The sequence below is a fragment of the Neovison vison genome, chromosome 1, assembly GCF_020171115.1.
Source record: "Neovison vison isolate M4711 chromosome 1, ASM_NN_V1, whole genome shotgun sequence".
Classification (NCBI taxonomy): domain Eukaryota; kingdom Metazoa; phylum Chordata; class Mammalia; order Carnivora; family Mustelidae; genus Neogale; species Neogale vison.
Window position 1 is genome coordinate 94,017,612 of NC_058091.1, and position 288,358 is coordinate 94,305,969.

The 288,358-nt window shown below is 37.5% G+C and overlaps 1 protein-coding gene across 1 annotated transcript; it reads right to left on the reverse strand.

Annotated features, from left to right (window-relative positions):
- Positions 1-29,979: 29,979 nt before the first annotated feature.
- On the reverse strand, positions 29,980-212,738 carry PTCHD4 (patched domain containing 4). The gene is made up of 3 exons (XM_044252503.1): positions 212,313-212,738; positions 161,649-162,129; positions 29,980-31,613 (listed from the first exon to the last, which is right to left on the reverse strand). Exons 1-3 carry the CDS (start codon positions 212,736-212,738, stop codon positions 29,980-29,982), a joined length of 2,541 nt encoding a protein of 846 aa, XP_044108438.1.
- Between the last annotated feature and the right edge of the window lie 75,620 nt (positions 212,739-288,358).

A 288,358-nucleotide genomic window follows, 5' to 3' on the forward strand; every position in this document is an offset into this window, starting at 1 on the left:
CCATCTGATACCAATTGCTGAAGGCTGTGGTCCTGGCCATTTGCTATAAATAGTGAATTATCTAGTTATTTGGACCTAGTTGGTTCCATCAGAACATCAGTTTCCATCAGACTACTACTGGTTCTTTCAATGGCTCCTTCCTCCATTCTCAAGATAATCAAGAGCTTCACTGTCTCCATGTGCCCTGTGCAGGCTGTGGGGAACAAGGAATATATTTCTCTTGTCATTTCCCTGAGGTGCTCTGTTGTGCTATGGTGCTTCATTCTGGCTTTGAGTCAATCATCCCTGCAAACTCTTCCCAAGGTTTCAAAGTAGAACAGAAAAAACTCCTTTGCTTTCAGTTTTCCCTAAGCCTATATAAAATGCTTTCCCCAATTGGGATACTGGTACAAAGAAAGGAAATTGAGATACATATTTCTATGACCTTCTTCAACTTTTGCTTCTCTTCACACTTCAATTAGCCTAGAAAGAGCAGGATTTCCCTGCTTCTCACTTTCTGACAGGGTGTTTTCCCTTTGTCATAATTCTTTCTTGGGAACATTAAGCTTCATGGCTTTGCCTTAAGGATGAAAAAGTATTGACTTGAAACTATGTGAAAATAACTTCTGCCAGTTTTGGCCTTATTATAGGTGGTACAGAACAGGTTGTAGCTGTGGATCACTGAGGTTAAAAAAAGAAAACCCAAATACGTATATAACAAATGTTCTCCCTTTTATAAATGTTTAACTAGAATCAAAACATACCTTGAATTATTTTAAGAAGGAGATATTAAATAAGTGAAAACCATTACAGAATACTAGAGGGGAAAAGAATGGAGACAGCCAAAGAAAAGGTCCTAAATCATGGAAAGGAAATAAAAATTGTATGTTCTAATTGAGTAATTTCTATTGTCTTAACAATAGACAAGTCACTCAATTTCTTTGGGCTTGATAATTCTATTTCTAAAAAGCAAAAGTCTACCCAGATAGCCTCCAGAGTGTTTTTCAATACTGGTGTTCTGCCTTATATGATTTTAGATATTATAGTATAATGGTATGCTGGTTATTTATTACTGCATAGCAACCAGTCCAAAACTTAGTGGTTTAAAAAAACAATAATTTTTTTCCCCTCAGGAATCTGCCATCTGGGCTTGCATCCATGGAGAAAGTTAATTTTTGGCTCCAGCTGCATTATCTGGGCTGGCTCAATAGGTGTAATGAAAAGATGAAGTTGAAAGAAATGAAAATTCTGAGTGACCTTTTGGGATTACTTAAATCATTACCCATCAAATGAGTTGATAAAATATTTTATTTCCTGATAATTAATGGACAATAAAATTAGTCAGTCTGTAGTATAATCAAAGAGATACTTCAACTCCCATATCTCCACAACACAGTGATATTTGGATTTTGGCTTATGACTTCAAGGTACTGAAGAAAAATTACTCTATAATTAGTGGAGCATTGATATTAAATGAAGGTCATTATCTCCTAACTCTGAAAATATGAGTTAACAAATTCAAGGAGTCATAAAGTTCGATATACCTGGTTTTCTCAAGGTTGAGCCTGTGATGAACAGAAGAGGAAAAACAGAAGGCAAATTGATTGAGTGGATACAAGTCCAAAGATCAACAAGAATGAATTTTCAAAGTAGTGGAAATTTTTATAAACCCTATAGTAATAACGGCAATGGCTTATTCAACACTTATATGATAAACTCTGTATTAAAACTTTTGCATTAATTATGCCAAATAAGCTTATGAATATCAGTAAGAATATAGGGAATACATTGTTGATGAATAAGTAAAAAAACAAATAGTAGATATTAATTTCTTAGTGTATATTTGTTGAAATAATGCATTTGCATTTTAAGAGACTAGGAAACCAAAGCAGGGGAGGTTAAATATCTCTCCCAAGGTTACACGCAAGTAGGTGAATGGCTGATGCAAGATTTGAAATGAATCCAGATAGAGGTATGTCCACTTTGTGAGTGTTTGTGTTATCCAAAAAAAAGCCACTTGCTTTTTTTTTTTTTTCCTTTATGCCACTTTGCTTTTATGAAAGACTTAAAGTAGTACCTGTTTTCACTATCTGAAAGAAATCTTTAACAGGACTTTTGTTTCTTCAAAAAAGTGCAGAAAGTGAAAATGGTATTCAGCATTGGTTTTGCATTAAGCCTTGGTAGAGGCAGTGTGTACCCCAAGTGGTGGGAATGGCACCACAAAGCTCCTTTTCCAGGAAACACACTCAGCATCTCAGCATCAAGGCACCATAGCTTTGGACTGTGTCTGGAAACGTCTTTGCGTTATCTCCATTTATTTTGTGCAGCCTTTAGCAAGGTGTGTCCTAAAGCATCAGAGAAACCCAAGAGATATTATTTTTGAGGTCTGAGAATGCTAAAAGAATTTTCCATACATATTAATGGTGATTGCTTCTTTACTTTACACCATTTTGGCTTCTGAAAGCTTTCAAAGGAATGTTCTACTTCCCAATAGCAGGAAAAACCTGTATTTCAAATTCTTAACTTCAAATACCTAATCATATGCCTCAGAAGGATATACTGCAGTGGTGTAAGAAGGGTAAATATTGGAAATATGGAAATGAGAAATGCTGAAAAAAGAAACTTCCATCAGACAAATTTTCAGTGTTATTCAGCAACATACAATAAAGGAAACACACATTTCTTGCAAATGTTATTTATATACCTCCTTCTGACGTAGGTAGGCCCAGGTAGCCAAGAGGTTCCTTATGGGTCCATGCTTAAGTGAGAGCAGGTGAATCTGGAGGACATGGCATAGAGATAAATCATTGCTCTCTGAAAAAAGAAGCAAAGGGTTGAAAAGACCTGAGAGAAGACCACAATTTGGGAGGGGGCTCCTTGGGGAATGGCTGAGGAAAAACTCCAGGTGAACAGCACAAATATTGCTCAGAGCATCAGAGTCCTGTGCTATGGTGGTTTGAGTGTAAAAAAATCTTCATCCCCTTTTCTAAATCTCCCCTTGATCCTACTACTCACTAATGTTTTAGACGTGAGCAGATTTTGTTTCTTCTGAGGAAGATGTGCTGCTCCTACTTGGGGCTTGGTCTGAGAGACAACAAAGGACACATGCAGGGGCGGCTGACATCTAGGTAGTACTCGGTTCTACGTTGAGTGGCAGATGATGGCCAACTAGATTTTGTCATAACCTGAGGGAAATTTTCCTCAGGCCACATAATTTCCTTACCTCTGTATCCAAACTTAAAAAAGAAAACTTGTTTTCTGGAGGTATCCCTTGCCAAGGGGCAAGGTGGTGAGGGTTGAGAGTAGGATTGGTGTCAGTTGCTACAGAAGGGTTATTCTAACTAGAGCCTGACTATAGAAAATTTCCCAGATTCTCCTTATGAAAAGATTTGCAAACTCTGTGTCTTCTGGAGAAGCCTCTGTTTCTCTTTCCTTATAACTTTGCCTGGAACTGTAGAAAAAAATCTATGTCTCAATCTTCTTTGGTACCTGAAAGTTCTGCTAGGTTCCAGGGAGAAAATAGCAAATGGGACAAATAGGATCTCTCTCCTCAGAATATATGGTCTCGTCCAGAATCATTTTCTATGAAGTCCTTGTCATACCCCACTTCCAATCGGGTAGAACTAAACATTTTTTCCTTAGTACTCTTCCATAGTTTTGTGCAGACTTCAACCAAATAATATATTATTCCTTTTAGCACATTAGACTCCTCCTGTTAACATATATGCTACTTAGGGCCGAGTCTTCATATCTTTGGTGCTTATGCCAGAGCCTATGATGAAGTAGGTGCTCAATTAATGACTGGTGGGTGTAATGGCTGGATAAAAGATTAAACAAACATTTTGGTATGGTAGCTCCATGGACCAAGGGAAGAAGGAGCAGTTCTAGAAGTTGGCCTACTGATGGTTGTAGGGTTTCTACACACCCTACAGCCCTGCCATGTCCAGGAGAAGCTGCAGCACGGTTGTGATGGGAATGTTTGAAAGTGAGATATTGTCTTTAGGTTTTGAAGCCCATAATGAGGTAGGTACATCACCTGGTTAAACTTCACTGAGAAAGAAAATTCCAGGTAGCAGAAAGGAGAAAGAAGTCAAAGAATACTGAGTTCTAGGTATATAATTATTAAAAACCCGTTTTTATGTGTGAAGTAAAAGAAATTTAGAGAGATTAGGCAACTAGCCATCTATCCCATGACTTGCAAATTGTAGAGTTAAGATATGCCCCAAGGTCTGGGAGAATCAGAAGGCCAATACCTTCTAGAAAGCTGACACCATTATGGACAAAGTCTGTAATGAGAAGCTTTTCACATATGAGATAGGAAATGACTTCTTTCAGTATCTCATAACAAATACTTCAGAGCCTACCTTTTATGTTTTAGATGCAGCAGGCATGATATGTAATGACTATTCCCATTAACAAGATAGCAAGGGGAACATATAGTACTGCTTTAAAGAGAACTGGTTGGATGTACTGTGATTTTGTAAACATATAATAGAAACAGAAGGTGGGACTTTTTTAGTGCTCATTTTCTTCTATATAGAAATTATGAAAGTATTTGTTCAAATCAGGAATTAACACTCCAAATGTGGAATGTGGGTGGGGATGTCCAATAAATGTTGGCTGCCTCAATAAATGAATGACTCACTACTGATAGAGTTGTGGGCACTGCAACTGCTCTGAGCTCAATCTTTGAAGGACGTTACATAGGTTCTGAGTCAGGGAAGCTGGCAGGGAATAGTTTCTCTCCTGTGGCTGGAGTTGGCTTCTCCAGAAATTAGGAGCTCACCACAGCATGGCCACCCAGGGCTTTCCCTGTCCCGTTTCCTAACAGTAAATCACAGAGGAGTGGGTTCCCAGAATCTAATTATTGTAAGAGGGTCACTGAAGAGCTTTGAGAATAGTGCTCTGCTCATATGATAAGGTGCCATGCCTGTGCCAATAGTGTGGTGTGTGGCTGCTGAGGCAGCTAATGTAACCTTAGGCTGCATGCATGAGGTAATAATATATGGTTCCTTTTACTGTGTAATAAATGGTCTCTCACACTGCAGCTAAATTCTGTGTCCAGTTACAGATGAACAAGTACATGTTCAAATAGGGAAGCCACCATGTGGCAAATCATGTCATAAGAGCAGTACTTGAAGGGCTGGGTATTTCATCTTATTTTTCTGGAAGGTGAGAGACCGTAGGGGAACAAAGAAGATCTCTCCAAATATTTGAGGATCTGTTATATGAAAGATTGGCTGGATTTATTCTGATTGGACCAAAAGGTGGACACAGATAACAGATCAGTATAAAGAGAAGCTTTCTAATAATTATCTAAAGATAGAAGGTATTGGCTTACAAGGGAGCCATTTTAAGAAGTGTGTGAACAAAGGCTAGATGTTTGTAGAAAGGATTGTTAAGTTTGAGTAGGAAGTCAAACAGTAGAGAGTGTAGAGAGGCTAGTGCAGAGGGCAGGTTGAAGAAAAATGTCTCTGTTTTTGGCATAGTTCAGTCAGTAAGAGTTAAGGTAGAATAGGATGATTTCCATTTGCCAAATGTGCAAAGGCCATACCCATAGGGACCTAAAATGGAAGGTGCCCTAGATAATATTAATGTAATGCACTCCTTTTGTAGATGAGGCTGGACCTCATGACCACATGTTGTCTTGACCACATGAGGCAGAGCTAAAGGAAGGTCTCTGTGTTTTCATCTAGCCATGGCCTTCAAAGTTTTACCAGTAGACCTGAGGGCTTAGAAGCAGAGTGGAATGTGTGACAGGCTCCTGGCTTCAGAGCTGCTCTACTCATCTGCTCTAGGAATGTGGTGTTTGCACTGATCTTGGAAGAGAGGATTCCACAACTAAAAATTCAGAAACCTTGGTTGTTGCCAAATAGTGTCTTCTTTCTCCCCCAGTTCTCATAGTAGAGATAATAAAATCACTCTCTGCCTATAGAAACACCATCAGTTGCTTTTTTTAAGTAACTGTCACCATGAGAACTGCCCGAGAGTGAACAAGTGGGACATATTTTGGGCTTACTGGCTCAGATCTATTATTTTCCTCCCAATTTCCATCACCACTGTGTGTCACTGCTGTATTTTTCCTGAGCCACAGCTTATTTCAGTAAGTGTTCCTCTAATTGCTTCCAATCTTTCCTCTCACTACTGATCCTTCCAATTGGTCCTAATCTTTTTTGGGATTGAAAATGGCCAATCCTCCCATTTCGGTGGTATGTAAAAACTATTTTCATCTCTCAATTTCATACTGCATGTCATTTCAAATAGCACTGGCCTATTTATTTTATTTTATAAATACTACACATGTAGTCTCATTTTGCTTTCTCATACCTGTGTTGATTTATCTCTGTTGGTTTCTCTCTCTCTCTCTTTTTAATGTTTCTCCAAACCCACATCCAAACCCAAGTTTCTGATAAATTTCCCTGTGTGTTTCTCCACTAAAGTCATCTGAGCTCTTTAATGTTTGTATCTTTAACATCTTTATGCCTCTATTTCTTGACTTTCTTCCCTCATGAGATTCAGGAACACTGACTGCTTTATTATCAGTTGCAGATTCGGTTTATCAGTTGTTCTGAATCAATAATGAAGATGTAAAACAATGCTTGACTCTAGGGGCTGCAGATGATACCTCCCTTCAGCAAGATTCATTTCTGTTCATTTGTTGATGCTGTCAGGCTTCCAACCATGGGAATGTGCTGAGCCCAAGCAATTTGCAAGTAAGATTTGGGGAATGTTATCTAAAATGTTTTCTGCAAGTCTGACTATAGGGGCACATTGCTTATACATTCATTTTCTCTTTCATCCTGATTTTAATCGTTTTTATCAATGCGTGGTCCCCACAGCTTACCATTTTATTATTAATTAATTAATATTGAAGTGTAGTTGGCACACAGTGTTACATTACCTTCAGCTGCACAGCATAATGGTTTGACAAGTCTGTGTGTATGCTATGTTCACAAGTGTAGCTGCAATCAGTCACCATACATGCTATTACAATACCATTGACTGTATTCCCCATGTTGTGTCTTTTATCCTCATGACTTATGTAATCCATAACTGGAAGCCTGTGCCGCTCACTCTCCCTTACCCCTTTAGACCATCCCCCTAACCCCTCACGGCTCTTTTTTGAGATAGCTTAGATATTTATTAATTTTCTCTTTACTACTAGATTTATATTTCACCAAGCTTTAATAGCTACTTTATCAAATAGCAATTACCAAGATCTTTTTTGACAAATAAGTCAATTTTTCCCCTGTGCTACCAGCTCTCCAAGGAGGAATTCCACTGGTCCTGAATAGAGATTACAGTGAGCCCAGTTTAGCCTAACTAAGCACTCACTGCAGGTGATGCATGGGCTGTTTAGTGTATAAGGGATGATGTATGGACCTAGAGGTTATACACTGAGAATAGAAGCCTGGAAGAACAATTAACTCAGTTTTTATGTAAGGTAGGTAGTAGTCGGCTAATAGCTTGAGTAGTGTTTTCTGTATTCAGATAATTACCTTGTGGCCCACTGTAGCATATAATCAAGCAGACCTGGTTATTTGAGACAGATAACTTGTGTTGAAAATATAATTGACTTTAAAAAAAAGGAATTCCAGACTTTGGTAAATAAAGGAGGAGGGTGAAATGTAACTCTCCTTAAGTTTTCTTTTTCTTCCAGTTAGAACTGTAACACATCATCCCTCAAATATTTAAAAAAAAAAAAAAGGAACTCCCACTTTTGCTGACCCCTGCTAAGGTGCTAATGAGTAAAGGGATAACCAAGCTGTTATTGTAGATCACTACTGAGCTACAATATCACCGTCTCCAGAGACTTTCGCATGGGGAACTCCTAAAGTGGTAAGTTTTCAAAATCAAAGGTCAAAGGTGTGACATTACAATGGTACCTGGTCCTGAAATTGATAATTTTGGAGACGGTTTTCTTGGTTGCCTGCCCTATGACTTATCTCATACAATTTGCTTCCAACAACTCAGTAAGGCAGACTCCTTGGAGGAGAAAGTTTTCAACTGAAAGCTCTATCTGATAATATTTTCCTTTTTAGTTGTCTGTTTCATGGGAAGTTTGGCAATGGCAATGCTGATGTGTGTGATGTCATGCTTGTCTTTTCTTACAGTTTAGTTGCTCTTATTATTTCTTGGACTAACAGGGATTTGAGATGCAGTAATTGTATTTCCAATTACAGTGGATTTCTTCATTTGGGGTTGGGAATGGAATAATTAAAGCTTACAAATGTAGAAATTTGCCCATTTTATTTGAGGGAAGGGTGATAATGTTTAAGACAACGTGTTAGCTCTTTCTCTAAGTTGGAAGTAGATAGGAAAAAGTGACTTGTAAGTTAATGTGGTCAGGCCTTGGATAGGATTGCCTTTGAATTGCATGGACTTTCCAGTTTTAGCTTTTTCTGATGGTATTCGGATATGCATGAGAGTATTTTGGTTTGTTTTTCCCTGTAATGGGAATTTAAAATAGTCCTAAGCTGGGTGTGTTGGCTGCATACAGTTTCATTTGCATACCACACCGTGGAGGAGAGAAACCTGGACAATATTTTTGGCATTTTAATAATATGCCTCCAAAGAAGGAAAGAGCCATACAATTCATTTTCTTTGACAAAACTTTAATTAGAAAACCAGACTCATCTGATTATAAAAATTACACAAGCTGATAAATCTTGGTAAGTTATAGAGAGAATAATTTTATGAACATTTTTTTATACCTAATAAAAAAGTTAAAATAATTAACAGCATTCATCTGATTAATTTTGTTTTCACATGGTTTTCTAATATAAAAAAAGCATATAGTCATCAACCTTTATATAAATCCATACATGTTTGTAATAGTTTTTCATAATGAGAAGGGACAATATTCATATTTAAATAATGATATTAGTAATCACTGATGAATCAAAACTGCCAAAAGCTGAAGCATGACAAAATTTATGATCAAAGTTGCTTAGGGAACTTTTGAGTCTTCTGGATCCAGCAAAAATGACCTTTTGGAGGAAATCTAGACACAAGAATTTGCATGATTGTAGTATTGCCCCACCTGAAAAAAAATCCCATATGATCGGTGTTATTTCATCTGTTTCCAGAACAATGACTTTTTCTCTTCTTTCAATGGTTCTGTACCAGAGTAGTGCTAACCAGGTGCTGGTGTATTGTGCTGCCTACAGGAAATGGGATGTGATCAACAGGAAACTGTAAATCCTTTTTTCTCCCCCAGACTAGTAAGAACAGAAACACACTGACAATACAGTTTTACCTGAACGTGAAGTTCCTGTGAGGGCTAACCTGTGTCCTGCAATACTACATCGTTTAAAAATACCTTACTTCTTAAAACTTCTGTCCTGGAGCAAGACAGCATCACATTGACTTCTGATTGCCTTTTGGCAAGATAAAAGAATAGTTCTCATGTCCAAACAATAAACGAGGAGTCTGGGTAGCGTGAAGTAGTCGCATGTGATATCTACATTTCTTTATTGCCTTCTAATTTTTTCAATATTGCATGGCAATGTTGATCCAATTTCACACCATCATTAAACCACGCATCAGTGAAATGTGCTTCTGGATCTCTTCAATAGTGTCCAAATATAAGAGCTGTAAACTGTTAACAAATGACTTAGTTTCATTTGGAGAATGGCAAAGAAAACGTTGTGAAATAAATCTTCTAGGAAAGATGGCACTGTGTTGAGCACACAGATATTAAACACACTAATAGTTGTCATTAAGTATTCTTTTACAAGCTTGTACTTTAACACATCCCAAAGTTAATTTAATTACACTAGTTTTGCAGCAAACTGTAATTAGAAACAATTTGGTATCGGTCCCTTGAGGACCGAAGATAATACCTTTAAGAATGTCATTTGTTTCACATCTTGTACTCAAATCCAAGCATGAAGATTTTTGAAACATTTTAGGTCATCTAGCTCGTGAGCTAACAAGAGGCAGAACAGACTGTCTATGGACATTTAAACTTGAGTGTTGTCCATGCACTCTCTCTTTGCTTCCCTAGAAAGTGTTTTGCAGGAAGTTATCCTAAGTGAGAGCCCTGAATGAATGCCCCAGAAATTATAGGAGAGGAAAGATCCTCAGATAGAAATAGACTCAATTTTGTGGCAGGCATCCCCGATTTTAGATTGAGAGGCAGACATAAGAAGAAAACCTGATTTTAGTTTCTAATATTCATAACCTTCTTTTGTAAATAATTTCGTCCTAGAGGACAAAGTGATGTGTCTGAAATCAAATTGGGTATATTCAGCTTACCCCAACTTCAAGTTCAAGTGGATAAGAACATAAGTAGCAAGTTCAGCTGAGAACAAGGCAGAGATGAAAGCAGTAATGAAAATAAAAGAGCTATCACATCTCACATGCAACGAGCATTTACAAAATTCAAAGAAAACTTTGCAGATGCTGAAACCTATGTGGTATAATTAATAAAGCATTTTCTGGCCCAAATACTGAAATAGTGCTTCACCAACATAAATTACATCATTTTGGGAAACCCAAATAATAAGGATAAACTAAGTCACAAACAAAAAGCAATAAGAAATGTGGACAAGCAACAAGCCATCCGAGTCAGAATTTCTGTGGTTGGGATGGCACAATAAATCTGCTTATGTTAAAGAAACTAAAACAAGTTCTATGCTAACAAAAATTCAAAAGGTGAGAGATTTCTACCAGAAAAGAAAACAAAACAGCAAATATCACAATTGTACAGAAAATGCTTCCTATAATCCTTCCTGATCAGTGTAAACTACAAAATTTCTTCTGAATTCTTTCAGCTATTAGAGGACTAGTTAATGTTCTTACAGAAACTGTGACTTAATGATGAGCATCTGTTTTCAAGACTAATCAATGAATCATTAATATGAGCTTGGAAACAGCAGGTAGAATACCAATAAATTATTCATTTTGGGAGAAGAATGAAATGTTCTTTTCCAGGCATCAGATGATATATTTTACTTGTGTTCATGTCAGGCTGGCTTTGGGTGCTTGTGTAATCCTAAAGTTCCCACTGAAAATAGCTTGGGGCAATGTCTTTGAGTTTCTTAGCCAGGAAGAAATAGCACAGCAATTGTCCCCACTCAAATTTGTGGTTGCCAGGATGGTCTTTCATGTTTTCAGCTGTATCCTTCCTCCCTTCCTTCTTTCTTCCCTCCCTTCCTTCTTCTGTACCCCTCTTCCTTCCCATCCTTCTCTTCTTTTCCTTTTCCTTCCTCCCTCCCTCCCTCCCTTCCTTCCTTCCTTCCTTCCCTCCTCTCTCTTTCTTTCTATTGACAAGTAAGGACAAGCTATGACAGTCTTTGCTGAGTCAAAGGAAATCATGGTTTTCAAACTATTTAAACTACAGGTAAATAATTTTTTAAAAAAAATCAAAAGCTAGATGTTAATATTAGCTGGTAAGACATTCACAGGCAAGGAACTCAAAGTTGTAAGTTTACCCTGAATTACTCACTGGACATGAGATACATCCAATGGCTTCAACTTTATAATTGAAATTCATGAAGCTTTCAAGATTCTCCTGGAACTGGCCCACCCTTTGATCCTATTTCTTCCATTGCTTCCCCAGCATTTACTGAATGCCTAATATGTGCCAGGCCCTATTCTAGACTATGGGGTTTTAGTAGTTTATAGATCAACCATAAAAAAATCTCTGTCTTACAGAGTTTTCAATCTACCGAGGACAGACAGACAATAAATACCATTGTAAGGAAGGGAGGAGGGTAGGAGGCTTTCTGTACGGTTATAGAAGTATTTCTAATGATCTGACAATTGAGAAGAAATATCATGAAAAGAAGTGAAGAAGACTAATGGCTATGTGGGGGGTGGCAGGGAGAAGAACTTTCAGGGTGATAAGAGTAGCAAGTGCCAGAGGACAAAGGGGACTGTGGCAGGAGAGGAGATAATAGAGAAAGAGACAGGGGGACAGATTTGCTAGGGTTTCCCTTTATCACATGTCTTCCACCAGAGGTAATGACTGTAGAGAGCTGGATCCTTCACTTGAACAGATCCAATGCATTCTTCAAGGACTATGTGAAGTTGCATTTCCTTCCTGCAGTGTTCCCCCGATACCCAGATTTTCTTAACTCTTAAGTATGAACCATGAAAATTATCATCAACAATTTTCTGCATTTTATCACCTATGATTTTTTCCTCTGTTAGCTTCTTCAAATAGATCCCAAGGAACTAAATGGTAGAAACCACATATTACATTTTCTCCACCCCATACAGTGCATAACACCGAGTTCTTGGTAATTAAATTAAATAAATAGATAAAATTATGTTACTTAAGAAAAAACAAAGAAATCCACTACTCAAAAATAATTCAAGGACTTTTGAGAATGTTGCCATGAAAACAAAAACAAAAACAATGTTAGAACACAGTGTATAATACACATTATCTTCTGATTTGTCTGTTGATTTACGTCATTATTCATCCTAATTTAGAGATTATCTCTGTATATTTGTAGACTCCTTCTTCCTGTCCTGCAGAAAATGGAGACTCTATCTATGTAGGCTTCTTTTTTATTTTCTTATGATAGTACTACTACCCACACCCTTCATGTCTGCCTTCATTCATGAGCTTTCTCTCTGAATTTATGTCTCCATTTTCCCAGCATATTATTACCTAGTAGGGTCAGGATTATCAGTGAAGTGGAGACATAAACTGTAGGGTAAACCACTAGGCCACTCGTTTATTGGAACCATTTGTTTGAGGTCACCTAGTGAAGAAGTGGTCATGGATGGACCATAGTGATAGAACACTTTCATAAAAATGATTTCTCCTGGGGTAAGATCTTTATAATGTTTAGACTAGACATAATCTTTACACATTGTTTATTGGCTCTCTGCAGAAGACAGTACAGTCCAACTAAAGAATAAATGTTGATGGGCTCCATGCTAAATGGAACAAACAAGAACAGGAGATGCCACTTGATGCCTCTCCAATTGTTATTTTAGTGAAAGATGTCCATGTCAGGCCATTGGGTGAGATCTCACAATTCCTACAGTGCTATACTTCACACTGGACAAACCCTTGGGACCCCAATGTGAAGAAGGAGCAAGTTTGTATTCTTCCATCCATAGATGACTCTTTTTCTTTTCCAAATTAGTCATGGTTTTTCCTTCCTTTAAACCAACCTTTTGAATATGCCTTAGTCACTGCCATGCTAAATAAAAGTGAGTGGAGGAGGCAACTGACAGGAAATGACTGCTTATTAGCATTTTTTACTGACGTTCTTTCATAAAATGATTTTTCCTCCCTCCCACCCCATGATTGGTCTCAATCCTAGCCTGAATGGCTTATTTATCAGTATTTCTTCCCTTGGGTCAAATGATGAGTTTTGGCACTTGTTTATACTTGTAGTCACTAACTTGTTTTAGAGTATTAGTATCAAGCAAAATGATTTCCGCCCTTAAGGTTTTATCTTCTGCATTATTAGTAACACTAATCAATTGATCACCTGCCCTTCCTTCCTAGTACCATTTTGTTCAAAACACACCTAGTACTCATTAGGACCCATTTCTAGCAAACAAAAAAATTAATAGAGTAGCTGTTATTTATTAGAACAAAAAATATTAATTAAAAACTTAGAACAGTTTTTAGATTAGGTTAAAAGCTGGCAAATAATAACGCTAGTCTTGCCAATGTTTCATAACATAATTGTTTCAGTTAAAGCACATAATTACTTCTGTCTTTTTATACAGCTCTTCTGAATTATTTGAACATTGCTGTGTTTCAAGTATAATACTTGACCCATTACTTGGCACATTATAAGTGCTTAATAAATGTTGGAGTGATGGATTAGGGAAGGAATGATATGGCTGGTTTCTTATGCCATTTTGCCTTCCCAGTTCCTAGGTAAGCGCTCATATTTTTAGTTGAAAAATTTCTCCCAATCGAAATTATTCTCTACATTGTCAACCTTTAGTTGGGGCTTCTTATTACTGAAAAAAACTGGGTGCTCTAAGTATTTAGATATAACACATAAAGAAAAACAATTGGAATATTTGGTAAGAGATCTGTGACCCCTAGAGACATTTTGTGTGTGACTCTAATATAAGTTTTAGTAGTCCCGTATTCTTTATAGAAGACCAAGGTGGCCTTTTGGGGGATCTGGTGGTGGTGAATTATATTTTATCAAATTATGGGTTCATGAACCATTGCTTTTGCCAGACTCTACTTTGCTTTTGTTTTTGTTTTGTTTTGTTTTGTTGTAAACAGTGTCTTCAGTCTGACATACATCACAGTGTGATAGCTGGGATACTGAGAACAGAGATGGCTTACAACCATTTTCAACACATACTACTTTTTTTTTTTTTTTTTTTGGTTGATAACTTTCCCTTTTCTTTATGCAGTTTTTAAGAAATAACTTTCATATTTTGTTCACAATCAGAATTTGCCAGTTATACTAGAATGCTATATTGCAACTTTCAAAAGGCTAAAAAAAATAAAATAACCCATTCTTCTAAGCCATTTTGGTAAAGTTTTTCCCTTTATATTTCCCTCTTTTCAGTCTTTTTCAACTTAGTTTCCATATATTTACTTTGACTTCTCTGAATTTCTACTAAAACCGAAGGGTATTGTTTTAACTAAAACCTAGGCTCTGAATACATTGCCCATGTAGATGAGTTATTTTTCCTGAAGTATTCTACTCTTCTGTGAGGACATAAATCACTTGATTATCTAGAAAACAGTAATATTATTTAGGACATAAGAACTTGTTTCCATACAGGCCTATGAATTCTGCTTCTTTTAGAATTTTAATGACTATTTATCGGCACACTGCTAACACATATGAACTTCTCTAACAGGATATTTTCCAAAGTTTGTTCCATGGAACACAATCTTTTTTCTTTTTCTTTTTTTTTAAGATTCCATTTATTTATTTGACAGAGGGAGAGAGATCACAAGTAGGCAGAGAGGCAGTCAGAGAGAGAGGAGGAAGCAGGCTCCCCGCCGAGCAGAGAGCCTGGCTCAGGGCTCGATCCCAGGACCCTGGGATCACGACCTGAGCCGAAGGCAGAGGCTTAACCCACTGAGCCACCCAGGCGCCCTGGAACACAAGTTTTTAACGGTGCTCCATGAGCATAAAGTCACATGGTCAAATGTATTTGGGAAATCTCCTGTTGTCTCTATCCCACCGGGAAATTGGTTGCACACATCTAGGGTAGTTGAAAAGTAGGCTTCATGTTTGCCAGCATTGAAGTCATTTGGGCTTTGGCTAGCCCGTTTTGAAAAGATGAAACAAAAACCTCCGAACAGTCTGGACTTTGATTGTACTTGGTATTTTCACCTTAGAGTTAATACTCGCCACCATCCTTCTGTTTTATTTGATATTGTGATAGTCCCACATGCAGAGGCAGATCCATATTTTGCGAGGCCTGAAGTGTATACAATTTTGGAGTCCTTTGTAAGAAAAAGAATAGAAAATTATCCTACTTTTCCAAACTTTTTATAAACTTGTGACTATGTGAATTCACTGCTGGGAACTGTCTCAGGGCCTTGGAAAGACTTGTGCAAGCAAAGGGCCCTGAAATTTAAGCTTCATTAGTTATGTGCTAAATCTGCATCATCCCACATGGAAAACAATATTATATTTCATAATATTGTTTCAGCCTTATTCCATCCAGTCCTTCTGACAACCTGACATACATCCTACATTTTTAGATTTGACAGTTTTAACAAATAAAAATATGGGATGACCACTTATATTTGAATTTCAGATAAATCATAAATTTTTAAGTATAAATATAGCTCAATGTTGCATGGGACATACTTATACTAAAAAATTGTTCATCGTTTACCTGAAATTCAAACTTAAATGATATCCTGTATTATTCCTGGCAACTTACACCTTCTAATCAAAACACTCTATCTTAGGACTTTCTGAAAATGATACAGTCTTTCATACTCTATGACTTAGTTCAATGTTTCTTAAAGTTTCTTCATGAGAAGGCCCTCATGGAGCAACTGTTACAAACATAGATTCCTAAACCTGATTCCTAAAGAGTTTAAAAATCTTCCCAGGTAAGTCTCATCAACAGTCAAACTTGGCAAACATGGCCTCAATTCAGGTACTTTAATTACCTCAGCCTGGGATGTTCTTGCCCACTCTAATCATCCAGACTTCCAGCCCTGCTGATAAAATGCTGTCCCTCATTGTTACCCTCTTCCCTGGGCAGACTTAATCCAGCTACTCTCAGAATGCCTACTGTTGTTTATAGACTTCTACTGTGGCACTTTTCAAAGTGAAACCATAGTTCCCCACACCAGTAGCATCAGCGTTACCTGGGAACTTGTAAGAAACAAAAATTCAGGCCTCATTCCAAACCTACCAAATCAGAAAACACAATTGGTGGGTTTGTGTGTGTGTGTGTGTGTGTGTGTGTGTGATTTAAAAAAAAAATAACATATAATGTATAATTTGCCCCAGGGGTACAGGTCTGTGAATCATGAGGCTTACACATTTCATAGCCCTCACCATAGCACATCCCCTCTCCAATGTCCATAAGCCAGAAATGTGGAGAACCAAATCAACCATTCTGTAAAGACTGATTTCCTGGGGCGCCTGGGTGGCTCAGTGGGTTAAGCCTCTGCCTTCGGCTCAGGTCATGATCTTAGGGTCCTGGGATTGAGCCCCACGTTGGGTTCTCTGCTCAGTGGGGAGCCTGCTTCCCTTCCTCTCTCTGCCTGCCTCTCTGCCTACTTGTGATCTCTGTCTGTCAAATGAATAAATAAAATCTTAAAAAAAAAAAAAGAATGCTTAAAAGACTGATTTCCTGATATTTTGTGGTAACAACAGCTAATTCTGTATATAAAAACCACAGGGTTATGATTATTAAAACAGGAATTAGAGTGTTAGAATGAATAGATCATGCAAAGAATGGATGACTGGCTACTGCAATATTTTCTCAAACCCACTAAATATATGATACCATTTGTTGGTGCTTGGGAAACTCGAAAGTTTCTTGGGTGTCCAGGCTACACTATGGATTCAGATTTGTGTGCTACAGAATTAAATGCATTCATTAAAAAAAAATTAAAAACTGAATTCGTTTCTTCCTTTTTTGTCTTCAGTGCTACAATCCTATTTTATGTCATTATTACCTTTATCCATGGTGACTATATCATCCTCTTAATACTTCCTTTGGTCCAGGTTTCTCATCTCCAATCTACCCTATACTTACATCATTGCAGACTAATATTTCTAAATCCTGACTATAATAATAAGAATAATCCAAAAGTTTATCAAATCAAATATGAATTCTCCAGGATGACATTTGTGGGTTCCTCTACTAAACTTTCTGCGTGTACAAATTCAGATCCTGTACTGGAAATGTGTACTTAAGTTAAATTGAGTTCATTGATCCAGGAACACAGTCTGTGCTTTTGTTTTTTAATGGCTTTGTTTAGGCTGTTCACACCACATGGCTGCTCAGGCCAAAATCTAACCCCAACTTAAGTGCCATTTTTTTTTTTTTAAAGATGTTATTTATTTATTTGACAGAGAGAGAGACAGCGAAAGAGGGAACACAAGCAGGGGGAATGGGAGAGGGAGAAGCAGGCCCTCTGCCGAGCAGGGAGCCCAATGTGGGACTCAATTCCAGGATCTGGGATCATGACCTGAGCTGAAGGCAGATGCTTAATGACTGAGCCACCCAGGTGCCCTGGTGCTGTCTTAAAAAGAACCTATTTCCACCAGGTTTGGCTCTACTAAAAATAATTTAAGTATTCTCTGTGGGACTCTGTAAAAGTTCTTGCTTATATCCTAGTTATGACTGTCATACATGCCTTTGTCTTGGGACTTTTTTATCTTCACTCAATTTAAGAGCTCTATCAGCATTTATTTTATTAAATTTGTTGACTTGGTGGTCTAAGCCACTGCCTTTTAAATTTAGCTATACACTGAAATTACTTGTATAGAAATACTGAAACCTGAGTCCCACTTGAAGAGATACTGATTCCATTTAGCAAGTGGTCTAGGCATTGAAATTTAAAAAACAAAAAAACAAAAAACAAAAAAAACCTCTAGGTCACTCTGATATGCAGCAAATTTGAGGACCAATGACTCTGCTAATCCTGGAATTACCCAAAATGTCTTTTGGAATGTGTGTGTGCCACAGTCTCCGATGGCTACTCGGTTGGTAGATTTATGTCCATCTCAATTCTGTGAGCAAAGAGTTCTTCAGTCAGCTCCAAAATGTGGCTTCCCCAGACCAACACCAACCTTATCTTTAACTCTAAGCAATATTATTAGGAAATCCTTATTTCAGGTTTAAAAGTTAAAATATATTCCTCTAAACTTTCTTATAATCTCAATTGCTAATTTGGGGGGAGTATCAATCATTATTATAATTAAGACTATTAATTTTAATTATTTAAATTAAGATAATTTTTTATAATTATCAAAAAGAAAAGGCTAGTATATAAATTGATCTGTTTAAAATATGTACACATATTTCACTTTACTTTTTACGCCTGATTTAGGATGAAAAGATGATATTTTGGACATAGTACTTCTTTATCAATTGTTTTTCTTAAATATCTTAAATATCTTAAAATTTCTTAAAATAATCTATAAAACAACCTTAAAATAATCTATAAAAATCTATACTCTACAAACAGGGATAACAATACCTATCTTATTAAGCAACTATTTGAATTGTGAGTAAAACTAATAATTCTGACAGAGATGGTTAGTTTGAGTGTGTTAATTTGAGTTGTTTTTCTGGAAGGTTTGGATTCCAACTGATCCATGTCCCTCTCACTCTTGCACATTGAAGGACTCCTGATGTTTCTGAGGTGACCAGGTGGCCAGGGCATCTATGGCAGAGTATGGATAGTGTTCTACCATCAGGAGAATCAAACTCATGCCCTACACTGGCTCTTGCAAGCTCTATATTCTGAGCAACAAAGATGAGAAATGTGCATATTCATGCTGAATTTTTGGATCCTTGACTTCAATAGGTAAAACATAGAAAAGGGGACTGTGGTGTTCATCCTGTGTAAACCTTTCATTGTTTTCAAACCCGAGAATATATCTCGGGACAAGTTTCTCTTCATAAACCCACTTCCAAATGCAATTCTGGTTTCTTGCTTTCTAATAGCCAGCCACTAGATAGAGTAACCACTCTCCTCTGGGTTTCAGTGATCTCATCTACAGTAGTCTTCACCCAGACAACCTGCTTTGTGGTCTGTGTGTCCTTGTGTATTCCATATTTGCCCAGATAGACTCTCTGTCTCTATCTATTAGAATCTTATCCAAGATTCAGTGTGGATTTTTGCATGATGCCTTCCTTGAACATCCCAGGCAGAAATTTCTTCAACAGATTATAGATGCCTCAAAGGCAAGGGTATGGACACTGGTATTTTCCTCTGAGCCTAGCACAGAGACCGAGATAGGTGCTCCTAAGTAGTTGCTGAATATGTGAATACAGTCCCAGGCAACCTAGAGCCTACTGTGGATAGGCTCCAGAAACCTATGCACAGTAAAGCTTGATCTTGAAACACAAACCACTTTCTGGTTCTATTTCTTTAAGGGTTAGCAGCCAACAAACTTTTGGACACTTACCTACGTTAACATTTTTCTGGCCTCTTTCAATGTGTCTATTATTAAAAAAAAAAAAAAAAAAGCAAAATAACTAAGCAAACTAACAAAAACCAATAAAACCAAGAACTTTGAGTTCAGTTGTTTATTCTCCTTTGCAAAAATTTTGCATTTGGGGGTGCCTGGGTGGCTTAGTCAGTTAAGTGTCCAACTCTTCATTTCAGGTCAGGTCATTATCTCAGGACTGTGAGATTGAACCTCATGTCAAGCTCTGCAATCAGTGGAGAGTCTCCTTGAAGATTCTCTCTCCCTCTGCCCTTCCCCCCATTCATGCATGCACTGTCTTGCTCTCTGTAAAAAATAAAATCCTTAAAAAAAATGTTTTGCATTTTTTGTTTTGTTTTTCTTACTGAATTTTTTTTCTTTTTAAAGTCATCCCTGCCCTTTGGTATTTTTTCCATGTCAAATCACATTCCTTTTTAATTCACTGTCAAGATGTACGTAGTTCTAGGTTCTAGCATTTCAGCTTATTGGAAGGGATATTAGCCTCAACAGAACTTATTATTATTATTATTTGTATATGAGACCTTCTTCCTGTGTAACTGGTTATAAAAAAGAACTCCAGAAAATAAGATAAAACAAAACAACAAAAACATCCAAATATAGGTCTCACTGATTGAGATTATGAAATAACTAATTTTTCATTAGGTCACAAGCAGACAAGTCAGAGGCAGGAGGATTCTTTCATTTATTTCATTGAATAGCTATTTATGAGTGTCTGCTCAGCACAAGGACCTATACTATATACTGCTTGCCATGTCAGTTGCCACTATTAAAAGCAGTAGGGAATTCCAGCTTGCTATTCATGTAAATGAGTAATACTTTCCCCAAATTTAAGTGCTGTAAATATCTTCACCCTTTTAGCTTAATTTTGCCAGGCATTATTTCACTCCTTCCTAGCCATGCTCATTCTTACCTGAAGGAAAAATATGTGTTAGTTACTCTAAAAAATTATTTTAGAAGTGAGGAAGAGTGAACATATTTGAGCAAAGGAATAAAACAAAATAAATTAATGACTCTAAACTTAAATTTAGATAGGAAAATGGCTATCGAGTAAACCCAAACATTTCTATACAAAATTCTGGACACTTTTCTTTTAAAAAACATAATAAACTATAATAAAATATATTAGAGTTCTTTATTTAGTCATGCAAATAATGTCAATAAAGAAGTCTGAAATGACAGGTTTCTAAAGTAGATTGTGGATTATTAAATTGTTTCAGTATAATTTTGGTATCAGGTGTACTTAAATCTTGTGACTTCTGGTCATCTATGTATTTCCTGTAATCATGCCACATTATTTATCAGAATAGATAGTGAACTTGGGTATTCAATGATTTAACATTCTTGGTTTTAATGGCTTAGAGTGGTGCTGACAGCTCATGAATAATTTTGCTTGGACTTGAAACTGTATCACGTGCATACGGGGTGAGGGATGTGCTTTGTGAGTGAGCCTATGGGTTGCTTGAGAGTCACCAACCTATTCTTTATTGTCTTCATCCCTGTAGTTCTCACAGGATGAAAAAAAATGTGTTGGTTCAAGCACCTTTACAATTTATGTTCTTACAGTTATACAATGTAATGCAGTGAGAAGTTAAGCAGAAATTTTTTTGAACTGATCATAAATTGCCTTAGACATGAGTTAATACAATTGTTAGGTGTCCTAAAGGGATACCTACATATTTCAGTGACACAATAATTTGTATGTTATAAATATTTGTGAACTTAGAGTTTAAAAAAACTATGCCTCAGAAATGCCAAGGTATTTTGTTTGCTTCAGAATGTCTTATCTGAAATAGTTGATATATATTATCATGGTATTTCTAAAATGCAGGTATTCATGGATTTTAAAGGATAAAATTAATAATTTTTAGAACTTGTGATTCAATGAAGGACTGAGGAAATATAGGTTGTTATGTTACATTGTGATATCATGAGATATTAGGATTAAGAAGTTTAATTGTAGTTTAGAAGAATCTTTCCCTAAGGAATAGAAAGCCCAAAGATCCCACTGACATTAGATCAAGAAGTCATGTATTATGATATTCCATGGGGCATTTAATATTAATAGGAAACTACAGGGCATCTATGAATAACTTAGCCTACAGCATTTGGGATTGCAATCTAGATAGAACCAGCAGTCAACTGACCTTAGGAACTAAAGAGTAACCACCAGTGTCACCTATCACTATTTTAATACGCTGTTCCTTATTATGACTAATGGACATAGATTTTTGTTGTGGTTATTAAAATAAAAGGTCAACATAGCCAGAAATACTGTAAGTAATTTTACCTAGTGGCATTATAGTAAATATAACTGAAATGACATTTTTGCAAACAACTAAGATTTTATTGTTAGTTTTCTTAAGGTTTTTACCTTTAGGCTTTAGATCATAAATTTTTTTAACAATGTAATCCTGAGGAATTTAACTAAAATTATTATATCTTCATGTATCCAAAGTATGAAAAGAATAATGAAATTAATAAGGAAGTATTTGCAATGTAATTTTCCTTAAATAGGTTATGAGATTAATTATAAAATGTATGTTTACATGGGAAAATCTATGGGAAATAATTTGTTAGGTCTTTATTTTTATTATAGTTAGAAAAGCCTACTTTATAATTTCTTTTTACTTACAGAGAAGAGAGACAGATTCTGATAATGCGCCAAATTCAGGTAATTTGGAAATTTCTGAAGGACTCATATAAGAACATTTGCTTCTTAGTAAGATCTGAAAGAGCACTCAGGCAGTTCTCTTCTTTGAAGGTATCTGGGGATGAAAATATTACTTAGGTAAATTTTTTTCTTGATATAGACATTTTTGTTCAAAATTCTTTTTCAAGTGTTCCTCAATAAGTAGCTTTAATGTTAGAGCACAAGGTACCAAATCACAGAGCAGAGATTTACATGGTGTATTAGTGTATTTGCACTATTTTATGAGTAAGAAATGAGGCTCTTTTCATGAACGAGTTGAGGTAAGAAACTACGTGTCATAGAATATTAGAAGAAAGAATCTTTTTATGGAGAAAGAGCTGAAAGTGGTGGTTTGCTATGAGGTTTGTATTGATAAGACTCTGGGTCTCATAATACCGTACTTTTCATCATTCCTCTTTGTTATAGAAACTAGTATTCTGCTTAGCCAGGAGAATAAGTGGGCTTTTGTTTTAGGAAAGAAAAGGAAATAAAGTGCTCAGCTTCTACTTTCATTTCCAACTTGTCTATGCATGGGTGAAGATTCTTTCCTCCCAGCAGTTTTCTTCTCACTGATTCTAACGTTTCCAAAAGGTGACCTGTATTTTAGGATCCTAATTTAGGCAAAAGTAATAGTAATGGTATCCAGTGGAAAAGAAGACCGAAGTAAAACGCCAAATACCAGTAACTTTGTCTCTTTCTCTTTCTATTTGCTTAGGGTAAATGAACAAACAAACAAACTGAATTTTCCTTCCATGGATAAGAAGTGCACTTGAATTTTTACTGAGTTACTCACAGATTATTGGACTGCATACCTCCCTAGGTAGACCACTGCCTCAAAGTCAGTGTCAGGGTATTCTCTTTCTGAACCAAGTTCCATGTTTTGGAATGTCTGTAGAGAAACAATCAAACAAAAGCCCTGAGAGATTTCACATTAGGAACATTGTAATAACCAAAATGCACAAGTAGTATTGCACATGGGGATATTCCCTTTGCATTTAGATGGACTAAACTTGGAAAGTTAAAGAGCATCAGGGAGAAGTGATAAGTAATACTGCTTTGTGGCTTTAATATATTGCTATTTAATTAAAGGCTGCATGCCATTTTGTCTTTAAATACCCTTATGAGGTAGCTTGGAGAGATCTCTGCCCTTTTCAAACTGTGAGATTTCCTATTTAAGAGCAAGAAAGTCTGTTGCTGGAAAAAACCACATAGTCAACATGAAAGTATAATAAAAGTTATTGATTAAACTCTGCTAAAACTTTGGGATAATTGCATTGATGAGGTTAAGGTCTATTTTATCAGTACCTAGCTCTTGTATGCTTGAGGAGGAAAGATACAAGAATTTCCTGATTCTGTCTCAAAATAGATGTTGCACACTGTGTCAGGGCACGAGGGAATAGGACAGTTTGGTCTTTTTCTAGCTCTCTCACTGTGGCTACCAAGTGACCAGTGAATCAACCAAATAGAATGATGGAAGGTATTTCAGTTTCTAGGTGGAGATCCCACTGACTATCTTAGGTGAGATCACTTAAATGCTCCCCCAAACATAGCGTATGCTGTCTCTGCCCAAATCCAAGTGAATAGATCTATATAAGACTGGAAAGCTACACACTCATAGTAAACACCACTTGTCTTTTATCCATGGCAGTCTCTCCTCCTTACTCCTAGAGTTCTTATTTCTCCTCTGGTTTGACAAATCCCTGTGGGTAATGTGGTGGTCTAATAAATATGGAAGCAGAAGGAAAGGAAACCATACCACTCTTCCGTCTGGCCATGCCATTAGCCATTGGCAAAACCAGAACACAATTACAAATAATTTCTAAAAACCCCAGATTGGATAAGTACAAACATATGACATGGAGCAGGAACCCACATACCTGGTAGATGTTTTCACTCCTCTGTTTCTAAAGTTTCTTTCTGATTTTTAAGACTTCCTAATTAGCATGACCTGTGAGCATTTTCGTAAGGAAAATTTCAACTGGGAAAAATAGTAGGGACTGACTTACTATAATTTATAAAAGTGCAAAATTACGATGATTTTTTAATAAATATTTTATTATATTAAAAAATATCTACCTTATAGAGGTTCTTGGTTTGGGATATAAGCCCGTTTAATTTTCATAACATCTTTAGAGGTGCAGAAGAGATATGCTTATCCACAGACTAGTCATCCATTCTATTCTAGTATATGATTTTTGACTGTATATATTTCTTTCTTTGAATAGTTTTCTATTTTATAAGAAAAGCAAATGACTTTTCTGTCAGTAACAGAGATGTCCTCATTAAATACAGAGAAAACACCAAAAAATTACCTGTGATGTCTCAAAGATGCACACAACAAAAGAATGCTAGCAGCCATCTCTGGGAATGAATAATGCTCTTCTGGGTGCTTATTTGAAGCTTCTTCTGAAGGAGTCTCCCTAGTATCCCACTTTCACCCACAAAATTATCTATGGCTCTTGTTTATGCATGGAAATTCAGGGGCACTTTCCTTGCAAAGATCAGGTTATGAATTTGACATCTGAGAAGACAATCTTCAAGTGAAATATATTTGCATATGATCAATTTTCCTAGCAGTTTAAGAATCTGTAGTTTGAGGCACCATGCAATTCTCTGTCCTGTATCCTAAACTCTAAATATGTGGAATTATCCCACCTAGTCTATCACACCTACTTACAGACAGCTTATTTCTCAGCATGTGGGCTCGTCTCTCAGGATTCTTTCAAACTTATTTCAAATGTCATCTGAGCCAACTACACAAAGCTTTAAACACAGAATACCACCACTTTCCCTTCTAACTAAAACATGAGGGTGGGTCAACCCTTGGCCATTTACTTTAGAAATCAAAGAAATTTACTGCTATTAAACCTACAGATAGTTCTTCCCATGGTTGACCTGATGCACAGAGGCTTTGTTGTTTCATTGGTGATTTTGCAGCTTTCACTTGGATAAATACATTTGCAGTCATGATTTTGGAGACAACACAGTAAGAAAAAAATTAGCTCATTTCCGCTATACAATGTATTGGCAGATCATTGCTTCAAAGTGTTGGTGTAAATGCCTGCACCGCAGTGATGATGCTGAATTTTATTTTCAGTTCGAGATGGGGAGATTCCAAGGGCATACCAATTCAGCTATAGACAGGTTTTGAGTTAATGTCATAAAAGTAGTCACGAAATTATTTTGTAACACACAAAAAGCAAGACATATTTTTTGTTCGTTTTGCTTTTAACAGGAATAAGAGTGCTTCTAAATCTCTTTTGGGAAAAAAAGACAATTTTCAGGTTCACATTTGAAAGGATTATCAATACCATTGGCAAACACCAACAGAACAGGGAGACCTCTCTAGGAAAATGTTGAGCAAATCATTAAGTTCTCTAATTCACAGGAGACAAGATCCAAATTCCAGTCTCAAGGTATTATATTCTATTGTTCACTGTGAGACCAGCAAACACAAGACATTAAAGTATGGGTGATTACAGACTAACACAGAATCTGCTGTCATTTACCTGGAAGCCAGATTTAGCCTCTAGGATTTTCCAGAGGACATTCTAGAAGAGGTTGCTGCCATTGACACCCAGGGAAGGCAATTTTTAAATTGTTCCCCTTGGGATGGAACTTTCTGTGGACATTAGGCCTTTGGGACCAAAACCTACAAGGCATTTATGAATAGCTGATATGAGAATTTTAATAAAAGTTGCAATAACCATGAAAATAGTGTTTTTAAAAAAAATCTATGTACTATTAGTAACAGTGCATGCAGAGTGCCAGGCATTCATAACTATTTGGTTATAAAAATATGTGACTGTAATTATGGTATTTACAGTCAACTTATAAAAATATGTGTAAATCTGAATGGCAATAGTTAATCCCTAGCTCTAACCACAAGCCTGAAAGGATTAGAGGATTATTATGGGAAAGTGCATGAATAATTACAAAATGGACAAAGCTCTCACTGTCTCAAATTCAACATTCAAGAATGGCTATTCTAGCATCATAGGAGCTTCATTTGTCAAAATTCTTCTAACCTTACAAGGTAAAACCGAAATTCTGTGGAAATAAGTAGGGATCAAATAGGAAAGGAACATTTACATGACACAACCTTTGTGAAGAATAATTCTTTCATAGAATAGTCATGCACAACTGTCAGAGAGGTTCACTATCCCTGGAAGAATTCATGGGATGACATTTAAGCACACCTTTCATTAAAAAAAAGTTAGGCATGGTCTGGATTAACCAAATCTTTTCATAATTTAGGTGAATACCTCTTTGGAGCTTATTAACCATCATGGAGAGTGGAGTTCTTATGACACTTTCTACTTCAAATTTGTATTCCGAGGGAAGGAAACAAATCCACATTGCACTTTAAATTCAGAAAAGGTGTTTTTTTTTTTTTTTTAACAAACTTCTAAAATCTCTCTCTTTAAGGGAAAAACACATTTAAGCAAAATACAATATTCTACATAGATGAGATACTTCCCACAGGTTCTTTTCTTCTAGGAGATGATCAGTCATCTTCCAGCTGTAGGTAGGTTCTCAGTTTGAACACCATCAGTATTTCACAAAAGGACAAAATGGTGGCAGTGAACTTGAAAAAGTAGGGTGAGTTGCCCATAAGCTACCCAAAAAGGCAGAGGTTGGACATTACCTGTAAATCATGATCTCATACGTCAAGATGTATCTTGGCATTTAGTAATTGGATTTTTGGAGATATCTGCTGCACAGTGAGGTTGGGAGGTTAGATGATGCTTAGTTAGATTCCTTTCAGGCTTAAATTACTTCCTAGGACTGAGCTGGGGCATTTTGGATGGTAAATTAACTCTTCCAGAACAAGAAATTCCATTTCAATGAATTATTGCTACAATTTACTAAAGAGTACCATGGTGTCCTGGAAAAGATAACATCCCTTCCAAAATTCCACCCCTCCAGTCACTCAGATAATGGGAAATTCACATTTATTTTTACTCACTCTGATCCTTGAAGTCAGAACCTAACAAAGAACCATTTTCCCTCATCTAAAAAGAGACTGTCTAGATGGAGGTACGGTATTGGAACTGCCATGGTGGTTTGGCAATCTATGCCACCATCCTCACATGTATTTGGCAACTGGCATGCTTGATTCTTTCCTTATGTCAGCCTGCCACTCTTCTTTGCATGTGGAATTGTCTAAAGTAATAATGAAAAAAATGACCCAAATAGGCAAGCTTTTTAAAACTTGATAAATGAATGGAGAATGGCATACCTCAGAAAGAAATGGAGCAATAGTTAGTGGAATTTCTCAGCTGATTACCGCCATCTTTTGAAAGCGATTTAAAACAAATCTTCACAAATGGTAAGTAAACTATGAGAGAAGAATCCTCCTCCATCCCCGCAAAACGCAACTCTTCAGAAATTTCTATGTCAGATATGAGATCATGGTCTGCAGGTCTACCAGTGTCAAATAACATTTCATTCTAGCAGAACCCTTCAGGAGGCAAAAGGATAGGGTTATCTAATATATGAACAATATGTTAATATTATATTAACAAATAATGAATAAACAATAACTATTTCTTTATCACAATTGTATTCCATGCTTGATCAACTGATACTCAGTCTACATGAATACAACTGAAAAGACAAGAATCATTTCTAATAGAAACTCAATAACTTCAAGGTAGGACAAAACAAACTTTATTTGATAAAATAAAATTTGGTTAAATGGTTTTCATTTTAGAGACTGTTCTTTCCCTTAATATCCTGGTGAGCTCCTTATTTGGAAAATTATACTTGTCTTGTTGTTTTGTCACTTCATTAATCTATCAACGTCATTTCCAAAAACCTCAAGCAGAATGGAATGGTTTGTATCTCTTTTCTGAACTTAACTGAGTCCAGGAGTTTTTGTTTGCTTGTTTGTTTTGTTTTTGTTTGTTTTGTTTTCTTTTTTTTTCTTTTCCCCAGATTTTAATATTTCAATTCAATTAAAGTATACAACCAAAGTAGGCAGGTAACAGTAGCTCTCTTCCAGGTAAAAGAGCTTACTAAAAGACTTTAGAATCACTGGACATTTGTTCAGTCCTACCTAAAAATTAACTTATTTTACTGCTTAGTGTGGGAAAAGGCATTTTCTAATAATTTTCTGTGACAGGAAACACAGCATTAATCCCAGTAGCACCCAACAGACAAGTCTATCTGCTGGGGAATGGTTTTAAACGTTAATTCAATGAAAACATTTACCTCAGTACTTTTTCTGAGAGAGAACTCAGCAGCAGTTACAGTTCGTATGCCACCTGTGGAGAGCCATGAACACCCTAGGCGGAAGGCCAACTGAGGAGCACTTTCAAGGTAACAAGAACAGCGATATTGCAAGAAGCTACAAAACAATATTGCAGTCGTTATAGTGACCACTACTACAGTGATCATGGCCTGGGGCAATGTGCCAAATATTAATGCAAGGAGCACACTAGACTTTACAGGGTTAGAATATTTTCCTTATGCTAAGAACCAGTGGATGGCACATGATGAGTGGTTATGATCCTTTTATTCCATTTCATACTACAAACGCTTCCTAGTTAGAGCTCCTTTATCCTATGTTAATGATCTATATTCCATGGCAGTATATTTTCATCATCTAAAATGAGAGCACTATAAGTATGGTATATCCCAACTCTCTCTCTCTCTCTCACACACACACACACACACACACACACGCACTCAGACACACACGTGCACCCTTATACACAGATGTATGGACAATATGTATAAAATGCTCATTTGCAGTGGGTAAGCTCTCTGAAAGCAGCCAAATCAGCCTTTGCAAGTATAGAGAACCATTCAATGCCGATGAAAAGCCTTATCAATTGTTTAGCTCCAACATGAAATTTTAACCCTTGTCCATATAGTAATTGGTTTAAATGACTTTCATATTTTTTGCTAAGTCATCCAAAGCAAGAATCTCAAAGACTGATGTGATATGTAGAATCTAATGGACTCACATCTTTATTTTGCCTCTCACACAGTTGGGTAATACTCTTGCTGCTGAAACACGAGTTGATTTTGAATTGCTACTGATGCATCTGTATTTGGCTAAGGCTAATTTGGCTTTCTAGAGAAAGCCCAGCCCATCAGCAAATGGATACCTTCTTCCACACAAACATCAATGTACACTAAAGACAAATCTAAGTATATGTATATATGGCATATATACATATATATGTACACATAAAATGGATTGGGAAGTCCTTTGGTTTAGACGGGATTAAATATGTACTTCCCAAGTGCATAGGTTTCCTTTGACCAACCTGTTCAAAACAGAAATAAGAAAAGTGCCATGGCAATTTTGACATTTCCTGTCATTTTCCCTATGTAGAGTTTCCCTTTCCTTTTCTCTCTCTCTTTCTTAAGCATTTTGTTTTTGAAAGCGTTTAGACCTTTTGGCCGTCTAATACTCCATTGATTCGTCCATTCCTTGGAAGAGCTCTAAGATCACATCCACAAACTTATCTTTAGTGGAGAACAAGGTTGCAAAGAACATTTCCCTCTTCTTTGATTTTCTCTTGCCCCCAAGAAGCAGACACCTTGATGTGTCATGACAATTCACTCTTGATCTGACTTTCCTTGTTACCCCTGGCCAGCCCAAGCAGCTGAGGTCTGAGCTTTACTCTCCCTGCATCGTGGTGCAATACTGGGAAAGAAAAATAATCCATTTGTCTACCCCCTTCAGACTGTGGTGACATGATCAGGGTTCTCTTGAATCTCTATGCATTCAATTTCCTCTCTCTCCTTTCGTTTGGCGCGTTTCTTTTTCTTGTGGTGCTTTTTGGAAGGGGGGAAAAAGGTTAAGAACACAGGTAAGATAACAAAACAGTGCAGAAGTGTGCAACCCCCAGTGAGCAGCAAGCATTTGAACAGTGTGAAGGTCAGGTTCGAAGGCACAAATAGGAGGGGGACCAACCCAATAAGAAAAGAAGTAACATTTTGCAAAATGGCTGTCCCATGCTCTTGTAGGGAGCTTTTTATACATTGTGTTCGGGTGTGCTCAGTTGCTAATACAAATGTGTAAAGCAGTGGTGCACAGTGGTCAATGGCAAAATTTAAAGTGTAGATAAGGCACAAGATAGAAATGCAATCCATGTCGACGTTCCATAATGTCATTAAGCCCAGAACGCCCAGCTCAATTGAGGTGACACTGAGAATCAGCCAGAAGTTTCCCAGAGGGTGGATCACTAGGAAAAAAGTCAGGATTAACACCAGGAGCACACCAAAGCCTGCAATCAGAACAGGCACCGTGACAGACAAGCCGTAATGATCCATGAACACGAAGGAGGGGTTGAACACAATGAATCGGATGCTCTTTGATAGGGACAGGGGCCTCAACTTTTCCAACACTTCTATGACTTCCTTCTGCTTGTCTCTGCTAGTCCTGGCCACCAGATACAAGCGGGAAGCAATAATGTTGTTTTCATCCCCTGCCTTGGAGAAGATGATATCGTTCCGAAAATGCTGGAATTCTGGCTTTTTTAAAAATGAGCTTTGTAGGACACTGATAAAGTCACTCTTGTTATTGGCACTGATGTTACTAACTTTCAGGAACTGGTAATACTGCTCCACCCAGGACACGGCCGTGAACCCGCTACAGAGTCTCCGTATGTCCTCTTGGACGCTGCTGTTCCAGTACTCCAGGGGCTCGTAGATGTAGAACCCTATCACTGGGCTGTAGTTGCTGAAATATTTTTGCTGAACCATGGCGTAGGAAATGCTTGGGGAGTCACTGGCTAGCAGATGGATGATGTTGGCTCTGTCACTGATCTGCAAGCACCCCATGAAGGAGAATGAGGCGTAGATGAGATAGAGGATGACGACAAATGGCTTGACGTAGATATTGGTAATCCATTCATTGTAATGCTCACGGAGGAAGTGCTGAATGAAATGGTGCTGGTAGGGGTTCGTCTCATGATGGGATGTCTGTTGATGCCCATCACTCATCACTGTCTGGAACCACACAGGTTTGCGGTCCAGGTATTCTGCAGAGGGGATCTTACAGCAAAAGATGCTGTGGTAGCGGTTTTGCTCAAGTTGGCCCGCGAAGACCAGACAGGAGCCAAAGAATGAGAAAATGTAGAAGTAGTTCAACAGAATGGAGACACACATGTTCTGACAGAAGACCTTCACAGCCTCTATGTTTGTGAATGGGCTGGCACCCATGCCAAAGGTAATGAAGTACAAGGAGCTGGTCATGGTATAGGTGACCATCACATCGGAATAGGCATCTGCCACCCTGTCTTTGAAGGGCAAAGTCTCTCTTGTTCTCCGCCATCCAGACAGAAGCTCAAATACTCCTTTAGTTCCATGACCTAGTTTTTTTAAAAAAGAAAGAGAATAATTGTTTTATTATCTATTATCTATGCTAAGCAGTGCTTTATACTCCAAGCTGCAAAATGCTATGATCCTCCTATCCGGGTCTCAAAATCTGAGTTACACCATGAGATATATTTTATCCATGTGTCCACTTTAACAAGGCCCAAATTAATTGGTATTCTGGGTAAAACCAAACCCATGTTGTCTGTCTTATTAATTCGACAAGTCATAAATACAATTGACATTATGTGATTTTTTTTTCTTCCCCTGCACACATGTTGTCTCCCTTAATGGGTCATATGTTGTGAATGGCAGGAGTTATTATTCACGCAGCCTCAAATGCCCTTCCACACCAACCGAGTGCTTGATCAACTGGAGCATTGACCGATAGTCCCGAACCTCCATTACAAGCTGACTTACATGGTGATGTAGGAAATCATAAGATGATTTTAAACACTTAAAAATCACTTTACATTGACTTTACGATGTTAATAATCCACTTGATGGCCAAATGGCCTAGAATCCTGTTCCTGTAGATTTGATTAATTAACATTAGATGCGAGTTGAAAAACTTTGCCAGGTCACGTAAAAGACAGGGCAAAACCTTCAGGGTGAGAGATCACAGCAAGCATTTCCTTTGGGCTCCTCACAGAGCTTTTATTCACACAGTATGGATGCTGACTAACATTTGCTTCATTAAAGTGGATGGGGAATGGTTCTTTTTAATCAACTTCCGCACACTCTTTAATAAGGGTAAATAAGCAAAAGCTTCATTCAACAAATATTACTTGAGCACCTGCTATGTACCAGAAACAGTTAGATACTGAATGTTTCCCCCACCCAAGGAACTTAACAGCTCTTAAGATACTACTGCTTGCTTCCTTATCAACAAAAGCTGAAAGCACCTAGGAAAATAAAGGTATTAGGCCATACCTTTAATTTCCCCTTTTCACTTCTGATTCAGCTCTGTCAATTACTGTTCACAATGTATCAATTGGTAACTTTCTGACTGAGTGAAGATCTTCATACATCACTCTTGCCCTTGTAGGCAAAGCAATACTACACACAAACATTTTCTATGAATGGATGCAAGCTGTGTTTGGGCTCTTCTCCAAGAGATCCATTAGACACAATGTAGCTTAAAGGCACAAAATGACCTAGTTCAAGAAAACTTGGAAAATGGACTTTGTGCAGTACCTAGATATTGGAGGAATCCACTAAGCAATGCTTTAACAAACATATGATAATGGCTGGGGTCCTACTAAATCACTGATTTTGTGTTGTTGATAGAGTTGCTAATTGGTCTCTATAATTTCCCCTCTTCTCTGTTACTTTTTTTTTGGGGGGGGCAGACTGCATCGGGCACAATTAAAAACTATTTCCCATCCTACCTTTTAAGTAGAGGTGGCTCATGTGACATATTTCTGGGAAGTGTAACTGATAGTCACTTAAAGATGCTTATTAGAAAACCAGAAGGAACTTTGCCCTAAATGGCATCACAGAGCCACCAATAAGAGCCTCAATCTGCCATCTTCTCTAAGTCTCTTTAAAGAGAGCCAAATCTCCATTTGTCTAAGTCACTGTAAGTAAGGTTATTATATGCAGCTGAACCTATTCCTAACCAACAAAGTTTTGTAGGTGAGTTATTATTACAGAAACCTTTTTTAAATGAGGATCTAAGAATTCTTGCTTTATAGTTAACTTGACTATAGTATTTACAGGCTTAAATATATCTAATGTTAATATTTTATTTCAAAGTTACATGGGTTCACCTATCTTGGGAATTCTTATTAATTATTAATTGTTACTGCATCGGAGTTCTTCTTATCCTAAATATAAAGCCTATCGAACTTCCAAAGTTCTCTTTTCTGAGTCCCCAGTCAGAAAAGATAAGTTTATCCTAACAAGTAGTAAAGGTTAGGCAAATTGCATTTATGTATATGGTAAGCTTTTTGTGTGTGTGTGTGTGTGTGTGTGTGTGTGTGTGTGGTTTTTTGGAGGCAATGATCTATTATTCCTTGCATTTAATTACTAGCTCAGCATATATGGGCACTGAGTTAAGTCTAACACTTTTTTAAGTCTGATGACTCTTACACATCATTAATTCTTCATTTTTATCTTCTGCAGGACTCTTTGACCAAACAGAATACTTGTTCTTTCACACCCTTGGCAAAAACATAATATTAGGATATTAGCTGAAGTAATTAAAATAATTCTTTAATTAGAGCACTTCTCTTCTGAAATGAGGACTCTTGCTATCTTTGTAGTCATAAGGAGGGAAAAGGCTACATGGGGCTGCAGCTAAATTTGGCTTTCCTTTGCTAATGGTCACTCTTTTATGGAATAGTAGGTACACTATGTAGGCCAGATTGTTGCTTTATATAGTATAAAGGTCTGTATGTGTGGGAAGACGATGCTAAACCGTATTAGGTTAAATAACCACTCTAAGTGTGATGAAGACTGAACACATAATTTCCAAACTTTGGAGAAGGAATATTCTATCCCATTTATAGATTTAGATATTTTACAGGCCATTCCTCCTGATACTCACTCATTTGATTCTCCCCATAATCTAGCTATTTCCTAGCAGTTCAGATCTATTACCTGCACCTTGAATCCAGGGTGGTCTTTCCTCTCTCCGTGAACCTGCCCATGATCAGTCTTATCTTCTTAGTTTTATTCATGCTATTTTTCTCTGCCTTACAATACCTTCTCCTCATTGCTGGTCACAAGGAAATTCTGTCCATCCGTCTGGTAAGCATCAGTTCAATTCTCTAATTTGCCGGGAAACCATCTCTGACAATTCCAGACATATTGATTTTTTCTGTTCCTTAAGGTCTTACTGCACTAATTAGTTACTCATTTTGGCACACAACCATGTGCTGTTTTGCTCTGGAACAAATGGTTTTCTTAGAATATGTTCTATTTTTTTGGTTAGACTGCAAATTCTTCAAGGTCAGGGAATACATTTTATGTTACTCTTATACTCTGCCAAACATCTGGCAAAGGCTAGATGCCCAGAAGACGCCCACTAACTTCTTGAATTCATTTAATTCTTGATTCTAGATGTGTTGAAAAAAATGTATCTTTTAACTACTCTTCCTAAAATGTATTGTGCATCTTTATGTCTCCAGTAGAGCTATATACTTTTAATTCAATTCAATCCAATATGTATTTTGATTTGTTACAAAGACCTATACTAGTCAACATATAAAACATAAAGGTAAGAAAGAAACACAATATTTTCCAACATCTGTCAGGCCAGAAGGCCATTTTTACTTGGGTAATTCTGAGACAGAGATTAAAGCTTCTAATACATATGAATTTTAGAAGCAGTCCCATAGGGTGTTCATAAGGGTTCCTTTCTTCTACTAACTAGATACTAGTAGCACACTCCACAGTTGTGACTACCAAATATGTCTCCAGACATTGCCTAAAGCTGACTGGGGGTAAATTGCCCCCAGTTGAGAATTACTGGTAGTCAAAAGAAAAAAAGCGTGCACACACACACATACACACACACATAAAAATTTTAATTACCTTTTTCAGATTATAAAAACAGGACACATTTCCATTAAAAATTTGGGAAAGATGGAAAAAATAATGGTGAAAAATTGTTTCATAGTCCTACAACACAGATAATTGCTGTTAATAATTTTGTGTATTTCTTCCAGTTTTGTATGTATGTATTAAACTTATCCATCCATCCATCCATCCATCCATTCATCCAGATTTGTAACTATTTAACTATTTCATGAAACAGAGCAGGAGAAATTAGAATTTGGAATTTCTCTTGCTGCTGTTCAGTTGGCTCCCAACCACCATGGAGAACCTACTTTCAAACCTCTGTGGCATTTTCTTTCTTAGTTTCTTCCTTTTTACTTTGGCTTCCACTCTGAAGCTGATACCATTTTTTTAAAATATCTGCCCACTTGAAAAAAGCCCTAATGTTCTACCATACCTTTTTGGAAGAGTATATGCACTCTTTTTCCACCACTACCGAGGGTCCTATTCCAATTCAGACAAGGCACCTGAAATCAAGACATTGATATTCACCCAAAAGAAAGTGATCCACCATCTCAGATGATGATGATAGAACACGTATGAGTGTGACTTGCCCTACTGAACAACGACCTGAACCAATTCCAATATATTTTCTCCTGGTACTTTAGTCCTGATTGTTCTTTGCTTCTGTCTCATTCCTACCAAAATCCTTAATCCTTACCTAAGGCATCAGTTTGTCTTATGAACCACTCTGTTCAAGCTGCTGACTGGTGAGAGACATATATGTCAGCAGTTAACTGACATTAAAGAATCATAGTGTTCTTTCCAAGTAAGAGATGAATGGTACAAACTGTGAAAAGACACCTGGTTCTTTCCGAAGGATTAGGGAAAGCACTACAAGTTTCTGATAGGCAGGAAATGATGCAGTCTAGACTGATGGGATAACCTGAATTAAGACACCGATTTACCTATAAATTAAGAGGAGGTAGTTGTGGCTTTCATATTTATCATTGATTTCTTTTTCTCTGAGTAGAGACTAGCTTGTTTGGTTTAGTAGGTTAAGGCATTGTTGGAAATATGCATTTAATATTCTAGAAGATGACTGCCAAACTTTGATCATGGTTTCCTTCCATTGTATTAGTATATATTTGCAAACTATATTAGAATGCCACAATAAGTGGCTCAACTGGGATATTATTGGATAAACTTTCTCTTGGCAAATTTCACGAAGGAATAGGGAGAGCACCCTTAGGAGTAAAAATGTTTTGGACATAGTTGGAACTGGGAGAGAAATCCAAGGTAGGAAATGAATTGAATTAGAAGATTAGTGTGTGTATGTGTGTGTATTGAATGTTCCAAAAGGCTTCAGGGATATTGTTGCAGACCTCTTTCCAAATGAAAGCAAATGGAAGCATTGTTTAATAACAAACAAAACTTATGTGACATCTAGCTAATATACTCTATTTAACAATAATTTAACAAGTTCTGCTATTTACAATGGATAAATATGAAAAAAATGAAGATTATATGGATTCTTCTTTTGGTCATGGCATTGCAGTTCAGCTAGAAGGAAAATCATGAATAGTTAAAATTTAAAAACATGTACTTTTGTTATCAAACAAAACTGACTTCAGTCCTAAATGAGCCAAATAATATTCAGAGTTGGTTACAATTCCATTTGAGCCTGAAGCAATCCCTTTGCAACAACTAAAGAGGACTTCTAAAGTAAGATAGATCTCTGACAACAGATTCCTTCCCACACTTAACAACATTTCTTTAAAGTTGTGCATCCCAGTGTGAATTTCACACTCTGATTGCACCTATGGAGCTGTAGGAAAATTCTGGCGACATGGCTAGACCTGAGGTGACTTCCTTCAAAGCAATGCTGTTCATCTGTGAATTGAATATAAATTTTACAGTTGCCATTTTAAGCCCAAAACCAATCTCTCCCAAACCCAGAATTCCAAAGAAAATAGTTGTAACAAGGATTAAATCCAATCAAACCTAATTGCAACTGATTCAATTAGTACTCCCTACTGGGCTTCTCTTGATATATTGCTCTAATAAGCACCATCTGTGGGCTTCTAATTCTTTCTAATCAGCTGAATTAGAGTTCTCTTCATTTGCTTTGAGAAGATGTACTAATGGTCCTCCCTTTATACTTGAATATGTCAAGCTTTCTGCAGGTCATGAGAGCTTGACATCTCCCCTTTCAGAGGCATAAGAAAAAAAGGTAAAAAATAATGTTCCTTCTTGTGACCTGCTCCAGAGAAATCTTTTTCCTTTCTCTAAGCATTTATTTATTTCTGCTTTGATTAGCTATGCTTTCAGTAATTGTGTTTTTGGAAATCATCCTTGAGCTCAGGTGGAAGAAAGTATTTTGATTTTCTATTGAGTTCTTAGGTTACATGGTTTTTCCATACCAATCAAATGAATGAAGAATGGGGGGGCCTGGGTGGCTCAGTGGTTTAAGCTTCTGCCTTCAGCTCAGGTCATGATCTCAGGGTCCTGGGATCAAGCCCCACATCAGGCTCTCTGCTCAGCAGGGAGCCTGCTTCCCCCTCTCTCTCTGCCTGCCTCTCTGCCTACTTGTGATCTCTCTCTGTCTATCAAATAAATAAATAAAAATCTTTAAAAAAAAAAAAAAAGAATGAAGAATGAAAAAAAATAATAAAATCCAACCAACTGAACCAGTAAATCAGCCAATACCACCGCCACTACCAGAAACAACAAAATCCAGATATTGAATCAACATTTTGAGTTACCATTCATGTGTTCAGCATCATATGGGATCCTTATCCAGTGTTCCTTCTGTTTAGTTGGCTGTTCCTACTTCTATTTTAAAAGATACCACTCAGGGGGCACCTGGGTGGCTCAGTGGGTTAAGGCCCCTGCCTTCGGCTCAGGTCATGATCCCAGATTCTGGGATCGAGCCCCACATTGGGCTCTGCTCAGCCGGGAGCCTGCTTCCTCCTCTTTCTCTGCCTGCCTCTCTGCTTACTTGTATTCTGTGTCTGTCAAATAAATAGATAAATAATCTTAAAAGATACCACTCAGGGACGCCTGGGTGGCTCAGTTGGTTAAGCAGCTGCCTTCGGCTCAGGTCATGATCCCAGCATCCTGGGATCGAGTCCCATATCGGGCTCCTTGCTTGGCAGGGAGCCTGCTTCTCCCTCTGCCTTTGCCTGCCATTCTGTCTGCTTGTGCTTGCTCTCTCTCCCTCTCTTTCTAATAAATAAATAAAATCTTTAAAAAAAAAAAAAGAAAAGAAAAAAAAAGATACCACTCAAATATTATCTCATCTCTAATACCTTCCACTTGCTCTCTTCATCCCTAACTCAGCTACTTAGAAGCTTCTCTGTGTTCCAGCACATATGGTAGCACTTGCTACTACACCCAACTAAAATTACCCATTGGTGTGCCTGTTTTTTATGTAAGTCTGAAAGGTCCTCAATGTCTAGGGTAGGCACTATCATTTCCATTTTTGTATTTCAATTATTTGACACATATGGGTGCTCGGTAAATGTTTGTGCAATTGAATTGGTCATGATCTGTGTCTAGTCTTAAAGGTATTTTTAAATGTTCTTGTAATGATTATTACTAACAGCTTTATGGGATCTTCTATCCTATAAAGAGTAAAATTAGTGACAAATTAGGATTTTTGCAACACCGAAATCTGGACAATGCTTTAAAAATGTCTGGTTTAATCACTGGGAAACATGTTTGAAATGGAAGTAATCTTACTTAGCAAACTTAAATTATGCACAGTTTTAGTTTCCTAATAAATATTGTTCAAAAGAAATTTTCAAAGTTGTAGCATGAATGCTTGATAATGCCTCAAAGGCAAAGTTTTCTGGGAACATCCTTGAGTATTTTGCTACCCCCCCCTTTTTTTTTAACCAGTGAAGATGAAACAAAAACATCCTATGGGCTGGAATTTTTCTCTGAGAAAAATGGCCTAAAGCCAGTGGAAACTCAATTAACCAGAAAGCTCAGAAATTGGATCATTTGAATAGTCATTAAATTAATCAACCAGAACTTCCTTTTTGGTTCAACTTTTATTGGTTGATTAACTTTACTGGAGATCTTTCTAAAATTGCATTAGACTTGTATTTCCTTTCTGTGTCCTGTCTGGAAGGAAGAAAGGAAGAAAGAAAGGAAGAAAGAAAAGGCAAAATGTGTAACAATTAAAAGGATGTACTCCAGAGTAACACATTTTGGTTTAGAATGAATGAATTATTTTAACCACTATATGCCTCACTTTCTTAGTCTAGAAAACAGGAATAAAAATGGCACCTATTTTAAGGGGTTAATGTGTAGGTTAAATGAGATAATAATTACAATGAGCCTACAGCAGTGCCTGGCATACAGGACGCACTCAATGAATGAGCTATTACTATTTATTGAATGATATTTTTCAGAGTCATTATTACATTATGCACAGATAATCAGGAGTCAATATGGCATATTGGTTAGGTGTTGCATTCTGAGGGTTTATACTTCCTCGTCACTATCAATTAAGTGTATGACCTTGAGCAAAGGAACTCTATGGCTGGATTTGGCAAACTGTAAAACAGAGAATAACAATATTTGCTTCAAGGGATTGCTATGTTAAAGGAAAAACAGATACATGGATCCCTTAATACAAATATCTGGCACACAATGAGTGCTCCCACAAATGTTAGCTATTCTCGAATAGTATTATATAGTTGTAGAAGTGTGGGAGTTTGGATGAATGTTTACCAGGCCCAGGGAAAGTGTTCTCTCTGATTATTATTTTAAAATTTGTCTTTTTTTTTTTTTTTTTTGGTCCTTGGAAGTTAATTGTGGAAAAATGCTGATTAACAAAGATTTTAGTTAACTGGATTCAGCTAATTGTGACGTTCCTTATGTGAGTGTGCTTGTTCAGAATAAGATAATAGAGTTGCTCTCTTTTAGCAGGAGGGAAGTTAAAAGGAAGCTTTCCAGGCACTGTTTGTTTCTGTGACTCACAGAAGAAACCATCGTCCCTTCCAGGAGAACAAGGGAACTGCTAGGCAGACGACTAAGTTTCATCAGTCCAGAGGGACAAGGAGACCATTTCCAGAAGGTCCTTGAAGTGACAGAACTGGTGTTATTTGAATGTATCCCTGATGAATACAGCCTTCAGTTGAGAAGACCTGCTTCTCACCATATTTTCTAGGACTTTATTCACATTTAGTGGTCCACAGCTTAGCTCGGCTTTATCATAGCATACATTTATAAACAAGAGCTATATATTTTCTGATACTTATCATAACATTTTCTTGTTCGGTGTTAATTCACAAAGGCACAGGAGAGAGGATAGTCTGTAGTATGGATAGTAACCTGGCACAGTGGGCCCTGAGTATAGGCTCTTGTGTTCATGCCCAGGCTCAAACTTCAGCTGTATTCCTCCCTAACTGGATCCCTTCATGGATACTGCCCATGTTGTTTTCCTCACATGCAGAACAGCGAATGCAAGCACCTTCCTGGCAGTATTGCTGAGAATAATAAATGAGATAGACCACATAAAATGTTTGCCATCATCCCTGGCACATATTAAACACTTGGTAAATGTTAGCCATTACTTTTTATGTATGAGTGCACATTCATTTGGGGCTTAGGCTATGTGTTTGTAGTATACTACAGTACCTGGCTCTGTTTCATTCTTGAAATTATCAATAGAAATGACAATGAATCATGACATGCCAGGCCACTAAACTCAGCTTCAGTGATAGGAAATTGTAGGAAACTCTTACTGACTTCTTGTGATAAATCGTACTCCTTTCCATCATCATAATCCCTACGGACTTTGTCCTGCCCATTTTCATTAGGCAAAGATTCATCAAGAAACAAAAAAACCAAATGAAATCCCTCTCTGTTTGCTATGATATGAAACAGCTAACTGGACTCTAGGGAAGAATGATTTTTGGTCCTGTGACCAATAGAAAGTTCAGGGAAGTTTCTGGCATTTGGAGATACATGAAAACTTAAGAGCTATTTTAGCAATTATAAAAATTAAGAAAAACAGGTCCACATTATTTTTTTTTACAGAATACTTTCACTTTTAATTAACTGACAACAATTCAGGGCCCAGAGATATTAAGTAAAGAGCTTCTGACAGAATGTCAGCAGGTTGTAAAATTTATTCTCTCTTACACATTCTGAAATTCCTCAAGCGGTAGTTCTATTAACACTGCTATGGGAATCTTTAATAAAAGAACACGTGTCTCAAAGAAATTGACCAACTAGTCAATTAATGCAAGAAGTATTTCTGTCACAACCACTCAATGAATGAGCTAGGTCCCTCGGTACCTAGCAGTGTCATAGATGCAGTGAGTACTAAAAGAATATTTTTTGAGTTTTATGTTGTTAAAAATTTTTCTAGCTAAACTTGCAAAGCTCAAAGGCAGGTTGAGGCATTAAAGGGACTGACAGATGAAAAGTCCAGTTATTATTTCTTAATTACAGTTGGGGAACACAGCAGACAAGTGGAATTTACATGTTGTTAATTGTGACACTCATTCCATCTTCTGCACTGCAGTGGTTGATGACATTCTAGTAAGTTGATGGTGGGGGTGATTTTTGTGACAGATGTGGTCAAGTCAGGACTGCACAAAGCCTGTTTTCACCAACTATGAAGGTACTCAAAAGTAAGATCTGTTTTTGTCTTACGAGGCAGCATATCCTCAGAATGCTTCTTGGGAAGGTTTACAAAGACTGTTAATAAACTAATGCATGTAAAAATAAAACAGAAACAAAAAAGACATAGATCCCATACTGGCTTTCCATGCAACAGGGCTGGTCTGATTTGTCAGTGGACTTGCCTGACATTTCGGATTTATACTAGGAGAAGAAAGCTAAACTATATGAAAATCTACAACTGGAAATTATTTCAGTATTTAACTTGAGGAGTTAGTCTTCCATGCAAACAGAAATACTTCTGGGAAGATTCATCTTGCAAACTTAGTGGTTCTTCATTCTTTTGCTGAATGAGTTTGTCATGTCGTTTCCTAAAACAGATGTGTGTTGACAAAGTAGGCAGGGTACAAAGGAAAGGTCACTGATGAACAGATGTGCACAAAGGGGATCCTGAAGAATATCACTGTGTATGGATCTCATGCACCGCTCTAGAGGCATGCATATTAATTTTGTTCACCCTCATTTAATAATTAAGAAATGGAGTCTCAGAAGAATCCATGACACATAGATTTATAGAATTCTTTTGGTGGTCAGGACCAGAATCCAAAATCTTTAGTCTCTCATCTTAATGTGAGTAGACTGTGATCTTGAGAGTATTGAGTGTATCCGCTTTGATTATTATATAATCATTTCCTAAGGCAATACCTGGCACTTAGTAAATAGTGATTATAAAACTGAAGAGTGAATGGGTACCTCTGAGCTTCCAAGATTTGTGGTGTTCTAGTATGTTGTGGAGGGAATACTTCCTTCTCATTTTTTCAAGAAGAGTTGGCTTCCATCCATTCTCATGTGGATAGTACTAGAGAGTCTACTTGTATTAATGAGTGAGTAAGAGTCAGGATTTGCCCTCAGCTTTCTCATTTCCTACTTCTCATTTTCCATGAATAGGCGGCTTTCATCTACTGTCATTCAGATAGTGGTGATGAGTATACTTCCATTTCTTATTCTTCCTCTTTAAACACTCTTCCAAGTACTAGGAATAGCTGATCTGGTGGTTGGAGCCTGAGAGCAATGTATCATCAGTTGGCTGCTATTCCTCTAAAACAAGAAATAAGCTGAACCCCCTTTCTCTATCCTGCACTATTTATATTAATGACGAGTAAGGAGGGCCAGCGCTGGCCCTCAGATTTCTCATTCCATGCAGAAACATTTTTGGCCCTTTTGTTCTAAAAGGGAAACATGTTATTCATCTCTTATTGTTGGTCTCCAGCGTGATCTCTTCTGACGGCAACTTGATTTGTGAGGAAAATCAGTCTTCCATGCAACTGGCCTGCTAAGGAAATCTTAAGCCTGATGCCTTGAAGACCTAACTCTTCCTATAGTTAAGGAGAGGGAAAACCTGGATTTAGGATTTTTTAGGTAGAGCTCCCCACATTAGTCTCTGGTACCATATAAGGTCTCCATTCCAGCTTTATGAGGAACTTTGGGAAATACTGTCCCTCCATGAATAAGGATGCAAATATATATGGCTTTTATTTAGCTCCTTGGGTATACATTCTCCACTGCACAGAACCGAGCAAGGAGGAGGACTGATTGATTGAGATGACTGATTTCCACACATTACCTATGAAATGATCAGTGAAAGAATATATAGTTATAGAGTAGGCATATCATAAATACTCATATCAAAGCTACAGTTTTTGTTCTTTCTTTTTTTTTTTCTTTGAAGATTTTAATTTATTTATTTGTCAGAGAGAGAGAGAGAGAGCACAAGCAGGGGGAGGGGCAGACAGAGAGAGAAGTAGACTCCCGGTGAGCAAGGAGCCCAATGTGGAACTCGATGCCAGGACCCAGGGATCATGACTCAAGCCAAAGGCAGCTGCTTAACCAATTGAGCTGCCTAGACATTCCTACAGTTTTCTTTTTTATTTGTTATTATTTGAACCTTCCAAAACAGCTTTTGGTATTTCTAAATTGCATTTTAAACCATCATAACCCTGTATCTAAAATTTTAGGTAATTTACAGAATCTTTTTGGCTAATATTAATTTTAAAATTAATTTTTAAATTAAAATTAATTTTTAAATATCTGTAAAGAGTGCCATTCCCATAATTTGACCTGACCCTGTGCTTTCCAATTATTTCCCCTATGCAGTAATTAGGCAAAACTGTGAAATATATAATGTTGTCTAAGGAATTTTCCTCATTGAATAAGAATGGAAGCATGGGATTAGCAAAAGAACTTCTAACAGTAGTACTGGAGATTCAAGGTCAGTTTAATGTGCACATGCTACCACTCACATTTCTTTTCAAGGATTATTTTAAAAAAGGGAAACACAAAGACCAGAGGGAAGCAGCAACAAATTCATCAGCTCACTTATATAAAACTGAATGAGAGTATATCAGAGGCTTCTACCTTTCAACCCAATGTAGATGTCCTTCCAATTAAAAGCAAAATCACTTCAGGAAGACATCCATCCTTTCAAGAGGAGGGAGGGCATGTCACTGCAGGAAAATAAAGAGGGGATAAGAACAAGGGAAGGAGGGAAGGAAAGAAGAGAAGAAGGAGGGAAAAGAGAAACAAGTTTGCTTTTTAGGTTAGGTCCCTACTGCTCTTGGGGCCATTGAATGTCAGATTTTCCCATTTCTCCAAAGAGGTCACTCTTCTTCCTGGAGAAAAATCCAATAAAATGTTTGCATGAATAAATAGAAGGATTTACTCTTAGACATTTTATTTTTCAGGGAGAAGAATAGAAGTATCCATAAGTGGAAGAGTATTTGCTTCTACAAGAGACAAGAGAATAAATATTAAAGCAAAATGTTAGCTACGGTCTAGGAGGGCCTCTCCCCTTTATAGCCGATTATATGATACTATATATGATAAAAATCCTGGGATTCTCAGAAGAATTTCTACCATGTAATGCATATAGTTAAATACTTTTTGTTGTTCTTCCATTGTTCTTATGAATTTACATATTTTGCCAACTTCTGAAGCAATATCAGACATCACTTGGCTTCGAAGCACTGAGCTCTCACTGTACTTTACGTGTACCATTATAGATGCTTAGGAAATATTTTCGACAAATATAATGAATTATTTTTCCTGACTGCCATCAAATGGGTTGGTATTTGTGAAATGGTTGTGGAAACAGCAATAATTCATCATGCTCCTAAAATGTAACATAGGCATAATAGTGTACAGCTACTAAAGATTTCTTTTTTTTTTTTTAAAGATTTTATTTATTTATTTGACAGATAGAGATCACAGGTAGGCAGAGACAGAGAGAGAGGAGGAAGCAGGCTCCCTGCTGAGCAGAGAGCCCGATGTGGGGCTCGATCCTAGGACTCTGGGACCATGACCTGAGCTGAAGGCAGAGGCTTTAACCCACTGAGCCACCCAGGCGCCCCACTACTAAAGATTTCTGACTTCAAATTCATCTTACTGGGTTTAGAGAATGAGTCTGGAGATCAAACATTTGCTGAAATAACATTGCACGTTGTCCTAATGAGCTTTGCAAATTAAATAGAAAAAAAAAAAGAAATGAAAGGTAAACCCTTCCTTTTGTTTCAAACAACCTTATTGAGATTAATGACTTACAATTCACGCATTTAATGTATGCAACTTAATGATTTCTTGGTGTATTAAAGAGTGGAGTCACCACCACCACAATCAATTTGAGAAGTTTCATCACCCCAAAAGAAACCCCATACTCATTAGTAGTCACTCCTCACTCTCCATCTCTATCTCCTAACCTCTCAGTCCTAGGCAACCACTAATCCACTTTCTGTCTCCATAAGTTTGTCTTTTTCACATAAATGAGATGATGTAGTCTTTTGCAACTGGCTTCTTTCATTTACCATAATGTTTTCAAGGTTCGTTTATATTGTAGTATGTGTCAGTCCTTTGTTTCTTTTTTTTTTTTTCCCAATTTATTTATTTTCAGAAAAACAGTATTCATTATTTTTTCACCACACCCAGTGCTCCATGCAAGCCGTGCCCTCTATAATACCCACCACCTGGTACCCCAACTTCCCACCCCTCCACCACTTCACTCCCCTCAGATTGTTTTTCAGAGTCCATAGTCTCTCATGGTTCACCACCCCTTCCAATTTACCCAAAAGCACATACCCTCCCCAATGTCCATATCCCTACCCCCCTTCTCCCAGCCCCCCTCCCCCCAGCAACCCACAGTTTGTTTCGTGAGATTAAGAGTCACTTATGGTTTGTCTCCCTCCCTATCCCATCTTGTTTCATGGATTCTTTCCTACCCACTTAAGCCCCCATGTTGCATCACTACTTCCTCATATCAGGGAGATCATATGATAGTTGTCTTTCTCCGCTTGACTTATTTCACTAAGCATGATACGCTCTAGTTCCATCCATGTTGTCGCAAATGGCAAGATTTCGTTTCTTTTGATGGCTGCATAGTATTCCATTGTGTATATATACCACATCTTCTTGATCCATTCATTTGTTGATGGACATCTAGGTTCTTTCCATAGTTTGGCTATTGTGGACATTGCTGCTATAAACATTCGGGTGCACGTGCCCCTTTGGATCACTACATTTGTATCTTTAGGGTAAATACCCAGTAGTGCAATTGTGGCCAAATATTATTGCACTGTATGGCCATCCCACATTTATTTATCTATGCATCAGCTGATGGACATTTGGGTTGTTTCTGTTTCTTGGCAATTATGAGTAATATTGCTGTGAACATTTGTTTACAAGTTTTGTGTGGACATTTGTTTTCATTTCTCTTGGTTGTGCACCTATAAGTAGAATTTGTGGGTCATATGATAACTCTACATTTAGCATTTTCAGGAATCATCACACTGTTTTCCAAAAGAAATGTATAATTTTATATTTCCACCAGCAATATATAAATAGTTTTGATCCTTTACAACCTCAGCAACATTTGTTATTTTGTTATTTGTTATTGTCCAACATTTTAATTTAGCCATCCTAACAGATACGATGTGCTCATTGTGGTTTTGGTTTGCACTTCTCTAAGGACTAATGAGGTTGAGCATCTTTCAAGCTTTTTGGCCATTTGTTTATCTTCTTGGGATAAATATCCCAATCTTTTGCTCAAGTTTTAACTGGGTTATTTGTCTTTTTATTATTACGTTATAGATCTTTATGCCTCCAAGATTTTATTTATTTATTTGAAAAAGATAGAGTATAAACAGTCGGAGTGACAGAGGGAGAGGGAGAAGCATACTCCCCACTGAGCAGGAAGCTTAACATGGGGCTCCATCCCAGGACCCTGAGATCATGACCTGAGCTGAACGCAGACACTTAACTGACTGAGTCACCCAGGCACCCCTAAGTTATAATACTTCTTTCCATATTCCGAATATAAGTCAGACCAGATATGTGATTTGCAAATATTTTCTCCCACTCTGTTGGTTTTCTTTTCACTTTCTTCATGGTATCTTTTGAAGCACAGACGTTTTTAATTTGGGGAAAGTCCAATTTATCTTTTCTTTTTGTTGCTTTTGGTGTCATTTCTGAGAAGACATTGCTTCAAGGCCATCAGAAGTAATTCCTATGTTTTCTTTGAAGAGATTTACAGTTTTAAGTCTTTCATCTATGTCTATGATCTATCTGCGTTAAGTTTTACTTATGGTGTAAGGAAGAAGTCCACCTTCTCTCTTTTTCATGTGGCTATCCAAGTGTCCTGGTATCACTGATTGAAAAGACTGTTCTTGCCCACTGAATTATCTGAGCAGTTCTGTTAAAAGTCAACCCACCATAAACATTAAGAATTATTTCTAGAGTCTCAATTCTATTCCACTGATCAATTTGTCTATCCTCATACCAACCCCCCTGTGTCTTCCTCACTGCAACATTATAGACATTCTTCTTATCTATGAACATGGAATCTCTTTCTATTTACTTGGGTCTTTCAAAGCTTGTTTTCAACAGTGTTGTGTAGTTTTCAGAGTACAATTTTGTACTACTTTTGACAAATTTATTCCTAATGAGTTTATTCTTTTTAATGTTATTGTAAATGGTATTATTTTCTTAATTTCATTTTTGGATTATTTATTGCTAATATATAGAAATGTAATAGATTTTTATATATTAATCTTGTGTCCTGCAATCTTGCTGAACTTATCTATTAGTCTCAACCATTTTCTGGTGGATTCTTTAGAATTCTCTATGATGAGATCATGTCATCTCCAAACAGAGATAGTTTTGCTTCTTCATCCTTTCAATATGAATGCCTTTTATTTCATTCTCTTGCCAAATTGTTCTGGCTGTAATTTTTAGCACAATGTTGAATAGGAGTGGTGAGGGCAGACATCCTTGTCTTACTCCTGATCTTAAGGACAAAGTATTCACCATTAAGTATGCTGCTAGCTTTGGGTTTTTCATAAATGCTTTTTTTTTTTTTTTAAATCCTAAGAAAGTTTCTTTCTATTCTTAATTTGTTAAATATTTTTATGGTAAAAGAGTTTGTCAAATGCCTTTTCTGTATGTATTAAGATGATCATGTAGTTTTTGACCTTTATTTTGTTAAGGTGTTTTACATCAATTGGTTTTTAGATGTTAAACATCCTTTGCATTTAGATGATAAATTCCATTTGGTCATTGTTTACTTTTTTTTTTTGAGAAAAAGAGTTCACACGTGAGTGGTGGTCTGAGGGTAGAGGAAGAGGAGAGGGAGAATCTCATGAAGACTCCATACTCAGCACAGAGCCTGATGCAGAGCTCAATATTCAAGACCTGAGATCATGACCTGAGCTGAAATCAAGAGTCAGATGCTTAACTGACTGAATCACCCAGGTGCCCCTACAATCCTTTTTATATATTATTGGATCTGACTTGTTAATATCTTGTTGAGAATTTTTGTGTTTCTATTTATAGGAGATACTGCTCTGTAGTTTCTGTTCCTTGTGACGTCTTTATCTGGTTTTGGAGTCAGGCTAATACAGGCCTCATTGGATGATTTGGGAAATGTGCCCTTCTCTTCCCTTTCAATTTCTTAAATGCAAAAGTTGTTCCTACCTCTTGTATCTTGCCAGGTTAACTTCCTTCATTTTGTTTATAAATTATAGCATATCTAAATTTCCTCATCAGTCAGAATGTAGGAAAGTACCTATGTGATTTGAGCCAATTTATTCTAATCACCAAACAGTATTTATAATGTTCCCACATGATTTTAAACCAATTTAGTTTTCCCATGAGAGAAGTCAGGTGGGAGAGAGAGATGGTGTGCATTGCAGATGCGCAGCATCAAGCACAGGGAGGGAAGAGATGCATAGAGGATACTTACCGTGTAAGAGCAGCGAGCTAGGCTCCTAGACGAGAATAAAATGTCAGTGTTACACAAATCTGCTTATTATTAACATTATATTGTTTCCTACCTTTTAGACTCTATGAAAGGAATCTTCATGTTTCATCTTTGAAATTTGTGCTTTTATTCCTCCTTTCCAACAGAGGTGCTCCCCCTTCCTTTCCTTGTTTTTTTTTTCTTCCTTTCTTCCTATCTTCCTGTCTGTTTTTTAGAACTACATTTCTAAACTCATGTAAACTCAGTGGAGATAACTCACTGCCACCTTACAAATAATACAAGCAGGTCAGTACAGTTAGAATAAGTGTTATTTTCTTAGCTCAGCTCATATTTCTGACTTAACTATTGTGAAAACACTGAGGAATTAGAGATTTTTAACAACAAAAATAAGAACAACAAAACCAGTAACAACACAACAACAGGTCTGATTCTTGATGAATTAACATCTTCTGACTCTCACGATGGCAGGCTTTATGGAAATGCTTATTTTTAAATGCTGTAAAATTATTATCCTTTAATTCCTGAATATCTGCTGTGCATCAAGGTTTTCTTTTTTTAAAAGATTTTATTTATTTGAGAGAAAGAGAGCACAAGTAGGGGGAGGGGCAGAGGGAAAGGGAGAACCAGACTCCCCACTGAGCAGGGAGCCTGACACAGGAGTTGATCCCAGGACCCCTAGATCATAACCTGAGTTGAACGCAGACACTTAACTGACTGAGACATCCAGGCATCCTTCAATGTTTCTTTTTAACAAATCAAGTTTAACAAGTATTTAGTGATAGGAAATGCTGGGGTCCAGGAATGAACAGAAAGTGTGGTTTTATTAAATCACGGGACAGGACCTGTGGGCAGAAAGAGCTGCACTGGGGTCATGAGGAGTGGCCCATTATGTAGTTCAAGTTGGGAAGGAGGTGAGGGATAATATAAGTCTCTAAGGAATATGGAAACAAGTTTTCCAGGACCTTGAGGGGTTAGCTGTTGTTAGGAAAATGTCATTTACTACTGTCTGGTAAAACCTTAATCATGAGACTCTTCAGATATATATCAGTGGACCATATGCATGGAGGATGATTGCCAACATATATCTTAGTGGGTAGAGATAAAGGAAGGATCCAGGAGGTTGGGCTAATGTCAAGTTAAGGTTGCCTTTTGCCTCTAGCAAAGTAATAATGTGGAGACAGCTAATCTCCTTGAGGAAGGTCACTCTGTCTGTCTCAGGTACTTGTCAATGGGCTGTAAGTTATAAGGAAGTTTAATTTTTCTTCTATATTTCTTTTGCCTTTGTTCTTCACACAATTTAGTAACTAGTATGTTCTGGATTTTGGGTGATTAGAAAAGAAAGTAGGTTCAGATACATTTTTATTTTAAGGGTTTGCAGTCTCATTGAGAGAAGGCATATATTTAAGAAATACTTGCACAAGAATTCAAGTTGCTAAGGAAACAGGCGTTTGTTATTTACCTATTGTGTTCAAGGTACTGCATACCATTTAGAAGTGAAACTACAGGAGCTCAGGGAAACAAATACATGGGAAAACTGAAATTAAATAAATGATTTTAGAACTCAGAAAATTAAGAGAATATTGACTGACAAAGAAATGGGAGACATTCTTGATTTCAGCCTGAATATTAATTAGCAATCGTTTTCCCTTCCATTTCAAACAAAGCAGCCAATTTAAAAAAATGTCAACTACTTTGATTTCCTTTCAATCACATATAAATAAATCCAAATTCTAATCTTACTTTGTCTCTTTTGATGGGGTAACTGTCAAATATGTCTTAACTTGGGCCAATTTCATATGCTCATAAGTAACCCACGCACACTTTTGAATCTTAAAAAACTGGATATTTTCCTTTGTTCCAAGTACAAAAGAAACATATATTCACATAGTGCTTTCTGTTTAAAATTACAAAAATGAATTGCTTTTCTTGGAGCTCTGTAAGAAGAGTTTTTCTGACATTTTCATGACCCATGAGAAGGGTTGGTCATATCTTCAATTCACAAATACCCACAGAACTGAAGCAAAACTTCTCAATAACCCAAAACCAATTTCCATTGCATTGAGAAAAACAAACAAACAAACAAACAAAAAACCCAAACAAACATACATCTGCTTTTTGAGTTTTGCATCTTAATCTCCCTCCCTCTATTTCCATACCGTCAGTGGAGGGATACAGTTCAGAAGAGAAGAAGTAGATAAAATGAGACTATTAAGTATTCTTAACTTGAGCACAGATGATCACAATACATACAAAGTTTTTCAGCTGGAAATTTGATAGGTTTTCTTAAAAACATTCAAAAGGGAAAAATAAAATTACTCATGATGTGTCTTGGTTTGGCCCAGAAGCACCTATAAGGAAAGAGGGCTTTCTTATTCATTCATTCTTTCAAGCAATACATGTTTATGGAGTGTGTCCTATGTACTAAGCACTATTATAGGCATTAAGGATACTGCGGTGATCAAGGCAGAGGAAATCCCTGGGCTCGTGGAGCTTATATTCTGGGGAAGAAGACAAATAGTAAATAAGATAAATAAACATGACATATAATATATTATGTATTGGTGAATTAGGAAAAGCTTATGCAGAAAAGAGGGATTACAGGTATCTGGGGTGGGAGATTTTTAGATAGGGTGGCTAAGAACGACCTTCCCATAAAGATGACTTTTGGAAGATGTCCAGAAAGAAGTGAAGAAGCTGGATGTGTTATCTTCAGGAGAAGAGTAGTCTAGGTAGAGAAAACCTTGAATGCAAAGGCACAGAGGCAGAAACCTGCCCGAATTGTTCAAGGAGCAGCCCAAGGCCAGTGTAGCTGCAGTGGACTGAGAGAAGGGAGGGCTGATGATCGTTAAGCTCAGAGATATCATGATGAGGGACAGACAGAGCCTTGTAGATCACAGTGTGAATGTTGGTTTTTTATGTGGAGCAAGACGTGGGAGGGTGGAGGGCATTGATAAGATCACCTTGGTTGCTGTGATGAGAATAGAAGGCTAAGGTGCAAGTGAGAAAGGATCAGTACCAGCTGGGAGTGTTTTGCAATGATCCAGGTGATAAAGATGTGTTATCTAAAGCTGTGACTCTGATCACTTAGCACAGGGGTTGGCAAGCTACAGCCTGTGGGCCCAAATCAGTTTGCTGCCTGTTTTGGAAATATATGTTATTGGAACACAGTCACATTCATTTATTTACATATTGCCTATGGAGTGTTGCACAGTGGAGTGGTTGCGACAGAGACCAAATGGCCAGCAAAGTTAAAAATAGTTAGCATTTGGCCTTTTACAGAAAGTTTGCCTACCTCTGACTTAAAATCTCCTGGGAGGAGGATTATGGCAATGGAGCTGCCTTTTGGATATGCAAAAGAGCATTGGTGAGAACCATTGTTTCTCTTCATTACAATTTTTTAAAAGATTTTTAAAAATTTATTTATTAAAGAGAGAGAGAATGCACAAGCAGGGGGAAGGGGCAGAGGGAGAGGGCAAAGCGACTCCCCACTAAACAGGGAGCCCAATGTGAGGTTGGGGTCTCGATCTTATGACCCGTGAGATCATGACCTGAGCTGAATGCAGACGGTTAACTGACTGAGCCACCCAGGTGGCCTTTGGCTGCACGTTTGACAGTGATGAAGAAGGAGTCATGGAGTCTGTTTGGAGATAAAGAATGGGTTGGAAAATCCAAGGCTTTGTAGATCATGTGAAGGAGTTCTGATTTTATTGTAAGTTCACTGATGGATGTTGGGGCAAAAGAAGTCATGTTAGTTTTACGTTTTACACAGAATTCTGGCCCCATGAGGAATATGAATTGAAGGGGCCAAGAATTCAAGTCTAGCAACCACATAGGAGCTGGCTTGCAAGTGACTCAGGAGAGAGATAATTATATGGATCACATGAAGTGGGTGTCTATAGTTAAATTCAACAGATATTTATTATATTTTTACTATGAAAAATATTATTTTTGGTTCTATGCTGAGGGAGCAAAGATAAATGGTAGACTGTCTCTGCCTTCAATCAACCTATAGCTCTGAAGAGTAGGAAGTGTATACAGATATTTGTTATATGTATTTGACTATGATAAATTCTTAAGTTCTGTGTGGTGACACCAAAGAGTATTACTGGAGCCTGAGGGAAGGCTTCTACCTTCATTTCTACCAGCTTGAATCTGAGTCACCTCCATATCCCCAGTGCTAAGCACAATATCTCAGTACCTCACACACGACAGAGACTTGGGGCATATTGAAAGAATGACCTAAATCACGTCTCTAGAATCTTGTCGTGTTCATTTTCTCCAAACACACTTATTTTAGTGACTGGATGTGCCAGTCTCAGCTCCTTCTACATTGCTCTGCTGCTACCTGTCAGCTTCCTCCTTGCCACAGACCTTCCTTATGCCATGATCAGACAGTCTGCCAAGCAACGGTGTTTCTCCCTGTGCTAGCAGCTTGCTTGCTTTTATTCGGACCATTGCCAGTTGTTGTGTTTGGCCTCACAGTGTGAAAGGAAGCCAAGAATAAGAGGCAAATATACTAAATTAAGTTAAAATGCTTTATAGAAGTCTAGGACCTGACAAGCTTATCCTACATTGTGACCAAGACCTATTTGATTCAGCTGGGATCCATGGGAGCATTGTGGGGTCCTACCCTTCCAAGAGTGCCTTGCACATCCTAGGTGTTTAATGAAGGTTAATTGAATAAAAAATACAAAGGAAGCTGAGATGAAGTTTCAGTTAAGCTAGTTCACAGCAGTCATTCCACACAATGAGGAATATTCCAGGGTCTATTTCTGCTGCTAGGTCTGCCAAGGCCCATGCTTTCCCTCGCCCTCCAAGCTGGAATCATTTCCACTTGTGGGATCAGTCTCGCCCAGGATGAGCCAACTCAGAGAATATATTATAAACTTGAATCTCACCAAAACATGCGGCCTAAATTAGGGTTCGAATGATGGTTCTCTGAGGGAGAGGATTGAGTACTGATTAAAGCCAAGTACTTGGAGACCAGATTCTCTCTCTTTACACTGCCATATTCGGGATGTTTGACTTTGGGCAAATTTTTTAACTTCTGGGACGCCTGGATGGCCCAGTGGGTTAAGCCTCTGCCTTTGGCTCAGGTCATGCTCTCAGGGTCCTGGGATTGAGCCCCTCATTTGGCTCTCTGCTCAGCAGGGAGCCTGCTTCCCCCCACCCCTGCCTGCCTCTCTGCCTACTTGTGATTTCTCTCTCTGTCACGTAGATAAATAAATAAAATCTTAAAAAAATTTTTTTTTATTTTTATTTTCAGCATAACAGTATTCCTTGTTTTTGCACCACACCCAGTGCTCCATGCAATCCGTGCCCTCTCTAATACCCACCACCTTGTTCCCCCAACCTCCCACTCCCTGCCACTTCAAAGAAAAAAAAGAATGCAATAATATTCTATTGGCTTTCTTACCACAAATGTAGTTAGGCTTTCATTTGACTTTGGCTCCCTAATATGCTCATAAGTAATACTTAATACTACCTTTGATATTTTTTTCCTATGGCTAATTGGCCTACTGGTCAATAAGCTCATGCCTAGGCACATCCACCTGTCTTTATGCAATGACTTTTCTAGTGGAAAGTTAAGAAAAGCTGTTAGAGGCAGGTAGTTCAATAACTGCTGAGCTCCTGGCCAGTGCTAACTACAAACTCTGTCAAGTGAGCTTCCTTACAGAAGAGAGTAAAGTTTAATATACAATCTCTCCTCCTGGTTCCATAATTCCTATGTTTTATATTAGAAAATAAATAATTAGACTTTACTAATGTCTAGCTGCATGACTATCAAATTATTTTACACATTTATATCTCAGTTTTCTCAACTTTAGTATGAAAATGATGATTTTTGAAGTGTTCTTTTTAAAAAAGTATTCTTGCATAAATCAAATACTATATAAATATTAGGTACTTTTATTACTACCATTATAATAAAACCTTACTCATCAAAAAAAAAAATTTTTTTTTTACTTCCCTGAAACCTAATTTCTTCATTTATAGAAGGAAAATAATGAAATATTCCATTGAGTATAAAGCCCTTTGTGTAAATCTCAGTATGAGATCAGCATTAGGTAAGTGACAGCTGTGGTGAAATCCCTGGGCTGATGTGTCTCATTTTGCAAATTTTGAAGACAGGGAGATTGGCGGTTTCTCATAGTAGGCTCACCCTAGTCATTTCATTACCTTTGTAATAGTGTGACCTTTACTTTTGTGGGTTTCATTAAGGAATTATGGTGAGTTTCACTATATTATTATCTATTAAGCTATAATATCATTCATGCAGAAACCTGATACTAATCATACATCAGTCTCAGAGACAGAAACTTTCCATTCTGAAGTGTTTTCTCCCATCTTTGTTTTCCAAAGCAGGACCATGTTGCACAGCACACATCATTATAATGCCCACATTTTGTTCTTTCCATGTAGAACACCCTTTGGAACAAGCATGCCTCCAAATCTTGGATGCAATTACAGGTCTTAAGCGGCCAAATGGAACTGGTGGGAAGGAATTTTGGAGATGACTGTACTTTGGAATTGAGAAAACTTTTCACAGAAGACTGTTTGCTTCCCCATGGAGACGCTAACATCCCGAAGATCCTGCCAGCCAAATGGCCTTGGTCTTAATTTACATTACTTCATGATCCCAGGAGTACAGCCACAGGCAAGAATCCATTTTGTTAATGATTGTTAACAACTGATGTTGTTATTGAACTGAGACTACTGGTTTTGGCAAGATGGAAAAGACTCATTTTTTACTATTTCTCCTGATAAGTCTTAGTATAATAACCTTGGGCGTAATAAAACAAACATAAAAAGACTATGAAAGGTAGAACGAAAAGGGCATACTAACTAGGGACCTTAGACTCAGCAACATGGGATGAGTTCCCTACACTTTCTCTTTTTACCTCCCATACATCCCAGGCCAGGTGCTGGGGAAGCCATTGATTTGGAGTTCCCAAAGGACATAGATGAAGTTTAAAAAAAAAAAAAAAAAATCTCCCCCCCGCCAAAGTCTGTTCTCTCTAGCTAAAGGGCCAGAAAATTTGTGGTGGTCCTGCAGGATGGCAATATTTTTGATAATACCCACCCTGTCACAGCCAAACATCATGGAAAAAGACATATCCCTTGTGGTGCTATTAGAGACTGAGTGGAGAGCCTGCATTTCCAAATCCCCTTGGGAAGAGCGTTTTGAAGCCAGGGTGGTGTCAGCAGAGACTTGTGGGGAAACCTGACCTCCTTGACTCCTACCTCGCACTGCTCTCCTTCTGCAAATTTACAGAGAGTGGGGTGAATTTTGGAGAAGAAGGAGCTGGAGAAAGGATTTCTTTACCTATATATGGGCAGATCCCTAGTAACCCAACAGGAAACTGATTAGATTTAACAGAGCAAAAGTTCTGAGATAGAAATACAGTGTAGAATACAGGTCTCTGAGCAGTTCACAAAAAAAGCAGACTGGATTAGCACTGCACTGGTTGTGAAAAGTTGTCATTGGAACTACATCCCACAAAAATAGGCCAGCACCTTCACGATGAGCCTAAAAAGGAACTCCACTAAAAAAAAAAAAATGATTAGGATCCAGAGCATTATCACATGGTGCCTCCAATGTCCACTTAATGTTATTGGCGTGAGCTCTGGCCACTCTGATGGTCATCAATCAATTCTCAACATTGTCCCCACTCTTCAGGTTATGCTCATTTGATATGATCCATGAGTTGCAATTTTGTCTTCCTTTCCCTGCCTAGAGCTCAGCCTGATTTTAACTTTTAACCCTAGCTTCCTAATTTCCAGGAGAGGTAGCTGATTTGTTGCTCATGTTCCCAGCAATAAATAGACTCTTGTGAATAAATCAATTGAATAAAATACAATATTGCCCTGTTTTTTGGAGAGGAGTAGCTTTTAGACATAATACCCCAAATTACCCTTGAGCTCGATCAGCTTCCCTGATGCCACTCTCTGCCATAGTTTTGGCCAATATTCTCCTAAAGAAATGCCATGTTTTCTATCATAAATGAGAATTTAAACCAGCAAATATTTTATTCATATCTAATTATGCCATGATTCCATAAATTCAGCCACTTAGGACTGACAACTTTCCTACTAACTTCAGTTTATAAAATATCCATTTTATTTATTTATTTTTTTTTTAAATTTTTTAATTTTTTTTTAAAAGATTTTATTTATTTATTTGACAGAGAGAGATTACAAGTAGGCAGAGAGGCAGGTAGAGAGAGAAGGAGGAGGAAGCAGGCTCCCTGCTGAGCAGAGAGCCCGATGCGGGACTCGATCCCAGGACCCCGAAATCATGACCTGAGCCGAAGGCAGCGGCTTAACCCACTGAGCCACCCAGGCGCCCTAAAATATCCATTTTAATAAACTTTTTCCCTGAGAACAAATGTAAAACTGTAGGCGGCTAATGATCCATTTGAGGAGATTACAATATGTGCATGATGAAATAATAACAATCATGTAAATAGAAAAGGCATAATGGTTCCTTTATTTTAAAAGCCTCTCTCTTTCAAGAAAGCTACATGAACTGAATGCCAAACTACCTAATAGGGTACCTGGAATACAGAGGGTATTGATATATATTTACTGAAACTAACACCATAAGTTATGTTTTGAGGAATTTGTTCACACTAATGGACAGTCCAAATGCTGCTTTAGTCATGCTGCTCAAAGAAAATCTAGAAGTGAGCTATAATCCTGAGATAGAAATCATCATTACAGTTTAAAGCCGTGATCTTGTGAGGAAGTAATTTAAATATCAGAGAGAATACATATCAGGCAGCTTCAGACCACAGATTTTGCAAAGCTCTCCCAGGTCTGTAATCTGGGGGAAATGTTTACTTAAATATTTTGTTCATATCTTCTGAAGTGGATTAGTAAAAAGTACTGCTTACCTAATGGGGAGATTGAAAGGGTATGTTCACATGACACTATTATAAATCACTAAGAATTCATTATGAATTTCCTTAGCATACGTACATTAAAGACAAACATATGCTCAAAATATGAATATGAGATAAAATTTTAAAGACCTTAAGATTTTAGTGCTAAAATGCAGTATTCTTTAGTTTGGAGGTCAGGGCTTTAAAACTAAGAAAACAGTTATGACAAGCCAAATGACAAATATTTTTGTTATCCTCGATTGTCTAATAATGATTTATTAGCTTATAGTTCAAACTCAATTACTATGCCATTCTTGCTTTTCATTATTTCATCTCTAGGACTCTTCGAAGCGAGTCGGTGATATCATTCCTCCTTTTTACAGATGAATAAACAAGTACCAACAATTGACTGATTGGGCCAAGAGGTTAACGATGGAGATGTAGATGTGTAATTGGACTCTATAACTCTTATCCCTGCTGGGTTCTCAAGTCTGCTGCCTTGTAGCACTGCAAGCCTAGCCTGGGTCACACCAGAACACAAAACAGAAACTGTTCTTTGGAACATTAGGGATGCACTGTCTCTCCACATGGGAGACGTGGCTACTGCAGTGGGACGATCTGGTTCAGCATCCACCTCAACTGGGAGGAATTGCCCTACCTCTTTCCAGTCACATGGGATGGAAGTATTCAGTTTACTTTTTTTGACCTTCGATTTTCACATCTCGAGTTGTGCATTATATGGTTTGTAAGATATCGTCTAGTATTAAATTCTCTAAAATTGCACCAGAAGGCAATGGCTCCCTTCGTTCTGAGGGTCTCTTCCTTTCAATGGGGGTACCTATTGAGAACTTGACAGTATAGCTAGAAGAGTAGCTGAGATGTCACGGTGAGGTTTTGTGCACTGCACAGGCCAGGATGTACACATACAGGCATGCATACACAGACACACACAGACACACACAGACATGCACAGACACACACACACACTCATTCTAAATTTGGCTAGGTAGTTGGAATTTGGCTGGGAGACGGAGATATGCGTTCTGTTTATTCAAAGAAGTTTGTTTTACCTTTTATGTTAATCAGTTTTTTATTCATTTGTCAACCATCTCTTTGTCTTTCCATGTCTTTAGTTTCATATTAGGTCCTGGAAGCTGAATAAAACAAAAGAAACTGAACAATACCTGGTTTTCTGATCCCAAACATTTGTGACATCTTCCTGTTCAGGGTGGGCTGTTCCATGATCATCTCAGAAAACACCACCACCACCACCATCACCAAACAAACAAATAAAAGCAGAGGCTGGAGACTCATTCCTGGCATTTGGATTAGGAACAACTGGAGCTATCAGTTCTAAGCTCATTCTACCATGTAGGATCACCTACAGTCACCGTGTTGGTTTGCAAACTGGCCCTCATACGTGGAAGTCAAATAGACATCAAAGAAAGAGGCAGCCTAGATTGGCAGGTGGCAGCTTTAATAAGCTAGGGAACTTAGTACATATGAAGCTTATCTTGGATGGCCACAAGACTAACAGATTTCTACACTTGCCCCTGCAGAATCTTAAAAAGTTTATATAGAGGGCTTAGCTGAGTTCAGTCACATACAGATATTAGATGATCTCAGCTACACTTTGTTTTCTCAGGGTTATGTCTTTGAAATGATACATATAGAAAAATACATTCCAAGGACACAGCAGGGGGTTTTGCTTTCAGCTCAAGTAGCCATCATGTTTCCTAGATGAGTTTCTCCAGTAGGTCTCTCTGCTCGAGGTTAGACAGTCAACTTTTCCCAACCTAGGACAGATCTTCAGACTCAGACTAGCATTTGCACCATCAGCTCTGTAATTATCAGGCCCTTGGACTTGGACTGAGGTATACCACAAGGACTTTCCTGGTCCTCCAACCATCAGATGGGAGAAAGTGAACATAGACTCTGTATCATGGGGGTCATTTCTATAATAAATCTCATATATATCCTTTTGATTCTGTATCTGTGGAGAACTCTACTACACATATCATAATCTCTGGCTCTGATCTGGCCAGGGAAAGGCCAGATTCACATTTTAAACTTTTGTCTCCACTATTTTGGGGGCACTCTGAAATAAGTTGCTATTACGATGTAAGTAAATACTTTTGTAATTAGCTGCTTTTAGTAGTGAGTTAATAACTAATTGAAATTCATGAAATCTGACCAGAAGCAGTGAGCCCTGAGTGGAGGATAATTAAGATATTGGCACTCCTGCCATTGTTCTTAACTGATTGTGTAAACACTTCTGTTTTCTCTAGATGTTCATGGTTGCCGACTTCGACAGTACGTCATCTTGTTTATTAACTAGTATTTTGGTGTTTGGCTTTTATTATTTGTTCACTTTATGATATCATGGGCCAGCAGAAGAGATACTGTTCACCACCTGTCTTACCTGTCCTAGATGTCTGCTGCCATCTGGAGTTACTCAGAGCCCCCTCCACAAGATGATGAACTGAGCAGTTCAGACCTGTATTTGCCAGTCCTTTGTAATGTGGACAGCCACAGCGCAGGGGCAGGACATACTGCTGTGAACATTTATATTCCTAAAAGCAGAGCTTTATTTCTTATTTGTCAGACAGTTTATTTTCTTTCCTAGTTCCCCCTCCCCCTAAATAATCTAAATCAAGCTCTTTACTTGATAAAACCCTTTAGAAAAAGCTTTCCAGTCTAAGTCAATTTTCTCTTCTTCCATGTTTCATGTAAATAATAGAGAATGTGTTTGAAAAATACATTCTTTCAGTTGTATTAGAAATTCTTCCAGTTCGCTAAACAAGATATCTTTTGTCAGCTGCCAACTCACTGTGACTCTATACCGTTCCTTTTTTCTGGTATGGCTTTATTCATAGTCTTCTCTCCCAACCCTTAGTGTCTTTCCCCTAAATACCCCTTATCCTAAGAGACATGTAGCTCTCTCTTGGTCCGAGATAATCATAGGCTTCATGATGTTAAGAGGGCTTGAAGAAAAATAAGACCTTTATAGAGATTTTGGATGGAAGGTCATGTCCTAAATGTTTTGATTTAAAAATATCCACTCCCCACTTATGCGTAAGTGTGCATTCACAGTGCAGTGTGCCAGAGAACAAAACTGACAAATTACATCTTTTTATGAAGCTTCTGTTCTAATGGGAAAGATAGATCTTTAACAAAAATAAGGAGCTGAATACACAAATAAAATCAAGTAGTGATTTGTATTTGTGCTGGTTGGTCACTTGCTCACTATTCACTGTTCTTGGATCAATTCCCAGATCTTTCCCTAGAAAATACATTTCTGAGGGTCCCTTGTCCTCTGGCCTTCAGCTGATTTTGGCCAAAGGTAGGGTCTCACAAGAAAGTAGAGGGCAAGAGGCAAGGAAAATCCAAGGCATATCTCCTCATTTTCCTCTGTTTCAGGCAGTTCATCATATAATGGCTGTTTGTGTTCTATATAAGCCTGTTGAGCTCTCTATGTGAGCCACTTTATGAATTTACCCTTTGCCCGTTTTCCTCCTTTCAGGGGCTGCTCTTGGGCTCTGTGATACCATTTGTTATTTTCTTCTTCTAGCTCTGAGGGTCTAGCAGCCTGTTCTTCCTAATCTTTGTGCGGCCTCTTTCAACAACTTTGTTCCTACTTCCTTATATTATAATTCTTCTTTTGGACCACTTAGCGTGGGCTCCGTTTCCCATGTTGGACCTTGACTGACCTAGTGTTATGAAATGTAACTGATAAGAGAACTGAGAGGGAAGAGGATACTGTTTTTGGTAAAGTGGCCAGAAAAGGCCTTTTAGGGAAGGTGGGTTTGGGGCAGGAACTTGGATGAGATGAGAATATAAGCCATTAGGGGAGAATGTTCTGGGCTGAGGGTACAGCAGTTGTATGGGACTCCAGAAAGGAGCATGCTTGGTTGTTGGAGTAACAGCAAAAAGATCAATGTTATTAGAGCATAATATGGGAGAGAGAGAACTATAGGAAAATAAGTCAGAGAATTATCAGGGAACCAGATCATATAGGGCTGTGGAAGTTCTGATAGAGGTGATCAGAATAATTGGAGAGAATAGCTTGAGCTGATGACTCTGGGAAGAGTGTATGTAGGGAGATCAATAAGGAGGCTACAGCAGTAGTCTGTCCAGTAGAATATAGTGGTACTTCAGACTGAGATGAGAAAGGCAGAGATGGTGAGACATGGCAGATACAGAGTATATTTGAGGGTAAAGCCAACAAAATTTGAGGATAGCTTGGATGTGAAGTTGTGAAAGCAACGTCAAGGTTTTGAGCCTTATTGGCCACATGCATAGTGAGGACAGAGAGTTGGGAAAGATTTACTAAGTCTGGAAGGGGTCATCTGGGTGTACAGGAATTGAGTTTGATTTTGGACATGTTAAATATGAGATGTCTAATAGTTTAGGAGAAAAGACTGAGATAGAAATTAATTAGAGGAATAATTAATATATAAATGGTCAAAGCGTTGGATGAGATCTAGGGAATAAATATAGAGAAATATCAAAGAGATCCTAGGACTGAACCTTGAGGCAGTTCAGTATTTAGAAATCTGGCAAGAAATAATTCAATTTCGAACAAGTCATGCAGACAACCTAAGTGTCCACTGATGGATGAAAGGATAAAGTAAATGTGGTGTGTACATAGATATGGATATGGATATAGATATATAATGGAATATTATAAAAGAAGAAAAAAAGAAGAGAATCCTCCTTTTTTTTTTAAAGAACATAAAATTATTTAATTCACTCACCAAAGGACATGCTATTTGGTTACTTAAATGCATGATGAATTTAGAGATGTACAAAAAGCACAAAAATACTGAAAAGCTTAAACTATAATATGAGCAAACATTATTAGTAAATTTTCGGAATACAAAAGGAGATCATGAAGTTATGATGGCAGATATAAATTAATTATAAAGACATAGTAAGAAAAAAGGTTTGCATGCATTTAATAACTCACAAGCAAAAAATACATACAGACAAAAAAAATATTTACAAAGAAGAGAATTAACAAAAACCACATTGTACTTAGAGGAAAATCCTCCATTTGTAACAACACGGTGGACCTTGAGGCTATTATGCTAAGTCAGAGACAGACGAATAGTATTTGATCTCACCTTTATGTAAAACAAACAAACAAACAAAACTATCCTTATAGAAACAGAGGCACTAGTGAAAGAATAGAAAATAGGAGGAGGGGGAGAAGTGGTTTTCTCCTTCCTTGTGGTTTCGGGTAGCTGTTTTCCCAGTAGTAGAGGTGATAATACAATAATGGCTCCAGAAATGACAGATATCAGATGGGTTTCATGACTTCAGCCCTGATCAAGGTAACAATTCTGGTAGATCCAGAGTCGACCATGATAGCACCTCCAAAGTGTAAGCTTGTGGCTTCAACCCAGAAATAATAGCAGCCTCTAGTCTCTGGATATCACGCCTTCCTATTTTTTGCCCCTCCAAGCCCTTCCTTTTGTTTTTGATCTTCTAGTTTTTCCAGGATCTTTGTACCTAATCCCCTGTATTAAATTCCCCATTGGAGATATTTAGGTAGATTGTATTGGAGGTGATAGGATTGGGAAACATCTCTAATGCAATTTCATTTATTTTCTATTTAGAAATTGTTACTGTTTAGAAATTGTTACATATATTTAGTGACTAACCGAGAATTTTTAGGCATGGCCTTTGGTCATTTTTAAACTCTGATATTTTATCATCAGTTGCTATAATTTGGGATGTCTCTGTTCAGTGAATTTTCCAAAGAGAGGCAAATAGTTTTGCCTAGCAGTGAACTAAACCTCAGACTCAACAAGCAAAACAATGGCTTCTCCAGTAAGTGATAATTAACTCAGCTCTTGTCTTTTTCAAGGAGTTTCCTTTCTTCCAGTTGGCACAAGCAGACTTTTATTATTAGTGGAGGGTCCTAGTGGTATATGTTCCATGAACTTTATTTGATGATGCTCCCCACTGGGGCACTGTTTCTTATGACTTTCCCCCACCAAAAAAAATCTTATTCCTTCTTCTAATGAGGACAAGTATTGCACACTATTTAGCTTCTTTTCAATCTGGGTGACCTGTAGTCCCAGTTCTCATTTCCAAAACCTGAAGCGATGCTCTGTTCTTTTTTTTTTTTTTTCCCCACTCTAGTAAAACAGAAGAATTGAGAGAAAGGATTTTGCACTTTCATGGTGAACTGGTGCTTGATAAGATGAAATCATGACTCATTGTGGGGAAAATGTCTTAAATTCTGGACAAGACCGTGAGGATGAAAATAGAGGATATTCTTCTGGATATCACTTTTACCATCAGTAGTGGGCCCAGAGTTCAAAACCAAAGAGAGCCCAAATTCCTACCTTCTATACTACTTCCCAGGTTTACACTCCAGTTACTTCAGATTACTTCAGAGAAAGAGTATGTAGGCAGAGATTCAACCTTGAGCACGCTTGAGGAGGCTGATGCTACAGAGGCTGTTAACATGTACCTTCTAATGCCCCTTCCCCAGACATTTTTCTGCAGAATGATTTTTCTATAGATTGAGCTCAGAAACTTGCATTTTAAACAATATCAGGTAATTCTATTGGAGGCTATCACCAGATTTCAAACTACTCTATATCTAGAGTACTCATCTGTGATTATTTCAGAATATCCTGTATTCACAAGCGTTAACACGATACTTCTCTCTTGTGCTTGTCCATTGTCCCAGCTATGCTGTACCAAAAATATGGATAACAATGAAGAAATTTTGGGCTCCTGGGTGGCTCAGTGGGTTAGGCCGCTGCCTTCGGCTCAGGTCATGATCTCAGGGTCCTGGGATCGAGTCTCACATCAGGCTCTCTGCTCAGCAGGGGGCCTGCTTCCCTTCCTCTCTATCTGCCTGCTTCTCTGCCTACTTGTGATCTCTGTCTGTCAAATAAATAAATAAAATCTTTTAAAAAAATGGAGAAATTTTGTTAAGTTTTCAAATATATTTTAATGTCTGAATATTTAGTATTATTCATTAGTAGATAGAAAATATCTGTGTGGGTGAAAGATGTTTTTATTTTTCTCCACCAGTATGTTCTGTGTTTATTTCAGAGGGCATTTAAGTATTATTTTAGTGGCATTGTTTCAGTTAATATTATGTGTATTTTACTAGGGCCAGGGATGTGAAGATATTTAGTTAAACATTATTCTGATTCCGTCTGTGAGAGTGTTTCTGGATGAGATTAACATTTTTGTAAGTAAAGTGAGGAAGGCAGATTGCCTCCCCAATGTGGCCAGACTTCATCCAATCCACTGGAAATCTGAATAGAACAAAACACAGGTGAGGGATAATTCACTCTTTCTGCCTGAATGTTTGCAAGCGGGAACATCAGTCTTTTGTACTTGGACAAGAACTTACACCATCAGCTCTCCTAGTTTTCAGGTGTTTGGATTTGAACTGGGACTCTACCATGAGCTCTGGTGGGTTTCCAGCTTATATATATGGTGAGACCTCTCAGCATCCATTATGATATGAAACAATTCCATAATGTTTCCTTACAGCTGACTCTCGAAAACCATGAATTTGAACTGCATGGGTTCATTTATATGTGGATTTTTTTTTCAATAAATACAGTACTATAAATGTATTTTCTCTTCCTTATGGCTTTCTTAATTTTTTCCCCTCTAGCTTACTTAATTATAAGAGAAGAGCTTATAATAAAATAACATACAAAATATATGTTAATGGACTTTATTTTATTGGTAAGGCTTCCAGTCAACAATAGGCTAGTAGTAAAGTTTTGGGGGAGTCTTAAGTTAAACATGGGTTTTTGACTGCATGGGGGTCAGCACCTAAACTCTGCAATGTTTAGGGGTCTACGGTATCTAAATACTGGTTCTGTTTCCTTGGTGAACCCTGACTAATACAGTCATGTAAATCAATAAAGGAAAGGAAGAAGAAAAAAAAGGATGAATACAGCACAAACCAGTCTAAAGAGAAGGAAAACCATATATTTTTTATTATAAGGTTCTTTTTTCTTTCCTTTCTCATCAAATTTGTCAAAATTCCCCAAAGCTACTTCTTGAATCTTTATTAAAATTCATTTCAGATTTGGGGCAATAAAATATGTCTGCCTAAGGTAGTGATTAAGCATCCATATTAAAAGGTCTATAGTGGTAATTCCATGGAAAAGGAACTTAATTAAATGTCACAGACTTTTTACTACTTCTCTGCTTAAAAAGTAAAACCATGAAGAGGGTTGCCTCAGGCTCTTCAAAATGCCTGTCAATATAAATTTTAAAAGCTGATGTTAAATCTTTAAGCTCTTATTTGTTTAAGAAAATGACATATTTAGTCCCTTATCATCATTTTAAAAATTACTAGGTGTGTTGATTTGTGTATTAGGCATATACTGTAGTATTTATCATTCCTGAAGTATAGTCAGAATTCAAGTATATCAAAATAGAGAAAAATTCCTTATGGCGATCACTTAGAGATGATGACAATGCCCATTCATGATCTGTTGTCATTGGGAGACTTAAACAACTTTCATAGTGGCATAATAGTTATAACATTCCTAAACTAAATTTGTGGAAACTTTCCAGAAGGTTCTGAGTTGGTAGAATAGACTCATAGAAGATACTGGGGAGATTCTTTTTGCATACATGAAAACAAAAGTAAAAAAAAAATACTGAAAGCTAAAAAGTGTACATAGGAAGTTGGGCTACTTATAATGCATTCTATTTGTAATGAATCTGATAATAAAATTATAGTGCTTGGCCTTTATAATTATGGTTGACCCTTGAACAAAATGGACTTGAAGTGTGTGGGTCCACTCACATGTGGACTTTTTGGGATAAAAACAATATAGTTCTCTAAATGTGTTTTCTCTTCCTTATGGTTTTCTTACTAATATTTTCTTTTCTCTAATTTACTTTTTATGTATACAGTGGTTGATGTATATAACATACAAAATATACATTGACTGTTATCGGTAAGGCTTCTAGTCAAGAGTAAGTTATTAATAGTTAAGTTTTGGGGGAGTCAAAAGTTATACGTGCATTTTCAACTATGTAGGGGGTCAGCACCTCTAACCCCCACGATGTTCAAGGGTCAAAAGTACTATATTTGAAACAAAGATTGGGACTTTTCCCATTGTCTCAGAATTGCCCCGTATTGGGACAAAGCAGCACAAAATACCCTGAAAGCCCCCTTAACTTGCACAATACTAGTAACACAGTCTGAAAGATAACCATTAAGTTTCTAAGTTCAAGAAAGAAAACTGGGGAATTTTCAGGGGCCGGGTGTTGACTGGTGATTATCTAAAGGATTCCTTTACACAGAGCTTCTGGAAGGTTTCTAGCTGCAAATCCTGAAGCCCATTCTAGTGCTGTCATCTAGTGCATGGTGAGAGGTTTCTTGGAGAGTGTGATGTGTGTGCATGTCCTGCAGTTGTAAGTGCAAACAAAGAGCCTACCAATTCCAAACAAAGTCTACCAATTCCAGAAAATGTTAGAAAGCTGCTGGAGTAGCTGACACCAGCAAATGACAAGGGACTGAGTGTAGTGTGGCTTTGGAGGAAAAGGTAGTGGCAACTTTCTGTGGGCCCTTGTAGTTCTCTGTATAGGTGGAGACCTTAGCAATTCCTCTAGTTCCACTGAAGACACAGGATGGGGTGAGATACAGGCAACCCACTTTTAAACTGGCCAAGGGAGGCTAGAGCCACCCTAGTAACCTACATGCTATGGGACTGAGGGTCGACCTCTTTGAGGTGATGCTCAGCAACCACCTCCTTCATCTATGTGGAGACTCACGCAATGGTGGGTGTCTTCAGTAGCTGTGGGACCATTTTGAGCCAGAGTAAGAAGTCTACACCTACATGTAATCAGTTGGTTAAGAAGATCTGCCCCTCTTAATTCTTCTCTGTTCCTAATTATGGAAAAGCTAAACTAGAAGAGGGAGCAGAAGCAGGTATTTCTGCACCAAATCTTCCCATCCACCCCCCCATAAGTACCACCACTACCACACACACACACACACACACACACACACACACACCCCTCACACAACACAACACACACACACACACACACCCTAAGGGCCTTCCCACAATTGTTGATGACAGCTAATCAGAAAGGAAATTAGAGACTTACAGTCAAACAAGCTGAGTTTTAATACTTAAAATTGACCCCAAATCATGAATTCGGCCCAAAATGCTATCTCAAGTTGAAGGCAGTAATTGGAGAAAAATATAATCATTTTGTATTTACATTCTCTAGGGTTGGCATTCCTCAATATATCATTTGAAAGCATTATCTGATTTAAAAAAATTGAGTTTAAATAAAATCCAGTTGTTTGTCTTACAAAGATTCCTTTGAACTTGTACTACAGTATAAAGTAACATGTGGTGAGCATCTTTATATAAACATTAAATATATTTTTCAGAATTCAGTTTTATTTATTTATTTGCAATACTACTTTTGGGTAAAACAGGTACTATGTTTTCAAAGAATTAGAATAAAAGAACTTGTCATTCCTTCCAAAATGTCTATTCCACAAAGAAGTTAACTCGATTGTTCAAGGTCATGGTTTAAGTCTGGTTTAGATTTGAATACATCACCAGTTGTCCTACATAGTACAAATAACAAATGCCAGGCTGATGAAAACGCATCAGTGAAACAGACAAAGATTCTAATGAACACAGCTGATGCATGTGATCAAGTAGGCAGATGTGTAGGAACACATATTTTTATAAATCGCAGTGTGCTGGACTCGGAAGGTTTTCTTGTTAGATTTCCTTCTTTAAGACTACCATACCCTTTCAGATCATCAACCAGTACTGAAGAAAACATGATTTTTATAATTATGGTTGACCAATTATGGTTGACCCACATACTCTTTTGTAAATTTTCTCAAACTTAAATAAATTGAGACATTTGCTGGAAAAAAGAGTTTCAGAGGCTTGCAAGTGCCAAATGAATATATAGTAGATATGCTTTATTTATTTATTTATTTATTTATAACTAGGTTCCAAGCCCAACTTAAAGCTTGAACTCATAACGCTGAAATCAAGAGTTGGATGCTTTACCAACTTAGCCAGCAGGGCCCCCATTATATATGTGTGTATATAGTGTATATTATATATACTATATAATGTAGTTATTGGAAGTTTGAAAGATTTATCTCCATGAATCTCATCCTACTTTTTTTTTTAAGATTTTATTTATTTATTTGAGAGAGAGCGCAAGGGAGAGCATGAATGAAGGGACAGAGGAAGAGGAAGAAGCAGAGTTCCTGTTGAGGAGGGAGCTTGATGCAGGACACTTAAGACCGTGACCTGAGCTAAAGACAGGTGTTAAACTGCTTGAGTTACCCAAGCATCCCTCATCCTACTTTCTTTGCAGGCAGATATGTCTAAAAATTTATTTCTGATAGTGCCGAAGCCACTCCCGGGGGGGGCGGGGAGTAAATCCAAGTAACAAGACGTAATGGAGTTGGAACCATTAATTGTGTACACAAAATAGAAAAATTAAAATGCAGCTTGAGCAGAATTTTATCTCAAGGAGTAGGTTTTAACTTGAGGCACTGCTGTAGTAACAACAAATGGTGAGTGGAGATGGATGGGGTGGTGGAGAGGATCTGGACCAGAGGGAGACAGGGAAAACTGTGTGGAGGCAAAAACTTCACAGTGCATTTTTTGGAGCCTAGACTCAAGCTAGAGTTAGCTTTTCTAACACAAAATCTAAGAACTCCTTTTGATAATAGTTGTAGATGGCATCCATAGACATTTGATCTAAGAAAGTTCACATTTGTAACAGAAAGCCACTCTTTAAAAATTTCAGTTTGCACAAATCAATGAATCACTAAGGAGGAAGAAAAAAAGTAGCTAACAGTAGAAAGACCGTTGAAAAAAATCAACGTAGTAATAAAGACACAATGCTTTTGAGTTTTAAAGATTCAACCGGAAATTGAGAGTTCTTTACAACTGTGTATTAGTTCTAAACCAGAAAGAATCCAGATCAGCCTGGGGGAAACAACACTGTGTGGGATGTAGGAGTGAGTAAGACACAAGAACCAGGGCAACCAAATGTCAGAGAAGTTAAATCAGAACTGGGACAGAGATTGACCTACACTAATTTTGCTAAGATATTACAGATAATTAAACGAAAAGGGATTTTTATTTAATGTTGGAATATTTATACCACTTTGGCACTTGGCTAGTTATAAATATATTGCAAATACTGTAGAGGTCATTCCCTCCTAAAGGTTTAATTCTTTTCAGTGGAAATATTTCTTTTATGCAATTTTACATGGAAAAAAATTAGTTAACTATTATTGAAGACATTTTTAGTTTTCTTACAGTGCATCTCTCCTTTTTCTATAATAACAGAACCCCAGTTTGTCATCCTGGCACATAGTTACTCAGATTAAGTAGGAGTTTTTCATCCACTCTTACAACTGGGTGTGATTACAGCTCTATGTTCTGGGCAATGGGATGTAAAAGGAAATGGTGTGTTCAACTTCTGAGTCTGGATATAAGAAGTTGGACCTTTTTATTTATTTATTCCCACCTGCTGGCTAGAAGACAGATGAGGTGTGTGCCACTTAGTTTAGGGTAAACCCCTAGTACTGGCAGAGCAGCAAGGAAGAAGGGATCTGGGACTTTGAATGTGAAGCTGGTATATTAAATAATTAAATCTGTGTTGCTTACAACAGAACTATTTACTTGTGAGAGAAATTAGTTTTAATCATATTTAAGCCTCATTATTTTCGGTCTCTTTTAATAAGAGCTGCACCCAAACTCATATCTTAGTGAAATACGTATCTGTTCATTTGTTCATTCAACAGATTGATATTTTACGTATAAAATATGTATATCCTAAATCATCCACTGTTCTGATGATGGATTTGACAGTGAACAAAATATGCCAGACCCTTGCTTGAAACAGAGTGAAGAGCTTCAGGTAATAAATAAATAAAATAAGATATAGATATAAGGTAATATCTCATAATTATAAATGCCTTAAACAAAATGACACATAGAAATCTAGCAGGGAGATATTAGGTACCTAGAGGAGGGGCTACTTTTAATGATTTGATTATGGACAGCCTCTGTGAGGTGACAATTACCCTAAAATCAGAATGGTAAGAACTAGTTAAATATCTAAATATATAGAAGAGGAGTGTTCCAACAGAGGTGGCCAACACGTGTCAAAGACCTAAACTAAGAGGGAGCTTAGAGTTGAAAAGGGCTTCAGCAAACAGTAAACAAAAGGAAGTGTTGAAGTATCCAAGTTCAGAGAGACACACAGATGTCTGATCAAATGTGATTTTTGTAACCAAGGTCAAAAGTTTGCATTTTGATGTCATCACAGCATGTAGCAATCAAAGGCTTTAAACAGGGCAGTGATATGCTGATTTTCAATCCACTTGAAAAGATGCTATAACTATTATAGAAGCGGGGAATAGGTGTGACAAAAACATGGTTTATTTTCCTCTTGGCCAGACAGGCAGACATTATCCAATCACCCTGGCAGTTAGGTGGGGCCATATGACTGACTTCTAGCCAATGGGATATGAGTAGAAATGATGCAGGCCACTTTAAGGCCTGAACCCTGACACTTCTGAGAATTTCCATGAGATTCTGTGGATCTCTCATGCCTCAACTAATGCTTGGATGCCACACCATGAGGATTTATGGTGGAGCCACTATTTGAGAGAAGCTGGTCCTTGAATGACTGTATGGAGCAGAGTCTCACTAGTCAAAGTAATCTTTTATTTATGGTAAGCCACTGACATTTGGGTCTTGTTTGCTGAAGCATTTAACCTACCTTGACTGATACAGACAGCTAGTGTGGTGGTCTGAACAACAAACATCAGTGGCTTGGATCAAAGGTACCACTGGAGGTTGTGTGAAGCCATTAGTTTTGGGATGTAATTAGAAAGTGGAGTGAACAGGAGTGAACATGGAGGAGATGGAGATAGCAAGGATGTAAACAATATAAGAAATGACTCTTTTAAGATTTTTATCTGGGTCATTGCATGGCTTGCAATTTCATTAACTGTGAGGGTTGGGGGGGATAGGGAAGGGGAAGGTGTATGCAGGGTGGGGGGAATCAAGGAATCTATTCTGGCTAAGATACTTTTTTAGATGCCTAACTATACATTGAAATGGCAAATGTTAGATGGGTGAATCTATATCCCAGAGGAGAGGGAAGGGCTGAAGATCAATTTTGGAATCGTCCAATGGATGATGTAGACTCAGCCAACATTTGCGTTCACGATACTTGTTCGCACAATAGGTTGTTTCTCATAACCATGCCCACTCCTTACCAATGTCTTCTGTTGGGGTTCACAACACTCATAAAGACCCTCTCCCCCGCAGTCATGATAGAGAGGAAGGTTAAGAAGATGTGAGCCTGAACAAGCAAGTTAACACAGGGTGAGGAATTAGACCTTGGGTAGACATACAGATTTTGCTAAAATTCTGTTCCTAAGAGAATGATAGTTCCCACCCAAATGTCAAAGAAAAGAACAGGATTGGGACTGGGAACCTCTGAAGCACAGTTATATAGATTCTGCTGATTGTTGTTGAGATTACAGAAAGAGGAAAGAAAAAAAGATGAGCACCGAGGTATAATTCCATTTATCACACTGTCGCTTAAGGTCACTGAGATGAAGACTAAAATAGTCTGTTGCAAAAGTTAAATGAAGAAGAATAGTTTTAAAGAAAAGGCTGGCTAAGATTGAAAAGAAAAGATTATCATTGTTGCTACTCTAAATTTCAAATAAGCTCGTCTGAAAAGCAAATTATTTGTAGTTCCACTGTTCCAAGATAACTATTGTTAACTATTATGCTTTTCTATAAGTTAGTGAATTTTATTTCTTTTTGGAGGGTTAATTTGATAAGAGAAAGTTATTCCTCTGTTTTAATTTATATTCCTTTAAATTCTAGTACATTACACTTTTGCCCTTCTATTTTTTACCCGGTTATATTTCTCTTTTGTCAATTTGTCACATCCTTGGGCTTTGTTTTCAAGTGTCAGTCTTAGTCTGTATTAGAGGCTACTGTTTTCCTACCTGAATATCAATTTTCTTTTTCTTCAAACCCCTAGCTTTTATCTGTGCAAAACGCTACTTGAAATAAGACATTTCCCGGCCTCTCTTGTAGCTAGGTGGGAGCACGTGACTAAATCTAAACAATGGTATGATGGTGGAAATATAGCATAATAGCTTCTGGGAAATTTACTTCAAAGGCACTGATATGGACCCCTTACTCACTTCTTCCATCTTGATGCTTAAAACATGGATATGATGGCTGAATCTCTATCTTGGACCATGAGAAGAAGGGCAACTTCTGTACCTGACTCTCTGGAAGAAAAATGGGTTCCACATGACAGGACAGTAACCATGCCAGCCCTGTTCTGTCCACATCAAAACTTTTACCTGAGAGAATAGATTTCTATTTTTAAGTTGCTATTTGACAGACTTCTTTAACTCAGAGCTAAGCTTAATCTCAACTAATACAGATAATGGATCCAATCTTCATTTTCAAAAGACTGCTAGTTTGAGAAACTCCTTCAATGCAAGATAGTTGCAAGATAGAAATGCAAGCTAGAAACTCTTTCAAAGCAAGAAATTATGAAATAAACTTATTTAAACATAAATTCTAGATTTAATATCTTGACTTAATTCCTCTCTTCTGACCCCTTTTTTCCCCAATCCTTTTCCATGCTACTCCTGCCCATTCTTCCCTTCTTCACCACCATTTTCCCATTCTGGGTATGTGTACCTACTTTCCTTCTCCAGTGCCTTTACCAGCCTAACTGGTTCTTCTGCAAGAATTAGGAAGAGGCAATCCTCAAGGTGGCTAAAATTCGACTGGTTCGTGACTGTGGGAGCTAGAAAAAGGTACCCCTCTCTCTGGCTGGATCCAGCCCCACACAGAGCATATGGTTTGGCAGGCAGAACCCTGGGCTGGATTTCAATCCTTCCTTACTCCCTTGGCTGGGTGCCCTCGTGCAGTGAACTATATGCCCATGTTTGCAAGCCAGCCAGTCCTTTGCTAGCAGGCTCAGCTCATCTACAGCAGGATTCTGATGCAAAGAAATATTCAAGCATCCCCTAAATTGAGGGCACATTGGACATATTGTCAAATGTCATTCATGTTACTGGTTTTCCAGCCTAAAAAGGGATTCTTCTGGCTTTTATTCTTGATTATGGTCGAGTCTTATGGAGATTCATTTTTCACCTGCATATGTCTTCACTGGTGCTGACACCATTTCTGGTAGCTCCTATTACTTCTGCTTTCCTGTCTAGTTATTTGTTTTGTTTTCCTGAACCCTCAGTACATATTTAGTTCTTATTATCTCGATTATCTCAAGCTTCCTCTTCTGTTGAGGTCTTAGTGACTGGTGCCGGCCAAAAATATAGAGGGGAACAGATAGCAATAAAATTAATCAAATTGATTAATTACTGGCTAGTTCATTAGCTGTTAATGAATATTTTCATCACAGAAATGACATTTCAAAACATTCTCTAAATTAGCATTTTAGAAGGGAAATTGAAGTATTTGATAAAGATATTTCTCTAGATACTTTAGGCTGTATTCAGTCTTATTTTCTTTACAGGCCTTCTTTTCCCTAATTTCTGTGACTTAGTACAGTATACACAATATTTTATTAGAAGTTCTAGTTGTTTTACTACTCTTTCTACCAACATAACCTAAGATCTCTTGTCCTTTCCCACATTATAGCATTCATTTATTTATTTATTTTGAGTATTTATTTATTTATTTATTTGAGAGAGAGAGAGAGAGTGCATGTGTGTGAGTGGGGGTTGGGGGCAGTTGGGGGGAAGGGGCAGAGGCAGAGGGAGAGAATCTCAAACAGATTCTCTGCTGACTATGGAGCCTCTTGCAGGACTTAATCCCAAGACACTGAGATCATGACCTAAGCCAAAATCAAGAGTTGGGCACTTAACTGACTGAGCCACCCAAGTGTCCCAAATTATTGCGATTATATAACAGTGTTTATGTCTTGTTTTCTCTGGCTCATCACATATAAATTTAAGCTGGACAATAAACAGTGTAAAACAAAACTGAACTGGTTAGACCTCTTTGTCATTTCCAATCAGATGCTAATGTAGTAAAGAATGAAACTCATGCAATTATTATTTTCCTCACATTTCACAACCATAACGATGTGGTTTCTGTGCCCTTCAGGTGACTATTTTTCTTGCCCAAATGCAAAGAGCGTAGATGATGTCAAGTTTAAGATTTATGTGTCATGATAAAAATAATGGTGACTCTAAAACCACCGTAAAACGTGCAAAATCCTTGTTAAGTTTTCCTTATCTTAACTTTTGTTCTGTAGATGGAAAAATGAGTGTGAGAATGTAAAAATGCTTGATTGGAAAAATAAAGAGGTTCCGTGGAATCAGCTCAGGGGAACAAGGTTACCACAGAACTCTTGGCATGTGTTCCTGTAACTGGTATTTTGAGAGAACAGGTTCACGAACCCTGGTCATGCGCTTGTAAGGAATTTTTGCTAAGGCTTTATTCGAAGACAGCTGAGAGCAGAGTGTCATACATTTTCAAGTAAAAACTAGAAAGTTTTTCTTTCTGTTACTCACTTAATCCAAACCTCTGCTCAAATGTTGCCTCCTGAGAGAAAACCCCTCTGCCCATTCCATGCAAAATCGTACTTGTCCTCCATTTCTTTTCTCTCATGTTGACTTGTCTTTTTGTATAACACGTATAACCAGACTTTATATTAAGTATATGACTTTTTGTGACTGGTAGTGGTGGTCTCCTTCCCCAGTGTATAAGCTTCATGAGGGGAAAGGAAAAAAAAACAAACAAACAAAAAAACCACTTTGGTTTATTCCTGTATCCCTAGTACCCAGAAAAATCTCAGAGACAAAGATGGAATTTAATGAGTACTTGTTAAATGAACTATGATATGTTGTTTTTTTTTCTTGCTTCGTGTTTATTAATATCTTGTTTTTATGCTGAATATCAGCAGTCACATTTAGACAGATTTATAAGTATGATTGACAGGGTATTTTTGTAGTATTCTTAGTTTTCTTAGCCTTAAATTTCTTCTTTACTACAGGGCACCAACTCATGTGATCGAAGTCATCCCAGAGAACTTGAAGTCCCCTTTAGATCTGTCACAGTTCTAAAAGAAAGCCAGAAGCATGACAAATCCTTCACTTTTTACCAGTCTCATCTCTCTCAGCCCTTGGCCTGTGTCACGATCTGCAAAGTTGGGAATTCACTGGAATGTGTGACTTTCCTTGCTGGCTTGCTTTTAGTCATTCTTTCCTTTCCAATAAATTTGCACAGCTTTTCCTTCCTGTCAGATGCAGTACTGTGCTTGTTCAGCTCTCAGTCTCAGAGGCAATCAATCAAGGCTGGGTTCCCAACTTGCTCCCCATTTCCCATACCTTTTTAAGTTCACTGTTCTTCCACTGAGCAAAGAGCAGGTCCTGGGGACTGATTATCAGAACTTCTCACACTAATGAGCAATTTGTTGTGCCGAGGCTCTGGCTATATATATGGGGGCTAGTGGGAAGGTCATGCAGGAGTTGTACATGTGACTTCTGTTCATTTTCCTCCTTTGGTAAGCCCAACTGCCACCAAACACCACATTGCGTTCAAAGGAGCTGGGGCTCACTTCATTTAGGCCATGAAAGGACATGTGAAGGACATCTCCCCCACTAACATTGCCAATTACAACTGTGTGAAATTCTTGATGGGCATTGGGCTGCAGATCACTACTGGAGTTGGGGAGGAAAGGTGAGTGCTCTAGGCGGACAGTGACCAATGAGCAGATGTCTCTCTTGATGCTTGGAAACTTCAGTTTTTAGAATGAAGCCTGTCAGTTTGTCAAATACAAATACATAAAAGATATATGTATACACATACATATACATACAGATATTAAGAAATCTATATACATAGATATGAAACATATGAAGCATTTTCCTCAAAGAGCTTAATGGTATACAAATATATTGTTCTAAAGGGATATGCCTGCTTACACATTATTTATTTGATGAAAACGAGATATAACCATTCTTTATTTCTTATCAATCGTATCTCTAATTTTCTAGAACTTAAATCTCATAGAATGAGAGAGTTAGACTAGGTTATCCACATGACACTTCATACATTTCTATTCAAAATGTGATCCTTGGAGACACAGCATGAGCTTGACCTGGGATCTTGTGAGAAATGCAGAGACTCAGGTCCCACCCAAGATCCACTGAATTAGAACTTTCATTTGCACTTGCTCCTAGAAGATCCATATGCATGTTACAGGTCACAAGGCACTAATCTTCGGCTCTAATATTTTGAAGTTGTGTGATTACATTTCAGTAATCTACTATAATGATCCAAATGCAAACAATAGCATGAAGTGAAAGAACATAGATGTGAATTTGTATTTCAATTCCATCACTAATAATCCTTAGGAAGATAACTTCAGTTTTCTAATTTTTAACGTGGAGAAAATGGCATCTGCCTTCAGGATAGATGAGGGTTAAATGTTACACATGTAAAGTACGGCCCATACAATGTCTGGTACCAAAGTGTGATAACTGTTCTTGTTAGTTCATTAAAATCTATGCAATTAAGGGATTTTTTAAAAGTAGGTTCCATGTCTAGTACAGAGCCTGATGTAGAGTTTGAACTCATGACTCTGAGATTAAGACCTGAGCTGAGATAACGAGTTGTGTAGTTTAATGGGCCTAAGCCACCAAGGAACCCCAAAATTCTTAAGGCTTTTAATCATTTGAAGTTTTTTTGTTTGTTTGGTTGGTTTTTGTGTGTGTATGTGTGAGACAGCCAGTAGCATTGTCTAATGAATTCCCTCCAGATTGTCTGTTGATGAACACCCTAGGACTAGAGGGACCTTTACGTTCCAGAGGGAGGCTACACCCAATTTAACTTTTTATGGGATCAGGCATCCCAAGTTCTCCAGGTGTTGGAAGCCATCATTTCCTAAGACTACCTTGGCACCTACACTCAGTCCTTGCATCCTCAGCCCAACATGTTTATGTGCTCTCTATACTCCCCCTATACTTTCCCTATTAAAAAATTTAAACTATGAGGGCTAGGGGCTTTCCATGAAGCCAAGTAGTCTCTCTGTGGCATTTCAGCAAGATGCTTACCAACAGGGCACTCATTCACTGCTGGTCCTTTAGTATCGAGTTCCAGCCTGTCCCAAGTGATGCCATTCACATTTACCTGAGCCCTTTGCCTTATGTTATTTGGGTAAAGATTGCCCTATATTCTTTTAACCTAAATGGTGTAAGATGTTATAATGTAGGGACTAGAACTAGATCTCATAGAAAAAGCAAGAGAAAGAGCATTCTACTGGGAGCAAAGACTTGGGTCTAATTCCATGTATACAATTAGCTGGCTCATCTCTCCAGTACATTTATGAATGTAGGTCTTGGATTTTCCATTAAAAAATGGAAATACTGGATTAAATTATGTCTCCCCCTTAAAAGTCAATGATTTCTTTTGTCTTTTTTGTCTTGTATGCATTGAGATGAAAAACCCAAAGGTTTTTGTGAAAATTTATAGATTTATCATCATTTTTCATTTAATAAAATCTTAAACCATTTAGGTTAAAACATCTTTAATCTCTTGTTTTGTATCATCTGCCATTCTTCACATAAAAAATTTGTGACTCATGTGAGGTTCAGGGGAATTCCTTTATTCAGTGGCTCTGTTCTTCTAGGATATTGCCTTTCCCAAGCACATAGATACTTGAAGATTTCTAGGTAACTTATTTTGAAGAATCGTTCCTAAGGCAGTAAAATGTCTATCCAAATAATTTTGAAGGAGCGTTCCTTATCCAAGATAAACAAAAGATTCATTCCAAGATGAACAAGGAATTGTTTCTGCAACTGGCACAGACAGTTATTTCCATAATAAGAAATTGAGTGAGAGAAAAAAAAAAAAAACAAATAAATCTAAAGAAATTCTTCAATCAGTGGATCTGAAGGCAGAGGTCTAGACCTGGGGACAAATTTCCAAAAAAAGGTCTTTCTAAACTGAGGGAAAAAGTCCAAGGTAACTTAAGATTTTCTTTAGTCTTCATTGATTTGGATTAAATTACAGCAACGGATAACAGACCCACCATTTAATGCATACCTCCCTTTTAAGAATTCATCCTAAACAATGTCCCTGTGGAGACCAAGAAAAGCAAGGCTGTACCCACCTCGAGTCTAGCCCTGACATAAGTACAGCCATCTTGACAAAGCAAAAGCTGGCACCTTGCACCCCCTCTCCACCCGTTCCCCTCCCCTTGGTAGTATGTGTGACATTCCTCAGCCACCCCTGGCTGCCCTAAAAGAAAGACAAATAGTTAACTGGCAGAGATCACAATCCTGCAAGACAGGAATCTCCCCTGGTTTACAAATGTCCTAGAGATTCACAACAAAGAAGCTATCTTAAAAATAATGTCGCCCTCCCCACCATAAAACTAAAGGAGGCTGAGGCAGAAAGAAATGTTAATAAAGTTAAATTTCTTCTAAACCTAAATCTCACTAACAAGGATACTTGATAGGAGAAATGTGAAACTTTATCTCTAAACCTCCAAGATAGGGTCAGTGATCATTCCCAAGTACATGACCCACTGATATACTTCTAAAGGGTCTCACGAGAAGATTTTTATTACTGGTAATAAATAACCTTTCTCCCAACAATAGCTAGCCCCTCAAGGTCCTGGAGACCTTGCTTCCGAAATTTCTTAAGAAACTTACATCATCCATAACCCCCTTTGTCCTCACCCACCGCCGAGTCCACCCCTACTCTGCCTTTAAAAACTCTGACTGTAGTCTGGTTCGGGGTCCAAGTCCCTACTCCTCTGTGTCAGGTATACTTGGGCCCAAGCTTAAGCTTGTCAAATAAACCCTCGTCTGATTACATCAGTGTTGGCTCCTTGGTGGTCTCTCAGACGTGAAAACTTGGGCATAACATTGGTGTTGGCTCCTTGGTGGTTTCTCAGATGCGAAAACTCAGGCATCACTGTATACTCCTAAGCATGAAGAATCTGTCCCTTCTGTCTTTGTTAATACACTCTGCTTTGTATATTACTATAGGCTGTTGTACTTATAAAGTTACATATCACATTATAACATCTCTCCTATTGCCTGACAATCCGTATTTACAGTTCTGCCTACTCTACTTCATTGTGTGTTTCTTGAGGATGGGGACCTCATCCTAATCATATTTGTCCTCCTGGGGCTAAGGCAATTCTTGGTGTAGTTGATACTCATAAATGTGTTTTTAATGTTGAATGACTGAATTAATATGCATTGTAAAAATATGAGAAACCCATTACAACGGTATTTGAGAGAAGTACTATAAATAATTATGTGCTTTTTACTTTAGAGTGGATTTTCTAAACAAAAATAAGATGTGATCTGAATCTAGTCCCATCTGGGGTAGAAAATCTGTTTTAAAATAATAAGGCTCTAAATGGAGCTCCATTTAGAATGAGGCTCTTATAAATATTATGAATTGGTACCTAAAACCTTATTTTAATATATATATATTTTAATGTAGATTCCTATTGAATGCTATGTAAGCACCTTGATATCCAACATCTTTATAAGCAATATTAAATGAAAAAAATTGGCAAAGCAAGTAAAGTAATCCATATATAAAAGACAATTTACATATCAAAATGAAAATGCTCATTTGAACTAAGGATTTGAACTCAGGAAGAAGATTTAGCAGAATTTAAAAAAAAAATCCTTTTAAAAAAAGATATTCAAATAGGTCATCGAATACCAAGAACCTACCTGCACCCAGGTGGCAAGTTATTATTTTTAATCCTTATATTTGTGTTTAATAAAACCATAATAGGGAAGAGTATCTGATAAGCCCAAAGGGACGTTACTGTAAGAATTCATTGTAATTCTTGCTCCCTGAACCTTGCAAGCATTTTGAATTTCTGTCTATTTTGAAGAAAATGTAACTTTTGCTTTTTTTGTCTTGCAGTAGGTAAAGAGTTTGTAAACTCTGACAAATTACCACTGTGCTTTAGTTTATGACACCCTGGTGCTGTCTATGTCCATAGATGTGAAATTGTGAATTTCCAGAGAGGAACTTCAAGCTGCTTTGAGGTTTGAATCATTGCCTGGGAAGTGGGGTCTTCCACTCTTGGTGCTGTTTCTTATGTGATTTATGGCCTTTCAGAGTGTACAACTGGATGTAAGTCACCGAGATAATCCTGCTCACTTCCAGGTATTTGTTTGCAGTTGACTGTGGTCCTTTTCTGTTTCCTTTCCTGTTTCATTTCACGCTGATAGGAGCACCCCAGACTAACGAGTCAGGGGTCACGCCCAAGGAAAGAAATGCCTCTTGCTTTTTGTTCTATAGCATTTCTACAGCTTCTTTGATTCTTATGACAAAAATGCATAGTTTCAGGTAAGAAACTTGTTTTGACTAGTCCCTCAACCTCCATGCCCTGTAGTTGAAACTGAGTCAGCATCCTTATATCAGCTGTCAGAAAATAGTGTGTCTTTTTTTTTAGTTGAAGTATGGTTGACAGATAATGTTATACTAGTTTCAAGTGCCCTGCATAATGATTCAGTAATTATATATATATTATGAAATGCTCATCTTGATGAGTGTAGTCAACATCTGTCACCATACAAAGTTATTACAGTATTATTGACTATATTCCCTATGCTATACATTTCATCCCTTTATTTATTTATTTATTTATTTAATTCATTTATTTATTTATTTTTATTTGACAGAGAGAGAGAGATCACAATTTGGGAGAGAGGCAGGTGGGGGCGGGGGCTTGGGGGAAGCAGACTCCCTGTTGAGCAGAGAGCCTAATGCATAGCTCTATCCCAGGACCCTGAGATCATGATTTCAGCCAATGGCAGAGGCTTTAACCCACGGAGCCACCTAGATGCCCCGATTTATTTTATAACTGGTTAAGTTTATACCTCTCAATCTTCTTCATTGATTTTGTCTATCTTCCCATTTACCTCCCTCTGGCAACCACCAATTTGTTCTCTGCATTTATGCATCTGTTTCTTTTTTTTTTTTTTTTTTTATGATTTTTCTAAAGTGGATGGGAATGAAGGAAAGGAGGAAAAAGAAGTGAGTGGCAGGAGAAGCGGTACATTGGAATCAGCACAAAAACACACTCTTTTAAAGGGTAAAAGAAGGGTAGATGTTTTATAGACATATAACAATATTTTACACCTTCACATTCAACTATATTAAATAAATCCAAAGATCCCTTCCAAGCATATCCAGGTAACTGGATGAAAGTTTTGCTTTGTACAGAGATGTCTTAAATCTGAGAAAAACTATCGTAAGGATGTAGATATTTATTTTTTTATTGTTTCTTTATTTATTTTTACAAGATTTTATTTATTTATTTGACAGAGAGAGAGAGAGAGATCACAAGTAGGCAGAGACAGGCGGAGTGGGGGGGCAGGCTCCCTGCCGAGCAGAGAGTCCGATGCGGGGCTTGATCCCAGGATCCTGAGATCATGACCTGAGCCAAAAGCAGAGGCTTAACCCACTGAGCCACCCAGACACCACAGGATGTAGATTTTTAAAAAAAGAATTTCCCCATAGCAGGTTCTTTTAGTCTCCACAACATCAATCCTTATAGCAGAACCTTGGCTATTAATGTCTATCCAATAATCATATTTCTATGTATTCCCAGGCACATATTCCCAGGGACCCATGGCACACAGTAAAGAAAATATTTTTAAGAATTTTCTTCACAGAAAACCCAAAGTGAAACATTCATGAGAGCTATGTATGTTTAGAAGGTACATAGAGGGCGCCTGGGTGGCTCAGTGGGTTAAGCCGCTGCCTTCGGCTCAGGTCATGATCCCAGGGTCCTGGGATCGAGTCCCACATCGGGCTCTCCACTGGGCGGAGAGCCTGCCTTCCTCTCTCTCTCTCTGCCCACTTCTCTGCTTACTTGTGATCTCTCTCTGTCAAATAAATAAATAAAATCTTTAAAAAAAAAAAAAAAGAAGGTACATAGAGTCCAATCAAAATTTATACTTCAAGTGATAAGCCTGCACCATATCCAAATTAGTGTGAGTTAGCAACTTCATATTGCACAGACAAGACCCTGGAACTACTTCTGCTTCCATATATAGGCATGCCCCAGAGATACTATGAGTTTGGTTCCAGACCACTGCAATAAAACAAATATCCAAATAAAGTAAATATCACAATAAAGTGAGTCAAATTAATTTTTCAGTTTCCCAGTATACATAAAAGTTATATTTACACTGTATAATTAAGTGTGCAGCAGTATTATATCTAAAAAATTATGTGCCTTAATTTAAAACTACTCTAAAAAATGCTAACCATCATCTGAGATTTCAGAGTCATAATCGTTTGTTGGTGGAGAGTCTTGCCTCAGTGTGCGATCCTGATGTCTGCTGACTGACCAGGATGGTGGTTGCTGAAGGTGACAATTTCCCAAAGTAGCATAACATGAAATTTGTCACATCAGTTGACTCTTTCTTTCATGAACAATTTCTCTGTAGCATGTGATGCTGTTTGATAACATTTTGACCCACAGTGGAACTTCTTTCAAAATTGGAGTCTGTCCTTCAAAACTTGCTGCAGCTTTCTCAACTAATTTTATATAATATCCTAAATCTTTTGTTGTCATTCCAACTATCTTCATAACATCCTCACCAGGAGTAGTTTCCATCTCAAGAAATCACTTTCTGTGCTCATACATAAGAAGCAACTCCTCATCTGTTTGAATTTGATCATGAGATTATTGCAACGCAGTCCCCTCTTCAGGCTGTACTTCTAATTCTAGTTTTCTTGCTGTTTCCACCCCATCTGCTGTTACTTCTTTCACTGGCTTCTTGAACCGCTCGAAGTAATCTATGAGGGTTAGAACCAATTTTTTCCAAACTCCTATGAATATTGATATTTTGACCTCTTCCCAGGAATCATGAAACTTTTATAATGTCATCAAGAATGGTGTATCCTTTCCAGAAGGTTTTCAATTTTCTTTGCCCATATTCGCCAGAGAAATTCCCATTGGTGTCAACTAAGCCTTACGAAATGTATTTTTTAAAAGATTTTATTATTTGAGAGAGAGAGAGAGAGAGAAAAAGTGTGTGTGCAAGCAGGGGGAAGGGCAGAGGGAGAGAGCATCTCAAGCAGACTCTCCCCACCAATCCTGCTGAGCACAGAACCTAATGCAGGGCATGATCTCATGACTCTGAGTTCATGACCTGAGCCAAAATCAAGAGTCAGACACTTAATTGATTGAGGCACCCAGGCTCCCTGAAATGTATTTATTAAATAATAGGACTTGAAAGTTAAGACGATTCCTGGATTCATGGGCCATAGAATGGACCTTGTGTTAGCAGGCATGGAAACAACATGAATCTTGTCGTACATCTTCATCAAAGCTCTTGTGTACAGCACTGTCAATGAGCAGTAGTATTGGAAAGAATTCTTTTTTTCTGAGCAGTAGTTCTCAACAACGGGCTTAAAATATTCAGTAAACCATGTTGTAAAAAGACATGCTGTCTGACAGACTTTGTTGCTTTGTTCTTCTCTGTAGAGAACAAAGGCAGAGTAGACTGAGCATAATTCTCTAGGACCCTAAGGTTTTTGGAATGGTAAATGAGCACTGGCTTCAACCTCACAGAAGTGAAGAGACTTAGGGTCTTGTTCTTGATTAGGCTTTGGTTTAAGGGAATGTCGTTGGTGGTTTGATCTTCTATCCAGACGGCCTAAACTTCCTCCATATCAGCAAAGTGGGTGGTCCAGTTTCTTATCATTCGTGTGTTCACTGGAGTAACTTCTAATTTCCTTAAAGACTTCTCTTTTGTGTTCATAACTTGGCTAACTGGCATATGAGGCTTAACGTTCGGCCTGTCTTGACTTTTGACATGACTTCCTCACTAAGTTTAATCATTTCTAGCTTTTGCTTTAAAGTGAGAAGCGTGCAACTTTTCCTTTCACTTGAATACTTAGAGGCCACAGTAGGGTTGATATCTGACCTAATTTCAATATTGCTGTGTCTCAGAGAATAGTAAAGTGTTCTGAATAGTCAGACACTTAGAACACTTGATGATTAATTTTACCATCTTGTGTGGGCATAGTTCATGGCTCCCCAAAATAATTATAATAGTAACATGAAAGATCACTGATTACAGTTGACTATACCAAATATCAAATAATGAAGAAATTCCAAAGATTGCGAGAAGTAACAACATGTGACACACAGACACGAGATGAACAAATATTGTTGGAAAAACGGCGCCAATAGACTTGCTCAACACGGAGTTGCCACAAACCTTCCATTTGTAAAAAAACATAATATCTGTAAAGTGCAACAAAATGAGGTATGCCTGTATAAACACTGGTATTATAAAGAAGTTAGTGTACTCATGAAATGTAAAATGTTCTGACTTTCCTTTTAGCTACTTGTGGGGGAGTGTGGGATATGGAGGCTCCAATTCCATTTTTTGCCATAAAACATCCCCCACAGAATTGTATCTGAATATGAATTTCTCTATTACATTTTATCCCAGTTATTTAAAAATGGTTAAACATTCAGAGACCGAGAGCAGCAATTACTTGTTTAACTCAGGACATGCTGCTCTGGTTTTGCATCATTCAGAGAATTCAGGCAAAAGCAGCCGTAATTTGACTTTTTTCCCCCAACTTCCAAATACTTCCCCCACTTTTTTCCCCCACTTCCAAATACATCCCCCACTTCCAAATGACACCAGGCTCTTCTTTTTTCTCTTTAAGGGAGCATGCCACTGAAGATAACTAGCTAATATTATTTATTAAATGTGTATCATGTGTGAGCAGTCCTCTTAAAACTCTGAATTCCAGCAGGAGAGGAACCCTGCCTTTTATCTATTTTGGAACCCATCACAAAGCTGGACACAACTGCTCAATAATATAATAACAAGGGTGTTATTATACTACTCCTATTCAGCAAGAAAAGACTGCTTAGAGAACATTTTTTCTTACCATGAACTACCTTAAAAACGGGTATATATGAAATATGTATAGCATTAGGATGCCTTTCGTATTTTGGAAGTTAATCCTCAGTTGGAGGAGGCTGGGTGGGATTCCTGGGAGGGCTCCATGTCCTTCTCTATATTAGGCAGATTATAGACTGTAACCTCCAAGCCACCACCTTTGTCATCCACAACCTGTCAGGTCCCTTGGTGGGAACCCTTCAAGTGTGACTCCTTTGACTTCAGATGTATCTACACCTCAGTTTCCCAAGACCTCCATCTCTTTGCCGAAACCTAGAAAAATACCTTTACGAAGATGTGTGAGTTACAGATAGAGATTCCATAATGGGGTGTAGATTAAAGCTGAGATAACACTGTGGTGTGAATTGATTTTAATAAAAATTTAATTGGGTCTGTCAATCTGTAAATACCAGGTTACCAGGTTCTTCACAGTGTGGCTAACCAGAAGGGACTTGGGTCTAGTAATTCCTGTTACAGAGGAATGTGCACGGGGGCCAGAAACAAGATGCAGGGGTAGGGGAGGAGAAGAGAGACAGTTTAGAATATCTGATGATTTTCCCCTGGAGAGCCCTCGTTTCTCTTAGATTGAACAGGGCAGACAGCTGATGTGCATTACAGGAATTTTGTCAGGCTACTGGAAATGGCAGCATCCTTACTTCCCATGATTTATGAATAGTATTTTGGTTTATTTGACATTTACCTTATTTAAGACAGCATCTCTCCCAGAAGGGTCATCAATCAACTCCTGAGGTCCCTGAGTGTGAAATCTGACAGTGTCCTGCTTACCACTCCCAGTCCACCACCACCAAGGGGCTGGAACCACATGTAAAAGGGCTGCCAGCCACTCACTCCAGTCAGCTCCCCCTGTTCCCAGCCAGTCAGCAGCTTTTTGGTCTTAGCTTACTGGGCCTACAAATTTCACCAGAGTCCGGCAAAAGCTATATATATGGACTTGGTGCTTTCTCTTTGATGAGCTTTTCCATTTTGGAAAAAGAAATGTTTCTAGATGGACCAAACATGGCAATGAAGATGTGCAGGTAAAGCCAAGTGTTTCAAATGGTTGCTGAAAGGCCCGGAATTAAATGCGTGAATAAAGGAACACACTGTAGTGGTAATTTTAGATGGAGGAGAAAAGGTAATTGTAGAATCATTACTGTTTGACTGAAGAGCAATGAAATGCCTCCTTTACTTGCTATTAAAATGTTATTTGCTTTTAAACATATTCTCCAAATAGGATATGAAGAAACAGTAAGTTCTTATTTTCACTTACCCTGTATACTCTTTGAATAAATTCCTCTCTTGGCCTGAAGCTAATAAAAGGCACCCATAGCATAATAATGACATAACAGTAGCAGGGCCAAGAATACTTGTCATCCTCAGGCCCAGGGAATTTTCCTAGGTAGTGCATCACGAGTGCTCCCAAGTTTCCTGTGGGGGTGATAAAAAATGGCCAGTATCATAGTGATTTGTATGGGTGGGGAAATGGAGGTCCAAAGGTCGAGTGACCCAGGGATTAGGGGGCTTCCTAGGGACACACTGGACACTCCAGATGTCCATGAAATGCCACAAAATCCAAGGTAGGCCTCAATTTCCATGCAGCAAAGGACCCACTCCCATCTAGCTCTCAACACAGAATTCCTTCAAGAATTCTCTTTTCTCCTATCTTCCACAGAAGCTGGCAGGCGTGGTAATTAAGAATGTTGACTCTGGAGCCAGGCTGACTGGGTGCGAAGGTCTGTTCTGCTCCTTGCTAGCATCTAGCAACGATGTCTCCCATAAGTGACCTAACCTTTTCTTAAACTCCATTTCCTTATCTGAAGAGGGATTAGAATCCAAGCTACTTCAGGGATTACTGAAAGCACTCAGTGTTGATCTGTATAAGGCATTTAGAACACTCTTGGGCCCGTGCCAAGCCTTATGTGTTTGTTAAGAGAATCAAATCACTCATCACTTTCTGCTTTCCCTCACATTTTATTCTCCAACAAAAGCAAATTGTTTTGTACTTGTTTACCTGCATGCCTTTGTTCCAGATGTGCCTTTCTGGAAGGCGTCTCCCTCTTAGATAAGACCGCCTCCTTCTGTGGCTCCCATAGCTGACTGCTCCCCGCGCCCTACAGGTTTTCCCATTAGACCATCACTTGTATTGTGTCCCAGTTCAGGTAGAATGAAGCCAGGTGGCCGCTGGCACACATTAGTCCTTGAATTCCATTACACCTCTCTCCCAGTTCCCTCCTTTCTTTCTGGCCAATTATCTTAGCTGTCTTTTTGGATGCCTCTTTCTCCCTACCCTAAGGGCTCTGCTCTAAATTCCTTTCGTTTCTCCCTAAATGTACTTTGCTTTTAGATGCTCTCTTTCACTCCCCTGACTGCAAAGCCATTTTAACGACCAATTCTTAATCTATTTACAGATCTTTCTTTCTTTTTCTTTTTTTTTTTTTGAAGATTTTATATATTTATTAGTTAGAGAGAAAGAGCGCAAGCAGGGGAGGAGCCTGCAGAGGGAGAAGCTGCTTCCCGGCTGAGCAAGAAGCCTGATGCGGGACTTGAATAGGATCAGGACCTGAGCCAAAGGCAGACGCTGAACTGACTGGGCCCCCCAGGCATCCCCAGATCATTCTTTGGAGTTTCTGACCCCTATGATCAAATGGTTACCACATTCTCTTTCTTCACAAGTTCCAAAGGCACCAAAACCTCAACATATTCAGAATTGCACTTCATTTTTCTCCCATATCAAATCCTCTCCCTAAAAATGTCACTTACGCCGGTATTTCTCTGAAGTGCACAATGCTCATAATTACCTTCATTCCTCGTATTCTGTCACTTTCCATCCAAAGTCTGGTCCTCTCAGTCAATCTCAGCAAGGTCCTAGGAAATCTATTATATAGGTTGATAGAATCGTGTAATAAGGGCCCTTCTCACTTCTCTGAAGGAGTGTTTTCTTTTTAGCACAAATGAATTTCAATATTGGAGTTTTGGGGGCTGGGAGAGGCATTTCTCTTAAAGTATATAGTTCAGTTGACTTCAGTAAGGCCCAGACTGGATTCCTTTGTTTATTATTAATTATAAGTCAGAGACCAGAATTTGATCCTTTTCTTTCATCTCTCTGCTTTTGAGAGTTCCTGGCTACCTCTATGGTCTTAGGGGCTCTGTTCTAGTCCATTCCTTTCCATGCCAGATAGAGCTTGACCTCAAATCTCCCCATTTCCCTTCAGCTCTCCTCAGCTCCTAAATGTCTCTTGGACACCTCCACTGAAGAAGGGGAACCCTGGATGGCTGCGAATGCAGAGATGAAAAGTGTAGTGAGCCGTTACCTACAGCTCACTAATCCTAAAATGCTTGTTGACCGAATACAAGTATTGATAACATTACACACTCACTGAAATAGTGCATATCTTTATAGAGAACCACCAACTCATGCCCTCTCAAATAAATGAACATTTCCACCCATACTAGATTCATTTGATTATTATCCTAAACAACTAGAATGTTGTCTTTAAGAATTCTTTGTAGACTAGCATAGTCATCTGTCCACAACTTAAAACATTCATGCTTACATTATGTACATGGGCATCCATGCCACCCAATTCCTTGGAAAACCATTACACTGAACTACTATGACATAGACAAACCTTCTGGATAGTAAGTCAAGCAAAAAGAAAAATTAATATGGTGCTTGATTTCCAGAACATTTTCCAGATCTAAATCTAGTAACTTAATTTAGTATGCATGACTTCATTTGCTAAAGCACATATGAACAGTTAAACTTGACCAGTGTGACTTTCCGTCCACTTTTAAATGTCCTTTCTTCTAAAATATCGTCCTTCAACTCCTTCTAAGGCTGCCTCTTCTTCATAAAGCATTTGGGACTGAACTGAAATGAAGTGGCAGCTTTTCACTCTATCACCCCCTCCATAGCCCAGATTTATGTATTGACTTGCTTCCTCCCTTACCCACTGTGATTTTGTTATCTTTGTCTTTTGGTTGTGGGTATAATTTGTATTCCAATGTAAAACCTATGTCCATCTTAAGAAAGCAAATTTTAAATAAAAATCCTCATACTTCTGATTCTTTTAAACGATTCAAATTTTGGAGATGCACGGTGTTATTTAACTCAGGCTTTAACTACTTCACTCCACTTATGACTAAAACTAAATATGGTTGTGTTCATGTGGCAGAGTAGATTCTTGAGAAGGATATCATCTAACTGCTTATTTGATATTATCTGCAGTGAGTATTTCACTTCTAGTAAACGGTTTTGTGTGACAGAGTCACAGAGGTAGAAATCACATCTTTTTAAGGAGTCTCTTGTCAGTGAATTAAAGCCATTTTCCTTTATGTCTTTCTCACAACCTTACTGCGTGAGACTGTTCTTAGGCTAAATACATAAATTAAACTATGAAATTAACTGTGAAGTATATCATCAAGTATATCATCCTTCTGTTTTGCACTTGTATTAAATTGCATTTAGTGATGTGTTCTTATAGCAAGTCTGCATTATATGTTGGATTTATTTTTTAAAGGAGAATATGCTGTGGGGCACTTCTTATTGTTCAAATGTCCGCATGAACTCAAGTGGAGTAATACCAGCTGGCACACTCTGTGCTTTCTGCCACCTCTCATTTGCCTCACCCCCGAGGCTGTCTTAATATTCTCATCCTTAAGTACAAAACCACATCAAGGGAGGCCCCAAACACTGTGAAAACATTTTGAGAAAAATTCATCAGAACCAATGCACTCCCATGTCTTAGCTTGGCTGTTATGGCTTTAAATAAGTTGACTCATATCTGATTTGCATTTAACCGTACCTTTGACCATTCATTCAACAAATATATAGATTGCTGATTAGGTGTCAGACACTGTTTTAGGTGTAAGGATATAGTGACAGAAAAAGAAGTGTTCTCACTCTTATTGATACTACATTCCAGTGAGGGATATAGACAATAAGTAAATTTTTTCAAAGTATATAATGTTAGGTCATGATAAATCTGATAGAGTAAAACAAAGCTAATGAAGCAAATAAGGAGGGTAGAAAGTGCCAGTGGCAGTGTGGCTCAGAGGAAAGATTTATCACCTTATATATTTGGGTGACAAAGTGATATTTAAGGAGAGAAGTGGGGGACATTGAGATATGTGAATATGCAGGGGAAGGGAATTTCAGGGAGAGAAAAAAGTACATGAAAAGACCCTGAGGTAAAAGCATACTTGGTACATTAGAGGAAACCCAGTTTTTTTGTTTTTGAAGATTTATTATGAGAGAGAGAGAGAGGGAATGCAAGTGGGAGGAGTGGTAGAGGGAGGAAATCTCCGGCAGACTCCAAGCTAAGCGTGGAGCCCAATGCAAGTCTTGATCTCCCAACGCTGAGGCCATGATTTGAGTGGAAACCAAAAGTTGGTGCTTAACAGATTGAGCCACCCAGCCTCCCAATAACCATGCGTTTTGATGGAGCTCGTATAGGGTGGGAATCATAGGAGAAAAGGTCAGAGATAAAATGGATCATGTAGACCATACTGAGTGTTTGAGGTATCCTTGTAGTGAGAGTCAAGGCCCTGGGACATTTGATGGCGAGAGGTGACTTGACCTGATTTACATTTAACAGCACCAACTAGGGTGAGGTGGGGAGGACATTTTACAGGGAAAAAGGACAAGGCAGGAGGCTACTACAGTGATCAGGTGAAAGAAGATGATGACTTAGACTAAGATAATGGTGGTGATGGTGGTGAGAATAAAGATTGCAGATGAATATTTGTATATGCCCAAAGGAAAGGGAGGGAAAGCAAGGGAAGGTGATGAAAGAGAGTTGTTAAGGGTTATTCCAATGCTTGAAGTTTGCTATTAACTTAGATAGGGGAGGCTTCAGGTGAAGCAGGTTTGTGGGGGGAAGATCAGGGACTATCTGCTGAGGTTGTTGGGAGGGTAGATGAGCTAATACATGCTTGGAGAATTAGGTCAGAATTGAACATGGAGCTCACAAAACTCAACACAACTGTGCCTGTGATTTCTTCATTTCTGCACGGTCTTTGTTTGAATGAGATCTCCTGAAATCCCCAGTCTTGCTCTGAAACTGATCTTCTACCCCTGGTTTGATACAACATTCTGTGTTTTCTTTCTTTCTTTTCTTTTTTTAAGATTTTATTTATTTATTTGACAAACAGAGAGAGACAGTGTGAGCAGGGGAACAGCAGGCAGAGGGTGTTGGGGAGGAGAAGATAACTCTCTGCTGAGCAGGGAGCCTGACTCGGAACTCGATCCCATGACCCTGGAATCATGACCTGAGCTGAAGGCAGATGCTTAATGATTGAGCCACCCAGGCATCCAAGCATTCTATGCTTTTCTTATTATTATTTGGAATTTAAAAATCTGCCTCCCTATAACAGACCCAACTTGAGGTGAGTTAAACATTTGTTCCTGGGAGCTAGGAATGCTGTGAAGGACACTGACATAACAACAAGCTCGGTCATTATGCATATCTAAACTATAATTATATCATAATCGTTTCATTTTCTATAAAAGGTCTCTCACTCAGTATAGAAATGGTTTTTTTTTAAAGATTTTTAAAATTTATTTATTTGACAGATCACAGAGAGAGAGGAGGAAGCAGGCTCTCTGCTGAGCAGAGAGCCTGATGTGGGGCTCCATCCCAGGACCCTGGGATCCTGACCTGAGCAGAAGGCAGAGGCTTAACCCACTGAGCCACCCAGGTGCCCCTAGAAATGGTTTTGACCATCACTCTTTTGTGATCTTTTTGTCTTGGATCTCATATGTGACCACAAAGAAAATCATGAGCCTAACTATACAGAAATATATAGAAACATTTCAATTGGATCTTTAAGGTCATTATCTTACTGAACAGTGTGACAACTTTGGTATGTATATGGACTTTAAATTGCCCATATCATGTTTCTTGCAATCTGCTCCTTACAGTGGAATAAGAAAGAAGTGTTAGGTGGCTGTTCACCAATGCTTGGGTGTGTGTTGTCTATGTATTTTTCCCTTAGTGGATGGCTTTCAAAATAAAATCTGAGAAAGAGAGGGAAGAATGGTGGGGGTGGGAGGAGGGAGAGATAGAGACAGAGAGAAGAAAGGTAGAGACAGAGACAGAGAGAGGCAATTTAACAAATGGCTTTTTTCATCTCCAAAGGGAGTTACCCAGTCACTCAGCTGAATATTTTTCAAACCTTATACCATAAAGTATTAGCCTTTCTAGGTCACTGTACTGCATCTGAGCCTAAAATTAAAGCCATAAATACTTAAAGCCTTAACTCTTACACTCTTTGAAAGCTGGTAAAAACAGGCATTCCCTTTGCCACTTTAGTGTGCTTATTTATGTGAGAAGCAGCATTTCGGAAAATAAGGCTTAAAAGCAGAATCACACAGAGAATAAGGGAAGAGAAAAACCAATGTGCATGTTTCTATTTTCTTTTCCTTCTGTTTATTCCCTCCTGCTTAGTATCAGGATTCATATCATTTTCTACCCAATTTCAAGAGGGAGAAACTGTCCATCCCAAGCTAATAGCCAAATCAATATTAAAGTATGGAAGGTGGTTTTAAGTCTAATATCTCCCAGAGCACCTGTTCCATTGTTGATTAACAACACATAACCAGGAACTATGGATTCTCTGATGCTGCATCTGACTTACAGACCTTTCGTGATCTGGTCTGCCTCCTGAGCCATAATATCAATTGTCTGGGAACAAACCTTCCCTGACTTCCCATGTGCCTGTCTGTTGGCAACCTAATGCCACACTCCCCCTTCTAACCTCTCCCATGTCAGGCGGGAGGCATATCCTTAGGAACTACATTTTCTAGACTCGTGTGTTACTTTCGAGACACCTGGAAGGTGAAAGAAAAGCAGAAGGCATTCTTATATTCTTCCAGTGAAAGTCAAACCACCTGTGCTCTGGCAAAGGCAAGATGTGCAGGGTGGAAGCCACCGTGGCAAGTCCCGACTTTTTCAAAGCTTCCTGTGTGCTGTCTCTTCTGAAGCTCCTGATTCCTTAAAGTAAGTCTCTTCTAACTTGAAATGCCCATTTTCCCTGCTCCTGTCTGATCTCTGCAGACTGGAGGGAGGAGATGGACTGGGAGAGAGAGGTCACTATAGGAACCCATGCAGCCTAGGTTCCTCTATGGAGAAGCATAGCCATAAAGTAGCAAGACAGATGCCATTTAGAAGCATACCACATACTCCAGAGCTGGGAGCTGACCTGAGTGGGAGATAACTCAAACCTATCCCCAGCCATTTGACTTTGAATAAATTACTTGACCTCGGTTTGTTCATCTGTGAAATATAGTTAAAACCAGTACCTATCTCAGAGGGTTTTTATATGGATTAGTGAGGTAATATTTGTAAGATTTGCAGGAAAAAGAGTGGCACATGGTTAGTGCTATATGATTATTATAGAAGAAAATGTTAATTTAAAAAATACATACATCAAGGGGTGTCTGGATGGCTCAATTAGTTAAGCATCTAACTCTTGATTTCAGCTCAGGTTATGATCTCAGGGTGGTGAGATAGTGCTCTGCCTTGGGCTCCAGGCTGGGCGAGAAGCCTGCCTAAGCTTCTCTCTCTCCCCCTCGCTGTTTGCTCCTCCCTCTCCTTTGTGAGCTCTCTCTCTACAAATAAAAAAATAAAGAATACATACATTGAGATTTCCTTAAAAGTGGTCTCCTTGGGAAGATAGACTCTAACCCCAATGCTCAAAACATTCCTCGAATGTGGATGTTTTGAAGCTTATATCGACAAGCTGTCCAGCAGTCACATCAAAAAACTGTGATTTTGGGGGGCGCCTGGGTGGCTCAGTGGGTTAAAGCCTCTGCCTTCGGCTCAGGTCATGATCCCAGGGTCCTGGGATCGAGCTCCGCATCGGGCTCTCTGCTCTGCAGGGCGCCTGCTTCCCCCTCTCTCTCTGCCTGCCTCTCTGCCTACTTGTGATCTCTGTCTGTCAAATAAATAAATAAAATATTTAAAAAAAACAAAACAAACAAACTGTGATTTTTGACGGTGGTCTGTTCTTCTCCCTGGGGCAGGAGGCTCCCAAGTCCCTGTATTTCTCCCTAACCATCCATCCCAGCTTTGGGTGAAAAATTGTATTATGCAACTTGGCCACTTGCCTTGTTCATGTGCTTTAGCTCTGAATGATTTAGGGCTGTTTATACAATCAAACACACTCTCAAAAGATGAGGCATGGCTTCCCTCAAAAATGTTCAAAACAGCAGAGCATCCAAAGGGATTCCAACCAAGCAGTTGCAAATGTGTCCTGGACAATGGCTCTGTGACTGGCATAAGCTTAGAGCCTATCAAAATAACTCTTGAAAAGGAGAGAGCTCTTGGGTTGATAGATTTAAAGAAAAAATAATTTTCCTACCTGTGAATATGTGGCAGTTGTCCTTCATAAATTCTCAGGGATTGCAGTGAGAATGGAGAATAACATACAACACAACTAAAAAAAAATTACCAGGGGTGCCTGGGTGGCTCAGTGGGTTAAGCCGCTGCCTTCAGCTCAGGTCATGATCTCAGGGTCCTGGGATCGAGTCCCGCATGGGGTTCTCTGCTCAGCAGGGAGCCTGCTTTCCTCTCTCTCTCTCTCTGCCTGCCTCTCTGCCTCCTTGGGTTCTCTGCCTGTCAAATAAGTAAATAAATAAAATCTTTAAAAAAAAAAATCACCAAACAGCTTCAAGGACAGAAAATGTAAGCAGAAAGGTCAAAATGATCTTTCTCTGTTTCTCTTGTCACAGCTGGCGGAGGGGGCCAACGTTACTCTAGCCATCAGGCAGAGGGTTACATCTGAAAGTTCCAGTTGGGGAAAATAGGGTTTCAAAGAGCAAGCAGGGATCCTTATTTTCCAGCAAACCAGTGTTTGCCCTTCAATGCTTTTTCCCGCCTACATTACTCAGTTTTGCAAAGTGAGACATACTTTTTGTTACTGGCAGATGCCACCCAGGGGAGAAAAAGGAAAAAAAAAAAAAATCTGTCTTGTTTTTTCTCTCAGGTATAAAAATTTCCCTCTGGTTCCTTAGTGTCTCAGTAATCAGTTGAAAAATTCAGCAAGAATATGTCAGATAACCTAAAAAATATTTTTCCAGGGACTTATTTTAACATAGAATGAAAGTATTCTGTGACAATCCCGAAGCCTGTAACAGCAGTTTGCAACTTGCTTATGAATTAATCTTTTTTATGCAGTTTCATGAGGGAACTGATCCACCTAATTAATCCATTTCCATCCAGCTGAATTTAGATATCAGTAATTTATCAAGATGAGTCCTTAGGGCATGCCTGATTTCCTAATCCTATCCATTTGGGGCAAAATCTCAGATTAAGGATTGCAAAGACCTCATATATTTTAGTATTTAAAAATACTTAGAGATGCAAATCTGAGATTTACAGAGACAAACACATACAATGCTCTGCATGCTTAATGCAAAATTTATAAAGTCCTACAGATTTTTTTTTTTTTTAATTCTTTGATGATTGTTCACAAATGTCTTTCTCTTTGGGATTTTTCTGGAATTTTCTTGAGTATACCCTCATTCATTCCTTCACTCAACCAACACTGTGTGAATGCCTACTGTGATTTCACCTTGTGTCAGGCCCTGGGAAATATGCAGTTCTTAATCTGGAGGAAATCGCAATCCAGAGGTGAAAGGTAGGTGGGGCTGTTAAGTGTATGAATTATCAAATAACTGTCAATTATAATGGGTAAATTTACGTAAGTTTCTCAAGCTCACGCAACGTGGAAAATGGCAGTTCATCAGGGGTCTGAAGACTATAGCTTTAGGCCAGTTCCAGTCTGCTGCTGGGTTTTGTAAATGAAGTTTCGCTGGGACATAGCTAAGCTCATTCGTTTATCTAGATCTATAGGTTACTTTCAGTTAGAGAGACATAGCTAAGTACTTGCTAAAGAGAGGATGGCAAAACCTAACATATGTACAATCTGACTCTTTGGAGATGAGGTTTGGCTTCTCCTGGTTTAGATTATTAGAGCTGCAGGTCAGGTGTTTGAGAACAGTTCCTGCTGGCTACAAAGCCCCTTCCACCTTATTTCGTCAAACTTTTAGAATTGTAACTATCTTAAAGATTTCTCTAGTAAGTTTCTATTTTTTTAATAAATAGCAAATATTTTCTATGCATCTCTTTAAAAAGGTTTGTAAAAAAATTTTTTTGAGAAGGAGTATAAATCTCCACTTCTAGAAAAAAGAATCAGTCTTCAGAAACAGTTTCTACTTTTGCACATATCCGTTCAGAGAGCAAATGGCAGAGCTGGGGAGCAAGAGATAAAATAAGAGAGTAGGACTACATTGTCTCAAAAGAGCTTTCCAGCTCCAACATCCCATAGCTCTATGTTTCTATAATAATAACTGCACAGGCTAAAATTAAACATAGCACTGCAGCTGGAAAAAACACACAGCACAGTGGTTTGTGAAAATCAGTTAAGGACAGAGATGAGCCTAACGGTAACTGCACCATCACAAATCCAAATCTTCCACATCTTATTTTGCAAAAATAAGGCTAACCCTTAATCAATAACACATGATTCAGAGAACATTCAGAAAACATCAATGAAAATAAGTTGTCAGCATTCTCAATTCATCTTTGACATACAGTAGATTCTAGTAGGAGGCTATGATGTGAAAAAGTGCCCTTGAAGAATAAAAAGACAACAAAAATTAATGAAAATCAGCCTCATGGCAAAAATTATTTCTTCAAATTACTGAGTCTGAATGATCCATGAAGACACATAGGTAAAGCTGTAATGTGAGCCTTTTGACCTGAGAATTGGCTGAACAAATCTGTATTTATAAGTCTTCTGGAACACTTACATTTAACTAACAGGTACAATTCCAAGAGGAAACAAGAGGGAGAGGGAAGTAAAGGGAACCAGCCATCAAGTTCTTTTGGTTGCTATAATTACATTTGTGCTTCCTAATGAAACTTGGGAACATCTCTTTTGTCCATCATCCATTCAACAAACATTCATTGGAGACCCACTGTTTGCCAAACACTGAGCTAGGTGCAGACAGTAAGGGAAGCTTGCCCCTTGCTTCATGGTGTCTGTGGTTTTGTGGGCCAAGAGAGGCATTGAACAATTATAATGCAATACGATGTACTAGTGAGTGTAGAGGAATATGAACAAGAATGTGTCCGGTCCATCTTATGTGACCTACGCTAAGGTATTAGAGTCCATCTGGTGGGTCACCTCAGACCTCAGCTCTTCTCTGGTCCTTCCCCTCCCAATGTTCCTTATTTATAGCTGCTCAAAATCCAAAGAAGGAAATTGACCTAGCAGCCATCTCAGAATGTGGATGAATGCAGAGTCATGTATCTAGCAGGAATCATTGGTACAGGTAAATGCTAAACAGATAATAAAAACAAAATGACAAAACTAAAAGTGACACAATCCATTTACTTTTGCAAGGCAATGATATAAAATGGGCAAAAGACAAAGCAGAATGTGTCTTTCATGGAAGGCAAGCAGCAAGATTTTGCTATAATTGGTAGGTACAAGACTGCTTAGCTGGAGTGTGCTAAACCATTGTAAACGTCTCTAAGTAAAATGAGTACTCTAAGGAAGTTTGGAAAGAACCCAAATACATGGAGACTAAACAGCATCCTTCTAAAGAATGAATGGGTCAAATGGGAAATTAAAGAAGAATTGAAAAAAATCATGGAAACAAATGATAATGAAAATACAACATTCAAAATCTGTGGGACACAACAAAGGCAGTCCTGAGAGGAAAATATATAGCAGTACAAGCCTTTCTCAAGAAACAAGAAAGGTCTCAGGTACACAACCTAACCCTACACCTAAAGGAGCTGGAGAAAGAACAAGAAAGAAACCCTAAGCCCAGCAGGAGAAGAGAAATCATAAAGATCAGAGCAGAAATCAATGAAATAGAAACCAAAAAAACAATAGAACAAATCAACAAAACTAGGAGCTGGTTCTTTGAAAGAATTAATAAAATTGATAAACCCCTGGCCAGACTTATCAAAAAGAAAAAAGAAAGGACCCAAATAAATAAAATCATGAATGAAAGAGGAGAGATCACAACTAACACCAAAGAAATACAAACTATTATAAGAACATACTATGAGCAACTCTACGCCAACAAATTTGACAATCTGGAAGAAATGGATGCATTCCTAGAAACATATAAACTACCACAACTGAACCAGGAAGAAATAGAAAGCCTGAACAGACCCATGACCAGTAAGGAGATTGAAACAGTCATTAAAAATCTCCAAACAAACAAAAGCCCAGGGCCAGAAGGCTTCCCAGGGGAATTCTACCAAACATTTAAAGAAGAACTAATTCCTATTCTCCTGAAACTGTTCCAAAAAATAGAAATGGAAGGAAAACTTCCAACTCATTTTATGAGGCCAACGTCACCTTGATCCCAAAACCAGACAAGGATCCCATCAAAAAAGAGAGCTATAGACCAATATCCTTGATGAACACAGATGCGAAAATTCTCACCAAAATACTAGCCAATAGAATTCAACAGTACATTAAAAGGATTATTTACCACGACCAAGTGGGATTTATCCCAGGGCTGCAAGGTTGGTTCAACATCCGCAAATCAGTCAGTGTGATACAACACATCAATAAAAGAAAGAACAAGAACCATATGATACTCTCAATAGATGCTGAAAAAGCATTTGACAAAGTACAGCATCCCTTCCTGATCAAAACTCTTCAAAGTGTAGGGATAGAGGGCGCATACCTCAATATCATCAAAGCCATCTATGAAAAGCCCACCACAAATATCATTCTCAATGGAGAAAAACTGAAAGCTTTTCCGCTAAGGTCAGGAACACGGCAGGGATTTCCATTATCACCACTACTATTCAACATAGTACTAGAAGTCCTAGCCTCAGCAATCAGACAACAAAAGGAAATTAAAGGCATCCAAATCAGCAAAGAAGAAGTCAAATTATCACTCTTTGCAGATGATATGATACTCTATGTGGAAAACCCAAAAGACTCCACTCCAAAACTGCTAGAACTTGTACAGGAATTCAGTAAAGTGTCAGGATATAAGATCAATGCACAGAAATCAGTGGCATTTCTCTACACCAACAACAAGACAGAAGAAAGAGAAATTAAGGAGTCAATCCCATTTACAATCGCACCCAAAACCATAAGATACCTAGGAATATACCTAACCAAAGAGGCACAGAATCTATACTCAGAAAACTATAAAGTACTCATGAAAGAAATTGAGGAAAACACAAAGAAATGGAAAAATGTTCCATGCTCCTGGATTGGAAGAATAAATATTGTGAAAATGTCTATGCTACCTAAAGTAATCTACACATTTAATGCAATTCCTATCAAAGTACCATCCATCTTTTTCAAAGAAATGGAACAAATAATTCTAAAATTTATATGGAACCAGAAAAGACCTCGAATAGCCAAAGGGATATTGAAAAAGAAAGCCAAAATTGGTGACATCACAATTCCAGACTTCAAGCTCTATTACAAAGCTGTCATCATCAAGACAGCATGGTACTGGCACAAAAACAGACACATAGATCAATGGAACAGAATAGAGAGCCCAGAAATAGACCCTCAACTTTATGGTCAACTAATCTTCGACAAAGCAGGAAAGAATGTCCAATGGAAAAAAGACAGCCTCTTCAATAAACGGTGTTGGGAAAACTGGACAGCCACATGCAGAAAAATGAAATTGGACCATTTCCTTACACCACACACAAAAATAGACTCAAAATGGATAAAGGACCTCAATGTGAGAAAGGAATCCATCAAAATCCTTGAGGAGAACACAGGCAGCAACCTCTTCGACCTCAGCTGCAGCAACATCTTCCTAGGAACATCGCCAAAGGCAAGGGAAGCAAGGGCAAAAATGAACTATTGGGATTTTATCAAGATCAAAAGCTTTTGCACAGCAAAGGAAACAGTTAACAAAATCAAAAGACAACTGACAGAATGGGAGAAGATATTTGCAAACGACATATCAGATAAAGGACTAGTGTCCAAAATCTATAAAGAACTTAGCAAACTTAACACCCAAAGAACAAATAATCCAATCAAGAAATGGGCAGAGGACATGAACAGACATTTCTGCAAAGAAGACATCCAGATGGCCAACAGACACATGAAAAAGGGCTCCATATCACTCGGCATCAGGGAAATACAAATCAAAACCACAATGAGATATCACCTCACACCAGTCAGAAAGGCTAAAATCAACAAGTCAGGAAATGACAGATGCTGGCGAGGATGCGGAGAAAGGGGAACCCTCCTACACTGTTGGTGGGAATGCAAGCTGGTGCAACCACTCTGGAAAACAGCATGGAGGTTCCTCAAAATGTTGAAAATAGAACTGCCCTATGACCCAGCAATTGCACTACTGGGTATTTACCCTAAAGATACAAACGTAGTGATCCGAAGGGGCATGTGCACCCGAATGTTTATAGCAGCAATGTCCACAATAGCCAAACTATGGAAAGAACCTAGATGTCCATCAACAGATGAATGGATAAAGAAGATGTGGTATATATACACAATGGAATACTATGCAGCCATCAAAAGAAATGAAATCTTGCCATTTGCAACAACATGGATGGAACTAGAGCATATCACGCTTAGCGAAATAAGTCAAGCGGAGAAAGACAACTATCATATGATCCCCCTGATATGAGGAAGTGGTGATGCAACATGGGGGCTTAAGTGGGTAGGAGAAGAATAAATGAAACAAGGTGGGATTGGGAGGGAGACAAACCATAAGTGACTCTTAATCTCACAAAACAAACTGAGGGCTGCTGGGCGGGTGGTTGGGAGAAGGGGGGTGGGGTTATGGAGATTGGGGGGCGATGTGTGCTTTGGTGAGTGCTTTGGGTTGTGTGGACCTGGCGATTCACGGACCTGTACCCCAGGGGATAAAAATATATGTTTATAAAAAATAAAAAAATTAAAAAATATTAGTACTCTAAGAATTCACCTTGTTTATTCTGAGAATCCATCCCTCCCAAGACATGACAGGGTTCAGCCATCCAATTTGAGAAGTATAATTTTCTTTGAAAATGTTACTGGTTGTATAACATATTTTTTTTCTTTAAAAAATTCTTTAAAAAAAAAAAAAACAAACCCTTGTGTACACCCTAAGAAATACATTACAAATGAGTTTTCCTAATTTTTCCTTTATTCTATCTCTCTACTTTGAATGAATCCTTTAGTGATGTTAACGTCTGTAATAAAAAGTCTGAAATTTATTAATATATTTAACTTTCCACCAAACAATTTAAGAACATTTTATATTGATAACACCATTGCACATATATACTAATATACAATTTCCTTGGCTCTATCTTGATACCTTTATACACCTTCCCCTCTCCTGGTCTCTTCCCAAAGAAAGTAGTAATTTTCTTTAAAATATTACTAACGTATGTAACATTTACTATTAGCGTTACTGTTTTATATAAAATTGACCCAAAATTTTATATTTTCTTTTTTCACATTTCTTTGTGTATCTTGCATCTTCTTTTTGGGATCATTTACTTTCTTCTTGAATTGCAAAATTAGCTATTCTTTTACTGTTAACTCACTTTTTAACTAAATTCAGTTGTTTTTTTTTCCTTTTGTTTTCATTTGTTTGTTTTTGGTCTGAGAAGTCAGCATTTTACAGTTATTCATAAAAGATACTTTCTGTTGGACATAGAATTCCATGTGAACAGTTACATTTTCTTAGTTATTAAAGATAATTATGTCCCACTTTTCATAGTTGTTGAATTGTCAGTTTAAATTTTCTTCCATTGTGTTCTTTTCTCTCTGCTTTTTTGCTTTTGAAATCTTCTTTGAAAACAAAATAAAACAAACAAACAAACCAAAATCTTCACTTTGTCTTTAATATAATTTTTAAAAACATTTTATTTATATGAAAGAGAGAGAGCACAAGCAGGGGGAGTGGCAGAGGGAGACAGAGAAGAAGACTCCCAGCTGAGCAGGGAGCCTGATGGTGGACTTGATCCCAGGACCCTAAGATCATGACCCAGTCACCCAGGTGCACTGTCTTCAAAGTTTTATAATTTTAATATGAATTTTGGTTTGGATATCTTTTTATTTGTACTGTTTCTGTTCTTTAAGTTCTTTCTTTTTATAAATTCCAGAATGTTCTTATTTCTTTGGCTATGAATTTTCTGCTATTCTTTCTATTGTTTTGTGGGGGGACTATGATTAAATGTCTGTTAAATATTTTCATTCTATTCTGTATATTCCTTAACCTTTCCTTTATAATTTTTGTCTCTTTGTCTAAGTGCAGTATTCTATAGTTTCTTCAAATCTTTTTTCTACTTTATCTTCTTTCTAGGTCTCACCCATGGAGTTTTTAATTACTACACGTATTTTTAATTTCTAGAAACTTTATTTGGTTCTTTTGCAAATCTGCCTTATCAATTTTTAAAAATCTCAGGTGTGAGGGCACCTGGGTGGCTCAGTTGGTTAAGCCTCCAACTCTTGATTTCAGCTCAGGTCATGATGTCAGTGTCTTGGGATCAAGCCCTGCATTGAGTTCCACACTCAGCTTGGAGTCTGCTTGTCGTCCTCCCTCTGCTCCTTCCCTTGCTTACACTTTCTCTCTCTGTCTGTCTATATCTCTAAAATAAATAAATAAATAAAATCTTGGGAAAAAAATAATAAAACCCCTTATCATTCTTTAATTCTCTCTTTTAATTGTTTAAAACATGTGGACCATACTTGGCTTATGTACTGCCCTGGGTAATTCAAAGATCTGTAATCACTAAGGTCTGATTCTGTAGTTTGTTCTTTCTGTTAACTCTGGCTTATCATTGTTTGAGAGCAGGTACTCTATTTGAAGCTTTATTTTTTGGAATTATTTAAAGATGGCAGTTAAAGCATATTTTTCAAAAGAGTAGCCATGTTTGCTTCTAAGTATGGAATTCCAGATAGGAATTCTCAGTTTCTTTTTCATTTGACCCAGCACCAAAAACAAAAGAGACATATTCTCTCTACTCTTTCCCTCTACAGAATCAGTTTTTCTCAGTTCAACCAAAAAAGGTGTCACCTTTCAGGGGTTCTGCATATGTGTGAGATCCCAGTTCTGCTTCTCACTTCACTCAGGTTCCAGGATTTTCCTCTTGTCTTGTCAGGCATGACCCAGTGAAACCCAAGCCTGAAGCTACAGGGTCCCTGGCTCCCCTCAGGGCAAACACTGGCTTTAGGGAACAGTTAACATTTCTGGATTTGTGCTTCCTTGCCATTGTAACCTCTGATTCTTTTCATTACTTTACTGGCAGGTCAGCTTCACTATAAAAAATATTCTTACAAAATGTTTTATTTAATATTTTTAAGTGTTGGTGCTAGACAAATTTTTTTCTGAGCATCTAAACTGCCATATTTCTGGGTAAAAAAGAAAAAAAAAGTTGATTCTGCAGATCTGATGCCAGTTTTCCTAGAGCTTGGATGAAAAAATCTGTTTTGGGGGCCCTAAGAGTGACTTGACATCCTCAGAAGGCAGATCACAAGTCTGTCACCAGAGCAAGGAATGTGAGAATGATTAATACAGCACTGCTTAGAGGTTTGTTTTTTTGTTGTTTTGTTTTGTTTTGTTTTGTTTTTTTGTTTTCCAACATTATCAAGACAGAAGACAATACTCATTGGAGAAAATACATATTGGGTTGCAAGACAGGTGGGAAGAGGTTAACAAAGTGTCCCGAAATCAGAAAGGGGTTAAGGCTGGAAAAGAGCAAAGGAGAAAAGAAAGATTTCAGCATATCATCTTTCCATTGCAAACTGTCTGGAACTCAACAGGATCAGCCTGGGCTTCATAAGAACAGCTTCTCTCTAAAAAATGACCATGCATGTGTCTATTAGAGCTAGATTCTCAGGGTTCTCTGCCCTGTGTCTCTGAAATACAGATTTGGACCAGAGACCTTATGCCCAAGGAACTTGCTGTTGTTCATTCTATGGATTCTACTCATCCATAAATATTTTAAATATTTTAAAAGGATGTATTTTTGAGTAACTACTCTCTGTCAGGGTGTGCTAAGCTTGGGGATAAAGTGTGGAACAGGTGTGTTCCCACTGTCCCTGGTATTTGGAAACTCAAGGTCTATTTGGGAGAGAGAACTTTCAAGCAAATGTGTTTTATTACAATTCTGATAAGTATTAGAAAAGAAAGCAAACTCCAAACCCAAGGGTGCATATACCAGACACTTGCTAGCCATTTGCAATGACCATGGATAACAGTCTCCTCTACTTACAAGCTTGGGGTAATTGTCTGTTAGCTGTGATTTCCCCACATTCTGCTCATACTTTTGAAAATGGGTTCTTTACCAAAACTCCCTCAAAAAACACCAATTTGGAAGATTGTCACTTTCCTCCTTCCTGTCTTTTTCTTTTCATGAATATGGAATGAACTGTTCTTCTTGGCAACTCCTGGAGGGTTTAAAGCAAGGAGGATGCATGGTCCAAATGAAATTTAAATATCACCCTGCCTCTCATGTGAAGAACAGAAGAAGCTGGGAGAGAACTAAAGGCAGAGCAGCAGTCAGAGGACATTGCTAGGATCCAAGTGAGCAGCAATTACAGTCCCACTAGTATGAAGCTGTGGGGAGATAGGGAGAAGTGTCAGTTTCAGATATATCGTGAAGGTAGGAATGTCAGGGCTTATAGAGAGACTGGATGAGGACAGTGAAGATAGTGGTCTCAAAACTTACTCCTAACTTTTTGGCCAAGTCCGAGGGGTGAGTGGTGTAGCTATGACATGAGAAAAGAGGCAGGTTTGCAAGGAAGGAAAAAAAAAAAAAGATTTTGATTTTGGGGAAGTAAGTATTGTGATGTTTAGTAGACATCTAAATGGAATGTCCATTGTGAAGGGATAACTCGAGGGTTGATGAAGGAATGGGTGGTTGAGGAACAGAGCTGTGAATGTGGGAATGTCAGTGTTTAGGTGATATTGAAAGCTGTACGTATAGATGAGACCACCTAGGAAGTGAGCAGATAGAAAAAGGTTGGATTTTTGAAGTCAGAAATATGAAGAATAACCATAAAAAGAGAATGAGAAATAGTAGCTTGGTTAGGAAAACATCCTAAAAGACTGAATCCTAAAAGCCAAACAAAGAAGGGAATAGTCAAGGTGTCAACTGTGTGGATTTGAAAAGATGGAGGTCATTGGTGACCTTGTCAATGTTTGTGGAGTGATGGAAAAGAGCTTTGGCTGGAATGAGTTCAAAAGAGAAATCTTCAAGGAGTTTTGCTATAAATGGGAGTAGAAAAATTAGAAGTGGGTACTACAGGGAGAGGGGTCCGGGGAGTTTACTTTTTAAATGGGAGATACTGTAGCATGATTCCCTTTGCCCACATTTGTATTTAACTCCTGTTGTCCTTTGAAACTAAAGGACCTTTTCTGAAACTAAATGGAGGCAGGCTACAGAGAAACCACAAAGTCTAGTAATAACAGACCATTACTGCAAGGCTCCTATGTGAGAAGTCTTTATCATCCCTAGACCCAAAGAGGCATCAGGAGGAATGCTTTCTGGATTCTAGGAAGGGTTTGATATCACACTAGATGACTATGACTTTGCATGTTTATCATTCCTAGAGCCAGAGCCCACAGGATTAGAGGCTGTATGAACAGCGCTGGGTATGATCTAGGGGATTTAGCCAATATTCGTGAATATGTCATCATAGGATCATAGACAAAAAAGTATCATTGCAGCTGTATGTGTACCAGAATTCTATCTTCTAAGGAGCTTCCTGTGTTATCCTAACCCTCTTCTGGAACTTTTTTTTTACATGAGCTGTTTTTGGAGTAAGGAGATAGAGGGCAAAATTAACTGGGGAAGTCAGTGAAAGCTAGATTGATTTTCATTTGTAGGGCCAAGAGCTAGCCCCTTTTCAGGGAAAAAAAAAAAAAAAAAGACAAGATCCAAAAAGTTATAAAGAGAGCAGAGAAAAAGAAAGAGAAGAAGATCAGTGTGGATGAGTTTGAGGTACTATCTTGCAGAGTTCCGAGATTTGGGGAGATTAAGATGGAAGGTTTAGGCCAATGTCTTATTCTGGTCAGACTGATGTCACAAAGTATCACTGACAGTGGAGAGTTATTTCCCTCAGTTCTGGAGGCTGAAGGTTCGAGATCAGGGTGGCAGCATGGCTGGGTTCTGTTGGGCACCCTCCTCCGGGCTGTAAGAGCTGGCCTCTCCTTGTGTCCTCACATGGCAGAGAGCAGCCAGCCATCTTGTGACTCTTACAAGGACACTAATGCCTTTCCTGAGGGCTCTGTCCTCTTGACCTCCTCTACTCCTAAGTACCTCCCCAAAACCCCACCTCCTAATACCATCATATTGGATGGAAGGGTTTCAACATATGAATTGTGGAGAGACACACATTCAGTCAGAGTTCTCCAGTGTGGAACACTGAAAGGAAAGTAGAACAAATAAAATTCTTAACTTTTTCTATGTAATTTCTTTTTGGCACTTTAGTCAGAAACTTCAGTAGACATTTAATTTGTTCTTCAGGACTTTTTAGATGCCAGAATAATGGTTCTATTAACTATGAAGCTGTACAGATTTCTTTGTTCTAAATTTTTATTAATGCAATTGTCTGTTTCCTTGTCTGTTTCCTCTGTAAGGCCCTGATCTCTCCCTAATTTTTTTAGCCTGGACACTTCACTGTGACTTACATGTGACATATGTTAAGACAAAGCTGTCTTCTTGGGCGTGTGGCTGTCATGATCACACTGTGCCCTACGTGGAGAGGAGCCCCACTTGGTTTCATGTTCTGCTGCTATCATCTTAAAAGTCTTAATTTTTTAATAAGGGGGCCCAGATTTTTATTTGGCACTGAGCTCTGCAAGTAATGTAGCCGGCACTTCACTGGGTAACTGCCAAGGAGTAACTGAGGATAACCCTTTCTCCAAACAAGAAAGCTAGATATGGAATTTTTTTTTTTCATCTCTTTTAGTTCTAAAATGACCCTTCCATTTTTCTAAGAAGCTCTTTCTTTACATCCTAGAAGAATTGTTAACCAGTTATCAATCTGCTGGGAAAAAAAGGAGAATCGAAAGGAATTAAGAAGAGAAAGCTGGACAATGATCTGGCCAAAAGGAAAACTGATTAATTTGTGTGTGGATATATTACAATAATCTTAAAAAGTTGCCCAAGCCAGAAAAGAAAAAAAAAAGTCAGGCAGAGATGTTATATATGAAGATAATATACCAATGATTAAAGTTCCAAAACATTCAAGGTGAGAAGATATACAGCCTGCCTAAGAAAACTGCTTCGAATAGGGACAAGGCAACATTCATTCCCTGATTATGCTTTAACAGAAGATTTTTAATCTTGTTTGTCAAGTATGAGAGGGGTCTGTCTGGGAGGTGGGGTGTGTGCATGGATTAGAACAAAAATTGGAAAGAAATGGACAGATATACATCTTCCAGAGTAAGGGACAATGGAATGGGTGGTGCTGGTGGTAGAGGCAATTTGAGTTTATTGACAAAGTATTGACATTCCATGTCAACTGGAACGTAAGCTTTGGTGATGGAGTTCCCCCATGAAGGAATAAGCTGTCTTCTGGGCTGTGCTCCTGAATCATTTACTTCTTCATCTTTGCCACAGCTCTCATGGCTTTGTACTCCAATTACTGTATAATTATTTGTTGTCAGTCTGTCAACACCAAAAAACATGAGCTCCTCCAGGGCAGATTTTAATTTTTATTCTTAGCTTCTAAAAGACAGCCTGGAATGAAGTAGATAGTGAACATTTGCTAAATACACACACACACACGTGCACGCACACATGCACCAAATTAGTCTTGAAAATCAAACAGGGTAGATTCAAGCACACTGAAAATCCTAAACTACTTTAGAGACACACTATAATGATTGTGGTGGTGAGGATGAGCAGGTTCATGATGGGAGAGATGATGAGGATGAGGACTATGACAAAGTCAATGACAGCATGCACCCTCCAGAACAAAAGAGGGCGCCCCTTAATTTCTGGATAATGAATGCCATCCTAGGAGTCTGTGACAGGTTTGGCAATTGTATGCAGAAGAATTATGACTATATGACTATGTGCATATGTTTGTTAGTTTTTCTTCTGACGAGGACAACCTCATCTTTCATCAGTACTCCCAATGGTTTGGATTTTTTAAAAAGTTCAGAATTCTGCTTTGTGGGAGAAAGCATGCACTACCTGTATGCTAGTGTAGTGACTGATCTCTGAGTTTGGATGAGATTTGAATCAAGAAGTGACCCTGTGCCCTTCAGTATCTTATTTAGCATGTAAGTAAAACCACCCCTACACCCCCTACACTACACGTTGCCAAAAAAAAAAAAAAAAAAAAATCATTAGGTTAAATTATCTGAGGTATCCTTACAGGAAAGATTCAAGTATGAACACAGAATGGTATTATATTAAATGATATTAGAAAAATTGGAATCAAAGCATAAAGCATAAAGCACATTAAATGTATTAATGGAGAAGCAGAATGAGGTCAAGTATATCTTGTCCAAAGTGCTTTGTATGTAAAAATATTCCATTAAGAAAAAAGAATATTTAGATGATGTATTGATGTAACTAAAGACTACGAAATAATTTCCCAGGAAAACACCAACTGCCTAAAGGATAACATTACAAAAAACACTCTCTGATCTAAACTGGAACCTTCCTTCAGTTTTGAGTGCTGTCTGCCAAAGTGGACACCAGGAACAGGAGCTAAACAACATGGTAACTTCTAAATGTCTAATTTTCTCCCTAACATTTCCTGTAGGAAAATTTTACATCCTAGTTCAGTATTTAAAAATAGTTCTACTTTTTTAGACCCCTACATGTTTCCTATTAGGACACAATCCTTTCCACTTTGCTACTGAAGGATAGCTGGTCTTTAGAAGTTTACTAATGAGGGATGCCTGTGTGGCTCAGTTGGCTAAGCATCTGACCTCAGCTCAGGTTATGATCCTGGGATTCTGGGATCAAGCCCCATGTCAGGCTCCCTGTTTAGCAGGGAGGCTCCTTCTCTTCTCTCTTCCCCTTAACCCTGCTCATGTTTTTCCCTCACTTGCTCACTCACTCTCTCTCAAATAAATAAATAAAATCTTAAAAAAACAACAACAACAACAAAGAAGGTTACTAATGAATTACAATTGCCCTCAGCTCAAAATAATCCACATGCCAAAGTGGCATATTTTAGGGTGACTTATTCTGCTCCCTTTCAATATCTTTAATTATCCTGGTTCTTTTAGTGGTAATGATTCACACTTTTCACTCATATGACAAACAGGCATTAAATGCCTATCTTTGTGCTTGGTTTTGAAATAAAATAAGACTAAGATACAAATCCTATTCTCTGGGGACCTCTGTCCAGTGAAAGAGATGACCACGAAAAGCAGGAGGTACACTCAAGTGAGGTAGTCACCGCCAGAAGTATGCGTTAAGTATTGTAGTAGTAGTATTGGTGGTGTAGTTTTACTCAATGCATTACTAGTATTTTGTAGTGTGGCAGACATCCAAATATGGCGAAAGCAGTATTTCTGGTCCTATTTGACTTTCCAGAACCTTGTCATTCCTATAGGTTTAGAACCATCTCCCTCCCTCATACAAATTTTATCTAAATTAAGTCTTTTACTTATGAATAATTTATTTATGAATCATACTTTTTTAAAGGGGGGTCTTTAATTACAATATAATGGATTTTTATAACATATTTGTTTCATTATATATCAATTTTGACATTTGAGAATACATCTAGCTCTTCTCTTTTTTACTTCCACTTCCATTTATGTTATTTCTAGATGGATAGTGCAGCATTGGGATATGTTCCCTTTATCAAGAAAGATATTATTATATATGAGCAGAGGAAAAGCTTGTCAATCTGTGTTATAACTATTCAAGAACAAGATTTTGAAGTGATTTGCAACCTATTGTCTGCTTTAGGTTGATCATTAAAGAAAATGTCAATTATTTCTTTAAAAGAATCAACAATCCAAGAAACCAGTTATATATTGGTACAACCCTTTTGGAAAAAAAATAATATATAGATCCTTTTATACAATAACCCCACTCTGATACATAATTTACCAGAATCAGAGATATGTATATGAAGATTTCTTTGCAGCATTATCTATAATAACATTCTTTAGAAGTAACTTGAATAAACATTAGGAATTAATTCAGTAAATCCCAAGCATTTAAGATCATAATATGTGGCCATAAAATCAGTATGAAGAGTTTATAGAAACATGTAAATATCTATATAACAATAGCTAATATTAAGTGACCATTTATTCTATGTCAGCTTATTTTTATATTATTTTATTTTTTTTCCAATTTATTTATTTTCAGAAAAACATTATTCATTATTTTTTCATCACACCCAGTGCTCCATGCAAGCCGTGCCCTCTATAATACCCACCACCTGGTACCCCAACCTCCCACCCCCCGCCACTTCAAACCCTTCAGATTGTTTTTCAGAGTCCATAGTCTCTCATGGTTCACCTCCCCTTCCAATTTACCCAAATTCCCTTCTCCTCTCTAATGCCCCTTGTCCTCCATGCTATTTGTTATGCTCCACAAATAAGTGAAACCATATGATAATTGACTCTCTCTGCTTGACATATTTCACTCAGCATAATCTCTTCCAGTCCCGTCCATGCTGCTACAAAAGTTGGGTATTCATCCTTTCTGATGGAGGCATAATACTCCATAGTGTATATGGACCACATCTTCCTTATCCATTCATCCGTTGAAGTGCATCTTGGTTCTTTCCATAGTTTGGCAACCATGGCCATTGCTGCTATAAACATTGGGGTACAGATGGCCCTTCTTTTCACGACATCTGTGTCTTTGGGGTAGTACTTTATAAACATGATTCCATTAGATCCTCAAACATCCTCATGAGGTAGGTAATATTCTCTACATTACACAGATGAGGCACAGAGATATAAATATCATATCCAGGTTCAAAGAGCTAGGCAGTGACTGGGCAAGGATTTGAAGCTAGAGAACGTGGTTCATAAATATTATGCCATATACTATTTGGTTTCAGTTGCACACACACACAGATAAGGACTAGAAGATAATAAAAATATTTGTAAATGATTGTCTTTGGGTAGTGAGACTATTAAGGCTTTTTACTGTTTTTCTAGATTGCCTATAATATATTAAATGATTTTAAACAGTAAAAAAAGAAAGTGAAATTCAAAGAATTTGATGGTTAAGAGTACAAAATAAGCACAGTGTCACTCAACAAACAAACAAACAAACAAACCCAAAAACCGTGACATTGACTGCATAGGATATAAATTCTCAAATCCCATTTTGAGACTTATTACTTAAGCTACATCTGTTATTGCAGGTAAAACTTCCATTATTTGTAAGACCATGCAGAAATACTATTGCTAAATCTGTGTGTTCTATTCCTGTTATGAATTTTCAGACCAAGTAACATATGGTGCATCTGTTATAAAGTTTAACCTGAATTAGTTACTCTGTGCTTCTACCCCACCCCCTCCAACCCAAGAAATACCGTAAATGTCTTTCTACCATTCAAATTTAAGACTAGATTCATATATTTTAATGCTAGGCAAAGGAAGGGGTCTGTGGTGAGCCAAATCTATGTTATTTTTCAAAAGTGTATTACGTAGAAATCTTATTATTTAGGACAGTCCTCTCTCAAACTACTAGTAGAATATCTGATGTCTTTCTATAACAAGAAAGTTGAAATTGTTTCTAATCACTGTTATTTAAAAGTTGAAGATGTTCACAGGGTGCCTGGGTAGCTTTGTTGATTAAGTGTCTGACTAATGATTTTGGCTCAGGTCATGATCTGAGGGTTGGGAGATGGAGTTCCTCACTGGGCTCTAAGTTGGGTATGGAGACTGCTTCAGATTTTCTCTCTCTCTCTCTCACCTTCTGTCCCTCCCTAATCCCCAGCATGTGTGTGTGTGCTCTCTCTAAAAAAAAGAAGTTGAAGATATCTTATATCGCCATGGATTTTATTTTAATTTAAATCAACAGCTATTTTCCTAATGGTCTAATTTAGGGAGACTACATATGTATTAGTTGGATAGACTGGATTACTTTATGGTAAGAAATTAATTTCAAAAATCCTATAGATTTAGGTTTCCACTTCTTGCCAAGATAGAGTCACAAAGACAAGACTTACAATTCCCTACCTCACCAGAAGCTATCAAAACAACTGGACAGATGACAAGAAACAATGGTTTTCAAGTCACTGGACATCAGGCATGTAAAGAGAATAATCCCTGAGAGATGGGAAACATATGAGATGAGTCCCATTCTTGCTTCTAGCTTACTGCCTTGAGAGACTTTCCAGGCCATGGTTCAGAGAGGGGGAAGGTGGGCAGAGCCCAGTGGATACCCTGAATTGAGATGGAGCTGAGAGTATGAGAACTCCAAGGTGACTGGGTTTGTGGAAAGAACACTAGAGAGGATACAGCTGCATGACAAGGAATGCTGCTGATCTCCTAAAGGCCCCTTCTAGAATTCAGTACAGGACTGATCAACACATGTGTGTAAAGAAGCTCCTCTACATTAAGGAAAGAATCAAAGGAGCAAGTAAAATACTAAAGGGTGGCAACAATCCCAGGAAAATATGCTTTAACCAAATCAGAAGAGAAATCCCCCCTCACGATTGGGTGAGGGATCTCCCCTGATTGGGATCTCCTTTGATTGGGGTCTCCCAATCTCTTCTGATCGGATCTCTTCTGATTTGGGGATAAAAAGAGGTTCAAAAAGAAAGAAAGAAAAAAAAGAAAAAAAGAATTAAAAAAAAGAGATTGAATTAAAAATTCAATCAAGAATTTAAAAAAGAATTAAGAAAAAAAAGATTGAAGAGATTAGGATCTCTTCTGATTTGGGGATAAAAAGAGGTTCAAAAATAAAGAAAGAAAAAAAATAATTAAAAAAAAAGAAAATGAATAAAGAAAAGTATAAAAAAGAAAAATATATATATTAGATAATCTAGTTAAAAAACGTTAAAGAAGAAAAGGGTAAAAGTTATAAAAAATTTTAGCAGAAGAAGAGAAAAAAAATGAAAAAGAAAAAAATTAAATTAACTGCAAGACTAAAAAAGAAGTCAAATTATCACTCTTCGCAGATGATATGATACTCTATGTGGAAAACCCAAAAGACTCCACTCCAAAACTGCTAGAACTTATACAGGAATTCAGTAAAGTGTCAGGATATAAGATCAATGCACAGAAATCAGTTGCATTTCTCTACACCAACAACAAGACAGAAGAAAGAGAAATTAAGGAGTCAATCCCATTTACAATTGCACCCCAAACCATAAGATACCTAGGAATAAACCTAACCAAAGAGGCACAGAATCTATACTCAGAAAACTATAAAGTACTCATGAAAGAAATTGAGGAAGACACAAAGAAATGGAAAAATGTTCCATGCTCCTGGATTGGAAGAATAAATATTGTGAAAATGTCTATGCTACCTAAAGCAATCTACACATTTAATGCAATTCCTATCAAAGTACCATCCATCTTTTTCAAACAAATGAAACAAATAATTTTAAAATTTATATGGAACCAGAAAAGACCTCGAAGAGCCAAAGGGATATTGAAAAACAAAGCCAAAGTTGGTGGCATCACAATTCCGGACTTCAAGCTTTATTACAAAGCTGTCATCATCAAGACAGCATGGTACTGGCACAAAAACAGACACATAGACCAATGGAACAGAATAGAGAGCCCAGAAATAGACCCTCAACTCTATGGTCAACTAATCTTCGACAAAGCAGGAAAGAATGTCCAATGGAAAAAGGACAGCCTCTTCAATAAATGGTGTTGGGAAAATTGGACCACTTCCTTACACCACACACAAAAATAGATTCAAAATGGATTAAGGACCTCAATGTGAGAAAGGAATCCATCAAAATCCTTGAGGAGAACACAGGCAGCAACCTCTTCGACCTCAGCTGCAGCAACATCTTCCTAGGAACATCGCCAAAGGCAAGGGAAGCAAAGGCAAAAATGAACTTTTGGGATTTCATCAAAATCAAAAGCTTTTGCACAGCAAAGGAAACAGTTAACAAAACCAAAAGACAACTGACAGAATGGGAGAAGATATTTGCAAACGACATATCAGATAAAGGACTAGTGTCCAAAATCTATAAAGAACTTAACAAACTCAACACCCAAAGAACAAATAATCCAATCAAGAAATGGGCAGAGGACATGAACAGACGTTTCTGCAAAGAAGACATCCAGATGGCCAACAGACACATGAAAAAAGGCTCCATATCACTCAGCATCAGGGAAATACAAATCAAAACCACAATGAGATATCACCTCACACCAGTCAGAAAGGCTAAAATCAACAAGTCAGGAAATGACAGATGCTGGCGGGGATGCGGAGAAAGGGGAACCCTCCTACACTGTTGGTGGGAATGCAAGCTGGTGCAACCACTCTGGAAAACAGCATGGAGGTTCCTCAAAATGTTGAAAATAGAACTGCCCTATGACCCAGCAATTGCACTACTGGGAATTTACCCTAAAGATACAAACGTAGTGATCCAACGGGGCACGTGCACCCGAATGTTTATAGCAGCAATGTCCACAATAGCCAAACTATGGAAAGAACCTAGATGTCCATCAACAGATGAATGGATAAAGAAGATGTGGTATATATACACAATGGAATACTATGCAGCCATCAAAAGAAACGAAATCTTGCCATTTGCGACAACATGGATGGAACTAGAGCGTATCATGCTTAGCGAAATAAGTCAAGCGGAGAAAGACAACTGTCATATGATCTCCCTGATATGAGGAAGTGGTGATGCAACATGGGGGCTTAAGTGGGTAGGAGAAAAATCCATGAAACAAGATGGGATAGGGAGGGAGACAAACCATAAGTGACCCTTAATCTCACGAAACAAACTGTGGGTTGCTGGGGGGAGGGGGGTTGGGAGAAGGGGGGTAGGGTTATGGACATTGGGGAGGGTATGTGCTTTTGGGTAAATTGGAAGGGGAGATGAACCATGAGAGACTATGGACTCTGAAAAACAATCTGAGCAGTTTGAAGTGGCGGGGGGGTGGGAAGTTGGGGTACCAGGTGGTGGGTATTATAGAGGGCACAGCTTGCATGGAGCACTGGGTGTGGTGAAAAAATAATGAATACTGTTTTTCTGAAAATAAATAAATTGGAAAAAAAATTAAAAAAAATAAAATAAAATAAAGTCATAATCTCATAAAAAAAAAAAAAAAGAATCAAAGGACAGCACGTGGTGCTCACAGAAAGACTAGATTAGTGCCTGTTACAATCAACCAGACTGGAAAACCTCTTCTTCAGGAGGCATTGGGTAGAGGACACAGAAAGAGTCTTGCCTCAGTAGGGGGAGGTGATTCTAGATTAACACTGCTCCAGTTCTACCTAACAAAACGTTCATGCAAGGATCAGAGTTTCCAGGGAAGTATTCCATTTCCATGCTGGAGAGTGTTGTGAAGCTTCAAAAATAGCATATAAGAGGGGCTCTTTTTTGGAATTGAACTACCTTCTGGAGTGTGATAGTATAATATCTGTAACTGTCACTATATAACTGTCTGTTTCTAAGAGTCCCTGTCTGTCATTTGTTGAAAAATACCTAGCCTTCATTATGGTTTTTCTACTCATTATTCCTCTCACAGTTTTGTGAATTTTGATGGGAATCTAATGAGAAAACATTCTTATTTTTATTTATTTATTTTTAAAAGATTTTATTTACTTATTTGATGGAGAGAGACACAGCAAGACAGGGAACACAAGCAGGGGGAGTGGGAGAGGGAGAGGGAGAAGCAGGCTTCCCACCCCCCAAACAGGGAGCCCGATGCGGAGCTTGATCCCAAAACCCTGGGATCATGACTAGAGTCAAAGCAGACAATTAAGGACTGAGCCACCCAGGCACCCCAAGGAAATATTTTTAAATAAAAAATGTCCCTTGGTGTAATTTCCCTTCAGTCTGAGTGCTTCAATAAGCAACTTTGAATGCCCTGAACATGTGATGAATTAAGTTGCTTTTTAATTGAAACACACTCAAATATATGTGAAGATAGATAATTATTCATGAAAACCACTTACTAAGGTTAGATATCACTTGTAGGTGTGTAAGCTTAGAACTGCAAGTTAAAGCTCTATTGTTCTTGAAGACTTAAAAACAGCTTTGTACCTTTAGAGGTAACTACTGGAGAAAGAAGTATTTCCATATTACTTCCTTAAAAAGATTTTAGACTCAACATATTACATATTTATTATGTAATTACATAATCTGCATACTTCTCTCCCTATTCTGTTCCTATAACAGAAATTCTGTCTTGAAAACAGTGAAAATATGAAATATTTTAGTTCTGTCTTTTTGTGGTTGCTTGGTATTATCAACGCTGTTAACTCTTGGTTGCTATTTACCTAAAATATGACCCTAAGGAGCACAAATTGTTATTTATTGCCAACGACAGGTTCGGTGTGATGGCCCTGTCTACCTCCTCTCACTTTCCCGTTCTCTGCCATGCTACACAACCATTTTTCCCACCGGTGCACTATTTTTGACACACCGGCCTTGCTTTTCTTGAAGCAAATCACATTTCTTCCTGTTCCAAAGACTTTGCAACTGCTCTTCTCTTAGAATGCTTTTCTCCTAGGCCTGCATGACTTGCTACCTCCCTTAATTGTTCGATCCTTCCTTTGGTTTATTGACTTTCACCAATGTTCTTAAAAGATACTGATAATGAAATCTCCTTCCATCTTCTTACTTCTCCCCCTTTTAAAGTCACTTTAAGCCTCTCTATCCCCTTTTCCCTCTCCAATCTGGTTAAATTTCCTAGGTTTTCATAAAAAGCTATGAAGAGATACTCACCAAAAGCTTTGTTTCTCTTAGAATTGAGCTAGCGTGAGTCAATTTCTATGCCTGTAATCAAAAGAAACTGAATATAGCGAGTTCAGTTCTTTCAGGAGCTTTCTGTTTTTCGATTGATACCTCCCTATTTTTTTTAAAGCAATGTCACTTTGTTCTGTTTACAAATATATTGAATATCTGCCAGAATTATTTTGTTATTGCTCTTTATGAATTTCCATGTCTATTTTGCTTGCTTGTTCTTTCAGATAAAATTTGTTATTTTGCTAATGTTGCCAAAAATTGTAAGTAAAATAGCAATTGTAGTAATAAATATTTTTTGAAAAAAATACATAATTAATTACGTAGTTACATAATTACAACTCCAAATATTACAGACAGTGAATCCCTTGCTTTAATAGAAGTTTAATAATTTTACTTAAGTACTAAAGAAACTCAAAGGAAAGGAACTAACATTTACTAGGAGCCTGCTATCTGTAAACCACTGTGTGGCTGCCAGTAATAACACTTATTTAAAAAGTGAAATCTAGGGGCACCTGGGTGGCTCAGTGGGTTAATCCGCTGCCTTCGGCTCAGGTCATGATCTCAGGGTCCTGGGATCGAGTCCCACATCGGGCTCTCTGCTCGGCAGGGAGACTGCTTCCCTCTCTCTCTCTGTCTGCCTGCCTCTCCATCTACTTGTGATTTCTCTCTGTCAAATAAATAAATAAAATCTAAAAAAAAAAAAAAAAGTGAAATCTATTATTTCATGAAGTTTTGGTGTAAGGGAACTCAATATTGTGATAAGAAATTCCATCCTGAAGTAAGTGCATTTTGGAGAATAAAAAATGAAGGAAATGTAAAAATGTAAATGTATATCATGTAACTCAGAAAAAATGATATGTTGCTTCTTGCTTTTTTAAAGAATTTGATTTAATTTAATTTTTTTTCTAGTGATCCAAAATTCATTGTTTATGCACCACACCCAGTACTCCATGCAATATGTGCCCTCCTTAATATACACCACCAGGCTCACCAACCCCCTCCAAACCCTCAGTTTGTCTCTCAGAGTCCACAGTCTCTCAGCACCTTGAACTTAGTAAAGAGAAATGTCTGGCTTTGTGGGCACAGTGAAAGCTAAAAGATTCAGCTGATCATATTTATAACTACACTGTCCACCATCCTGTTGCCTAGTGAACCAGAAGTTTCCCTGAATCTTCCACTTTTCATACAGCTGCTTTAGTGCTATATGGAAATGGTCTCAAACAGGATATTATTGATATGTGGGAGAAGGCAGGAATACGAACAGAAAAAGAGGTCTTGTAAACCTGAAGGAAGAAAAGACTCTTCTCTAAATACAAGCTAGACTCTAAGAACTAATCTGGGAAGATATTATAAAGAAAATCCCTGAGAGAGAGAGAAGAAAGAGAAAGTGACTGATGACACAGGTCATATGAAAGGAACTAACAGATTCATTCCTAATGAAGGGCTGCACATACTTCACTGATCTCACTAGATCTTGTTCTAAATCTCCCGCGGTTCGATTTGTTTGTTAGATTCTCTCCACTGATTATCTTGCACAGTTCCTATTAGTAAAAAGACAAATACAAAGTCTGGTGTATGATATAAACTTTCTAATACTCCATAGCTATTTATCTCTCACAGTTTGAATTCCACTTGATACTGCTAAGACTCCTTGTTTTATGAAACTTTACTGGATCTTGAGGAAAACAAAACCAAGACAGGACTACCCATTAAATTTAGACAAAATAAAAGACACTAGCCTTCTGATCACCTATTTAGCCCCAAACTTCAGACTCTCAGGAGTACAGAGGCAACCTGTTTTGTTTTCCCATACTTGTGTTTTCCTTTTGAATAACCCTATTAGTGACCTGGTTTATGGTGACAGAAACAAAAGCAGGGCATGAAATCTGACAAGTATGAATGTACTTGATGGGATCCATTTTGCAGATTTGTACTTGATGGGATCCACTGGTGCAGATAATGTCTCTGAGCATGTAATACTATCAGGCATTACTCCAGAAAATCTGAAAAATGTATCTTTTATATTATTATTGGTTCCACCTTAAAAAGATTAGAAAAAATTTACACAATTTACTACCTATCAGAGATATCTTTCTATGTAAAGTCGGCAAATTCTATTTAAACTCAATAATTTATAAACCTAAATGTTAAAGTTACACATTAAACAGTTCAGATTAAATTTTGCTAGGATCCAACTTTTAAAAATAAGGTAAGAAAAGAAATAAAATTGCATAGCTATTGAAAAAAAAAAAAAAGATTTTTTTTTTTTTCCTGGAGCTTGAAGAATCATCCGGTGGGTATTTTTCATTTTACTTCAAGCTAGGATACGTTAAAATCCAGGGAATTTAAAATTCTCAGAAACGGGAATTTCAGTTGAGGATAGCAGCATGCAATTTTCTAATCCAGTCTCTTTCCTTGAAATAGACTACTATTATGAGAAATTAAAAATTATAGAAAAATATTTATCCTTAGTGGAACAAGAACATATCCACAATTCAAATAATAAACTATGATTCAAATATCGTCAAGTACAGACCAAAATAAAGGAAGGAGTTGATAAAGTTGACACATAACCCCTTTCAAAAGCTTCAGTAGGTCACCTTAATCCCTAAAGGTAAAAACACAATCTGGAGCACATGAGTAAATCATAAGATATGAGAGAATTGTTCCCATAACAAAGAAACCATATGCCTATGGCTATGTCCATTGAGGATGACTTAGTTTTATTCTAGCTTCAGTAAGCCTCTGGGTAAGGGAGGTGGGGAGGTAAAGAAGGAGGTGAATATTTCTAATAAAACATCGTAGATTGAATGCGTGCATTTATATTTGCTCCCTCCTGGAGCCCCATTAAATGACATAGGTTTTTTTTAAAAAGGTATATATGCTATAAAAATTGGAACAGACTCAATAATGAATAAAATGTTAACAAATGGGGAAAAGGAGAGCAGGTGGCAGAATGGTAATTAACTAAGCATGGGGAGGATAAAACCTGTGTGCCTGAACAGAAGGATGCCAATAAAGATTTAAGTTGCGGAAACCTTAGAAAGATTCAGGAATTGCAGGCAGTTAGTACCTGCCTGTAGGTAGGTATGGTTTGCACTAAAAAGATGAGGTCTGGTTGAAACCTTTATAAAGAACAGTGAGACCTTTAGGTAGGAGGAGGTTTCTTTCTGATGAAATTATTAGAGGACTGTAACTTGCAAGACACTAGGTACAACGGAGGTCTGGAATGAGGACTCTCATTCTAAAACAGAAAGTTTTAGAGAAAACTCAGTATGGAAGAGATTCCTGATATTGCTCCTTTGCTCTGCTTGTGGTAACAGATACCTTCCCAGTAGGCAGGAAACTAGATTGAGTTTTCTCTAAACCAGTGGTTCTTAAACTGTAGCCTGAGGATCAGCAAAACCAGTTATCACCTGGAAACTTTACAAATGCAAATTCTCAATGTCCAGCTACAGAGTTTAAAAAAAAAAAAAAAAAACCTGAGGGAGGGGCCTCACAATTTGTGTTTTAACAAGCCTTCCTGATGATTCTGAGGCACTCAGATTTGGGAACCGCTGCCCTGGAGTTTGCTGGTGCCAACCGGGATCAGTCCACCAGGAAGCCTGTCAGTTAGCTACATCCAAGCATGCACAGCACACAGAGCTTTCAACATGCTTTTTAAGTACCTGACATAGAAGGTCACAAGATATCTGAGGAGGGCCATGGAGAGGGAATGCAGAAAATTAAACAGGGAAACAACAACAAATCACCCCAGAGATGTGTGATATTAAAAAGAGCAGAAGAAATCTCAAAAATTATAAATGATGTCTTTCGAAAATCAAGAAGAAGATTGAATTCGTAAAACCAGATGGGACGATAAAGAAAAAGAACAAGAGGAAAATAAGAAAAAGCTCTTTGGAATTGAAAGCATGATTGCTGAAATTGATGAAGTTGTTGAACCTAAGTGAGGTTCTATGGGCTGAGGTCCTGAGCCGATGACCAAGAAAGAATTCTTGAGACATCTTTGGTGCAAAATGGTGGTTTATTAAAGCACGGGGACAAGACCCATGGGCAGAAAAAGGTGCTGCCCCGGGTTATGAGGGATGGCAGGTTATGTACCTTGCGGTTGGGGGAAGGTGGGGGGAAGGGAGGTTTCAACAGAGCTTTCATATGCTAAAGAAGGCCTATAAGATGCCAGGATACCAGAGGCCTTGCAGCTTGATCAGTGCGGTCTTTTGGCACGCCATTCACATTTCTGCTATCAAGTGCCTTTGTTAGTGAGATTTGGGTTTAGAAGAAATTGAACTTTATTTAGGGCTGAGGAACTGAGTTATTTGCCTCTGGAAATTTGTGCTATTGGTAAAGTAACTTCTTTGTTTGTAGATCTCTAGGACTTTCGTAAACCCTGGGAGACTTGGTCTTGCAGGATTGTGATCTCTGCAAGTTAACTATTTGTTTATCGTTTATGGCAGTCAGGGGTGCCTGAGGAAAGTCACACACATTACCAAGGGGAGGGGAACGGGTGGAGACGGGGTGCAAGGTGCCAGCTTTTGCTTTGTCCTCAGCCAGCCTCCTCTTTGTCCTCATCAAAATTACCCCCCCACCCCGCAAAAAACAAACAAACAAACAAAAAAACAACAACAAACTTCTTTGGAGGAGTTACATGTGGAGTTCATCCAGATTGAAATAATCCACTTGTACCCAGCACAATTAAAAAAAAAAAAAATAGCTGCACCAATTTCTACTTGAAATTTCAAAACAGTTGGGCTTGTTCCCAGAAGTGGAAAAAGTTACATATAAAGCCCAGGAGATCAGAATGGCATTTGGTAACAGCAGTGGCCACATTGGAACCGAGCAGACAATGGGGAAATGCCTCCAAATCTCAAGAAGAACTTCCTAATGCTCCGCCAAACCATTAACGTTAAAGTTTGGAATAAAGATATTTTCAGACATATAAGATCTCAAAAATTTACCTCCTAAGCTCTCTTACTCAGAATATACTCCACATGAAGAAGACACAAGATTTGGGAAATGGGGCTATCATCACAGGGCATGAAGCAATTTGATCCTGGGGATCAAATCTATGGGAAACACCAAAGGTGACAACAGTACAGCAAACTTCGAGAGTAATCAGTTGTCTGGTTCAGGAGAATAGGAGTCTCCAGAAGCATCATCTCTAAGAGGGGAAAAAGGGACCCAACCAATTACTTAAAGAATTTTGACATGTGGGAATTAATAGTAAATTGAGAAAGAATTAGCAATATTAACAAAGCAAAGCAAAGCAATTACTAATTTGAGGGAAAGATGAATAGAAAAGAAATGTAATCGCTCAGTTCTGAAAAATATTTATAGTCATTGTAATATAAGCACTGACCTTTCATTACTTTACTAAAAATGACTATATAGCCATAATGACAGGATGTAGATAGGGAAGTATGAGGTGATGTAACTAGGCTACATTCTCACATTCTATAATAAGAAGTCAATAGATAAAGTACAATTGTTAAATCAATCATGAAACAGCAGAATAATTGTGTACTTATTCAGTGAAGAGGTCTGCACTCCATTTAAATGTAGAACTGAAACTAACCAAATGGGAATATAAGGGTAATATTATGAAAAAAGTTATGCAATAACAAAGGTCATATAACAAAGGTCCGGAGCTGGGAGAGAGGGAGCAATAAAAGAAACAAAATATGCTAATTTGAAAGTGTTCCATTACAGGAAAGAAACAAGGGTGGCCTGAAAAAAGGAAACAAATATTTAACAAACTTCAGTTTCTACTGTTTTGCATAATCTTTTTCTCTGATCCACAGAAATTCTAGAAATGCATGTCTCTTTTAGCTTGTTGAACTTCAAATAAAGTTCAGCAAAATTTCAGGTCCACAAATACTTTTGCTTTTTTAAAAAAAAAAGTAAATAAAATGTAATCACTAGCAATAAAATACAGTGTAGTCTCATTTTATTTTTTAATATATCATCTATCTATAAACACCCATCCATTCATCCATCCTTAAGGATGGATGGGTGTTTATAGATAGATGATATATTAAAAAATAATTTATAAGCAAAAGTTTATAAGCACTCTCTAGACCAAGATTTACCAATTTTAATGATGACTGTTCTGAGTGGTGATACTTGGTTTTTTTCTTTTTTTTACTCTTTTCTCTGTGCTTTTTGCATTGACTGAATTTTTGAAGAAATAATGATATCAGTATTAAGACATCTTAAATTTTGAAACTGAAGGGATCTCTTTTAATGAATTTTAGTGCTTAAAAGGTGAATGAGGTTATTCAATTTTATTATGCTTCTGTATTATAATCTCTCATGTTTTTAGCACCCTTATAATTAAACCGTTTGTTTCATGTTGCTCCTTTCCTCATTTGCTATTTTTTTCTCCGGGTAAAACATCATTATATTATGCTTTTTATCCTTCTGAGTCATACAACTGTGCTTAACTTAAACCATTATTTATAATCCTCTGTATCTTTCACATTTGAAATAGACATAAACAGGACGGTCACATTTTTGTCAGGGATTTTTTTTGGTGGGAGAGCTCGAAGAAAAATGCTGTGAAAGATGAAATTGTAGCTTATATCTGAGGTTTTCTGTTTGCTTTGAAACCTTCAAAGACGTATCCAAATATCGAGGAAAGGATGCTTTTTGCCTACCTTTACTTGTTGGCATCTAAGATAAGCACTGCCTCCACCAAGAATAACATTGAGAACAACCATAACAAAAGTTGTGACTGCTGATGTAATCAAAGCACTATTCAAACTACGTGACAGTGGGAGGTGGGGTGGGGGTGGGTGGGGGAGGGTAGGGTGCAGGGAGAACAACACAACAAAGCTGTAGCTGGTGATATAATCAAGACACTATTCAAACTATATAACAATGGGAGGTGCGGTGGGGGGTGGGGGAGGGGAGGGTGAGGGGAGGGACAGCTGGTCAGAGCAGAAGCTGCCAGCGTTGGAAGGCGTCTATGGCAGCATGTTTTAACCCTGCAGTTGCTGGATTGTGGGGAGATGGAAGAGGGTCCACAGTGGCACTGGCAACTGGAGATGATGGTGGGCATTCAGGAGGCTTAGGGCAGCAGCTATATATCTGTCAGTGTGCAAATGTTTTAATTTAGTAGTTCAACCACTATTAGTGGTTAGCTACAGGTAGTACTGTAGCCAAGAATGAAGACTAACCTTGATTCAATTCTTATGGTTATACAGTGTTTACACCTAAACTCACTCCTCAAGAACAAAGGCAAAAGTTAAAGCCTGGCTTTAAAGATCTCTAGTACATCACCACTTGAAAACGCGCCATTATTGATCAATAACTTTGGGTTAAACGGTGCTATCTTTCTTTCTTTCTTTTTTTTTTTTTTTTTAAGATTTTATTTATTTATTTGAGAGAGAGAGACAGTGAGAGAGAGAGCATGAGAGGGGAGAAGGTCAGAGAGCGAAGCAGACTCCCCATGGAGCTGGGAGCCCGATATGGGACTCGATCCTGGGACTCCAGGATCATGCCCTGAGCCGAAGGCAGTCGTCCAACCAACTGAGCCACCCAGGCGTCCCTATCTTTCTTTTTAAATGATAATATAATTTACTAGTAACATCAACACTATTGTGAGCTATTGACACTGAGGTAGAGTTCTCTCAAATGGTTAAGAACAGGACATCAGGAGAAGGGCAGTTTTGGAAGACACAGGGAACAATGTAAGTAATGGGATTTTTTTTTTTTTAAAGATTTTATTTATTTATTTGACAGAAATCACAAGTAGGCAGAGAGGCAGGCAGAGAGAGAGAGAAGAGGAAGCAGGCTCCCCGCTGAGTAGAGAGCCGGATGTGGGACTCGATCCCAGGACCCTGAGATCATGACCTGAGCCGAAGGCAGCGGCTTAACCCACTGAGCCACCCAGGCGCCCCAGTAATGGGATTTTTTAATGAGTGAGGTGGTAACACAAAAAGAAAAGACAAAAAGAGGTAGAGGAGAATGTCAATCATAAGAAACAAGTTAGGAGAAATGCCAGAGACAACCATTTTCTACTTGTTAATTTTTCCCAGTTTCCATTCTGGAGAGAAAACAAGAAAAAAATTGGCTCCTATATTTCATCTCATTTTAGCAGCAGGCAAATGGCTAACCCTTCAATACATACTCTGTTCCGGAGCCGGACTCCACTTTCTCCTCCATGTTTCATACCATATTTTGTTCTACTGTAGAGCCAAATACATTCATTGTAATAAAAATGTAGATTTTGAGAACTAAAAGAGTTCTAAGGGTTTAAAGATAAAACTATGTTTTGGTGATTTGTACCAAAGAAGCAGAGATCCTGATTCCAAAAATCCAGGATTTCTTAACCTTATCACTATTCACATTTTGGTTGGACATTGCTTTGTTGCAGGGGCCATCATGTGCAATGTAGTGTTTATTAGCATCATGGTTTCTACCCATCAGATGCCAGTAGCCTTCCTCCTGACTTAATAAAAAATACCTCAAAACATAGCTGAATTCCCTTGGGGGGGCAAAATTGCTCCTAGTTGGGAACAGTGCAATAATCAAAAGAACCACTTGACTTTAGATGACATAGTGTTTTTATTTCTAGAATATTTTCCTAATTGTGTTTAATGTAGGCTAATATTGCCATTGACTATTATTTGCTGACCACAAATTATTGGAGAGCAGGGAAGCTGGCCAATAAATGTAAAACTATCATCCAGAAATTAGTCTGGGATTTAGAACATTTCATACTAAACCTCATTTTTATAATCAAACTGTGACAACACCATTCACTCATTTCTTTTCCTTCAACAAGGATTTGTTTTGCTCAGCACCATTCTAGATACTGGGGATAAAAAAGAAAGTTGGCCCCCGATGGAACTCACATTTCTATGCCTGGGTATAACTATGACAGCAAAATTCTAAAATGCTAAATATGTACTAACTGATATATGACGCTTAAGTCCCACTGTACCCACAACAGTTCTAAAATAACATTTAAGCATGTAGGTATTTTAGGGCATGCTACAAAGGACACGAATGGTGGTTGAAATCTAAAAATCCAATATTCACATTGAAATACATGAGGTTTCCAGAGTGCTTCTAAGCTCTCTCTCTCTCACTCCATTATTTTGGTGCCTTCCACTGCTCCTTTCAGGAATTTAATCCCCAGCTCGAGCTCCCTCAGCTCAACTGGTACATTCTGAATTGTCCTTCAACACAATTGTCCCTAATTGTCTCATTTCCTCTGGGAAGCCTTCATCACTTCCAAGGCTGGGTTAGTCTTCCCCACTGAAGTTCCTTTAAAATTCTCTCTTTATTCCATTACAGCCTTTATACTCTGTTGTAGTTATTTGCTTCTTGAAGTTATAGGATGTACCTTCCTATATGGAGTGTCATAGTCTGTCACATATTGGGTTATTGATGTATAACCCAATTGGGTTATTGATGGATAATTATTGAATAAATAAATTCATGACTAATCCACTTGCAAAATGCCTCGTTATACACTCTAATGTTTATGACCCATCATGGCTGAGGTAGGTGTTTATCCTAGAAGTAAGATATCCCTTTTTAGTTTTAAATTATTTGTATTCCCAGCCTTCTTGGTTTCCATTGATCCTTCAATTTCTGACTGTCTAGTTACTAATCTTGCCTTGCCTTTGGTATATCCTTTTTACTTTGTGAGGTTGACCTTAAAAACTCTACCCCACCACTAATCATTACTCTCCATATCTCCCTTCCTCCAAGCAACCATGCATCACTGTTTTACCTATCTATACCTTTTCCTAACTGTGCTATTACATTCATTCTTCAGTTAAACTAGTAATATTCCTCAAGTACTTATTGTGAATTTGGCACTGTGCTTCTGCTCTTAGAAAGTACATAGTGGGCCATATGCTTCTTCAACTTTACACAGACATCCTGGGCCATTTGTACACAAAGTGGATGCCAGAGGGGATGGGTCATATTTTTGAGATTGATCCTCAAACAATCCCTCTACTATCCTATTCTCTGATCTCATGTCTGCCTCCTTCCCCCTTCAGCCATCAAATCAGTTCTCAGATGCCTTGTCTGTTCTGTCCTTGCAGGTTGGTAATATCATTTGGGGGCTTTTATAGCACTCCCCAATTTCTTATGTTCTTTACTTGAATAAAGTATTTCTTGAAACTACTAACCCATTTGATACACCTCACTCAGCTTGTTGCTGCAGCCCCCAAAGCCTTGAAAAGCCCTTATTAGGTTTGGTTCATTAGGGAATGAATGCTTTCCTTGCTATCTATCAAGAGTGGGGTTAAAAACACCATTCTACCTTCCCCGTGAAAAAGGGTGACTTCCTCAGGGACTTCTCAGCTCCCTGCTCCCAGATAGGAGGTGAATTCTATCTGGCTGAAAGTTTGCTACAATCTCACTGCATCAATACCTCCAGAGATATTTACATTATAAAATGTAGATGGTTATCTATCTTTTAATAGTTCAAGTAATACATCCCACTTAAAAATGGGAAAAGTATGAATTGTCATTCATAAAAGAAGAAATTTGTATTACCAGTAAGGAGATTTAAGAAAGTTCAGCTTCTGACCTAGCAATTCTCCTTCTGGGTATTTATTCAAAGAAAATAAGAACATGGGGACGCCTGGGTGGCTCAGTGGATTAAAGCCTTTACCTTCGGCTCAGGTCATGATCCCAGGGTTCTGGGATCGAGCCCCACATCAGGCTCTCTGCTCCACAGGGAACCTGCTTCCTCCTCTCTCTCTGCTTGCCTCTCTGCCTACTTGTGATCTACGTCTGTCAAATAAATAAATAAAATATTTAAAAAAAAAAAAAAGAAAGAAAAGAAAAGAAGAATTCGGACTTGAAAAAGACATATGCACCTCCATGTTCACTGCAACATTATTATAATAGTCAAAATATGGAAATAATCTGTATGTGCATCAACAAATGAACAGATGAACAGATCAAGAAATATGGCATATATACACAATGGAATATTATTCAGCCATAAAAAAGAATGAAATGTTGTCATTTGCAACAATATTAATGAATCTTGAAGGCATTATGCCAAGTAAATAAGTCAGATGGAGAAAGATAAATACTGTATGATTTGTTATATGTGGGTTCTAAAAACAAAACAAAACCTCCAAGTTCACAGATACAAAGAACAGATTGTTGGTTTCCAGAGGAACAGAGTTGGGGGGGGAATTGGATAAAATAGATGAAGGCGGTCAAAAGGTACAGACTTCCATTTACAAAATAAGGAAGTCATGGGATGCAATGTACAGCATGGTGACTACAGTTAATAATACTGTAATGAATATTTGAAAGTTGCTAAGAGAGTAAATCTTAAAAATTCACATCACAGATATCAAAAATTCTAGAAGCTTGTGTGGTGATCGATGCTAATTAGACTCACTGCAGGGATCATTATACAATATGTACAAATATCGAATCATTATGTTGTACACCTGACATATAACGTATGTCAATTATACATTAATTTAAAAAAGAGGAAAGAAGCCTCAGCCTCAGTGATGAAGATATACAAATTAAAATAAAAATGTAATAGCATTTCTTGCTTATCAAGTTATCATCATAAAGATGAAATTATCTAGAATTGATAAGGGTTTGAGGATATAGACACTGTCATGCCCTGATGTGAAGATAAATTAGCATAATCTTATTGAAAATTAATTTGACAATGTTATTAAAAGTGCATACATAGGGGCATCTGGGTGGCTCAGTGGTTAAAGCCTCTGCCTTCAGCTCGGGTTATGGTCTCAGGGTTCTGGGATCGAGCCACATGTCGGGCTCGCTGCTCAGTGGGGAGCCTGCTCCACCCCCCCCCCCGCCTCTCTGCCTACTTGTGATCTGTCAAATAAATAAATAAAATCTTAAAAAAAAAAAAAAAGAGCGCACATATATCTTTTGGCCTGGCAATTTTACACTTAGGAATTTATCAGAAGGAAATAACTATAGAAGTGAATAAAATTTCATGTCCAATGATGGTCACAGCAGCATTTTAATAATTGAAGTCATAGTGATAATGATGATAATCACAGTAATAGCATTCATTGAGTGCCTACTATGTGCCAGACACTGTTCTCAACTCTATGAAAAAGGTATTATTATTAGTTCCATTTTACAAATGCAGATACTAAATTATAAAGAAGTTAAGTAGCTGTCCAAGGCCCCACAGTAACTAAATAGTGGAATCCAGATCCCACTCAGGCAACCCATCTCTAGACTCGAGGTTTGTAATCACTAAGACTATGGAGGTAGTGATGTAGATTAGGATGTATTACCACACACCCTTATAATGGAATGTTATACAGTCTTTCAAATAATTTAAAATATTTGGTTACATTGAAAAATATTCCCAGTATATTGATGAGTGAGTAAAACAAGCTAGAAAAACAAATTTTACAGTCTGATATCAGTTTTGTTAAGATATGTGTATATCTACTGTAATAGGTAGACTTCTAAGATGACTTCCCAAAATTCCCACCTCCTGCTATTCACACTCTTTTGTACTAGGTTGCCTTTGAGAGTAAGCTAGATATAGTGACTTGCTTTTAATAAACAGAATAGAACAAAAGTGATGGACTTCTACTTCTTTAATTAGGTTACAAAAGGCTATGACTTCCATTTTGCTTGTAGACTCTTGTGGGCTTCCACGACGCACTCTCTTACTCTGAAGAATTCTGTGAGACAAGGAATTGAGAACTGTCTTTGTCCAGCAGCTACTGAGGAACTGAGACTCTCAATCCAACAGTCTTCAAGAACTGAATCTATTGATAATGACTGAGTGAGTTTAGAAGGAATTCTGCCCTCGTTAAAAGTTCATTGCAACCTTATAAAAGAACCTAAAACAGAGGGTCCAGCTAAGCCAAATCCTGGTTCCTGACTTCATAATCTATAGATAATAATTGTTGTTCTTTTAAGCTGGTAAGTCTTGGGATGATTTATTAGGAAGCAGATAGTCTTGGGGTGATTTATTATGCAACAGATAACTAAAACACAGACACACAGACTTTTATAGCATATTTTTGAACAATATAATTATGATAATGAGAATGACATCTTTTCAATTTTGCTTCATTTCATACTTTGAAGTTTTTTCTATAAATAGCATATTTATGTAATCAGGGGAAAAAACCCTTATACTGAAGGAGAAGAAAAGCTAAAGATAATTCAACAAAATGTGTATCTTTTGTCTGACAATTTTAGAACTCCCATGCTCCTTCAAGTCACATGATAGAGCCTGTAAGGATAAAAATGCTTTCGTGCTATACATCCAGAACAACTATATCATGTGAACTGGGGAACTTCCAAAACTGTCCTTTCTTTTAAGTAATTAATTAATCAATGGAACTAGAAATAGGGGTGCCTGGGTGGCTCAGTCACCTTTGGCTCAGATCATGATCTTGGAGTCCTGGGATAGAGCCCCATGTTGGGCTCCCTGCTCAGCAGGGAGCCTGTTTCTTCCTCTCCCTCTGCCTCCTGCCCTCTCTGTGCTCTCTTTCTCTGTCAAATAAATACATATGTACATACATACATAAAATATCTAGAAAAAGAACTAGAAATAAGAAAATTAGAAAATGATTAAAGTTGGCCTCATTGCTTCTCCCCATCCCCTTCCTCTTCTTCTTCCTTCTCTTCCTCTTTCTCTTCACTTTCTGCTTCCCCTACTCCCTCCTCCTTCTCTGTGTGTGTGTGTGTTTTGTAGCATCTTCTTTACTAATTCACTCTGAGATTTAGTTTTTTTTTTTTTTAAGATTTTATTTATTATTTGACAGACAGAGATCACAAGTAGGCAGAGAGGCAGGCAGAGAGAGAGGAGGAAGCAGCTCCCTGCTGAACAAAGAGCCTGAGGCGGGGCTTGATTCCAGGACCCTGGGATCATGACCTGAGCTGAAGGCAGAGGCTTTAACCCACTGAACCACCCAGGTGCCCCGAGATTTAGTATTTTTATGCTTCTTTTCATTTCTGCTAATATTAGCCTACCATTACTAGTATTACTGCTACTCACAGTTCTTCCTCTACTACACTTCCCTTTCTCTACAGAGCACCACTAAACTGCCAAGAGGCAGTAGGACTTGATGGTCAAGAGAATTCTGCTTGAGTGAAAGCTTGCTTTACAAACACTTAGCGTATTCTGGGAAAGTAAGTTAAGCTCTCTCTATTGCAATTCCATCATATAAAAATGAGGATAACAATAATGCCTACTTCATAATTTGTGTATTAAATTAGTCAATTCATTTAGAACAGTGGCTCATAAAGTCTAAGTAAATGTTAACATTTATTGTGTTTACTAATTGCTATTCATGACTGATGGATTTCTAATCATGATAATAATAACTACCAGTTATTTTATCCTTCCTATTTTCCAGGTATTGTGTTAAACACTTATCCCACCCAATAACCCTGTGAGATAGATATTATTATCCCAATGATGGCTAAGTTAATTAGGACCAAATAAAGTTAGGTAACTCATTCAGCAATAGGACAATGGAATAATAAAGTCAGGATTCAGTACTCGATTTTTCCATGTTTCTTCAAGTGTGAGATGTGTACCACTGGTGAAATGATTTTAGGACATACACAAGCTCATCTGTTTTTATTATTTCTGTTATTGTGTCAGTATTCCAACACTTAGAAGCAACCAGAATATTCTATTTATTTTTACATTCTCATCAGAATATTAACACTCATCTTACTAATGTAAAAAAATAAACTTTTATATAGATGGTAGTCAAAAATATTATCACTCAGTGAAAGAAGCCTTCTACCAAAAATGACTATATGGGTCTATTTCTTTCTTGCTTTCTTTTTTTTTGGAAGATTTTATTTATTTATTTGAGAGAGAGAGAGAGAGAGCATAAGTGGAAGGAGACCCAGAGAGAAAGAGAGAGAGAGGGACAAGCAGACTCTGTGCTGAGTGGGAAGCCCAACACAGGGGTCAATCCCAGAACCCTAAGATCATGACCTGAGCCAGTTGCAGATGCTTAACTGACTGAGCCACCCAGATGCTCCATATATGGATCTACTTCTATGAGGCTCTGGAAAAGGCAAAACAAATAAATGGTGCGATATAATTTGACCAGTGGTTATTTTTGAGGGGCTAGTGTGGGGTAAGGGTTACTGGGAGGGTTATGAGGGAATTTGCAACAGAGATAATATGTTCTATACGTTGGTGGAGATTTAGGTTATACAGATGTATTATTTTCTCTCAAAGTTAATGACTGATATAATTAAGATTTGTGAATTTATTATATATAAATTTTATCTCAAAAGAAACAATAAACTGTAAATAACATTAAACTCCAGTATGTAAACGACATGAACACTGAAGTGTTTGGGGTAAAGTATAAAATGCACCAAAAATAAGATTATTGATCAATGGATAGAGGATAGGTAGATGAATAGTATGTGATAAGGAAGGAAGTGTGATAAAGGTAAATCGTAAAATCTAGGTGGCAAGTATGATTTTTTCACCTTTTATGTATATTTTCAAATGTTTATAATAAAAAGGTAAAAGGCGAAAGATTTATGCGATCTGAAGAGAAACCAGAGTATTATAATAAAAAGGTAATAAAAATAAGCTCTTAATGACAAAATTTGCAAGGTTTTTATTGCTTAGTAAGCACATTATGTGAGATATTTAAGCACTTCACTCTGTTGCCGAATCTGTGTTTTTGTGTGTGTGTGTGTGTATCCTTAGGTAAAGCATTACACAAGTCTAAATTCTTCTAAGTTCATATTCCCTACAAGTTTATAAATCAACCACCCATTACCATTTATACAATTCTCATGGCTGTATTTTTGATGTCCAAAGAATAAATGGACTTTTACTTATTAAATCTGCTCTCTCCTAGAAAGTAATACTATTTTTAAAGACAATAGTCTTGTTTCTACCAAGTTTGAAAATACACTATCTTTATCATTCTTCAACATGACACATCAATACACCTGACTCTTCTAGGACTAGACCAATAAGAATATCTATTTATATTCAATATAATCTATGCACAAAACCCAAAATGTTTCCACACAATATCTTTATAGATCACATATGTGTTAAACCATGAAAGGGAAATAATTCTATTTTTATGTATAAGAATATTAAGACATAAAGATGATTTCTATGGGTACTTACATAGAATAAGGATAAACCCATGGTTTTCAGACTATAAAGCTACATTTTTTATATTCCTTATCATATTATTATTATCATACCAATATTCATATTGGTATCATCTGTGATGTAATATCATCTAGTATGGAATATCATACCAATATCCTATATTGGTATGCTACAATTTTTACTTATCACGAAAAAATCCACTGCATGTTGTTGGATAGTTACATTCAAAACTTCATATTCTTTTCTTCTTTCTCTGTGTTCTCAATCTTTTTTTTCATTTTTAATATTCATTTTTCTATAACTGCTCATCTTACTTAAAAATTCCCTCATTTTTCAATGAGTTTTTAAAGAAATGAGATTTGATTATATGAAGAATGACTTAAAATCATGTTTTAAATACTCTTGTCTAATATCAATGACAATTACTGAATTATTTTGGTAATTTAATGCAATGTCCTTACATTTTTTTCTTTAAATAAGTTTCTCAAAATAAACTACTAAACTTCATATGGAATTCTGTTTACAACTATAAAGTTTCTAAATAATTGTTCTAAGTAAAAATGATGAAAATTAAAATATTAGGTCATTATTTATTTTAATTCCATGTTTCAACAGTAAGCACTATCTGTGTATTCCCCACTGTGAAAGTCAATAGATAGGCACACACAGTTCTTTCCTCCTCCCCAATTTTGTTATTATATATTTTTTTACATTTTTAGGTTTATGATAGTTTCATTCTATTCTATATTCTTTGAATTGACAACTTTTATTCTATATTTAATGTTGTTCTATCATGGTTTCTCCTGAGTTTTTATTTTGATTCCTTTCCTTTGACATTTTATAAAGGAGCTTCTTTTTTCAAGAAGGGGAAATGTGTATTTTATTCCCCGAGCTGTTACACACAGGAGGTCATCCTTCATTATTTTTAATGCCTGAAGGACAACTGGGGGTAATTATGAGTATTTTATTTCTGTCCCATATTTCTCTATTTTTCCTCAATCACAGCTTATCATTATGTTGATGCCTTTGTCTCCATTTCAATCATCCTCTCTCTAATTACTTTTCTATTTTTGTTTTTTTATATCATTTTGTATGATTTATTCAAGTCTGTGCTCTATGTGCTCTATGCTTCTAAATATGTTTTCATTCTTTTTTATTTTATATTTTGTTGCTTTCAAAGTAGTTCATCCCTCTAATAATGGCTTGATTTATTTCTTTTGATTTTTTTCCCCCTGAGTTCTGCCAGCTTTTTTTCCCTCTTTTTGCTGTCTCTTCAGTTTTTCTGTTTTCTTTTGTGTCTATTTTCCACGTTTGTAATCCTTAGAGAAGTTATGCTGTTTGTATCTTCTATGGAGCATGCTTTGAGGTTTCTCTATTTTCTGGGATAAACTGCTTTTCAGGTAGAATTTCATTATTTTCATTTTGCTTACACTCTCTTCTCTTTCATTTTGTGTGATGGTGTCTCTCTAGTTATGGAGAGGAAATTCCATCTGGAGCAGGTATTGCTGAACGCTGAGGGGATGGCAGTGGAAATAAGGTGGGTTTACCTTCAAGTTTCAGTTTCAGTTGGCCATCTTAGAATCTCTTTCACTAAATCTCTGTGTCTCCATCCTTGTTGCACATCTCCCATTTATCTTCGACATTCAAGAGGTCAATATGGCATGTGGAGACCTTCCTGAAATGATGGGTTCCCTAGAATAAGAAATAGTCTATACTATTGCCCTGTCTAGCCCTTACCCAGCTTTACCTTCATTAATGAAGACAACCTTTTCCTTTGTTCCATTTTCCCTAATATCTCACAGTATTGGACTGGGTTCTTATGGATCATTCCTCTGACCTTCTCAGGGTTACTTTAGCTTCTACATCTCATTCTTCTGTCAGAAGGATGGTGTGAACTCTTTTCAGAGTTGTGACATTTAACTCTTAGGAAATAATGCAACCTGCCATAAACCAAGGAAATGGACTCATGTTGACTTTTTTCATCATCTCTCATCTGATCCAATATAGCAGATATTTCTTACAATTTGTAATTGGGGTTGTGACTGTTGTTGCTTTCAGTGGTTTATAAGAGAGGGAGCTATTAAAAATGTCTGTGGAAGCAATTCTAATTGGAAGAAATGCCTGCCTGTGAAGGTGACATCAGGTTCCACCCCTCATTGAATTTTATCCAACACATCCACAACTTGATCTCTCCCCCTCAGAAAACCTGCATGGTGCTGAGTGGTTTTTGTTTTTTGTTTTTTAATTTTTAAAATTTAAATTCAATTAAGTAACATATAATGTATTATTGGTTTCAGAGACAGAGGTCAGTGGTTCATCAGTCTTATATAGTACCCAGTGTTCATTATATCACATGCCCTCCTTAATGTCTTACCACCCTGTTACCCTATCTCCCCATGCCTCTCCTCTCTAGCAACCTTCAGTTTGTTTCCTATGTTTGTCTCCCTCTTTGATTTCATCTTGTTTTATTTTTTTCCTCTCTTCCCTTATGAGCCTTTGTTTTGTTTCTTAAATTCCACATGAGTGAGATCATATGATAATTGTCTCTCTCTGATTGACTTATTCCACTAAGCATGGTGCTTTATCTCTGCCAAATATCTTAGATTATATCCTTATTTTTTCATATGTATAAAAATCAGAACTTAATGTCCATGAAGAAAGGGATGACATCAGTCTGGATTACCTCTTTTTTCCCCATAATAAGTGCTCAATAAAAATTCTGAATGTAATCATGAATTAATTCATGCATGTAGTATAAGTTAAATTCCAAACAAGATTATATTATCTTTGAGGGCACCCAAGGTATATCAAGATACATAAGTAATTTTTTTAAAAAGACTATAAAATAGTACATATTATGTATATAGCAAAGCAGAGAGTAAATGAGCCTTTAATGAGTTGAAAATTAAATAATTAATTTAATTCAATTAAAAATATATACTCAAAATCACTCGGCATCATGGAAATACAAATTAAAATCATAATGAGATCTGACCATCTGACCTCATTGGTCAGAATGGGTAAAATTAACAACTCAAGAAACAACAGATGTTGGTGAGGATGTGAAGAAAGGGGAATCCTCTTACATTGTTGATGGGAATGCAAACTGGTACAGCCACTCTGGAAAACAGTATGAAGCTTCCTCAAAAAGTTAAAAATAGAACTACCCTATGACCCAGCAATTGCACTACTAGGAATTTATCCAAATGATACAAATATAGTGACTCAAAAGGGCACATGTACCCCAATGTTTATAGCAACAATGTCCACAATAACCAAAATATGGAAAAAGCCCAGATGTCCACTAACAGAAGAATGGATAAAGGAGATATGGAATACCCACACATACTGGAATATTATTAACTCAGCCATCAAAAAGAATGAACTCTTGCCATTTGCAATGACATAGATAGAACTAGAAGGTATTATTATGTTATGTGAAACAAGTCAGAGAAAGACAATACCATATGATTTTACTCATAAGTAGGATTTAAGAAACAAAACAGATAAACATAGGGAAAGGGAAGAAAAAAAAATAAGATGAAAGCAGAGAAGGATGCAAACCATTAGAGGCTCTTAACTATAGGCAGGGTTGCTGGAGGGGAGGTGGGTGAGGTAATTGGGTAACTGGGTGATAGGGATTAAGCAGGGCACTTAAAATAATGAGCATGGGGTGTTATATGTAACTAATGAGTCACTAAATTCTACCTTTGAAACTAATAATACGGTATATGTTAATTAAATTGAATTTAAATAAAAAATTAAAATGAATAAATGAAAATTTAAAAAATAAAATAAAATTTTAAAAAAGAAATGAAGTGTAGTTTAATTAAATAAATATAACAAATAAGTTAAATTAAATATAGATACATTTGAAAGATTACCAGTATGGATTTCATATTTCTGAAAGTTAACATAAAATAAAAAAGTAGACATCAAAATGCTGAATAATTGACAAGAGAACAAGAAAACTATGTTCCATGTGAAATAGAGGAAGGGAAGAAAGTTGTTCAGGTATGAAAATTTATGTTTTTTTTTTTAAATTTGCTTTTATTTGGTTCTACAGTAGAAAAAAGAGTTTTCAGTATTTAAAAGAATATGATTAAAGTATGTTTTAATGATGTCTTGTAATGTCAATGTTGGATTTATGCATGATTCATAAATGCTTCCGAATTTCCAAAGTGAAAGGTTTAGGTTTCAGTGGCTTAAATATTTAGTTTTCCTTAGTTCACACATAAAAGCAGGACATTAAAGCAGTTTTAAAACAATACATATTTTTTCTCTCTAGGGAGGCACATTTAGTATATCCAGATTCAAAGGGCAAGTAACTGAGATTTCCAAGTTTAGTTTTTGATGGTGCAACCATATGACAAAACTCAGTCTTTATGAGACAATTGTAAATGTCTAAAGATATACCAACATATTAAGGAAAAACAAAGAAGATAGTAAATTACCAAGAAACTAAGCAACTATGCCAATAGTTTAAAGACTTATGAAGTTCAATTAAAAAAAAATCTTGGAAATATTATTGTAATCTAGGCTAATTTGTCATTTTAATCTTAGAATTTAGGAAAACAAGAGAATTCCAGTTTTGCCTTTACAAAATATTATGAATCACAAATATTAAACATGGCAGTAAACCAAATGACAGTTTAGCACAATTCCTATGTAAACTCATTAGAGCCCCACACATGTAAGATTTAAACAAAAAGAATGACCTATTTTTTTTCCCTTGTATTCTGATATATTTAAACAGAAATGATAGGATTATTTCTAGATATGAATAGTGCTATCTAGATATCTATTCTAGAAGTGACGAGTGCTATAAATTGTCAATAGTTTTGTTTATTTATTTATTTATGCTATAGAAATACATAGATAATATAGAAATATATTTGTATTTTAATGTTTCCAAATAAATACACTTAGATATTGATAATTACTATTTATTTCGTAACTAATGATGACTACAAAAAAATTCAAAGATTCCTTACTTTGCTATATATTAAATTAAATCTTAAATACACTGATTTGAGAGCAATCACACTAAAAATGATTCTTTTAGATAGGAAATTCTCTATTACATATAAAGGTTCGATGCATTACAATAAATACTTGAAGAAAGTATACATAAGGGTTTGGTTTCAGAAGATATTTGCCAATGATTATGCATCAGAAAGAAAAATAAATGTTAATAAATTACAAATATAATTTAGTGAGGAATTTAATGCACAGGCAATTTGTCAAAATTGTAACTATGATCTAAAATAAAATAGATGTGCAATAGAATTTAAGTTGGGGAAATTTGAAAGGTAGGGAAACAATTACATAATTTATAAATCAGGATTTTCTGTAAGCTTGTAACTTAAGGAAATTTTCATATTTTCTCTTCTGTTCAATTTTCCCTATGACGTTAATAAGAGTAGAGGGTTAACTCAATTTTTTGCAATGAAATGTGTAATATGGAAATTTAAAAAAAATTGTGACCATTTCAGTACTTTTTCATTTATTTATGAGAACTGATTTTTTTTTTTAACCAACAGAGCCACACAGACACTGCTGCTTATTGTTTTAAGGATTTTGTTGAACTGATTTTTATTCATAAAACATAATATATCTTTTCATGTGACTCTTTGGAATTATTCTCAGAAACTTATTGACTCCTGCTTTCTTTATGTATAGCTCCCATTTTTACTGCTTTTTCATAGTGACAAAGTTTAAAAAAATTATTATGCTGATAGGATTGGCTATAAGAACTGAATCTATAATGCTATATATATAAATAATGCTATATGTAAGAGGTATAAAGATACCTTAAATAAAAATTGCAAAAGGCCACACGGCACAAAACAAAGAACATGTTAAAAGCCTATAAATGGCTAAAAGACAGACATCAAGACACATGAAATTTATGAAGTAACTAACTAGAATAGTCTAATATTTTTGGATAGTAATAAAATGATTTTCAATAACAAAAGAAATGCATAGTTAACAAGGGACTGTATGAAACTGCTTATGTAGTCAAAATATTTTTAGCATTATAAAGTTAGAAATATGTAAAAATAGAGGAAGAATAATTTACGATATAATTATTCCCATTCCACTTTCTTGTCTTAGAAGAAATCCTTTATTTAATGAAGAGTGAAAAAAATTAGTTTTAATTAAATAAAATTCATGCTGATTCAATTACTATTTATATCATATATCCATATTCAAATAACTTTTTATTGCTGTGCTCTATTTTTCACTGTTCGTTTCAAGCATAGAAAGCCTAACATTTCAAAGATTTTTATTCAAATACATTGATATTTTTAGCAATATCCATGGAGTTGACATACTGAAAATAGCCTGTGGTGATGTTATTTTACATTGAGGTGAATTTTTCTTTTTCAAATTTCATTTTCTTTTTTTGGCTGTTCTGTTTTTCAGTATCTAAATTATTTCTGATCAGAGGCCAAATCAGCCATGCCTCATGGTAAATTTCAATCTATACCGAACTGGGTAATTATATACACATATGTGTCTATAATATATTAATACCATATAATATTATCTTACTATTATATGTATATTTCTTTTATCAGATGAGAAATATATCTGAGTTTTGAGAAAATCTGGAACAGTGTTAGTTTTATTTATAAAACTTCAGTTAGTCTATTAGTTAGCTACCCACAAAGACATGGAGAGGAAATAGGCTTAGCAGTGGAGAGCTTAGGTGCATCAGAGCTCCTATGTTTGTGCTCTAGCACCGTCACATATTATCTGCTAAGACCTTGGGCCAATTATTAAAATTCTGTCTCATTGTTCTGATCTATGAAAAAAGATCCTTTAATGGATTATTTTGAACATTAAGTAAATTAATACCTGTAAATCATTATCATTGGGACATTCTAAGTGCCGTATACATTTTAATTATTATTCAAATGACTTTGTTCATTTTCCTGGCTCCCTGACCACAGAATTTGGCTTGTAGAAGTGTCTTACATAGGTAATGCATTTTTAAACATTCCATTCCAATGCTTTTTGGCTGTGTATTTATCTTCTAATGACAAATCCTCACTATTCTCTATTGTCCTATATCTATTGCACATACAAGTGTAAAAAGCCTTTATATGAGGCATTTGAGTTCAGAGCCTTTTGATAATGATTTATGTGTGCTGCTTTTAGCAGTCTTCATTTGCTTTGTAAGAATTTCTTTATATCTTACTATTTTCAAACCATTGGATCTCTTCTGCCTAATAGAGCTATATTAGCCTTTCTCTCAATCCCATCTAATCAAACTAGAACCCAGAATACTACAAAGAATGGTGTTTTGGAACCGTAAGCTCTAAATCACCATGAGCATTAGCTCTGTTTTCTTTCATAATGAATGTCGAGTTGCACAGCAGGATGACCAATATAGTTTAGTAATATAGTGGTTAGTATCCTCTCAACATTCTGTACTTGGACATGAGAGTAAGTCCTTACAATGGGAAAGCATTTGTTTAAGTTCATACTCCACATTGGTAATGTGGTGGTGTCACACTCTGGATAAAACCATTGTACTGCACCTTGTATTTTGAAGAGTTTTGCTTCTAGATTCATATTAAAGTTCTTGCGGTTGCAAACACTTTTCTTTCAGAAGGAAATGCCAATGTTTCAAAGGAAAAGTAATAATTGGTCTGTAGTGAAAGTAAGTTTGAAAATGTTTATATTTAAATGTCACCTATTAAATTGGAAACTGAAGACAATGAGCAAATCACTATCTAAGAAATTATGTGAAAGGCAAATTTGAGTTAGAAGGCAGTTAATATTAGATATACAACATATATAAAATACTCATAAGATGATGGTTTAAAAACAGGGCTCAGAAGAATATCTAAGAATTAGAAGTGATACTTCTAATTGCTTCAGATTCCTCATATTATAATATCGTTATTTGGATTAACCCATTAGTTGAAAATAAGAATATAATGTATAAGAAAAAAAAGCTCATCATCTGAAAAATCAAGAAATAGCTGCAAATACGATGGAGAACTTTAAGGCCACATTTTGGGGGACAAGACTGAATATAGAGTAATAAGTAGAATTTCATAAAAATTCCGTTTCTTCCTTGAGGGTTTTATTTATTTTATAATACTGCACCCTTGCACTTCAGGTCAGTAACCTGAAGGGATGGGAGGAGACAGAGATTCTATTCCATGGGCTCCACAAAGTGAGATGTTTTACTGAGACACCTTCTCCACTTTGAACTGGGACCTCAAAGGCCACAGATTCAGAACAACGATACACTAGAACAAACCCTCACCTCTCACTTCAAATCACAGAGCATTTTAGAGAAGACTGTATCTGTGCTGAGCGTAGCAGGAGAAGAAAAATAAAGAAGAAAAAATGTCTTAAAAATGTGTTTATATATGGGTTTTTGTGTATAATTACAAACTGAGACATCATAGTCTGTGTGGAAGGAAAACTCAAGCTACGAATTACATTTGAGATGGTTTCCAATTAGTAGTGTCCCCAGGTGCTAGACAGATACAAACACAAACAGAAAGTCCCTTTGGAAGAAAAAATACAATCACAGTAATCTGAAAATACCCATGAAGTTTTTTCAAGAGTCATTCCTACTACACACTCATAAATAACTAGGCACACAAACACAAAAAACCAAGGTGATTGATTTAAGACCTGTGCAAATAACAAACAGCAGAAGAGTGATAGAGACTTTGGATAATAGAATGATTCTAAAAAGCTTAGGTTATACTTTCTATATTAAAAATTATATGACCTTGAAAGTATGTTCAGATAATAGTAAACAGATCTAGACATAGGAGGCTCAAGGAAGAATAAAATTAAACTTATAGACATCTTAAGAAATCCAATAATAAGCATTTAAAAATGTAATGGGAATCTTAGCAACAGTTTAGGTACAGTGTTTTAGTCCACTCAGGACACTATAATAAATGTCCCATTAACTGGTTGGTTTAAAAGCCAAACATTTATTTCTTACAGTTCTGGAGGTAGGAAAGTCTAAGATCATGGTACTAGGAGATTTGGTGTCTGGAGAGAAAAATTCCTGGTTCATATATGGCCCCTTTTCATTATGATCCTCACAAAGTAGAGGGGAGAAGCAAGTTCTCTGAGGTGTCTGTGATTAAGTGCACTAATACCAATCATAAGGGCTCTGCCTTCTACTCCTGGTAACAATGGTAATGCTGACCATTACTTTGGGGGTTAAGATTTCAGCATATGAATTTGTAGGGGACACAAACACTCAGACCAAGCATGCAGCAAAAGAGAAAAGTAGTAAAGTATTCTATCAAACAGTAGACATTATTCAGAATGTAGCACAAAGAGATGAAGGAAAAATATAAAAAGTATTATAAGAGACATGTGAATTATAACATATGCTTGATTGGAGTTCAGGAGGAAGAAAAAAGAATAACATAAAACTATTTCAGTAGATAAATCTTGGTAGGTTCTTTTTTGAATTTGTAAAAGTCAATAACCCATGAAACCATGAGGTTCAGTGAATTGAAGAAAGCCACATTTGATATATCCTACTGAAACTGTAGAAAACCAAAAACAAAAGATATCTTAAAAGCAGTCAGGAAAAACAATAGAATAAAAGTGATGGAGAATCATCATCTTCAATGTAGTAAAATAATTCTATACCCAGCAAAAATAACTTTCAAGTATGAGGGAAAAAGACATGTTCATAAATACAAAAACCTGAGAGAATTTTTCACTAACAGAACATCTTTAATCATAGCAAACAATTCCTGTTAGAAAGAAGAAAGGGATTTCAGATAAAACATTTAAGACTCAGAAAGAAAGAACAATCAAAAAGTAAGTACGTGGGTAAAAGTAAAAGACCATAAACTATATACAGAAGAAATAATAATGTTCAGGGAGATTACATAATAACATTGGAATTAAAAAGCTTCATAGAAATAACATGTAAGTCAGTAGTGGTCTCAATGGAGTTTATGCGATCTCCTTTTTTACAGAAGAAAGACAAACGAAGGTTTTGATAAATTTTAGATTTTGGTTAAGTATGAATACTGTGATTTCTAGAAGAATCACAAAATTGGAAGCATACATTTCACTTTTAAAATTGCAAACAGAAAAAAAATAATAAAATATACTAATTGAATCCAAAAGATGGTTTAAAAGAGAGTAAAACATATATATATATATATGCAACATATGAGACAAATAAAAAGCACGAAATAAAAGGATAGATTTAAATCTGAAGACATCTGAAATTGTATTAAAGGGACTGAAGAGACTAAGTTCTTCAGCTAAAAGACAAAAATCATTAGACTGGAAGAACCTCCACATCTAATGATCTACAATTTACAAGACATATATGGAAATCTGAAATAACAGAAATGTTGATCCTAAAATAGTAGAAAAACATAGTAAGTATGAGCAAAAGATTCTGATGAGCTATATTAATATCAGAAAATAGATTTTAAATCAGAAACCATTTCTAAATATGAAAAATCATTTTATATTGATAAAATATTTAGTTTACCGAGAAAATGTAATATATATATATATTTGTATCACATTACAACATGGGTGAAACTGTAAAGAAAAGCTAGGAGTTCATTACCTTAAGTCAGCAGTCAGGATAGTGGTTATAACAAGGAGGGTAGGTGTGATAGAAAAAGAAATTCAAGAGGCTTTCAGTCATGCTGGTGATGTTCTATTTCTTAATCTGAGCAGTAGTCACACCAGTGTTAATGTATAACTATTAGTAAAAAGTATATATACAGGTTTTATACAGTTTCAGCATTTATGGAAATTCTTGATTTATTAAGTGAAAAAGCAGACTGCATAATAATATATATATTATATATACATAGAATTATCATAATATATAATATATATAGAGTCCTATTTTGTTGTAAAGATCTATATATTTACCTATCTGTAGATACAGAGATAAAGTCAGAAGATAAAGCTGAAATTTTTATCAGTTATCTCTGGTTGGTAGTTTTATACTTTTTTTCTCTTTCAGTGTTTTCCTATAATATACATTGTTTTTGCAATAAGGAAAAAATGAATTTAAAAAAACTTCCCTACCAGTTAGGAATATAAAATGGGGTTTCAAAGAGAGAAGAGAGGTTGGTAGAAGGATATGTGTCAAACTTGAAAATGGAAAATGAATAGCTTTGTGGAAAGTGAGACATAGATACTCAATGGGGAGGAAATACTTGGAAAGCAGCAATGCTTAAAAGGACTTCAGGGTGAATATGGACAGCAAATTAGATGGAAGCTTGCAGTGTAATGTGCCAGGAAAGAGCGCCAATGCTATTTTCAGTCGGAAAAGCACAAGCACCATGGCACAAAACAAGGACAGGAAGCCTCTTTTTATATATATTTGGAAAATCTGACTGTAAGGCACCAATTCTATATCAAACTACTTTTAGCTTAAACTAGGTACAAGGAAGAAAATAGCCACTGTGACCTAAAAATGATTATGATGAAATGGAATTCTCCAATGAAATAATTTCCCATTCTTGCTTCACAGAGGGCATAGCCTCTATTAATGCCAGCCCCAAGTTTTACCAAGGGTGATGGTAAAAACACGTATGTTTGAAAATTATTCTTTAGGGTCTTTCTCAAAGGATATATATCAAAATAGCCATGTAGGATACAAAAATAAATCTGCTTAGGAGGCTTGTATGCCTTAAGACTTCAACTTGTTGGAGAAAGTAAAGAATTGTAAGAATATACAGGAATTATAAAAGTAAGAGGAATGAATCCTGACACAAGACTGGCCTCAAATTAGAAATATAGTGCATAACGTCCAAAAGACATTGTCAGTTTAGGACATCCAAAATGGCTGGCCAAATATAGCAGCAGATGTCCACTGATAATCAAGTTTAGGGAGGCGATGCAGACTGCTCCTAGGTCTACTGATGGCCAAGAGTTGGTTGGTGGAGAATAGGATCCAGTGCTCTTGAAGAAAGCTGGTTGGCTTCGGATCTGGCAAGATAGTGGGTCTCTGTCTAGCCAGAAACTGAAAGGCTTGGAAGGACGTAAAAATTCCTCAGGTGGTATAAATATAAGGACCTTAATTGAGAAACTTACTTACAAACATATGGGAAGAGCCAAAAACAAGGGAGGTTGAGGTATCTAGAGACAATCAAGACCAGGAAAGTCATAAAAGCTATCACTTTTAAAAAAAGGTCTAAAGGAATAAAGGGAGGAATAGTATAACCAATATCCAGTAACAGTTGTAGATACAGAGTGCCTGCCGGCAGAAGGTAAAGTTGTCAGATAAATAGGACCAAAGTGAAGAGGGAAGGAGAGACCTTGACCTTCCTCTTTCTACCCTACTATCTCCTGGTCATACCTCCATTGGCCAAACTCAATTCAAAGCCAGAGGACAAGGGAGACTTGGTGCAGCAGTCCATAGGAGTCAGCCTTCTAGAGCAAAGATCAGAAAAGGGAAGGATAGAGAAGAAAATGTGTTGGTGATGATGGAGGGTGGGAGGCAAACAGAGAGTAACCAGAGCAAATGCTATGTGAGGAACCAAGGGCAATGGCCAGTTATGTACAGTGCAGTTATGGGCCAATACGGCAGAGCTAGGCTTCATTTGGTCAGTCTGAAAATAATTTTAAATTACTTCCTACTTTGTGCTAGACCAACTGCTAGAAAAACAGTAAGTTGATTTTTTCTAAAGAAGGCTTTGCAGCTGAGTATAGAATTGAAGATAGGCATATAAACAAGGGTATAGAGAAGGTAAAAAAGGAAACCAGTCATTCTTGGGATTGAAGTAAGTAAAAAATACCATAGAGCAAGAGACATTTAAGCTTTGAGGATCAGAACAAGAGAGATATACAAGGAATTTCTGGAAAAAGGGATAATACGAGTTTGGTGTGAGCAGTTTGGTTTTGGTCAGAGCTTCCAATGCGAAGGAGATTGGAATTAGAAGCTCATAGAGACTAATACATGAGTTTCCTTTGACAGACATCTCTTCCTTGGCCATAATGCTACAGAAACATGGCAGTGCTGAGCTGATTAAGTAGATGGTATATTGGTAATGGTGTTTGGGTAGGATGGGTGAATATAGGAATTCTCACATAATGTACTACTGCTTTCAGGTTTTCATCTTTCAGGATAGGATTAGAAAGAATTAGCAGACTGGGCAAAGGGATGAACAGACTGGAATAAATAACACAACACAAAATAAAAATATCATAGGATGTTCAAAGGGGGAACAGAAGGAATGAACCTCAAACAATTGGAAAACATAAAAAGATGGTGACTCTCTGAGGACTAAACTCATATGATCAATAAATAATCCACTGATTATTTCTAGTCCCAACTGAAACACTATTTACTTAATTCATCTACTAACATATTCAGTGATATTGAATCATCATATTGATAAAGCTTATCAACCAAAAGAGATAGCCAACATAGAATGATAAGGTCTAACAATGTGAGTTTCTGTACTGTGTACACAAAACTTTCCAGGGAAGAATGACACCAAATCTGGAAGGCATGGGTGGGCAATTGGGCAAAGATTCATAAGGTACCATTACGTTTTAATTATGGTCATCACAAAGCCTTCTGAGTAAGACTGGTCTTTTTTTATATATCTTGAGAAAAGAAAGCCTTGTTAGGGGAAATATGTAGAGCATTTTTTGGGAAAGGTTATCAGAACAGAGGTTTTGGCTAATATTATCTCTTGTCAACTTAGTTAATGGGATTCTTTCACTGAGAGACTAGTTTTCCCACTGTGCCTTTGCAATACAATTTCTTAACCTGTAAGACAGACATTCTAACCCTGGAATACAGTAAAATTACAAATAAGTCTACCCTTTGGAGTCTCTTGGCAGTCTCATTCAGTTTCCTCTGGCAACTATACAACCTCATTGCCTCCATCCCTTTGGATTTTCTGAATCTTAAAAATAGGTTAACTTGTCTACAGGAGAGAAAGTTAAAGTCTTAAGTAGAAAGCACACTTCTAGAAATACTTCAATAAGATAACTCCAGGAAATGTATGGATATAACAGTTGATCAAAGCAAAGCCACCCAGGCTGCAAAATAAATTTAGTTCATCTCAAATTTAGTTTTTGCCTTCCATTATGTTATGAAGGAGGCACTATGGAACGGTAGAGAACTGGCAGTTTTCAAACATTTGCTTCTTTGTTTTTTAATCCACGGAAATTTCTCCCCAAACAGAATCTTTATGGCAACCCGTCATGTAAAAATATCAGGGTGAAGTGCATGGTCAGAAGCAGGAAGGAATATCTAGGAATTCTGCTAGCTCAGTTCTTCCCAAGACCCATCGTCCTCACACATCCCAAGGAGTCCCGAGTGCTCAGTTTTTGTTTTTTTTTTTAAAGATTTTATTTATTTATTTGACAGAGAGAGAGATCACAAGCAGGCTGAGAGTCAGGCAGAGAGAGAGAGAGAGAAGCAGGCTCCCGCCAAGCAAAGAGCCCGATGCGGGGCTCGATCCCAGGACACTGAGATCATGACCTGAGCCGAAGGCAGCGGCTTAATCCACTGAGCCACCCAGGCGCCCCCCGAGTGCTCAGTTTGAGAATAGTCAACAGAGTCAAGGAATCTGGGAGAAAAAATTGGCTCTGATCTTTGATTCATAATAGATTTGAGAACCATTCAGGTGTTTCATTTCCTTATTTAAGAGAAACAGCTGCCCAGGTATCTCTGGGAAAATAAAGAAGCCATCGTCATAATAATAAAAAAAAAATGCCATGCGAATACTTTTAAGTTTCATAAAACACCAAATGATACGACATTTAGACTAAATTCTAATATTTGGAAATCTCAAATCCCCTCATTATATAAACATTTTCAATGGCTTTGTTTAAAAGTCACTATTGCCGAAATTTTAAAAGAACACATACGATTTCATACAAAGATTTATATCCATTTCTAAAAAGTTAACTTTGCTGTGAGCTAGTGGATTACAACTTATTCATTCAAAAAATAATTACTAAGCACTTATTGCTTTTGAAACATTGTGCTAATACAGTAAAGTATATAAAGTTGCCCTGACCCTTGACCAAGACACAGGAAAGGGAGGGCAAGGTGACAGATTTATAGAGTCAATCTATTAACTTACTGTTAAGTATTATAATGAGTCCTCCTTATCATCATCACAGTTTCACCCAAAAATCTATAAGTCAGGTGCCTTGTAGTGGCCTCTCTGTATATGTGTGATCTCGATTGGTTTTCGTTCAGTGAAATGAGCTAAACAACTCACCTGCTTCCTTTTTCTTTCTTTCTTTTTTTTTTTTCTTACTAAAAAGTAGCTTAACCTGTGAAAATTAGTAATGGTAAACCTTGCTAATACGGAATTAAGAGGTTTTGGCAAGGAGAGCTCTCATATCTTTCTACTCTTAGTCAACTGTAGACCAACAGGAAGAAGTGGACTTGACCTTGCACTTGGATACTACTTTACTATGCCTGCTAAAGAAAGAAATGTTCTCATCTGCCCCTCCCCCATAGTTCAGACAGTGAAAAGTCACCATGCTTCCAGTTCCTAGTTTATGCCAATGGACTTTCAGTTTATAACAGCCTCTCCAATTTACACTTTTCTCCTTAAAAAGTGTACCTTTCCTTTGTTTCCAGGACTTGCCTACAGTTTTGTTGTAGGTTGTTTGCCCATGATTGCAATTATCTGTTTTTCCTAAATAAAACTATCTTTTGCTGGTAATAAATGGCAGTTTTTGTTTTTAACATTGACAAACCTATTCTAACACCCACTTCTTTCTGATAAAATTATCTCCTTTTCTTCATTATTTGGTATTAGCATTGACTATTATGCTTATAGCCCATATTTTTTATTATGTCATCTCAAATAATACTAGGAAATATTCTTAACTAATACTTTTCTGATTTATATTATGAAGTACAATATTTAATTAGGATATTCCATTCTCTGTAAACAATCACTGGAAATACCACTTGCCAGGACACAGTCTTATTCCATTTAGATCAGGCCAATGTGAGGAAGCAGTAGGGAAGATAGTCAGTCGCATATACTTTATTTTAAATTTAAAGTCAGGATTATAATTTCTCTAAGAGTACACAGTGGGATTTGTAAACTGAAGCTTGAATAATAGTTTTGCCTGGATCTGGATAAAGGCATTTTTCTATCATTAAAAAAGAAATCAACCAGTAAGGCACATACATTTGAGGTATACATAAACCACATTGTTCCAGGAAAGCAGATGGGAATCAGTACACAGGAATTCTGCAATTCTTAGAGGGCAAGGGCTTACCACTAACATCCTCAAATCAACAGAATAATTTTCTCATCTTTCTCTGCTAATTGTCCTTTTTTGTTAGGTGACTGGGTATGAAAATACTGGCTTGAAAAGAACTGAATGTAGAAAGTGAGTGTCCAGTTTTTAAATGATTTTTTTTTTTCCTGGATGGAACTTATTTTTCCTCAGAAAAGTGATGGCATAAGCCTGAATGTATTTTCACCATTCAAGTTTCCTGATTATTTATTTATTTTAATTTTTTAAGTTTGTAATTTAAATTGCAGCATTTACCTTGGTGCAGCACTGCAGAAAATCTCAAATATGGTTGCCAGCTATAGCTTTCAGGCATTAGGGATATTTTTTCCTTGGAACATTCTGACATGACACTCAAGACAACTTCAGTTAATGGAGATAGCTCAGGTTGCTTGTGATGCAGATGTATTTGAGGAAGGCTTAGGTGCCCATGCTGGAGAAGTGATAGTACCTGACATAGTAATAGTTCTATGGAATGCTGAATAAATTGATGCTTTTCACATTTCCCTATCCGCTTTAATACTCCAGACTGATTCACTATCTGATTCAAGAGGGAAAAAAGCAAGAGCAGAGCAAGAGATATATTTACAAATCTTTTCATTTTAAGTCTAAAGCAGCATCAGCTATCCTCGAGATAAACAGTACCACCAAAATGAGTCCATATGCTTCTCACCCTGAGTAAATTGTGTTATGTAACAGTACTCTTCCTTATTCCAAAACTCTAACTACCACTGGAGGAAGCTTGTTTGTATGAAAAAGTGCAGTAGATGGAGGTGGATTCCAAAGAAAGTGCAGAATCTTAAAGAGTCAGGATATAATTACTACTAATGTTGGACAGTGTGTACAATAAAAGTACACATTATTCAGTGCTACCTGAAATGCTTGGCATAAAATTCAACTTCTTACTTGTTATACCAAAATCTCTTTCCTTCCCACCTCCTTTAAAAGGTCTATGAAAATCAATTATGAAAACCTGTCTTAACCCATTAGTAACTTCTGTCCCAGGAAGTCCATTTTAAAAGCTACAAAAGAAGAAGAGATATTAATATAAGAAATCAGAACTAAAGAATAACAGAAAAAATAGGGACATTAAAAAAGCCAAGCTAAAAACAATCAAAAATTCAGAATTTTTTTGCTGTATGAATTCTAACAGTCACAAAACCATCAATAAGTCAATGTTTGCAAAATGCTTACTATGGACACTGGAAAAGATGTTAAGTAGACCCATACTAGCTTCCAATGAACCCCAAATCCAGAAAATAAGATGACATTTGCTCTAAGTGTCAAATGACAGATTCATTAATTAAAGAATAAAGGTAGAAGAGATGTTAAAGACCAATCCGTATAACTTCTTCATCTTCTGAAAGAGAAAACATGGGAGGCTCAGGGAGAAGTCACCTGACAGACAAGAGGCAGGAACTGAACTGGACTCCGAGTCTTCTGACTCCAAGCCATAAGCATTGGAATATTTTTATATCATTGGCCAACCTTTTCCCCAAAGGAAATAATAGTTAATTCCAGAAGTAGGGTAGCTGCAATTAATGTGGCTAAGAAATAGTTCCAGTGAAACTTTCTTGATGTCATAATAATAGGTCCTGTCTCTTCCAGGAAAGAGTTACTTTGGGAAGGCTTTTGATGGCTTAATACCCCATGTAAAGTAGGTCTTTTGGTAAAACCAACCTACTGAGAAATATTTCTAATACCATAACATAATCATTGAAAAAGTTTAGCCAGTCTAGTCTTATAGGGCCCATTGTGTGCTAAATACGCTGGTTCTTATCTAGGGAAATAGCAGTGCCCAGGAAATAACACCTTAAATCCCTGGCAAAACCTTCCCCTTTGTAAGTTCCAATACCACCTCCTGCAGAACCAACCCAGAGGAGCAGCTACCTATGCTTCTGATGAGTTCTCCCAGTTGGCTCTTCATCAAGAAGTCCCCACTTATCACTATAATCTACTTAAGACATTAGTTCAACAAATTTTCTAGAGTGTTTTTCTAAGATTTTTGACTGTGACATATATTAGGGAAAGCATCTTACATTGTGATCTATTATACACACACATATATATTAAACTGATACAAAATATGATGCAATGACACTTTACTATGTGCAATACCTTCTGATATTTCCTATTCCTTTCTATTCTCTTTTCTTCCACTTAAGTGAAATACAGATATGGATCATGATACGCTAAATTGATTTAGTGACTCTAATAGATCATAACCCATTTGAGAAACATGGAGAGACCATTCATTCCTTAATTCCACATATGTTTATTGAATGCCTACCCTAGACCAAGTATTGTTTTAAGTGCTGGAAAAAACAGCAAATGGAGCAATGAAAATTTACATTCTTTTAGGGCTTACATTCCATTACCTGGAGACAGATAATGTACAAGACCAAAGTTATATTATATTGTATATTAGATAATGATGAGCTCTAAGGGGAAAAGTGAACTAGAGAGGGAGACTGGAAGCACTGGTTAGGTGCTTGTGGTTTGGGACACAGTGGCCAGGAGAGTCCCCATGAAGAAGGTGACATTTGCATAAAAACCTGCAGGAAGTAAGGAAACAAGTCTGCAGGTATCTGAAGAAGAGCTTTCCAGGTGTAGAGAGAGAGATAGGTTGAATCTGAGGTCAGAGGGGTAACAGATGCTAGCTTTGTTTGGTCTTTGGAGATCACTGAATGTTTCTATCCATTAAATTTGGCTTAGATGGGACGCTGTTGGAGATTTTGAGCAGGTAAGTGATATGATCTGACTTACAAGGTAACAGAGTGACTCTGTTAGGTGGGGCCATTGGTACTGCTGTCAAGTCATATACCTCCCCTCACAGAGGAATCACAAAGGCCCACAATTCCCTGGTCTCTGCTGGGGACTTTCATTCCTTTATAGTGATGTATACCCCCTGGTCTGACCATTTTGTCATCCCTCCGCATCTTCCTCCTGCCTTCTGGAACATAGTCTATCATCACCAAGATTCCCTACCTCCAAAATCTTTTCCCCAAATATAATCTTGGGCTTCTTGCTCTAATCAAAGCTGGCCATCTGCTGATTACACTGCTTTCCTGGCCCTCTCCAGTGCAGACCACTTTGTTCTCCCACTCCTCTTCTGCTACTGGACCTGAAAGTTTTATAGGTGCTATCTATACCCCACAAGAAGTAAAAGATACTGTTTGTCTTCCTTAAAAGCACCTACTCCTTTGAATGTAGGCCATGTACTATGCAAATTAGTCATTTAAAAAAATATTCATTAACAGAACTCAGGATCGATTTCCCCCATTTCCTAAGATTTAACATGGAACTCTCAGTGTGTCAGTAGCCATCACAACTCTTGTCATAGTTCTTCATGACTTTAAATTCCACAGGGTAAATCCATTCTATACTCAGGTCTCATGGTCTTAGGAACTTATAATGTCTTAAATTCTACATTTGTTTCCCAGCTCAAAACGATCAAATCATAATCATATTCATAAGTAATAATTTCTTCTCAAAACCTTTACACCACATATCTCTAGAATCCATTTCTTTCCTTTCCAGCTCACTCACATTAAAACTGGGTCACAGATTGCATTTTCCGAAGACGGCCAGAACCATAGCTCCCATTCCACCTGTTCTTCAGCAATGTGACTCTGCTTCTCTCTCAACCCTGCCACTCTTTCAAGAGGTGGAGTCCCAATACCCTGTTCTTGAATCTAGGCTAGGCTTTGTGAGTGGCACATAGTAGAATATGGCCGATATGATGCTATGCAACCACCAGCCCTGTAGTTTTTGCTTTGGTCTCTTGCAACACTTTTTCTTGGAGCCCTGAGTCTTCACATAAGAATCCTGACTACCTTAAAAATACCACACTGGGGGGCATCTGGGTGGCTCAGTGGGTTAAGCCTCTGCCTTTAGCTCAGGTCATGATCTCAGGGTCCTGGGATCAAGCCCCACATCGGGCTCTCTGCTCAGCGGGAGCCTGCTCCCCCCTCTCTCTCTGTCTGCCTCTTTGCCTACTTGTGATCTCTCTCTCTCTCTGAAATAAATTAAAAATCTTAAAAAAAAATACAAAAAATACCACACTGGACAGGACACATTTAGATGCTATGTTCAAATTTCCCAGCTGAGATTCTCCTTCAGAAATCTCAGGCTTTGTACCAGCCATGTGGGCAAAGAAAAAATCTTAGAAGTGGCTGTTTTAGTCCCACCTGTCCCAGCCTTTGGACTTCAAGTTACCCTCAGCTGAGGCTCTAGACCTTGTGTAGATAGAATGAACTGACCTCACTGTGTCCTTTCCAAAGTCCTAACCTACAGAAACTGTGAACATAATAAAATGATGCTAAATAAATAATAAATAATAATAAAATAAATAATAAAAGAAAATAATAAAAAGTTGTTTTACACTACTAAGTCTTGTGGTATTTGTCATACAGCAATAGATAACCAGAATAGACTTCAACCTAAAACAGTTTTCTGATTTCATAAAAAGTCATAATATTTTGACCCTATCAGTTTTTCATTATGATGACAATGAGAAGAAATCCTCATTACTTTTATTGTTTGGCTTTGTTTATGTGGGACAGAGAGTTGATACCCATTAAATAATCCATTTACTCTCCTACATTTTCTATATTTCCTTGAGCTGACTTATGGCCATGTGCGTAGTTCTGGCCAATAGAATTTGATGAGAAGTAACTGTATAGCTTTGAGCGCAAGGTAGTTATAAGTAGGTGTGTTTTCTCTAGCTGTTCACTTTTCTGTGTACATAGCTGGGACCATAAACTATGAGAAGACAAGATGTTGCACCACAGAGGCATCCTAAATCCCTGAATCTTTGCTGTAAGAGTGTTTCTGAGAAAAGCTTCCTGATTCACATTAAACTACTGTGTAAGCAAGAAATCAATCTTTGTTGTGTTAATCCAACTAGATTTATAGCATTATTTGTTACTGCAGCATGGTTTAGCTGACCCTAACAAGTAAAAATCTCCATAATCTGTCAATATAGTCACTTTTTTTGCATACACTATAAGCCCTCCTCCCCCCCGACCCCCAGGAGTTTTTTCTCCAACTAAATTTGTGTCAATGACTGCTCAACTCTTTCTCCAAGTGGCTAGGGTTGGGGGGGGCAGCGGTGGGGGCACTGACTCAGCAACCGTGCTGAATTGATTTCTTTTTAAAATTCATGACCATAAACTTCAAGTAGGTCCTTGTGCTTCTTAGCTGTTCACCTAACTTCAATTTGTTCTCCAATTTCCAAAGCGACTCTTTTAAACTCTCTTCGCTTTCCTCAAATCAACACCTCCTTCCCCAAATTTATGCTCAGCTGATGACTTGCTTTATATTTTACTGACAAAGTTGAAGCCACAGAAGGGAATTTCCACATGCTCCCACCCCCACATGTACCAATCTATCTGGATCTGTCCATATATTTTGCCTTCTCTTTTCTTAACTGTAGATGAGTTGTCTATGCTCTTATATAAAGTCAATGACTCTGGCTGTGCGTTGAATCCAGTCCCATCTCTCCTACTCAATGACAGTGTTTCTGTCATCATGACAGCAATTTCTTCCTATCTCTGCTTTACTATGAAACTTTCTGTGCTGTGCATCCTAATAAGCATACAATCATTATTTCTCTGTAATGCAAAATTCCTTGGAAAAATTACCATTACTCACTATCTTTGCTTCTTATCCTCCAAACTCTATTGAACCTCTTTAAATTACCCTCAGCACTCCTCCAAAGCAACTCTTGTCAAAGTCACCAATGACCTTCAAATTGCTAAATCAAACAACCAATTCTCAGTTCTCATTGGACACAGCTGCTTAGCAGCTTTTGGAACAGCTGATCTCCAGCTGTTTGGGAAATGCCTTCTTTACTTGGCTGCTGAGACACTATTCTCTTTTGATTCCCCTACTATCTCACTGCTTCATCCTTCTTAATGTCATTTCTGGATCATCTTCATCTTTCTAATCTCTAAGCTTTGGAATGCTCTAGGGCTCAGATCTCTGACTTCTATTTTCTATCTATATTTATCTTTCTAGTTGATCTTATCAGATCCCATGACTTTCATTATCAGCTATGCCATGATAAATCCAAAATTTATATTTCTAGCTCCACCTTACAGATTTTACTTCTTAGCCTGATCTACATATTGTCTTATATAGCTAACCCCCCATTTTCCCACTTGGATGCTTAATAGGTATATCTAACCTACCAGATAGAAAGTAAATTGATATTTTCCTCTCTAACTTATTCCTATCATGATCTCCCTATGATAATGAAGGGCAACTGCTTTCTATTAGATATTTAGTCCTCAAAGTTTAGGATCATCTTTGACTCTTCTTTATCTTATGTACTATATCCAGTCCTGCAGCACATCCTGTCAATTTTATTTTCAAATACATATCCTGAGCCCAATCCCTTTTTACCATTGTCTCTGCTCCATGGTATTTCACGTCACCACCATTATAGCCCACGAATTTTTGCAACAGTCTCTTACATAGTCTTCCTATAACCATTCTTGCTCTATTGTAGACTCATTTCCATGTTGTAGCCAAAGATGTGTTTTAAAAAGTAAGGCAGGGGCACCTGGGAGGCTCAGTCAGTTAAGTGTCTGCCTTTGGCTCAAGCCATGATCCCAGAGTTCTGGGATCAAGCCCCATGTAGGGCACCCTGCTCAGTAGGTAATAGTAGAAGTAGTAGAAGAAGGAAACTGCTTCTCCCTTTCCTACTCCCCCTGCTTGTGTTCCCTCTCTCTCTCTCTCCGCCAAATAAATAAACAAAATAAAAAAAAAAACACACACATAAAACACAAGGCAGATCACATTCTCCTGTTGCAAATGCTTCAGATAGCTTTCCATCTAAAGTATTAAGTTCTTTGAGGTACCTGTGTGGTTCAGTCAGTTGAGCATTGGATTTTTGATTTTGGCTCATGTCATGATCTCAGGGTCATGGGATTGAGCCCCTTGGGGCTCCATGTTCAGTGTGGAGCCTGCCTGAGATTCTCTCCCTCTCCCTCTGTACTTTCACTTTCTCTCTCTCTCTCAAATAAATAAAATCTTAAAAAAAGTATTAAGTTTTCAGTGGCCTCCATGACCTGTCACTACCATCTCTCTAACTCCATCTCCTAATACTCAGACAGTTGTCCACTGTGCTCCAGCCACACTCCTTTTATCGTGCTTCCTCAACTTCACCAAGAGGTCCTTCTAAAAGCCTTTGCACATTCTCTTTGTCAGAGATACTTTTTTCTCAGGTTGCCATATGGCTACTTCTTCACTTCCTTTAGCTCTCTACTTCAATTTCCTTTTTTTTCCCCCAGAAATTCTTTTCTCTTACCGCTTATATTCTTTATCCCTTATCCTGTTTTATTTTTTTTTACTTTATATCGCTTATCTTATTTGTTTATTGTCAGATGCCTCCCCTTTGCAGGCCTACAATGTAAGATCCATGGAGGCAACCACTTGCTCAGTTCAGTTCAATACCTTTTACTCTCGAATCCAAAATACATGGAACATATATATGCTCAATAAATATTTGATTGACTTAATAAATAAATGAATATGGAGCTCAATTTTAGATGATGAACAAAAGTCTCCTATCTGGAAATGCTGGGCTCACCTGAACAAAATAAGTCACGTGGATATTTCCCTTATCTTTTCTTTTTTTAAGATATTATTTATTTATTTGACAGACAAAGATCTCAAGTAGGTGGAGAGACAGGCAGAGAGAGAGGAGGAAGCAGGCTTCCCACTGAGCAGAGAGCCCCATGCGGGGCTCGATCTCAAGACCCTGAGATCATGACCTGAGCTGAAGGCAGAGGTTTAACCCACTGAGCCATCCAGGTGCGCTGGATGTGTCCCTTATCTTTACTCACTATCTTCACTACTTATTTTCCAAGCTCTATTGAACTCCTTCAAATTATTCTCAGCACTGACCCAAAGCAGCTCTTGTCAAAATCACCATGGCTAAAGTAAGACTCCAGGCATATAAAATAAACTCAAGATAGACTGTAAATTAATAGCAAATCAAGGCTATCACTGACTTTGGCAATTATCCACAGAAGATCAGCAAAATACAGCAGAAAACAGGCTGGTGCCCATATGTAATATTAGCCCATATTCCTCCTCCAAGAAAAGGAAACACATTCACACAAAGCAAATGAAGTGGGGGGTGGGGAAGGCTGACAATGAGTTATAAATTAAATTAGTGGCACTGTTACTGGTTTATGTTTGTATAGAGAAAAGATAAGTTGGAGCAAAATGGGATCATTTTAGGTGTTTTAAAAAAAATACGAGAAGTCTGGATTTCCTTCTCAGATCTTTTCCAGAGATAGCACATATGCCTATAATCATCTTCTTTTCCAATCTGGGATCTTATTGGATTCCAATTGGAATGTTTCCAATCTTAATCTGGAACATACAATTTGAAAGACATGTATTTACTTATGGGACACCAGGACAAAATATAAAAGTTAGTACAGGTTTTAAAAATGTCAGGTATAAAGATACAGTATATGTGCCTCTTAAACAGCTCCACAGATATTAAGTAGATGAATGATCAGAAAAAAGAACAAGCAGATACAGTCTAGAAGGAAGATAGCTGGTCAGAAATAAGATGGCTGGAGAACAAAACACCATCCGTGACATACCTAGCTTCAGGGATAGGTTATCATGAAAGATAACTGATTTTCAGTCTTGGAGCACAACCTCAGATAAATCCTTGTGGGAAGATAGGAATAGAAATAAGTTTACCAGAAAAGTTGGACTTCTTTCCCTTACACCCAACTAACTTTAGATTATGCAGTGTTAGCACCATGTAAACTGTAATCAGTCAAGGGACTACTTTCAACCAATGCCATATGTACTACTAGAAGATATATATCTGCCAAACTCAGCTTATTGATGCTCAAAATCACGTTACACCTCATCACCTTCATAGACTTGTGCTCTGCATGCTCTATGCACGAGCATAGACTTGTGCTCTTCATAGACTTGTGATTTTTCTATTCTAACGCCCCTCTCCCTGTCTCTGTCTCTCTCTCACACACACATGAACATACACACACACTAAAAGCCAACAAAAGAGAATGGAGATTAGAGGTTGAAGGATAACACATACCTTAAATGACTTTATAAAGAATTCTAACTTCAATTGAAAATAAGATAACTAATACTGTAGGATCTTCAAAATTTAAGATTGAAAAGTCCGAATCCTTCATTTAACATATAAAGTACTGGGACAAAGGGACTATATATTGCAGCCCAATAAAACATACAAGTTAGGGGGAAAGCTGGGATGAAAACTCAGATTTCCTAGCCCTGTGGGATAATCCTTTCATTTCACTAGTTCTCGATCTTCATATCTTTGTTATTACAGGTCGTTTTACAAACAAAAGAAAGCACAACAAACTACCCCTTGATGGGCCAGATATCTTAGATAAGTATATATTGATAAATTTATTGTTGTTACGTTTTCAGAACATACCAGAAAAGTTCATTTCAGAATATTTTAAGGACTGAATTCTAAGAATACTGAAGAGTAACCATTCACGAGTCTTCCTAGAGTCTGTACCTACACTTTCTAAGGTTGATTTATGATCTTAAAATCACTGAGACAGAAGAAAAGTGAGAAACATGTGTGTTTCAGAATCTGAGCCTTTTCTTCAGTGTTACTGCTTTCAGTATTATTATTTATTTAAGGGATAAAAACACCACTTTGATTTTGTAGCATCTACATTATAATTCAGCCTCACTAGAGACAATTTTTCTCCTTATTTGTATGGAATATACAATGCTATATATTATAGAACTTTCTTGATAAATATTTCCATTACCCAATTAGATTGCCACAGTTTTAGAAAAAGCCCTAGTAGGGTCTAAGGTATCTAATTTGTCATTTTGAACAAGCCATGTTTCATTTGTGAACCACAGTGAATGATTCTTAGAAATTTTATGTTGATATTTCAAGTCAAGAGGCTAAGCTCAAAAAACATAATAAGTATAAATGGTTCAAATCTAGACACATCCTCACCACTTGTGCAAACAAATTTCAATATAGTTATTTGGGAAAAAGAAAAATACTTGTTGTTAAGAAGATGAAGATGCATTTAAAGGTGATATGCAAAATCCAGGCAGACTTTCAATTTCTTGAAGCCAAGAGCTGTTTCCTATTTATCACTAAATCCGGTGCACTTAAATCTTGATGACATTTACTATATGCTATATAAGCCTTAGATATATTCTACTACATTCAAAAAATAATTCTTTGAAAGTGATAAAATTATGATCCTTATTTTATGCAAGAGGAATCTGAGGTTTACTAAGATGAACTAACTTACTAGGGCCACAAAGAGCTTGGGTTTCCAGGTAAAGAATTTGGACACCAGCAACCTACACTATAAATCCATTTTGCAGTGTTCTCAAAGATGTTTGTTAAGGTAAAAACAAAAAGGGCCTGGATCACTTAGAAGACTTTCTGACCACATACGGGTGTCTTTTTAATTTACTAATAAAACTGTAATTTATAGCTGATTTTAGCATGGGGAGTGAAAAGCAATTGCTTTACAACTGAAAACTCTCCTGCTCATGTCAGTTTACCACCTACAGACCATGATTACAGCTCATCGTCCAAATCACTGCATGTAGGGAATTATATCATATCTGACAGAACTCTTTTGTAGAACCACAGATATCACCTTATCATGGCTTTTCTGATACATTCCATCAGTCTTGTTGCTGAGCCATCATTCACATTTCTTCACAAACTTGATCTTCTCTTTTGCAAGAACACACACACACACACACTCACTCATAGAACATTTTCTAGATATTTATGTATGTCTGGAGAAAACTTATAAGAAGGGATACTCTTGGCTGGGGATGCTCATTAATTATTCTCACCAGAGATGAAAAGAAATTAGGGGATGTATCTTTAGTGTAGTAGGAAGGTTTAGTTTATATGGAGGTGGGGAAATGTAATATATTTTCTATAAAAACTTTGAAGTGAGTTAATAAACCAAGGTTACTGAAAAAGTTTTTTTTTAATTAGAATAAATCAGTGGTTCTTTGAATTTTCATCCTATGCTATTCACTCTTCACTATCGTCAACTTGAAGATGTTCATGAATATGAACCACAAAATTTGTTCAAAGTAAGTTTTGGATCTCCATAATCCCTGGCTCATAATATTTGAAGAAGCAGAGTAGAAAATTCCAGTATTGTATAATTTAAAAATAACCAACAGCATTAATTTTTGCAATATAAATGGGAAGATGACTTGGTCAGCCTAGATTTTCCAAAAGGCACAATTAGGTGAAACAGACGTTACCCCAGGTAAAATCTTACATAATCACACAAACATATCAGTGAAAAGTTAAAATAGATTTCTGCCTGAGAATTCAAGAAATGTACTACCTTGCCCCACATCGGTAAGAATCCAATTACCACAAGGATGGATAGTTACCCATGGCGAAGAATGGGATTCCCAGCAGGGTGGAGTTGTACTTTCCATCAGTGATGAAGAAGATCCCTGCTGCCGTGATGATGGAGATGCACACTGTGAGCACCCCCAGGAGGCCAAGGAAGGGCTTGCTGCGCAAACAGTCCTTCATGGAGCTGGAGAGGGTGGCTGTGGTCAGGATCAGCACAAGGCTCACCAGGACCTTGCTCCTGGCCAGGATGCTGGTCTTATGAAAGTCTCTCCAGAGGCTAAAGGATGCTAAAGAGTAGAGCTGGAGGTCCTGGTGCTCTTCCTGGAGCTTCCTCATGAGCTTACAGAACTCATTCTCCCACTTCTCCCCTATGAGGTCTTGAGTGGCAGAGCCATAGGTCTGGAGGTAGTAGGTGATTTGAATGGCTCTGGCTGACTTGACCCGCTGGTCCTTGCTGTTTGGCACTTCCACTACTCCGCCTAGTTGGTGTCCAATAAAACTGTTCCTCCCATCCTTGAAAACAGAAAAAGGGGAGACTAAAGTTACCAGAGGGATGCGCATTTCAAACAACAGATTCTTATTCTAAATGAAATAACACAACAAAGGCAGAGGGAGGCTCTTGCAATTGTGAATGGATGTGGGTGGAGTGGCATGTGAGGATTTTATATTCAACCTTTTGGAGTGCCATGGGATACCATGCAAGATGATCAAGATTAGAAAGATGCAAAGAGTATCATGAAGCTATAGAAGACTCACCACATGCATAGGAAAATGTACATAAATATTATTTTGATCTATCCTATCCATATCCCCATTCCCATCATTTCCTTCTGTAACAGTCTACTATAACTTCTATATGCAGGATCAAGTTTGATGACTCAGTTTCAGCCAAAAGCAAAACATGGCATGAGTTAACAATATTTCAAAAATTAAAATAATAATTCATTTAATAAATACACATTAAACTTTTCATGGTTAACACACACACCTACACCAAGACATGCAAGCACACACAAACATCACAAATATTCATACTCTGGGGATACAACCATATATTGCAGAATAAATAGAAGATACTATTTTTTTTACAATTAATATAATAGGGTTGAGAGGTTTTCTAAATATTATGTGAACATCTGTTCATTCATTACATAATTCCCTCCAAAATTGTGCCTCAGACATTGGTTGATCTTTTCCCCATAGAACACAGTGGACAAATCCCCCAAACAAAACTGATGAGATTTCAGATGGGGTGGCCAAAAGTCATTTTGGTTTCAGAATTTCACACAATGTAGAGCAGACAAAGTCATATGAGTAGGATATTTATAAGAGAAGCAATCACTTCTCTTTAAGGTACATTCAAGGTGGACACTGAGTTGCTTAATTCAGAGCAGTAATTCTCAGCCATTGGTGCCTCCTCAGAAAGAAATCCCTGACAGACATCACCAAATTTTCAACAATTTGGATATTTTCTTTTTGCCACAACTGTCATTTACTTCCATGGCAATGCTTGTCCGACATGATACTGAGTCTGATAGCAGGCTACAAGACAGAGCATAGCATTGAAAATGGGCCACAGGTACTGTGCAAAATGCAGGCACAAAGGTAAATTTATGCAATAAGGAGAATTTGCATTTGCTACATCAAGCAAGACTTTTATCTCATGAGGATAGAAAAGTGTAGAGTCAGAACCGGGAACAGTTCTTTCTGGAAAGGTAGTATGGAAGGGCAACAAACCCAACAGTCTGATAACTGTGGTGATTTTCACAGAACTGTGAGGCACTGTATCCTCAACGAGACAGATGTGGCAGTTCTCCTGAAGGAGAACACTTAGGTCTGAGGTACTTGTTCCCATACGTACTTTTAACATACACCAAAATAACTGTAATACTTGAAAGTGTGTTGTAAACACAAACAGTTTGAGAAATTTATAGAAATTACCAGTGGTGTAAGAAGGATCATTAAGAATTGTGAGGAAGAAATCTTACAGTCATCTCACATACCCATTTCCCTTCCACATGTTCAATAAAAGCAATTTTTCTATTTAATACAACCTGACCAATTCCAGTTGAATGATATATATTTTTTAAAGATTTTATTTATTTATTTCACAGAGATCACAAGTAGGCAGAGAGGCAGGCAGAGAGAGGAAGGGAAGCAGGCTCCCTGCCAAGCAGAGAGCCTGATGTAGGGCTCATTCCCAGGACCCAGGAAGGCAAAGGCTTTAACCCACTGAGCCACCCAGGCGCCCCAACAATATATATATATATTTTTTTTTTTTTTTAAGATTTTATTTATTTATTTGTCAGAGAGAGAGGGCGAGAGAGCTAGCACAGGCAGACAGAGAGGCAGGCAGAGGCAGAGGGAGAAGCAGGCTCCCTGCCGAGCAAAGAGCCCGATGCGGGACTCGATCCCAGGACGCTGGGATCATGACCTGAGCCGAAGGCAGCTGCCCAACCAACTGAGCCACCCAGGCATCCCCCAACAATATATTTTTAAATAAGAATTTAATTTGAGTTTTATTCCCCTTTGCTTGGTAAATCTCCCACTTCCAAGGCACCTTTGTAAATTTTCCATCTTCTTTTCCATATCTATCTATCATTTATCTATCTATCTATCTATCTATCTATCTAACATTCAAGCTAGAGGTTCCCAATGCTCTCTTTTTGATGAGCTGCAAGTGAAAAGATAGGAGAACTTCAAAGAAGGAGTGGGAATCCTATCCCAGCAGTGACAGACTGGAATATGGTTTCCACTCTAAATAATCTCCATTCTTGTTCCTCAATCAGTCTTGTTTATTTTTGTTTTAAGCTTGGCATTATTTTTAGCTCCAGCCCTGTTTCTACTTCTTGAAATCCTGTCTGTGATGTTGACTTGTGCTTTTGATTATTTGAAAGAGAAAGTATTTTAAAAGCTATATTTATTCACTTAAGAATGTGCAGTTCCATCTGTCTTTACTCATTCCTGTCATCAAAAAGATTTCCCAGGGATCTTTAGCAACAGAACAAAGATTTATGCATCCCTCAGGCCTCATTTGGAGATTATAGTGGATCAAAGAGGGCGCTGATAATGTGTCTGGACCAAAGTCAAAACTCTACAGAAGGCAATATATAGATTTTTAAATAACTGATCTTTATTGAGTTTGGCTAACTGCTCACCCTCCTTTTGAAGTTGTCTAATTTCCATTTCTCACAAAGATTACTTCATAAAAGATATGCTTTCATCCCATTATATTTAAATGGATGTTACAAATAGAATGAATTTTTCCTCTCTTAATCTATTCTATTTCATGTACCAGAACAAAATAAACAAGGTCTTTAGAAGTCCTTGAACAGTTACCTCTGCTGAAAGGTAGACATTTGTACCGCCATTGGCCCAATCATCCTACTCAATATAGTCTGAGAAATATTTGTAAGGTAAAGTTCTACTATTTTGTAAGGGGTGGTAGAGGAGTTTCCCAACTTTACTGATTCATGAGTGTTTCTATGTAGGAGAAACAAAAAATGAATGGAACATGTGTTTTAATTATCCTCTGGGCAGAACTTCCTTGGACCTGTCAGTAATCAGGAAGTCATGTGACCTGGGTTGCAGCATGCACCTCACACTAACAGTTTAAGAAAACTTTGGCTGTTCATTTCCCATTGCAGGTTTCCATTTTATCATCTCTAAAATGAACAGATATGAATATATGAGTAAATGTTTATATAATATTGAAGATATATCTCAGCTCTATTAGTCTATGAAAATACCACCTATAAAACTACGCTGGTGAGAGCTGAATGCCAGAAATGATATCGTTATTATAGAGCCATGAATTGATTACTTTTATGGCATAAAACAATCTCACCAATTGCCAGGAGGACATTTTTGTTTAACAGATGAGCAAACATAGAGGCTCAGAGAAGGGAAACCTGTTAGTCAAAGTGATGAGACAGGGTTCCAACGCAATTCTAATTCTAAATCCAGAACTTTCTAGAATCCTACAGGAGTGATTTCAGGGAAGCTGCTTTAGGTCCTAGTCCCCATTAACTGCGCTTTTTGATTAAAACTTGTTTCATGTGTAGATTTCTTATTTCCCAATATTTTACTCTCCATTAAACCAAATGCCTACCATTTCTATTGATTCAACTTCCTCCTGTTCCAATAAAACCTCCTACACAAATTCCAAAGTTCCTTTAAGTGGAGAAATCCCATTTATGTCATCATGAAGATAAACCTTAAAAATATGACAGAATGGTAAGACATCACTTCCAGTGCTTTCCTGTTTCAGTGTTTCATTGAACTGAACAGGCATCATTAACAGGGGATGTTGAAGCTCCTAACTCATATCCTTGTGCCCACTTCTGCTTTTCTTCAGTCTATTTTCCACCGTAAAGTCAGAACTCACTGGCATGACTCTAAATGAGACTACACCATTTATACTCTTAAAAGCTACTGGCTTCCACTTGCATTAGGAATAAAAGAAGAATTCCTTACCATGTCTGCAAGGCCCTGCATGTCCCGCTGCTGGCTGAGACGCCGATCTTGTCTCCTACCCCTCTTCTCCCATGAATTCTGTTCCAGCCTTCCCACCTTTCTTCCCACTGCTTGAACACACCAAGCTAATTTTTACCACATGGCCTTTGCAACTAACGCTTTCCTCCATGATTCTAAGGCCAGGGCTGCTTCCTCCTGGATGCCTTATCTACCAGAAGACCATTTGAACCACATGATGATCTAAACTATACCTCCTTCCCACACATCACTTTATCACATACTGCTATGTTGTCTTTTTCCTCTAAAAGATTTCTATCTGAAGCGATCTTATTTAATCAATCAATTTCTCCTCCACTGGATTGTGTGCTCCTTGAGAGTAGGCACCTTTCCTATCTTGCTCACTGGTAATTTCCCTGTGCCTAGAACACAGCCAGCTATATAATGAACGTTCCCTATCATTTAACTAAGTTCACCTGAGATGTATATAACTAATCTTACATTATTTTTTAAGAGACCATTTTGCTAAGAATAGAAGTAAGAGATAGCTCAAAGTATCTGAGGACAATAGGGCCTCAGATGGAGAGAGGTATATACAGAAACTAGAGGCTGGTGCAGAAACACACAAATACAAGTTTTGCCCTTTTTTTTCCCCTCAATCCCTTTACTGTAGTGTAACATTTCCCTAAAATGTGTTTCCTCTTCCATTTTCACTGCATACCAAACATGTGGAGGGGCTAGTCAACTGACAGAGGGACTTAGTACTTGGAAAAGGGTTTGTAGGGACTGTGGCATCGGGGTTCTTCAGGAAGAACCAGCAAAGCTTTATTAAGGAGATGGAATTAATTGTTCTGTAGTAAGAAACTACTGTGTTTTAAGCAGGGAATGAATAGCGTGCTTTCCTTTTTGGAGTGCTCTCTTACTGCACTGTGGCAGATGACTTAGCAAGTCAGGGTGACTTGAAAGGATAGAGCTCCATTAAGAAGTCCCTGCAGCATTTCAGGTTCTTGATGCAGCATGAAAAAAATGTCAGCTGAGCCCGTCTGTGGTAGGTGAATTGTTCCAAGGTGAATCAATGCATTTACAGGTCATGAGGCTACCTCATAGCCAGGAAGCATCACATCAAACTCTCTCTCCAGAAGCAGTAATGCTAGGGGGGGAAAAAAAAAAAATTAAAAAAAAAAAAAATCTTGGGTTCTTTAGGTCTTATTTCATTTACGGTTACTACTTTGTAGCTCTTGAAAACTACCGCCCAATCTAAAGCTCTACAGTAGAAAAGGAAATTAAAATCCTGAGACAAGATCAAAAAATAAATTCTTCAAGCGCTAGGAGAGGAAAGAGACATTAATGTCATAAACCATTGTGCAGAGAAAAAAAAAAAAATTCAATGAGGCTTTGAAATTATAGGGGAGTAAGTGTCCTATCTGCTCCGTGTATGTGCTAGGTTGCCGTTAAGATACTTTCTGTGATTGCAAGATAATTTAGCTGCAGAGCTTCTGTCCAAGACAATCGCATTTGAGATTGCATTGATTTTCAATGAGGTCGACTCGGCAAGGATATTGGAAACTTTTAGATCGTCAGTCTTTTACTGATCTAAAAGTAGAAAAGAAAATCTACCTATCTATGTATAGTAGACAGGGACATTTCTGAAGGAATGCTAAAGTTTGTTGTTTTGTTTGCTTGATGTTTAAAAAAGACTTTCCCTCCTATTTATTTCTTAACTTACATCCCTTTGTTTTATTCTCAAAATCAAATATTGTAGAATAAACTATGATTAAATGAAATCATCAGCTATCTTGAATTTCCTCATCAGAGCTTCATGTTTAGTAGAAACAAGCAAATAATGAGAAAGCAGTTCCTATATGGTATTTAGTTAAAGAAAAAAGAATGAAGGCTTTAGGGTGTCTGGGTGGCTCAGGTCATGATCTCAGGATCTTGGGATGGAGTCCCACCTGCTTAGCGGGGAATCTGCTTCTTCCTCTCACTCTCACTCTGTGTTCTTCCTCTCTCTCAAATAAGTAAATAAATATTTTTAAAATGAAGACTTAAAAGCACTAAAATGCCCTAATAAAGAATAAGTTGAATTTCTTATAAGGACACATTACTCAACTAGGAGAGTGTAGTAGTGCATTTTAATTTTTTTTTTTCAAATAGGAAAAGTTAAAAAAATAAGCTTTATGTTGTTGAAATGAAATGCAGACTTTAGCCAGCCAAAATATAAAAGAATATTAAATATGCATTCTAGCATATCACTTTCTAACACATGTGACAGACTTAGTTTTAAGATTTAAGAACTTTCTTTGCATCATCCTAGGTAACTCTTCCTGTCATTCTATGAGAAAGTGCTATGTTGTAGTAGTCTCAAGTCACCAAGGAGGACACAGGCACCTCAGGGCAGGGGAAGATAATGTCAGGTTATACAACTACTAAGTGGCATAACCAATCACTTATTCCTCTTTCTGACTCGAACATGTATGTTCTTACTACAACTGCACATGTGTTTGAATAATTTATGAATATATTTGAATGAAGGGAAGTATAAGATAGCAATAATGTACACAGACCCAAGAGTCTCACTAAGAGTCCCAGTGTCAACATGGGCAAGGTGTGGAGTTGTCTGGACGTCGGTCTTATCACAGGTTAAAATAAAAATCACATGGCATTGTGAGGATCAAGTGTGCAAATGCGAACGAAACATTTAGACTAGTGTTCAGAAAGTGTTGGGTATTATTCTTATTAGCATGTCATAAATTAAATATTTGAATAACACTGTCTATTCACTTAGACACCTAATATCCTTCTACATTTCCCAGCAAATCTCTGTAATAAGAGAACACAGGGGACAGAATCCAGGCATCTGGCTCCAAGTTCCAGTTCTGCTACGACTGTAGCAAGGTGACGGGGCATGCTGCTTGTTTTCTCTGGATACCATCGCCACCTCAAAAATAAAAGTCTTGGTGTATATTATTTCTAAAGGTTTCATTAGCTCTGTATTTAATGATTCATCTGTGGTAGAGTCATTAGACACTGCAAAGTAGACTATAGAAATCTACCCTAAGGGAAAAAGCAGTAAGAAAGAAAACGAAACATAAGATGGCCCATGTCCATTTCCATAGAAACAAGAAGCTTTTTAGCTCCTTTAAAATCTGGACCCCAGTAGCTTTTTTCTCTCTCTTTGAATAACTTCCAGAGAGAATTCTTCTCAAGTGGAAAAAAATCAAGAATTTGCCCAATTTTACCTAGATGTAAATCATCTCTCAGTGGCCAAATGAATTAATTTCTTATACAGTAAAATTCATTTTCTCTTCAAATATTTATTTCATGAGTATTCTGTCCTCTGTATTGGTTTACTTATCAGATAATTGAGTAAATACATTTAATTTCTCCTTTATCGATGCCAAATCTTTTTTTTAAACATTTTTTAAAACATTTTTTAGAAGATTTTTAAAATTTATTTGACAGATCACCAAGTAGGCAGAGAGGCAGGCAGAGAGAGAGATTGGGGAGGAAGCAGGCTCCCTGCTGAGCAGAGATCCAGATGCGGGGCTCAATCCCAGGACCCTGAGATTATGACCTGAGCTGAAGGCAAAGGCTTTAACCCACTGAGCCACACAGGCACCCCTCAATGCCAAATCTTTACACAAATATCTTTTAAAAGTGTGGAAGTAGAGTTAACATCTACTTTCATGTGAGGTGCATAACAATGAACTTTCTGTTTTTCTGTAATTCATCTTAGTGACCGATTCCAAAAATTTCAATTGCAAGCAATATCACTATTTTAAAAGAGTCTTTCATAAAAGGATCAATGGAACCACTCACAGCGAAGCATTCTATATCAAAGAACATTTAGCTTTAATGTTATTCTCCATAAAGGAAGCTGGCCATCATTGGTATGGGAACATCTGTAAAATGTACAAAGGACTTAAGTGCAGTGCCCCCTCCAGGAGAGGCGTCAAAAGACCTGCATAACAATTTTTCCTTTGGGCAAGAAACTCTCCAAAAACCACTCTAGCTTTCAGTCACATGCTATATCAAGAGCGTGGCACCTGAGCCATTAATACCTCTGAGTGGGAAAATAGATCAGACTAACAAGTTACAGAGACAAAAAGTAGAGTTCAATCTTTTGATTGAGAAATCAAAGGGAAAGAAGAAGGATCAAAAGCATACGTATTGGAGGTAACTACATGGGGCCGCCCTGTGGTAAAGTCTGGGCATGCTTGAGGATGCAACATACAGACGGAAACAGTCAAGAAAGACAGAGTCATTCATTCCGCTGAAGATGTATTCAGTGAACACATGCTTTGTGTCAGCCATCTTTTGAGGTTAGAATGGTGAGCAGCTATAGTTCCTATATTCAGAAAGCCTATGCTTTGGGGTGAAGTGGAAGATAGGGGGAAATATGTAAGCAGAAAGGCCTTTAAAAATATATATGTAAGTATTAAGGGAGCAATAAGAAATAATCAGCTAGCCTAGCAATAAGTAAGAAGACCTTCCTAAAAGAGGGGCATCGTAGCTGAGACCTGAAGCATGAGTAACAATTATCCAGGTGAAGACGGGGTATTAGTTGGTTGTCTTGGGGAAGAATGATCTTCTAGGCAGAGGGAACAGCATGTGCAAAGGTCTAGAAAGGAGAATATTCATGTAGTGTTCCCGAGACTTTGAGAATGACCAGAATATACAGTGCATAGGGGTGATGCCGAGATGAGTACCAGTAGTGAATATGAATATGGAGATTTGCTTATTCAAAAGGTCTCTTTGACTGCAATGTGAAAAATGACCTTTAGGTGTGCCTTGAGATGGAGATAGACACTAGAGAGGGGGCACTGGACGGTTTTCTTACCTTCCTCATAGCTTTATTTAAGCCAAGACCAACCTGCTTGTAAAAGCATCATTTTTTAAAATTATTTTTTATTTTTTTAGATTTTATAGAATGCACACTATTCTGGAAAATAAATTTTCCTCACACCAAGGCCTTTTTTCAAAGAACATCTCTTCTGGAGCTCTAGAGATTCTTGGAGAAAAGCTTCCTTCCTAAAGGTACAGGAATTGCCAAAAGTGATTTAGTTACTCTACTGATTCCCATAAATCTAATAAATCCAAACAATATGTGTGTTGAGTGTCTGGAAAGGCAAATTGTTAGTGTGTGTGTAGAAAACAAGATAAGGACAAATAAACAGAAGAAAAATATCTCTTCCTTGGAAGCATTTGTACTTTCGTTATAGAAACAAAACCTATAAGGTGGTGAGAAAATAAAGTAGCACAGAGTATTAAACTCTGAAGACATTGCTGAAGAATGCAGATAACTGCTGAGGGCTGCAAAATTAAAAACATACAGCATGATCTCAACCATGTAAAAATAAATATGCATGTATAAATATTCAACGGAAATCATCAAAATTTAACATTGGCTCTGATTTGGTATAAAATTATAGGTCACATCTGCTTTCTTGGTTAGTTGGGCTATTTTATATATTTTTTTTCAAAGCACTATTGACTCATCACAAAAAATAATAAAAATAAATATGTTAAGGGAATGGCATGAAGGGAAGTTTAGGAATGGGAATGATAAATTAGGTTTGACTGATAATCAAATTTCACTTTAACAAGCAGTGGAAGAGGAGGGAGGGCCAAGAATCAAGACTCCCTTGTTTCTGGGCTCAAGTCCTAAGCAATCTGCCTAGTGGCTTCTAAGTCAACTTGAATTATGATGGTTCATTCTTCTCCATGAAGGACTGTGGTTTTGTCCATTAAAATATAATGAACAACAGCGTTCTACTTAAAGTTACAGGTAAATAACAGCAGATTCTTGGTTACGATGGTAAGGTAAAGTGTTAACACTTAACTCTCAAGTTAATCTGAATTTGAACTGGCTAACTGGCATTGTCTTTTCTTTCTTTCTTTCTTTCTTTCTTTTTTTTTTTTTAAGATTTTATTTATTTATTTGAAAGACAGAGAGAGATCACAAGTAGGCAGAGAAGCAGGGGGAAGTAGGCTCCCCACCAAGCAAAGAGCATGATGTGGGGCTTGATCCCAGGACCCTGAGATAATGACCTGAGCCGAAGGCAGAGGCTTAACCCACTGAGCCACCCAGATGCCCCTGGCATTGTCTTCTCAAAGAAAAGACCTTGGTGGCTTAATATTACTTTGTCTTCCATTGAACTTGAGTTCCAAACCCTCATGGTGTCTTTTTAATTTTTTTCTTTGTATTGTTCCTTCCCATGCATTTTTTTTAACCTGAAAACAGAAGCCAAATTAATTGACCAATCAAACAAAAGTGTTTTGAGTATTTGCTGTACATAAAACATCACTCTAAGCTTTCTTTCTTTCTTGAATTATCCAAGATAATTGTAATCATAGAGGTCTAGGTTATGAGGTTGGTTACAACTTCCAGGAAATATGCCATTAATTTCTGCAGTGGGGAGATAGCATTGCCATTTATGAGCTCCATTTTTCTAATTTCTTCTACTTTCTGTTTTTCTTTGTTTTCCAAGATTGAATATAAGTTTCATGCAATGGGATGCCTGGGTGGCTCCCATTGGTTAAGCATCTGCTTTCAGCTCAGGTCATGATCCCAGAGTTCTGGGATCGAGTCCCGAATCCAGCTCCTTCCCCAGCAGGGAGCCTGCTTCTCTCTCTGCCTGTCTCTCCCCCTGCTTGTGCTCTCTCTCTCTGACAAATACATAAATAAATATCTTTAAAATTAAGAAAAAAAATTCATTCAAAGGGGCCTCTACTTATAATTTATTAATTATCATTGCTATCTATTTTATTGCTCTATTTGGCCTTCCAAGTTCAGTGAAGATAGAAAATGAAAAGTGGTATATTTCTGAAGCTAGAGGAAATGAATTTGGGGTACATATTTCAAGGAAAGGTAGAGGAACTGACATATTGGGAAATAAAGTGAAACTGAGAGTGTAACTTTTATTTGCAGTTGTGGGCTCACCACAGCTGTGTCTTAATCCTTTGATAAAATAAAAGTGACACTTCTGAGTGTCTGCTGACGTGCTCAGATGTTAATATCTCATCATCTTAAATGAACCTCCTCCCTACATTGTCCTTGCTCCATCTCCTTTCTCCCCTACCTCTGCTGCCTTTTTCCCCTGCCCTTTTCTCCTTCTCTCTCCTTCCCTCTGACCCATTTAGTTTTCCTCCTCTTCTCTTTCCCATCGTTGTCCTTCCTTTATTTGAAAGACAACTACCTCAAAGCCACAGTGAGGGATAATTATTGAACTATGTCAGTAAAATGCTAGATAAAGAATACAATGCTTTCTTAAGTCCATTTTATCTTCACTAAATTACCTTTCCTGTTTAATCCCCCAAAGGACAGACATGCTTTGAAAGTATCATGTGTGATATACATTCTAATGAGGTCCATGAAATTGTTCTTCATGACTACCAAGATATCCAGCCTCAAAGATATTAAAATAATTGAAAGCCTTTTGATAAAGCTCAGAAAGTAAGTACTCTCCTATCTTGCAGCTCCACGTGGGTTAAATATTACTTCTCTTTGCATAAGAGATGAGGCTGTAATGGCTCACCTTTGCAAGTGTGTTAACATTTTCTGGGTTGATGTGACATATTTTTCTCAAGTGCATGGGCTAATCTTTGTATTAAGTTCTATATTCTCGGATATCTAGCAAAGGAGCATTTGGATGCATTTGGGAGGTAAATTTTTAAAAGGATAATAACATTTTTAAGATACCAGAGTAAAAAATTAATTCAAAAGCTAAGTGTGTGTTTTTTCCTTGATAATTTCACTGCAAAAGATTATTCAAAAATCTTTAAAGATTTAGAAAATTATTTTCTGCTTGTATTTCTTGAGAGGAGAAGAATCGCTTTTCTGGTTTTCTTTGTTTAAGGTTAATTTTAAATAAAAATATGTACATACAAATACTTGCCTGATGTAGGAAAGAAGTAACCCACTCAAGTTAAGCAAGAAAATATGTTGGAAGCATATTAAGTTATGCATAATGACTGTAGTTCTAGTTTTAGTAAGAAAGGTAAAATTTCATGTTATTTTATTACCTAACTCAGAAAAATTCAGGGAACATTCAAATAAGTGTTTTTATTTTATACTCCTGTAAGATTTTTCAAAGCTAATATCCACTATTTGATCCCATTTCCCCATTTTTTGGTTTGGGATGTATGGTAATCTTAATAAATTAGGTAGTAGTAAGTTATAGTGAGTAAAAGCATATATAATGGATTCTCCCAAACTGTTTTGGCAATTGATTTACTTTTTTTGCAAAAGGGATTTTTATACAATAGGGGGAAATACGAAGGCGGAAAGTCTCATAATATTGAAAGTCATCATCACTGTAAATTTACTATTCAAAATTAGGCCATTTTTAGGCAGGCCGACCTACATTCTAGCCTTTGGGAGTTTAATCGCCTCCACTCGATAAACATGATTGCAGCTTCTTCCACACATAAATATCCCTCAGCTGTGGCAGTTCTAATATCACCTAGCTCTGTTTCATGAAGTTTGGAGACAATGCTTCTCTAATCAAAATTGCACTCCTCTTTTAGGTTGGTTTCAATTTACTTCTCAGTTTTCTAAAATAGTGCCAAGCTTCAATAGCCCAATTTCTCATAATTTGACAATCAATGTATTTTTCTTCCACAAATTACTACCTTGCTTTCTAAAGCACAAAACTTTAGCATAGAGAATTCTCTTGAACCTGTTCCTACAAAGGGTTAGGAAATGAACTGAGATCTCTTGCCCATTCTTTAGACAAGACATTCTAGATGTATCACAGGCCACATGACTGGCAAGAGCAGTTTGCCTTTAAGGTTTGGAGAACTTGGGACTAAAACGGTCCTTCTGTAACCAAAAGCATCTGGTGAAGGAGCCTCTCTTAGCTTCCCTACTTTATCACCTCTCTTTAAATTTCATATGTAAAAGGACACCACACAAAAGCCAGGTGTGATGATTCTACACCGACATGGTTTCCATTTTGTGTTTGCCTACTGTCTTTTCAACCCATGGGACTGTTCAGAGAAATACAATTTCATCAAAATAATTAACAGCAGACTTTGATTTTAATATGTTTGCTTCAGTATAATTTTCATGCTTGCTATAACTACATGTTCTCTCTCCAATATTCTGTAACATCTCACAGGCATCACTGATGTTGATTCAAGAATGCTAAGAACACTGTGTCTATCACAGTGTTAATAGAAAGCCAATGTATTTCCTCTCCCTCGCTGATAGCAGATATTTTCATTCAAATGACTTGATTATATTAAAGTGAAAAGAAGGAGGAAAGATACAGAATGAGAAATGCAAATATAACAAGGACACACAAAGACATGGTTTCCAACTTAACACACCCAACAAAGAACCAGTTTTTTAGAGCACCTGCTACAAATGAAACTCTATTACAGGCACAAAAATGTGGAAGTCTGGTTCATTGTCCTTAAGACATTCACCATCACTCTACTTTACTGCAACACAGGTTCATTTCCTATAATTTTGCAAGTAGTCAGAGAATTCTAGGCGACTATGTCACACATTCCGTATGGATAAGGTGAGAGTCTCTCTTTTTTACAAAGCTTATGTAAAGAAAACAGTCTAGCATCTTTCATTTACATAGAGGTGCTTTGTGGAAGCACAATTAACTTGGTAAGTGGGTGTCTGCTTTGACTGAGAGATCAGGGCTATTTGAAGCCACTGCAATCAGTTACATAAGCAGGTATTTAGGGGAGAGTTTTCAAATGCATATTGCTATGTCAAGGCACTGTTTAAAAAAAAAAAAACAATAAGAACACACACAGCAAAAACAACACTCCCTTAGAATTGGGGCTGGCAGCTGTCTAGACCACACTGGAACTATTTACAAGGAAATACTGAGCAAGTTTCTAAAGGAATGGAATGGCACTCAGCACTGAACTACTCCGTTTGGAATAATACTGGATTCTTCTTGGTATGGAAGTGCAATGAGGTCCACCACTCCGTCCAATAGCAGGGTTTTTTCCCGCCCTCCAATAGCAGTTTAAGCAATGATGTTTACTATTTGTTATCCAGAACAAAAAAGGAGATAAGCCCAACCGAGACAACAGAAGGGTCTTGTCTACCATCTGAAGGAATCAGGAGATCACAATCTTTAAAACAAGAAGGGACCTGATGAGATAGATGTTAGAAGTTCCCTCTGATAACAGTAAGAAGAATGGTCTGAAATGCCTGTGTGCATATGTTTGCGTGTTGGGATTTTACAACAGTGTTAATGGCTGTGGTGATGAGTGATGAGGAGGTTCCAATATACTCTCAGGTAAGAGATAAAGAATCCCTAAAAGGGCAACAGACAGAAGAAAAAGAGTTAATAAAGGGATATTTAAGAAGTACAGTGGATAGGACTGGGTGACTGCCTACATATGAAAAATGAAGGAAAGAAGGGAGCAGTAAATGAGGACTCCCCACTATGGCTTAGGAGCCTGATGTTCCACAGTGGCACTCACCAACCCAAAGACTCCTTGTGTGGGATTGGGGGAGCTGGAATTGAGCTCAATATTTTGAGCTTTAAGTACCTGAAAAACATCAAGTTGGAGATATTTACAAAGGAATACATTGCTTAAGACCAAGGCTAGAGAGGAATACTTCAGAGTTATACACATTAAGAATTTGATCTAAGGCCACACTTGTCCAGAGAATGAATAATGTTGGAAGACAAGAAGCTTGGGCAGAATCCATAAGAATGAGGAAAATAGTGTCAGGAGAATTCATTAAAAGGTGAACAATGCAGAAAAATAGCCAGCTTTTTTTTTTTTTTTTTTAATAGAGACTACATATGTTGATTAAACATTTCACCAACTCTGATGGGAAAATATATTAAAGAAAGGAGGAATTATAATGGATGCAACCCATTTGCTGACATTTGTTTAATTATCTCAGAATAAATTTTTGTAGGACATGGGCTTACAGTACACTCAAATGTTCCAATTCATTGAAATGAAAGTGGTTCAGATCCAAAGAATCGTCTTCAGTTGGAATATTTTTTCAGTGCTTTAATGGGAAATTCCCGCCAGTCAAGTGAAGTTGTATCCTGTTCAACCTTTTGAGATGAAGGATTTGCCTTTTAATGAGAAATTTGCATTTCATTATAAGGATGTACCCTCTGTCTTTTATTTGGTTATTCTCTACAGAAGCAGGGGTCTTCTTTGGACCATGTGCAAGGCATATAATAATGACAGGTTCCAGAAAATTTATTTCAGACATTTAAAATAAAAAAAGGCATAGTTAAAAGAAGCGAGTACTAAAACACACACACACACACACACACACACACACACACACTCTCTCTCTCTCCTTTGCTCCTTTGGTGGGTGAGATATTAAAAGAATACCTAGAGGTGACCTCACAAATTTCATGTTTCATGGCCAGGTATCTGTGAAGACAGAACTAGTCATGAAGAGTTGTGTTAGATTAGATCATTGAATATGCTAAAAATTATTTGTAAAAGGGTACTTGATCATCAAGGCCACCTGAGTTAGCAGTGTATTTTAAGCAAGAAAATAGCCGCATGCATTGGTGTATGGGGTGTGTGTGTTTGGGGCGGTGGGGAGAGTTCCAAATTCTAACCTAATATGGATAGACAAAAGTTAAATTAAATAATAAAGAAATAGCAAAATGATCTTTTATCTATGAAGCAATAGCACATTGCATTAAGAATAATTTTAACAGCTAAACACATTTGCTGCATATAATAAAATAATCACATGGTCAGGTTTTCCAGTTGGATCAATATGATCATTAATGTCACAATATCTCCGAGGGAACATCAGAATTGTCTGAGACATGTCAAATTATGTGCAAAAGAGTTTCTTATATTTGGTAAACAAAAGTTAGAGCTAACATCAAAAATTTCAAGAAACTTAAACTGGAAGAAAGCTCTTTCCTCTGAAGTCTTACAGCATTTTCTGGATTCCTCAAATACCATTTTTAATCACTATATGTTAGTTTCATTATTTTTGTTTCTCCATTCTTTATTGGAAATTCCTTGAAGGCAAAATAGAGAGTTCAATATTTTTATTTTGTTTTATAATTGCCTATGATAAAGTATCTTCTTAAAAAGCTTCCATCAAACAAAGAGTGGTATGTACCTTATCAACTTAATTTTTTCCTTTCCGAACTGTTTGTCTTTTCTGAATAGGAAAGGAGAGGGTTATGAGTACATAAAGAAACCAAATGGCATAATATACATATGGAATTCCAGAGTTTGAAATGGGCTTCTAGGCAAGATATTTAATCATCTCTCAGAGGTTATCTAGCTAAACCTCCCACCAGTATCATGGGAAATCTAATTTGTTGGAAACTGTGGATCTAGAATGTTTTAATTAGGAGAACATTTTACATTTACAGCTGTCTCCCTTATCCACAGAGGGCACATACCAAGACCCACAGTGGATGCCTGAAATTATGGATAGCACTGAACTCTACTTATACTATGTTTTTTTCCTACGCTTAAATACATCTATGATAAAACTTAATCCGTAAATTAGGTACAGTAAGAGAACGAAAAAATATAACTAATAATAAAATAGAACAATTATGACAATATACCATAATAAAAGTTATGTGAATGTATTCTGTTCCTCAAAATATATATTTTTTAATATTATTTATTTATTTAACAGAGAGAGAGAGAGAGATCACAAGTAGGCAGAGAGGCAGGCAGAGAGAGGGGGGAATAAGGTTCCCTGCTGAGCAGAGAGCCCAATGGAGGACTCGATCCCAGGACCCTGAGATAATGACCTGAGCTGAAGGCAGAGGCTTAACCCACTGAGCCACCCAGGCACCCTCATAATATCTTACTGTACCCTACTCACCCTTCTTCTCATGATGATGTGACAGGAAAACATGACCTAGTGATGAGACGAGTGAGAATGATACAGGCATTGTGATGTAATATTAGGCTGTTATTGATCTTTTAAAAAAAAATTATTTGTTTTAGAGAAAGAGCATGCACGCATGAGAATACAGAATGCAGTGAGTGGGGGGTTGTAGAAAGAGGAGAGAATCTCAAGAAGACTCCCTACTGAGCATGGAGCCCCACGCAGGGCTGGATCTCATGACCCTGAGATCTAATCTGAGCTGAAATCAAAGAGTCAACTCAACTGACTGAGCCATCCAGGTGCTCCTGCTTCTGATGATTTGTCAGAAGGAGGATCATCTGCTTTCAGACTGCTTGACTAGGGGACCTGAAACTGTAAGACATCAAAACGTCAGAAAGTGAAACCAGGGATGTGATGTGGGGGGTGAGGAGAGACCACTGTATGTTTGTGGACATGACAGGAAGCTGGGAGTGTCCCAGAGACTCTGGAAAAAATGTGATGCTTTGTACTGTTTCCATCCTTTCTGTTAATATTTGGAGTCCCATGCTCTCTTCTATCTGTAACTCTAAAGAAAACTAAGTGACTTTATAACTTAGAAGTCCTGTACCCAAATCTCTCCTCTTCCGTCACTGCTCAGCCATGTGACTGTTGGCCTCTATCCAACCTGAACAACAAACATCTCAAGGAGCATTGTCCTGGCTATACCTCCTGAGCAGGTGATACAGAACTTCACTTTTTTTCATCTGCAGATTTAGTGTAAAGTTAGTTTGCTCACATTACAAACAACACTGCAGGCCCTGTGCATGGACACTTTCTCAATGCCCAGGCAGCAATGGTAGTCATGAAGAAATAGTATCCTTTCTGGAAACTCTTCCTCCAGATGTGTGGAGACTTGTAATGCTAGATCATAATGGTAGAGAAGAGCAAGACATTAAATTAGCAGGTAGATGAATGGGATCCTGGTAATGAGGTACCCTTTGAGGAACTGTGGGTCTCATCGGGGGGGCACTACATTTTGTAGAAAATTCTGAGATACTGATGTTGGAGAAAAAGAAATCACTTAAGCATACTGTACACTTCTGACTAAAATTAGTTTCTTTTGTGTGGCAGATACAATAGTCATTGTCATTTTATTAAGAAACACAAATAAAACAACAGAAAAACCCTACAGGAGCATATGACCCAAAATGCCAAGTGTTTAGTAGGTAGGTTTTAACCTCAGTGTTGGTACCTTTGGAAAAAGAGAGCTGTGGAAGGACAGTCATTATTAGGCGACCGCCTGTGGTTATGAATGCAGAACCTGGGATATGGGCCTCATCAAAAGGGAGTAGAATTAAGGTCTGGACATAAGGATCAGCAGTTGGCTGCACTGTGTTCTTTTAAGCTCCTTGAAAAAAATGAAGATGACCCAGTGATGTTTTGGCTAGTATCTTACATAACAAAGCTGAGGGTGGGAAAGCATTACATTTTTAATATATTTGTATGGTTTCAGAGAATTTTAGTATCGTTCATATTTGAATGGAGGTTCGCAGCATTAACACTACTTGAAAAGTGTAACAGGGAGGGTATTGGAGTAGGAGAAAAGGGTCTTTGGGTGGACTGTTCTTCACTCCTTTGCTGTTTCTTTCACTCCTGAAGGTTGGCACACAGTGCACTTGTCCTGATCTGTCAGCAGATCCATCACTAAAGCCCTCATTACTGTTGGCACCAACTCTTATCAGAATAAACTCCCTTTGCAGTCAATGAAAATTTTACTTTTCACTGATTCATCTCACTCCCTAAACAATGACTAGAAGATAAAATGTTGTGGAAGAACTGAGTAATAATAAGATGTAGTTAAAGGTATCTGGGCAGTGAGCTACATTATCAGAGACAGCAAAGTACCTTGTTTTCCAGAAGAATTGTTACACACTCTCTACATTCACCCTCCCCTCCAAAACTGGAAAGACATATTTCTCAGAGTCAAACACTTCTTCCTGATGCTATACTACTCTTGTGCTCTACAATGTGTACCAAATGCAAAATATAACTGCCTTTTCTTCTTCAGATAATCTTTTTTTTCTTATTATCTGTGTGGTGAATAAATAATCCCTTCATTTTGCAGAGAAATGTATTGAAATACCACGATTTTTTCCTCATACATACAATATATCATTGAAACACTTACTTGGAAGAGGGCAACATATGAGTCTACATGAACAGCTCAAACTCTACCACTTATAACAACAAAGTATGGGGTTGGGTTACTCTGAGTTGGGAAATCAATCCTTCAGAAGATTCTAGTATTTCATTTAATTACAGTGGTTATCAAAGTGTGTTCTCTGAACCAGCAATGTCAACATCACTTGAAAACTTGGGAGAACTGCAAATTCTGAGAACCAAAAACTTAGGGAGTAGGGCCCAGCAATGTGTGTTTTTAATAATAAACCTTTAGATGAGTCTGATGTACACTTAAGCTTGAGAAGCACTGCCCTAGAAGAACTTCTTTGTCCTGAGTTTGCAGTGTCAACTTGATGGCAGTGAGTCAAATTTGTCCCGGAAACATGGCAGGAAGTTGAATTTTTTTCTTTTTTTTGATTCCCAAGAAATTAAATATGTGTATGTTAGTAGAGAGATGGCTAAAAGAAGGGGATCAAGGTAGATTAAAATGTAAGGAGAAAGAGGTTGTGCTAACAAGACAGACCGAGGCACATAGGCACCCAGGAGAAAACATCAAAGCACAAAGATGAGGAAGTAGGAAAGCACTTAAACATGTCACACTGAAGAAATGTAGAGACACACATACTCGATAAGCCAAGGGTCTTTTATCATCAAGGAAGTGTACATAAATTTGTGTCTTTTTTTTTCTTTTCTTCTTTTTTTAAAGAAAAAAATCTCATTCTGATCAAGCTTGGGCTTAGTCAGACATGCACTATGAACTTCAGAAAGGAGACTTCAAGAGTTTCAAAGAAAAAGTTGACAGAAGCTATGACATCTTACTCCATTACAGAAAAAGAAATCTCAAATGTTGGAGAAGTCTTAAAAATATCATGCAGATTATGTTAATAGAAATAATTGCACTGAGGAAGGAAAATGGGAGAATCCTACAGGAAGTTAGGTGGTAAGGAATGTTTCTCCAAGGAGCTTACCTTTTACAAAGAGATGTCAAAAAATGTAAATAAGGAGACAGTTTAAAAGAACACCATAGATCTCTGAGAATAATGTTCTGAAGGCTAAATTTAAAATAAGGTGCCAAATGCTAAGTGTAAGAAAAAAGTTCTTTTTGTTTGCTGTGAATATTTGACTTCTCTTGTTTTCTTTGTTTGGACCAAGAAGATCAGAGGAGAAACAGGCTCCCTGCATTGGGCTAGTAATGTAACTCTTGGTGGCTGACCAAAAAGAAAAAAAAAAAAATGGAGAATAAAGCCACTGCTAAATTTCTGTCTTCTCTATGAGAATGAAGGGGTGGAGGGATATAGGGAAAAAAATAAATGGAGCTGAGTAAGGAATAGATGATAAAACATATTATTGAATGATGCTTCTAATTGTCTGCTGACCTGGGTGAATTACCACTCACTGTTCCAAGAACATGAGAACATGAGAAGAAGACCCAGAGCTGTCAACGGTGATGTTGATGCAGCCACAGTGAATACAGAGGAATCATTAGCTTGGCAATGGGCAAATGGAATTTTGGTTGAAAAAAGAAAATGTGAATTTCTCACACACCTCTATAAAGACTGATGTTGATTTGAGGCCTGATATTTGGTTAAGCCGTTAAGACATAAGGGATAACATGATGCTGATTTGAGGCACCCCCTTTTTTTAACAGAGTCACAGATAGATGTATCAGAGAATGGCAGAGGACCTGGTGTGCTTCACTCCATCAAGGCAGCCTCTGAAAAAGCCCTTATGGGCAGTGTCAGAATTCTTACTTATTCTTTCAAAATGTAAATTGCTCAAACTACTTTGGAAGACTTTTTGGCATTATTAAGTAAAGTTGACTCCATCTACAGACTCCATGACTCTGGTATTCCTCTCCTAGCTCCACACACACCAGGAGACATGTATGCAGGTATAATACTATAATGGCCCAAAAGAGCGAACAAACCAAATGTTTATGAATATTAGAATAAAGAGTGACATGAATGCTCAATCTGTCAATGAAAAGGAACTAATCAACACTAAACACATCAGCATGGATAAATCACACAAATAAAACTTTGGGTGAGATTAGCAAGGAATATATCCCATTGAAATCCTCTTATATAATGCTCAAAACAGGTGAAATAATTTTGTTATTCAAGACTGTATACTTAAGTGTAAAAACTGTAAACCAAAACAAGGGAAAAATGTTATCAGAGAAGTCATGCTCTTAGTGGTTATTACTATTCAAGGTAAGAGAACATGGTTGGAAATAGCTGCTACAGGAATCCTGAGCTGCTGGAGGTGATTTATGTTTTAACCCTGGTGCTGTTTCATGGTGTTTGCTTTATAATTGTGCTTTAAACTATACATATCTCCCATATATTCTTCTGCATGTATGATATATTACCCAATTAAAATGCTAGAGAAAATGTCTCTCATGGTATTACTGCAAAAAAAGATGAAGAAAACATTTTGGAGGATGATAGTTAATAATTCCATGAATTTGTATTACTGAGCAAGATGCTGATTTAATTACTGTATCAGATGAGGCTCAAGAGAATTTTTCAGAGGCATATTGAAAGGTTCTGTCTTCAACCTTGTTCATTGTTTTATCAGGGACTCAAATGGAAATATAAAATATGCATATCAGATCTGAAGCTTGCATTGAAAATAGGATAGGTACAGACCTCGTCATTATTTCTTGGACTTCTGTGTACATACGAATCACCCGGGAATCTTGTGTAAATGTAGATCCTGGTTCAGTCAGTCTGACCGAGGCTCTGCATTTCTAGCATGTTCCAGGTAATGAAGATAATAAAGCTGTCGGTTAGTGGATGTCATTCTGAGTAGCTAGAGAACAGGCAATCTTTAAGGTCCTCACCAACCCTAAAATTTAATGATGCTATGATTTTAATTCTTAATTTAGAAACATGCATGTGTCAGTTTCATTCAACTGAGGCCATGCCACTCAGAGGACAATCAGGATGGCTTACCCATCTAAGCAATCTAATTTCATCTTTTTCCAAATTTTTCTTACTTTTTAATTTGCTTTCTTCCATTTTAATTTATAATTTATTTTCATTTGTTCAGGAGATGCAGTAATGGATTCCTGATAAGTACTTATCCGAACTTTGTCCTTACAACACATGGAGTAGCAGAAAGCATGGTCCCCAGGCAATTCCTTCCCTCCATCCCTCAATGGCGCCCAGACTGGGAGTAAGTCTTTTTTGTCTCATGGGAGTCGGAAATGAAAGGAAAAATATCAAATGTGCCCTGCTTTGTAGTTCTCATCAAGAGCAAGTTAGGGACACCTGGTGGCTCAGTCATTAGGCATCTGCCTTCAGCTCAGGTCAGGATTCCAGAGTCCTGGGATCGAGCCCCACATTGGGCTCCCTGTTCATCGGGAGCCCTGCTTGTTCCTCTCCCACACACCCTGCTTGTGTTCCCTCTCTTGCTGTATCTCTCTCTGTAAAATAAATAAATAAAATCTTAAAAGAAAAAAGAGCAAGTTTTAATGATAATGTATAAATGTGAGGGTCAACAGGATGGTTCTAAATTATGAACAATAATTGTTTTATGAATAACTTTATATCTTGGAAAAGAATGGGTTTACAGTAAGGAAGAAAAAATAAGGTGTGTTTATTGTTTGTACTCTATGCCAGATGAGTTGGCAGGTGCTTTCTTATTTTTTAATTCCTTCTTCCACTCCATGAAACAGATGTAATTCTTATTCACATTTTATAGAGAGAAGTCAAATGGCCTCGCCAAAGTTACACATCTCCTAAGAGATAGAGTCAAGATTCAAATCCAATTTTCTACCTTCAGAGACAGTGTCCATTTTGGCCCACCATCCTCCTTTACTGCTGCTCCAAGAAAGAAGCAAAATCTCATTTTGGTGAAGTATGGATGAGAAGTACCATTATTTTTAAATATCCTGAAAATTGCATCTTTAATATATATAAAAATCCATGGTGATGATCATGGCAGGTATCCATTCTGAATATCATTTTTTAAATGAAAATTCAAATATCAACTCATTACAAGTAAATGACTATTTTTGCTGGATAACAGTGAAATGAGCTTTGTTTTATAAACTAGTTTCTAAGGAAATTAGCAGTTACAAGTTCAATTTTGTGAGTAAAGGCATATCTCAGAGATAGTGAGCTTTTGCTTCTAGATCACTGCAATAAAGAGAATATCACAATACAGTGAGTCAAATGAACTTTTTGGTTTCCCAGCCCAATAAAAGTTATGTTAGCACTATACTGTGATCTATTAAGTGTGCATTACTGTTATGTCTAAAAAACAATGGACATACTTTAATTAAAAATATTTTATTGCTGAAAAATGTTATCATCTGACCTTTCAATAAGCCACAATCACTGTTCGCAGATCACCATAACACATACAATAATAATAGGAAAGTTTGAAATATTGTGAGAATTACCAAATTGTGACCCAAAGACATCAAGCAAGCAAATGTTGTTGGAAAAAATGGTGACAACAGACTTGCTCAACAAGGGTGGCTAGAAACCTTCAATTTGTTAAAAAATGCAGTATCTATAACATGCAATAAAGCAAGGCATAATAAAATGAGTTATGCCAGTAAACTGAGAGGAAATGTGTCTCTTCCAGGGGGTGATTTAGTCAGAATATCCGTTTTCCAAATAGAGTATCAGCCCTGTTACTATCACCTCTGGTTTCCCAAAGTGCTCACCGTCCCACACTTCGTAATATAGGACATCAGCTCTTTAGTTCCCTATCAAAGCATGCAACTTCAAACATTATGAAAGCCAACTCTACCAAATGTTTAGCTAAATAAAGTAACACTTGGTGGAGACTACATAAGGGATACACTGCCCACTGACTGTCGGATTTGTTAAAATCTCTCCTTGCTACCACTTAGAACACAACAGGTCTACATGCCTGGCCCTGCATGGGGTAGCAGTCCCACAGAACTTCCACCATTAATATGTTTTCGTGTTGTGTTCTCATTTTTCAGCATAAGTTGCTGATAGCCACAGCTGTATATACTTTTTCTCTGTGCTTGCCAAAAATGTCCAGTCTATCAATCCTTTAAGAGTCAGTAATAGAGAAGACTGGTAAAATCATATGTTTCCTGCTGTGAGGGTCAAGCTTTTTTTAGTTGTATCTTTTGGGATCCAGATAACTGATCTGGATTTGAAGTTTAAGCTTTATCAGCCATTCGATCACAACCACAAGCATATCTTTATTTTCTTCTTTTATTCTGTTCCTTTGATCTTTTTGAAAGCCATTTGAAATTATTTATGATTTTTTTTTTTAACAAGTAAAAATTCTCAGAGGGTTTAGAGAGGTGGAGGAAAAAAGCAATCCACTCTAAAAATACCGTTGCTGATTGGTATAGTTTAGGACATGTACAGAAATATTGATGGATTGATTAGAATCTTGGTGGGCAAGGTCATAACTGTAGGAACCAAACAAACTGGTCTCTTTTGAAGTTCACATACCAAATGGTGAGGATATTAACAAGAGGCCACTGATGTGTTGTTAGGTATGAGCACTTTCTTCTCTTCTTGTGGATTAACTCCAAGAAAGGACAAAGAACAGCTGTCACTCCTACTACCAGCGCTCATGCCAACCAGTTTTAAACTCAAATCCAGGCCCATAAACAGGCGTTTCCCAAATGGGAGTAAGTATGGCTCTGCATATAGCTTCCTGTTGGGCAGAATGCAGAAAGACAACCACCATGAACCAGGAGCCAGAAGGTTTGTTTGGGGGTTTTTTTGGTTGTTTTTTTTGTTTTGTTTTGTGGTTTTTTTTTTTTTTTTTTTTTTTTTTTTGAGTTCACTCTTTTTAGCTTTGTGTCCTTGGAGAAATCACTTACTTCCAGGAATCTTAGTTATTTGATATTGAAATGAGGACGAATAATGCAAATGTAATTCAATACAATAGAAATATCAGCTTCAAACTAAGCCGGGGCTAGTTGGCCACAGCTCTCTGTAAAACAAGTCCTTCAATGGGGCTGAAAGGTGTGATGGAAATATCAGTTTAGCACTCTGGACTGAGAAATGGAAATTGATTAGCATGAACACGGCTGCCCTTTCCAACCAAATCACTGACCTAATCTTGTTTTTCTGATGCTGTTTGCTGGACTGCTCTTTCAGGCAACTCCCCCCAGGCCACTGCATTGCAGTTTCTTCCTTCCTGTTTTTCTACCCTGCAGTTCTATTTTGCAGTTTCTAGATCTTGCCTTCGTCCAAACACTAGGCAGACATCTGACACTGTAGACATTTAATAAATATGACATCAATCAATAAAGTAATTAATCAGAAACAGCTGCCAGTTAGATCCAGCGCCACAAACAGTTGCTTGTATTTTCTCATTTGCTGAATTTTTATCCAAGGAATAGTGGCCAGGAAGGAAGACTGCCAAATTGTTGTCTGCTCTGATTTCTGACAAATGTCAGTGGCGTTTGGTCTAGTTTCTTAGCTAATGTATCAAATATACTTGTTGAGTTTCTACTACAGTGTACTGAACTGAGGGATGGTATTAGTGAATAAGTTGAAAAGATGAGGGAAACGGATACTACGGTTGGGACAAATTAGAGAAACACCAGTACATTTATCAAAAAAGTCTGAAGGTGTAAGCAAATCCACGTATTAAAGGTATTCACTGCTAGGGAAGCATGCACATATCTTTAATACAGATAAATAGGCATAGACACTTTTCATCTTTAAAGGTATTTTTCATTTCAATAAATTTCCATATCAATCCCAAGCCTTCTCAGACTGGTTTACAATTTTCTGACCCAAGCTGTTCTTTTCAGCATCTATAACAATATTAGTCATGTCCAGATGCCAATCTCAAGCCTACACCTCTTAGAATCACTAGGGGAATATTATTCATTCCCTCTGATAGTATTGAATAATTCTTTTTATGCTGAGAGGCAGCATTTTCTGATGTCCAAAATCAGAAGACTAGAACTGAGAATGTCAAGATTTTATTTCCTCACCATGTTCATCTTAGTTTTAAGACTCCTACCTCAAACCCACTTGCACTTTCTGTACATTTCTTCATTATTAGTTTAAGTCATTAGAGTGATACCCCATATCACAGGTTTGCCATAAAGCGTGCTTTATCATGTATGCCATGGATACGATCTCAAATCCAAAGTGTTCCCCCTCCTTAAATTCAAATAAATGCCCGTGTTTGCTTTTCTCACTATGTAAAATGTCTCAAAGAAATGCCACCAAAAATAGGTGCTGAGCTCATAACAATATTCAAAAATGAAAAACGTGCTTCCAGATGCCAGGTATTTATAAAAGTGAGGCTGTCTGCCTCCCTGAGGAGAGCTTCTCAGATGCACTATAACATTTATATTGAATGCTTCGGGATAGAAAGGAGAGATGCTATTTAACCCCAGGGGGGACAGAGCACAGATTTTGGGCTTAGACCTTTATCCCAAACCTAAAGTAAAATTTAGTCTTCAATGTAGGAGAATTAGAACACAAAACTCATGGGTTTGAAGGAAAGAAGAGGGGAAGGAACGAGAAGGGTAAGCTCATTATTCCTGATTGAGCCTGATTGCAAGACCCAGTATTAGTCCTATTTTATGAGGCCTTCCTGAAGGGGAGTTTAATGCTGCTGTTTTATGTATTAATATTTTTTAATTTTAATATTTTAATTAATATTTTAATTTTTGTGCTTGCATCCTGAGGCATTTTCATGAAGGCAGGAATTTTAGATATGGAAGAAGAAGAATATAACATTTTTTTCTCCTTGCTGCCATAATATTTTAACATGCCCTAAAGATATCCTCATCTCTTTGGGAGCTGGGCTCTTCTCCTCTGTTCTTACAGTGTGGGGATCCTTTCTAAACTGAATCCAAGTTTGTAATACAAATCTGTAAACATTTGTCTAGTTTTCTTTATAGATTTGAGTCTTCCTATTCTAAGTGCCATTCTAGATGTTATATTCTTTTCTTGTTTTTTTTTTTAAGATGTTTTATTCTGAAGAGTGAATGAAAACACAGAGGTATAACCCAAATTTGAGGTGAGGGTATCTGATACTCAGCAGAAGAAAAATGTTATTAATTATTTTGAAAAAAAAAAAAAAAAAGAAAGAAAGACTTAAAAATTGCTAAACTAAGGGTTGGCAAACTAAAGCCCACCAACCAAATCTGGACCTTGCTGGTTTTTGTAAATAAAGCTTTATTGGTACATGGTAGTATGCATTTGTGTATGAATTGTCTGGAGTCTCACAGAAAAGTTTACTGACACCTTGGCTAGAACATATCTGTAGTTCCAATTTTATTTCCTATTATGTTTTATTGCGTTTAGAATTTTTTTATTGAAATGAGTAACTTATGAATTTTGAAAATGAACTTAGGAATTTTCAGGTTTAAATTTCCAAATATTTTTGGCATGCATTCCAAATGACAAAGTCCTCAAAATACTGTCAAACAACATTTTATTAACTAAAATGCTGTCAAGTTTCAATGTAATAGCACCATAATATTTAGAGGCTGCAATTCTAGGCAGAATTTGGAAACAGGATTCATATGTTGATATTTCTCCATCAAAACTTGAAAAGACAATATGATTCCATAATTGCAGAATATGCCCCATTCCTTCTTTAAAAAAAGAAATAATAACTGCTACCTACTTCTCCTGACCTTTTACTACAGCCTTTCCATCTCCGTCACAATAGTTTATTACATGCTGTCACCTCTGCCTATCAGTCCTTTATCAATCATGGGAGGAGAGGAATATCCTAAAGATTTCCCACCTCTGGTTCCAGTCAGCCCTGCATCCAAACCATCCAGAGAAGAAAGCTGCATGTCATCTTTCTAAAAATACATTTTTGGGGTGATAAATTTTACTAACAACCTTTAGAATTGGAAAGTCTTCTTGAAGCCTAATAATTTACTGTAGTTTTATTCTGTTCCCTCTCCTAAGTCAGAAGAGATAAGAGCATTCTCTTGATCTCACTTAAAAATATTTGTAATTGTTATAATATTTCTAAAATTGCAGGATTAGAGTATCCCCACAATGGCTTAACCCACATAGGATGGTTCATTTTCATTCTTTTTGTTCTTGAGATGGTAAGACATCTTAGGTGCCTCCACTTTAGAGACCCCTATAATTGAATTGTGTTTATTATTATTTTTTTAATGTATTCATTCCCTTTGGAGCATAAGCACTAACATTTACTCGTTGCTTATTTTAGTAAAGTTACTGAAAAGTATTTTTCATTTCAATCTTTCCAGGGACCTCAGGATAGTTCCTGAGAGAGAAAACGTCATTTATCCCAATATCACACAGCTAGTAAGTGACAAGGCTAGAATGACATCTTAGATCTCCTGATGCCAGAGATGGAGTTTTTGCCTCCTGGATTCTGCAGCTTGGAAGGCAGGGGTTGAGTATAACATGCCTTTGTTTTTCCAGAGTTCAGCACAGATTTTGGCATATGGGATAACCTCACTAAAATGTATGTTGAATAAATAAGTGGCCAAACAAAATTGAACAAGCTGTTCAAAGCCTATGTAGAAACATTAGCTATATCTCCAGCGGTTGTCATGTCTTGGTTTAGCTGTGACTGAGCCAGTTTGACTACTTCAGAATTTGCTTGAACACCATTCAGACATTTAAGAAAAATAGAAAATTGGAGAGAAAATACTCACAATTTACAGATTAAATAATATCGAGGAACAAGTAAATGTAAGTTACTTGGGAGAACACATCAGAGCATCACTCTAAAACCTGCCATCTCTAAACTAACTTACTTTAGCTAATTTCTAAATTTCTTCCCTCAGGATTGTTGGGTCAATGGTTCCCAGATATTCACCCATATTTAAATTTATGTGTCTTACTCATTCCTATTGAAGCTGCGCCTTTATAGAAACAAAAGAATTCCAGATGCAAGTGGCTCTGATGGGAAGCCCTAATCCTTTAGAGTTTTGAGTGAACTCTCCCAGTCTCTCTTGAATGAAATACAGGCAGATGAAAAGTTTTAGTCATATTCCCAGTACTTTGATTTCATGTTAAATTAAGAAAATATACATTAAATGATAAGATGGGTTGATTATTTTCTATTTCTATATTCTTTTAATATTAGTTATAAACTAGTATTTTAACTGGGTTAATGATACAATCTTTAGGGATCCTTTTTTTAAGAGTCTCCAGGAATTTCCCCTTTCCTTCAGCAGTGTACTTCTAAACTTACTGATATTTATATGGGGATAGCTGTCTCAATTGTTTTTATTTATTTTGTTTAAAAGATTACCTGCTTATTTGAGAGAGAGAGAGAGTGGACACAAGTGGTGGGGAGGAGCAGAGGGAGAGAGAGAAGCAGGCTGTCCGCTGAACACGCAGACAGAAGCCAGGGTTTGATCCCAGGACCCTGAGATCATGACCTGAGCCAAAGGCAGATGCTTAATTGACTGAGCCACCCAACGCCCCTGTTCTGACTTTTAAAAGGTCCTTTCATTTATTGAAATAATACATATTTTATCATGCAGCATCATTCTGATTTTTTTTTTATTTTTTATTTTTTTAGATTTTATTTATTTATTTGACAGAGAGAGATCACAAGCAGGCAGAGAGGCAGGCAGAGAGAGAGAGAGAGGAGGAAGCAGGCTCCCTGCTGAGCAGAGAGCCCAATGCGGGACTCGATCCCAGGACCCTGAGATCATGACCTGAGCCGAAGGCAGCGGCTTAACCCACTGAGCCACCCAGGCGCCCCTCATATCTGATTTATGATACAAGTTATCAATTTTTGAACCCAATAAAATGCACATAAAATGAGGTTTCCCGAAAGACATTGTCGAAAAATAATAGAATGGAGGCTTGTTTGAATTAAGTGCTCCTGTTTAGGGTACATTAAAGCAAGCTGTGTTATTAGGAAGTTAGAGTAGCTCAAGTTACATTTCTAACTTCTGGAGAAAACATCATGAAGGGAAAAAAATAGCGTGGATGCTCATAAAAGTTCCCTTGGCACCACTGCCATAAGCCAAATATTGCCTGGGAAGTTTTGGATTCATTCAGAGCTTGATTATTGGGTTGTCTGGTCCATGTTCCAATCACCAAAATGGCTTTTTCCCTTTTGTTCCCATGAGATGAGGAAAGACTTTAATAACTGAACCCAAATTGAGATTTTGTTTGATAGAACTCACCCTTCCTTTCTGTCTTCCTTGTTCTAATGACTACAACGTCTTTTTCAAAAGAACGTATCTGTTAAAAAGCACATCTGGCCAATTTCCAGTTGGAAAATTCAATTTTTGTCTATGTACCCTGAGAAAATTCCCTTAGATAAAGAACTAAATGATCTTTAGAAATTTGTGTTGCCTTGATAACTTGATAACTGCAATGGTTGCATGCAGACTTCTTTGATTGTCTTTTACCTTTGTATTTACTCTCAGTGAAACTAATACAAAACTACTGAGCGTGATCCATGGAGAAATTTGGAGTTTGGTAGCTTTGATTGCTTATATCATATGCAGTCAACCTCTCAAGCAGCATAGATTAAACCATAAAAATTGCTGCAATCACGGGGTATTATAAACTCTCATTAGAGTCCCACAATCAAGAAACTTGGATAAGAGGAGCATACAGGCGTAGTAGCACACATATGTACCCTATCATATATGAAGAAAAACCATGTCTCATTAAGATGTAAAATTGGTTTTCTTCTAAGAATGTTACCTCTTTCAGGGCATAGAAATAAAAATACTAAGATAAGTTACCTGAAAAACGTGTTAGTATTACTATGGAACACTGACTATTCTAGAAGCTGTGCATTCTGGAGATTTAGTGCAGCTTTGAAACTATTATGATAATCCAAGATGAGCCTGGGACAGGTATTAGGACAACTTGGACTAAAATAGATTATGCAATAAATAGCCAAGTGTGAGAACAGACCCACTAATGAGAAATATTTAACAACAAGCATTTGCTCAAATGTCATCTATTTTCTACAAACTGGAACAGAGCAAGTGGTCCCCCAGTTCCATGATTACCTTTTGATTTCCGGGGGAAATACGTTTTAGACGGGTCAAAATACTGCACTTGAGAAATGAACTACAGGCGTGAGTGAAACGGGCATGACGACATAAAATGTAGAAAGGCTGATTTTTCTTAACTGAGTTTCATAAAATTCTCTTAGGGCAACCTGTCTTCTCTGTGTTAGCAAAATGGGGAAAAATCAGGTGAGCAAACAGCATATTCTTTACAGTTCTCCTAAAGCTGCGGAAGGTGGCTTCTGTGATTTAGCAGGCCTTTTCCCTCTTTTGTACCAGGAACTAGGTTTTGTAATATTACCTTGAGGATTTAGCATCTCGGCTTGGCTGTTTCTGACTCTCCAAAATGAGGAAGATGAATTATTTAACATCCAGGAAGCACCAGCTGTGTTCTCTCCTAAAACCGAGCTTCCCTCACCAATGGGATTTACAATTGAAATAGGTTTCTAATCTAAATAGGACTACAGTTTTGACAAGTGAACAAGACTAGGGAGTTTTTCCTAAGTGGAGGAAAGACATTAGTGAGCATTTCTTAGTGGTTTTCCCTGGGTGCTTAGAAATCTTCCAGAGGTTATAGCCTCATGTCTTGCGGAGTGGACAAAGTACTCCTGATACGGAGGCACAACTCGAGGCCACTTCAGAAGAGGATTTATAACATGCAATAGGAGACAATCTAGGTTAAGTACAAAGACAATTTTCCTGATGGCTGGTATTGCAGAAGGAGAAGAGAATCTGAGAGAGCTCTTTCCCTCAGTGTTCAGAGAACCAGAGCAGTGGCTCTTGATGGGGAACAATTTCGCATCCCAGGGACATTTGGCAATGCCTGGACACATTTGTTTTTGGTTGTCAAAACCGGGGAGAGGAGCAGAATACTGCTATGTCTCGTGGGGAGGGGGCAGGGATACTGTTAAACATTGTATAATGTGCAGAGCAGTCCCTCCCAACAAAGAATTATCAGCCCCAAAGTGTCAACAGTGCCAAGGTTAAGAAACCCTGACCTAGAGAACTTATGCAGTTTTGGAGTTCTCCTAAATGTTAGCATACTATAATTAACTGTTAAAGAGTGCTTTCTGTGACTCTAATTAGCCTACCCGGGCCAGTTCTAGGAAATAAGATAATTCTCCCTGTTCATTTACTGAGAATAAAAATGCTGGTTTACCACCCAAATGGGTGCACTCCAAAGACGGGTTCTTCTTCCACCCCAGGTGCTCTCCTTGTACTCCTCCAGCTGATTCCAACCTTTGTTCTTGGAACTAGCTCAAGTCCCACTTCATCCCAAAATGCTGAGGGAAAGACAAAGGTGATCCATTGTCTCTGGACTCCTTTCTATAGCAAGTGATGTCTGCATACCCCATTGGACATTGACCGGCTCATCTACTTACCATACGTATGTGACAAGGCAACTGCATTGTGAACTTATTCAGTCAAGTCAACTAAATTGTAAATTCCTTACTGGCAGGGATACTGCTTCCGAAACACAGAATCTATTACCAGCTTGCACATAGTGAGAACTCTGTAATCCTTTATTCATTATGTGATGATGAATATTCAGTATCTTCAGATATTCTGAGTACCCTCAGAGTGGTAGTTATTAAATAAAATTACAAGGACTTTGGTTGCTGGTTTTCCCCAATCTAAATTGGGGCGGGAAGAGATCATATAAAAATTTCATCAAGGGCACATATTGTATATAGCACTGCGTTTTATACACAAACAATGAATCGTGGAACACTACATCAAAAACTAATGATGTACTGTATGGTGACTAACATAACACAATAAAAAATAAAAATAGTAATAATACTAAAAAAATTACATCAAATATGTTTCTATTTACAATGGTTCCTAGTCTACAAAGCTGGGATGTGGACTTTGATATCTGGTCTTTGTAAGAACAAGGTATCAGGGGGCGCCTGGGTGGCTCAGTGGGTTAAGCTACTGCCTTCGGCTTGGGTCATGATCTCAGGGTCCTGGGATCAAGTCCCGCATCGGGCTCTCTGCTCAGCGGGGAGCCTGCTTCCCTCTCTCTCTCTCTCTGCCTGCCTCTCTGCCTACTTGTGATCTCTGTCAAATAAATAAATAAAATCTTTAAAAAAAAAAAAAAAGAACAAGGTATCAGCATGACTTATTAGAAAAAGAAGAATTATTTAGGGTCATTCTATGTTGTTAATAGAAAAAGGAATAATGGAATATCATAATAAAGAGAAATAGTTTTATAATGGAGAAGTGTCATGATATTAGTCAGGTTTATTAAGGCTTCAGAAGAGTATTCCAAGAAAAGTGGCAGAAATTCGATCAATTAAGTGAAATGCACATAAATTGAACTTAATAAAACTGCCTAAATTGCTTGGGAAAAAATGCTGTAGGGAATACACTTTTATTAGTTCTGGCTAAGGATGAATTTGATGATACAGTGAGTCGTTTTCCACTTTCAATCTCGAGTTTCATGAAAACCATCAGGAATAACTTTAGAAACATTATGTGCAAGGAACTGACGACTGAAAGACCTATGTGGTCAATGTGTGGTCAGTGGTGTAGTAGTAAGAATGTAGGCACTGCAGTAGAATCCTGGCTGCACGCCAGTCTGAGTGGACTTTGACCACTACTCAGTCTCTGTGGGTGCACAACCCCATTGTGTGCTAGGACTGCTCCCAGGGACCTACAACACACAAGTCATGTGCTGGCCCGGCCTCCAAAAAATTCAGTTCTCCAGAGATCAAAGAGACTTCTTAAATCTGTGGTCTTCCAATCTCCAAATTAAAGCAAACAATAGCAATAAAAACCAAGAGAACAGAAATAATTACTGAGATAAGTAAAGCAAAATAAAGGTGTTGCTATAGGAAGAGTCAGATAAATATATCTAGATTTTCTGTTTATGAAGATTGAATTCACTGGGCAATTATTTAATGCTGCACTTCATTTTGCTAATACAAAGAATTCTCATGAAAAAGGGAGAAGGCACAGTTCTATTTTATGTTTCTCGACAAGGAGACCTGGAATCCTACAATTTCTACATAAACATTAACTCTCAGAACCGCACATCGAACATCCTGCGATCAGTTGGAAGTGTGAGATATCTTTGCAGATTGTATTTACCGATTTTGTTATGGAAAGATTTAGCGTGGCCTTTTGCTAATGATATAAAAGTGACTACTTTGTTTAATGGAGATAAAAATGCTGATTTAGCACCCATGTCTAAGAGACGTTTATCAAACCAGATATCACCCAAAACAAAAATAGGAATTAATTCCTTATTTTTTGTAATTATTAAAAATGCTCAGCATTTTCGCTGTGATTGTTTCACATTTTCAACACCATTGCTTCATGATTTCTACAAGGTGTCTTGTACTTATGGTTCGTTTTTGCTGGTTAAATAATCTCCCAACTGAATAAAAGTTACTATACCTCAGGGAGGAAAGACCTGAAGGTGGGATGATTTTTGGGGTCATGGAAAGTTCCACTCTTCAACAATCTTCTGGCTAGGTCTTGTTTGTGATTAATAACCCTCGTGCTTTTTCATCTTGATATTTCTTGGTCCATACCCATAAAATTTTCCTGCTTTGTATTCATTTTTTAAGTCTATAACATTATTGGGATTTTATGCTGACTTCATAACCTTCAGAGTAACTGATCATAGCAAAATATTTCCTTCCTTATAGAGAGCAGTTTTCCATTGACCTCAATTTTAATGAATACATTTTGAAAAGAAAACATTTATTACCGATTGAAATAAGCATCTCTGAAAGACTTCTCCCACTGGTAAAGAGTAATTTTTGTATTGTTTTGTTTTTCGTACCTGAGGAGGTTGAATCTGATATAAAGCCAATGCTGGACTATTCAAAGCTCTGGATCATTTGACTCACCTTTAAGATTTAAGTTACCACACTGTACTGATTACCACCCATTTAGTTGTCTTCCTTCTTCACTAGACTAGGTTTCTAGAAAATAGGATCTGCAACTTATCTCTGTAACACCCTGGCCTCGTGCAGTTTCTGAAGCAATGTAAGCATGGAATACATCTCTATTGAGAAAGGCTATTTATTGAGATAAGGCAGATACAGAGAGAAGGAAGTTTGGAGCACAGAAGAGACTTGCATATCTTTATAAAGAATGGAACATATGTGTTTAAGACTGAGGAGACACATCAGTTTCCCAAACTTTAAAGTCTGCTGAAAACAAAAAGGCTGTGAGGTGGAGAATGTGGTCTACATATAAGAAATTATGCAGCTGGAGAGGAAAAGGCCAAGAGAATATAATGACCATTTCCAAGGTCACAGGTAGAAGATGGATTAAAAACAAACAAGAAAACCCAAAAACCAAAAACAAAGAAAAAAGATCATAACAACCAGGGTTCTCCTTCTTCACTGAAGGAAGAACAAATAGAAATATCTGTTTTACATAATCTCACAAAACAAACTGAGGGTTGCTGGGGGGAGGGGGTTCGGGAGAGGGGGGTGGGGTGATGGGCATTGGGGAGGGTGTGTGCTATGGTGAGTGCTGTGAAGTGTGTAAACCTGGCGATTCATAGACCTGTACCCCTGGGGATAAAAATACATTATATGTTTATTAAAAAAAAAAAAAAAAAAAAGAATATCTGTTTTAAAGAGACAAGGAATAATTTTCTTTGAGAAGGACATAGTGAATAGGTTACTGAAAATATTTATATACAACAAGGCTTTCTGAAATGTGCAGATTAGATAACCTTCCAAAATTTCTTTTAATGAAGCCTTATGAGTATATATGCACAAAATATGATGCTTATGTCTGATTCCTTTAGAAATGCATGCTATAATTGCTGAATATTCTTTAGAACAGTAAATAAAAGAGAAATCAATTCCCTATCTTGTATGTCTCTGCAAAATATGAGTATAGATTCAACTTTCTCAAAAGCTTTTGCTTTTTTGCCAAAGATGAAGTATTTAATATAGAACAGGAGTGGGGTACCAAATGTTTAATTTCTTTTTTTGATATATAATTTCAACTTTTCAATGCCCAGTGGCACACATCACATCATTCATACAGATTAGGAAAACATCCCTTTTTACCTCATTCTATCAAGTGATTTATAATTGCCACTTAAAAACAATAAGCAAGGGAGTATATGATTTGTGAATCCACTAGGCTGCTAATGGAAAAGCTCTCTACTGACCCAAGAAGGGCGCTTAAATTGTTATGGCTTCTATGTAGTTGGAACTACTTTAAATATTCATTGCACTTTAATGAACATACTTTTCCTTTAATTAGACATGGTGTTAATACTGTTTTAATCTGAATTGATTTGCCACACTGATCTGGGGAAGTCTGAATCTGTTTATGAATGAGTTCGAAGTCTCAAGCTTGCTAAAACTAGTAGTTAACGTTCCCAAAACTCTTGTGTCAAGAAGTATAATATTTTCACAGGTGAAAAGATACAAGCTATGGAATTTAGCTGAAGGTTAAATAAATTTTGGGTAAGCTAAGGCTGGGAATATTTTGAAATTCTTTAATATCATGCTTTTAATACTCAAAATATAACAATTAAAAATCATTAATTCACTTGATCTTTCATTCATTCAACACATATTTATTTCCCACTATGAACTTATCAAAAGGATGGGCTAACAATGGAGAGCATTAATGAATTATTTGCAAGGTAGCAAAAATGACAGCTTCACCATATGAAGGAGTTTGGTTTATCTTGGTGAAAATCAAGGAGCTAATAAAAACTTAAAAAGAAGTGGAAGTCTATTTCCCATATAAGTCTATATAGGACTATAATAAGTCCTAGTATTATATCTTTTTGAACTCTCAAGATTTATTATCTTTGCCTCTATCACCATAATAATATCTATCATATAAATATAATAATATTTATCATGTGCCTACAGGTTTTCTTCATTAATCTCCTTACAAAAATGTATTAAGTAAGCATGCTTTTTCAAGTGTCAAAGGATATATTTTCCCAATGTATTTAGCAATCCAGGATTTAGCAATATATTTAGTAATCCAGGATATCTCTGGAGCATCACAGATTGATTAAGACATCATATTTCTGGCCAGTCAATACCAGGTTAAGGAATTATAGGTGAGGATGAAGTTGTTTATTGGCCTAGAGAGCTCATGAAGGCAGTTTACCTGGTGGGGATCTAGTACTGTGAGTGCTGGTATCAAGGCAAATGCTCTCTCCCTTGGGACCACAGACAGGGTCTGCGGCTAGTGTTCAGGACAAAGAGCATTTCCCCCCTAACCTCTCATCCTCTGCAAAGTGGCTCAGTAGGATGGTGAGATCTTTCTGGTCTAAGGTCCTTCAGTGCTTCTCAATGTGGTTATCCACCACAATCATATAAAGACTTTGAAAACACCAATGTTCAGGCCCTTCCCCAGAGAATCTAATTCAACGGTCTGGGGAGGGGCTCCAGGGCCTGCTAAAATTGGAAAGTTCATCAATTGTTTCTTTGGAGAATCACTGAGCTATAGCAAGTGAAAAGCAGTAAAAATTACTTTATAATATGATAAGCCACAAACTACTCTTAGAAGCTTAATCTTGGATGTGGTCCTTAAGTAAATTACAGCATTTTGGAGTTGGTCTATAAATAAATCAGGTCCTTCTAATTTGTATACAGGGTTTTTCTCAGAGCACCTGCTCCCCTGGAACTTCTTGACCTATATTTGTATCTTGCATTCATAAGTGCCTATACTTACCAAAGAAACACTTAAATCTCATAAGAAAATGCTCTTTTCCTACAGCTTCTGTTGACAAGCCAGAATATATTGTTTTCTTCCTTATGCCTATTAAAGATAGTGAAAATCAGTTCCAAAAAACACTGCGCCATAAACACTCTAAAGATAACAATAAATGAACAATTAAGTAAATTATGTCATAGTTACTTGCCAAACTGTTGAGCAATTTTCTCAAATTCTAATGAAAAAAATGAAAATAAACAGGACATAAAAAGACCTATACCATATATGACAACTACGTATTTTATAGTTAAAGACTAGAAATACATTGTTTATAGAATTGGTGAGTGGAACTGTGAAAGATTTTTCACTCTGTTTCCTAATCTTTCCTTGGTATTGTTATACTGTTGGAATGGTTTAAAAAATAACTAACATTTATTAAGAAACTGCCAAGCACCAGAAATTTTGAGAATCTATAGAATGGATATTAATATTATTTTTTAACAGAAAAACTGAAGGACAAAGACATTAAGAAACATGTCTGAGTCATAGAGCTAGTAAAGGACAAAATTAGGTTCAAAGATTTTTCTGTTTCTTTTTTATTATCCTCTTCATCATTATTTTTAAAAATTGGAGGAAGTACTCAATCAATAAGAGCTCTGCCTCTCATCTCAATCCATTAAGAAATAGGACCCACCTCAATAAAAACATTAGTTGTTTCAGGCTGTACGTTTAACATCCCGGTATGCTTTCTGGATACTAAACTGAGGGACATGGGGATTAGAAGTGAGGATCTCTTGTCAATTTAGTTATCAACTAACAAAACATCCTTCTATCAGGAAAAAGTCAAGTAGGATAATATCAGTTTATAAACAAGTTTTTGAGCTAAGTTAACTAAAAATATAAAGTTGGGCATTGTTTGACAAGAGACATACTGATAAGATGTGATTAGTTGATAAAACAAAATTCTGAAGTTTTTCAGCCTAGAAAGATTCAAGTCCTTACAAATAATCCCCAGGGTAAAAAAAAAAAAATGGCTGGAAAGAACGAAATGATAATAAAAAGCAATTTGCTAATACCAGCTTTATGTGCCATTCCCTTCGAGAGATACGCTCTATCTATGAAAAGGGGTCATTAAACTAGTTCAGACCCTGAGCTTCTCAGCCCCCTGGGAGCTCTAGCAGGGTGTGTGTCTGTCTTGGGGGGCACTTACTTGTGCCCCCCCACTCCTGTCCTCATGCTCCATTACTCAGGCTCTGCCTCTTCCACCCAGGAATTGGCCCTACAGAGATCATCCCGCAAAATGCACTGAGCAAGGAGACCTGGTTCCTGGGAAGAGAGAAATGAAAAACTAGAATTCTCTTGCATTTTTTTTTAAAGCTAGAAATCTGAACCAGATATGATCACTGCCCTTAAAAGTCTTACACTCTTGAAGGAAAATAAGACAGATTCTAAATAACACATACACTCCTTCATGCTGTTATACACATGTTTAATACCTTGCTTCATCTTTGTTTCTAATGCAATATTTCATGCGTAGAATGGGTAACCTATCCTGTCTAGTGTTCAAATTTTGCTTTGCTAATATTCCCATGCTACAGATTTTCACTAATCTATACCCATCATCTACATTCTTTAATTAAAGTTTTTCTTGTGTATAAATATTCTTAATCTTCTCATAGATAAAATATAAAACAAAAGACATTTCTGCTAAATGGAATCTTTTCCCAGTGTGGTCTTTGCGTAAGTTTTTTATTCATTAAATTTTCATTTCACTAGCAAATAAACACTTGGAACTATTAAAATAATAAATGTAGCCTGGGTTTCCTGTGGGCACAATGTAGAGATAAGGTCATAGTAAGAAGAACTTGTTTCAATTGCTTGTATCCTCACTCTGAAACAGAAGTCTGCCCCTGAAAACTTTTACCCATGCATCTCTGGGAGTCCTTCTGCTATCTTTACTACATCCCAAATAGACTTTTCCTGGTCTTCTCCATCTCCCTGGTTGATTGCCACTACTGTGAGTCAGCACTGGTATTGGTCCCTGGGACTTTCTGAAGTCAATACTGTGGCTTTCAGAAGTGAGTCTGTGAATTTTCATACCACGGGGCTCCTAGATAAAATATTGGACACCCAGTTAAATCTGAGTATCTGATAAGTAAAGAGAGCAATATATAGGGGACATACTTATACTAAAAGAATTATCCTTTGTTCATCTAACATTCAAATTTAACTTGGTGACTTGTATTTTTATTTGCTATACCTAGCAACCCTATCATGTACCCATGCCATGTTATGCTCCCTACAGTCTCTCCTGAGCTAAAGTCACATGTGTGCTGTGTACATGTGGGGAAAATCTCTCTCTCTCTCCTTCTTCTGAATTTTTTTTTTTTTTTTTTTTTTTGGCTCTTTAGATCAAAGCTAGCTTGCTTGTGCCTCATATATCTCAGGACCCTTCACAGAAACAACTTTCAGTGTCTTTCTGTGGCCATCTATCTTGAGGGTTTAGACACAACCTATGAATGTCAGGCTCACTGGCATGGGCTTTTTTCCTTGTCCTTTTAGAATTTCCCCCAAGGGCTTGCCCTACAGATCTCCTTATTGGCTGGCTCCTCTCAGGCAAATCAATTTTTATAATGAAGGCTCCCAGCTCTATCAGCTTATAAGGTACGTACAATTTTATTTCAGCAAAGACTTACAACAAATCTGTAATCACTGTTAGACTGTGATTACGGGAAATGCCTTCAAAGTACCTCTAAAGTTCAGGGAAGTGTTCTCTACCTTTGGAAGCACTTAGAGAAACTCCAGGGAAAAAGTGGCTTTGGGACCTTAGTTTTTCAGAAATGTGGGTGAGTTTGACAGTGAAAGAAATTCCAAGCAAAAGGAACAGTATAAATGGAGGTAAGAAAAGAGGGAAGTTCAGGGTAGGCTTACTTTGGTTTGGTGGCAGCATATGATATAGTGTAACCTGAATCTGTAAAAAAAAGTTGGGGACCTGGCCAAGGAAAGTTCTCCATGGCCATGGTCAGGAGCTTGTAACTTCTTCTCCAAGCAATGGGAAGCACTTACAGGATTTGATTAGAAGAAAATAAAATCAACAAAAAGCAATCAAGTCCTGTTACACAGATTATGTTTCAAGTGTGAGAAATTACAGGAGAGAGATTAGATTATCAGACAAATAAAAAAGGTAATGGGTAATGAAGGCCCAAGGGGGAGAGAAGAGAAAGACAAGGAAAAAATAATTGAAAAGAAGACCTTGGTATGAAACTTTTGTAATCCATTTAATCAGCAGAGGAAGGTTTTTGTTTGTTTGTTTGTTTGTTTATTTATTTATTAATTCCAAGCACCCAGGCTCCTCCAGACTGATTAAGTCAGAATCTTTGGGGATGAGACCTACACATCAGTATTTTGGAGGCCTCCCTCATGACTCCTGTGCTCAGGCAAGATTGAACACCATTACTGTAGAATAAGGGTTCTTGCACTTCAATAGGAATCAATCACCTACAGACCTTGTTGGGTACACTCTTAAAGTTTCAGCAGATATGGAATGAGGTCTGAGGATTCACATTTCTAACAAGTTCCTAGCTGGTTTTTATGCTGTTGGTCCAAGGACCACGTTAGGAGAACTCCTGGCATCAGAACTAGTAGTTAATTAGCTATTACTGTGTATGCATGTCTTGGATGGTTGAGGGTAGGGGAAAAAAGTTAATTATAGGTGATGGACATTCTGAGCCTGAGTAAATGGTGCAATAGAGATGCCATTCGAAGAGTCATAGATGTAGAAGAAAATAGAAGTTTGGCTTGAATGAGAATATTGTGAGAAAAGACAATGGAAAAGAGTGTTCTATGGGGGCCATTATAAGTACAGAGTAGTAGAAAGAGGGAGCCAGTAAGAAGTAGAGAACCATCAGAGATGGAAGAGGAGAACCAGAATGACACAAATGCCTCTAGGGGAGAGAGTGGCCAAGGCTACTGTACTAAGAACAACAAGATACTTCCAAACCCACTGAACTCAGAACCCAAGGTCCCACACTTTCTTTATCTTCTCTTTACTATCCTTAGCAAAGAGAGGTCACATTCAGAATGATAACCCTGGAGGCAGCTTAAGGTCTTCAGTGCAAAAAACAGAGGGATCTATGTCCCTCATACTGTACTTACTAAGGAAAAGAGGATACTACCATATGACACAAAGCTTTTTCAGCTTTGAGGGTTGAAACAAAAAGGGCTTTTCACTTAATGGGGATAAGGACAAAGTATCAGCATGCAAGCAGTTAAGCCACTAGCAGTTGTTAAGAATTTACAATGAACCGGGTGCTGTTCTTATGCTGCATGCCATGCCTTTCCTGCTCACAATATGGTTTGTAGACTAGTGGCATTGGCATCACTTGCTAGAAATGCAGACTGTCACCCACACCAGACCTACTGAAACAGAATCTGTTTTTTTAACAAGATCCCTGGGTTAGGGATCTTGTTAACAATTAGAGCTCGAGAAGCACTGCTTTTAGGTATCATGAACTCATTTAACCTACTCAATGCTAACCTTCTCAATGCTAACCTACTCAATAGTAGGAACTATGAGAAGGGAGCTAAATTACAAAGAGGTGAAAAAATATTTGTACAGAGTCAGAGAGCTCATGGGGCAATGATCTAAACCGAGACAGTCTAGGTCCATAGACCTGGATCTAACTTGTGTTACATCAACCCTCAAGAAAGTCTCCAGTGGCCCTCAGCACCATCGTTGCTGGAAACTTCCATCCACGGTGGCTCTTGTCCAATGCTTCTAAGGTTCATGTCCTCCCTTTTGCGCTCTGTGTCTACCATCCAACTTATGCAAGTTAACCTCCTCAGCTTAGATCTCAACTCACAGTCACTTCCTCAAGAAAACAATTTCCAATATCCCAAGAATTGGTATTCCACTCTTTCTTTCATCATTTATTTATTTATTTCATCATTTATTTTTCTTACTATGATAAAAGTTTATGTGACTTTTTTGTCTTTTTTATGAGGCTCAAGCTCCTGGAGGGCAAAAGCACATGTGTTTTGTACCTCACAGGATCTCCAATCTGCCCAATACAGAGTCTGGTACATAGTTGACACAGTTGTTACCTGGATGAGTGTGTGCAGGAATGGCTTTTGAACCAAACGTGCATCTTGTCCATATTAGCATGACCTGCAGTGACACTCATAACTGAACATTCTCTCCCTCCACGGAATTAAGAAAACTGGTGAGGCAAAAGCACAGACCTGAACAGTCAAGGGAAGTATAAACTTTGAGGCTGAACCCTAACCCTCCCGGCAAGTCTGCGTCTGCCATGAACCTTCAGGACCTCCTGAAGCCATGAGAACCCTTTGAACACATTTCTGCTTTCCAGAATCCAGAGCCTATACTCTGCCTTCAGGCTTTGAGACAGTAGAGGAACGTCAGAGTGGCCCAGGTGAGGCTTCTCCATGTTGGGAGGGTACATCTGGAGGGAAAACATTGGCTGTTCTAACACAAATCCTGTAACTAAACAGAGTCCATTCATTCTGAGCGCTGCTCATCAGGTACCTTTCAGAGGCCCTGAATTCCCTTGAATGACAGAGAATAAGCCTTGATTTCAGTGAATGGCTCTACCATAATAATCCTATCTGAGAAAATTGGATTGCAAGGCCACTTTAAAATATACTCCACTGTAATTTTGTGTTTCATTTTCCCAAACACTCTTGCTCCTATGGATAGTTCCTATACCTTGTGTTCTCATATTATATTAACATAATTAGGCTAACTAGGCCTTAATGTTGCTACTCTTGTAAAATAACTGCAAAGGGGCTTGAGAAAAATGCTGCTGATGTTTTTTCTTAAAGAGATGGTTAGATTTAATTTCAACATTTTTGGAAAATATTGAACGACAGTAATCAGCTTTAAGCTTAACCAGGTGACAGTCCCGACGACAGATGACAGGGATGAGGGTTTCTCAGTGTGGAATAGCTGCTTGCTAATTCTCCAGGCATTTCTTCAGTGTCTCCCACATGACTCAATCATATGGATACAGGCTCAACTACTCAATCTTCTTATGGGTGTTTTTGGTCTGAATTGACACGTGCTACTTCAAGCTCAGTCACAAATGAAGAATACTTAGGTCAACCTTGTGTCTTAGACCTGAATTTCTCAAACTCTTAAATGCTTACGAGTCATCTAGGGGCCTTGTGAAAATGCAGATCCCAGTCAGGTGTGACCTGGGGAGTTTTCATTTCTAATAAGCTCCTAAGTGATACTACTGCTATGGGTCCATAAACAACACTTCGGGGAGCAAGGTCTTAGAAAACAAAATGACATTGATTTTGTGGTATACAATGCAACTTGGCACCCTGATAAGCCAGATGCATTGCCTAATTGTTGTTGTGTGCCAAGGCTGTGATGAATGTAACCCTATCCACCAGCACTCGGGCAGAAATAATCCAGAGAAATGAGTCACTACCAGGATTCCATCCTGGGGAGGGGGCCCCTGGGGTAATCTGTTTGTCTCAGGGAAGAAACAGACCTGCTGTCCAGTCTACAGCTGTCTTAGAGCAAATATAGAATCTTGGAATTTCCAGGTTTCCTCTTTAAAAAAATATTTATACTGAGAACATAGAGAAGTGTTCGGATGTATCTAGAATAGGATTGAGCATATGCTGATCACTCTAAAATTGAATTAAAAGCAATGTGGTCCAATAATTGTGTAATAGCTACCAGGTTAAAATGGAAAATACTCTCACACAATATAAAAACAAAATAAATTAGCTTGTTTCAGTTAAATAATGTGTATCATAGAAAAGATTAGGAAAACAACTGCTAGAGCTAATTATTGTTTAAAGTGGCAGGAGAGGCAAGGGAGTGGTTCATTTTATTCCTCCTGTGTTTCCACCATGTTGGATGTGTCAAAGAGGAAAAGGTAACTTTTCCTTGCCCTTACCTCAAGCTCCTGGTAGTCTTGTACCACTGAGGGAAGTACCAGCAGAGAGATTTGATTAACTAATCCTGACATGATGGTTAAGAAATAGATGTTACAATAATTTCACTAGGAGACTATGATTAACATCATTCAATAGCATAGTTCACATCTAACCAAATACATCTACTTTATTCCACAGGAAAAAGAATATTCTAGTATATATTCCCAAATCCACTGTGATGATATTCATCTACTACATAGTGGAATGTTACAGAAGAATATTAGGACTTGAGGCCCAGACTGGTGACGGGACTTGTCCATTGTCACACAAATCTTTAAAGAACTAGGTTTAGAACTTAGATGCTCTGAACATTTCTCAATTTAGTCTGCATTGTTTTATCTCATGCTATCTAATCAATCTTTTTTCCCGATGCCAATTTAAGACAAAAACATCCAAGCTTGTCTGACACAAAATCCTCTCTCTGAGAACCTGGGGCCATATTATAGTCTTCCCACTTACAGTTGATCCTGAATCCTGACCAGGGTTTGTTCTGAGTTGATGTGAAATGATATTAAAGATGAAATCATGTGTCAGCGAGAAATTTGCTAAACAATTTGTAGCAGGTTCCATGATACGAAGAGGGTAGGAGTTTGTCCAGACTGGAAGTTTCATTCCCTTATGGGTGAATAAGAGAATTGAGGCTTCCTTTCACCAACTTGTGGACTGGTGATTGGCATTAGATTTGTCTTAGTACAAAGATCTGTTGTTACAAAGAATGGTATAGGGTATGATAGGACCAGCATTGGGATTAAGAATATGAACTTTGGGGGCGCCTGGGTGGCTCAGTGGGTTAAAGCCTCTGCCTTCAGCTCAGGTCATGATCCCAGCGTCCTGGGATCGAGCCCCGCATCGGGCTCTCTGCTCTGCCAGGAGCCTGCTTCCTCCTCTCTCTCTGCCTGCCTCTCTGCCTACTTGTGATCTTTGTCAAATAAATAAAATCTTTAAAAAAAAAAAAAAAGAATATGAACTTTGGTACAGACAGACTTAGATTTAAATCCCAGCTCCAACCTATACTACCCTGGAGAGTCTTGTAGAAATCCTTAATCCTCATGATCTTTAGTTTCCTTACCTATCAAATGACAATAAAAATATTCTTCTGACTTGTAAACTTGTAAAAATAGCATGGTGTGTCTAAAATACCAGTATCACATAGTACACAATGTGAACATTCAATAAGGTAATAATGTTTTCCCTTATTAAAAGAGAGAATCAGGAAGGTAAGCTTGAATCAAAGTGTCCCAAGGTAAGATCCTGACATGGATGTCTAAAAGATTTTAGGATAAACTAGGAAAAAAGGTCTAGAGAATGACCTTTCTTGGAAGTTTCTAAAAATAATGTTGGTCCTCATTCTCCATGTTGGTTTATGCTGTCCTTCCACTCAGACTGGAACTAAGTAATCAATGGCAACATCTTCCAAACCTGGAAGTGTACCCAAAGAAACACTGTCCCTCATGAAGAAATAGGAAAGTCTTTTTTTTGCTCCTATTCTTGAGTGCAGTGTATTGAAGCACGAATGCTTCAGTTAAACATCTGCTCATAGGTATGATATTAATGAAATTTAACAGGGAGAGCAGGCTGCAGGGAAATCAAATCTGCTTCATTTCCTCTTTGCCATTTGCTATGGACCGCATTTGTCTGTTTCTTCTTTACCTGTGCTTTTACTGTGGTAAAAATAAAGAACTGGAGACATGGAAATTGTTACTTTCTTAGAATTAGCCAGATGGAAAAGTGAGGTCATGATGGCCGACAAGGAGAAATAATACCCGCAAACACCTGGGCCACTTGAATAATCATGGAAACATTTCTTTGAGTCCAGAGCAGTCCTTGCTTAAGGATTTTGATGCCTGATTCATTTTATCCAAGAGCCTGGTCCAGCAAAATGTAAAGTATTTGATTTAAAAATTCAGTCTGGCCACATTGTATTAAGCTAAATAATATGTAGCTTTCCTAAGTTGAGGGGGGAGGCTTCCAAACCGAAATACCTTATAGAGATCTGGAGCATGTAGAGAATATCTTTAAAAATAAAAGCATGCCACAGAGGTTTGAAAAGTGGTAATAATTTTGTCATATCACAGTTCAAATCTCCAAATTAATAGGCTGATCAATGATGTGAATACTATCCACAAAGAATCAGATTAGGTTGGAGTAGGGGACACAAAAAGCATGCTTAGGAGTATAAGACTTGAACTTTGTACCTAACTGGGGATATAATAATGAATATGATAATATAGTGATTTTAATAACAGGTACACTCATGGAGTTCATATTTCATAGGTGTGGAAATTGTAGATTTTGGCATATTTTCTATATAGTCTTTGAAAATGTGTGTATGTTTCATATCTTCTGTAACATCTTTTCTCGTACCAGCTTTATTTGAGCCTTTCTTTGGAATTCGATGCCAGCCAACTTTCTATGTCCCTGCTTCTCGGATCACCTTGTCAAGATAAACCTGTTTATCAGAAGTTCTAAACCCTTCTGTGCTCAGGACTACTTAGGTGTCTTCAAGATATTTGGGAGATGCCCTTCTAATTGTCAGAGCTGTTTCTGGCCACTTCTTTCTGTCAAACAGTGTTTACACATCTACAGAGATCTCCAAGAACTGACCTACTGCTTCTTTCATGTCAAGAGATTGCCAATTATCCAACCAGTGTTATTTATTATCCAACCAGTGCTATTTATTTAGCCACAACTCCTGCTTCCCTGGCCCACTGATAGCATCTTCCATCATGAAAATTTTCCATATTGAGTTGGGAAGGGCAGTGACCCAAGTATGACAAAGGAAAGCAAAATGAATTAGAGAGCTATAAAATGTAGTATAAAATTTCCCCTCAAATCGCATACACCAGAAGTTCTCAAACTTTACCACACATCAACATCACAAGGACAACCTTTTCAGAATCACTGCCACATGTGAATCAAAATCATTTCCAAATAACATGCAATCCAAACAAAAGACCCCCTCATTTTGCTCTGTGACAAGGAGTTCTTAACCTAGAAGTTCTTGGAGACACTTTGATAAGATTCTAGGTGTTTGTGGTACTGTACAAATTATATATTATATTACATTGGCATGGGTGCAGTTACCACTGGATGCTTGAGAAAGCCCACTGCTCTCAACAGAGACTCCAGGGATTCATTTTCTCAAACAGCGTCTACAGGTCCCACTGAGGCCACGCACAGAGAGTCAAGCCAGCACACTGGAGGAGGCACTGATATTAGAATGTAGCAGAATAAGGTCTATAGAGCCTATATGTATAGAGCCAATGTGTAATTCTCCTGTTCTTTTTATGGTACATAGAACAATTTTACTACTACTACACTGACCTTTGTAATCAATTACTCCATTCTTCTATGGTTACCCACTGACTCTTACTAAGATGTAGATCTACCAACCAGTCAGCCAGAAAGTTTAGATGGAGCACCAGTTATAGGCCTAGTATGGTGTTGGTTCAATGAGGAATTCCAGAAATTGCAGAGACCCTGCTCGCAGATAATTTTGTGTGAAGATACTGACATATTTACTTTTAAGCCCCATGAGAATAAAACCTTGCTTTTCTTACCTCAAATCCTGTCTTGGGGGCCTAGAAGAGCCCCCTAGTAAATCAGAGGAGCACAACCAATCATTACGTGAGTGCATCTAAGACCTTGGGGGTTTATACTGTAAATATCATAATGATATTGCCAGGTAAACAAAATATTCACAGTGGTTGATTGGACAAAACTCTTCCACCTGGAGAGTACTGCTGAATAAAGGAAATAAGGGACCCAACTAATAATGCATATGAATAATCAGTAAACTTGCCTCAATAGGTAAAACAAATTGATGCTTAAATATGAAACAGTTCCAAACCTTTCTTAAACCAGATGTCTGGCATAGCTAAGAACTCAGGTAAAAGACTGTGGTCTAGAAAGATCACCTCTGCACTGCATTCTTTTCCATAGCAAGTGATAATGTTGATGGCAAAAGATTCAGGTAACAAAAAAACATGCTGCCCAACCATATATTCATGCTTCCTTCAGTAAGTACGAAGCAAGCAAGGCCTTACCTAGATTTCAAGCTGATGAATCATCTGTCTAGTTTCAGTAAACCCCAAGGGACTGCTCAGCTTTGTAAAGCTGAAACTGTGTCAGCTTCTGGATGCATTTAAACAGGACAACATGCTAAAAGGAGGCAGGTTATGAGGTTTCCTGAGGCACCCCTGGTTTCAAAGTGCATTAAGTTCTCCCTCATTGCACAAAAAAAGAAAAAAAAAAAAGCTTTTTAACTAAACAAAACCTGGAGAAAGTTCTTTTTAAAATCATGTATGGATGCTGTTTCTATCAAATCCATAAACAGAAGTATTAATGATTTCCTATGTGAGGCCATTCATTTATCCAAACTGACATCCTTCCTATTTCATTATCTCCATGGAAGCACACACATAGTCTTATATACATCAGAAGAAAGAAAATTCCTCCTTCTTGGGAAACACCTGTCTTGGGAGTTCTTGGTTCTGAGCATGCACAGGGTCGAGCATACAAATGGTGCAGTGACTCTTTTAGAAGTCACATTTGTCCCTGAAACTTCAGTCACCTGGAGACTGCATGCCTCATTGCCTGCAGCAGTTCAATCCTGACAGTGTAGAATGAATTTAGAAATCTCATTTGAGGAACAAAATTTGACTTGAGAGTTTAAACAACACAATATATCTAATGCTGAAATAATTTTTTTTTTTTTTTGCAATTTTTGCTGACTGTAGAATCAAGCTTTCTTTCTTTCTCCTTCTTGCTCTTGGGCTGTTACAATAATTTTGGTTTGGTTTGGATTTTTTCATGGAAAAGGAAGATGACAGAACTCAGTAAACTAGTACATCCGTGAGCTGCATATCTCCATTTTTACACACAGAAAATTTCTGCTTCTTTTGCTATGCTAACACACTTACACAGAATTCCTGGAATCCCCACTACATTCACATCCACTGCTCTCAGACACACACTCACAAGGCACCAAAACACAAAATCTCTGCATGTCAAAATCAAGCCAGGCTGAAGATGTAGAAAGGTGGATATGGCACCAGGTGGATGTGTAATCAGTAATAAGAAATACATCGAACCCCATAATGAAAAGAAATCCCCCAAATTGTTCAGGATTCCCCCTCCCCCTTCCATTCCCTGATTTATTAACCCTGAACAAAGATGTAATTGCAGGGTCTCAGAAACAACTTTTTTCCTTTTTTTTTTTTTTTTCATTTTTTTCATTTTTGGCATTTGTTTTGTTCGGCTTTGAATTTCTTAATATCTAGTCATACCATTCATTGCCTGTTTTCTTCACTCAGTTGCCCATCTTCCCCTCCCCCAAGAAATGAAAGAAGCATTAGCTTCTGAGTCTTAAGGATGAGACCTCTGCATTTTCTTTGCTTGTTTAGGGCAAGAAATGAAGTGCTGCCTCTTTAATTGGCAGAAGCATGCAGGAGGAGCATACCTTTAATTTAGTGTTGGGATACCTCACTTGCACCCTGGCTGTTGTCTTATTGGAGACGGCAGCCTGCCTGAGATCCTCTAGCACTGAAATAATATCATCCAGCACGCATTTCTTATCCTGATTTTTCAACACACACAGATGGGAAAAAGTATAATTATAGCCCTTGTGGTTCACCTTCATTTCCAGCACGGCTCGGTGGGTCTGCAGGATCCCCTCAGCCTGGAGCAAAATATTGTCCCCGGGTGGGGAGAGGAGGATCACCCTGCCATACCTCCCAGGGGTGTGTAAGTCCGAATAGAGCTGGCTTTTGGACTGGTCCAGGGGGAAAAGGCTGCTGGCCAGGCTGCGCTCGATCTTGGCCAGGCTGTGGCTGGGAGCGACCAGGCGCTCCAGGTCGCCCTCGGGCTGGAAGCGGTTGAGCGCGCTGAGGCCGAAGGTGATGGTCAGGACTGCGGGCACGGTGAGGAAAAAGACCGGGTGCCGGCTCACGCACAAGCCCAGCCTGTGGCAGAACGACTGGAGCCCTCTGCGAAGCACCTGCCGCAGCATCCTCCACCAGATCCAGCTCGCAGGCGCTCCCGGCCGTCTTAAAAAGCACATGTGACATGTGTAAGCGCCGGGCTTCCCCTCACTCCCCCATCCCACCCCCTCCCGGCCAGCCCCCTTCCCCACATGGCCGCGTCCCCACCCCCGCCGCTTCACCCCCAGCCACTCCGCCTGGTCTTTCCCCGGCCCCACCTCCATGCGCTCTTACTACTCTTTCAAACACTGCAGCAAGTTGCAGCAAGGCGGGCAAATATCGACAGCGCGCGCGGGGGCCCGCGGCGGGCACTGCGGGGGCACCGCGGGGCCCACCCCTCCCCGGCCTCCCCGCGCCCTCGCCGCCTCCTGCGCCCCTCTCACCGCATGAGCAGCGCTCCCGCGGTCTAGCCCTTCATCTCGGTGCTGCAGTCCCCCGGCCTCCCTCGCTGGAGGTGGTTCCGTGCGGAGCGTCCCACAGATGTGGATTTCCTCTCCGTCCTGATGGGGTTCGGTGCCTAACTGGAACCATGTGCCTCGGTGTTGTAAGAAGCAGACATGTGCCCCATAAGGGGCGGGGGGGGTGCGGGGAGGAGAGAGACTAGAAGGGAGGGAGCTGTTGGGGGGGGGCAGCTAAGCTTTCCTTTTTTTAAGATGCTGGCAGTTATTTTTAGAGTTTTGTTTTCCCTCTTCCCTCCTCGCTGGAGTGAATGGAAGAGGAAACGGGTGAAGGTGCTGCTGGCCCATTGGAGCACTGGCAATTAGAGCCTGAGCGGGGGGCGGCGTAGAGGGAGGGAGCTCGAGGGCTCCTGGAGGCAAGCGGCGTTTTTGCCCCTCCAGTTTCCCTGTGCCCTCGAATTCTGCTTTTCTGCTGAAGAAAAGGGAGCAGAGAGGATGATGCTGCATTTTTAACATACCACAAAGCATGCAAGGGATTTCCTTGCAACACCTTCCACGCTGTCATTCCACAGACTAGCAGGCTGCAGCCCAGGGCTGCGAGAGACCCGGTGGTGCGTTAGGAATTTGGGAACCTTTCCTAGCTGTGGTGATTGGAGGTGAGGCATTTGCCAATAGCAGTCGCCTATGGCTTGGGATGTGTGTGTGTGTGTGTGTGTGTGTGTCCCGCGCGTTGGTAGTGAAGATCCACAGGCAATGTGTGGTTTCCCATAAAATATTACATTCACTTTCTGTGCTTGTGAAGTTTAGACAAAAAGTTCTTAAAGCTGGTTTCAGTTCCCTTCCCCCATTCTCCCTTCCATAGGAAGTGGACCAAGAGGTTATCTAATTTTCTCTTGTGAGTGGAATTCCAGAAACAAACGTTTTGGGACACCCATCACACAGTTTTTGCCTGAATAAAGAGGACTAGTAGGCTAGGGGGAAACACATTGGAGTCATTTGATGTGTTAAACAGTGAAGTCTACTTCACCACAGAGGAAAGAAAACTGCCACCATGTACAATTCATCCCTCAGGACCTACCACTGTGAAGGTGAGAAACTCTCATCAGCAGATCCCATGATCTTCAAAAGCTTTAATATTAATAAATGTGTGTGTGTGTTTTATTTTTTACTGATGGGACCTTTCACAAGGCCTTGTTCTGGAAAGGATATGAAGAAGTCTAGAAGACAAGTTCTAAATTTGGTTGTGAACTGGAGACCTGCCTTCCAAAGCTTCTGTTCTTTTTGCATTGACTTCATAAAGAAGATTGAGTTTCAAGAGATGATTCATTCACACTTTCCTAATCATAGTGAAAGGACCTGTTCTTCATACTTAGAGATGTGCCCATCTATGCATATAAACAAGCTGAAGTACTCATCCTCTTAATAGACGCCTTTTATTTTTGCTAGTGGAATAAATTTTTCAGTTAGGACACCAGTGAGACTGCAGACAGCTCAAAAACAGGGGCAATGTTTAAGGATAATAGTTTAAATGTCGTGTTATATGTAAGATTAAGGAAAAATTCCAGTCTTTTAAACTGAAAGTGACCTTGGAGACCATTCAGTTTGCATCTCCACTGTGGGCAAGAATGGCTTCTATAATACTCCTGATGGCTCTCCACCCAATCCATGCTGCTGTATATCATTTCTGTTCTATTCTATTCTATTCTGTTCTATTCTATTCCATTCGACTCTATTTATTTGATGCTTTAAAAAAAAAAAGATTTTACTTATTTGAGAGAGAGAGAAAACGTTGAGTGGGGGGGGGCAGAAGAAGAGGGAGAAGCAGACTTCCCACTGGCCCACTTCCCAACATTGGGCTCATCCCAGGACCCTGAGATCATGACCTGAGGTGAAGGCAGATGCTTAACTGACTGGCTCACCGACATGCTCCTCAATGCTTTTATATCAGTATGAACACATGGATATTTATATATATTTCTATTGTGTTTGGGTTATAATTCAATACCACTTCAATTACTTTATTGCTCAAACTGTTCCAACTCTGTTCATTGGCTTCTGTCTCCCTTTGACATATCCCATTATTATTATTGAGTCCTTTAAAAAAAAAAAAGGTATTCCATACTTTGTTGCTCTGTAATATATTCTAGGCTTGTCTTGTATATTTCCTGCCCCAGTACCAGCCATTTCTCTAAGAAGCTCTGGTTTGTTTTATTAGACAATGGTATTAGAAATAAAAATCTGATGCTAAATGTGCTACTTGCTGTTGTGGTGCTATCACTTCTAAGCCTTCTCAACTGATAACAAGGAAATACATGGTTGTACAGATCTTCCTTAACTTATGCTGAGATTATGTCTTAACAAACCTGCAATAAGTTGAAAATATTGAAAGTTCAAAATGTATTTAATACCCCTACCTACCAAAATTATAGCTTAGTCTAGTCTGCCTTAACATGCTGAGAACACTTACATTGGCCTACAGTTGGATAAAATCATTTAGCATAAAGCCTATTATCATTCTTTTTTTAAGACAGAGTGAGTGCACATGTGTATGGAGGATAGGGGCACAGAATGAGGGGGTGAGAGAGAATCTTAAGCAGGCTCTATATGGAGCCTGACCACAGGGCTCGATCTCAGAACCCTGAGGTCATGACCTGAACCGAAGTCAAGAGTCGGGCTCTCAGCTGACTGAGCTACCCAGACACCCAAACATAAAGCTTATTTTATAATACAGTGTTGAATATCTCATGTAAATTGATTGACTATGGTACTGAAAGTGAGCAACAGAATGTTTGTAAGTACACTGGTTGTTTACCCTGCTGATTGCATGGCTGATTGGGAGCTGTGGCTCACAGCCATTGCCCAGCATCATCAGAGATTGTCTTACTGCATGGGGCTAGCAAAATTCAAAGTCTGGTGTCTACAGGATCATGAAGCTGAAAAATCATACATTGAGACATTGTAAATTGGGGACTGTCTGTATACTAATCTGTGCATGTGTGTATCTATGAATAGTTCTCTGTGGCTCTCTAGATCTACAGTAAGCTAACGAGAGTTTATACTTCCGTCCTCTGACTCGAATCTGTTGCCACGTGGATCGCTGAAGCCTCTTTCCCATGCTTGCCTGTAACCTCTCACTTCAATAGTGACAAACGGGGGTCGTAGGTGATTTTTAAATTGCTTATCTATAATGAAAACATATTTTTATTGGAAAAAAAATAAAGGATAAAAGAAAAACGTGGTTCCTTAATTTTGATACTGTAAAAAGCTAATGTCAAATACTATCATGGCTTCATTAGAAAGAAGAAGTATATGCTGAGAAGAAGAGAAATGTTAGCAGTATTTCAGATTAACCTATAGGAAGTTAATTTGCACTAAAATATCACTGGATATCAGTCACATGATAATTCTAGCAAACCTCATTTAAAATCAAGCTTACTATAAACCTGGAAGTAGTACATTTAGAGCCAATCAATAACAATACCAAAAAAAATCTGTGCTGTTCAGTACATATGGGTAGTGTCTTTTCTGATATATGTTGGTCAGTATCAGTTTTCAAGACTTGGAACCAAGTTGGACTCAGTCCAGTTGGTCTTTTGTAGGATAGGACACCAGAAGAACATGAATTTGCACAGAATGGCCGAGTTCTAGGCCAGTTTCACAAATTACTTCCTGGGTGTTTTGGGCAAGACTCCTGACTCTCTGATCCTGTTTCCTTATTTATGAACTTGGATTATGTTCTTTTTCTTTTTTTTTTTAAGGTTGTATTTATTTATTTGACAGAGAGAGAAATCACAAGTAGGCAGAGGCAGGCGGGGGGGGGGGAAGCAGACTCCCCTCTAAGCAGAGAGCCCGATGTGGGGCTCGATCCTAGGACCCCGAAATCATGACCTGAGCTGAAGGCGGAGGCTTAACCCACTGAGCTACCCAGGCGCCCCTTGGATTATGTTCTTTACCCACTTTTCAATTCATTCATATCCCCATTCACCAAAACACTGTAATTCTTGTTGTATAACTAATGCTGTAATGCTAGTGTTTGCAACAAATAAACCTCTAAAGGTTAGCAGAATAACACAATACAAGATTTTCTCTTATTCAAGGGAAATAGTTCATTAAGGATCTTCCTGCTTAGCGAGAAAAGGTAGACCTCGGTTCCACAAGTCATTCATCCTCCTTTAACTCCTGGCTTCCAAGGACATTCCTGAGGTCATTTTGTAGCTAGTCAGCTGCAAGAGGGAACCAGCCTAGAGGAGCCCACTGGGGAGGTGTTATTGGCTCAGTGTGGAATAGGATACATCACTTCCTCTTGCATCCTAAGATTAGAATTTCATTGCAACAGAGGCTGAATAATGCAGTTTCACACAGGACTCATTCTACCACAGCCATCTCAAGCAATGCTGGCTTTGGGGCTTCAAGAAAATGTTCTTGGAGCTTCTTCTGTGGTACCTTTAAGGAGTTTGCGTTGCACCACCATCTTTGTCAGGCCTATTGTATCTAGGAAGGACACATTTTTTTTTTAAAGACTTTATTATTTATTTGACAGAAAGACAATGAGAAAGGGAACACAAGCAGGGGGAGTGGGAAAGGGAGAAGCAGGCCTCCCGCTGAGCAGGGAGTCCAATAAAGGGCTCCATCCCAGGAGAGTTGTAAAGGCAATTTTGGTCTTGATCATTTTGGATGTTCCTGGCTGCAACTGGTTTAAACAGTAAGGACATTTCTTATCTAACACAACACAGTGTTCAGAAGAATGGTAGTTACAGAGTTTGTGAATTTAGAGGTTCAGGGGTATCATTAAGAACCTAAGTCCTCTTCCTCATTCTGCTTTGCCTATCCCCAGAGCATGAGCTTTGTGCTCGTTCTTGCCCATGGACCACACAACAAGCAAAATGAGATCCTGGGGAAGAAGCAGCTGCCTCTTTCTGTGCATCTCTTCTAAGAGTGAAGAAGCCTTCCCCAAAAGACCCCCCCATGGATTTCCTCTTAAGTCTTATTCCTCATGCCCATGTCTAAATCAATCACTGGTGAGAGGAATGGTAACACAGTAATTGGCTTAGACCAATCTGGACTCAGATTGTGGGGCTGGGAATGGAGCCAGCCTCCTCTCTGAGAACATTGTCATGTGGGAATTTATGTGGGGTTTACTTTGTTAGTTTGTTTTGTTTTAAACAAAAGTTTCTTTAGGAAGAAGCATAATGTGATGGCAGGGATGTTTGGATGTTGGGCAGCTGACATTAACCTTGGGTATTGAGTTTTTCTGCTTGGAGCAAATTAGTTTTTGGAGACAGGACTTTCTGAATGGAAAATAGACTCATTATCTGACAAAGGAATTGTTTTTCTGATCTGTAATCCATTTATATTAATAGTTTTATAATATGGCACAGAGGAAGTCCAATGATATTTGATAATTTAAAAATTACCTTATTTTCATATGGTACAAAAAAATCCACTATCTCCCATCACCATTTCTGTATGGGTAGGAAATGATGGACAGGTAATGACTAAAGAGTTTATGCAAGCATCTTGATTTAATAAAAAAATAGGAAGTTTGATAGGATTTGCATTAATCGATAACCAAAAATTCATCATAGATAAGACTTTGCATCAAATTTGGCTTAGACGTTCAGTCTCCTTGTCATGTTGTTGCACCCTGTGCGTTTAAAACATAGAATAAACACCATTCTCATTCCAATTATAAAATACCCACACTGCGTATCCAAAAAAGGAACAAACAAGTGTAGGCATCCATTATTCTACCATTTATAACTAAATCCTCAGTACCAAATTTTTGCCAGAATTCGTATTTTTCTATGGTGGAATTTAAAGTTAAGTTCTGGAGATTTCAAACAATCAAGTTTCTCCTTTCTCTTAACTTTCAGTTAGGGTCTCCTCTGGTTTCACCTCTGCATCACTTTGGTTCAATCATTCCGTGTCAGTATGCCTTAGATCTACATCTGTAAACTCATGCAAAGTTGCAGAATTGGACTAAGTGATCATTACCCTGACCTTTTGCTATGATTCCATAAACCTCTGAAAGTTAAGTTCATGGGGCTCACTTGCTAGGTTTGCTATATTTTAACAAGGGCAAACTCCCATTCCTTGCTGGAGTCCTTGCCTTGCTTTCCTGTTTACTCTTTGCACCCCATCAAACAGAGAGTCACTGAGGGTTGGAGTGGCCCAGCACACAGGAGAATGAGAGCTTTGGTTATGGTCTGGGGAAAGATAGAGAGGCTGGAAAAATACTTGGAATATTGTAGTCATGGGAGAGTGGTTAGACTGAAAATGAAAGACTGCCTGCCAAGATACAGCTCAGTGCAGAGACTTATTGGATAATGCACAGAGATGACATGTTACTTTGTACACATTCCATTTTCGATCATTTAAATAAAAATTTTCTAATTTGGGAAGAAGTAAATCATGCTTATTTTTTTTTTAAAGATTTTATTTACTTATTTGTCAAAGAAAGAGAGAGAACACAGCAGGGGGAACAGGAGGCAGAGGAAGAAAGGGGTTCCCTGCTGAGCACGGAACCTGACACAGGACTCAATCCCAGGACCTTGGTATCACGACCTGAACTTAACCAACTGAGCCACCCAGGCATCCCTAAATCATACTTTTTTTTTTTTTAATCATCTTTTAGTTTTTTTCTTAAATCCAAATGTAATACAGATCAATCAGTTGGCTCCACAAAAAACCCTAAACGTTTTCCCCCAGTTTTGTTCCTTCCTTTTTGTCTTCCCTTCTTGCTTTCCTTCCAGTAGTAATCTCTTTTTTTTTTTTTTTTTTTTTTTTTTTTTCTGAAATGTTCCTAGCAAGGCCTCCTTGAAATTACTCTGAAAAACATCTCTCTCTCTTCTGGTTGAACTCAGTAGTATACATCTCTCATATTGTTTGTTAGAACATTACACGTCTTCCAAAAAGTGCAGTGCTCATAATCAAATCAAGTGGGTGATTATCAACCTGGGACTTTACTGGTATTACTGCACCCAGAAGGAGCTTCTAAAGGACAAGTTGCTCATTAATTTCAGATCTGACCAGGAAAATGCATCCTATTTCCTGACAAGGCAGTTGTCTCATCAGATCCTGGAAAATAAAGAATTTTATGAAGCCAGTCACTGAGTGGAAGTGAGCATCCGATTCACTCTGGAAGAAGTGCTCTAGTGGGAAAGCACTAGGGGTGTCGCCCTGTGTTACAACTCCACATTTATTGCTGCATCATCAAATACCAAGATTGATATCATTACAGACCGCAACAGAAGATAACACTCCCTAACTCTGGTAACAGCAGTCTTCGCCCCTCGTAGGGTCTGAGAGAAAGAGATATTATGAGTCCCAAGAGGAGGACTTGGAGAGGAGGCAGAAGGGTCACATAAAGCATGGTCTATCCTGGTGGGGAAAAGAATTACACCACTGACATTGTTAAAATGACAATGAAGGGTGATAATAAAAAAGCAGACCAGATTCTAATCAGTTTTAACATTTCTTTAAAGTTTCTACAGTCAGTGCCGTTACTGGCTCACAGGAAACAGAGTGCTCCTACTGCCTTGCCCTCCCCCACACTGGGTGCACCACCGGTCTCCGTGCTTGCCGCTGTGATTTCTCAGTGACTTCATGTCCTGCATATCCAGTGCTGCATATTTCTGAAGAGATTGGAATAAGTTTGCAGTCAATATGGAATCACAATACAAAAGACTGAGTTGTTCCGCTCCTAGATTATAATGCGTGCCCCCTGTGATGACCCCCTCACCCCCACACAGAATGGTATCAAAATGGAGGGGAGAGAAATGGAAGGGCCTGACCCCTGATGTAACAGGACCTGCATATGACCTAATTCCAAATAGAGTTCTCTCGCTGAGGAAAACGGGTTTCTTCAGAAAAAATGGAAGTGAAATGGCATTAGACAACAGACAAACTCAGACTACTTATAAGCGTGTTTGACATTCAGAAATTTGGTCTTCAGCCTGTCAAACAAGGTGAGAAATTCCACTGTGAACTTTTGGAAATTTTCAGCCTTTTGGCCAGGAAAATCGGTATAAACAAAATGAGTTAATATTCAAATGGAAAAAAAAAAGCTTCCTATGACCATTCACATATATATATAAACAACCCATCTTTAGAATAATGTGGACTAAACTTCTGGAGATTTCATTATCTTGTTGACATAGGCAAAATCAATAGGCATTTATAGAAATCATGGTGAAACCTTTCTGTGGGCCTTTGTCTTTGGTAAAGTGGCCCTTCTTTGCGAGCAGCTGTGAAGCTTAGGGAAGTCTTTATTCTGTTGTATTGGGATGATCTATGTCTGCCTCCTACACAGACCATAGTCTTCATGAGGGCAATGCCTGTTACCCCTTGGTCTCGTACCTTCAGTTTCTAGCAGAAACCTCACATACAGTGAACACAACAAGAGCATAATAGCTACTTACCTCATCCCAGAATGGCTCTCCTGATGGGAGCGATGTATTTAAAAAAATAAATAAAAACTAAGGAAGAATAGAAGTATAAAGGTCGCTGAAGATAAGACACAACAAATTACTTTCGAGCCAGAGGTTTAGTCCTTGCGGTTGATGACATGGGTGTGTACTTCTGTTTGCCCTGTGTCCACTGTCCTTTTGTTGTTGTTGTTGTTGTTGTTCCTGAGTATCTCCTTGGCCCTTCTAGCTGCCCTGTCCCCAGCCTCAGCCCGCCTCGTATTTTCAGATTGTCTGCACCTTGGAGTTTACCTTTCTCACTCTTGCTACTGTTTGTTTCTGAGAACGGTTTCTCTCTTTGATGACTTTCAAAGTCTAAACAAGTTCTATTATAGCTGGAGAGTAAATTCAAGGGCAGAATAGTAAAAGGTGAGACTGAGAGATGAACAGGTACATGAATTAAAGAAGCCCGGAAACTGGGTTCCTTTAGCATGCTGACTCAACAGAGACTTCCTGAATAACCAAAATGTGCAGACCCCCTCCTATGCTGGGGTTGCTACTTTCATGAAGCTTATATAGTAGGGAGCCTTAAAGAGTTGGAGAATTTTCCTCAGAGGGATATGGAGTTACTGAAATGTTGCAAGAATAGATCGGGTTGTAGAGTACAGCTGGGCCGCCAGGTAGAGAATGAACTGGAAGGTGTAAGAGTGAAGACTGGTTGATCCTGCAGGAGGCTGAAACAGTTGTTTGAGCCATGACAAGAGCAGCCTGCACCGGGGTCCTATGGACAGGGATGGTGGAAAATGAGAGTATTCGTGAGTTACTTACAAGTGAAGAGAGAAATGATGGTGACGGAGTCAATGCGGATGTGTATGCTAAAAACAGGTAGTGTATCCCCTGAAGGCGCTTTCAAAGATAAGCAAGAAAGCAACGATGACAACATTTCTGCTTCTTTTGGGGTGATGGCAATACAGCATACAGGTACCAGGACTCTGGACACAGACACATCCATGTTTAAGTCCCTCAAATCCTGACACTGTCATCTTCGAGGAATATTAGGTTGGCCAATTTATTTAACCACTGTACACTTTAGCCTTCTCACCTGTAACTGTGAGATAAGAAAAGCCCACACCTTGCAGACGATTTTGTGGATTAAGTGGGATACTGAATGTAAATATTCAAATACATTAGTAGAAGCAGGATACATATTATATGGGGTTATACAAGAATTATTAGATGTGCTTCTTGCTTTCAAAATAGCTAAAATGAAAGGAAGTACATAATTACTTGAAAGTAAAACATAGATAATTAACTTAAATTAATTTGCATATATTTAAAAGCTGTACTTAAGTCTATATACATATATTTAGATGTCATTCATATGATTATAGACACTACAAGGGATATAGTTTGGGGGAGATATTTATAATAGTAGGCAGAGAAACATCTTTGTTGAATGTTTACTATAAGCTAAATACTGTGCTTGTTATTTTATATTCATTACTTCATTAATTTCTGAGGAATCCTTGACATAAATGTCTCTTACTCACTATTACAGATACTAGAACTGAGGTTCAGAGGAGTAAGCATTACTGCAGTTTGATAGCAGGCCTGCTTACTTCAAAGCCCCTCTTCATTCTGATATTTAGGCTGCTCTGCATTTCTGTGTTCTTAGCCTATCTTGGATATTTCCTTGTTATAAAAAATTGTCTATCTGTTGAGTTTTCTGACTTTGCCTATTCATGTACCCAGGGAAAATATTCCACCTACCTATGTCAGATGTGCCCCAGGAGAAAAAGGGGCTTTGCTTAAAGATTTCCTTTCTCTTAGTGGGAAGGGAAAGCTTTCTATAACCAGCAGAATTCAAAGGTCTTCTCTCCAGGGAGTGACTGTAAAAGGAGGACATTCGAACAGGAGACTTAAAAGGAAAAACATGATATACAAAATATTGTTTTCAGGTCCTGTGAGATTTCATTCAATTTATATTTCATTCACCTAAGCTCTGGCCTGTTTGGTCAAAGGGAGCAAACTGAGGAATTAGTTCTCTCAATTTCTCAGTCATTTCTTGTTTCATGGAGTATCATGCTTTCCTGAAGAAAAGACAGCCTCCAGCATATATTTCTTTAAAAAAATAAACCACAAACACATATACACGTGTGCAAATTTCGTATTTTTCCACTTCTATCAAAGTAAAATCTGGGGCACCTGGGTGGCTCATTTGCTTTAAGCCTCCAACTCTTGGTTTTGGCTCAGGTCAGGATCTCAGGGTTAGGGGATTGAGCCCCCACGTGGGGCTCCCTGCAGAGCTGGAGTTTGCTTGTCTCCCTCTCCTTCTGTTCCCTCCACCCCCACGCTCACTCTCTCTGTGAAGTAAATAAATAACGCTTTAAAAAAATAAAATGAACCACCTACACACACACAATTCCATATTTTTACACTTTAATCAAAGTAAAATCAAATAATTCATAGACCCTGTGATGAAAAGCGCGAATCTTTGTTCCACATCTTCCTGCTCTCAGGCGCACTCCTTAGGGACAAACCCCATCATTTCTTGTTGAAGATTTCTCTGTATTTCTAAACCATATTTGTAGAGCTCTATTTCAGGATTAGCCACATTAGACCAAAGTCTCTTTTTATTGCTTCTTTAATGGTCCTACAAAATTAAGTCAATTTGTTTTATAAAACTTTTAATTATAGTTACATCTTTATAATACAATAAATGTACTTATTAAAATATTAAAATGTAAATAATCAATGGCAATAAAATAGTTACCATTTACATTTATCATAATATAATTTTAGTGCTAATTTACTCGAGTTTATTTAATCATCCCCCTATTTTTTTTTAAGATTATTTATTTGATAGAGATCATAAGTAGGCAGAAAGGCAGGCAGAGAGAGAGGAAGGGAAGCAGTCTTCCCCACTGAGGAGAGAGCCCGATGTGGGGCTCTATCCCAGGACCCTGAGATCATGACCTGAGCCGAAAGCAGCTGCTTAACCCGCTGAGCCACCCAGGCGCCCCTAACCATCTCCCTATTGATACATACTTGGCTTTACTATAAACTTCTCTCTTTGTAAAGGATACTGAGTAAACAAAACTGTTGTTAAATATGAGCACACTTTATTTCCTAGACATACCTTATTTCCTAGACAAAGTTTCTAGACAAAATTTCTAGTAATGTAATTCCTGGCACAGCTTTTTAAAGTGTGTTTTCTTTATTCATTTTCATTTTAGTTTGTGAAACATTTTGTTAAACTTCCTTCCAGAAAGTCTATACCAATTTATTTTTCTACCACAACATAAATCAACAAATTTTTCTATAGTGGGCCAGGTAGTAAATTTTTTTAGGCTTATGGGCCAAAAGGCAAAGTTGAGACTATTAGACAAGTATTTGTATAACAAGAGACAAATACACATTTCTGTACATTTTCAATTAACCAAATTCAAAATAATGATAATATATATAATTTTATAACATGAAAATTACTAATGAAAAGAATGAATTTATTTTTTGAATAATAATATTTTGCTCACTTGGATATGGTAGGCAGAATAATGAATGACCCATGAAGATGTCCACACCCTAATCTATATGTCCTTTATGCTATATAGCAATAGGGAAGTTGCAGATATAATTGAGGTCACGGAGGATAGCTGCTTGGTTTATCCAGGTGGGCCTATTCCAATTAAACAAGCTCTTAAAAACAGAGAGAATGCTCTTAGGTTGAAGTGAGGGAGATGCAGGAAAAGGAGAAATAGAGATTGGAATCATGAGAGAGAGCAAACCTGTGGTTGGTGGAAGGGCCACATGGAAAGCATGAGATAAAACGCACGAAGTATCAAGGAGCCCCATACTGGCCCCTGGCTGACAGTTCATAAAGGAAATGAAGGCCCCAGCTCCATAACCATAGGAACTGCGATTGTCCTACAGGTTGAATAAGCTCAGAAGTGGAATCATTTCCAGAGCTTCCAGAAAAGAACATAGTTTTGCTGACACCTTGAGTTTGGCCTTGTGAGATTTTTCAGCTGTGAATCCAAGTGAGCAGACTTCTGACTCACAAGGCCGTAAGGTAACAAGCGGGTATTTTTTTAAGCCACTAGTTGGGGTCATTTGTTATAGCAGTGATGGAAGTTCATACTTTGGGGTTTCAAATTTAGTGTTCTGGATCATCAAAATTAATTGCAAATGTCCATCTGTTAATGTTGATCTGGAATGAAATTTTGTGTCTTCCCACACAGAGGTACTGATACTGATAACCTTCCACAAAAATATTATTTTAATCGAATATATTCAATCTCTTGGAAGGAATTTGTGGATTCTATTTGGTTCTCATCTTGATAATTGCTTTTTAACATATTCTTACAATGCAGAGGGATCATGTCCATTTGAAGGTACGACAGAAGCTTCTTGGTTGCACCATTCAACGGATTATAAAATATGTACAATTCCTCTGCACATTCATTAAGGTAAGAAAAATGCTGCTGTAACTATAGTTTTAGCTCAGAACTGTGGTTTAGCCCACTTTACAATTTGTGTAAAAGTGGAAATCCAGCTTATTGTTTTAGTGTTTGACAACATTGGTCTTATAAAGTGCTTTGATATTACTTGTGATTCGACCAACATTAGTATTATGGGAATGATTATACTGAAGTATACATTTCAAAGATAAGCACTCTGCCTATTCCTTAAGGAACATTATCAAGTTCCTAGCAAATGTGAATTTCAAAGCTGCTCAATGTTTGGTAATAGTGGCTGAAAAAAAATTAAATGCTTGGTCCTAAGTTCAAAATCATCCAAATGACAATGGTTAAATCCACAAAAGTAAATGAAGTTCATTATTGACACAACTGGTTCAACAATAGAGCTTCAAGTACTTTCTGCAGATGACCTGTGGATAAATGACACAATGAAACCCATAGACTTTAAACACCTTAACCTCTTCATAAGCTTTGTGAATTCGTGAGGAGCTGGTGTAGGGTGTTTTCTGCTCCACACATATTTTTCCACCATCAGTTGTAACACATCTTAGCTGATTCCACTTCAGGTTGTTGTGTATGAGTGTTTTCTCAACTTATTTGAAACTATTTCCACCTGTATTTGCTCCACACAGATTATTCACAAAGGTCACTTTTCAGTCGCTCCAAATGCATCATTGACTTCACTAATAAGCAACAACCAACCAGTACTGTCAATGTCTTTTGACTAATGAAGAGCCAAAGAAAACCACTCAAGATAATTTGCCTTGTTTTTAATTGACTATTGATGTCGTTTCCAATGTTTTTAACTCTTTGAGCAACTGTTCTTGCCAAATAGTTGACAATCTTAACTACTTTCTCTGGCCACACTTCTTTAATTGATGTTAACATCAGTAAAAGCATTCTCTTATTTGGCTGATAAATGAGCTGCTTAGAAAATCAGTTGCAGCCTCATTTTTTTTTTTAAATTTTTGTGAAGAAATTCTATTGTAATGAGACATTTTATTTAAATGGTTCTACTTTTTTCCAGTTGTTGTTTTCCCATGAGTTGGGAGATGTAAGAGCATCATATGGAAATACCAACACTTATTTAACATTGTGATAGAGTCCTTGCTTAATTCAAAGATATTTTGCCATCAAATTTGATAATGAAATAACCCACACTCCACTGTACCTTAAGACTGAATTATTCAAAGTCCACTTTTTTCTTTCCTTTTTATATCACATATAAAAGTAACAAAACAAATGTCATGGTACAGTGATAGGCATAACAGCAGAAATGTTGTAGAATTAAAACAGTGATTTGTAACGAACAAACCACTGAGCAAAGCAGTGAGCATGCAGCTTATGCTTTGTGTCACAACTACTCAGTTCCACTGTTGGAGCACAAAAGCAGCCCCAGGCAATGTGTACATGAACAAGCGTGGCTATGTTCTAATAAAACTTTAACTGGGGACTAGCATTTATGTCTCATATAATTTTTACATGCATAGATGACCACTGTTTCTATTTTACTTCAATGACTTAAAAAGGAAACTCATTCTTAGTTCATAATCTATATAAAAACAGAGAGAAGTCAGAATTTGGCCTTTGGGCTGGAGTTTGCAGACTCCCATACTAGAAGAATATGTTTTAATAAAAAATCAAAATTTCCTCATAAGCTGAAATCATGAACATATTCACCATCTCTGTCTTTTTGTGATTTACTTCAGTGGGAAAGAGTAGGGAAGAATGGGGACTATGGAGGTGAAAGGAAAAGACATGTTCACTTCTTTCTCAGGCAAGTCTACTTAGAAATAAACTAACCAAATTCTGTGTCTAGTATGAGTAGGGGGCACTAGAATAATGTAAATGAAAAGTGACATTTGGATATTTTCCTCTTATGTTTTCTTACTTTAGTTGGGGGGAAAAAGCTTCAAATCAAGAATGTGAAAATGTCTGTGAAGAAAAATATCACACATCTAGAAATAAAGGGAACATTTCCACCATGACTCTCTGTGGTTCCTAGGTGTCCTTTGTTTTTTATCATTTGCACAAATGACAAAATTTGTCCTATCATTTTTTAAAGATTTATTTATTTATTTATTTATCTGAGAGAGAGCGAGAAAGAGAGAGAGCATGAGAGGAGAAGGTCAGAGGGAGAAACTGACTCCTCACGTAGCTGGGAGCCCGATGCGGGACTCAATCCAGGGACTCTGGGATCATGACCTGAGCTGAAGGCAGTTGCTTAACCAACTGAGCCACCCTGGTGCCCCTGTACTATCATTTTTGTTATTCATATTCTTTTCTAAAAGTGGAAACAAGAAAAATTTATTTACATTAATATCTAAGTCTTTATTTTGATACCATTTACAAAATGACATCATAAAAACAAAAGAGCTATTTGTTCCAAAGTGGGACTTTACACAGAGATGGAGCAACTTAGCATTTAAAGCATTGGCCTGGGAGACATGGTAGCCACTGCCAATTCCATTTCCGTCATTGACCTACCTCGACCTATATATAGCTCTCCCTGTTCCCCTCCAGGCCTGTCTTTATGTAGTAATGTAATACTTCATTTGTTAATGATATTAAACATAAGTAACATTTATGGGACCCTTACTAAGAGCCAGGACCTTTGCATGTATTGTTTTAATTAACTCTCACAAAAGTTCTGGGTGGGCAGTATCTATTGTTATGCCTTTCCAGAAGAATTGAGGCTTTCAGAGGATACATTACTTTTCTTAAGTTCCCATAGCCACTAGATGGCAGAGCCTGGATTCAAACTCAGGTCTATCTTGCCTCAAAGCCTGTGATAGTGATTCTAAAGAGAAAGCAGATAAGGCAAATGAAAAAGTCACAACTATCTAAAAAGAATTAGCCTGCCATTAGGTGATCTACCATTTCCTTCAGCTCTCAATTATTAATAACTTTAGCACAGCACAAATGTCAATTACAATGTCTATGTATTTTTTACTGTCAATGGAAACCATTATTTGGTAGCCTCTTTTGAAGTTAAATCTCAGGTAAAATGTATAATAGAACATATTGATGTAACTTCTTGGTTAAAATCTAAATATTATTTTATAATATGCAACCCAGTTGGCTGCAATAAATTGAGTGTCTAATAATTGTTTCAGAATCAAAATGATCTTTTGAGTAGACATGTTAGGTTGCAAGACCGTCAACAGAAAACTCAGGATCTTAGATGCCTTGTCATTTCTTCTAAGAAATTTTACAGGGTGGCCTTCAGTGTTTGAAACAGTACTTTGTATTTTTCAGAGGTCTCCATTGATAGCATTTCTGTGTCCCCTGGTTGGAAGGGTGGGCCTCTCTTTTCAATACTGATGGATTGCCTCATTTAGCATAGGTTAGCTCCTCAACAAAGATGTTGATTTGACTTAAGAACTATTTTATGAAATCCCTATGTTCTATAATGGGTGATTTATAGTTTACAATGCTTCCTTTCTTCATAAAAGCAATTGACCTTTGGCCCTCTGTTTAATGACTATCATTAGATTGCGTTAAAGATGACCACAGACTGGATCAGACAGAATCAGTGCATGAAATGTACAGTCATGAGTCTGAATGATTGTGTAAATGTGAATATGAGTTGTTGAAGGTGACTTATTGTTTCAAAGCTGTGACAAAAAATTCAGTGAAGTCCGGCATACCTGTAAGAATATCATTAAGTCTTTGAGGGACTAAAAGACTATAGTTTTACTGTAGTGAAACTGTACATATTTCACTAAGTCAAGTCTTTCCTTCTAGTACATAGGCTTTGCCCAAATCTCTGGCTTAAGAAAACGTGGGTGGCTGTCACTCTGGTGCACGCTTGCCCATTCAGAGACAGAGGTATACCGATGCTGTAATGGGAGGAAATCAATAGTAGCAAGGCCAGATAAGGTGGAAATTCCCAGAAGACTCATATTAACTAAAAGGATAATGAAAACAAAACAACTTACAATGTACTTATTTTTGGATAGATGTGGTTTTATGAATATTCTAAATATTATTTAATACTTTCCATAATACTGGACTCTGAAACTCTAGAAAGTTATTGTCGCTAATTAAGTGGTGGATTGGGTATACAAAGCCTATCAGTCAGTCTCCATTAAAAAAGAAGAATGACCACTAGCTATACCCAAGTAGAATTTACTGTTTTACCGGATTCTAATGATTTGTATTAGACACAAAATATTAACACATTTTAATGTATTTAATCAATCATAGTAAAGACCGTTAATAGTCATATTTATATAAGACATGATTGGAGTTCAGTGAGAATGAACATAGAGATTATTGGTATAATTTTGATACTCACTGTCATAGCCCCTATTGTTGAACTGTACTCTGAGATTTTGTAATTTCTTTTTGTTTTTAAAATTGAATTCCCTTCATCAGCACTGCAAATAGAGTAGATATTTCTCATTCAGCAGGTTGAGAAAAATCTTTTCATCATGATAGCACTCAATGCATTTATCAATTGCATTAGAAATTCTTATTCCCCATGTATAAATTGAAATTTTATGTCTCACATGCGTTCCATTTTATGTCTCCCATGTTGGTTATAGCTTGTTAATTGTTCACATTCTGCACTACCAAATGATTACTTTTGCTTTTCATTTTTATCTGTTTCTTTTTTTAAATATTATTCATCTGCCTCTTTTGATACAGAAATTGTTTTGGCTGAAGCGTCAATTTTAGATATCCCTTAATGTTTTATCACTATTTTTCTATAGTTTCTCTGAGCTATTTCATAAATTTTAGTACTACATTTACTACTTTGTGGTATATTGAACTTTGATTTAGTTAATAAGTATTCAGAACACTACTTATTATTATAAAAAATAATTATTTTCTGTTTAAAGTTGAAATAGGTAATTTAATGTTAGAAATTGCAAACTTATTTATGAATGATGTACATTCAGAAATGCACACAAGTCTTATAAAATGTTATTACCCATCTATTACCTTTCCTGCCATTATTTATAAATTAACAAGATTGTTTTTGGATGATCATCGGATATTTGATAGGAGGGTAAGTCATTCCCAGGGAAGCTTATTGTTCCTTCATAGAAAATAGCTGCTATCTCCAAAGGTTACTTAATTTATATTGTCTTTAATCCTCATGGCAACCCCACCAAGCAAGTATTTTTTAGTGCCATTTTGTAGCAGCCTCAGAGCGGTGATCCTATAATGATTATTTGTATTTGGATTTGAACTGAGATCTGCCTGATGTGAAAACCTGCTATTTTTCTACAGTAGGCTGCAAAGGAAACCAAAATCTCAGAAGGGGAAAAAAATAATGATTCTATAAGAAAATCAAGTTGCCAGGGGTGGCAGAATCCCTATCCCACATCATCCCTCAATGCATGGGGCCAGTGCTCAATTATGTAGAAGATAAACCAAAATGTAGAATGGGCATTTGTATCTAACTGGAATCCCGTAACGGTTTGAATTACTAGAAGAACTCATATGGAATATTCTTCACTTGTCCCACTTCAGTCTTGGCTTTGATTGCTTTATTCTTGACAGAAATGTCCACAACATGTGTTCAACCATCCTTTAAAAGAGCATTCTCCCATAGTATTTAAAAAGAGTTAATTTTCCACAGCTTAATTCACATCAAGTTTTCAGTTGCACACTTACTATATAAACAAGTATCTAGGATAACCACTTTTCTATTAAAATTTTCTTGAAAACTCTGCAATAAGCAATTTCTGATAGTGCCTGTATTAGGAAAGCTTACCATCTCCTTTTGGGTTGACGGTATCCAACAGCAGGATAAGTCTGGGTAAACGTACCATAATTTAGGACAATTGGTGAAGGAAAGTGTGGACAGATGACATTTATATATTTTAACACACTTCACTTACTCACTTTAATCTTCTAAAATTTTGGTAGCTTTAATCTCCTTTACCTAAAACAAAAGCATTATTATTTTTTTCATTATTCAACATCTGTTGATGGCACTAACAATGAAACTGTGCAAGACATGCTTCAGAGTATAGAGCAGTGGTACTCAAAATATGGACCTCAATTATTCAGCCTAGCATTACCTGGGAGATTGTGAAATGTGCAAATTCTCAGGCTCCACACTAGACCTTCTGAATCAGAATCTCTGCATAGGGTCTGGGGCAGGGGCCTGGAATCTGTTTTTAATCAAGCATCCTGATGCAAGCCAGAGTTTGAAGAGCATTGTTGTGGAACACTGCTGCATGAGACTGGCTTGAGTGCAGAATCCTGGACCACACTGAAGCATCTTGAAGCAAAAATTCTATTTTATAACCTCACTGTGTTATCAATTACACACTAAATAAAGACCTAAATCCTCTCTCATGAGTGGGATGCCTGTGAAGCTAAGTTGGGTAAGCAACTGACTTGGTTTTGGCTCAGGTCATGAGCTAGCTCAGGATCCTGAGGTCAAGCTCCTCATCTGGCTCAAGCTGAGCATGGAGTCTGCTTGTCCCTCTCCCTCTGCTCCTCCCCATTGCTCACTCTCTCATAAATAACAAATTAAAAATATATATATATATCTCTAGACAACTAATTGCAATATATTCCACACATTTCTCCTGTCCTAAAATCGCAGATGTTCACCTACTGCAAACAAAAATGATTCTCTGAATTTGATGATTTTAGGTCTAATCTTGCCATTCCATATATATATATATATATATATATATATATATATATATATATATATATATACATATGGAAAATGAAATGTAGAGAAGAATTAAAATAATTCACTGATGGATTCAGTCTATGGACTACCAGTCCTTTATCTTCTCTAGATGGTGTGGTGGAGCCCGTGCCAGCTCTTCCAGTGTTGGTGTACAATATCTCCTTTGCAGGCCTTGCCAAGTGCTAGATTACCCACTTCTCTTAATCTTTTGGAATAAAGCACTGACGGCTTCATCAACATGCAGTCAGGGAATTCATTACACCTCCATCGACTCATATTGAGACTATAATTAATTTATAAGATAATAAGCTGTGATGAAAGTAGCATTGATTAGGAGTCACAAGTCTGCTACTCAGCCCTGGTATAACTATGTATAAATTGTGGCTTTTGATAGTCCACTGACTACTCTGAGGTTTAGTTCATTGATATGAGAAATATGAAAAACAATGAATTAGTAAGTTTAAGCTGTCTTGAATTCTAATGCAATGATTCAGTAACCCCATCTGTTACTTGGGTGGTTGGAATGACATCATCAAACAGGTTGCTTTGATGGGCAGAAGGAGTCAGGCAAGAAAAGGTTCATCACGGTAGATCACTGGAGATATACCATGCAGGTGATGTCCAGAGATAGCACCAGTCCTTGTCTGTAGCTTGCGCATATGCTCTAATAAGGACACCAAGGCAAAACCCTTCCATGGACTCTTTTCTGTAAGCATTAATGTTTATGTGCCTGTTACCACTTTCTTGTTTGAATTTCAGGAATATATGTACTATGGGTTCACCATGATTTCTGGCTCTATTAGTGGGATTTTTGTCCCCCTTTTCCCTTCCTAAGATGTGTTGGGCACAGGCAGTGCTGGGACACTGGCAGCAGCTATCCCCAGGCATAACAGACTTCCCTGGCATGCTTCATTTAATAAAAATAGTTCTGAAACTACCATAAAACCTTTCATCCTTGAGTCTTAAATTATTTCACAAACATTTATTCTTATAGAATTCCTGCAGGGCAGACATTACAGAATCACAGATTCATGAAGACTTGGAGATGAAGGGAACTTCAGAGATCATTCACTTAAATCGCTTCATTTTTCAGGTGAAAAAATTAAAATCCCAGAAGGTGAAGTGACTTATCCAAGCAGTTCTCTTCTTTAAAATGTAAAAGTAGGAATTAGGTGGATAACTTTAAGCCATAGAATGCATTTTAAATTATTGTATGAATTGGGGCGCCTGGGTGGCTCAGTGGGTTAAAGCCTCTGCCTTCGGCTCAGGTCATGATCCCAGGGTCCTGGGATCGAGCCCCACATAGGGCTCTCTGCTTTGCAGGGAGCCTGCTTCCTCCTCTCTCTCTCTCTCTCTGCCTGCCTCTCTGCCTACTTGTGATCTCTGCCTGTCACATAAGTAAATAAAAATCTTACAAAAAATTATTGTATGAATTAAACTTTAAATTTTATTTACTCTAGCTTTGGGAAGAAATTCGGTCCATCTTTTTAAAGGCAGCCCTAAGGGGTGGAGAAGTGGGTAGAGATGGGTTAAAAAAATGATGTCTTTCAGTAATGAGTGATAATTTAAAGTAGTATAGAAGTGAGCAGAAGAAACAAAGTTATTTCTATAATTTAATTTGTTGGTGTAGAATGGGAAAAATCGTTAGAAATGAATCTCTTGTTGAATCTGACAACCTCTCCTCCTATCTTTAAACCTAACCCAAACCCACCACTTAAAACTTTTTCACTGCCCCCTTTCCCACCTTCACATATTAATAATCATCTGACACTTTAAAGAATAAAGGAATTTCAGGGTGTTTGGCTGACTCAGTTGGTTGAGCATGCAACTCTTGATCTTGGGGTTCGAAGTTTAAGCCCCACATTGGGTGTAGAGATTACTTTAAAAAAAAACCTTAAAAAGTAAAGGATGAAGGAATTTGGAAGAAAAGAAAGGAAATTTACCCAGAAAGAGACCTACTGACCCACAGGGAGGAGTGGTGCGAAGATCACCATGGAACCTTCTGCACCTGCTCAGAGAAGGGAAAATGACACAAAACTACTGAGACAATATTTATTGCATGGGTGCAAAACATTTTCAAAGATTCAAAGCTGTCATTTGAGAGTTCACAGGCAACAGGAAGATATCTTATGTATACTTGACTCTACCACAAAGTTAATGAGACTAAATGCACAATAGTTGTGCAAACAAAATGGTATGGGAGCATACGAAAAACATTAGACTTTGAAATGGGTGGGTTTGGGAAGATTTGGGAAAGAATTCAAAGTGAGGTTAGAAAAACATTGTTGGTAAAAATGAGATTGATAGGGAGGGAACATTCTGGATAAAACCGAATATATTTTAGCAGAAGCATGATGTTATTTCTTTCCTAAAAGGCAAAGACAAAGAGAAGAGAGTCTCAGGGATGAATAGCAGTATTAGGGTACAGCCGAAGGATTGATTTGTGGAAAGGAATGCAAACAAATGAAGATATGAATCATGACTATTGACAATGAGAAAGTTCCACTGGAGGGAACTTATTTGGAAAATTTGTGGAGAATTTACTTCTGGAAGGATGAATAAAATGAAGAATGGGGAAATAGGGTTACATTACAGGAAAAATGGAGAAATATTGAGATCAGGTAGTATTTATTTGGAAATACTGAGACTGGAAGTCTGCAAAGGCTCTGCTTCATGTTCTGTAATACAATCAACTAAGAAGAGCATTGACAGAACATTAGAAGACATATGGATCTGACTGGACCATAAAATGACTATACCTCTCTAAATTCTTGGGGCTAGCTTTTTAAAGCTCTCTTTTTCCAAGAGATATGATTAAATCTAGAGCTATATATCTCAAAGGATAACACAGTAGAAGAGATCTGATTGATGGCCTAAGAAAATGAGAAAGAGTTAGGGTGATATGATAAATCTGAGTCAAAGATAGTAATAGTTTAATAAGATAAATGTGATATTTCCCCCTTGAAATCATAGCAGGTTAGAGGCACTAGTGACTTTAGGGATTGTTATTGAAATGCATAACAGCATAGATGAGTCTCAAAATAATTATAGTGGGTGAAAGTAGCCAAAACTCCCCTCCCCTGCCACAAAAGAGTATATTTATGTAAAACTCTAGAAGACACAAACTAATCTATACGGACAGAAAACAAATAATGCTTGAGGTTGCTTGGGGATAGGGGCAGTAAAGGATAGATTATAAAGGGCATAATGAAACTTTTGGATGTTATGAACATGTTCACTCTCTTGATGTATAGTTTAATAAGAGTGTGCTTTGTGTCATAACTTATCAAATTGTCCACTTTGTACATGTGCATTTTCTTGAATGGCAATTACCCCTCAATAAAGTAGTTTAAAGAAAGAGATAACATGAATGACAGAAAATCTATTTGCACCCAGGATATATAGTAATTTGGCAAAACCTTCCTTGGATAGCACCTAAGAACATATGCCTATCTGACACAGGATATTTCTTCTTCCTATGGAACAGGGGAAATTACTAGTGATTTTTAAAAATGGAAATATGACTTTTATATCCCTATAAAAATAGAGAATTTTTGCAATTCATTTGTAGAGCAGAAAGGCTCTGGACCTCTTTTTCAGGATGTCTGTTCTCTGATGCCAGTTATGGCTCTGACTTACTCAGTGATTTTGGAACTTAATCTCATTTTATGACATGCAAAATGGAAATTAAAATATATATGCCACACTTCACAGACTTAAAAAAAAGATGAAATTATTTAGAAATATTTAGAATATTTTTGTTGGTACTAAGCAAGCTTGTGGGGATAAAAAATAAATGGGATGTGTTCCTTTCTCTCTAGATGCTTGTATTTTTCTTTCTCCCTATAGACAGACAGACAGATACATAGGTAAGTAGGTAGAGAGATAGAGATGCAAATCAAGTGTAAGATATTCTTTTTTTTTTTTTAATTTTATTTATTTATTTGACAGAGATCACAAGCAGGCAGAGAGGCAGGCAGAGAGAGAGAGGAGGAAGCAGTCTCCCCGATGAGCAGAGAGCCCGATGCGGGACTCGATCCCAGGACCCTGAGATCATGACCTGAGCCGAAGGCAGCGGCTTAACCCACTGAGCCACCCAGGCGCCCCTCAAGTGTAAGATATTCTAAATTTTATAATTATGTTGTGAACAGACTACAGTAGAAATATAGTAGAGGAGGAAGGATCTAAATATCTAAGGGTCAAGCAAGTAACATCTCAGTTGTTTTTGAAGAAATAGTTCAACAGAGAAAGGAGCATAAAGGTTCCATGAAGAAATATATGCAAAAACCTACAGACGTAAGGGGACATAGTACTTGGGAGATATCTTAAATTCATTGTTCTTAAATTCATTGTTCTTGATGGGGAGGTTAAGTGTGGGAGGATTTTGAATGATGAATCTGAGGACAGTTTAGGGCAATATTAAGATGGGCCTTCCATGCTACCTGGGAGAACGTAGACCAAAAGGACTAGACAGGAAAAAAGTAAGTGAATATAATTTAAAAAATCATGAAAACAACAATTTATTGACTAAATATTTGACTTTTTTAATGGATACTTTTGTAGTTACATAAAAAAGAATTGATATGGGAATCTCACAAAAATAATCAAAGTTTTATTTCCTATTAAAATGCTTTTGCCATGTAAGTCCACATTCATTTTTAACAACTAGTTAAGTCATTATTATACTTCTTTGTTTTTTAATTTAGAAGTTGAATAGTAGTGACTTGCCATAAATCAAAGACTGTTTTCTTAGAAAAATATTGATTAAATTTAGTTTCCTCTTAGGAAATAAACCCTTGTAAAATTTAAATGTGATTGAGAAATGCAAGCACAGTTTTAAAAAGGAATGGTATTAATGGCTTTTTAATCAAGAAAGTGGCTTATTAAAACAAAGCAAAGTAATTAATAGATTTTTTCAATTGCATACAATTGGAAACTTGTAACTGAATGGATGATGACCCTGACTAAAGTCAGTATCTTTGTTTGGCCTCAAAATTTTCAAAGATTACTTATGAAAACAATATTTATCTTTATTTTCTTAGTTTCCTACTTACAATATTGTTGTTTCCGTGTGGAGTTGGTGTTGGAAAGGACTGAGTTTAGCACAGATCATGGGAAATTCTTGCTGGGTAACTTTCAGCAAATTATTGGACCTCTCTAATACTCAAATTCTCCATCGTCAAATGGGGATAATGATATTCAAATCATAGGTTTGCTGCAATGCTTAGATGAAACGATGATTCTGAAATAGCATAGTGTTTGATATACAGTAAATCCTCTGTAAAAATAAGATGTTGTTTTTCTTGCTACCTGGCCTTGTTGGGACTGGCAGATCAATATGGGACCAATTTTCCTGTTTGTACTGAATACATGTGTAGCTCTATATTGAGTGGAATGAAGGACTAGATTGAAAATCAGGGAATCTAGCTGTTGCCACACTCTGACATTAGTGAACTATGAGTTTTTGAAGGTGTAATGGGATATCTCCGATTCTTTTCATCAATAAGATTTGGGTGCTGGACCATCCACTAGATTTAAAAAGTGCATTTGAAGAATCTTGGAATATCAGGATTTCCTTCCCTTGAACTGAGAGAATAGGAAGGTGACGAGATGTGACTCAACTATCTCCACCATTGCTTCAACATCTGAATTAACTGATTTTTGGTTTTGGATTATCTAGAAGGATTTTGCTTGAACAGAGCATCTCATAGCTATGAAAGTTTGCAAACTACTGGATTTCCCAATTTCTAAGTTTCCATTAGCTCTACAGTTTTATTAATGTGTTTAATCATTAACCAAAGTCTGAAACCTTCCCTGAATGCAATCGTACTAAAGATGGAAATAATTGTATTTTCTTGTTAGGATAGAGAAATTAAGATGACATGTGAAAAATATAATGATTAATAGTTTTATGTCAATTTGATCCCTATAAGAATCTTATAAAAAAAAAAGCATCATTATCCCTTTAAAAAACAGGACAAGGAAACCAACACCCAAGAATTTATTTATTTATTTTTAATATCTTATTTATTTATTAGAGAGCACAAGCAGGCAGAGGAAAAAGCAGGCCCCCACAGAGCAGGGACCCCCCCCCCCGCCCGGGATCACAGGACCTGATCCCAGGAACTTGGAATAATGACCTGAGCTGAAGGCAGACACTTAATGGACTGAGCCACCCAGGTATCCCACTCAAGAAGTTTAAATCATACCATATATAGATAAATGATCAATTTGTAATTTAAACTCAAATATTACACTCATTCCTTTGCAACTGATAAGTCATTAATGAAGAAGTCAATAATACAGTAAGAAATAACTCAAGGTATCATTTAATCCACTTTTAAAAAGTTTGTCTTAGGTCTTTGAATTATTTAATTGAATAGGTTTTCTCTGAACACTTACTCTGTGTCTAATACCTTAGAGCATAGGAAGATGAGTAGTATAGCGTTCCTGAATTCTAAAGGCTTATAAACTAGTCAGGAAGATAGGCCCTTAATAAGAAGCAATTATAAGAGTGAACACAGGTATATGGCCTGTTTAGGTTTGCTGGGGGAAAGAAAAACCAAAGGGACCATAAATATATAAGTTAAGTGTAGTTCATCTGCAATTAGTAAATGTTCATCTTTCTAGATATATGTGAATAGGGTGAGTCTGGCCAAGTCCTGATACAGGGTGGGTGAGGGGCAAGTAACTCTTAACACCAATTTCAGAAGGAAAAGTAGTGGTGAGCAGAGAAAAGGCTATGTTAAAAATTTAAGTCCTTGGTTAATATCTTGCCCATAATCTGTCACACCAGAGCAGCCAGGTCTTAGGACATCTGTAATCATGACCTGTATTTCTTTTTAAGGCTGCCAACTGCAATCACTCAAACTGGAATTCATAGACATGAGGAAAAGACCAGGAGCAAACAAGCACTGAGGATATCTTTAAGTGTCATTAAAGTCATGGTTTCACACTGTAATACAATTGCAGCAAAAAGTACTGATTTTTTTTTTCTTTTTGACAGAAAGAGAGAGAGAGAGAGGGAAAGAGAGCACAAGCAGGGGGAGCATCAGGCAGGGGAGAAGTAGGCTCCCTGCTGAGCAGGGCGCCCGATGTGGGGCTCAATCCCAGGACCCTGGAATCATGACCTGAGCCAGACGCAGCTGCTTAACTGACTAAGCCACCCAGGCATTCCAAGAAGTACTGAAATTTTGATGCAAGTTATGAAATAGCAAACAAAAGAGTTGCTTTTGCTTCAAAGGAGGAAAAAAAAACAAGTGAAAAAGGTGCAGACTGAAGAATAAGGCAAAGTAACTGGAATTTTAAGATGATGAAATTAATGTTTCCCCTGGCCAAATTACACTTAATGTTCGATGCTATTTATTGCTACCTGATGCTGGCACAGAGTGATCTTTTTAACACACATCCTTTCTTGGTTTTGAGAAACTCTAGAACTGTCCTCATTCTATTTAAGTAGCTATGGGAAAAAGAAGATTCAAATGATGGAAAATATGAATTGCCATCAGCTCTAAAGATTTTATTTATTTATTTGATAGAGATTATAAGTAGTCAGAGAGGCAGGCAGAGAGAGAGAGATGAGGAAGCAGGCTCCCCGCTGAGCTGAGAGCCCAATGCAGGGCTCAATCCCAGGACCCTGAGACCATGACCTGATCTGAAGGCAGAGGCTTTAACCCACTGAGCCACCCAGGCAGCCCTGCCATCAGCTCTAAAATATAACAGAAGATTGGAAGTAAAATTAAGTATTATATCAGAAAAAAAAAATGAAATCCTTTAAGATGCTCAAGCATATTTTATCATGTGTTCTTTTTGAAGACTTAAGTACCTAGATGCAGATTCCTTAAAATGAGAACAAGTTCTGTACCTCTACAGCAATTTGCTTCATATTAAGTAGCATTTCAGCTATTTTTGTCTGGAATTGGTATGACAAAGAAGCTTATTTATCTTCTTTTCATTTGAGAAGCTGCTTCCTTCCTGGCAGTAATAAGGTTGGCATAGCTGATGCAGCCCAGATCCCAGATTTCTAATGCACACTTGGAGAAGCCTTCTCAAACTGTAGGAACCCTAGCTATGTTCATTGGTTGGCACCATTCCATTCCTTAATGGGGTATCTGCTTCCAGCATCAGGAGTCACTAGTGTGGCTGGCCTTGTGGTAAGGGGCCTCCAACAGAAGCAGGTCTTCTCGACATCATGGAGTTTCTATTCTTCTGGAACTTGGCATCATGACTGCTCCTACTTCCTGTGTCATGGAAGTAACCCAACCTTGTCTCCTTTTCTGCTCCATTTCCTGGGTACCAGGCACCAACTGCATAGGCTACACAACCATGATACCCATATGAGAATAAGCTTAGCTAAAAAGGAGAACCATGGCCATGGAGACGTAAAAAACAAATAGCAAGTACAGTCTTGACCAGTTATCCCATGACCCAAGAGCAAACAACCTCCTTTCAGTCATGTTTTCTTCACTATAATTCAAGCGATGCATCTGTGGAGTCATAACAAAGGAAAAATAATTATGACAGGAGGTTTAGGACAGAGTCTCTGAGTCCCAGAATCTTTGAGCCACTTCTGCCACCTCCTCTCTGGATGTCTGAGGCAAATCCCTGAAAGTCTCTGAACTTCATTCTCCTTGATGGTCAAGTGCAGACCAGGGAACTTCAAGGTCCTAACATCTTCTTAAGTCCTAGGGTGTTATGGTTTTACTGATATAGAGCCTAAGAGATGTTTTAATAATCACAGAAATAATGAATACAAAGAGTTTACTCCTCAGAAAAAGACATTTCATATGTAGGGGATATCAATATATAGATAACTATAATAATACCTAGAGCACAAGTTAGTTTCTCTATATCAGGGTTTTACTGTTCACTGATAAATGATAAAATATAAGACTGTCATTTAAATACAAATGACAGTTTTGGTTTGTGATCTGTTTTAATTCCAATGGATTTTTTCAGTGCTGAAACAACACAGGTATTCTGAGCAATTATTCTCCAGTGATGACTTACAGTTAGGAGTTCATTTGGGAAATTGCCTAAAACTGCCCCAAAGTCCAGATCCTAAATTCCTGAGTTAAAGCTGACTAGTGGTTGGTATATGGCACCATCATGTTTTTTTTTTTTTTCCCTTGATCTAATGCATTGGATTGATAAATGAAAGAAATTTATAGTTAAACATAATAGCATAACATCATAGGACTTCAGGTGTATAAAGTATCTCAAAGATACTTTATATTTCCCAAAATATGTTAAGATTCTATGGTACAGGGTGGAGCCTTCAATAAAACAATTGCCCCTGGAGCTGGGTCTGAAGTTGAGTTCTCAACCTTTCACCTGGTAAAGCTTGTGTTATATTTGTATATTTATACACCTCAAGTCTTATTAAGCTTGATGTATATTAGCCCACCACTTAAACTCTTTATATCACTACATCTTCTAGATGTATTTCTAACCCAAAGCTTAGGAAAAGAACAACTGAGATAATAAGTTCCCATGATAAATTAATACCCTAAAATAATTTGCTGGATTTAAATTTCATTATACTGAAATGAGTAAAAATACATCAGAAGTGCTCAAAATAAAGACAAAGGGTTACATTTTCTTATGAGACAGATACTATTGGACTGGGTAACAAAAGTTAAATAGAGAAACCCAGAATAAAAGAAATAGATAAGGCAAACAACATTACTTAAAGGTTATTTTCAAGAAGCACATCCCAAACAAAATGACAGCTTGAAAATGCAGGATGGAAAAACATACCAAGAAAAAACTTATTTTAAAAACTACTGTGACAATATTAATCTAGAAAAAAATAGAACTCAATATGAAGATTTTTTTTGGATTAAAAGTCCTATTTTATTATGACACAAGGTATATTTTAAGAACTTTCAGTCATCAGGAGTCTTTATTTTTCTAGTCACTAAGTTTAAAATATGCAACAGAACCGGAGGAAACACGTAAGGACTAGTATATAAAGATATAGCCAAAATGGGAGATGTTAACACTTCTTTTTAAAAATCACCAGATCAGGCAATGTAACCACAATGTGAGCAAACATGATTCAGGGGATGTAGTCATAAAAGGACTCCGTTTTGCATCTCATCGGGCTTTTGCAGGTCTTCAATGGGCCTATTTTCCCCCTCTTCCTGGCTCAGGTTAACTGGGCAGCCCCATGATTTCCCTAAAGAAATAATTCCTCTCAGGGCACCTGGGTGGCTCAGCAGGTTAAGCCTCTGCCTTGGGCTCAGGTCAGAATCTCAGGGTCCTGGGATCGAGCCCCACGTTGGGCTCTCTGCTCAGCAGGGAGCCTGCTTCCCCATCCCCCGCCTGCCTCTCTGCCTACTTGTGATCTCTGTCTCTCTCTCTGTCAAATAAATAAATAAAATCTTAAAAAAAAAAAAGGAAAGAATTCCTGTAAATTTCATCAAACACAGTCTCAGTTCAGCCATTCAAGTGTTCGGTCCTATGTAATCGTTAAAAGCTCTAACCTTGATTTATGACATCTCTCCCTCTCTATGCCAAGAGCTATTGCAGGCAAATATCTAAGCAAAGGAAGCTTATTGGTTATTCCTTCTGATATTTCTTCTACTCGTTCTCTTTTCCTGACTAATTGATGCCTCTAATTAGCTGGAATGGGTGGATGACAACTTTGAGAGGGGCCAAGCTTCCTTTTTATAGATGTCTGGTTCATGGAAATTGCAAGTCTTTCCTGCAAGACTTGGAAAAGAGCACTTTCCTACCAAACTTCAAATGACTACTTTGTTCCCATTGGGAACTTTGGTCAGTATGTCGTCCTCAAGCTTCCCAGGCTTACCTCAGACCCCAATGTACTGCTTCGTCTTCAAACTGAAGGGTCCACAGGTTAAACTTTTGAGTAGCCACCTCCAACTCCCCTCCTAGTGATGGGGGGCTGAGGAGTAGCACACTCTCCCTTCTTCTTTCCTGTGGGAATCAGAGGGATTGTGACTCCAAGCGGAGTTTGATCTAGAGAATCCTCCTCAACAATGTTTTTCCAAATTCAACTCTGACTCATTATATCCTAGCTATGTGTGAGGAACTTAAGAGTTTTCTAAAGTTTCATAAAAAAATTTGCTTGAAAATTCTGCATTGTGGTTCTGCCACCTAAACTGGGGATGATGTTTCTAGTGCTTGTGAGTCTCAGCCCAAACTTTCACTTCAATATCTTCTGAGAAAAGCAGGGGTGAAAAGCATTTGAATAATAACTTATTCTCACTCTCCCTTTCTATTCTTAGAGGAACAGTTATAGCCTTAAGATCATTTATTAGAAAATGAAATAAAAAATAAATATACTAAGCCTTTAATTTGAGATATCAGAAAACAATTTCAAGAAGAACATAGAGAGATGGAATGAACAATGATAAATTCAGCTTTCATTTAAAGTATATGTGATTTTAAGTACCAAAAAGTAAATTTAAAAACAATTAGCAAATACAATATTAAGAAGTCTAGCAAATCTGGTTAACAGGAGAGTTTACTAAAAATCAATGTTAGGAAAAAGAAACAGGATATAAGTACAGATGTGAAGGAATGAAAAATAAGAAAACACTATGTACACATTTATAGCAACTTATCTGAAAATCTAGAGGAATTAATCATTTTTTAAGAAGATACGAGTGTCAAAAAAAATGAAGAACAAGCAACATACCTTAAGAAACCAACAACAACAACAAAAAAAAAAAAAAAAAGAAAAAGAAAAATTAAATAAAGCAGCACTGCTTTAAATGACATCTGTTTAGCTTGTGAGTTCAATTGAATCCTACCAGGCACTTAAAAGTTGTCTCTAATTCATGTTATTTAGGTCGTTTCAAAGTGGAGAAAAAGATTAAAGTTCTCTTACTTATCACGAGGCTACTATAGCACTAGTGTAATAAGGCAAGACTATCACATAACCTTTCAGCCGTCAGGAGCTCAGTATCACATATGAACACAAGTATAATTTTCTAAATCAACAAATTAAGTCCTTTACTGTGTTAAAAGAATAACATAACCAAGTATATATATCTCAGAACTGCAAATATGATTCATCATTAAGAAATTATATTTAGTTTATAATACAAAAGGCATTTCAAATAATTTGGGGTAGGGAAAAGAATTGTTATTTAGTAAATAGTACCTAGCAATTGGATAGCCATATGGGAAAGATTAATTTTATAATCTTACCGCTCATCATATGTAAAAGGAAACTCCATATAAATCAAACACTTGTATTTAGAAGTTCACAAAGTTGTTAGGAAAAAAAAGAGAGAATATGTCTTTATTCCCTTGGGATAGCAAAAGTCCTCCTAATACATTATAAGCTCAAAGACCCTGAAAGAAAAGATTAAGAAATGTAACTTAACAAACATTAATGTATACAGTAGAATGCAAGATACTTTAAATGAAGTGACAAGACAAGCACTACATTGGAAGAAAACATTTGTTTAAAAAAAATAAACATTTATTTTTATTTTTTTATATTTTTTATTTATATTTTATATTATACTAATTAGTATATTTTTAATTGTTAACAATTTTTAAAAAGACAAGCAATCCAACTAGGATGAATAATTCATGAAATTCATACTAATAGCTAGGAAATATGAAAAGACATGCTCAACATCACAGGTCATCAGGGGAACACCTATCAAAACAACAGTGGTGTCCCATTTCCTGCTTCGATGATTGGGAGAGTGAGATAACAGTGAGGTTTTGCAAAGGAGAAAGTGGCATGGGTGATTATGTGAATTGGTGCAGTTTTCTGGAGAATCATTTGACTGGGTCTATTAAGTTAAAAAAAATTGCATTTCCTTTGACTCAGCAATTTTATGTCTAGATGTCTTTTCCACAGAATTACTTACCTGTGCACACAAAGATGGATGCTCAGGAAAATTTATTTCATCATTGTTGGTACGAGGAAAAAGAAGAGAAAATTGGATACAACCTATCATGTTCCATCATTGTAGAATGGTTACGAGTTTATGCTATTGATTTATTTAATGAGGCAATATATGTAAAGCACTTAGAACAACATCTGGCACCTGATAAGCACCAAATCTGTGTTAGCTTTATTATTCTCCCACCCTGGAATTATAAGTTCGTTGAAAGCAGCACATTTGTCTGTTTCACTCATTATTGCAACCCCTTGGCCAAAAACAATGCCTGGTATGTAGCTGGGTAGCAGATCATCAATCAACATATCTAAAATGATTCCTAAATATATATAATGCTCTTTTTCTGTGATTGCCCCTCTATATCCATTTTTTGCCCTATTCTGATTTCTAGGAAACTGACGTGGGTTTCCTTTATCCTCTGGCATTCAGTTTGCCACAGCCCATAATGTCACCAACAGGATTAGAGAGTGGAAGGGCATTGCGGTATTTTTCCTCTGCTACTTCTCTGCCATACCAGTAATTGCATCCTTTAACTATAGCCAGACCTCACTGGTTAAGTCTGGACAAGCAACCCCCACTCCGTCCTACCCACCCCCTCCACCCATGGCCACAGATCTCTCTAGGTTCCAATAACAAAGAAAATTCTCTTCCTGTTTCTTCAGGGTTCAAGGTGGTGACTCCTTTCTTCTGCTGTTAAAACCTGATGCTTTACCATACCTTGCTCGTTCCCTTGACCCCGCTCCCACACATTTCCTATTCGGTCCACAACTGATCTACAAGCTAAGCATTATCATGCAGCTATTGAATAATGTGAGGGAGAATTGGATGTACTGACATAAAAACAATTCCACAGTGGATACGTTAGATTTAAAAAGGCCCAAAAAATTGATACCCATATATGTATCATTTATCCACAGTCAACGTTTGCCACGTTTTGGTTTAATGCTATTTTCGACATTTAGATATTTCAAATCCATGGTGCGCTATAATAGAAGAAAGATTTGAATATACAACACATACTTAGACACTTCAGTGGTTTAAAAATAGCTTTAACTCTCTAAATATATAAATAACTGTAAATCCTAGACAATTGTGCCATGCCAACAATAAAGCTGGGACAGTAATGCAACCCCTTCCTTAGAAGGAGTTGGCTATGTCAACCCCCCTGGCTATGTCACAGAGAACAAGGATTCCCTGGCAATACCTACCGGTCATTTGTAGCATCATTACCAAAAGTAATGCATGATATAGCACAATAGCATTGTGGACTGTCATTCCTTGAAATATTATGGTACTTTGATTTATAAAGTGATGATCAAAGAGCAGACTGTTAAATCTTAAAAACTTTGGGTGTTTAAACATCCAGTGCCATATTTAAACGTGATTGGCTCAAAACCTCAGGAGTTTCTCTGGTGATATTCAAGGCTACGCCCAAACCTGAAGGTCAAGAAGAGGCTGAGGAAAGAGGAAGACAGACCGCCCCAGACTGGAAGGTGGTAGGTTCAGTAAGCAAGGGGACTTACATACAAGGCTTGTTTTGGGTAGCTGGAAGATGAGTACATCTCTACACTAGTCTCCCCGAATCTCTAAAGTTTATACAAAGGTCTTAACTGGGCTTAGAACATACTCAGTCTAGATGGTCTCAACAACACCTTACTTTCAAGGCTGTGTTCTTGAAACAGCCCCCACCTTGGGAATGGTGGGTAGAATGTATGTTTCAAGGACTGTGGTTATTGAGAAGACTCCAATTGCCCTGGTCAGCTTACAGGTTAACTAGGGTCATATCCTCTCAACGGTTTTCCCAATAAATGTCTAGAACATGATATTGAAACATATGACAGATACCTCTGGGTACAGAATTGGAATTGGTATGGGCACAGGGGAAATTAACCTTTTTTTTTTTTCCTTCTAAACTTCTGCATTATTGAAAAACAATTTTACAGTGAGCCTACATTAATTTTCTAATTATATAACCAAATTAAAATACAATTTTATATAAAAGAATGATGGGATCTTCTAGAGTGGAATTCTGACAAAATTTTGGTAATTGTATGCAAGAGTTAAAAGAACAGAGAACAGGGCACCGGGGTGGCTCAGTGGGTTAAGCCTCTGCCTTGGGCTCAGGTCATGATCTCTGGGTCCTGGGATCAAACCCCACATTGGGCTCTCCGCTCAGCGGGGAGCCTGCTTCCCCCACCTGGCCTATCTCTCTGCCTACCTGTGATCTCTCTCTCTGTCAAATAAATAAATAAAATCTTAAAAAAAAAAAAAAACAAAAAAAAAAACCAGAGAACAAATTAACTATACACAGAACACTCTGGTATCGGCATTGAAAAGAACAAATAAAACAGGAGGAATTGACATAGAGAGGTCACCAAGATCATTAACCTGAGAGCTGGAATGGAAGTCCTGAAACAGTAGACAGGTCTGTAGCAATATGGTCAGGATAGCCCAAGCCCAGATTGTCCTGAGATCTATGAGGGGAAAAAAAAAACCGAACAAAACAAAAAAACAGACTTAAGACAATAAAAAATATATATGTTTTTGCTAAGAATAGACAAGAACAAGCTGAACAAGGGAAGGAACTGTTTAGGGAAGATGCACACTTTTATTAACCTGACAGAAACACCACACACACTCAACTATTCCTTTCTTTTGTTTTCTTTAACAAAAAGATGTAAAGAAAGGGTGTCGGGGAGATTGAAACTCAGTACAGGAGAGAAGATAGAAAGTAAACGCTTAGACCCTTAAATGGTATTGAGTTTTCAGACACAAAAAGATTATATTCTAGTGTAATAAAAGAATTAACAAATGTGTTCAAGAACATTCTGAATAGGAAGGGTTTAAGGAGGTGAACCAATGTTCCAATGTTTCAAAATTCTGAAGACTCACTCAAACTCAATTCCTGTGTGGGGTGGGTGTGAGTAGTGTGTGTGGTGTGTGTGTGTGAAGTGATCTTTTCTCTTCTTTAATTCTATCAGTATCTTACCTGTGCAGAGACGCTTAGTTTGCTGGGCTGTCATAACAAATTTACCACAGAAATATATTCCGTTCTGGGCCTCAGTTTGAAATGGGATAATGGTAGTTGATGAAATGCAAAAGCAAGAACAGCAACCACAGGCTCTTTCTAGATTTCCAAATTCAGAAGTACAAGCTTAGCTTTCTAAATTTTTAAAAATAAGTACCAATAGATCGATGTTGGCACTATTTATGATCTTTCTAATATGAAATAATTGTGAAACAGTAATGTCTATTAAAGAATCAGTGCATCCATAAACTTATCTAAACTGATGAATGCAATTTGACGGACAAAATGAAATCAGTTGGTCAACTGTTAATTAATTATAAACTTTTTTTTTAATTAGGGTAATGTACATAAATAGTGCACTGCTTCATAAGTAAGACTGGCAACTCTTATTGAAGCATGTTTTTTAAATCCCTTTCTGGTGTAGCACCCACGGTTTCTTCAAACATGAAAGGAAACAGAGCATAGTGATTCTGAGGATGTACTTTGAAGTCACATAAACCAGAATTTTAATCTTAGCTCCTCTACTGACTAGAAGTGCGAGCTTGGGCCTAAGTTTCTTTATCTTCTTGAGGTGTTAGTGAGATCTATCCTATTGGGATGAAATGGACTCATGTACTTCAGAAAGTCCAATATAGAGCCAGTTACTTAGAAGAGCCTTATCAATGGTACTTATTATTAATATTTTTCTTTTAAAAAATTTTATTTAAACTCAGTCAATTAACATATAATGTATTATTAGTTTCAGAGGTTGAGTTTAGTGGTTCATCAGTTGCATACAACACCCAGTGCTCATTCCATCGTATGCCCTCCTTGATGCCCATCACCCAGTCACCCCATCCCCCAACTCTCTCCCCTCCGAAACCCTCAGTTTGCTTCCTCGAGTTAAGAGTCTCTTCTATATTCATTTTTTATTTGCTTTGCTGATCCTTACAGACGTCTTCTGGTAAACAGAATGTAAATCAAAAGACTATGGTGAGTTTGATTTTAGTTATTGCTTTTGTATTTGTCATCCTCAAGGATTTCCTTAGCATCTTTTCAAAGTCATGGTGACAGTTCTTATACTTTCCTATTTCTTGCAGATATTTTAACCTTTTTATGTTAGTTCATTAAGTATAGTAGTGTAAAGAAGACTTTACTCAAGAATAGTGCAATAGGGGTATTACAATAGGCAAGGGACAGCAGTCTTAACTCTGAATGTAGCAAAAAACAGTGGGGGATTTTTAGCCAACAAACAGAGTGAAGGGGGTCCATGGATGGAAAAGTACTTAAAGGAGTCCTCAAGGGTAGGGGCATTCTTGCTAAACTGACCTAACATGATTCCTGCTACCAGCAGTTTGAGAACTTATCCATTAAAAACAGGAGATGAGGAGCTAGATCAGATCTAGATCAGATAATAAATAAAGTGTGGAAGTCTCATAGAGACTCTTCACTCTAGGAAAAAAACTGAGGGTTGTTGGAAGGGAAAGGGGTGGGGGGGATGGGGTAACTGGGTAATGGGCATTAAGGAGAGCACATGAAGTGATGAACACTGGGTGTTATATAAGACTGATGAATCACTGACCTCTAACTTTGAAACCAATAATATGTTAAATGTTAATTAATTGAAATAAATTTTAAAAATGGAAAAAATAATCACACACACACACACACACACAAAGAGTATGGGACTGTCTGAATCAGCAGGATTCTTGCTAACGCTCATCAGGCCAAAGACAAGGTGAGGGATAAGACTGAAGCCTAGTCAGAAACAAGGTTCGGCAAAACCTGACTGTGGTTTGGTCAAGGAGAATTGTGGTCAGTAAGACTGTCTTTGTCAGTAACACCTGAAGACTGCAGTTCTGTTCTATGGACCATTGCTTCCTCTGGTTCTCGCATTTCTTCCTATGATTATCTTGGAATGGGCGCTGTCCATAGGACCTGAGGCCCAGCATGAATATACCTTCCCCCAGAGATGTGTGTTAACTACCCCCAAATGCCCAGGGGTTTTGCCTGTCTGAAGCTACCAAAGTGGGTTGAGCGACTCCTGCAGCAGGAGCTAGAACCTACACAGCGGTTTGAAGGCTGATTAATATCAGATCCACGTTTACGTTGAGGATGTAGCCCTTTTATGCTTCAGATTATTTTGAAAAGTAGTTCTGCTTGAATCCCTGTCACTGTGGATCCTCAGTTTTGATTTTTGTCCCCTTTGCTCTGGTTGGCCATCAACATCAAAATTCAAATGTGACAAAACTTGCAAATAACCTCAGGGCAAAAGCAACTTCCTTACTCGTGGACCTTTCTGTATGATTTCACTTCCCTTACACTGTGGACTGGTAATTCCTTATTACTGTATACCTTTCATGAAGATAATTTTTATGTTTTACTCTTGCATAAGAATTTTCAGAAAACTTTTTGTTTTTGTTTTTGTTTTTGTTTTAAAATTGGATAAAGATGAAGAAATCCATAAAAGCAAAGAGTGAGAATGGAGCTTATTTGACAACAAATGTTTAGTAACAAGACAGAAATAAAGACAATGTTTGGGGAATTTTTTCTTTGCTTCCTTGAACTGTTGTATTGTTATTTTGTTGAGTCCTTGTGTATATATTAATTATTTATTACATGCTTCAGAACTGTTAGTCTCTGAGTCACGCTTTTAACATAAGACTGTCTCTATTCTTGAAAACTCTGGACCAGGGAGATTGTCCCCATGAATTAAGTTGCACCAGCCTTGCCCATGTTTTTAGTTCCTAATCCTGATGTTTGATGGTAACTTTGACTTTGATATTTGTTTCCCCACCTGCCTTGATACCTGAAAGCTTAATGATTTCATTATCATTTAACTCTGCCTTCAACACTCTGGGCTTTTTTTTTTTTTCTTAAACCTTGGTTAATTAATCAATTAAGTCCAAACCGCAGGAGCTGAATAATCCAATCCTCAGACTGAGTTCCCTGGAAGGAGTCTCTGAGACGTGAAGTTGCATGCAGAAGCTCTTTGGCGAATATGCTCTGGACATGATTTTAAGGAAGTTTGGAAGACAGAACAGAGCAAAGACAGAAACTGGTCTTGTATGGGGATATAACGGAAGCCTTCAAACCTATCAGTTCTCCAACTGGGATGCCTTTCAGCAGTTTCCCAAACCCAGGCACAAAGGCTTAGCTCTTGTATTCCCCCATCAGCCAGTCATATGCCCTATTTCCTGCAGCCAGTGGAGGGCAGTTCCTAGTGAGGACACAACTTGACCCATCAGGCTCTGACATGGGTATTTTGGTCCTGGTGACCTTGATACAATTTCCAGGCATCCCCTATAGCAATTCAAGGTCTAAGAGGAAATAAGGTAATAGGACAGGGAAAAATATATTAGAATCACGACACTGTTTTTCAGTTAACATTAAGAAGTCCCAGATATAACCAGGAATGCATTATTATTATCAACTGGTATTGTTTAGCTCCTTAATGAGCTGTTCACTTGTGTAATCCATGAAGTTGTTGTCCTTACCCATCAATCTATGCCCTTAATGGGGAGATAGCTGTTGCTTTATACTTGAGAATTATTTGAAATTTCATGATTTGTTATAAAAACTTTGTGAATTTTGGGGGTGCCTGGGTGGCTCAGTGGGTTGAGCCTCTGCCTTCAGCTCAGGTCATGATCTCAGGGTCCTGGGATCGAGCCCCACATCGGGCTCTCTGCTAGGCAGGGGGCCTGTTTTCCCCCTCTCTCTCTGCCTGCCTCTCTGCCTTCTTGTGATCTCTGTCTGTCAAATAAATAAATAAAATCTTTAAAAAAAAAAAACTTTGTGAATTTTGTTTTATTCTCTAAAAACATTTGTGATTATTTTAATATAAAATAATATTTTATAAAAATTATCAGTTTAATTACTTGATTTTTGTTCCTCAAATATCCTAAAAAATTGCTTCTGGCTTATGCTAAGTCTTAAAGTACACGCCTGACACACCATAGTAGATCTTCAATCTGTTACTTTCTCAGTTCCAGAAGAAAAAATGAAACCAGAAGTAATAATAATATTGATAATGATAATAATAGTAGAAGTAGTAACAATAATAATAATAGTAACCAACATTCGTACAATATGTCTGAGTTTTCAAAGTGAGAACGGCATAAGACAGGCAAAACAGGAATGGAATCCAGAATCCAGACTGATTGTGTTAAAATCTTAGTTTAGCCACTGATAAGCTGTTAAAGGTTGGGTAAGTTGCTTAACCTTTCTGAGTTTCAGTTTTCTCATTGATAGATTGTGGATAATTATAGGCCAACTCACCAGTTGTTTTGAAAACTAAAGGAGTTGATGTTTATAGAACATTTCAAATTATGTTCTCATAATGTAAACATCATTTAAAGGCTTGGGTGGGACACTATTTGCTTTATAAATAACATCATTTTAAATATGATTCCATGCTGTTTAAAAGTAAACATTATTTAAAGTTAGCTAAATAAATATTTCATTTGATATTTAAAGCAAGGCTGCTAGTAAAATAGAAAAACTTAGTCATAATCATGGATGGAGATTTTGGGGGGATAGTAATTAAGGTCATTGCCCCCACTCATACAACTAGTTAGTGGAATATTTAAGTAGAAATTTTGTTTCTTAAATCTGAATTTCTCTCAGTTCTTGGAAATCTTGTCTTTGGAATAGCCACTGCATACCTACTCTGATAAACCTCATGGAAAGAAGGGGCTCTACTTTTTAAAAATTATGGCAACAATATATTTTATCATGTAATTGTCAAAGCAATACTCTAGACATTGAAAACATTTGGCTAAACATAATAAATGTTTTACTGAGTTTAATTAACTTCGTGGGAGTAGGAAGATGAGAGATTAAAAAAGTATCCTTTTTTTCTCTACAAAAAGAAACAAAGAAATCAAAATGTTTCTGTATAACCCCCCCCAAAACCTTTTGTGGCTGAAAATAATAGACTTTTTTTCCCTTTTTTTTTTTCTTTTTTAGAACTAGAGGGAATGTCAGGCATCCAATACCTTAGTTTGATAGAATATGAAATTGAAGCTCAGAAATGTAAAATAGGTTTACAGAATTATGGTACTAATTAGACAAATGGATATATGTATTCAGGATATATATATCCCCCCCACCCCGGGGTATACTGTTCCTTTGTTATAAGAATATTAACTATTTTATCTCCAGTTTTTCCCTTTAGGGAGACTCTTAAATCAGTTTCTATTTAAGACCAGAATACTCCTACATCTGGAGATGAAGCAGATAAGGGCCTTAAAAAGGGGTCAGTGCACTTTGCTGTTTCATTTATAAAGCCAGATTAAAATATAAGTATAACTGTTAAAAAAAACTTCTTTATTCCTAATTCACACAATGAGACAAAGTTGGATCATTTACGGTGTCCTCCTTTTTCTTAGTTACATGGGCTGACCATAGTAATTGTGTTTAAGGAAAGCAATTACTGAAAAGTTCCTTTAGACATGCAAATTTAATGGCCTATTTCTATAGTGCATGAAAGAAAATTCTTTGTGGAATTATAATGCTAGTGTATTTGAAGTTATCTTAAAAGGGTTTACAATCCGCCGCCTTCTTAAAAAAAAAATGTGGAACAGGGAATTCAGGCTAGTTGCTGCTGAAATAAACAATAAATTTCCCTTCTAAATATTACCACTGACATACTGCCTACTCCCATTCCCAACATAAATGTACACCGGCCAGATTTATTTGGTTGTATGCATTGATGTTTTGGTTTAGTGACTGAAAACTAGAAACAGAATTTGTCTTAGGTGGTTTATAGAGACTCAGGGGATTAAAAAAGGAGGAGAGAGGGATGGAGAAGAAGGATAAAGGGGATGTGCAGTCTATTCCCAGTTGGGCCCTTGGCTTGGCTTTAAACAGACAAGATAGAGACTGAGTGACAGAGACAGAGGCTGATGTTACTAAATTGGGATTTTGAGAGATTCTGGGCCTGGGCAGAGCTGCTACAGGACCCAAGAGACAAAGGAGGGCCTTGAATTGTGGAAACTGGCCTTGTTTCTGCATGAGCCATGGAAGCTGGCATCAGAAATCTCCCGATGTAGTATTCATGGACATGGTATCCCCATGACTGGCAGTGAGTGTTATCAGTCTACTCTTATTTGCTTGGTAGATGTGTATACAGATCAGATCTGTATACAGACGCTTGAAAGTATCTACTGCTGATAGGCTTGACTCAATAAAAGTGAGGCACGCTGTTGGTTATTCTTAGATATCACTTGGAGATGATTTGAGAGAGGGCTGGTGTCCTGTTGTTTCAGAGGTGAGATACTTGAGGCAAAGCCGCATCACTTACAAGTATATATTTCAAGTGATCCAAAGAGATTGTGTAATTGCCTTCAGTTACACTTTTTACAAGTCTCAAGAATCTCCGTGTCATCCATTATAGAATAAGACTCACAGTCTTATAATTGGAAATGGATTTATTCATATCTATATGTTCATGTATGGTATATGAGAAATGACTACTGTCACCTTCAAAACAATGCAGAGACATCTCTGCAGCATATCTGACAAACCATCATTTAGTTCCTCAGCTTTGTCAGCTCTAATTTCTTTTTTATTTTTAAAGACTTTATTTACTTGAGAGACAGAGCATGAGCAGGGCCAGAGGGATAGGGGAGAGCAGGCTCCCCGGCTGAGTAGGTAGTCAGACATGGGGACATGGTGCTTGATCCCAGGACCCTGGGGTCATGACCTGAGCTGAAGGCAAATGCTTAACTCCTGACCTTAAATTCTTATATATGGTAATTAATTCCTATCTAGGGTAAACCCAAAGCAGTGCCTTGGTAACGCTCACTCTTGGTTTCTGCTTCTGTCTTTTGCAGTGGTAGACTGACCTTTCTATATGACATCCTTAAGAGTATTTGGAGACAGCCTTTATGTCCCTCTGCATCTTGCATTTTAATTTCCCAATTAGACTATGTTTTTGGTTCTTCAACTATTCTACATCTAGTGTCTATATCTTTCACTATCATGATCAATCTTCTATGTACATTGATTATTTGCCATTTCAATATGGCATTCATAGTGAGATTCAAGACTTGAAGGTGGGTTAACCTTAAGTTGTTCCCACCTGTGATAAGGAAAATGTACATCTCTGCTTTTTTAAATAATGACTTTAAATAAAATTATTAAATCACTGAATAAAGAGGAATTGCAATCATTTATATTTTATATTTTATCTATCATTTTATATTCTCAATAGCTGCCTTCTGTGAAGGCATGTGAAGGTACTTAAGTATTGTAAAGTGCCTACTGAAAACTTGAAACACATTAGTAAAATCGTCACAAAAATACTATAGGCTAGGTATTATCACGTCCATATTACAGACGGGGAAACCTGAGGCTCAGAAAATTTCCATAACTTGACCAAGGCACAAAGTTGGCAAATACAGAAGCTGAATCTCCATGTTTATATAAGTACATGGATTCAAACACAGGTTTCCTTGACTCTTTTTGGTACTTTGTTCAAGTTCTTGCTCCTGCAGCCTAGGTGATAATTTAGAAGAGGAAAAGCATCCAAAGCAGTCTCTTGTATAATTAAAACACACACACATCCTAATTTATAAAATAGAAGTAGGAGTGGATAGATAGGGCAGGACAAATAGTTTCGATGGCATAGAAAACAGCAGCAACAATTCTAAGACTATGAGTTTTAGGCCCACTAACGTAGTAATGGTAATGACGTCTCCATAGAGAGAACTTATGGTTAATTCATGTACCCTGGGATTTTCGATTTTCATAGGAACCCATCTCCTCTCTCTTGGATGTGTGTAGTAGGGTTTTTTTTTTTTTTTTTTTGATAGGAACCGAATATGGGTATTTGGTTCAATTCCTGTTAGATTTTAACCTTTTTTTGGTGCCATTTGTCTGGACTGTTGATTTTGCCATCCAGTGAATTCGTTATTTATATCAGAGTTTTGAATAAGTAAGAACTCTGGGGTTTCATTCAGCCTCTGATGTAAATCTTGAAGAGGGACAAATGTAGGGCAGTGAGGTTTCACAGCTTTCTATACCCTGGTGTATGCACAGTGAAGATGAAAATTCAAATGATGAAAGGCTTCCTATGAAAGTATGGTCACTTGAGAAAATTCTCCCTGGAATTACTAACATCAGTGTTCCTTTCTTTCTTTATCTATAAAAAAAAGCAGAGTAAATAAATCTACATATATTATCATAGCTATCATACATATTATCACATCTAACAATATTCCAATGAGGCAGGTTATATTAATTTGTATTACTGATAAGTTAACTCAATTTTTATAACTATAAATAAATCCCTTAACATCACAGATTTAGTATCAGGTCCTGATAACGAGACTGTTCTCTAGTTTGGATGACTCTCTGTTAAGTACTATTCTCTCTAGATATGTACCTAAGTTTTCTGTGTTTTTCAATTTTTGGACTGACTTGTTTTTTTCCTCAGTCTTTCATTTAACCTTGTCCTCAGTATGGAAAGCCAGCAGTGGCGACCGTCAGAATCACCAACACCTTCTAAAAACAGCACTCCAGCTGCCAACAAGGAGCCCTGAAGATCCTTAAAATTGCTATAAAGGGGGTTCTCTATGTACACTCTTAAAAATGCCATGGCTGGGGCACCTGGGTGGCTTAGCGGGTTAGGGCCTCTGCCTTCGGCTCAGGTCATGATCCCAGGGTCCTGGGATCGAGTCCCACATGGGGCTCTCTGCTCAGCGGGGACCCTGCTTCCTCCTCTCTCTCTGCCTGCCTCTCTGCCTACTTGTGATCTTTGTCTGTCAAATAAATAAAATCTTTAAAAAAAAAAAAAAATGCCATGGCTTTATGTCAATGTATACATGACGTTTCCCTATACATAATTGGTTTTAAAGTTGAATTCAAGAATAGTTCACCATAGCAAGGTGTTTTCTTAGGCAATATGTAGGCAGTTTCAGGGGTTTTAAAAAGTTAAATGGCTTTTCCTCTTTGCATCTTTGGGAGGTGGTTTCACTGTGTTTCTTACTAGAGGCATGGAATAGCTTAGCAATTCTCTTAAGAAGTCAAGATTTAGAAGATAAAAATTCGTATCATCATATTTGATCATCCTTGCAAAATTTCATGATTTTTTTTTTTTCCTGAAGGCTTACACTGTTGCTAGGTGCTGGGTAAGCTGCTTCAAATGCAGTGATGTGATAACAAAGAATAATAAGACAAGGACCTATACTCAGAGAGAGGAGATCCATAATCAGCACCATGTTATATTAGGCAGAATTACATATGAAAATAATAAGAAACATATTCTGGATAATGAGCTAAATACATGTTTGAATACATAAGTCTATGTATAAACTAGAACCCAACATTTTAAAATGTAGTAGTTTTTTTTTTAAATATAGTACTTTTTGACATAATCATTGATTGAATCTCTGAACTCACTTGGGATGGCTATATCAACAGTCTTTTTTTGTTATTATTGTTCTTTTCTTTTTTTAAAAATTAACACAATGTATTATTTGTTTCAGGGGTATAGGTCTGTGATTCATCAGTCTTACACAATTTGCCACACTCACCATAACACATACCCTCCCCAATATCCATCACCCAGCCCCCCCCAACCCTTCCACTCCCCATCCCTTCCAGCAACCCTCAGTTTGTTTCCTGAGATTAAAAGTCTTTTATGCTTTGTCTCCATCCCTGGTCTCATCTTTTTTCACTTCCCCCTCCCTTTCCTCCTGTGAGCCCCTGTCCTGCCTCTCAAATTCCTCATATCAATGAGATCATATGATAAATGTCTTTCTCTGATTGACTTATTTTGCTTAGCATAATAGCTTCTGGTTTCATCCATGTTGTTGCAAATGGCAAGATTTGGGGGTTTTTAATGGGTGCATAGTATTCTATGGTGTTTATATACCACCTCTTCTTTATCCATTCATCTGTTGATGGACATCTAGGTTCTTTTCATAGTTTGGCTATTGTGGACGTTGCAGCTATAAAGATTCGGGTGCACGTGCCCCTTCAGATCACTACATTTATATCTTTAGGGTAAATACCCAGTAGTGAGATTGCTGGGTCATAGGGTAGCTCTATTTTCAACATTTTGAGGAACCTCCACACTGTTTTCCAGAGTGGCTACACCAGCTTGCATTCCCACCAAGAGTGTAGGAGGGTTCCCCTCTTTCTGCATCCTCGCCAACACCTGTCGTTTCCTGACTGGTTAATTTTAGCCATTCTGACGGTTGTGAGGTTGTATCTCACTATGGTTTTGATTTGTATTTCCCTGATTCAATAGCCACTTTTGAAATAAGTTCTAATTTAACCACTAAAATACCAACTTATCCTATAGCTGATCCTCTGGCCATGTTTTATCCCATGTGAATGTGATTATATCCAAAAGAATAGAAACTAACTTTAAAAGGAAAATTTTATTCGATTTTTTAAAAAAAGATTTTATTCATTTATTTGAGAGAGAGAGAGATAGCAAGAGACAGCACAAATGGGGGTAAGGAGAAGTAGGCTCCTCCCTGAGCAGGGAGCCTGCCATCGGACTCCTTCTGTATATACAGGGTCTCATTAAAAATACGAGAATCAAGAAAGTGAACAGAGCAGATTGGTTTTAAGCTTTTTTGTACTTAGACAAAGAAACAATGCATTTGTGAAGAATTATGACAAAGATTTTTGAGCTTGAGGTAGGAAGTTAGTGAGGAGGTAATGAATTTTGTTTCTGTCATCTTCTGGTACTTAAATTGCTTATGGTAAGGATGTCCTACTTCCTCCTAGTACAGAGAGGCTACCTTGCATGTGGGAGTTACTTCCTGCTCTCAGGAGGATGGACTAAGGAGGGTTAGAGTGACCTTTTGCGCTGACTGCTTCTCAGGTAACTTAATTCAAAGTAAGCAATATACCAAAGTGTCATATTTTGAGGTGACATATTCTGCTCCCCTTCAGTAAGATAAAGAAAAAGAAAATGAGCTTGCTTTTCTCTACTCCTTTTGTGCTCTCTCTTGCTATCTCTCTCCCTTTCATTCTTTCTCTCTCAAATGAATAAAATCTTTTCAAAAATTGAACAAAATTTTCCTTTTAAAGTCCGCTTCTGTTGGCTATGTCTTCAATAAGATAAAGATAAAGAAAAAACTCACTTTTTACACTGATTTTTAAAACGGTGAGGCACCTGAGTGGCTTATTCAGTTAAGCATCTGACTCTTGATTTTGGCTCAGGTCATGATCTTAGGGTCCTAGCATCAAGCCCTGCATGGGTTTTACACTCAGCAGGATGCCTACTTGAGATTCAGCTTCTCCCTCTGCTCCCCCATGCACAAATAAATAAATCTTTAAAAAAAAAAGAAATGGAATTTGTCAGATATGTATTCTTTAATGACCTACCCTGATTTTCCTGTTCTTATATTTTTTCTTTTTTTGTAAGTCTTTGTTATTCAAAATGTCTTTCCAGTAGCTCACATGATGCAAAGTGGTAATTGTTAAAAACAATAAAATTACTCCCAATTTTACCTTTTATTCATTCACTCAAGAACTATTTACTGATATCGTAATGCTCATGGCATCAACTCAGGCAGAAGGCAATGATAAAAAATAAAGTCTTGACCTCACGTATATCAAAAGCTGGAGTTGACATATACTGAATGCTCCAAAATCATGATATTGTCAGTTATAATGAGAAATATATAGTTGATCTTTGTCCCCTTTCTGGAACAGAGCTCCTAAAACCCTTAAGTAATGGGCAGGTTAAAGGTGTGATGTCTTTTGTTATGATAATGTGACTTTCTGAATGCCCCTAGATCTCCTGAGGGTAAGAACTGGTCACCCTCACTGGAGGAACCAATCCTGTGATTAGAGGGTTCAAACTTTCAGTCCCACTCCCTGACCTCCCAAGAGGGATAGAAATTGGAAGTTAAACTGGTCAGTCCTTGCTGGCCTCTGTAGCTTGGGAACATTCTGGTCCTTCATTCTCCAAGTCTAGTGGTCTGCAAATCTCAAAGGAAGTAAAATTAATTCTGTTACAGATCAAGGACCTCAGATCAGCAAAGAAAGAGTGTCTTAACTTGAAGCAGGTTAATCCTTAAGACTGGCTGGAGTATTATTACTCTTGAGAGTGATGTGTCTGGAGAACTCATTGATGCTAAGTACCTTTTCCCATATAGGGTCCTATCCATCTTTTCTATCTGGCTCTTCCTGACTTACATCCTTTGTAGTAAACTCATGGTCTAGTAAGTAAAATGTTTCTCTGGGTTCTGTGAGCTTGTCTAGGAAACTGATTAAACCCAAGGGGAAAGTTGTGGGAACCTCTAATTTATAATATGTCAGTCAGAAGTACTGGAACAACCTGGGCTTGCAAATGACATCCAGAGTTGGAGTCCAATTCAGGAAGAAGTCTTTGAAACCTCTAATTTATAACTGAAGGGTCAGAAGCACAGGTAACAGCTTGGGCTGATAATGTGTATGAAGGAAACCTGGTCTTGTAAGACTGAGCCCACACCTCGTGGGATCTGACAGCTGTCTCCAGGTAGATAGTGTTAGAATGGAGTTGAATTCTAGGACTCCCTGCTGGTATCTGAGAATTGCTTGGTGTTCTGTCTGAAGTGCCAAGCTCACCCACTCCCCTCCCAACACACAAGTTGAAACTGGATTCAGGAACCCCCGGAAATCTATTCACTACATAACTTGTATTTACTAAAGTCTATTTTATCCTTTCACTCTTTGGTCTGAGAGAATAATTCAGTATATCAATGTATCAAAGAATTTGGGAGTAGGGAAAAACTAAATGTTCTGAGGGCCTCAAATGTGCTCCATGTTTCCTAGCGAGAGTTTCATGCATTGTAAATATTCACTGAAGAAAGACTCTGGGGGATCTTTGTCTATTATAATCAGCCCAGAGAGGCTAAGTGATTCATGTTATTCAGTGTCACAGCACTTTATCTGCAGACTCAGATTCTACTGTTGTATTCCAGTACACTATAACCCTTTCCCTGAAGAGGTTTCCCCTCCGAGTGACAGCTGGAATTTATGTACTGTGGAGAAATATTCCTACATAGGGCAGGAGTTGAGTGCATAGACCGGGGGTTGACAATCTGGGTTGAAATACCTCCTCTGCTGACTGATCCCTTTGCCTCCTTTTTCTCCCTTTAAAATAGAGGGTAAATAATGGTATCTGTCATAAAGGGCTGATGTGGATTGTATAAGTTAACAAAAACTTAGCACACAGTAATTGCAGTTTATCTGTTGACTTTAAAAAGACTGTGTGATTTTTAAAAATACAAGGACGTATGGTCTATGACAGTAGACTGTAGTGATCTTGATTTCCTAATACAAGATATTTCCAGAATATAGGCACTGGATGGGAATCAGTTTTTCTTCCAATTGGAGGATGACGCTACAGGTCCTCCAAATGGGCATCAAGGCTGTTGTACAGCTAAGAATTGTACCATGAACATAGAAGTTACTTATCTCCAAAATGGGCATGGCTGAGGAGAGAACAAACCGTCCTAGAACTCTGCAGACTTAGGAAAGAATGGATTGAAATGAGTAACCTAGTAAAAAAACAAAAAAAAAAACACTGCCACCAGCAAAAAAGAGTTACTTATTACTTGTCCTGATGAAAAGATACAACAGCCTCTGTCTTTAGGAGCTTACTTTTAGCAGGAAAGATAGATAAAAAAATAACATGTGACGGGGCATGGCAGAGGTGAGCCCAGCATGCCGTGAAAAGCCCTGAACCTGAACTTGCTGCCCAATTCCATGCTTCAAGAGTCAGGTGGCAGAGTCAGGCCACTTGGTTTGGTTCATCACTTAGAAGCTGTGTCATCCTCCGCATGTTACTGAATTCCTCTTTTTCTTATTGTGAAAATAGCCCCTAGGCATAGGTGTTTTTGCCCAAATGGCATTTGTTTCTTCATTATGGAATCAAGTCTCCCTTCACTTCTGATTCTTTCCTGGTTAGGATTCATTTCTCCAAAACCAGTCGTCTGTGGGTTTACTTCTTGCAAAATGCTATGAAATCAGCTCCATCTGAGGTGGAAGGTAAGCAATCCAAGTAGAAGGATGAGGTGGGTGAGGCCATAGGACATGTCATGTTGGATGCCAATAACCACAAGGCTTGTACCCCTCATTGTTCCAGGGATGTGGCTGGTGCTGGCACAGTCAAGACTACTGAACAGCAGAAGGTGCACCTGGCCCACCATATTACACTGCTGATACCCCAAAGTTGGTTAGATCCCAACCTCTGTAACGTCAGGGCAAGGGCTAGTGTATCCAGACCTATGAATATTGTCCAGATAGGGCTGGAGGAGTGTGAACTTCTGCAAAGGAGCAGAAACTGCTCTCTCTCTCTCTCTCTCTCTCTCTCTCTATATATATATATATATATATATGTTTTAAGATTTTATTTGTTTATTTGAGAGAGAAGAGAGAGAAGAGAGGGGTGAGGGCCAGAGGGAGAAGGAGATTCCCTGATGAGCAAGGAGCCCAATGTGGGCTCAATCCCGGGACTCCAAGATCATGACTTGAGCCAAAGGCAGTCACTTAAGCAACTGAGCCACCCAGGCGCCCCCAACTCCATACTCTTTAATCCTAGTTGCATCTGTTCATTTTATCCATTTGATACTTGCATCTCTATATCTCGGTAAAGACCATTTTCCTTCCTTGAGTCCCCACTTGGCAGAGTCGTTGTAGCATTCCACCCATAGCGTACAAACCTGATCAAAGATCCTGGGGAGACAGGGTAACACAAATTTTAAACTGTGTCTAAATTCAATTTTTTATACCAATAATCCACTTTCAAACCAGCTTCAATCACTTTGGCCAAGCTTCTTAATCCTACTTCAGTTTCATTTTTTTTTTAAATTTATTTTGTTTCTTGGCATTATAACTCAGCACTAAGGCTTTAACACTGGACTTTCCAATCAGTTATATTTCATTATGCATTTGAGAATAGACAAATTTTGGTTAAAGTTGAACTTTAGTAAAAATGGTCACACAGCTTAAAACTATAACCTTAAGGTTTTATTGTTTCCCATATACATCACATTTTGCATTGCTTTTCACAAATATTTGCATATATGTACATATTTAGGGGCAACTCCCACAATTACTGGTTAAACAATAAATTGAATGTTAATAATTCTTTTTTCTGTGTTCAATATTTGGTTTTGTGTAACTGTTTTACCTGCCCATTAAAAGAAACAACCAAAAATGTTCATTTACATTCAGATGCTGTTTGCTATTTTCTTTCCAGTTAAACATGCAAATTGTCATCATTGGCAAATTGGGTATACACAATTAGATGGAAATCACCTCTTTATTCAATTTTTCTAAAGCGTGAATGTCTTTTCCACTTTCCAAATACATTTCCCTTTCTCTGTCTTTCGGGTTTGTGTGATTTTTAGTAATCAGTTCTTTTTAATTGCGTCAAAAAAAAAAAAATTCTCCAACACTTGCATCAAGCTGTGCTTTAGAATTGAATTTAGGTTTTGTATTCCCCACCCTCCCAAGGGTATTATTTGTGGAGCATCAATGATGTTTTATAAAATACAGAATAAAAGATGTCATAAGAGAACTATTATTTTAAGCTAAAATAACCTAGCAACAAGAGGCCAATACCACTGGTTTTAGTGGAAAAGAATTTCTTCTTTCGTGCTACTTGTAATATACTCAACAGTCTTTTGCTAAGGCTAAAGGTCTGTGACTGAATATCCTCTGTGACCTTTTAAACTTTCTTTCTCCGGCTCTAGCTCTTATTTTATATGAGTCACATGTTTTGAATGTCTCCCAAGTCTGGTTCCTCAGCTCTCTGCTCTTCTCTATTTATATCTGCCACTCCCTTAGCTTTTCTTTCACCACTATATATGGGTGATCTCTGACCCTGACCTAAATTCGAGCTTTACGTGTCTAAAAGTTGCTAGAATATATTTTTATTGGACATCTTGAACAATCTATGCTTGGTGTTTTATTTTTTATGATTGCATCCATTGGTAAAGAATGAGCTAAATCCCTATGATGACTGCTCAAAAATAATAGTATTCCTGTTCCTTTGAAAAGCCAGGTCACATGCAAAGCCATTTAAAGTACATTATATAAACTCACTTTTAAAGAAGTAAATATTATCAATATATCATTCTGTTTCCATGCTTTTTATTATTTATTTTTTACTGAGCTTAAAAGACATAAGATAAAATTTATCATCTTAACCATTTTAAGTGTACAGTATATTTGAAGTAACTACATGTACATTGTTGTCCAAGAGATCTCTAGCATTTTTTCATTTTGTGAAACTGAAAGTCTTATCCGTTGAACAACTTGATTTTCCTACTTCCCCAGCACCTGGCAACCACTATTCTACTTTGTGTTTCTGAGGATTTGACTATTTTAGAGACCTCATATAAGTAGAATTGTAAAGTATTTATCTTTTTGTGACTGGCTTATTTCACTTAGCATAATACTCTCATGGTTTATCTGTGTTAAAGCATGTGACAGGATTTCCTTTTTTTTTATGAAGCTGAAAAATTTCATTCTCTGTATGTATCACATTCTCTTTGTCCATTCATCTGCTGATGGACACTCAGGCTGCTTCCACCTCTTGGTTATTTTGAATAATGCTATACTAAACATGGGTTTGCAAATATATTGTAAGATACAATTTTTTTTAAAGATTTAATTTATTCACTTGACAGACAGAGATGACAAGTAGGCAGAAAGGCAGGCAAAGAGAGAGAGGAGGAAGCAGGCTCCCCGCTGAGCAGAGAACCCGATACAGGGGTCAATCCCAGGACCCTGAGATCATGACCTGAGCTGAAGGCAGAGGCTTAACCCACTGAGCCACCCAGGCGCTCCAAGATATAATTTTTTTAAATTTAAATTCAAATAACATATATGTATTATTAGCTTCAGAGGTCATGTCATCTGTGAACAGAAATAATTTTACTTCTTTCTTTCATATTTTGATCATTTTATTCACTTTTTTCTTGCCTAACTGCTCTAACTAGGATTTTCAGTACTATGCTTCTGAATGGCGGTGGTAAGGGTGGGCATCATTATCTTGTTACTGATCTTAGAGAAAAAACAAAATTTTTCACTATTAGTTATAATGTTAGCTGGACTTTTTCATAGATGGCTTTTAGTATGATGTAATTTCCTTCTATTCTTAGTATGCTGAGAGTTTTATCATGAAAAAGTATTGAATTTTGTCAAGTCACTTTTCTGCATTAATTAAGATGACCATGTGGTTTTGTTTGTTTTTTAATATAGTATTTTGCATTCACTGATTTTTGCATATTGAAACATTCTTGCATTCTAGTAGTAAATCCTATTTAGTCATGGTATATAATCTTAATTTGTTGTTGGATTTAGTTTACTAGTGTTTTAAGGATGATTTTTTCATCAGTATTTATCAGGGATATTGGTTTGTAGTTTTTTATAGTAGCTTTGTCTGATTATAGCATTGGGATAATTATGGCCTCAGAATGGGTTTGAAAATGTTTCCTCTTCTTTAAAAACACTTTTTTATGATTCAGTCTTGGTAGGATATATGTTTCTAGAAATTTATCCATCTTTCCTAGGTTATCCAATTTGTTGGTGTATAATTATTCATCGTAGTCTTATATTGTCCTTTTTATTTCTGTGACATCAGTGGTAATGTCTCCTCATTCATTCTGAATTTTATTATTTGAGTCTTTTCTCTCTCTCTTTTTTTTTTCTTAATCTATTTTAGGGTCCCACGTATTCATTTTAAGAAAGATAACTTTTTTTCTTTTCTTTTTTTCACTGCAACAGTCATTAACCTAAACATAGAATAATATATCACATATTTACACTTGTGATTTTAAGAGTAGAACAGAAGTCACAAGATCCTAGGATGAGGTATTGTCTTTGTCTTCTTGGGCTGTAAAAACAGAATACCATAGGCTTCATGGTTTAAACAACAGCAATTTATTTTCTCATTGTTCTAGAAGCCAGAACAAAGTCCCAGATCCAGGTAAAACAGGGTCAGTCTCAAGGGCAGTCATTTCTAGCTTGCAAAGGGCTGCCTTCTTGCTGTGTTCTCATAGGGCAGAAAGAGAATGAACATGTTCTTTGTTGTCTCTTTTTATATTTACACTAATCTTTTCAGATCACAACCACACCCTTATGACTCATTTAACCTTAATTACCTCCTTGTAGGCCCTCTCCTCAGATAGTTACACTCAGGGTAAGGGCTTCAAGATGTGAATTTTGGAGGGCACAATTCCATCCAGAGCAGGTGAACAGAGAAAGAAAGGAAATATTTTCTTGTTTAGTGCAACATAAATTTGGAACATACTGTCACCAGAAAGAAGACACTGACAACAAACATTGAAGTAGATTTTTATTTCATGATAAATTTTTCTAGTTTTTCAATTTCTGTCAGTATTTCTTATGTGGAATTACTTGTGCACAGGGCAGAAATTCACCTAAATTATATAGAGGGAAAAAACAAGGAATCTTATGGAATAATAGTACAGGAGTACAGTCAGATTTCTTAAGTCCTCCATAGCCCTCAAGTCTTTCCTTAACTGTTTGGTGTAATGTAAATCTCATACTGAATAAAACTTATACTAAGTAATAACTTAATGAAAAATATCTATTTTAGATATATGTATTGTGGAGGCCGAGAAAATTAAGGCCATCCCACCTCGAGTTTAGCATTAGCGCAAGTACAGCCATTTTAGCTTCAACAGCCATCTCAAGCCCAAGGACTGAACTTTCCCCTACTGCTTTAGTTCCAAGAAAGTACCCCACCCTGCAACAGCTAATCAGCTTACTACAGAAAAGTTTGAAACTTCTCCTACCCCGCCCAGCCTCTGGTATTGACCCATAAAACCCCCTACCTTAACTAGCGTTGGGGTCCAAGTCCCTACTCACTGCGTCGGTATACTTGGGCCCAAGCTTAAGTATGTCACCTCGGGGTCTAAGTCCCTACTCCGCTCTGTTGGGTATACTTGGGCCCAAGCTTAAGCTTGTCAAATAAACCCGCGTGTGATTGTATCAGTGTTGGCTCCTTGGTGGTCTCAGATGCAAAAACTTGGGCATTACAGTATAACTCCATCATTTTATAGAGGTTTGCAAAAGTAAAATAAAACAATATATAACAGATGTACAATCATATTCCTAGAGGGAAAAAAATTCCTTTTAATGTGCATTCTTTTCTTAGATTGTCAAAGGTAGAATGAAGTGAAAAAAATGATGTCACATCTGTTACATGACTCTGTTTCCTTTCTAATGAAGTGATACAGTTTCCCTCTGCTAAGAAAATACTAACATTTAGAGACTTGCTTTCTTTGAATGTGAGGGATTTATATGCATATAATCCCATTTCTGTCACCTATCATAAATCTATATGCTGAATCTCCTCCTAATGACTTCACATAAATATTGAGCTCTTCCTTTAAAAAATAGGCTTAAAAACAAAATCTATTATATAACCCAATTTCATGTATTTAAAACAAAAATTGATTTTGATTATTTATAATCACATTTTTAGTGTTCAAATTCAGTTATTTTATTCATACTCCAAAACATTCTTTAAGAAAAATACCAAAGGAAATTTTTTTTTTAAATGTTATTTGAAAATCACTGAAAACATTAAGAATTAGATCTGATCAGAGAAGGCAGTGATTCATAATCTGAATTAATGGTATATTTGTGTTTGTTCCAATGTAATTTTAAATGGAAGGAAAATCATATGTAAATTATAGTAAATGTTGAAATGAAGAAGAGAAAATGAGTTTCTTCCCTGAATAAAAAATGATGGTTAGGGGCAATAATGAACAACACTTTATATATACATGTCATGGAGATAGATGTCCAATTCAAAGTAATAATATCAACCTTATATTGATTGGCCCTAAATTCAAGATGAAATTGCTAGTTAATGATATTCAATTTTCAAAGGTGACTCTAGCAACCACTTCAAATTATTGGGAAACTAATAAAATTCTTATGTATGTTTCAAAAGAGCTTGCTCCTATTTCCCTTCCTTTTAACTCCTTGCCTCTGAGTTTACATTATTGTCTGCAATGAATCTAACTTGTAATGTAGACACATTACAACTGGGGGCCATCCTATGACTGCTAGCAGAATTAAGTCTTAAAGTTGTGAAGTACATAAGATTTGATTTCTCCATAGGCTGGCCCCTCTTCCTTGCTTCCATTTTTGCTTATTCTTCATTCATACAACCAACTGAAAACCAGGAATGAGGACATCAAATCAGATCTGATCACTGCCCTCATGAAATACTAGTATGAGAAATGGGTGGCAACAGATACTAAGAAAATAATCCTACTATTGTGTAAAATAGAAGTATGAGAAAAACTATGATTAAAAATAGCAGGATAATGGATTAGGAAACTCCTCTAATCTGAAGAGTCATACAGATGTCCCTGAGGAAAGGACATTTAATTTGACACCAGAAGGGTGAACTAAAGTTATCTAGGCAAAATGGCTATGAGGAACACATTGCAGACTAATAATGGAAAATAGGCCATAGTGGAAAGACTTGACATGAGAGTATCATAGCATTACAGGGCCTAGAAGAAGAAAATGAGGCCAAGGAGGAAGCAGAGGTAAAATAAAAACAAAAACAGAAACAAAAAAAACCCCACAAGGTTTTTCAGCCAATTAAGTAACTTTTCCTATTATATACACAGCAACAAAAAGTCTTTGTAAGAATTTGGCAGGGGAGGAAAATAAGATCTTCATTCTAAAAAAGATCTTCCTGCACTTTCTATGGAGAATGGATTTCTGGGAGCAAAAGTGGGAAAGAACACTCATCAGGCTAGTGTGGTCGCCCAGCAGAAGATGATACTAGCTTGGAGCAGGATGGTGAAAGTTTTGGAGATTGAAGGAAGAGGGCAGCATAGCAATATTGAAGATAAACAATCGAAAATAACTGAAGAGAAACTTCTTTGAGGAGTACAAAAATCCATTACACGTTTGAATCCTATGGTTCCACTTTCTACACCAGACGTGTAGTTCTCTCATTTGTTGGGATGGGACAATCCTGGATAACAAGCAGTTTTGGAAGAAAGATGATAAATTTACCTTTTGGCCTGATGAGTCTGCATTCCCTTTAGGGCATTTCATGTGGCCATGGGAAGTAGATGATTGGCTATATCGGTCTGGACCCAAAAGAAAGATCTTGACAGACAATAATGATTTTGGAGGGGTGCCTGGGTGGCTCAGTGGGTTAAGTCTCTGCCTTCGGCTCAGGTCATGATCTTGGGGTCCTGGGATCGAGCCTTGCATTGGGCCCTCTGCTCGGCGGGAAGCCTGCTTCCACCTCTATCTCTGCCTGCCTCTCTGCCTACTTGTGATCTCTCTCTCTCTGTGTCAAATAAATAAATAAAATCTTTTTTTAAAAAATAATTTTGGAATTATAGATCATCTAAGGACCTGGGGGAGGATTTAATGCAGAGAGCACCAAGTCAAGGAGTATAAAAAAAATTCAGATATACAACAAAGGAAAAGATATTAAAAAAGAACCACCACGAATACTCATTCTTTCAAATTTTGAGATTCTTTTTGTTTTTCTTTTTTGTTATTGGTATTTTTCTTGGCTGAATCAATGACAACTAAATTCACTTCTCTTGATGGTTCTAGCTCTCTCCCTCCAGGAGAAGTCCCATGTGTTCATGCTTTCTACATAGGAACATGGTGAGGAGGTTACCTGTGCTCATTACTTCAGGGACTATAGGAGGTCTCTGCTCATAAAGTTTGCTGGTGAAAGAAATGCCAAATCAGTGGTTTGTCTTTTAGCTAAAGACCTTGCCCTCGTCAATATGAAAAACTCACTGGCATTGTATCATTTTTACCAACAACCATTTAGTTAATCTTAACTGGGATGTATCTGTAAGAGCATTTCCTGAAAATGCCTTATAATTGAGAATTATTTCTTCTAAATTTGATTATTAAGGACAGATTAAGGAACAAACTCAAATGTGGGACATATACTTATTAATCAATTTTCATTTTTAATTTATTCCTGGGTGTTTATATTTTAATAGGGAATTAAATTCTCTTTTAAACCAAAAAGAATAGAAACTTTATTGTGAACTATGCCTTGTGGTTATCTTTTTGAAGATGTAGAAGAATCTTCTTAGAATCAGTAAAATTTTATGAGCTGTCACTTAGCCTGGTAATAATCTTAAGGAAATTTCAATGAAAAACTAAATGGTGGATTTTCTCTGGTGGAAAAGCTCCTATCCTGAAAACCAGGCACTCTAATTTTCATTTTCTCTCTCCTATCACCCTAAATAAACCTTTACAGTTCAGTGTTTATTTTTGTAAAATGGTGCTCAGCAGTATTGTGGCATAGACACTGTGTAGTTCAAGGACATATCATTAATATTAACTTACAACATAAGGCTTTGGCCAAGGAAATTTTAATAAATTAAAAAAATAAAAACTGGGTTTCACCCTTTAAATATCACCTTGATATTTCTGTCTCCTAACCTCAGTTAGGGATTATTAAGACAATTGGTTATGCAACTGTCCTCCCAGAAGTTTAAGGAAATGCTTTGTGTTCCTGTGAAGCTTTTTCCATGTGTATATAACCTCCTTGACATACTATAACCAAGGAGAAAATTCTGGGTCAGGGGGGAGGAGGAAAAATTAAAAAGAAATGAACTTTCTTTTAATGTTGTGGAATGGGTCAAGTAGTTGCCTATTACTCTGACTTTTTATAACTTTATTCTAGGAATTTCTTAAATAGTTGAGATTATTTAATGATTTTTATCCAATAGCACATTTAGTAAGCACACACAGGTAGTGGACTGTTTTTCACAGAGTGAATATTAAAATTACCCATAGCCTCTGAAGAAAAGTACATGGAGTTGTGGAGAGAGGCAAGCACTCAAAATTATGTCCCCAAATTGATGTTAATCTACATGGACACATGAGAAATGATAGGTTTTACAAACATGATAATTTAGGGTCATTTTTCATTCATCCTCTACACTTGCTTCTTTGGGTTCCATATTTTCATAATAACTTATGTATGTACTAATTTTATTGGCACCATAGTTTTTATTATAGTATGCTACTCTTACAAGGGACAAGAATGATTCTTCGTGATAGAGTGTCTTAGCTTAGGCCGCTAAGATTAGATGACTTAAACAACATGCATTTATTACAGTTCTGGAACTGAAAAGTCCAAGATCAAGGTAATGGCAGATTCAGTTCTTGATGATTGCCCTCTTCCTGGCTTACAGACAGCGTCATCTAGCTCTATGCTCACGTGATCTCTTTGTATGCATGGGGAAAGAGCAAGATCTGTTGTCTCTTTTTCTTCTTATAAGAATACTAATCCCATTGGGGCTTTTAAGACCTTATTCAAATCTAATGACCTCTCAAAGTCTCTACCTCCAAATACCACCATATTGAGAGTTAGGGTTTCAACATATGAATTTTGGGAGGACACAAACTTTGACTCTATAACACAAAGTTTATTGAGTTTGGAAGGAGATGAGAAGAATCAGGGGTCGTTCCAAAAACTAGGAAAAATCTGGAAAGAAGAACAGGACAAAAATTTGTAAAGTTTAGAAAAGGAGACTATCATATCTGATGGATCTGCTCAAGGGACTTGTCTGAAATAATACTCAGCTGCCCATAATGTAAATGGTAAGTCCACTAGTGAGGGATGTTGGATATAATGTTAAACTGGGAGATGCAGCCCCAGGAGTTCTATTGACTTGCTTTACCTTTTACCTTCCTCTCCTGAGTTATGCAATATCATGGCATCTGTATTTGTTATCTCTTGCTGTGTAGCAAATTACTACCCCAAATAGTGGTATAAAAATAAACATGATCTCACCATTTCTGTAGATCAGGAAATCTAAAATCAGGTGGTTCCGGCCTGATGTCACTCATAATGTGGCAGTTAAGTTGTCAGTAAGGTCTGCAGTCCCTGAAGGCTTGCCTGAGGCTAGAGATTCCAGGTGGCTCATTGGCCAGCATTTGGTACCAGGTTTTGGCAAAAGGCCTCAGTTTCTTGCCACATGTACCCTTCAAAGGGGCTTCTTTTGTATTCTTGTGACATGACAGATAGCTTTCTCCAGAGATTAATCCAAGAGAGAGCAAGAGGAAACTGTAATGTTTTTTTTTAACCCAGCCTTGAAAGTCACACTCCTTTATGTTTGCTGTTGTTTACTCAAGTCAGCCCTCTAGGGTAGGGGATTATATAAGGCATGATTATCAGGAAGGAAGAATCCCCAGAGAACCATTGTGGAGGCTGGCTATCACAACATCTCTCCAAGAATAATTCCTAGAAGTCTCCACAGAGCCCTTCTTAACAATCTCTGCTCCTGGTCAATTCTGAAATGTTATCACCCTATGTTGAGAATGAAGACGAGACACTAAGGGAATTTTTTCCTTTTTGGACATTGTTACCTTTTGCTAAGAGCCAGGCCTTAGATATAATAATGAAGGAGTAAAACAAACCTATTTTCTCCCTTTGTAGTAATTTCCTACATCTTCTGTTATTCTTAATATTTGTGTGTGTGTGTGTGTGTGTGCATGTGCAGACTTTTATTCTGCTTTGTGGTTGACTAGAAACACCCTTTTCTTCTCTAATAGTTGTCCTACAATTTTTTTCTTTTTTTAAAAAAAGATTTTATTTATTTATTTGACAGACAGAGATCACAAGTGGGCAGAGAGGCAGGCAGGGGTTGGGTGGGGGGACATCAGGCTCCCCGCTGAGCAGAGAGCCCAGTGCGGGGCTCGATCCCAGGACCCTGAGGTCATGACTGAGCTGAAGGCAGAAGCTTAACCCACTGAACCACATAGGTGCCCCCTTTTTTCTTAAATAAAAAAAATATACTCTTTAATATACTCTCTTTAGGTTCCTTCAATGTTAGCTGAGCTCAGTTTGCCAAAATAAAGTTATTTAGTGAAATTGATTTACAAAGTTATAAATTATTTTATTTGCCCTTCTAAGTGTTTTTGTGTGTCTCTTAAAGTACTGAAAATTAAGATGTGGAATGAGAATTAGAAGTCAATTAGGACCTTTTAAATATTGATAACCACACTTTTTTGTGGTTTTGGAGGCTTCTATTTTGGAGTAGGATGGAATAATTTCTGGCATTCCAATTCTTTCTTCAAGCAAAAAATACCCTACAAAGACAAAATAAATTATGAAGGTTTAAAAAAGTATCAGGAGTTGTAGAAACAAGGAGGATGACAGATACTAAATTTTCAGAGAGGGAGTACCTTTCATAGTTGAACTCAGGACTTGCAGTTGCTTTTCCTTGGGAAGGCATTTGCCAATTTTGGTTGTGGGCTAAAAACTGGGAATCCAGGCTTGTGAGAGCAGAGAACCATTGCTGGGGATGGAGAAAACAGAGAACCTATAGCAGTCAGGTCAGGTGAAGTGAAAAAAGGTTCAGCGGGGCTCAACAGTTGTTTGGTTTACTCTTCTAGAAATTCGCTGCATTCCCTGGGTGCGTCAAGTGAGAGGGACATTACCTTAAATAGAGAGGAAATTCCTGAAGTCTCAAGGTGCTTAACAGATAAAACCTTTCAGGGGCAGGAGCTCTAAGAAAATGAAGGCAAGATTTGAAGGTTAGGGGAAAAGATCAGTCTGTACATCCAACAAACGTACCAAACCATAAGCTGTATAATTTCTAGGACAGACCTATTTAGGTACATCATGATAAAAGGCCTTTTATGAAGTAGTTAGAAAATTATAAATGCATCAGGAAGGAGGAAAACCACCCCAAATAAATATTTACCAAGCATCCTTACTTTTACCCCTGCTTTATTTTAGCTTCTTTTTGCATGCATTCTCGGGCCTGTTTGGAGGAGGTTGTGTGTGTCTTTTATGGTTAAAGCATGGGAAGAATCATGCCCTTAAGCTTAGATGAACAAATGGGAGGTGCATATGAGCAGGAACAGGGTAAATTAGGATGTGTCAAGAGAGAAAAGCCAAGGATGGTAGGATCAATGGAAAGGGTTCTTTTTCAACCATCTCAATACAACTGAGTTTATCCACCTGGGGGGGATGAGTCCATGGTTCTCAGTCTTAATGGAGTAACTTACTTCTTTGAGAATCTTATGTAAATTATGGACAGAAAGAAAATTTAAGGCAGTTTTTGGGAGAGTTTTGGCATCTTTGAAATTAGGCATTGTCAAAAACTTCAAATAAAGAATCTTAGTGAAAATTTTAGAGACAATAGGCCTTGAGAAGAGGGTGCTATTAAAAAATGATCCTACTACATTCCCAGCCATCTTAAACATCAAGATAAGTTATACAAACATGGACTTGTCTTTCACAGGACTAGTAAAACTGGCATCCTCTTCACACAGTAAAGTGATGTAGAAACCACAGTGGTCCTCTGGAAATTAATCTACACTAAATGAATTTGAGCTCTATAATTTGTGTCCATTTAATCATGATGTTGGTACATGCATGTGTAAATCTATGGGGGTGAGAAAGATAACAATGTATAGATATTGACTTTAGCTTCATTTAATTTCTTCAAAGAAAATGTAAACAATATGCAGACTTATTTGAGGGGTTGTTTGCATAATGATGAATCAAAATTTTGCATTCTACTTCATGAATATTAGTAATACAAATAGAGTTCTGGGAATAAGACAAATGTTCATTTTGAGAGTTGGATTGTGATGCCTAGAATAAAGAATGAGGTGAAGAGTGAATGTCTGCATGTCCTTATTTTACCTTTGACTGCATGGAGAATTCATTGTACAAGGACACTTGCCAGTTCAAGGACCAATAATGTCATCACAACCCATTTTATTCTGCGTTCTGTCCAGCTGGTGTATGTTTTAGCCATTAGCATGTGGATTATGCCAGTTCTAAAAGCCTACAGATAATCTTGCATTGGAGCAATTCTGTAACATCTATTGGAAGCTCAACTCCTAAGCTTTTGCCTACATTTTTACAGATTTAAACTACAAAATTGGGAACTCCTTAACACTAATCCTTAAAGATAAACTTCTATAAAAATTGACTGAAATTTTCAACACAGGTTCCCTTTTCTGGGAGCAAATAATTAGCCATGGATGTCATCTGGATATAAGATCTCAAGTAAAAGGCAATGAATGGGAGCAATGCTAACCTGGACTGATGGACCTCTTTCCATACCCAATTTCATTAGAAATTTGATCCAACTCTTTCCCAGTATAAGCTAGATTTGTTTTTTTGAACACACAAGTATAAATCTAAAGCAGACAAACCATCCGTCTCAGTATTAAACATTTATGAGGTAGACAAATGTGCAGTAGAAGACCAGACGTGCTCTTTTTCTTTCTTGTTCCTTTTCTTATAAGAACACCAATTCTCTTGGTTTGGGACCCCACCCTTATGACCTCATTAATCCTTAATCACCTCCTTTAATTGTATCTCCAAATACAGTGACTTTGGGGATTAAACCTTCAATGTATAAATTTTCAGGGAGACACAATTCAATCTGTAACAAGGGAATATAAACATAATTCATGTAAAAACGAATTTAAAAATGAAAAAAAAATTAAAATACCTAAAAGAATATTATTCAACTAGAAAAATAATTATCTCCAGATAGTAGGGTAAAAGATGATATGATTTTAATAGTTTTGTTGTTATTCCTGTGTTTTTCTTTCCTTCTAATTTCTCATTAATAAGCAGGTATCATTGGTTTGATTTTAAAATATAAACTGTCTAGTACAGTAAAATATTCACCATTTCACTTTTTATTAACTTACTATATTTAAGAGATCAGTTTGCAATATGGCAAACCAAAGGTCACATTTTTAGGAGTAAGGGTTGAGATCAGCTCTTAATTTTTTCCCAACATTTTATGAGATCATAATATATTTTACATTATTATACCATCTTGCAATGAAAATGTTCTGGTTGAGAAAAAGGGATCTAGTGGGAAGACATACATTCCAAGACATCACAGATTCTCTCACCCTAATACCTTGTGAAGAAGAACTCATTTTTTTTTTTTTTTCCTTGAAGAAGAAGACCAGGAACTGGATGGAAAAAGGATAAGAAACAAGGGCCAGGACCTAAAAGAAGATGAGGACCTAAAAGAAGGAGTCTTTTTTTTTAATTTAATTTTTTGAGTTGTAGTGTATCAGCATGAGTCTTTTTAGTCCTGCAGAGGCAGTGTTCAAGAATACACAAAACTTTCAATACTATTTTTTTGAACTAGAATACCAAGGATAAAGGAAGATATGCTGCAAAAAAATCACAGAGGTACTCAAAACCACAGAATACCCATGACATACTATCAGAGAGGATCTACTTAACTGAAATATTTTGGAGGAATGCAATGTAAGCCAAAGAAAATATGAATATATTATGACTTAGGATGGTAACTGTATAGGAAGTATTAAATAAAACTTCAAAGAGATTTTGCTTCCCAGGCAAACATTTTGGCCTACACTACCAAATATCTAATGAATTATTAAATTCCTATACAATCCCGTGGGGGAAATATTTAACTTTTTCCAGGTATTTCATGAATTCTCAGTGGGATAATATGGCCCCAAATGGGCAAAAATTGGTTCTTGATGGGCAGAAAAAATAGCTTAGCTATTAGCTTAGCTAATCTGAAGCTTATCTTTGTGGACCTCCAAAAAGACCAAAATACATAAACAGATACATAATATATCTGTGTTATTAATTAATTGGAGGAATTAGGAAAATATATCTAAAATATCTCCCTGCCCCCTCCTGGCAGGGGCAGTGATTTAAAAAAAAAAGTTGAGAAACTTTGCTATTTAGTCACTTGACTTTGGCTGGTTGACTTTAAATGTGTTATTTGACGATAATTAGCAGAATTTTTTCTCTTATTGGTCCTATCCCTAGTGGAAAGTAGTATGAAGAGATCTGTAGGGGTGAATAAAAAATGACTGATATTGTTAACATCATTCGTATAAAGGAAAGAAGTCACTGCATGTGAATTGAATTAAAAATTAAAAAAGAAAAAGAAAACCACAGACCATGGAAGTTTTGTTTTTATTGACCCTTAAAGTGTTTTATGATTATGATTTCCTTACTGGTTAGAAGTTAGATTTAAAAAAAAAAAAACTTTAAGGAAAAATACTTTGTTATAACTGAGATGAAATGAGGTTAATATAAATGTAGAGAGAAATATACATTATGTTTACTGAACAAAGGCATTAATATTTAATTTTTAGAGGAATAAAAATGGCTCCATGTTGATGAAGATACTTAATTGGGAGGCAAATATCCAACTTATGGAATTAATAAACCATTAAATGAAAATAAGCTAGAAGGATGTTAGTATTGGTTCTTCAATCATTTTATCTCTTGATTTACCCCAACTTTTTTGCACAAATGTAGCTGACAATATGACTTCTTTTCTTTTTTAAAAAAGTGCCATTTTAAGGACTCTTAAAGATTAATTGCTGGGATGCCTGGGTGGCTCAGTGGGTTAAAGCCTCTGCTTTCAGCTCAGGTCATGATCCCAGGGTCCTAGGATCGAGTCCCGCATCGGGCTCTCTCTGCTTCGGCAGGAAGCCTGCTTCCTCCTCTCTTTCTGCCTGCATCTCTCCTACTTGTGATCTTTGTCTGTCAAATAAATAAATAAAATCTTTAAAATAAATAAAGATTAATTGCTTAATTCTATTGGTTAACATACACGAGGAGAGTGCCATGCCATTTTGCTATTGCAGTCTGATGAACCAATCTGTTTAGATAAACTTTTTACAAGCTGAGTCACAAGGGAGTTAGAAATAGGCTTCTTTCCAAATCTTATTTTGAGAAATGATTTCTTTTCTGAAGACATGATTTGTAATCTTAAAGTCTCTTTCTTTCATTTCCTGAACTCTTTGCTTTGTCTGTACACTTTAATTTAGTAGTGGACAATACATATGAAGGGAACACTGCTAATTTGGTCTTTGCCCCCAGGATGGCTCCTATGTCTAACAATGAATTTTTATGGAATGTACTAGAAAAGGCTAAAGGCCCACAGTCTTGGCCATACTTCTGTTGCTTTGCAGAATCAGTTGACTTCTACTCCTCATGAGGCCCCAGATTAATGGATGCTTAGTCAACTTAGATTATAGACTTCAGGCAAAGAATACCTTCTTTATTAAAGCTGTATTCTCCTCTATCTCTGACAATAGACTGGATAGCTTTATTCGGAGTTTGACTTTCTTTTATAGCATGCTATTTATCCTGGCTATTAGAAGCTGCATTTAATTTTTTTCAATAAGCCTAGGTGACATGTATCTGCCACTATAATCATATGAAGCAATTATTTGACCAAATATTTTACCCTAATAATAAGGGCCACTTGTTCTATAGACTATAGTGTAAGTGTTTTTTTCTTTCTGCTGTCTGACAAGCTGGCACATATATTTCGCATTTTAAATTATACTGTATTGATGTGGTTGGTTGTGAAAATATAAATTTCTGTTGCAATATATCAGCAAGTTTGAACACAGTACAACAGTACAAGTTAAAGAGACTTGAATGGACACTTGAACTTAGAAAATTATTGATGCTTCCAGGTCATTCAAGAGATAGAACAGTCACTGCTTTTTGCTGTATAAAAATCTGATATTTGAGTCTTGTCAGGATGAAGTTAATATCTTTGGATCTTAGTTTCACTAATATACTGTTTTAGTGTATTTCAGCATCTATCCCCCTATTACCAGGGACATAGTAGAGATCCAAAAAGTATTTGTTCAATTAAATTCAATGTAGTGGGATACTTGGATGGCTCAGTCAGTTAAGTGTCTGCCTTTGGATCAGGTCATGATCCTGGGGTCCTGGGATAGAGTCCTGTGTTGGGCTCCCCACTCAGCGGGGAGTCTGCTTCTTCCTCTCCTGCTGCCCCTCTCCTGGCTCTTGCTCTCTCTCTCTCAAATGAATAAACAAAATCTTTTAAAAAATAAATATTGTAATGATGCCACGATTCCAAAAATTGCAAGGAAGTTTAGTAGAGCTAATTTTGTGGTCAAATCAGCTCTGCCAATTCAAAAACTAACCCCTTTTCTAGCTTATAACATTAAATGAGTTTTATGCTTTGTGATCTTCTCTATTACATTGACAAATTCTGAGCCATGTCTTTAACTCCTCCTTGATCCTGTTTTTCCTTATCTCACCAGTGTCTTTTTTTTAATCCTCATTTTGGGGCTGTAAACACATGTGAAACTCTTTTCTTCAAGGAGTTAGTTACTTCGTTTTAATTTATATCAAAATAATACACAAAAGAAAAGATACAGAAGAGGTTATGATGAAAAGCAGCTGTCTCTTGCTCTGTCTCTTCTACTTTCATCTTTAGTCTCTGGTGGCAACCTCTTTCAACTGTTATTATTTTAGATCTTCTAGTCATTATCTTGATAAGAGCAGGAGATTTCATTCAAAAAAAGCAAATAAGAAACCATCTTTTGGTAAAATGTTCTCATTTCCCCCTTCATCTTCACAGCACCTGGAGCAGTGCCTAGCACTTAGCAGCCCCTAAGTAAAGATGTATTAAATATATTGGAAAAAATATGACAAAGGAGATTAGCAAAAGGAAAATGTCATATTTCTCCCCAAAGAAGCATCAATTTTTTGACGACAGAGACCACATAGGAAGCCAGAGGACAGAGGAATAAAAACTTCCATCGGTGATATTCCTCAGCTCCTATCAATCTCAGCACAATTTCATGGAATGTAATCCCTTCCTTTCCATAAATGTAATTATGAAACAAAACAGGCTTTCCCATATTATTTTATGCAAGGCAGCTGAACCCAAAGATAGCAGCAGCTGGGCAGTTAAGATAATCTGACTGCATTGTTGGGCAGGTAGTAAACCTTCTCCTATCATTTTAAAAACTGTAATGAAAAAAGAGAGAGAGAGAGAAAACTGTCCTAACCTACTGACATAGGCTTTTTTTTTTTAAGTTTTCATTGATTTGTAACTAGATTTGCTTAATTTTATGCTGGTTTCTTAACCAACATTTAAAATTATATATCATGGCTCATATTTTTGAAACATGGCATCCCCACAACAAAAATGAGGTTTTCTTCCTTTTAACTTCCAAACGTATCATCTTCCAGGTCATTTCAGTCAGATCTGATCACCCTCAAAATCTACTGATTAATTACATTAAAAATAGCACTTTATTTGTAAAAGCATGTCTGAGCACATGTTCTTGAGTGCAGTTAAAATAGATAAAGCAACAATTCTTTTTACAGTTCTGTTTTCACTGAGCTGGTAATTTGCTAATCCTCAAATATCCCTTGCTGTATTGCTGACGTTTCCACAAAGATGTAGTCTGTCCTGCAACTCCCATTTTGATGGTTATGCTCTGCCAGCCTTTCTAGTTTTTCTTCTGGTAATTTGTTTTCCTTTTTGTCCCCCTCCACCATGGATTTTCATTAAATTGGCATTTAACGAGATTCTAGTTAACCCAAAATTTGTGGTAGGTACTATACAAACATAACATATCTCTGCTTATACATAAAGAACATAAAGAAGCTTGAGATATGTTTGAGTAAGGTAATAGATGACTGGAAATGACACTTATAAGAAAACCTCTCACTTTGGAAGCAAAGGATTGTATGTGAATGCTAGGGGTGGATGTTGGGTAGGATCATTGCATGAGTGTCTCAGAAAATGAGACCAATATTTTTTAACTCATTGCAGAAATTCTTTAACTCATGCAGAAATACATCGGCATTCCTAAACTGCCCTATATGGTATAATATATAGTATACTATACATGCTATTGGATGTCATTTACGCTCTATGTTTTGAAAATCCACTATCATTCATTGCCTCCAGCTGAGTACAGCCAATGGGGTTGACATTGCTTGCAGAGTCTGGGTCTGGGGTTCTGTTCTGGCCATATGTGTCATAGACGACCTCACCCTCTGTCTGCCCGTCAGGCCCTGTGTTTGAAAGGATCCCATGGTTCATGCTGCTAATAGTATAGCAGATAAAGTCCATTTATGTACTAGTGTTTTTCCTTTAATTCTCCTATTTTGCTATTAATTTCTCCTGTTTTGCAAAATTTAATGCCACGATTATTTGTGTAATCTCAGTACATAGGCTATTGCGTGGAGGAGGTAGGGTAGTTCACGAAAAAGCAATGTGAGGTAGAATATGGATAAGTAGAAATATTGATAAATCACAAACCAAGGGGGAAAAAGCATGGATGGCTCAGTTGTTGAAATTTGTTTACTTGGCATTCAGACAGTTGGAACAGAAACTGTCCAGGTCATAACAGATACTTTCTCTGGGTCTGCTTCCCTCATTTCTAATCCTCACTAGAACTTCATGCCATTTGAAGGGTGGGAATGGGGGGGGGTCTAGAAAGCCTAAATAACCTGTTGTTAATGGGTTTTTAATTTAAGTTTGCATTTGCTTGGGAAAAGTCACTCCCCAGAGTGAAGATAACAAATCATCCAGAATGGAACTGTGGCTGCCTAGACAAGACAGCACAAACCTTGCATGATCTCAGTTTGGGGAATGAAACCTGTAGTTTGGGGAATGAAAAACTAAACCTAGAATGCTCCACAATGGAAATGGGATCGGCGGCCAACAGAAATGTGTTCTCTATATAATAACCTGCCAAAGAAAGCCACGTTCCTGACTCTGGAGACAAGGTCTTACTGAAATTCTCAGTCGTTAAACATCACCTTGTTTCAAAAGGAAAGGAGAGTGGGCAGAACCGATTCTAGGTTCCTCAAGGTGAATCTCTCAGTGCAAGGAATCTGTGTAATCCCTTTTTGCCTTCCAGATTGTTTCAAATCCTAAAGCCTAAAGCCATTTAATTTCCATACAACTGAGCCAGAGTTGCCCACAGCAGCCTAGTGATTAACATATGCAGTTTCTATTTAGCATAGGAAAATCTCTCACTGATGTGGTTGAATCTCAAAGGTTAACAGTTCTATTTTTCAATTCATTTTTTTTCCTACTGTAAAGGCCGAGAAAATTAAGGACACCCCACCTCAAGTTTAGCTGATGTGGGAAACAGAGGCAGAAGAAAATCATTAAAATTCCTCACCTACTGACAAGCCCTTTAAACAGACAGAGTGGCTCTCCCTGGGGACTTAACTGCCCTCACCTTGAGATTTTCCTAAAGACAATCCTAGCTTGACCAACCCCCTACCCCAACAGGTCTGACCAGGATCCCATAAGTCTACTTTAACAATTCCTTTATTTCTAAACCTCCAAGATAGTGTCGAGAATCATTTCCAAGTATATGGCCCACTGATACATATCTAAAGGGTCTCACGAGAAGATTTTTATTATTGTTAATAAATAACCTTTCTCCCAACAATAGCTAGCCCCTCAAGGTCCCGGAGACCTTACCTCCTTAGAGATTTACATCATCCCTAATCCCTCCTTACCCACCAATGAGTCCACCCCTACTCTGCCTTTAAAAACTCTGACTGTAATCTGGTTCAGGGTCCAAGTCCCTACTTTGATGTGTCAGGTATACCTGGGCCCAAGCTTACCCTTGTTAAATTAACCCTCATGTGATTGCATCCATGCTTGGCTCCTTGGTGGTCTCTCGCATGCGAAAACTCGGGCATAACACTACTTTTATAGCACATCCCAACATGTGAAGGCTTAGGATGTGGAAAAGCAGAACATTTTATAGAAAAAAGGATTTATTTTTTATTTATTTTTCTTTTTTAATTAAAAAATTTTTTAAAAAGATTTTATTTATTTATTTATTTGACAGAGAGAGACCACAAGTAGACAGAGAGGCAGGCAGAGAGAGAGAGGAGGAAGTAGGCTCCCTGCTGAGCAGATGTGGGGCTCGATCCTAGGACCCTGAGACCATGACCCAGGTGAAGGCAGAGGCTCAACCCACTGAGCCATCCAGGAGCCCCTATTTTTCATTTTTTTTTAACATATAATGTATTATTTGCCCCAGGGGTACAGGTCTGTGAATCATCAGGCTTACACATTACACAGCACTTGAAAAAAGGATATTTTAATACACTGTCTAATCCTGCCTAGCCATACTGCCTAAAATGATCTTCAATTCACTATGTAATTTTAAGTGGAGTCCAAGGAAGAGCAGGAATGAGAAATTTGGGCAAGAAAATGCTCCACTCGGGCATTTTCTGCAGGAGGCGATCAATGAGGCATCAGTTCAATTTTTGGATCTCTTTGCAAAGCTGTGTCACAGTCTGGATTTTTCTGTGAGTAACTGTGGTCTTTCAACTCTAGCCTTCTATGCTATGTTGTCAAAGGAAGGACTATCCAGCTCAGAACATGAACCATGGGTTAGAAGAACAGAAACCAGAGACCCAAGAGCAACACAGAGTGTCAGAGAAAGTGATAATTCAAACAAGCCACTTGCTGCTTGTAGGAGAGCTATAACAGCAACAGAAACTACGTTTGTGGCTTCCCATAAAAACATCAGCCAATTTAATATTATTGTCAAGCCAAAAACAATACAGCTGAGGATGCACTAATATAAACCCAAAGAAAAAGGACAAAGGAGCATATTTTAACTACCTTGATGGGTTCTGCCTTTTTTTTTTTTTTTTTTTAGCCTTCAAAGGAATTATTGGGAGCACCTATAACTAAGAAATGAATCATTGGTTTTGTTTGGGTTCCAAACTTGGACTGAAGAACTTTGATCTCCTCTTAACGCTGTTAAAGGAAATTCTCTGCAGTAACCATTCTATGAACAAGCATGAAACAGAAGATACCTGCTGCCAGTCCGAGCTTTCACTCCAGTCATAGAGTCACCATGTGTAGTTGAGAAAACAAAGTGTAAAAGCATGGGGAGGTGAAGCTGTTTGCTCAAGGAGACTTTACGACTAATCTGTGATTGAGCCATAATTCAAACCCAAAGTTCTTGACTGTTAACTCGTTTGTAATTACATGATACCTTATTATGTCACCTAATTCATTTTACTTAAACTTTTCGCTGAGGTTATTCCCGATGCTGTGGGCAGAACTTCCAGAGAGAGACAAAGTCCCTCTCCTCAGGAGAGCATCTAAAGGCAAGGTAAAGGGGCACCTGGGTGGCTCAGTGGGTTAAAGCCTCTGCCTTTGGCTCAGGTCATGATCTCAGGGTCCTGGGATCGAGCACCGCATCCGGCTCTCTGCTCAGCAGGGAGCCTGCTTCCTCCTCTCTCTCTGCCTACTTGTGATCTTGTTATGCCCAAGTTTTCACGTCTGAGAGACCACCAAGGAGCCAAGCACCGATGCAATCACATGAGGGTTTATTGGACAAGCTTAAGCTTGGGCCCAAATTTGCCCAGCACAGTGAAGTAGGGACTTGGACCCCAAACCAGATTACAGTCAGAGTTTTTAAAGGCAGAGTAAGGGTGGACTTGTTGGTGGGTGAGGACAAAGGGGATTAGGGATGATGTAAGTCTCTAAGGAGGCAAGGTCTCTGGGACCTTGAGGGGCTAGCTATTGTTGGGAGAAAGGTTATTGATTACCAATAATAAAAATCTTCTCGTGAGACCCTTTAGATGTATATCAGTGGGTCATATGCTTGGGAATGATTCTCGACACTATCCTGGAGGTTTAGAGATAAAGTTTCCTGAAGGAATTGTTGGAGTAGACTTACAGGATCCTGGTCAGACCTGTCGGGGGTAGGGCGTCAGTCAGGCTAGGATTGTCCTTAGCAAAACCTCAAGGTGAGGGCAGTTAAGTCCCTAGAGGAGAGTCACTCTGCCTGTTTCAAGGGCTTGTCAGTAGGTAAGGAACTTTAATGATTTTCTTCTGCCTCTGTGTTCCACTTCATTCCCCCCTGAACAATTTTGACCCTTAAATCTTTAAGGTTGTTGAGGGTGGAAGGTTTCACCTTCTATAACTTCTTCCTGCTGAATAGGGGCGTAGAGTTGTCCCTACCTACTTGAATCAACACTGGTCAGATGGGGAATGTGTAGGGGAGTTATGAAAGACAGAGGCAGCTGAGTCCAGGGGAGACTGCTCAGGTGATCTTCCCAAGTGGAAAGGATCATCTGTGAGAGTTATGGAAGTGAAGGAGTCCACATCAGGTGAGGAGACATGGGAGAAAACAGCAAAACATGATTAGTGTAGCAAAAAGAAAATGAAGCTCAATTAAATTTTTTGCTTTTTGACAAAAAACCCTTTTCAGTCCAGGGGTTTAAATCAATCATTAAAGGAGAGAGGGACTGTTTAAAGTACTAACCTGAGTAGGTCAGAACCCAAGAAATATTTTGTGATAATCTGGAACGTCAAGATGGCTGCACTTACGTTAGGGCTAGACTCGAGGTAGATACAGCCTTGTTTTTCTTGGCCTCCACAATCTCTCTCAAATAAGTAAATAAAATCTTAAAAAAAAAATAAAGGCAAGGTAAAAAGAACATGGACACTGAATTACATATATGTAAGTTTAAATTCCACCCTCAAAACTTACGATGAGACCTTGGACAAACAATGCAAGCATTCTCTACCTTTGTTTTCTTGACTCGTCTTTATAAAAGAGGATGCTCTCAGGGTTGTGTTAAGGATCAGAAATAAGACAGAAACATTCCACAAATGTCCAACAGTAACCCTTCCCTAAATGTCCTCTCATATTATTGATGGAGAATATGGCAAAGAAACGGTTACTGCAAGGCCAGGAAGAATCATGCTGAGGGCCACAGGGAGGCACACTGAGTGCTATGGGCATTTATCATACGAAAAAGTAAACTGTGGAAAAAGTTGTTGTGTGTGGCTTCCTCTTCTGGAAGGAAGGACACTGAAGAACTTAAAGAAATCCTGTTTCTGATCCTACCACCCTTGTATAATTTTGTACCACAACCTCAGGACTTGTGTTATTTTGCTCGTCATTACCTCACTTTCTATCCCTTATATTATTTCCTATTTATGAAATACACATAATGCGCTCTCTGTGTCGTTTCCTTGAGCTCTATGAAAACTGCCTTAGCATTATAAGGATTTATTGGGACATATAAGAAAAACACTAACAATATCATTTGATACAGTCCTTTTCTCATTTTCTATACACATCTGTCTTGAGTATTATGTAGAAATAGTGGCTATAATCGTGAAGTATCTGTGGTATGAATATGTTTCCTGAATATTAATTTCTTTCCAAGAGCAAGCCAAATGAATAGGGATAAATTCTTCTAATGCTTTTATAACATTTTATTTTGTTAAAACAGCTGTTGATGCCTCATGAAAGACTTAAAGGATGCATTTATTTTTTAGTGTATTTCTCCATTTATAATGTTCTTTTTTGTCTTAGTCCTTGTTACTAACAATATTTGCATAAATATAAATTTCTCTCTTTGAGAAATGAGAGAATTTATATTTATGCAAATAGTTTTCATTTCTCTCTGAATGATTCATTCTCTCTGAATCTTATCCCCCACACAGAGGTATAATCTTCCATTCACGGAATTATCAACAGATGTTGTGAAATCTCTTATGAATTTAAGGCACTAATGGCTATCAGGAAGTTAAAGATTTCTCAGAAGTAGATAAACTTAAAACCACAGACTTTGGTGTATTAAAAACCCTTTGAGATTAAAATTTAAATTGGTGAGGAGAGAAAAAGCAAGCGCATATCACATCTGTAAACGAATTTTGACAGATTTTTATACCATCACAGAGCTTTCTTGAAATATGTCAAAATACTGTACTTCTCTCCAGTGTAGCAAGTGCTCTGATGTGGGAGAGAGGGTCCAGAGGCCCCAGGAAACAGGGCCCCTTGAGGCTCCTACTTTCTTATATCAGAGACAGTGTATTGTGATTGTTTGGAAGTGGCTCAGGATCAGAGTCTCTGAGTTCACCTCCATGCCCGCTGCCACATTATTTAGACTGTGAAAGCTGAGAAAGTCATTTAACCTTGCAGCAGCTCAGTTCCCTCATCTGTAAAATGGAGATATAGTCAACCGTCTCCTGGAAAGGATTACCATGGAGATTGATATATATGTTACTGATACATATATGTATGCACACACATATATATTCATGCATATATTCATTTATCTTCATTTATATTCATGTTCCAGTCACTCACTACTCTAAGTGATATAATACACACCAATGAATCAGAACAGCAAATGCCTGGCCTGTGTAGAACTTTCAAGAACTGTTTTGCTTCTTTTTCGCTTCCATCCTGGTTAGCAGGAGAAGGAAGGAGAGGGAGCACCTTGTGTTTCAGGTACTACAAGCTTCTGTTCGTACTGAGATTTAGTGGATTTTTTGAAGCAAAGCTTTCTCATATGCTATATGCTCTTAGGAAAATCTCCAGAGGTGTTAAATGGTTGTTCTTGTTTTAAAATGAGTTTTCACCAGTTAGTGTTGTTTTTACTGGGAAACAGGTCTGTGGAGATTCTCAGACTCCCATCCCAGAAGTAACAGTTTGATTTTATAAATATATATTTCAAGCATTTTAGGGCTGTTATATATCCATGAGAGAGTTTGTTCAAGACAGAATTGCTAGATTCCTTCTAATTAATTTTGCATTCTATCGCACATGAGCTGTTTTCCCTAAGCTTTTTTGAACCCGGAAATTCCAAATTTTCCTGAAGCCAGTTTGAAATGAGCTTTCTAACTTACACGAATAAGAAACTTATAACCCATCCAATGAACACAGTTGACTCAATATGAATCTTGTGCCCGTTACTGTAGGCATAGTTGTAGGTACCCTATATGAAGGTAGAGAGAAGGGCTGTTAGGATGACACACAGAATAGTTCTTTAATTACTCCAAAGACATTTCGTTATTTTCTGGCTAATTATGTATTTATTTATCTATCTTAGCATTTCCTTACTTTCTGAAATGGCAACATGCTCCAGGTTCTTTTTCTGTATTTGCTGCCTTACACCTAGAATCAGTCATTTCTCTAAGAAGCCCTGGGCCCTTTTATTGGTGAGTGGGTGCTGGATGTGTTCATTACTACGGGGCTTATTTTTTGTAGGACTTCTGAATTGGCAGA

Bases quoted from the DNA above. Each gene is read 5' to 3' on its own strand.
- PTCHD4 (XM_044252503.1), bottom strand. From the start codon at position 212,738: ATGTGCTTTTTAAGACGGCCGGGAGCGCCTGCGAGCTGGATCTGGTGG. The intron at 162,130-212,312 runs GTGAACCACAAG...TCTGTTTTCAAG, and splicing joins GAGCCGTGCTGGAAATGAAG to GATGGGAGGAACAGTTTTAT. The intron at 31,614-161,648 runs GTAACTATCCAT...TAAAAAAACTAG, and splicing joins AATCCCATTCTTCGCCATGG to GTCATGGAACTAAAGGAGTA.